Source organism: Manis pentadactyla, chromosome 1 (genome assembly GCF_030020395.1).
Source record: "Manis pentadactyla isolate mManPen7 chromosome 1, mManPen7.hap1, whole genome shotgun sequence".
Classification (NCBI taxonomy): domain Eukaryota; kingdom Metazoa; phylum Chordata; class Mammalia; order Pholidota; family Manidae; genus Manis; species Manis pentadactyla.
In genome coordinates this window covers 133,674,699-133,963,056 of record NC_080019.1, presented here as the reverse complement: position 1 = coordinate 133,963,056, position 288,358 = coordinate 133,674,699, and positions in this window count along the sequence as shown.

The window sequence follows — 288,358 nt, the reverse complement described above, 5'->3', positions numbered from 1 at the left end:
GACAAGAATCAACAAATGCTGGCGAGGATGCAAAGAAAGGGAAATCCTCCTACACTGTTGATGGGAATGTAAATTAGTTCAACCATTGTGGAAAGCAATGTGGATGTTCCTCAAAAAACTAAAAATAAAAATACCATTTCACCCAGTCATTCTGCTCCTAAGAATTTACCCAAAGAAGACAAAATCCCTGATTCAAAAAGACATATGCACCCCTATGCTTATTGCAGCACTATTTACAATAGCCAAGATATGGATGCAATCTAAGTGTCTATCAGTTGATGAATGGATAAAGAGGTGGTACATATACTCAATGGAATATTATTCAGCCATAAGAAGAAAACAAACCCTACCATTTGCAACAACATGGATTGAGTTAGAGGGTATTATGCTCAGTGAAATAAGCCAGGTGGAGAAAGACAAGTAACAAATGATTTCATTATTTGTGGAGTATTATGACAAAGCAAAACTGCACAGCAGCAGACTCACAGACTCCAAGAAGGAACTAGTAGTTACCAAAGGGAAGGGGGTGGGGAGGGAGGAAGAAGGGGCTTAAGGGACACTATAATTCACAATCACAATATAGGTAAGTCACAGTGAAAGCAGTACAGCACGGAAAAGACAAGTAATGACTCTATATCATCTTACTGTGCTGATTGACAGTGACTGCAGTGGGGGTGGTGAGGACTTGATATGGGTCAATGTTGAAACCACAATGTTGTTCGTGTGAAACCTTCATAAGATTGTATATCAATGATACTTGAATTAAAAAAACAATACAGTATATGATAATACACATAACATACAAAAAATATGTTGTCAATCTTTCCGACTTGATAAATCTGCTAACCAGGGAAAAAATTTGTTTTCATGGCAGCTTTCCCTTTCCCTATTGCACAAGAGATGGATGACTTATTTGAATAACAATTACAGTTGCAAAGTTTTCAATGAGCATTACATAGAAATAGTAAACTTTTAGAAGTGTGAATATGTTTCCAAACTACTGGTCAATTTCATCATAACCTAGCATTTTTAAATGAGATAACTCTTTAGTTGGAACTCATATTATCAATTTTACTGCTCATAAATTCTTTTTAATCCAACTTGCAAGAAAACTATCATTTCCCAGTAAAATACAGAAGAGCATGGCAATTTTTTAATAAATATGTATCACTTTGCACAGTGCACATTATATTGCACATTTTCAATAAATATTTGATAAATGAAAGAAAAGTGATTTTAATATTTTAATTATTTTATACATTTTCTAATTGAATATTTGGAAATTAAATATATATTACATATAAGAAATAGCATTTCATTTCTCTGTATGATGTAACCATGCTGTCCTCAAGTTTTAATTTAATTTTAATTTAAAATAATTTTCAATCATGCTTTCCTGAAAATGTTACTTGAGATGGAATGGTGTTTCATTCACATCATTATTATGTTAAAGACTGCTCAGTAGGCTTTACCTTTACAAGAAAATAAATTATCATGGACTTCTTAAAAAACACCAAAAGTGTGTGTGTGTGTGTGTGTGTGTGTGTGTGTGTGTGTGTGTGTAAAATCAACATACTAACTTTTTCCCATTAAGATATTCAAGAACCTAATCAAGAAGTTGAGTTTAAAGGCCTGCATAGAGATTTCTATTAATATGACAAGTTCTAGTTTTGTTACATTTTGGTTATTTAGGTAAGCATTTGTTCAGCAGCAAGCAAGTTCAAGTTGAATACCAGCAAGATAAATTGTCTAAAATTTGGAGAGCACCATTTTCAATAAGCATGTTACAGTAATACGAATTTGGGATTGGAACTACAGAGTTGAATTTTACTTAATATCCAAATTCTGATCTAACTAGAGTGATAATTATGTAACCCAGTAGCTAGAGTTAAACAGAATATTTTTTGAAGTTACCAGACACTATGTATAAGTGTGTATATGTGTTTATATACTAACTCCATCAGAAATTGGATTTCTTATTTTTCATAATATCAGATAGTATACATTTAAAAAAATTTTTAAACTACACCATTGACTAACAAGTGGGAGGATTAAGAATAAACAATTTAATTAGTAATTGCAGGAATTCGAAAATAGCAATTAGAAATAAATACAACATAATACACAAAAAGAATATACACTTCTGCATCAAATAGATCTTATTTAGAGTTCTGATTCTGACCTGTACAGATATACGATTATGTGCAAGTGACTATCTCCTGGAGTCTCAGTTTACTCGTTAAAAACAAATACAGATTACAAAAGTCTCTTTCATGGTTGTTGCTAGGAGAATTTCCCAAGGGATGAAATGTCATAGTCATCTAATCATACTAATCAATTACCAAACTTTAATAGAAGAAATTGTACAGTTATATTCAGGAATGGTAGTTTTTATGGCAAATTAATGATTTATATATGCATTATGTATGCATATTTTAATAACAGAAATTGGAAAATTTTAATTTATATATACTGTTTTTAAATTATGAAATGCTTATAATTTAGGAATAATGAATTTATTTTTAGTTTTTCTGTGAAAACTTTATCCTTAGGATAGATAGGTAAACTCAAAGATAAGAGCTGTAATTCTTCATTGTGTGCATTTTCACTAAAACTATACAGTTTTTCCCTAGTTAGTACTTATCATAGATATTTTGGTTAGTGCGTTTTTAGTTTTTATTCTTTTCTTAATCTCAAAAGTGATACCTGGATTTTCAGGTAAAGTTACATGAATGAAGCTAAACAAATTAGATTCTGTCTTAAAGCTTAAGTCAGAAAGCTGATAATGTTCTTGTTTTTAAATGAAGTTCTTTTTAACTGAAGGAAGGAACAGTAAATTTTATATGTGGTTTATACAACTCTTCTTCAATTTAAAGTTTCTCCTCCAATTTAGGTTTTCCTTCTAGAATTAGAAAATAAACATTTCTGACAAAGTTTCTAGATTTAATTAATTTTCGTCTACAGGACTCCTGAATAACTCCTAAATTAAAAAAGAAAAACTGACTTGACTGGTTGCTTCACATATTAAACATGAAGAAAATAGCCTTTCTCCCCACCCTATTTAAAACAATACCTCCTCAACTCCCATTTACCTTGCATCACTGTCTTTCTCTTATACTCTGTTTCAAGTTTATTTATGATATTTCTCACCATTTACTTATTATCTGTCTTCCTAATAGAACAGAAGGGAAGAGACTGCCTCTTTTTTATTAGTGGTGTATTTACAATACCTAGAATAGAAATATCATTCCAGGAGTGGACAGTTGATGAATATTTGCCAAATGAAAGAAATGGAATAATGTAAAGAAAATTTCATAAAACAGTAAATTTTCAAAAAGAAAACTATTTGCTATTTCCTGAAAGAAGTTGATTGATCACAGATATTCTTTTATATAAACAATTTAATTTTTGTCTACAGGACTATTTAAGTACATAAAGTAAACTTGATGTTTTATTTTGTGGTTGTTTTGGTTTATCTATAAAATCAAAATTTCTTCTCCCAATATCCCCATAGATATGAATAAACATCATTTAATCCTTTGCTTATGACAGATATCCAAGAGCTATCCTAGAATTCTGAATCATTCTCATCTTCCAGAGTAATTTGACCACCTTTTAAATATCTGCCACATCTATTATTTTCTCATTTGCCATCACTGGTAAAAAATAACAAAGATAGTATAAGTCAAAAACATCTTATCAATAAAAGTAAAAGGCAAAAATGGAAATTCTGTTCAAGTTTCATAAACATTTCCCCTCCTGGTATTTTGGTGTCACCAAAAATAAGAAAATTCTATTTTATACTAAAAAATTTAATTAGTTAAGGTTTTATATATTTTCAGCTAGCATTTTTTATCTTTACTGACAAATTGGTCCACAAAATATACTGAAAAGCAGCACTGGACTTTAAACTTTAAAATCACATTCAACACGCATTGTGGGTTATATAGAGCAGTTATTTCCAAACATGATTGATAGAATTAACAAAGTAAAATTAACTTTGTGAAACTCTGTCACAGGAAAACAGCAGGATCATTTTTCAGCTTATTTGATGGTTATGGTTAGAGAAATCTGACATAGAATATGAGCCAAGTGGCATGCAACAGATAGCACATGAGGATGTAATTAATTTTATTTGCTATAAGCATATAATTTGTATAAAATTCTCACAGTTATATAGAGGTAGTTCTGGAACTTTTATACTGCATAGGAAATCTCAAGCAACTTAAAGCCCAAGTCTATGTTGCTTTATCAGAGTAACCACCTAGACAGGGTTATTTGTTAATTCACTCCAGTACCACTATGAGATTGTTCACAAGATATCTAGTTTTGTTTTCTCTTATGTTCTAGTGACACTGAGATGATGGTTTTGAAGACGCTACATAGCAGGCAACAAAGGCAAGTGATCCGTCAGAGACTGGGTGGTTGGCACAAACAGAAAGGTCATGAGGAAATTGTTACTAAAAGTTTGGAAACACCTTGAGAAGACTGAATGAGAGCTGAACCAACATTGCAGAAAATGTTGTTGGAAGCAGGTGAAGAGGAAAACTTAGTTACCTAATGGCAAAAGGTTTGGCAAAACTATTGCTGATATTAATAAGAAAAATAACATACCTAATAAACTCATAGATTTGCTTTCATGTATTTCTAAGCAGAGTGTAGAAGGGGCTAATTGGCTTCTTCATGCTTCCTGTGGTAAGATGCAAGAAGGTAAACATGAACTAAAAAAGGAACTGTTTGCTTTTCAAGAATATTCTGCATTATTCTTGTTGGGATAAAAACTAAAAAGCTGACATGTGTCTGGCTGGATTTCAGAACTTCTATGAACCAGTGATTATCATGTGTGTCCTCTTTCCTGCGTGGAAGAATGGGAATGTCTACTGAAATCATCCTATGCTGTCTCACCATAGTACATTTGAGGTGTATGTGGGAGTGGGGCAGAAAACTTCTCTAGTTAGTGTTTTCAGATGAAGAGGACCCATAATTGATGAGTGTGGAAACATTCACTCATGGAAATGTACATAAGGATATTTATTTGCACTTGAATATGATTAAGGTAATACTGTGCTAGAACTTAACTATAAGCCATATTCTGTAAGGAAATGAGATATTATGTTAACCTGAGACCTTCATAGTTAGAAGAAGCTTAATGTGGTCACATAAAGCATGAAGTGAGAGGGAGTGAGGGAGAAAGAATGTGACTGTATTTGAAGTTAGGTTCTTTAAAGAGATAATTAAGGTAAGGTAAGATCATACTGGTAGGCCCTAGTCCAGTATGGCTGGTGTCCTTGTAAGAGCTGGAGATTAGAACACCATGTGAAGACAAAGGGAAAAGATGGTCAGCTACAGGTTAAGAAAAGAGGTCTCAGAATAAAATCAACCCTCTCTACACCTTGATCTTACATTTCTAGCTTCTAAAATTGTGAGAAAATAAATTTCTGTTAAAACACCAAATCTGTAGTATTTGTTATTATAGCCCTAGAAGACTAATAATGCAATTCTCCAGAAACAGGTAAAGGATATGAACTTATGTATAACACTTCACAATGTTTACTTTACTTCATAAGCAAATCAGGTATAGCCCAGAACCCAGTACTCATGATTGGCTATCAGTCCAATATCTGTTAATTATTTGGTTCAACCTCTTTTTCAGAAATTTGCATCTATTATCTATATATCAGTCATCTACCATTGTATCTACACCTATATGTGTACGTGTGTGTGTGTGTGTGTGTGCATGTGTATGTACTTACTTGAGCTACTTTTCTGAGCCAGGAGATGAGAAGATAAAGGTCACTACTTCTTAGTATTTTGTACTTCTTGCTCTTTTTCTTTCTTTGCTCAGTCCCTTCGAAAGCAAGAAAGTCAACTTATTCTTTTGCAAGTTAGGATACGTTAATCCATACTATTGCTTCAAAGTTTAGAATTTGTAACACACCTGAGGCCAATCTTCACAGGCACTGATGAAGTTATTCCCAGGATGGTTCTGGAGTGTACTCCAGTATCTGCTACCATCAGCTCGACCCCTCATTCACCTCCTTGGATAGACACTGGGGTGATAATGTATTTAAAGATAATGGTAATATATACAGGGGAACAGAAATGGGTAAGCACAGCCCTCACTGGCTTATACTCTCAAGGCAACCCTGACTCCAATTTCCTTACCCTGATCTAACCATGGAAATCAAAGACATCTAGATTACTTTCAGTTTCCTAGGAATTTATCATTTTTTCCACTTTGAAAAACAAATAACTATAACTCTGCCCTTGAGATTAAGTAAAGACAATATTTTGTTACAAAAATAGCATGGTTACAAATTTCATGATGATGGAGTGGGTAAAGGATAAAAGTTTACCTCTGACCATTCTGAGGCATTTACAAAAATCAAAACAAATCCATGATAATTTTCCAATAGGTAACCCATTTTAAAAATAAATAAACAGACAGACAAATAAATAAATTGAAGTGTTATTACTCTGGTGTATTTATTTCCTTATTGCAAAACTCAACCACTTCCTATTTAATATCTCCTCTCTATTCTGTCTCCATACTGAAAATCTGATAAAATGAAATTATACTTTTGGGAGGTAATGCTGTTTTTCTACCCACTAAAGGTGAAATAGACATGTAATTTTTACATGTTTTTTTAGACTGGCTAGGAAAACTAGACTTATTATTTCTGAGTATAAATAGTTCAAAATTACAATAAACTTTTAAGAAGCAGATAAATATTAATGCCACAGGTAAACCCCACCAGAAATTCAATTTATTTCCTTTCATTTATTAAACTTTTATAATTGCGTATAAATAACTGCATAAACATATAATTATTAAAAAGCAATAATGGAGTAGCCAAGATGATGGCGTGAGTAGGGCGGCAAAAATATCCTCCCCCAAAAATATATCTTTTTGAAAATACAACAAATACAACTATTTCTAAAAGAGAGACCAGAAGATACAGTACAATAGCCAAGCTACATCTACACCTGCGAGAACCCAGGGCCTCACAAAGGGGGTAAGATACAAGCCACGGCCCGGCGGGACCCGAGTGTGCCCCACTCTCCCTGGTGGGAGGATAGGAGTCGGAGAGGGGAGGGAGTGGGAGCCCAGGACTGCTAAATACCCATCCCTAGTCATCTGCAACAGGAGCACAGACACACAGTGTGTGGTGTGCTAGCTACTAAGGAAACAGAACAGGAAAACCTGCAAGCAGGTTCCCACAGATGGAGCCCCTGGGACAAAACAAAAGTGAGTGCTTTTTGAAAATCTTAAAGGGACAGGAGCGTCACAGTTGGATGTAAGTGTCCCAGCACACTCAGCCCAGCAGCTGGGAATCCTGGGGAACTTCGGGCACCCTAACCCCCTGGATGGCAGCACAGCACAGAGTCTCCCCATCCCCCTGCGGCCGCCCTGGCCAGACTCAGAGAACCCATGAGCATACAGTTGCCCAGCACAAGCCAATAGGGGTCACTGTTCTTGCAGGAGAGGAATATGATGAGCAAGTGGGAAGGGACTTTGTTCTCCCAGCTAACACACGCACCAACTGCCCATGACTCCCTGTATGGCTATAAAAAGGCAGAAGAATTTGATTCAGACCAGAATCATAAAGACATCCCCTGAGGGGAAACCTGGGGAGATAAATTTAACCAATCTTCCTGAAAAAGAATTCAAAATAAGGTCATAACCATGCTGATGGAGCTGAAGAGAAAAATGCAAGAGCTAACAGATAAAGTTGGGAGGGAGAAAACAGAAATAAAATAATCTCTGGGAGGACATAAAAGCAGAATGGATGAGATGCAAGAGGCCATTGACAGAACAGAAATCAGAGAACAGGAACGCAGAGAAGCTGATGCAGAGAGAGATAAAAGGATCTCCAGGAATGAAAGAATATTAAGATAACTGTGTGACCAATTGAAATGGAACAATAGCTGCATTATAGGAATACAAGAAGAAGAACAGAGAGAAAAGGGGATAGAAAGTGTCTTTGAAAAAATAAATGCTGAAAACTTCACCAAACTGGGGGAGGAAATAGCCTATCAGACCACGGAAGCTCACAGAACTCCCAACACAAGGGACCCAAATAGGACAATACCAAGACACATAATACTTAAAATGGCAAAGATCAAAGACAAGGACAGAGTATGAAAGGCAGCCAGAGAGAGAAAAAAGGTCACCTACAAAGGAAAATCCATCAGGCTATCATCAGACTTCTCAACAGAAACCTTACAGGCCAGAAGAGAATGATATGATATATTTAATGCAATGAAACAGAAGGGCCTTGAACCAAGGATACTGTACCAGCACGATGATCATTTAAATATGAAGGAGGGATTAAACAATTCCCAGACAAGCAAAAGTTGAGGGAATTTGCCTCCCACAAACCACCTCTACAGGGTATTTTAGAGGGACTGCTCTAGATGGAAGCACTCCTAAGGCTAAACAGAAGTCACCAGAGAAAATAAAATCACAGCAAAGAAAGTGGAACAATCAAATACTAACTAAAGGCAAAAATTAAATCAACTACCCACAAGAGCAGTCAAAGGAAACATAAAAGAGCAAACACACACACAAAAAACATCTAACATACAAGGAATGGAGGAGGAGGAATAAGAAGGGAGAGAAATAAAGAATCATCAGACTGTGTTTATAATAGCTCAATAAGCGAGTTAAGTTAGATGGGAAGATATTAAAGAAGCTAACCTTGAACCTTTGGTAACCACGAATCTAAAGCCTCCAATGGCAATAAGTACATATCCTTCAATAATCACCCTAAATATAAATGGACTGAATGCACCAATCAAAAGACACAGAGTCACTGAACAGATAAAAAAACAAGACCCATCTTTATGCTGCTTACAAGAGACTCACCTTAAACCCAAAGACATGCACAGACTAAAAGTCAAGGGATGAAAAAACATATTTCATGTAAACAATAAGGAGAAAAAAGCAGGTGTTCCAGTACTAGTATCAGAAAAAATAAACTTTAAAACAAAGAAAGTCACAAGAGATAAAGAAGGACATTACATAATGATAGAGGGGTCAGTCCAACAAGAGGATATAACCATTATAAATATGTATGCACCCAATACAGGAGCACCAACATATGTGAAACAAATACTAACAGATTTAAAGGAGGAAATAGAATGAAATGCATTTATTTTAGGAGACTTCAACCCACCACTCACTCCAAAGGACAGATCCACCAGATGGAAAATAAGTAAGGACACAGAGGCACCGAACAACACACTAGAACAGATGGAACTAATAGATATCTATAGAACTCTACACCCAAAAGCAGAAGGATACACATTCTTCTCAAGTGCACATGGAACACTCTCCAGAATAGACCACATACTAGGCCACAAAAAGATCCTCAGTAAATTCAAAAAGGTTGAAATTCTACCAACCAACTACTAAGATCACAGAGGTATAAAACTAGAAATAAACTGTTCAAAGAAAGCAAAAAGGCTCACAAACACATGGAGGCTTAACAAAATGCTCCTAAATAATCAATGGATAAACAACTAAATAAAAATACAGATCAAGCAATAAATGGAAACAAATGACAACAACAACAAAAAGCCACAACTTCTGTGGGATGCAGCGAAAGCAGTTTTAAGAGGAAAATATGTATAAATTCAGGCCTATTTAAAGAATGAAGAACAATCCCAATGAATAATCTAAAGTCACAATCATTGAAATTGGAAAAAGAAGAACAAATGAGGCCTAAAGTCAGCAGAAGGAGGGACATAATAAAGATCAGAGAAGAAATAAATAAAATTGAGAGAAATAAAACAATAGAAAAAAAATCAATGAAAGGAAGAGCTGGTTCCATGAGAAAATAAACTAAATAGATAACCCTCTGGCCAGACTTATTAAGAGAAAAATAGAATCAACAAACATCAACAGAATCAGAAATGAGAAAGGAAAAATCATGACGGACCCCACAGAAATACAAAGAATTATTAGAGAATACTATAAAAACCTATATGCTAACAAGCTGAAAAACTTAGAAGAATTGGACCACTTCCTATAAAAATATAACCTTCCAAGACTGACCAAGGAAGAAACAGAAAATTGAAACAGACCAATTACTAGCAATGAAATTGAAGCGCTAATCAAAAAACTACCCAAGAGCAAAACTCCCAGGCCAGATGGATTTACCGCAGAATTTTATCACACATACAGAGAAGACATAAAACCCATTATCCCTAAAGATTTCCATAAAATAGAAGAGGAGGGAATACTCTGAAACTCATTCTATGAAGCCAGCATCACCCTAATAACAAAACCAAGCAAAGAGCGCACCAAAAAAGATTACAGACTAATATCCCTGAGAAACATAGATGCAAAAATACTCAACAAAATATTAGCAAACCGAATTCAAAAATACATCAAGAGGATCATACACCATGACCAAGTGGGATTCATCCCAGGGATGGAAGGACGGTACAACATTCGAAAATCCATCAACATCATCCACCACATAAACAAAGAGGACAAAAATCACATGATCATCTCCATAGTGTTGAAAAAGCATTTGACAAAATCCAACATCCATTCATGACAAAAACTCTCAACAAAATGGGTATAGAGGGCAAGTACCTCACCATAGTAAAGGCCATATATGATAAACCCACAGCTAACATCATACTGAACAGCAAGAAGCTGAAAGCATTTCCTTTGAGATCAGGAACAAGACAGGGATGCCCACTCTCCCCACTGTTATTCAACATAGTACTGGAGGTCGTAGCCACGGCAATTAGACAAACCAAAGAAATACAAGGAATCCAGATTGGTAAAGAAGAAGTTAAACTGTCACTATTTGCAGATGACATGATATTGTACATAAAAAACCCTAAAGACTCCACTCCAAAACTACTAGAACTGTTATCGGAATTCAGCAAAGTTGCAGGATACAAAATTAATACACAGAAATCTGTGGCTTTCCTATACACTAACAATGAACTAATAGAAAGTGAAATCAGGAAAACAATTCCATTCACAACTGCATCAAAAATAATAAAATACCTAGGAATAAACCTAACCAAGGAAGTGAAAGACCTATACCCTGAAAACTATAAGACACTATTAAGAGAAATTAAAGAGGACACTAACAAATGGAAACTCACCCCATGCTCTTGGCTAGGAAGAATTAATATTGTCAAAATGGCCATCCTGCCCAAAGCAATATACAGATTCGATGCAATCCCTATCAAATTACCAACAACATTGTTCATCGAAATGGAACAAATAGTTCAAAAATTCATATGGAAACAACAAAGACCTTGAATAGCCAAAGCAATACTGAGAAGGAAGAATAAAGTGGAGGGGATCTCGCTCCCTAACTTCAAGCTCTACTACAAAGCCACAGTAATCAAGATAATTTGGTACTGGCACAAAAACAGAGCCACAGATCAATGGAAAAGAATAGAGACTCCAAACATTATCCCAAACATATATGGTCAATTTATATATGATAAAGGAGCCATGGACATACAATGGGGAAATGACAGCCTCTTCAACAGCTGGTGTTGGCAAAACTGGACAGCTACATGCAAGAGAATGAAACTGAATCATTGTCTAACCCCATACAGGAAAGTAAACTCGAAATGGATCAAAGACCTGAATGTAAATAATGAAACCATAAAACTCTTAGAAAAAAACATAGGCAAAAATCTCTTGGACATAAACATGAGTGACTCCTTCATGAACATATCTCCCTGGGCAAGGGAAACAAAAGCAAAAATGAATAAGTGGAACTGTATCAAGCTGAAAAGCTTCTGTACAGCAAAGGACACCATCAATAGAACAAAAAGGAATCTTACAGTATGGGAGAATATATTCATAAAATCCCAATAAAGGGTTGATATCCAGAATATATAAAGAGCTCATGCACCTCAACAAACAAAAAGCAAATAATCCAATTAAAAAATGGGCAGAGGAGCTGAACAGACAGTTCTCTAAAGAAGAAATTCAGATGGCCAACAGACACATGAAAAGATACTCCCCATCGCTAGTCATCAGAGAAATGAAAATTAAAACCACAATGAGATATCACCTTACATCAGTAAGGATTGACACACAACAACAAATGTTGGTGAGGTTGGTGAGAAAGGGGAACCCTCCCACAGTGCTGGTGGGAATGTAAATTAGTTCAACCATTGTGGAAAGCAATATGGAGGTTCCTCAAAAAAAAAAAAATAGAAATACCATTTGACCCAGGAATTTCACTTCTAGGAATTTACCCTAAGAATACAACAGCCCAATTTGAAAAAGACAGATGCACCCCTATGTTTATAGCAGCACTACTTACAATAGCCAATAAATGGAAGCAACCTAAGTGTCCATCAGTAGATGAATGGATAAAGAAGATGTGGTACATATACACAATGGAATATTATTCAGTCATAAGAAGAAAACAAATCCTACCATTTGCAACAACATGGATGGAGCTAGAGGGTATTATGCTCAGTGAAATAAGCCAGGTGGAGAAAAACAAGTACCAAATGATTTCACTCACATGTGGAGTATAAGAACAAAGGAAAAACGGAAGGAACAAAACAGCAGCAGAATCACAGAACCCAAGAATGGACTAACAGTTACCAAAGGGAAAGGGACTGGGGAGTGTGGGTGGGAAGGGAGGGATAATGGGGGGAAGAAAGGGGGCATTATGATTAGCATGTATAATGTGGGGTGGGTCATGGGGAGGGCTGTGCAACACAGAGAAGACGAGTAGTGTCTCTACAGCATCTTACTATGCTGATGGACAGTGACTGTAGTGGGGACTTGGTGATGGGGGGATTCTGGTAAACATAATGTTCCTCATGTAATTGTAGATTAATGATACCAAAATAAATAAATAAAGCAATAATATCAAGGACTAACTTTTAAAATTTATCTTTTTAAATGTGTGTTCTATTTAGTGGAGTCCAAACATTAGCTGAGAAGTAAAGAATAGAAAGGAAAAAGAGGAGAACCAAGGTCTGGATCTTTCTCTAACTGTGTTCATTATAGGCATGCATAAAACTGGGACTAATAATCATGAATTTTTATCCTCCAACCTAAAATAATTTATCTATATTATCTCCTTTATATATCAGCTTCAGACAAAAACATATCAAAATGAAAATTATACAGTGAAATAATTTTCATGTTTTACAGTTTTTGTATTGTCTTTACTCATTCAAGTAACTCAAAGAATTATCCTATGTTGTACTTACTGGTAAGTCTAAGCAGAGTTGATATGCAAATACTCTCAATTTCTTTAGAGGCTTTGATCTTCAAGATAGTTAACAACTTGTTTGATGGCTATGTCCACTTAATTCATTGAATTGACATGTAGTGTTACCCCTGTGTAAAATTATCTGCACATCCTGTTTCAGCTCGTTTTTTTCTACAAGATTTTTTCTACTAAAAGTGAGTTCTATATTCCAACAAAAATGAAATGAAGTCTTTATCAAATTAAAAGTGGGCCTAATGTGAAAATATTGGGATGTACTGCACAGCAGGTACAATAGTTGTATCTTACCTTGAACTGTTTTAACAAAAAACATAGACCAGGTGGTTTAACCAACAGGAATTTATTTCTCATAGTTTGGAGGAATGTGGTCCAACATGGAGGTGTGGGCAGATTGAGTTTTTTGATGAAGACCTTCTTCCTGACTTGCAAATGGCTGGCTTCTAGCTGTATCCTTACATGGCAGAGAGAAGAAGCACCAGGGTTTCGTTGTGTTCTTAAAGGATTACTTATCCCGTTGTGGGGGCTCCACCCTCATGACCTTATCTAAACCTAATTGCAGTAGTTCCCCTTTATCTGTAGGGGATACACTCCAAGACTTGCAGTGGATGTCTGAAATTTCAAATAACCTTCTTTATACTATTTTTTATACATACATATCTATGATAAACTTTTATTTATAAATTAGGCATAGTAAGAGATTAACAATAATAACTATCAATAAAATAGAACAATTATAACAATATACTATAATTAAAGTTATGCAAATGTGGTCTCTCTCCCTCTCTCTCAAAATATCGTATTCTACTGTACTAACCCTTCTTCCCAAGCTGAAGTGATATGATAAAATGCCAAACTGATGAAATGAAGTGAGGTGAATGACCACATTGTGGCATAGCACTGGGCTACTATTGACCTTCTGATGATAGATCAGAGGAGGATAATCTGCTTTCTGACTGTGGCTGACTGTGGGTAAAGGGAAACCTTGGATAAATGGGGACTACTGTACATCCCAAATGCCCCATCTCCACATACCACCACTTTGGGGACTGGACTTCAGATAAGAATTCTGGGGGGACACAACCATTCAGTCTATAACATGTGATAAGACACAAAAGTATAAAATGGTAATCATTCCCATGTAACAAAAGTTAGTTTTACTGAGAAATAAAATTAATATAAGTAAAATTTATAGAATCAATATTTTATCATATAAACATTTTTCTAAAGACAAAGGTTCATATAAACAAAACTAATGCAAAACGTAAAACAAAGCTAATATATAGACCTCATGATGAATATATACCTCAAATAAGAGGGAGAGTAGGGAAACAAAATTATATTCTCATTATTTTAATATTATCCTAATTTCAATTATATTCATTTAAGTTTTCAATTTGAAAAATAAATTTGTGTTTGGAAAAACACAGGTATTTCAATATAATCCAATGAAGTCAATAATGAGGGTAAAAGCCCATTTATGGCTGCTGATTCTATAGAAGGATATGTCCTTCCCAATAACTGCTTTATCTGTCTATGCTGTGTAATCATTCCTCCTGGTAGTAGCTAAGAAAATTAAACCAGATTCTGGAAGGGAATGACAGCTAACCTACAGTGTTTGAGATGAACCACTCTAATAGTCTTCTAAGCCATGGAAAACCTGATTTCACAATGGAAAAGGTGAGTGAATGGGTTACTAGTATGTAATTATTAAGGGTTTTGAAATGGCTGAACATCCTCATTTGTGCCACAGTCCTACAAAATACCAGTAGCTCACCCGTGTAAAACAGTTTTAAAAAGTGAGAGATCAATTTTTTCATTTAGTTTAAAAAGTTCTAGCTAAACAGGAAGTCTGATGTTTTAACCAACCCCTGGCCACTTATTCACTGGTTACATTCAAGCATATTCCAAGTTTCTCTTCCAAAGGTTAGAAAGTAAAGAATTAATGAAAAAGCAGATATGAATTGATTTTTGAACAAGTTAGCCTGCTATCATTTGCAATATTGTCTGGGGACAGCATTCTGCTGATGGAAACTGGGGAAATAGCAGAGAACCAATGGGTTAAGGACCATATAAAGAAAAGACTGGAGTGAAGTGTTATTCTTTCATCCTTTAATTCTGGTAAGGCAATGTCCTATTTTTTTCTCTTGTATTTTTAATTGAAAACTAAGGCTGTTTCACAGAAGTGCAACATCTCATCAGGTGGAAAAGTGTTGCTGATTAGTAACAGCACAAGATTTTCTCAATGATGTCTAAAAAAATCATGTTTTCATTGAGTCTTTTTGAAATATTTATCTCTGCATCAAGGAAAGACCTCCTCAAGGCTGACTCTCCACTCCCTCTGAGCTGCTTTATCCTGGGGCTACTTAGAAGAACTGTCTCAAAGGCTGCTGATAACTGGGGTAAAAGCAAACAGAAGTGCTGCCTGTCCTGTAGGCCACGTGACTACAATCTCCTCCAGAGCCCCTCTTTGTAAAGTGAAGGTAGCAACTGACATATACCAGATGATCTGTTTTACTTATTTTCAGTGACTTACTGTTATAGTCTCAGAAGCAGCAGCAAGCTGACTGTCACGGTCTTCCTCAGTGTTTCACAAGTGGCAGGCATCCCTTCTTCCTGTCTTACAGTGGCAGGGCGTCTCTGCCTCTTTTTATAGTTCCATGGTTATTTCAGTTATGATCAGGTGAATCAGTGCCTGTACTCAGTCAAAATCTTAACAGGAAATAAGAAATGATACATTTTGGAAAATTATTAAGGAATAGAAAAAAGGTTAGAGGTGTATCCATCAAAGTTAAGCTTTTACAAAGTTTCTCAATATCTACTAGCATTCTCTTTCTCTCTCTACTCTCTCTCACATTTCTTCCTTTTTTTCTTTCAAATTTATAATTTCTCTATACATGTGTATTTGGGATTTCCCTCAGGATAATTCACTGGAGAAACATGGGCTGTTGCTTCCTGGATCTACAGACATTTATATCTTATTTTGATAACACAGAACAGTAGAATTTTCTTAATCATTTAAACATTCAGTAAAGTTGAGAAGGGACAATGGTTAAGTAACACATATCATTTAAATTGTATTCTTGGGAAACTAGCAATTCTAAGTTCCCTGCCTATACATATTCCAATTGAAAACCAGGGTTTTATTTTTTCCTCTCTCTTAAATAAGTAGTATTTATTAATCAGAACATTATACAGGCTTTTTCTGGTCCAATTAGTGTCTTAGTGCCTCTGTGTCTCCCCTCCACTCCTGAAACTGGGGAGACTGAGAGTTTTGCCTGCCATATATGGGACAAAGGAACTTGGATTCCCCCTCTTCACCCTGCCTTGTGCTAACGCTGCCCTATCTCTCTCCCACCAAGCTGCACTTGATGACCTATAAAATGAGTAAATTCTACTAAATGCAGCCTTTCTTAGCCAGATTATAGGAGATAACTAGACACTACTGTCCTAAGGCACATGTTGTAGGAAGTGTCCTTGAGACATCTGAGTAAATAGTCAGTGAAACCATTGTCAGCAGACCTTTAAAAGTAACATTAACTCCATACTTATTTGGAGACTTCTTATCCCTCTCATCTTATCCCTTCTCATCTTTCAAGTTTCAGGCTTTTGAACGTGAATCATTAGCTGATGAAGAGGGCAGGTGAGGACTTTGTCTCTGACTAATCCAAGCTCTGAATTCTTTAGCTGTTTTCCGGTGAGGTCCTGTGAGGGTGGGCCTTCCCTGTTTCTGTAAAGAAGGAAATTCCCTTTTATCATATTTTGTTTTATCTTTATTCTAAGCTTCATTGTAAAAACCCTATGAAGTATGCCAAGGCTTGCTCTTAATATGTTAATGAGAGCATAAAAAAATCTTTAAAAATTTCTCTTAAAGCTGTTTCAAGTTTAAGATCACTATCCTGTTCTGGCCTCAAACACCATCACAAAGATGAGTTTGGCTCTTTATCTTTGCATTTTTGTTCTACTAACTTTAATTTTTCCTAAGGCTGATGAATGTCTCAGGCAAAATAGAAATAAGTATAGTAGGATGAGAAATAAAAGTACATTAATACATATTTTTTAAAATACATGTATCCAGTTATTCTCATGTAAAAACTTGTTCATCTTTGAGTTATTCCTGTGGTACATACATCCGTGAATTTGAATCTCCACTGTTCAAAATACTCAACTGAGCTTTGTTCAGTCATCTGCCCAAGACATCTAGTTACTGGTTGCTTTGAGGTAACATGTAACTCCTAATGCTTTGATATGAAGAATTTGTACCATTCATCTTGAATTCTTGATAAAGCCTACCATTGCTACAGCAATTGAAATATTTTTACTCCATTCTCTGATCCTGCTCCTGTAAAATGAATTATAACTCCATTCAAATCATAGGAACAAGCTTGAATTGTGTCATTCTGGAGCTACCTAGCAATATTGTTGCTTACCAAATAGTAACTTTAGTTCTTAAGAGGAAAATTTAACAAGGAGTTTTACTTTCCCTACTAAGTCCAATGTTAGATAATATATTTAAGAAAAATATGCAAATTGTTTAGATTATTGGTTAATTAAAACTAAAAAGAATTTAGTTTTTTACCAACTTTACATAACCTTGGTTTCAATTATGGGCTAGCAAATTATAAGCTATTAAAAATATAAAGGGAGATCACATGCTGTTTTATTGTTACTTGCCTTTCTACTGGCATTCTTCTGGTATTACTTATTTCTATGTAACCATGGCACTTTAATGAATAATGATGAAAATGCCTTTTTACTTTTCTCATAATATGATTTGAAACTGGAAAAGGTAACCTCTTGTAAAAGAAATAAATCTGTATTTTAGAAACTGCATAAGGATATTTTATGAGCAAGTCAAAATTCTCAGTGGGTCATGTAGAGAATCTGAAAAAAATTAAGGTAGAAAACTAGTATGTTAAACTGAAACTATTAACTCTTTCAGTTACAGATTAACTTTTTAGCCCCCTGATGTATGCTTAATTTCTAATGATGTATGATCTTATCATTTGTATTCATGAAAATACCTCTATGCTCAATAAGATGCAAGTATATTCTTGATTAGGGAATTAATTTGTGAGTTTGTTTATATAATAAGTGCTTTAAATTCTGCAAATCCATGTAAGTTTCTTTTTTTCCAGTTCCAGATGCGAAAATTTCAATTTAATACTTGAAATAGCAAACGTGGAAGACTACCACGATTACATTTACAAGCTGATGACTTGTTTCTTCACTCTCTTTGGCAAATGTCCAAATACAACATTATAATGAGCCAGGTCTGCCATCTTCAGTGCCACCAAAGGTACCCATTATTGACGACAGTCAGATGGAGTACCATCTGGTGAAAGTAATTTATTATTGAAGGGATCCTTAATGACATGCCACACTTTATACAGTTAAATTCATTGTCCTTTAGACAATCTACTTTTTTAGGATGGTTACTCTATCTTAAACAGTTGAGTGTCCCCTCTTTATTTTTACAACCCAACAGGTTAAATATATAAAAAATTGGCTAGATCCATGGGGATTTTCAACTCTGCAAACTTCTGTTTTCTTCAAAACTGTGTATTGCATCATTAGTAATATAATTATAACAAACGTGTATAACAGACACTGTCAAAAAATGTAGGGGAGAGGATTACTCCCCCTCACTGGAAGTGATTTAAAAATGTTATTACAGATTCTGAGTAAGGAAAAAGAACATAGGAATGTAGCTGCTGAAGTGAAGGAATAATTAACTAGGCAAAAAACTAAAAAGCACAGCATTGAAACCTGATGATGTATTTCAGATTTTCTCTCATTTCCTACATATTCATATTCAATTAATATTTATCCCAATTTGTAAAATGGACAAACCAATTAACTTGGACTATGGAGATGAATGTGTGGAATTATTTATATATGTACTTATCAGTACTTAGGATATTTTCTCTTATGCTTGGTGATACCATTTGTGTGTATAATGCCCATTAAATATAAATATATTTAATCTCCTTAAACTGGATAAGGTTTTGAAATTTAGTTTACATGTTTTAGAGAATTTTCCATGGACCTAGATATACAACATAAGTAAAACTCAGTTACTACTATTGAATACTGTTTGTAGTTTTCCTATATAAAGTAAAATTCAAAGTCAGTTTTAAGCAGAGTTTTAAAATAGATGTATTTTGAAATACTGTCTTTGGAATACTTTCCGCTCTTTAACCATTGTCTTCTCCAGAGCAGGTATCCCTTATCCCTATTTTTGTCAGATAGGAAGTCCATGGTGGTTTTTTTCTAATTGGATGCTAAGTCTTAGGATAAACATGGAACACCTTCCAGAACATTAATTGCATACTATATATGTAGTATTTCTGGATACTTTGTATGTATTGAAGATTTACATATATATATATACACACACATTTGTATGTTATTTTATGGAATACATAAAACTTTCAGTTTTTAGTTAAAGCAAACATACTGCTAATTACACCCTTTAATCTGTCCTTATTTCTGTAATCTATGCTTGTTAGGGCAGTCATTTACCCTCTTTTGGTGTTGCAGCAGTTTTGAAGAACAGGATTTTCTTTATTTCTTCCATAATAAAATCTCTGGTGTTATGACTCATTTTAGTTTTACTCACTACAAATACATTATTTTGCAACTTCCTCACTCTATTTTTTTCACCAACAACTTCTGGTACTTTTTGTTATTATTGTTTTAGTATTTACATCATTCCCTAGATTCTTCTTGACAGGCTAATTAACACTTGGTTAAAACTAGGATGTTTTTGGATTATTCCATTTTAATATGTTTGGTAGCATATTAATCAACAATATTGCTATCAAAAAAGTCTTCATGTTGCATACAAGTTGTTTCCAAACATCCATGCTTCCTAACTTTGAACTTGAATGCCAATTTTGCATCAGCACATATTCAAAAGACATCTAATCATTTATCCATAAAATAATGATTAGAGGTTTATAAACAAACTTTAATGTTGCTTTGGAAACCTCATTTGTGTCTCAGAGTGTGTGCTTGTGTGTGCGCACGCGTGTGTGTGTGTGTGTGTGTGTGTGTGTACATTTGTGGTCTCAAAGCTTGGAAGAATGGTATTTCATCTGATTGTGGCCATTCTAGATCAACAATTCCTGGCATCACCTAATTACCTTTTCTGGAGATTTACTTGATGTGCTTTTATACATTTTTGGATTCAAAGAATGAATGGACTTGATTAAGTTGAAAGGGCTTATTATAAAAATATACGTTCGGTAAATAGTGTTTGCTTTCCAGAATAACAGGTGTTCTGAAAAGTCACTTTGTCCATTCATTTTTAATTCCCTGGCCAAATCCAATTTTTTAAATGATTCTTCTCCACAGAGGGTTTTCTCTGTCACTAGAAATTCAGCTTAATATTACTTAACACTCTATTTTAGCCTGAACTAACTTCAGGTTATATTCTATCTAAATAAAGACATTTCCTCAGACTCTAATCCTGTTCCTTTTCTCCTCCCATCCCCTGCATATAACTCAAGTAACAAAGTCCTCAAGTCATATGAAAGTAATGCATAGGAAATAACACTTGATTGGAAGATTGTTTTGAATTAAACAGTTATCATGGCTTTATTTGACTGATTTGAAGTGATGATTGAATCAATATATTCAGCTATATGTTTGCTGGTAGAGATATAATTCTTTTACTCTACTAGTTGTACAAAATTATGACACTTGAGACTACGCAATTAAGAACAATTAGTTGGCACAAACGCAATTACCCAACATAGTATACCAGTGAATTATTAATATTAGCACTATTACTAAAACTGTATATAACAATATTAATGTTATTGAGATTAAAGGAAATTTAAAATTAAATACACACACATACCAATGCTAAACTTAGGATAAGTGAATTTTTTATAATTTGTTCAGATTTGAAGTTTTTCCTTATAACACAGTTAAGCTCAATGAAGTAAAAATTATACTGGAAATATCAATAGAGGATATTTAATATACATAATTGGTCCCAATCTTCATATGTGATATGGTAACAAGGGAACATGGAGACAATTCAGAAATAATAACTAAAAAGAGTAACTATCAACCACAGTGAGTAGAGGAGGAAAAATATAAATATAGTCAAAATATTATATCTTACTAAGTAATAATTACTAACTGTGCTGATTTTGAAAATATGTTAGCATAGAAAAATACTTTTCTTTTAGTAAAATAATGGAGTATTTGGGGAAGACTTTTTTATAATTTACTTTAAAATGTTTCACTTTTGAGAGTATGAAATGTAATATGTAGTTAGCTTAAACTACACGGTTGGTTTGATTGATTGTCCATACCAGGAATCCAAATCCTGGAGCTAACACACTGCAAGGACTGACTAAAATAGAAGCATCTGCTTCCTAAATCTCAGGAATTACAGTAGGTTTCCCAATTATCTTTATACATTTCAAACAAATGGGATTTCACTGGTGAATTTTGAGACTTATCATTTACATAATGGATGTAGAATATGTTCTCAATGGAGAAAATTGGAATTATTCAAGATCTATTGATTGACAGAAATATTCTATATGCATTCTTCACTCTTTTGAAAAAAAAATTAGTAAATCTTATAGATTATATGGCCAGCAGAAAATCCTGAGAGTTGATTCCTGATCAGACACTAACCAATGATTCAGTGATTCCTATGAAATTATGCAGACTCTAGGTCAGGAATCTTACCACTGGAGTATTACCTTTATACCTTGAGTGAAACTTTGTTGTCAGGAAAATGAGATCACCTAAGAGTACAGGAGTTTTGGCACTTCTGTAACTTACCAAACATAATGTAGGGACTGTCTTTGCCGGGTAATAAATAAATGCTTTTATAGTAAGTCTTGCCCTGAGACAGATTTTGATCTGGAAACTGCTTTCTTCATAACTTAGTAAGTTTATCAGGGAGTAGCTTAATGTTTGGCAGCTATTTTTAAGTATCAAAATGCACATAAGATGTGCCTAATGTAATTGATCAAATAAATTATGGTTGTGTCAGGTACCTCATTTAAAATTTAATGACTACTTTATCTCAGATAAGATTTTGTATCTTATTACACATGCAGATATTCAGTTTAAAACAGGAATAAACTATTACTGTGTAACTTTATTTCTCTTTAAGAAAAATTTCCTACATCTCTGTCTACTTATATTTACCTCAATTTTTGTATCTCAATACATAATAAACTGATTTCTGATCCTACCACTACATGTAACTAAAACCACTAATTGTTACTAATGATCTCCTGATTAACAAAGCCAGTAACATTTTTTTACTACTTGATTTATTTGGCTTCTTAAAAGCTCTAATAATTTGATGCTATAAGCCACTTCTTTTCTCTTCTTTTAAACATAAATTCCTGTTTTTTTCATTGATCTCTGACTAGTTGGAATTTATTCCACAAATTTTCTAGTTTTTGCTATGATTTGTAACTTTCCCTCTTTTTAATTCTTCATACACATTCCAAAGCCAATCTCATCACTCCAAAAGTATCAATTACTACATAATCGAAAATGAATTTCAAATTATCTTTTATAAAACAGACTCCTACTAAATCCAGACATGATAGGAAACCATAAACACCTCTAAGAGGATACCTCTTGACACTTCAACCACAGCATATATACAACTGAATTTCTCTGTCTTAATTCTTGACTCCATTTCCTATAGTACATCCTATTATAGCTGTTGATATTGACAACCACCTAGTACTTAAAAAATGAACTATAGAGGGGGTTCAAATATGTGGCATTTGGAATTTAGTTACTTTCTAACATGGCTTAGTTTCAGTTACATGGAAGGGGGAAATTGTGTTCCCAAGCCAGGGCAAATAAACCTTTGAAGCCAAAATAAGTCACAGGGCAAAAATGTGAGAAACTCATTTTTTTCTTTTAAGTTGTCTTCTCCCATTTGCCTGGGTCTCTTGCAAGCCGGCTTCAAAGGCCCCACCAAACCTCTCCAGTCCAGGTGTGCATTTGCTCTCCATGCCCCTTGTAATCACCTATTGATGTAGAGATGGAATACTTCTCTCCACCCCATGGAAACACCTATAGATATGGAGATGAACTAAGGCTAAGTGAGATATTCTGGAATTATTGCAATTTTACCAACAGCCCCCAACCCCCCACCTCCAGAAATATTGCCTCACAATCTCGCTTCCCAAATTCCACAAGGGTGCCTGTGAGAAAAAACTGGAACACTGTAACCAGATTAAGTCCATAGCTTGCCCACTCCACAGGAGGTAAGTAGCTGAACTGGTAGGGAGCTCAGTACACTCATCAAGCGACAGCTGCTGTCAGGGAGTGGGTCCGGACCACAGGGACTGTAGAAGAAAATAACTTAAGGGTGATGAGATACATATTTTAATGACACCAGCATGGGTAAATCTTGTCCATCAGGTAAGATGCATGCAAGAGAGGACCTGTGATAGGACAGTGGCAGGAATGGGATCCTATCCTGGTCTAGTATACCAGACTTTCACTCCCTCCCTGTGGGAGTTACAGATGGGTCGATATATAGGTCTGTGGGAGGTACATGCACTGGCCATAAAGATAAAACAAAACCTCCCTGCAAGCTGCTCTTACCTCCCAGACGTTTTGGGTGCTGTACCATGATCTTTGAAGGCCACTCTGCCATTAGTCCAGGAACACACAATTGATCAGCTTCCAGGTCTTTTCTTCCAGGTTCCAGAAGGGCCAGCCATTTCTGGTCCATGTGTCAAAGTGTCCAGGGCCACATCTATTCAACAGAGTATTGGGAGTTTAACAACAGTTGGGGCTGGTGGAAGGATGTTGCTCTGCTGGCAATATTCTGGCTTCAATAACTCCAGTTTGGTTTGTATATACACTTGTATAAGAGGCAGCAATATGTGTGTTAGCATATCCACAGGGCTTAAGGCTCCTTTACAGGGCTTCTCATTCAAACACTGTAGCACTGTCCATAAGCAAACTGACCAGCCCCGTAGATTACTGGTGTCAGACTTCAGGCCTTATTTCAACAAACCATTTTACCTCTCTATCATGCTTGCTCCAGTAGGGTTACATGGTACATGGAGCTTCCACTTTATTCCTATTTGTTGACCCATTCCAGGGGAGTTGGTGCCTTGATTGCTCTCAATCACCTACAGCCGGCCATAGGCTGCAAAGACATACTCTAGGCCCCTTTTAGTCATTTGCTGATCTGCATGATGTACAGGAAAAACAACCAACAGTCCAGTAGCCGTGTCCACACAAGTCATGGGATACTAATATCCTTCTGATACGGGCAGAGGCCTAATATAGTCTCTCTGCCATGGGACAAGGAGTCTTGGCCCTTAACAATTGTCCCGTGTTGCTATGGGACTTGGTATAAGTCTCTCTTAGAGCAAATAAGACAGTCCTTCCAGATCTTCTGACTTCTTCAAAGGTCAATGGTAAGCCCCACCACTGGGCTACAACCCACATTGTCATATTTTTTTTAAATTTTTTATTAAGGTATTATTGATATACACTCTTATGAAGGTTTCACATGAAAAAACAATGTGGTTACTACATTTAACCATATAATCAAGTCCCCCACCCATACCCCATTGCAGTCACTGTCCATCAGTGTAGTAAGATGCCACAGATTCAGTTTGCCTTCTCTGTGCTACACTGTCTTCCCTGTGACACCCCCATACCATGTGTATAAAACATAATATCCTTCCATCCCCATCTCTCTCCCTCCCTACCCACCCTCCCACACCCCTCCCCTTTGGTAACCACTAGTCCCTTCTTGGAGTCTCTGAGTCTGCTGCTATTTTGTTCCTTCAGTTTTGCTTCGTTGTTATACTCCACAAATGAGGGAAATCATTTGGCACTTGTCTTTCTCCACCTGGCTTATTTCACAGAACATAATATCCTCCAGCTCCAGGCATGTTGTTGCAAATGGTAGGATTTGTTTCTTTCTTATGGCTGAATAGTATTCCATTGTGTATATGTACCACCTCTCCTTTATCCATTCATCTACTGATGGATGCTTAAGTTGCTTCCGTATCTTGGCTATTGTAAATAGTGCTACAATAAACATAGGGATTCATAAGTCTTTTTGAATCTGAGAAGTTGTATTTTTAGGGTAAATTCCAAGGAGTAGGATTCCAGGGTCAAATGGTATTTCTATTTTTAGTTTTTTGAGGAACCTCCATACTGCTTTCCACAATGGTTGAACTAGCTTGCGTTCTCACCAGCAGTTTAGGAGGTTTCCCCTTTCTCGGCATCCTTGCCAGCATTTGTTGTTCTTAGTCTTTTCAATGCTGGCCATCCTTACTGGTGTGAGGTGATATCTCATTGTGGTTTTGGTTTGTATTTCCCTGATGAATAGAGATGTGGAGCATCGTTTCATGTGTCTGTTGGCCATCTGAATTTCTTCTTTGGAGAATTGTCTCATTATGTCCTCTGCCCATTTTTTAGTTGGGTTATTTGTTTTTTGGTTGTTGAGGCATTTGAGTTCTTTGTATATTTTGGATGTTAACCCCTTGTCGGATATGTCATTTACAAATATATTCTCCCATACTGTAGAATGCCTTTTTGTTCTGTTGATGGTGTCCTTTGCTGTACAGAAACTTTTTAGTTTGATGTAGTCCATGTGTTCATTTTTTATTTTGTTCCCCTTACTAAAGGAGATGCATTCAGGAAGTTGCTCATGCTTATATTCAGGAGATTTTTGCCTATGTTGTCTTCTAAAAGATAAATGGTTTCATGACTTACATTCACATCTTTGATCCATTTCAAATTTACTTTTGTGTATGGGGTTAGACAATAATCCAGTTTCATTCTCTTGTATGCAGCTGTCCAGCTTTGCCAACACCAGCTGTTAAAGAGGCTGTCATTTCCCCATTGTATGTCCATGGCTCCTTTATCATATATTAATTGACCATATATTGTTGGGTGTATATCAGCACTCTCTAGTCTGTTCCATTAGTCTATGGGTCTGTTCTTATGCCAGTACCAAATTGTATTGCTTACTGTGGCTTTGTAGTAGAGCTTGAAGTTGGGGAGCATAATCCCCCCGGCTTTATTCTTCCTTCTCAGGATTGCTTGGGCTATTTGGGGTCTTTTGTGGTTCCATATGAATTTTAAAACGATTTGTCTAGTTCATTGAAGAATGCTGTTGGTATTTTGATAGGAATTGCATTGAATCTACATATTGCTTTAGGCAGGATGGCCATTTTGACAATATTAATTCTTCCTATCCATGAGCATGGGATGTGCTTTTTCCATTTATTGGTATCTTCTTTAATTTCTCTCTTGAGTGTCTTGTAGTTTTCAGAGTATATGTCTTTCACTTCCTTGATTAGGTTTATTCCTAGGTATTTTATTCTTTTTGATGCAACTGTGAATGGAATTGTTTTCCTGATTTCTCTTTCTGCTACTTCATCGTTAGTGTATAGGAATATGCCCACATTGTCTTTTACCCCATGTGCAACAAACTCTGATGTACTACATCAGAGGCAGGATTTCCTTCTAGCCAGCACGCCTGGGTCAATGTGTCTACCTCATCATTCCCTGGGTGTGCCAAAGGCAAATGGCCAGTCACATGATATATGGTAACTTTCTTAGTCTAAACAGAGGACCATAGGTATTGCCACAACTCTTATCCCCAAAGGGGCTGGTGACCAACCATCCAGTTGGCATGGTATACCATGATGGTAGCCACAGGGTCAAGCCCTGATAGACAGCCCAGCTGTCAGTGCAGAGAACTATAGGGGAGTGCTCCTGGGTGATCGCGAGCCATACTGCCCACAGCTCAGCTCAACTCATTGGCTGTTCTTCTCCTCTCCAACCTTCATCCACATTGTTTCAGTCTTAGGATGGAAAGCCACAGTCCTCCACATTAGGGGCTGCCCGTGACTGGAGCCATCTTCAGATATAGGGGCTTTTCCCCCTGATAAGGACTGTAGGCTACCAATGGCTCAAAAGCAAGTTCTTCTTTCTTTCCACTGGTATATATCACTGGCCCCAATAAGCATTGGAATTTTCCACTTAAGGGACTATTGGAGAGGCCACCACATTGCTGTAAATATGTTCCCTGTTTGGCTAGTGTAGGTATCTGTGCACGCCACTCCATGGCCTTAGGGTCCTGTCTTGCACCCACAACACGATGGGACAGGTAGTTATTACCTTGGTTGGAGCTGTTTGGATGATGGGCTCCATAGCCAGTGAGGCATGGTAGACTTCAGTCAGTTCCTTCTCTATCAAGGTATACCAGACCTCTGCTCCTTTCCAAAGCTGTGATTAGAATCCAATAGGTTGGCATGTCCATTCAAGCCATTGCCAAATGCCCTATCCATAACCATCTTTGGTTACATGAACTTCTCACTCACAGAGACTTTATAAGTCCATTATACCCAAGGCCTGAATTGCCTTGGCTGCCTGCTTAGCAGCAGGAAAAGCAGCTGCACATGTTTCATCCCAGTCCCATCTGAGGCCCTTTCATACCAACAAGTGTAAGGGCTTCAGAATTTGTGCCAAGTGTAGGATAAAAGCTCTCCAGTAGCCCAAAAGACGCAAAAACTCTTGTAAGACTGCCACAGTGGTAGGGGTAGGGAATACTAGACCTTGTCTACGACTGCTTCTGGGATAACTTTAGTTTTTCCCAATCAGAAAACCCCCAAGAAGGTTACTGACAAACTAGGTCCCTGAACCTTGGTGCTGTTCATAGCCCATCTGTTCTCCTGTAGATGTTGCATTAGTCTAGGAACTGCCCCATCTAAATTTGAAAGAGAAACATACATGAACATTTTATTATCAAAATAGTGATACAGCCACACCATTTGTAGTTTCATTCATGAGGCCAAGTCCTGGGTACAAGTCCTTGACAAATGGTGGGACTGTGGAGGTATCCCTGTGGAAGAACAGTGAATGTCTACTGCCAGTCTTCCCATGGGAAGACAAACTGTTCCTGACTTTCCTGTGCTGTGTCAGTAGGGAAGAAAGCATTAGCAAGGTCCACAACAATGGTACATCCCCAGTTCATGACTGAGGGTGTCCATAAGGACTGCTGTAGAGAGGACAGCAGCATGCAAATGAGGGTGTGATTTTATTCAATTCCCTATAGTCCACAGTCATATGCCAGGAGCCGTCTGGCCTTTTCACTGGCCACACTGGGGAATTAAAAGGACTATGAGTGGGCTTTATGATGCCCACCTTCTCCAACTCCTGTAGAGTTTCTCCAGTTTCCTGTGCCTCACAAGGCAATTTATACTACTTAGTATTTGTCACCCGCCAAGGTACAGGCAAAGCTGCAGGCTGCCGCTTAGTATATTACATCAGAACTGCCTTCACCACATGTACCCTCGGTCTGAACTCACCTATAATGGTCTGAAACCACAGGCCCTGCAGGATATCCACCCCCAAAATATGTTCATGGATGGGCAAAATGTACACAGTATACTCCTTTAGGGTAAACACCCTATCCCCAATGGGATTTGGGCTTTCCTCACTCTAATTGCCTTACTCCCATAGCCATCTATCACAGCTGGTGCTCCAGGAAAATGTTCAGGGTTGCCATAAATCAGAAAACATTCAGCTCCTTTTTCCACCAGCACCAGGACACATTTTACATTCACTAGGTACCAATGAATTTTTAATTCTTCATGTGGTCTCTGGTCCCAACAACACCCTCAAGGTGGGGGCCTTGACCCCTCTCAGTCAAACCACAATGCCCAATCTCTTGTGGAAGTTAGGGCCCAGGTGGAGACTGAGTACTGTCCCCCTGGAAGTCCCTGTAGGGACACAGGCCATACATGGGGCTTTGACTCTAGCTTCCATGTCCTGGACCTCAGCGGCTAGAACTGCTGCTATGGCTTTAATTGGTGCCACAATGCTAACAAGATCTCACTGGGCTGCCCATCAAGTTTTTATTTCTCTACCCTGGCCTTTACCAAATAAACCCACATCTGGTTCCTCAAGACCTTCACGGGGCCCTTTTCACCTCTCCTTTCAGATGTAGCCCACTCTTCCTTCCATACTCTTTTTGTTTCAACCTCCCCCAGATCTGCTCTGGTATGAGTAGCCTCACTTATGGGTTGCCTGTGTGCCTATGGGGGGGGCAAGAATACTCACTAGGGACCCAAAGAGAGATTGGAGAGCTGAATGGAACACCAGATTTCTCATTCCTATGGTGAATAACTCCTCATCGGGGCCCTGGGAGTCCATGTTATAGATGATATTTTGTATGTGTAACTTCTGTAGCACCTGCTGGAGTCCTGCATATGTTTTCCAGCTAGTGGGTAAGTATGGTAAATCACCCTGATTAGGCCAAACTGCCCTGACAGCTGCTGTCATCGAATCCAGAAGCACCTCATTTCCTGGGGTGTGACATGCACTTTGCAACCATTGCTGGAGAGAAGTCATTAAGAAAACCAGTCTACCCATTTCAGAACCTGACATAATAATGTTTTCCACCCCCATATCCCAGAGGCACAAAGGCCATGTAGGCAGAGGTTCTGATGGCTTCTGCCAAAACAGGATGCTCATGCCCACCAGCTCACCCTGGGTATAGGGGTGGAGCATGGAGTGCTCCACAACCTGGGGAGGGGACTGCTTCTCCCCATGAGAAGCCTGCTGTTATTGTGTTGTTACTTTCTTAATTACAACTGAGTGGTCCTTTATTATGGGAGGGGCTTTATTATTGGGTGGTGGCCTTGGCATAGTTCGACCCTTGGGTCCAGCCCTTCATCCTCCCCCAGCATCTCCTGTACCATCTCAGGGGCTGAAGGCACCATTCCTTCATTCCCCTCCCTCACAGCCTCCTGCAACATGGATTCTCCCACTGCCTCCTCCCTCACTGCTAATGCATCTTCCAGGAACATGACCTGTCTTCTCAATAACTGCTTCTCTTTCTTAAGAGCATCCCACAGGTCATCACCCAGCTCCTCCAAATGATACCAAAGTGTGTCTCTCTCTCCTTCATAACTCTTTCCAATATCTCAAGAAACAAAAATCCCATAATCCCAGCCACCACACAGCCACTCAGGGCCTCTAAGCAGTCTTCTATCTCTCAGAATGTTAATTCCACAGCTTCTGGTGTCAACACACTTCCTCAATTCTGTGGAGTGGCCCACCCATCTACGAGGTGTTTTATTTTAGACTAATTCCCCACTTGGGACTCCCTGAGTGGAAGCCCCACTGATGGGGTGTTCCCAGGTTAAGCTGCACCATCCACAGTTTGTTCCTCTCCAACCCTGCAGCAGCTACCGGGGCCTTCCCACCATCCACAGGGGTGTTTCTGGGTATCTCCCCACCATCTCTAGGGGCAGTCCACCCAAACATTGCACCATGAAGACAGATTTTGTGTTCAGAGGTCCTGACTAGTACTGTCAAGTGTAACTCTTGAGGGAAACTATGTTTCTAGCCTGGGGCAAATAACCCTTTGAAGCCAAAATCAGTCAAGGGGAAAAATAATGTGGGAGAAACCCATTTATTGCCTACAAGCAGTCGTCTACTCCTGTTTGCCTGTGTCTCTCATGACCTAGTTGCAAAGGCCCTGCCAAACCTCTGTAGTCCAGTTGTTGCTTGCACTCCAACCCCCTTATAATCACCTATTGATATGGGGATGGAGTACTTCTCCTCACCCTTTGGAAACACCTATTGTTATGGAGATGCACTAAGCCAGGTGAGAGATTCTAGAAATACTGCAATTTTACCCATAATGGGCGAATGTATATTTTAGATAGGGAAAAGTGGTTTTCTTTAGACTTACTCAAGACTGCCAGCTTCAAAAAGAAAAAATCAGATCTTCCATTTGTCAACATTTTATCAACATTTATAATTTCATTTTTATAAATAATTTTAGACAAATAGATTCAAGCTAAAAACAGATGTTCCTGGACTAAATCTCTCTACTGCAGTGATTTATTATGATGCTGTTCACCTCAGAATTGTGTTTCAAGGTACAAAGAAATTTTATCCATTTATATTTGCAAATTCCAATATCCACTTAGTGGATTCTCTAATATACTACCCAAGTAGCCTTTTGGGACTAAAACAATTTTTCCCCCATTGCAGAGAATGCTGCTGGCTCAGAGCTCTCAGCTGTCAGCATTCTCTGGAAATTCCCCGAATCTAAAGAGAACTTTGGACCAAGGGTTATGCTCTTTTCATGAAGGCAGCCTGTGTCCTCACCCAACCTCAGCACTCTGAAGAGCTTTCTCCATTTCTGAGCTTTCTGAGGGATCACCTGAGACATTGTTAAGATTACATTAGACCCCAAATAGTCCCTCTCCCAATCCTGCTTTCTTCCTTTCTCCACAGGCACTGATTCCAAAATTACCTTCCAATAAGTTTCTTGCATGCTGCTCTTCATGTAAGATCTTAGAAAACCCTACCAGAGAGAACTGATACTGAGAGAAGTTCAAAAGGGAAGTTCCTAAGATGGGATGTTGAAGCTGGAGCAGATCACCAACTCCTAATCACTTTCAACTGAAGAACATGGAAGCTGAGAAGAAAGGTGATGTAAATACCTACTTATTATTTTTGAACTTTCTTCTTGGCTCACAAGCCTGAAGTACTTACTTTCTAGCCTCTTACAGAAAAACTTTTGCTGCTGCCTGTGCTATGCCAATAAGTGGGGTCAGTTCACAGTAAAACCCAGTGCTGGACTTGCTCAGCAGGTCAAAAAGGGCCATGTCTATGGACCAGAGGAGCTGCAGAACCCAGGGAATATTTACTTGCAGGAGGTGAGAGTGTACATTTAGGGCTGGAGTCTAAAGGTGCTAGATCAAGAGGCTTCCAAACACCAGACGGCTACCTGTTCTTATACTTCCTCTATATTAATTTTCTACTGTGGCTACAACAAATTATCATAGAGAGTAAAAACAGAACAAATTTATTATCTTACAGTTCTGCAGGTCAATAGTCTGACTCAAGACTTACAGACCTAACACTTACAGACCTAGGTGTTAGCAGGGCTGTATCACTGTCTGGATGATTAGGGAAGAATGCATTTCCCAGCCCTCTCCAGCTTCTAGAGAGCACCACATTCTCTGGCTCATGGCCTCTTTTCTCCATCTTCAAAGCCAGCCATGTTTCCACCCCCTAACTTGTTTCCTTATTTTATCTCTCTCCAGAGCAGGGAAAAGTTTTCTATACTCATGATTAAATGAGCCCATCCAAATGTTTGGAAAATCCAAAACAATCTCCCCATTTCAAGACCCTTAATTAGATCTGCAAAACCCTTTTGCAACACATAGCAACCTATTTACCAATTTTAGGGATTAGAACTTTGGACATCTCTGAGGGCCCATTATTCTGCCAACCACATCCTTCCTTGTGTTGGAAGGTGTGAAACATGATCATCTGTCCATTACTTCAGAGGAAATATTTAGACATGATCCAGCCAACAAGAAATTTCACTGATGTGGCAGGCCTCTAAGTATAATTTGACTAAATGAATGAAAAATTTCATGTGTCTTGCTGGCCTTGATAAGACACATGTAAATCTAGAATGTGAGAAGAAAATACATTGCAGTTTCAAAGCAGGGAGGGTCCCTTTATCAGTGGATGAGGGAAGAGAAAGCCAAGCTTGGTTCATTAATGAGAAAGGGTGATTTCAATAGTCACAGTAAAGAAGGAAATAAAGTGAGTCTGCTTTATAACTTCATTCAGTACTAATCATGCAAGAAAGCAGGGAGGCGAGCCCTCTCTGTAGGCAGAGCTCCCGGTGGCATGCATGGCACTATGACTTGGGTTTAAAGAGAAGTGGCTGGGTTCCAGTCTCACAATAGCTAGAAGAGCTTGTGGCACTGCAGCCTGTGATTCCTGCTGTTTGGAACTAAACTTTGGCAACTCACTGAGAACTCAGAAACGTTTAAGCAAAAATGGGGAAGGTAGGGAAAGGGGTGAATTTCCAGATACATATTTTTTCCATCTTAGCTTTCATAACGTTGCCCTAAGGGTGGGCTCCAGTCACACCGGTGCTTGGGGAGCAGCAGCACAGAGGGCTGACACACTAATACAAATGCTGTATTTGTAGATAAGTAAAAGGGCTCCCAGTTGGCTGGAGAATGAAAGGCAGGATCTTAGGGACCAGTTGGAGAAGATTCCTCAGTTCTTTACATAAGCACACATAAATCTCAAATTGACCCCCGAGCAGTGCAACATATAGACCCCAAAACAACACGGCAATGAATTTGGAACTGAACCAGCCAAGTTTCAGAATTATCACTGAATGACACACACAAGACAAATCCAAATCAGGATAGCAAAGGCTTTTAGAACTAAATAAGATTTAAACAATAGGCCAAAGTCACAATGAACCCCTGAATAACACGTGCACATGACAGATGCAAAGAAGGACAGGAAAGACTCTGAAAGAGAACTGAGGTTGGAACTGCCACCCACAGAAGGCAGACAGAACCTGTGGCCTAAACCCAGCTGAATCTATAGACTAAAAAGAACAAACAACAACAGTCTTCTTCAGGCTATTGTAACAGGGCATAGAATGTTCACAAAATTATATTCAAAATGTCCAAAATTCATTCCAAGATCATTAGACATACAAAGAACCAGAAAAATTTGCTCAAAGCTCAAGGAAACATCAATTCAATGTATGTCAACTGGAAGATGGCTCAGCTATTGAAATGGTCAGATTAATTCTTTAAAACAGCTATTATGTTATGCTATGTAAGACAAAGTTAAGCACATGTGCATTTTTTGGTACTGAAAAAATAGAATAGTTGAAATTTTTAAAAATTACTCAATGTGCTCAGTAGAAGAAATGAAATGAAAAAGAGAGGAGCACGTGAAATAGATGAATTGTAGATATCTAACCTGAGGAACAGAGATTTTAAAAATTGACAAGGAAAAGCAAAAAATCAGAAATTCAAGGACCTTTAAGGCAATATCAAATGGTCTAAGATAAATGTGTCACTGAAGACCGGAAGGAGAGAAGGGAGTTATTGGGACAGAACTAATAGCCAAAAACTTGCCAATTTGGCTTCATGACTATGTCTTCTCTTCTAAATTAGTAATTTAATTAAATAAAAAAGAACAGAAATTAATTTGAAACAGCTTCTTTCATTAACTGTATTCACACATTAGTTGTATTCATACACTAAGTTGAACTGTCTGAGCATACTGGCCAAAATCAATTGACTGTAAGTGTCAGTTTATTTCTGAATTTTCAGTTCTGTTCCATTGGTCTGTATCTTTATTCCAGTACCACCTTGTCTTACTTAAATATCATTGTATTAAGTTTTGAAATCAGTAAGTGTGATTCCTTCAACTTTGTTCCTTTTCAAGGTTGTTTTAGCTCTTGTGGGTCCCTGGACTTCTCATATAAGTATTAGGATCAGCTTGTCAATTTCTGCCAAGTTGTCTGGGATTCTGATAGAGATGGTGTTGCTTCTGTAGACCAAATTGGAGAGTATTGCTGTCTTCTGAGCATTAAGCCTTCTGAACAATTAACATAGGATGTTTTCCATCTTGTAGTTTTCAGAGTACAAGTTTTATACTTTTGCTAAACTTATTCTTATGCAGGTCCTTTTTTTTTCAGAACTTTTTCTGTTTTTAATCAAATTAATTTTTTTAGTTGAAGTACAGTTGATATTTAATCTTGTATTGATTTCAAGTATACAACACAGTGATTCAATAGTTACACACATTATTAAAACCTCACCCCCACTAGTGCAGTCACTGTCTATCAATATAGGGAGATGTTACAGTACCATTGCCTATATTCTCCATGCTGCACTTCCATCCCCATGACCAACTTATATTATGATTGAGATTTTGTGCCTCTTTATTCTCCTCACCCTCACCACCCACCCACCCCAGTCCCTCCTCCATGGTACCACCATTCACTTCTCAGTGTCTATGAGCCTACTCTGTTTGGTTCATTTTGTTTTGTTTTATTTTTAAATTCAACATATAAGTGAAATCATATGGTATTTGTCTTTCTTGATGCTATTGAGAATGGAATTGTTTAGTTATCTTCATTTTGATTTGTTACTTGCTATTGTATAGAGAAATACAATTGATTTTTATAAATTAATAATGCAATCTTGGAATTTAAAGAACTTGTTTATTAATTCTAGTAGATTTTCAGTGGATTTCTTAGGACTTTGTATTTATAAGAACATATCATCTGCAAATAGAGATAGATCTACTTCTTCTTTTCCAATATGGAGACTTCTATCTCATTTTCTTGCTTCTTTCACTAGTCATATGCATTTAAGATTCCTTCATGGAAACTCATTGTTTTTAACCCTGTATAATATTCCACTGTCTGGATGTACCATTGTTTGTTTACCCATTACATAGCAAAGGACATTTGTTTACTCCCAAGTTTTGGCAACTCTCAGTAAAACTGCTATCAACATCCATGTGCAGGTTTTTGTGTGTACATACATTTTCAACTCCTTTGGGTAAAAAACAAGGAGAATGATTGATAAGAGTACTTTAAATTTATAAGAAACTGACAAACTCTCTCCAGAGGGGTTATGCTATTTTTTATTCCAACCAGCAATGAATGAAAGTTCCTATTTCTCCACACCCTCCACCATCATTTGCTGTTTTGGATTTTGGCCATTCTAATAGATGTGTAGTGATATTTTTGCTTTAATTTGCATTTCCCTTATGGTATATGATGTGGAACATCTTTTCAAATGCTTCTTTGCCATCTGTACATCTTCTTCGATGAGGTACTTTTAAGGTTTTGGCTCACTTTTTCATCTAATGGCTCATTTTCCTTTTGTTGTATTCTAAGAGTTATTTGTTATTTTAGAAAAGAACCTTGGACCAGGTAGTCTTTTGAAGCTATTTTCTTCTATTCTGTGACTTGTTTTCTTACTCTCTTGACATTGTCTTTCACAGAAGTCTTTAGTTTCAGTGAAGTCCACCTGATGAATTATTCCTTTCATGAATTATTCTTTTGGTGTTGTATCTAAAGCATCAGCACCATACCTAAGATTATCTAGGCTTCCTCCTGTTATCATCTGAGAGTTTTACAGTTTTGTGTTATACATTTTTATATGTGATTTATAGTTAATTTTTGTGAAGGGTATAAGATTTGTGTCTAGATTCATTTTTCTCACATGTGGATGTTCTGTCATTCTAGCACAATTTGCTGAAGAGACTATGTCTTCTCCATTGTATAGTCTTTTCTCTTTATCAGAGATCAGTTGACTATATTCATATGAATCTATTTGTGGGCTCTTTTTTATGTTCTACTGATCTTTCTATTCTTTCACCAGTACCACAGAGTATTGATAACTGTAGCCTTTTATTAAATCTTGTAGTTGGGTATGTCAGTCCTCCCACTTTTTTCTTCTCTTTCAATATTGTGTTGGTTATTCTGGGTCTTTTGTCTCCAACTGTAACAGTAGAATTAATTTTCAATATCCACAAACTAACTTGCTAGGATTTTGATTGGAATTACATTTTATCTATAGATCAGGTTGGGAAGAACTGACATCTTGAAAATATTGAGTCTTCCTATCCTTGAATAGTAGATTATCTGTTCATTTAGTTTTTTTCTTTCATTCCTTAGAATTTTGTTAGTTTTCTTCATATGGATCTTATGTATATTTTCTGTTAAATCTATGCCTGAATATTTTAAATTTGGGGATGCGAATGTAAATGATACTGTGTTTTAATTTCAAATGCCACTTGTTCACTGCTAGTATATAGAAGAAATTAACTTTTATATATCAACCACGTACCCTGCAAACTCTCTATGATCATTTGTTAGCTCTTGGAGGCTTTTTGGTAATTCTGTCAGATGTTATACATATATGATGATGTCATCTATAAATAAGTTTTATTTTGTCCTTCTCGATCTATTTATTTTTATTTTATTTCCTCATATTATTTCATTAGCTAGGACTTCCAGTGTGAAGTTGAAAAGGAGTGGTGAGAAGGGACATCAGTTCCTCAAGTTTAAGAGAGAGCTTCAATTTTCTCATTATTGTGATGTTAGTATATGTTTTTACATATTTTTTTATCAAGTTGCTACAGTCCCCTTTTAGCCCTAGTTCACTGAGAGTTTTTAATCATGAATTGGTGTGAATGGAATCAATCTTTGGGTACATTCTCACAAAAAACCTTGAACTTCTGTTACAATGAAAAAGCAGAAAATGAATGTTGGAAAATCAGACTGCAGTATCTGTAACAGAACACAGAATTGGTCATTTCTGTATTTTTGATATTTCTTAATCTTCTGAAAATAAAATATTATACTTGAATATAAATTGCAAATTTTAAGAATTCAAAATTTTGATTGCTTTCCTAAATTCTTTTTACCACTTCTGTCTTTATCTTTAAGGTATTACAGTTCATATCTTACAACACCCAGCTACACAAAGGGTTTTTATTGTTAAAAACCAACTGCACTAATTCCATTGTCAAGATACAATGCTTCATTTTCAATATTGCTTTAATATATATTTATTCAAGGAACAGTGAGAATAACATTATTATTTTCTTCATGTATGTCTATATTGGTTTAAGTCTAATCAGGAAAAAGAAACCACACAGTAAGTTGTCAGGGAAAATTTAACAAAGAAATATTAACCATAGTAGGGAATTATAAAAGTGAAGGTTTGACTTACATGAAGTAAAGATAATTCTAAAGAATATAGGCATAGCAGACATAAGAAAAGCCATTACCTGGGCTTGAGATACAGCACCCAGAGAAGGCTCCCCCTGACCCTGCCTCCACTCCCAAGCCAGGGCTGAGATCCAGACTTTCCTGTAGAAGACCTGTCATGGCAAAGAACTCACTACGGTGCAGTACTGATATAACTTTTCTTTGTGGTGCCAGAGAAAGCGATTGACTGGCAGCTGTTTGACTAGAGGTACTCTGCTACAAATCTGCCCTAAGGAGTTCTGAAGAAGGCTGTTGGTTGCTAAGAGCTTCTGGGCACTACCGACTGCAGGAACAACATACTAGAAAGATTACAAGTGCTCACAATGTGGTATTGGGGATGCCATGTACACTGAAGGACCCTGGTAAGCAATCACACCAGAACAGAGAAGCAAAATGTTTTCTTCTGCAATGTCACTCCAACACCCTTTATTGGCAATGCTTTAATAGAAGCTGGCAAAAAAAAAAAAATACTCAAAATGGCCCAGATCCATTTTCACAGAGCAGACACAAAGGGTGAATTTGGACTTGAGAAGCAATAAATGGGTAAACACCATCATGCCTTTAATTATTTTATATTAAAAATTATACATTTTCATTTAAAATGTTTCAGAATGCCTGCTTTGATAGTGATTTTAAGATATTTTGTCATATTTGTTGAAACCAATGAGTTTATAATTTTTCTTTTGATTTGTACTTTGATTCACCTCAGAACTGAATGCTTATGCAAGAAACCTATTCACATATTTCTCTATGATTATACTATTAACATTTCACTAGATTGGATGGTTTATTTATTTATCTCCATGTAATTTTATAATATTGTGGTATTTTTATACTTAATATATATTTAATCCCTCTGGATATTATTTTATCAAGTCACATGGGGATAATTTGTTGTTAGTATCTGTTAGGCCAAAAGACTGACAGTATTTTGTTCCACGAACTTTTCTGTTTTAAATTTCCCTCAGGAAGAGAGGACATTCCAATAGATCCCTTGAAGAGTGGTTCCCAGATTCACTTGAAAAATTGAATCTGAGGAGAAAAAAACACTGAACCATAGAAGATACTTTGATGTGGAGTGCAATAACCCTGGTAAGAATGAAGGGTTTCCCACTTCATTCTTGAGCTGCTGAAAAGCTGCTGAAATATTGCCCTACACAGTTGTCAGCTTCCAGGTCTCTTCAGAAATTGCCTCAGCTTAAGAGAGCCATCCTATGCAGTGCCATCCTGTCCAGAAAGCCTGTTGGCAATGACATTTAGGGTGAGGGGGGCATCTGAGATAATGTCAGACCCCTTCTTGCAATTTTAGATGATACTAAGGGGCTATCCTAGGTTCTTCACTTCCTGTATGGACAGCTGAATCTATTAGTAAGAGTGCATCATAGTTCAACTATTGTCTTTGCACAAACTTCTTTTCTATCCTCACTTCCAAAATGTTGATTCTTAAATACTTCCAGCTCCTGAATATGAATCCCCATCTCAGAGTCCACTATCTAGGGACTCTGTGTCACAGTATTTTTTAATATATTACAATCTCATCGTATTCTGAACTCCTGGCCCGTTTTCCCAAATCAAAATTTTAAAATAACTATCTAACTGAAGTCAACAATGGTTTACTAACATTGAAGTCATTGAATGTTAACCGTAATAGCATACTAATACTTTACGAACTCTTATTCTCCATTGGTGTGGTGCACTGTAGGACCCTTCTCCAGGGACTCCTACTTGAGGTTACATTTTGTAACATGACTCTCCATATAAAAAAAAAGAAAGATTACATTTACATCATTATAATTCCATTTTTGATACTACCCTACCATTTGAGAATCTCTGCCAAAGTTTCCATGAATTTACTTATACTTTATTCTTATTTGCAGTATCTGAGATATGTATCTTATTTCACTCTAGGTTTCATTCCTTTCCCTATGAACTTTAAGATAAGTTTCTGTCTCTGAGGTCATGGTTTTCTTTGTTTAAGTACACTCTATATACTATATATATAAAGTAATAAACATAGGGAAAGGTAATCAAATTCACTGATTAGTCAATGTTGGTTTTGAAAGTAAGCTAAAGATTTTATAATGATGAATGTTTGAGAATACATTTAATTAGGGCATGGGGAAGACAGATACTCTAATGAAACTGGTAACTAGAAACCACCTGTTTGTGTAGATGCTGCCATTACAGAAATCATCATATGCAGTAAAAAGCAACTTGACATACATAGTCTCTTTGATTATTTTAAAAGTAAAATTGAATGCAGAGTTTGACAATTGCTTTTGTGCAAAAGCATTTCAACAGTCACATTTCAGAGATGTAGAGAGCAGAGAAGCTTTTAGGGCACGAGAAAGTACCTAGATGTGGGCATTTTCTGGCTGTCAAATCAGATGGGCTATTTTAGGATTATTTTTCATTTTATTGACTGAAACTATAACTATATGACTTTATTAAGTAATAGGAATTGACTTCTGTCAGATATCTGCTCAGGACACTTTGGCCAACACAGTCTTAGAAGCAACTGGCCAGTACTTACCTTTCCCAAACACTTGTTAACTTTTCTATTTTCTAATAATAGAAAATATACTCACCATAAATAAGTGAAAGAGAATTTTAACTTTATGATTGTTCTTTCAATAACTGGATAACACATTTACAGAGATATTGGTAAGTTTGACTAATATTTCTTAAGTTTCAGTCCCCTTAAAGTATCTACCCAAGAGTTAGAGTGAGATGAAAAATAATGTAGTTTACAAATCTCAGAATCTATACATAAGTGCCCCACCACTACAAGAAGAAAAAGCCTTATGATTTTTTGTTTGCTTTCTGGCAATTGTTCTTTGAAATGTGTAATAATCCATCATAGAATTTCTGCTATTGCAAATTCATGAATATCATGTTATTTGAGAAAACACAACCAAAGAGAATTTTTTTTTGATATGAGGGTACACAATTCATAGGCAGAACACTGTGTGATTAGTCAAAGTTTAAGTGTATGTCCACTGACACTTTTCTTTGAATTAACCAGGTCAGCTTGAGCAAGGGTTTTCTTAAGAGCTTTTTTGCACCTGAAAAATGCATTAAGATCAACGTGCTGTAAGATCTCTTTATACTAATTCTGTCTCTAAAATCACCCTTGCTGCCTTTTAAATTGATGTCCAACACCATAGCAATAATAAAAGTGTGCTTTGCTTCTATGTACATTAGTCAAGTCAAGTAGAAAATGCAATGGACCATCACAATCGATACATTTTAATGTGTTTCTGTTTGGTTTTTTGTAGCATATTGACTTAGAATTCAATATAAAACCAATCAATTTATCAAAACTGAGCTCTCATTTTGAGCTTGCAAAAAATTAAGAAATTTGAGTCTCATACTACATTAAATGAAAAAGTTTCTACTCATCAAAGAAAATCATCAACAAAATGAAAAGCCATCCATAGAATGGCTATTACCAAAAAGAGTTAACAAATGTTGGTGAGGATGTGAAGAAAAGGAACCCTTGTGCACTGTTTGTAGAAATGTAAATTGTTATAACCACTATGGAAAACAGTACGGAGATCACTTAAGAAATTAAAAATAGAACTACCATATGATCCAGCAATTCCACTTCTGGGAATATCCAAAGGAAATGAAATCACTATTTTGAAGAGATATCCTGTGTTCACTGCAGCATAATTCACAATAACCAAGGTATGGAAACAATGCAAGTGTCTAGCAACAGATGAATGGATAAAGAAAATGTGGTATATAAATGGAATATAATTCAGATTTAAAAAAGAAGGAAATCCTGTTATTTGTGACAACAAGGATATACCTGAAAAGCATTATGCCACGTAAAATAAGTCTGGCAGAGGAGGACAAATAGTGTATGATTTCACTTATATGTGGAATCTAAACAACTAAACTTAGAAAGAGAGAACATAAAATTGCTTGCCAGGGTTTAGGGAGTGGGGAAAATGGGACAGGTTGGTAAAAGGCTACAAACTTTCAGTTCTAAGATAGATCTGAGGAACTAATGTACAGCACAGTCACTAGAGATGATGACACTGTATTATGTAATTGAAATACACTAAGTAAGTAGTACTTTGATGTTCTCACCCACACGCACAAAAGCTGTAAACGTGAGGTGATGGATATGTTAATTAATTCAATGGGAAGCATCCTTTCACAATATATACATAATTCAAATCATCACATTGTACACTTCAAATATCTAATAATTTTATTTATCAATTATGACTCAACAATGCTAAAAAAGTAAATTAGAGCTTCAGAAGTATGACATTTAGAAGGTTCCTGTTCTCACAAAGACTTACGGGAACAGTCATATTTGGTATTTAAATATCAAGTTGATATCCCTATACATTGATAATCACAATAGGATAGTGCATGGCATACAGAAAAAGTGAAGTTGTAGCATGAAATCTTACAAAATAATTCATATCATGCTACTGGAAAGTAATGCTTTGGCCTAATAATATTTTGTTAGTAATGAGCATCAGAATCTCCTCAATAATTATTTAAAAATAAATACACCTGTGACCTTCCTTGTAAAGATTCCAATTTAGTTTGCTGTTCCCTGATAGTGGTTAGAAGCTACTCTAATTGTGAAGACTGGCTCTTCAGATGCAAAGATCCTATGACTGTAAGAGGATGATTTTCCTTTAGATGTACTTTTCTGATTATTAGCTACACTGAACATCATTCTGTTAGCTAATCATTTGAGGTAGTTAGAGCATCTCTGCCTTTGCTCTGCTCCACTCTTCTTGGAAAGTTCTTGGTTTAAGAAGCTCCTCTTTATCTCAACGTTCATCCCAACTTTGCCTTTTGCTGAAGCCTTCCCTTAGTCTCTCAGAGGTAACATCCTTCTTCATTGTGCTCTCTAAAGGGCACTACTAACACTTCTATTATAGCACTTAACGTACTGCGTGACAATGATCTGTTTACACTATGTCTCAGCTACTAGATTATCAGTTGACAGGGCAGCAATCAAGTTTGTAAGCATACTACTAAGCAGTAGCAATAAAAATTGCTTTCTAAAATTGGTTAAAATAAACATTGGTGATGACATCCCAGCTGCAAGAAGATCACGGCAGTCCGGTGTCATGGCACAGGGATTTTCAGACGACGCCAGCTTCACCTCCTTGGGCTGTATTTTGCCAGCAATAGCACAATAGCACTTAAAGGGCAATTTTGAGAAAACTCAGCTAATATTCTTGGCAGTTATTTAACCTTATGAAAGAAAATCACTTATCCAGGACTTCACTATTTTTATTTCAGTGACATTTAAAATGGAAATGAGTCCATTTTCTTTTCAGATTTTGAGTAAGCTTTGGTTGAAAATTAAACATGTTCAGTGAATTATTCAAGTAGCACAAAATCAGGATATAAGAGAATTGAAGAGAAGACCTTTTCTCAATGTGGCTCTTATATTTGTTACAACTTATATTCTACATTGATTATAGAAAACATACTAATTATTGTTCAATAAAACAGAGTGACTTCTAGTATATAGTGAATTAATATTTGACTTAGTGCTCTATTCATACAGGATAATTTAGATAATTTCATCATCTATTTGTATGTTTAATAATCTCAGGAAAATGAGTCACTTAAAATATGTTTTAATTTCATTTGTAGATTTTGGTATTGATAAATAATAGCTTTTAAATCTTACCCCATTTTTATATTAGTGTGATACTAAAAAATATTATAAGAAGACAGTCAAAACAGAATAAAAACAGACTTAATCTCTAAAGTATCTGTTGTTACTTTCATTAAAGATTCTTTTTATTGTTTTATAATAAAGAAATAGGTTGAAGACAAACCATTGACAATTGAATAGGTTTAAGGGTGAATGTGACTGGATATTTTGGTTGTGCCTATATGTCCATACCTTGGGATGGCTCTTAAATGCCTTAGAACACAATGTTAATTTCAATCCAAATGCTTTTTGGGTAATGTGTAGATTTTAGTAAGAGAGGGGATCCCCTCTTATACCCTACCTAGCACATTCATCTTCTAAAAATAAAAGTTTTATAAACATTTTTGTCTATCTTCATGGCTCCTCTTCTGTATTTCCTGCCTCAACCTTTCATTTGCTGTTCATCAAATATTTCTGTATTTAGTAAACAACCTGCAAGACCAGCTCTCCTAATCTGGCCCATGCTAGACCTAACATACTACTGGTAATAGATGTCTTTTGTACCTTTTTTTTCTTGTTGACATTGAATATCTTAAGTAGCATAGGTCATTGCTTGGTTTTAGTGATTCAGAGTTTTGAAAACTAAATGAAAACTGGTTTAAACATTTACTACCTTTAAATGGATGCACAAAAAAGCAACCTCTAAAAGTAATCAAAAAGCACAACTAGAAAGCTCCATGAGTCTTCCTCTATACTGTCCATTTCTTTTAAGTTACTTTTATGTAAATTTCTTTATGAATTCCTTTTTAAATATGTGTATTTGTATGAAATGAAAAGAAAGTGGAGACAAGGGATTGCACTGCTAATTTCATCCAGTTATTTCAGTAGCCAGGACAATTTGTGTGCAATTGCCTCTCACCTATTTCCTTAGTGAATGTAGAAATGAAGAGGTGAATACCAAGTGCCTTTCTTGGAGATATGTACCTATCACTAAGTTCAAGACAAAGGATGCAATGATAAAATTGATCAGTTTTTAAAATCTTGATACTGGAATGATATTCTTGGTTCATATGAGATAACATTCTAAGATTCATTCTAAAATTACAGTACAGTTGGGCTGCTTGTTTTTTTCTGGAAATCGTCTCTGAGCTGTTGCAGTCCACCACGGCTTATCCTTTTTGCCAGCTCTGACTGGACCAGCAGCAGGGCCCTTTCCAGATGGGTCGTTATCCTCTGTCTCCTCGAATATGCAGTCAGGGCAAGTCAGCCCATTTATACGGCTGGAATTAGACCCTATAAGCTCAGTACCTATACAGACAGTCATATTTTTTCCATGTGCTCTAGAGAAGCAAATAAAGTTCCAGAAAGGAAAATAGAAATAAATAGGGAAACCATGAGAAAAGAGAAAGGCCAAGGGCTTTATGATGATTGGCTCCAGTTTCTTCTGTTCCCATGCTGTCCTGCTGTTGGCTTCTATGAGGCATATGTGAGTTGGTTTTGTTATATATTTTAAAAGCATTAAATAACACATAAGGTTTAAGAATATCTGTATTCCTGGCTTTGTTCATGCCAAAATGAACTACAATATTACGGCTCTCTGCAGATTAATTTCACTGCTCACATGTATGTATTTCACCCTAGTTCCCCAATCCTGGTATAAGATTTTAAATAAAGAAAAAGAAAGAAATGTAACAAATTTTTCACCACATAGATTAGATGTGTTCTGGAATGGAACAGGAAAGGAACAGGGTAGTACCCTGTGGCTACCCCAGAGATAAATGATTCCCTGCTTTCAAAGTCTCTCCTTGTGTTTTCCAGTCAGCATTTAGCAAGCAAGTCAGTTCATTGACACTTATCTATTATGAACACTTGGGTGATTATGAGCAGAGGGGTTAGAATTCACAACATCCTCCTGCCCTGCATGAAGTCAGTAAATTCTTGGGAGTCATCAACACATGAAAAAAGACTTCATAATAATAACACACATAGCTCTGGAATCTTATTCTCTGTGGATCATACTATTCTTTTCCATAATTTCAAATCCATTATTCTCTAAGGTATCTATGCATTAAGACTCATGTCCTTGAGGAGACAGTAAGCCAAATGCCAAAGCATATTTGATGACAAGTCAGGCAGATAACGGTGATTTGATTAGCACTGGCTGTCATCTGTGATCTCTACAGGGCCTTTTTTCTTTCCTATTATGTAGTCTGACCAATTGTGTTGAATATTTTGAAAAATACAGTTTGTTCAGTACTGTAGTGACATGCAACCTTTGATTTTTAAAACAAAATCTTTATTTTACTTGTCTCCTCAACAAAATTATGGGCCACTTTCTCTTTCTAGCTTCCATCACAGTATACCTCCCATATAATAATTTACAGTTATATAACTTGTTGCCATCTGCCACTGCAGAGGAAAACTCTTTAATGTTTATCTGCTGAGAGTTATGATATTATCCTGATTATAAGGTGCATATTGATCCATTATCTGTAGGTATTCTGTATAAGGAAAAAAGTGAAAATAGAATGATGAGAAAAAAATGATGTATTGCATCTTTGACATGATGTTTCCATAAAGAAATGAATTAAATCATAAGAACTTGGTAAGTAAAAAGCAATATAGAAAATTCTTATTTTCATACAATTGTTTACTGAATGCTTAACCTGACTGAAAAAAAAACTGTATTAGCATCTATTTGAGAAATCATACTTACTATTGATTCCAAAATCTAGAAAATAATTTGTGGATATAATTTCTTTAGAATTTTTAAATGGATTTGATAAATTATAGCCATAATTAAAAAATATTTATAATACATATATGATGAATTAGAGTTCAGTTTTTCTATATATCTATAGCTTAATTATTATAGCTCATATTTTAGTAATTTCCAAACAAGAATTTTAACTGTTAAAATTGTCATATCTGGCTTTTGCCTTCAATTTAGTGATCTGACATTAACCACACTTTAAGAGCATGTTCTTGATCATATGTCTACCTGTTTCAAGGTGGTGTTCTTCTCATTTCAGGAATATGTGACTCTCTGTTTCAGGGACAGTGCTCCCTACGTTCCTAAAATAGCTTAGCCTCCCGCAAAGATGCCATATTCCTAGAGTCTCTACAGAGCACAGGAATGCTTCCTAGGTATCTTCACCATCCTTGATCCTTCACCATCCTATCAAGTTGAACCAATAAGGAAAAATGATTATTTCCCCAGATGCTGCCTTATTTAGCTCAATGACTTATATTCTCATTGGTTTTAGCAGTATTACCTTTGTACCAGTTATTTATCTCTGCTCCTGAGGGTCCAGAGCCAGTCACCTCTCTGTGGCCCTGAACCATTCGGGTGGATCTACACTTACTTGTCTCCTGCAACTTCCCTGCCATGCTGGAGTTCACTTTGTCTTTCTTGAGTGATGAAGGCCATCTTTTGAAATGTAGAATGAAAAATTATTATATTAGCTATGTATTACTGCACAGCAATACTGACACAAACTTTGAAGCTCAAAAAGCACCCACTTATTATCTCATACTTTCTTCAGGTCAGGAGTCTTCAGTTAGTTGATTCTCTGCTTTAGGATCTTAAACCTGCAATCAAGGTGTTGGCCAAGGCTGCAGTTTCTTATGAGGTCTGTATGGGGGGAAATCTACTTCCAAACTCATATAGTTGTTGACAGAATTCAGTAGTTTGTAAGCTACTGGACAGAGTTTCTCGTTTTCTTGATGGTTTTTGGCCCGAGGCCGTACTCGGCTCCTTGCCTTTAGAACTCTTCAATGCACAGCACAGCGGCTTGCTCCTTCCAGGCAGCAAGGGAAAAAATAGTTTCTTCCCAATATGGGTGTTACAGTTTCATGCAACATAATTATGTACATGTAATAACATATATTCTGTCACCTTTGGATTGAGGCAAGTCATCTGCCTACCACACTCAATGGGAGCTGATAAAATAAAGATGTGAATACTGGGAGGCAGGGATCATAGTGTGTACCTTAGCATCTGTCTTTTGCAAAGAACTTCATTCCCAAAAAGATAGCTAAATATACCCTATATTTGACCATATCACCTTTTTCTTAAGTTTCTTAACCTCTTGCTCTTAGGATCTTGGCTGAGTTCATTCTGGGAAGTTTCTACATATACCTTGACAAGTTGGCATTGCCTGAAAGTTCACACATCTGACCTTTGAAACATTTTACAATATGGGATGATTCTTATGAGAATGTTCCCAATAAACATTTACGTTTATTCTAATTACTCTTTTAGTGGACAGATGTCTGAACTATCTATGTGGCAGAATCAAACTACATTCATCATGTCTTCATCAGATATTACCTCAGTCACTCATATTTTTCAGTTAAAAACAGATGTGAACCATCTGTTTTTAATCAAAAATCCATATTAAATTATACTTTAATTCTAGTAATAAGTAGGAAAACATCTTAAATGCAATTTGACTTGTGTATATGATTTCTTCATTAGATTTACTTCCTTTTAGATATATCAAAACCTCATTATCTTGAATGCTGATGATGTAAAGAAGAGATTTAGGATTGGTACACCATATAAACTACGAAAAGCTACAGGAGCAGATTTGAATTACACAAGCATGTGCTGAGAGGATCATTAAATAATTTGGTCCATTTAACATTATAAGTCCCTGTACTCTTCCATATACTTTTGGATTTATTATTCATTTATCTTACCATGCCCTATGTATCAAAAGTCACAGGCTAAATACCAGAAATGTTTAGGACCTAATTACATAATCCTCAAAGACTAAAAGGGTAAAAGTAATACTTTTGTATGATGTGGAGAATTTTACATTCTTTCCAATTTCTGTGAGCAAATTCATAGCTTTGGAGGGAGAATTTATCCTAAGTGATTGAAAGGTTTTCTTTCAAAGACTGAATTTACCAAAATGTAGGGAGATTTCTCTCCACACTCATGCGATGCCATGTCAGCCTAGCTCTGTAGTAGCAGAATCCAGGAGACACACGGAGAAGAAGGAGAAAGCAGACTAGTACAGCTGTAATGGTTCTCATTTCAGTATTGTGTGCTTCCCTCTGGGAAGGCCCTGCTGTGCTTTGATGCTGCCTCTATACTCTGGCTTTTTAGAGATATCCATCATCTGTGTCACAGCCTTACATTGGTGCTAGACACTCCTATCTTCTTAAATCACAGCCGAGATTTCTAGCAGATATAAACTTATTCTATAGAAATCAGATATTTTTCATTTGCTTTCATATTTTTTATCATGTTATCAATATGGCATATTCCAAATTGTTCAGAACACTGATCCTAGAGAAAAACAGAAGTTGAAAGAGGTGTAGGAATAAATCAGTAAAAGCCGGAGCAGTTCAGATGCATAGCGAGGTGGGAGCTGGCCGATAGGAGTGTGCGTTACCAGGCCCCAGGTGCAGCCCTAAAGGGAACTCTGCTTGGAGCAGCCCAGCCAAGCAGGGCGACTCTGGATGGTGTCTATTACAGGCCAGAAAACGCAGAGGAGTGAAAATCTTGTGCAATGAAGATGCCAGAGCCCAAGGATCAGACAGGGAGAAAGAGTTCTCTGAATTAGATTGTGGGGAGTGAGGATTAAGGGTAATGTCAGGTATAGGCTTGTTGTTTCATAATGCTGCCAAATGCTGAGAAAAGTTGTTCCAGATACCAAATCCTCAGGCACAGAGAAATAATCAGACTTCCAAAACGCTTCTGGCTAAATGGATAAAGGCTACTGAAACCTTGTTGTATCGACATTGGCTCCTATCAGGTACACATAACGTCCTGAAAGACAGGAAATAACAATGCACACGGGGGTGTAGGGGAACAGAAGATAACACTGAGAAAGCCAAAATGAAATGAAAACACTGTTGGTTGCCTGTTTATTGAGTAGAAACTATACGGAAGGATTCCTCTACACATTGCAGATGCATCCAAGTCCTCAGGTCTCACGCTCAGGTGGAAGAAGACAGACCCCCAAGTAAACAACTAAGAAAGTGGTGTTTATGTTAGAAGGGAATGCATTTTAGAAGAATATTAAAGTAGGTAAAGATAATAGCCGTTGAACTTATATCTGGGGGGATAGGACTGAAATTTTAATAGAGCAGTAGGTGTGGCCTTGGGAAGGTAACGTGAGCACGTTGGTAAGGAAGGTGACAGAGCAGCGCCCAGCAGCTAGGTCTCTGAAAGCAGAGCAGCACAGGCAAAGGGAGCTGCACTTAGGAGCGTCCTGAGATAGGAATGTGCCTGGAGGGAAAGAGCAAGTACAGAGGCTCCGAAGTGAGAGCCCACCTGGAGCATTCTAGAACAGCCAAGAGGCTGGTGTAGAATGAGCAAGCTGATGAGCAGCAGGGGGTGAGGTCAGCGATACAAGAGAAACAGTCTGGTTCAGAGTAGCCCTTTTAAGCCATTGTTAACTGAGAGTTCATTGTCTGAGAAATGAAAAACTTCTGAAGGGATTGAGAAGAGTGAAGTAATGTGACTTACGTTTGTCTCACTCCAGCTGCTTTTTGGGCCATTTCTTTTCACAGCTCATCTAAACTTTCTATATTTGTCATATTATTCTTATAATTAAAATTCTATTTTTTTTTCCTTTTTCCTTAAGGCTAGTGCCAGGCGCTGGAACAAAAATCTCATCATTTTCTGCAATTTATAGAATGGTCTGGCAACAGTAAGACATCACCCTTATGAAATAACAGTAGCAGTACTCATAAAAACAGGGCCTATGGCAGGGGTCAAGCAAATGTTACCTAATTTTGGAAAATATAATATATGTGTCACCTGTTGGCAGCAGTGCAGTAGTAATTAACCAAACTATAAAGGAAACTTTGCAGAGAAGATAAAAGGATGTGGCTTCAACTTGCTTCTTGGAAAGGGAAATGTTTTCAGACGATTGTCATATATTCCTGTCTTGTCAATGGATTTCAGCCCCAGGCACGTTTGCTATGGATTCAATGTGACAAAAGAAATTGACAGCAAAACGTTCTTGGGGTGAAAGTGCTATACCCAACTTTATTTCCAGGTATCAGGTCAGTCACTAGAATCCCATTCACTCAGAGCGAGTCTGCATGCAGCAAGCAGATCTGCCTCTGGGCCCCTCCCTCTATCTGCACAGCCATCCTCTGGGCCTCTCTGCCTGCACAGCTGTCCCACACAGCCATTCTCTGGGACTCTCTGCACAGCCATCCCACACAGCTGTCCTCTGGGCCTTTCTGCACAGCCGTCCAGCACAGCTGTCCTCTGGGTCTCTGTCCTCAGCGCTGCCACCACTCCAGCCTCTGCTCTACTCTCCTGCAGCCTTGAAGCCCTGCTACCGTGTCACACTCAGAGCACTGGGCAGAGCTCTTTTTATAGAGTCAACAGCCATGTATTGCCCACAGGTGTGCAGTGAGCTGGTCAACCAGGGCCACGTGAGAATCCTGGCCACAAGAACTCTCATTTTATCCACATTCCTCGAATGATCTTGAAAACCACTGAACTTCCTCAAATAATTGTTTTGCTTTTTGTTGTTGTTCTTCAAAGCAAATGGAAGTCACAGGCTATGACCATAGCCCACTGTTCTTAAGGAATTTTCCTCAAGAACATTAGTGCTCCTACCCAGAATGTGGATGATCTGTTACAACAAACTAGAAATGCCTACAGTGCTTGCAAATTACCTAGAATTCTCTCTCCATCTACGATTATTCTTGCTTGCTTTCAATACTGCCATACTGTGGAGAAAGTTGGGGTTCCTATGGCCAGAATCCTCACCTTCCCCTAAACTACTTAATGACGCAACTGGCCTGCTGTTAGGCTACTGCTCCCACACCTGTAGGTAATAAGCTATTATTGACTGAGTCATTATATAAAGAGCTCTGCCTAGTGCTCTGGGCAGAGGTAGAGATGAAGGTGGGTTACAGACCTGCAGACTATTGGCTGCAGAAATGAGTTTAGTGCTCAACCTATTGTGGGGAGAACAAGTTTGGTAATAAACCCTTTCACCCCAAGGACGTTCCATTGTCATTCCTCAGTCTCACTGAATCCATACTGAACTTGCCCAGAGCTGAAATCCATTGGCAAGACGCATACCAACAAAATACATCTGGCACTACATTGCTGCACATTAGTTGATATAATTGAATATCCTGGTGAAGCCACAGTTTCTGTCCCAGTCATGCTCTTGTCAATGTTTTCTTTTTCTCGTTGGGTAGTTAGTTCATGTGTGAGTCATTATGTAACTAAACATAAATAAACCAATAAATAAATAAAAAAGGCCTATGTTTGGCCCAATAATGATATTATGCCATGAACTAAAGATCATAATTAATTCTCTTCTGTGTTACTAGGGGTGGGAAAAGTGGATAAGAATGTGGTGTCTGTCAGGTTCCCTCACACAGGATATCGGAGAGGCATCACTCGGTATTATGTCATCTTGCTGTACTGTGCATGACAGTAAACATGCTCGTTGGCACTGTGCCTGCTTTGTTCCGGAGCCCTGTTAGAAGGCTGCCCGGAAAGCTCTGCTGCTGTTTACACACTCCGAATAAAGTCATGTTCACAGTTCCATCTGTGGCTAGGTTATTCTTAGGCCTGCCAGAATAGCTGTTCAACCTTCCAGGTGTAAACCACCTGTGCTTGCATGAGGTCTATTCAAGGATAAATATAAAAATATTAAAAGTTAATAAAACCATTTGACCTCTGTTATTTGGTATACTGGATCCTCTCTCCTGTGATTCAAATAATCTAAAAGAACTCCAGCCAGTGTTGTCTAATTTTTTAAAAGATGGTAAAAATTTAATTACTATAAAATTCATTTTGAAAATCAAGATTCTTTTGTATTCTGTATTTTCACTTGTTATGTATTTTCTATGATGGGAGACATTTCCTGAAAAAATAAAAGAAGTCACTCTCCCTGAATATGTAAATATATTAAATTCAGTTAGGAGTTAAGTAGCACTGCTTTTCAATAAATAGGAAATTGAAAGCCACCAAAGAAATTCAGAAATTGTTAATTAACATTAACTGAGTAAACTAACCAGCATTAACAAAATAAATTAAATATGAGCTTTTGAAAAGAATAAAGATTTTACTTTCCCACTTCTACCCCAATCCTATATGGGTAAATTCATAGAGCCTAATCAATTTTCATGTATCACGCTGAGTGGAGATTTCTGAAAGTTGTATGTCTGAGAAAGTTCTACCCTGGGTGATTAAGAATGGGGAATGAGTATCCAGTTTATGAATTTAAGGGCACTATCACGAGAAAGTGAAAGTAACATGCTTCAGCTGGTTAGCAAGTAATTCCCTCAAGATTTTTACTTGGCTGCTGGTACTAGTAAACACATTCTCATTCAAAAAGCCAAAGCTGTTGAGGCAAAACGAATTAAGCCCTGATTTCAACTGTGAATGTCTCACAGGTGAATCTCACGTGGCCTATTGCTTCTGATTTAATTAACCCTGTGGGTGACAGACAGGGTTGCCAGGCTTCCCATCACAGCTTCTGAGAAGAGAGGGGGATGACTATAAAAAGGTTTCATTTCTTCATAGATTCACATTGCTGTGTTACATATTTGACATGTTCTAAAGATGATTTAAGACCTTATTAAAGAATGAATACTTGAAAATGGAGGCCATTGAGCATCCAAATCATGATCTGTCAGTAATATTTACCAATTGCCAGTTGCTTCTTTTTTTCCAGCTTTACGGAGGTAAAACTGAAAAGTAAAATTGTGAGATATTTAAAATGTACAATGTGACGATTTGATATACACATACATTGTAAAAAGATTCCCCTCATTGAGTTAATTAACACATGAATCATCTCATTTAAATACTTTTTTCTTTTTTGGTGAAGACATTTAAGTTCTACACTCTTAATTTCAATTACACAATACAGTGCTGTAAGTCACCAGGTTATACATTAGATCCTCAGAAATTATTTATCTTATAATTCAAACTTTGTACCCTCTTTCCAACCCTATTTCCCCCATCCTAGCTCCCAAGCGACCACTTCTGTCCATCTATTCAGTCAGCAACACAAGAAAACTGCATAGATTGTAAATGTTGCTTCCTCAGGTAAAAAGGTGGGAGGTTTGCTTAATGGAGTAAGTGCGATTACATGTTTCTTTGTTTACTGTAACTTGATTTTAAAGAACAGAACTCACCCACTTAATTTGATGTGTCCACTTCAATTAAACCCATGTGAAGAGTTTGTGGAAAATTGAGATAAAATGTTTAATCTCATCTTTATTTCTCTCTCTTTTGTCTCCACAGGAATGGGGCATATACCAAAGAGAAGCTATTTTGGTTTGCAGAGTACTGAGTTACATCCTCATATTATTCTCTGCATGTGTACACCACATATTCCGGGAAGAGCAATCCTTTCCAAAATCCCAGTGAGAACCACGCAAATCTGAACACATTTGCTCTTATAGGTTTAATCAATTAATTTTTTTCTATGAAGACCTTAGAGATTCTTCTTGGTTATATGACATATTTCTATTGTAATGTTTTTGTGCAATGTAAAGAATACTTAAAATGCTATAATAAGGCAAGTGCATTGTGGAAAGTGTTCAAATAGGAAAATATAAGAAAATTCCATGATGTTTATAGCTAAAGATGTAAATCTATCCTACATTTTGCTCTAAGTCTTAGGTTTTAAGATGAAGATAATGTTATAAATGGAAAAGACCAAAAAAACCATAGTATTTTTTAGTTGAAATAGTACTCAAAGATTCCCAAATAATGTCTTTTCTCAGATGGGGTTAACTTGTAGGTTTGCTAAACTTCAGCAATAATCAATGACTAAAAGGAAAAAGCTAGAACTGAGTGCATCCAAGTCTAACAGGAGTCATTCAACTATAGGATTAACCCTTAAATAAGTGGATAAGATTACAAATTATAGTTGGCAAGGAAGGGAATGGCTGTGGACTTAATTTGAGCAAATGCTTATATCTACAGTGTCTATTGGAAGAATGACCTTTTGCTGTAATAGCACTGAGCCTTCTGTGAGTCTTCAGACTACAGAATTATGGCTCTCAGTGGTCCAACCAATTTGGATCAAGATTACTACCAAAACCAAAGTTGCAAGGAACAGGATCTGGTATTTTTTAAAAGGAGGCTGGAAATCTTGGGAAGGATCTGGCGAATATTGTTGTGGTCAAACAACCTGTGATTCAAAGTTTGGAAACAAGACAAATGGGAGCCTAGTATGAAGGCACACAATGGAGAGGAAAAACATGGCAAGACTCGGGGATATCAGAGGCACAATGGCAATCAAGACATGGCCACAGCATGTACTATATCTAGAATTTATTTGGATACTGTTTTAAAGTTTACATATCTAAGAGTATGAACAAATGCAAAGTTTTTGAGTTAGGAAAAATATCTTTATATATTTTAAAAGCCAAGAAAAGGTAACATCCAATTGTGTTTCATCCAATTGCAACACCAGTAGAAGAAAAGGAGTTAGATAATTCAAGCCTCAAGAACAATTCTTGAGTTTCAAGGTCTTGACTGTTCACAAAGTTCTCAGTATGACATTTTGGTAGCATGAAAACCTCCAGGTATCTACTACTCTGTCCTCAAATCTGACCGAAATCTCTCCTTGCAATATCCTGGTAAGGTGAACGAGAACTGCCTACCTTGAATGAATAAGGCTCTTTTAATATTGGAATTATTTATAAATGAGTATGTAAATCATTAAGAAAATAAAAGTCATTTTATGTGTGCACAGAACTTCATAGTTGATATTTTATACTATTTTAGTATTTAAGAGAATTGTGCCCACTAAATAATCAACTGTGTAGCATCAATTTGCAGGTGAAATCAAGGAATTGATTTAAATTTAGGGTGTTAAATTAAGCTCTTTCCAAATTTTCTAAGGCCATTATAATATTTTTGAGAAAACAAAGGTTACCATATTTAGTCATAAGACTTCATTACTTAAAAAGGGAAACAAACATATTAAGTTTATAAAGCAGTTTGAAATCTCTGTGGATATTAAGTCATCAAAGGAATAAAACTTTACTCCAGAACCTCCCAAAGGTGAATAAAATTTGGTACATTAAAATAGCACTGATGGTGAGAAGAAAAGATGATGGGATGAGTAGGGTGGCAGAAATCTTCTTCCAAAACCATATATATTTTGAAAATACAACAAATACAACTATTTCTAAAAGATACAGTACACCAGTCAGGCTACATCTGCAAGAACACAACATCTCATGGAAAAGGGTAAGATATAAACCATGACGCAGTGGGACCTGAGCACTCCCCCAGCCCCAGCTCACTGGCAGGAGGAAAAGAATCAGAGTGAGGAGAGAGTGGAAGTACAGAAATGCTAAATAACCAGCCTTAGTAATCTGCCCCAGGAGCATAGACACACATTGCATGGTGCGCTGGATATTAGAGAAGCTGAAAAGCTAAATCTGAGACTAAGACTGCAAACAGGTTCCCAAAGTCAGCTGCCCTGGGATGAAAGAAAATTAGGTGCTTTAAAAGTCTTAAAGGAACAAGGGTTTAACAGTTGGACAAAATCGTCCTGGCACACTCAGCCCAGTAGGCTGGGAACTTTAAGGAACTTCAGGCACCCTAAACCCTTGGTTGGCAATGCAGCTCTGAGGCCCCTCATGGTGATAAAGAGCCTGCCGTTCCTTCCCCCCAGCCAGCACTGAAAGCAAACCAGCTCACCCGCCATTGCTGCAGAACAGCTGGGGAGCAGCCCCGTATACAGCAACCATACAGCTTAACACAGAAGCTTCTCCCTGCACGTGGCTGACTGCCCCAGACCCAGAGGCTGCTCCCTGAGTGCGGTTGACCGTCACAGACAGCAGAGAGAGGCGCAGAGTCTGGAAGACACAAAGGGGCTCTTTTCTCATGTCAGAACACACACCATTTGACTGGAATCCCCCACCAGTACCCTAGGCCATCCAGAGGGCCGCCCCACCCACAGTAGCCTAGGGGATTAACAGAGAGGCTGCTCCCTGTGTATGGTTAATCAGCACAGACAGTGGAGACAAGAAAGGTGACTGGCAAGCAGGAGGGGACTTTGCTCTCCTAGCTGACACACACACCACTTGCCGAGGACCACTCCCATCACCTTGAAAAGGCAGGAGAACCTTGTTAGGTCCAAAATCCCTCAAACATCAGAGAGAGGACTTGGTGAGATATAAATCACCAATCTTCCTGAAAAAGAATTCAAAATAAAAGTCATAGGCATGCTGATTGAGCTACAAAGAAATATTCAAGAGCTAAGGGATGAATTCAGGAGGGAAATAACAGAAATGAAACAAATAATGGAAGGATTTAAGAGCAGACTGGATGAGGTGGAAGAGACTGTTAATGGAATAGAAATCAGAGAACAGGAACACAGAGAAGCTGAGGCAGATAGAGAAAAAGGATCTCTAAGAAAGAAAGAAGACTTAGAGAACTGTGTGACCAATCCAAATGGAACAATATTCACATTATAGGGGTACCAGAAGAAGAAGAAGAGAGAGAAAAATGAATGGAAAGTTTCTTGAAGAAATAATTGCTGAAAACTTCCCCAATCTGGGTAAGGAAATAGTCTCTCAGGCCATGGAAGTTCACAGATCTCCCAACATAAGAAACCCAAGAAGGACAACACCAAGACATATAAAAATTAAAATGGCAAAATCAAAGACAAGGACAGAGTATTAAAAGCAGCCAGAGAGAGAAAAAAGATCACCTACAAAGGAAAACCCATCAGGCTATCATCAGATTTCTCAGCAGAAACCTTACAGGCCTGAAGGGAATGGCATGATATAGTCAATGCAATGAAACAGAATGGCCTTGAACCAAGAATACTGTATCCAGCAAGATTATCATTTAAATTTGAAGGACAGATTAAACAATTCCCAAATAAGCAAAGGTAGAGGAAATTTTCCTCCCACAAACCAACCCTATAGTGTATTTTAAAGGGACTGCTCTACATAGAATTATGCTTAAGGCTAAATAGCTGTCACCAGAGAAAATAAAACCACAGTAAAGGAAGTAGTCCAAATAAATACTAACTAAATTCAAAATAAAATCAGCTATCCACAAAGTCAGTTAAGAAAAACACAAAGAGTATAGAATAAAACACCTAACACATAAAGAGTGGAGGAGGAAGAAAAAGAAGGGAGATAAATGAAGAATCATCACACTGTGTTTATAATAGCATAGTAAGTGACTTAAATTAGACAGTTAGATAGTAAAGAAGCTGTCCTTGAACATTGGGTAAGCACAAATACAAAGCCTGCAATGGCAATAAGTACATATCTATTGATAATCACCCTAAATGTAAATGGACTGAATGCACCAACCAAAAGACACATATTTACAGAATGGAAAAAAAGGCAAGACCCATCTATATGCTGCCTACAAGAGACTCACTTCAAACCCAAAGACACACACAGACTAAAAGTGAACAGATCGAAAAAGATATTTCATGCAAACAATAGGGAGAAAAAAGCAGGTGTTGCAGTACTTGTATCAGACAAAATAGACTTCAAAACAAAAAAAAAATAATGAGACAAAGAAGGACATTAAATAATGATAAAGGGGTCAATCCAACAAGAGGATATAACCATTATAAATATTTATGCACCCAACACAGGAGGACCTACATTTGTGAGACAAATAATAACAGATTTATAGGAGGAAATAGAATGCAATGCATTCCTTTTAGGAGACTCCAAAACAACACTCACTCCAAAGGACAGATCTACCAGACAGAAAATAAATAAGGATACAGAGGCACAGAACAGCATATTAGAAGAGATGGACTTAACAGACATCTATAGAACATTCCATCCAAAAGCAGCAGGATACACATTCTTCTCAAGCACACATGGAACATTTTCAAGAATAGAACACATACCAGGCCACAAAAAAATGACTCAGTAAATTTAATAAGATTAAAATTGTATGAAACAACTTCTCAGATCACAAAGGTATAAAACTATAAGTAAATAATACAAAGAAAACAAAAAGGCCCACAAGCACATGGAGTCTTAACAACATGCTCCTAAATAATCAATGGATCAATGACCAAATTAAAACAGAGATCAAGCAATATATGGAGACAAATGACAACAACAGCACAATGCCCCAACTCCTGTGGGATGCAGAGACTGCAGTTCTAAGAGGAAAGTATACAGCAATCCAGGCCTATTTAAAGAAGGAAGAAAAATCCCTAATGAATACTCTAAATTCACAATTATTGAAACTGGAAAAAGATGAACAAATGAGGCCCAAAGTAAGTATAAGGAGGGACATAATAAAAATCAGAGAGGAAGTAAATAAAATTGAGAAGAATAAAACAAAAGAAAAAATTAATGAGACCAAGAGCTGGTTCTTTGAGAAAACAAACAAAATAGATTAACCTCTAACCAGACTTATTAAGAAAAAAAGAGAATCCACACACATAAACTGAATCAGAGATGAGAAAGGAAAAATCACTATGGACCCTACAGAAATACAAAGAATTATCAGAGAATGCTATGAAGAACTATATGCTAACAAACTGGAAAACCTACAAGAAGCGGACAACTTCCTAGAAAAACACAACCTTCTAAGACTGACCCAAGAAGAAACAGAAATTCTAAACCGACCAATCACCAGCAAAGAAATTAATCGGTAATCAAAAAACTACTCAAGAATAAAACTCCCGGATAAGACAGATTCACAGCTGAATTTTATGAGACATTTAGAGAAGACATAATACCCATTCTCCTTAAAGTTTTCCAAAAAATAGAAGAGGAGGGAATACTTCCAAATTCATTCTATGAAGCCAAATTACTCTAATATCAAAAACAGGCAAAGACACCACAAAAAAAGAAAATTACAGACCAATACCCCTGATGAACATACATGCAAAAATACTGAACAAATTTTTGTAAAGCAAATTCAAAAATACATCAAGAAGATCATACACCATGATCAAGGAGGATTCATCCCAGGAATGCAAGGGTGCTACAATATTAAAAAATCCATCAACATCATCCACCACATCAACAAAAAGAAGGACAAAAATCACATGATCATCTCCATAGAGAATGAAAATGCATTTGACAAAATTCAACATCCATTCATGATAAAAACTCTCAACAAAATGTGTATAGAGAGCAAGTATCTCAACATAATAAAGGCCACATATGATAAACCCACAGTCAACATCATACTTAAAAGCGAGAAGCTGAAAGCTTTTCCTCTAAAATCGGGAACAAGACAAGGATGACTACTCTCCCTGCTTTTATTCAACATAGTATGGCAGGTCCTAGCCACAACAATCAGACAAAACAAAGAAATAAAAGGCATCCAGACTGGTAAGGAAGAAGTCAAACTGTTACTGTTTGCAGATGACATGATAGTACATAAAAAACCCTAAGGAATCTACTCCAAAACTACTAGAACTAATATCTGAATTCAGCAAAGTTGCAGGATACAAAATTAATACACAGAAATCTGTGGCATTCTTATACACTAATGATGAACTAGCAGAAAGAGAAATCAGGAAAACAATTCCATTCACAATTGCATTAAAAAGAATAAAATACCTAGGAATAACCTAACAAAGGAAGTAAAAGACCTATACCATGAAAACTATAAGACACTCTAAAGAGAAATTGAAGAGGTCACTAATAAATGGAAATTCATCCTGTGCCCTGGATAGGGAGAATTAACATTGTCAAAATGGCCATCCTGCCTAAAGCAATCTACAGATTCAATGCAATCTCTATCAAAATACCAACAGCATTCTTCAACAAACTGGAATAAATAGTTCTAAAATTCATATGGAACCAAAAAAGACCCCAAAGAGACAAGGCAATCCTGAGAAGGAATAATAAAGCAGGGGGATCTCGCTTCCCAACTTCAAGCTCTACTACAAAGTCACAGTAATCAAGACAATTTGGTACTGGCACAAGAACAGACCCATAGACCAGTGAAACAGAACAGAGCATCTAGATATTAATCCAAGCATATATGGTCAATTAATATATGATAAAGGAGCCATGGATATACAATGGGGAAATGACAGCCTCTTCAACAACTGGTGTTGGCTGAACTGGACAGCAACATGGAAGAGAATGAAACTGGATTACTGTCTAACTCCATACAAAAAAGTAAACTCAAAATGGATCAAAGACCTGAATATAAGTCATGAAACCATAAAACTCTTAGAAGAAAACATAGGCAAAACTCTCTTGAATATATACAGCAGCAACTTCTTCATGAACATATCTCCCTGGGCAAGGGAAACAAAAGCAAAAATGAAGTGGGACTATATCACACCAAAAAGCTTCTGTACAGCAAAGAACACTACCAATAGAACAAAAAGCATTCTACAGTACGGGAGAAGATATTCATAAATGGCATATCTGATAAGGGAGTGCTATCCAAAATACATAAAGAGCTCATGTGCCTCAACAAACAAAAAGCAAATAATCCGATTAAAAAATGGGAGAGGATCTGAAAAGACACTTCTCCAAAGAAGAAATTCAGATGGCCAATGGGCACATGAAAAGATGCTTCACATTGCTAATCATCAGAGAAACGCAAATTAAAACCACAATGAGATATCACATCACACCAGTTATGATGGCTAACGTTCAAAAGACAAAAAACAACATATGCTGGCAAGGATGTAGAGAAAGGGGAACCCTCCTACAAGCTAGTGGGAATGAAAACTAGTTCAACCATTGTGGTAAGCAGTATGGAGGTTCCTCAGAGAACTAAAAATAGAAATACCACTTGACCTAGGAATTCCACTTCTAGGAATTCACCCTAAGAATGTAGGAGCCCAGTTTGAAAAAGACATGCACCCCTATGTTTATCACAGCACTATTTACAATAGCCAAGAAATGGAAACAACCTAAGTGTCCATCAGTAAATGAATGGATAAAGAAGAAGTGGTACATATACACAATGGAATATTATTCAGCCATAAGAAGAAAACAAATCCTACCATTTGCAACAAAATGGATGGAGCTAGAGGGTATTATGCTCAGTGAAATAAGCCAATTGGAGAAAGACAAGTACCTAATGATTTTACTCATCTGTGGAACATAAGAACAAAGCCAAAATTGAAGGAACAAAATAGGAGCAGACTGACAGAACCCAAGAATGGACTAGCAGTTACCAAAGGGAAAGGGACTTGGGAGGATGGGTGGGAAGGGAGGGATAAGTGAAATAAGGGGCATTATGATTAGCACATGTAATGTTGGTTGGGGGAGGCATGGGGAAGGCAGTATAGCACAGAGAAGACAAGTAGTGATTCTATAGCATCTTACTATGCTGATGGACAGTGACTGTAATGGGGTATGTGGTGAGGACTTGATATTGGGAGGAATCTAGTAACCACAATGTTCCTCATGTAATTGTATATTAATGACACCAAAAAGAAACTGTATAAGTATACAGTGACAAGGCAAAATTCTGTAATGTCCTAAATTAAGTGATATAGGGCTGGAGAATGAGAGAAAGAGAGAGACAGAGAAAGAGAGAGAGAGAAGGGAAAGACATCAGTTGATTGCTGTGGGTCATTGCTAACCAGAAACTCCACATTTCTGATGTCATTTCAGCAGTCATCTAGAAGACATCTTCAACAACCAGTCTGTGAGTTTTCTCTGTGGACTAACCAACTATCCCCAGATTTTCCCTGCTTTGCATTAGCCCACTTTCCTTATCTGTAGTCAATGTGAATTTAATAAACTTTCTTTCCCTGAGTCCCCTCAAAAAAAATAGCAACAAATGACTGCTTTTTTAAGTTTAATAAATCAAAATGCAGTTGTTCATACCAAATAGAAATCTTAAAATTTCATTTTGCTTGCAAAAGTCATTCTTATAGATATTTTAAAAATTCGTATCATCAAGGGAAAGATATACAAGTCGTGTATGTTTCTGCACTTACAGTATTGTTCTTGAAAATCAAATACCACATTTCAGTCATCTAGCTGGTGGACCTAGATACCAGTTTTCGGACAGCTTTTGATATTATATAATAGTAGAAATGAATCTTCAGTTATAAGAATATATCAGGATCTGGTAAAGGCAAGTACCTGCAACTCACCACCCCCCCAACTGCACATGCACATTTCATAGGTCTTTTCATTATCTTCCTTTAGTCAATGAAATGGAAAGGGCATAGCTTCCCATTACAGATACCTCTGCTATTACTACTTCTGGTTAAAAGAAAGTTCACTACAAAGTAGAGAAGAATTCATATGAAGAAAATATCTACAAAATCTTTAATAACTAAAAAAAGTATCTTAAGTAACTCAGATTATCCTGTATTTGTTTAGTGAAAATAGATATTATTCAATTGAAATATTGGTTAGTTGTTTCACTTTTATTTTCATCTGCAAATCATAAACTTTTTCCTCTGAATAATGTAAAGTCTTGGATTTAAGATAATTGTATTTTTTTAGAAGAACTTTAACATGGTAAAACAAGTTCTGAAATCCTTAAAGGCAAACTTTTAAAAATAGAGCTTCTATATATTCTGTTTTATATCTATTTTTCTTAAGAATTAATGTCCTTGATATAACTTTTTTAATGCATGCACATAACTTAAAGAGGAAAAATGCTTCAGTTAAAATGTTTTTGGCATTTTTAAAAAACAAGCATTAAAAAGGTGGCCTAAGTGTGTTTAGACCTTTTGTGCTTGTAATATTAAAAATAGTTCAGCATAAAATTTTGTATATAACGCCTTTAAAAAGTCAAAATAAAATGTATTCTATGGTATTTTTTTAGTAAAAGAATAATTTTTAAATGTTCAATTATGTATCTGAATTTATAACCCTTTGAAAACATGGCTATTTATTGCATGAGTTAATTTTTCTGTTTTTTAGATCAATTTGCTTCCTTTTAGTTTAGTATACTTAAATATTCTTTTTCAATCTTAAAAAAAATCTTTAAATATTTTACATGTACTGCTAATTTGATAAATAGAATAATTGAAAAATTCACTTAGAAGTTATGCTAACATTAAATAGTGACAGATAATTACTATTTTTCTTCTAAATCCATTTTTTGCCTGCATTTTTTTATTCACACACAAATTGAGGGTGGACAGGAAAATGACAGGGATTTCTCCTGATTCTTTTCTCTGAAGCAGAAATCAGTGTCCCATGGTTCCAAGTAGTGGCCTAGTCAAATAGAAAAGAGCTTATATAAGATGCCATTCAGGAGGTTCCTTCTTTCTTCTATCCTTCTGAGAATGTTTTCATATTAAGTCAAAATCAAACACAACTCCACACAAGCAAAAAAAACAAATGCACATCCAACATACAAAAAGTCCAGAAGCCATAATTATGCACCTACTCTAGATTCCAATTAGTTGTAGCTTTTTTAACTGTAAAGAAATTACTTTTAAGCTAATATGGATGTTGCTGTTTATTAACATTAAAATCTTTGTTTTCAATAGGGCTCATATCTGTGAAATTCAGAACACAACATAGGTACTACTCATTGTTTTGATGCCATAATTGTGATATAAGAAGGACAAGTATTTTCACATCCTAATGATAAGACAAAAGTGTAAAACCAAATTATTTCATCCAAGTGACTAAGGAAATAATTGCACAATTAGAAATTCTTGTCTTAAATTACTCCCTCTGTATACTTCATCTAGATAAAATAATACTTCAAAGTACTATTGTAACTATGGATTATTTCTTATGTACCCAGTCCTGCACCATGCACTTTACATGAACCATTTTATCAAACTTTCACAAAAATCATGTAAGGGAATTACTGCTCTCAGCCCCATTTTACTGATGAGAAAGAGTACTGAAGAGTAAAATGTGTCATCAAGGTCAACAGCAGCTGTATGTGGCAGAACCAGGTCTCAATCCAGGCATTCCAGTGTTAAAACCCACTTACCTGGCATCTCTCAATGGCTGTAATAGACTGAACTGTGCCCTTCCAAAACTCGTATTTTCCAACCTTAAACTTCAGTGTGACTGTATTTGGAGATGAGGCCTTCAAGGAGATAATTAAAGTTAAATAAGGTCATAAGGGTGGACCTTTAATCCAATAAGACTATTTCCCTTTAAGTGTAAGAGACACAGGAGAGCACTTGAATAGAGAATACATGTGCTTATGAGGACAGCACGGAAAGGCAGTCTCACCAGAAACGAATCCTTTGGCACCTTGATCCTCAACTCCCAGGCTGCAGATCTGTGAGAAAATAAACTTCTGTTGTTTAAGCCATGCTGTCTGTGGAGTTTGTTAGGGCAGCCCCAGCAGACTAATACAATGGTATCTGGTTCAGTGGTTTAATACTAAGGTCTTCTAATTTTTGGTCCTCCCCAAGCTGTCTTTAGGATATATATTCTTATCAGAAAACAGTTGTCTTTACACTCCCTGTTCCTTCTCCTCTTTTTTTTCTCATTATTGTAAGCTAAGGAAACACTGGAAGGCTGTTGGTGATTTGTGCTGTTGCAATGAGCTGGGAAGAAACTCTTTATTTTTTGCTCATTGAATCTAGAGGTACTTATGCTGCAGAAGGCAGTCTTTCCTTTGGTTATCTGTGTCTCTACTCTGTGTTATACATCAAGTGTCTTCCCCACTGTTGGTTATGCCTCAAAGAGCAGTATTAGTAGCAGCAGATGTCACAAGAGAAATACTGACAATGAAACAGTCAGCCAGCATGTAATGGCTCAAACCAAAGGGGATGTTAGTGGCTAAATTGTTACTATTAATTTTTTGAATATTTAATTTGCCCACAATTTCAAGTAACAGTTATGTTCCTACTCTTCTTCCCAGCTATGCATGTATATATCTGTGTGAGCCTGACTTAGAATACTTATGTGTGTTCATTCAGCATTCTGGATTTCCATTATTATCATTAAATATCTCCCTGGAGTTGCTGTGAGGGCAGAAACAAGAGATTGATTTCTTTAGACCCTCAAGAGGCCATTCTAAATTTTATATCTCTGAGTAGCACCATGCACAGTCATAAGATTAATGTGATGCAGTTCTCAGGATCCTTGTAGTGAAACTGACTCTCTGGAAGTGTATTATTTATGCATTTTATGCTACCTTCTTAAATGGGAAAGAGAGAAAGACTTGAGAACTTGTAAACTAAAATCAATACAGATAATAACCTCTCACACCAAGGAGGTTGGGATGTCTCTGTTTGTTTCATAGATGTTTTCGTGGATGATACTTACTCCTATCTTTCTCACTAAATGACTTTGTGTTTCTTCCCTCTTCTTTTTTTGCTCTACCATACCTTATTTTCTTGCTTTACTTTTCTATCTCCCACATTGAAAATCATATTGGATTTCATATGATTACTTAACTAAATAACGTCACTGAAACAGGCGCAGGAGGAGGCAGGAGCCCATTTATTTCACAGTGTGAGAGTGACAGTGCAATATACAGAAGAGAGCAATAATAATGTACATAGATTACCTTATTTTCCATAAACAATCATTATTTGAAAAATTTCATCCCTAATAGTGTCTTGTTTAAGGTTTTGTAAAATAGTATTAGATGAACTGACATCTACAGAGATGTTTATAAAAATTTTAAAAATTCACTATTCTTACAAAGCAAAATTCAATATAATAAGCAACTTAGAAAAAAAAAACATCCAAAAGGACTGGGCAATTGAATGTATTTCCTTGGCTTAATCCCATGTCTGTGTTAGAGTTAGACTCTATTCTTAAAGACATATCAAACTATTGTTAATGTTCTGCATGAATTATGACTTTGCTTTAAGATATAGAATAAACCTCAGTGTTTCTTCCTGTATAGCCTAAGCCATAAAGAACATAAAATTCATTCTGGCAAGTTTATTAGCCAAATATTTTTCTTTCTATCAAATTAAATAGTTTGTTAAATCTACATAGACTCTAAATGTTTTTATATTAATTTACTCAGACTTTTCTTCATTCTTTTAAATTCCTAGGACATTTCCTTTATATGAGAATCAGAGAAATGCTGTTTTCAGGAAATATTATAGACTTGTGATTGAACTAATTTGCATTTTTCTGATGGACATAGATTGAGGGTACTGACTAGTGACAATTGTGATCTATTGCACCAGGTAACTCTACCTCAAAGCCAATGATACATGTTCATTTCAGTCCACCTGACAGAGACATTCCAAACATGTTGCTAATTATGTTTATGAGTTGGGGAATGGAAAATTTCCCCCCATATTTGTATTACTTTTTATGTTGGTGATCTTGAATGTTTTTAACAGGAATGGAAATTTCATTTTATAGCCACAGTATATAATGCAAAACAATTCATGATTTTATCACACACTATGTAGAAGGACATAGTCATTGCATTCTAGAATTTTCCACTCTGCAATTATTAGTACCAGTACAGACTATTTAATCACCTGAAATCCATTAATTGCAGATATTGTACAACATGTTTAGCTTTAATGATTCTAGCTACATAAAAGAAAATTATAATATGAACATCATTTAAAAATCTTATGAGAGAGGGCGGAGCCGAGATGGTGGCATGAGTAGCTCAGTGAAAATCTCCTCCAAAAACATATATGTTTATGAAAATACAATAAATAACAACTTTTCCTAAAAGAGACACCAGTGGATACAGTACAACAGCCAGGCTACATCTACATCTATGAGAACTCAACATCACAGGAAGGGGATAAGACACAAGCCGCGGCCAGGCGGGAACCGAATGCTCCCCTACCCCAGAACATGGCAGAAAGAAAGGAGTCGGAACGGGGAGGGAATGAAAGCCCAGGACTGCAAAACAACCAGCTCTAGAAATCTGCACCCAGAGCACAGACACACGGTGCACGGGGTGCTGGATATTAGAGAAACGGAAAAGCAAAACCTGCTGGCAGGTCCCCGCAATCGGCACCCCTGAGACAAAAGAAAAGTGAGTGCTTTTTGCAAGTCTTAAAGAGAAAGGGACCCCACATCTGGATGAAGTCATCCCAGCACACTTAGCCAGCAGCTGGGAATCCTGGGTAACTTAAGGTGCCCTAACCCCTTGGGTGGCAGCACAGCTCTGGAGCCCCTCATGGCACTAAGCAGACTTCCAGTCATTCCCCCAACTGGCATAGACCCTGACACACTGGCCCAGTAGTGGGAGAGCGGCAGCGCGCGCCGTGGGCAGCGGCACCAGACAGGACCGGGAGCAGCCTGTGTGAGCCTGCCGTGGCAGTGACTAAGCAGCCTGGTAGCAGCCCATGCATGCCAGTGACCACGGCACCAGAGGGGCCTGGGAGAGGCCCGCATGAGCCTGTGGCAGTGGCAACCGAGTGGCCCAGGAGCGGCCCATGCGTACCAGTGGCAGCGGCATCAGAGGAGCACAGGAGAGGTCCACGCGTGCCTGCAGCGGTGCCAGAGGGGCCCAAGTGTGGCCTGCACGTGCCAGCAGAGGTGGCACCAGAGGGGTCTGGGAGGGGCCTGTGAGAGCCGGTGGCAGAGGAGAAGCCCAGGAACAGCTGCGCTCCCAGCAGCTGACCGAAATCCCAGCCCAACGCACAGCTGCCCGGGCCAAACACAAAGGCTGCTGCTCGCCCACAGCTGCCTGGCAGGGGTGCCACTATCACGGAGGAGCACACCTGGAGTGCCTGCCACTCCCTGCAGGGCTCTGTGATGCTCTGACTGGGAAGTACAGCATCTCAGAGGGTAACAATTTGATATACATTGTGCAATGATTACCAAGATCAAAAAAATTAATATATCTACTGCCTCACATCAATATTTTCTTTTTGTCACTTACTCATACTTGAAGGTCAGAAAGGAGAAAAGAAAGCAAATGTGACTGAGAAACAAAGTGAGAAAATAAGAAAATGTGGTATTCTATAATTTGAGAGATGGGGTCTAATTACAAGAAGAGCATCAGACACACCTAATTTCAGCAACATGCTACACAATACCTGACAAAATATGCCTCAAAAATGTTAAGGTGATGGAAAATGATGAGAGACAGAAAAACTGTAGTAAATTGGAGGAGGCTCAGGATACAGTATAACTACATGCAATGTCATGTCCTGGACTAGATCCCACAGCAGATAAAGGACATTAATAGAAAAACTGGTGAAATCTAGATAAATTCTGGGATTTGGTCTAAAAAAACAAAACTCAAGTATGAGTACTTGATTCCTAGAATAATATAGTGAATTATTGATCTGAATAATATGTCAGTTTTTGAATTGTTGTGGAAACTACATTTGCTTCAACTAATTATAAGTATATTGGTGTAAGGCATGGCTGTATTACTTGGCAAACATCAAATGAAGACAATACATTTTCTAACAATGTCTTGGGACAAAGGTCTTTGTTCTAGTGTGAACTTTGTCAGCTGTAGAAACATAAATATATCCCATGGCTCTCACTGTCAAACCAGATGTGTGCTGACTTTTTCTCTGTATTTTTAATTAGTTTTAATTGTTCTAAAATGAAAACTGAAGCAATGAAGTGTAAATATTGTGACTATGTATATTGTACACAGAGCCCTGGGTGGTTAAAAGGTATCTCTTGGTTACATACAAAATAATTATGAATGGCTGACACCTTCATTAACAATGTAACATTTTCCTAATATTTGTAGAAATTATGGATATTTAAGGGTTACCCATATGACAACTGTATTTTATGTATTTGTATTTACAGAGTCACTCTACATATGAATAAATCAAAAAGTGCTTTTACTGTGTTTATGTGTTTAAACCTATTTAAACACTTTTTGGTTCAGCATACTATGTGAAATGCTCCAGTGCCTTTTCTACTTTATTCTTCTACAGAGTTATTTTCTATGATAGCTTCTATTAAATAGTTACAAATATTTTTCCTTTGGCTTGGATATGGTTGACCACTTATTGCCAACCAGATGTCAAGAGCAGGAAGTCTGTTTCAAAGAAGCAGTCAAGAGGCAAGAGATTCAAATATATGTAGGTTCAACTCATGTTTATTAGTAACTCCTTTTGAGACCTGAGAAAAGGCATTTGCTTTTTCTTTAAACACACACACACACAAACACAAACACAAACACACACACAAAAAAACACACATACCTATGCAGTTTACTGTATTCACATTCAATAGATAAAATCACTTCAGAATACCATTTTTCCCCTCTACCTAATACAAATCTTGAAGTCTATTTGCATTTGATATGAAAGTAATAGCTGTTTTAAAAGAGATTACTGAAGACTTCTGGAGACTGAAACTATCCTGTTGTACAGTAAAAATGTACACAACAACAAGGCTGAAAATTTGTTTTGTTTTGTTTTGAGAACTCTAAAATGTGCATCAAATCTAGTTATTATAAACTGGGTGTGCATTCAAACAATCTGCTCTGAGTGCAGCTTCTTCAGTCCATAACTTTACACCATCTCCTGAATAATCATTGTACTTGTTAACACAGTTTTTAAATTTATTTTATACTATGTGGACAGCCAGAACATTGCTTGGTTGCTATAGTGTCAACCATATTTTATTTATCAACATACACAAAGAGTGGTGTTTCCATTTTCATTCAATTACACTGGGTGGCTAGACATAATGTCAAAAGAATTTTGAGCTATAAAGAGAGGATAGAGAGAAGTCCCTAGCATGTTAGCTGTCAACATAATCTAATTCTTTGATAGATTCTTAAAGAAATCTGGGTATCCAAAATTGGGAAAAGTAAAAGAAGACATGTAAAAAGCAGTCCTTAACAAAACAAGGTTTATAAAAGAACATAACAGAGCAATTCAGAATTAGAACATAGTTAAAAAGAAAAGTCTAATTCTATGTTACCTCATTTCAAACTGCAGTCTTACATCTACTGCTTATTAGAAAATAAATAATCTATATAGCTAGTCACTTAGAAAAGTGTGAATCAAATGACTGTACTTTGTGGAGTCTCAGTACCTTCTTAATCACAAAAAAAACAGACAACACTATTTTTTTCTTTCACTTTGATTAAGAAATAACAAATAGGCTCATGCCTCTAAAAGCTTGCCTAAGATTAGAAGGGAAAAACCACATCTGAGTCTTGATATTCAATATGGGTTAAGCTCTAATAAGAATATATTAACTTGAGATAAAAGATGGTAGTGTGAGAGGTGAGACAGAGACCTTTTCCTAAAACCACATGTAATACAAAAATTTAATTAATACAACTAATCCTCAAAGAGAAAAGGAAAGAAGGCTGCTCCACACTGCATACACCTGGAGAAAAGAACAAACCTTATGGAACAGGGTAACGTACCAAAGCTGTGACCCGGTGAGACCCAAGCCCTTCCCCCAACCCAGCTCACCAGTGGGAGGACCAAAAACAGAGTGGGAAGGGAGTGGAGGCCTGGGAATGCTGAACCCCTAGCCCTGGAGACCTGCTCTGGGACCACAAACCTACATTGCATGGTGCTCTGGTGAGTAGTGGAGTTGGAAAGCTAAGACAGGTGAAATACTTGGAGAGACTGAGATTCCAGCCACTTGTGGAAAAGAGGGAGCTGTATCCAGCTGCTCTGGGATAAAAGAAAGTCAGGCAGTCTGTGAGAATTCCTAACAGTGAGAGGGATGCTAAACAGGCAAGGATTGCACAGATCTTACTGCTCAGGAGAAAGGACAGGTGGACAAAATTGTCTGGGGGCTCTCTGACAGCAGGTTGAGAACTTTCATGATCTTCAGGCACTTCATCCCCCTGGCTGGCTATGCAGCAACAAGGCCACCTCTATGATATGCAGCCTGCTACACCTTCCTCCTGGCCATCCAGCACCTGGCTCACAAACCAGCAAACCCTGCACTGGTGTCAAGCCAGCCAGAGGGAAACCCTGCCTATGGCAGCTATAAATGCAAAGCATAGAGGCTTATTCCTGTGTGTTCGGCCCACTGATTCTGGCAGTGGAGACAGACATGGAAGCTGGGAAGCAGGAAACAGCTCTTTCCTCTCCCCAGGCAAAAGCACCACACCCTTTTAAGCCCTGACATCATGCCAGGGGCTGAGCAGCTCCAGAGAGTAGAGCTTTTGGACACTAGAGTATGCCACACACAAATATGAAATGTCAAAGGAATCTGGTTCAAAGCAAAATCTCAACACCACCAGAAAAAGGCTCAAGTGAGACTGAACTAATCAAAATTACTGAGTTTTCAAAATAAAAATAATAAACATGTTCCTGGAGGTACAGAACATATTCAAAAACTCAGGAACAAATTTAGGATGGAGATCCAATCATTCTGGAACACAATGGACAGTATTAAAAACAGATTAGACACGGTGGAGGAGACAATAAATGAAATCAAAATTAGAGAAGAGGAATACAAAGAAGCTGAGGCACAAAGAGAAAAAAGGATATCTGAGAATGAAAGAATATTGAGAGAACTGTGTGACCAATCCAAACAGGACAATATTTGTACTATAGAGATACCAGAAGAAGAAGAGAGAAAAAGGAATAGAAAGTTACTTTGAGGAAGTAATTGCTGAAAACTTCCCCAATCTGGGGAAGGAGATAGTCTCTCAGGCAATAGAGCTGCACAGATCTCCCAAAACACAGGACACAGAGAGGACAACACCAAGACATATTATAATTAAAATGGCAAAGATCAAGGATAAGGACAGACTACTAAAAGTAACTGTAGAGAGAAAAAAGATCACATACAAAGGAGAGCCCATCAGGCTAACGTCAGACTTCTCAGCAGAAACCTTACAGGCCAGAAGAGAGTGACATGATGTATTTAATGTAATAAAGCAGAAGGGCCTGGAACCAAGAATACTCTATCCAGCAAGATTATCATTTAAATTTGAAGGAGGGATTAAAGAATTTCCAAATAAGCAAAAGCTAGAGAATTTAGCTCCCACAAACCATCCCTACAGTGTATTTGGAGGGACTGCTACAGATGGAAGTGTTCCTAAGGTTAAATAGCTGTCACCAGAGGTAATAAAAAGGGATAGACAAAGAGTACAGAATAGGATACCTAATACATAAAGAATGGAGGAGGAAGAAAAGGAGGGAAAAAAAGAACCTGTATATTGTGTTTGTAATAGCATACTAAATGAGTTAAGTTAGACTCTTAGATAGTAAGGAAGTTACCACAGAACCTTTGGTAACCACAAATCTAAAGCCTGGAATGGCAATGAGAACATATCTATCGATAATCACCCTAAATGTAAGTGGACTGAATACACCAATCAAAAGATATAGAATCACTGAATGGATAAAAGAACAAGACCCAACTATGTGCTGCCTACAAGAGACTCACTTCAAATACAAACACATGGACATACTGAAAGTGAAGGTATAGAAAAATATATTTCATGCAACTAATAGGGAGGAAAAAGCATGAGTTGCAGTACTTGTATCAGACAAAATAGACTTCAAAACAAAGAAAGTCATGAGACAAAGAAGGACATTAAATAAGGATAAAGGGGTTAATCCAACAAGAGGATATAACCATTATAAATATCTATGCACTCAACACGAGAGCACCTATATATGTGAAACAAATACTAACAGAATTAAAAGGGGAAATAGAATGCAATGCATTCATTCTAGGAGACTTCAACACTCCACTTACTCCAAAGGACAGATCAAACAGACAGAAAATAAGTAAGGACACAGAGGCACTGAACAACACATTAGAACAGATGAACCTAACAGACATCTGCAGAACTCTTAACCCAAAAGCAACAGGGTAGACATTATTCTCAAGTCCACATGGAACATTTTCAAGAATAGATTATATACTAGGCCACAAAAAGAGCCTTAGTAAATTCAAAAAGATTGAAATTGTACCAACCAGCTTCTCAGATCACAAACATATGAAACTAGAAATAAATTATGCAAATAAAATGAAAAAGCCCATAAACACATGGAGGCTTAAGAACGTGTTCCTAAATAATGAACAGATCACTAACCAAATAAAAACAGAGATCAAGCAATATATGGAGACAAATGATAATAATAATTCAACACCATGAAATCTGTGGGATGCAGTGAAGGCCATGCTAAGAGGGAAGCATACTGCAATACAGGCCTACCTCAGGAAAGAAGAACAATCCCATATGAACAGTTTAAACTCACAGTTAACAAAGGCCCAAAGCCAGTACAAGGAGGGACATAACAAAGATTAGAGCAGAAATAAAATCAAGAGTAATATAACAATAGAAAAAGTCAATGAAAGAAGCTGATTTTTTGAGAAAAGAAACAAAGTAGATAATCCCCAAGCCAGATTTATCAGGAAAAAATGTGAGTCTACACACATAAACAGAATCAAAACGAGAAAGGAAAAAATCACTAGGGATAGCACAGAAATACAAAGAATTATTAGAGAATACTATGAAAAATTATATGCTAGCAATCTTGATAACCTAGAAGAAATGGACAACTTTCTAGAAAAATGCAACCTTCCAAGGCTGTCTCAAAAGAAACATAAAATCTGAGCAGACCAATTACTAGCAATGAAATTGAATTGGTAATGAAAAAACTACCTAAGAACAAAATGGCTGGAGCAGATGGCTTCACCACTGAACTTTATCAAACATTTAGTGAAGACCTAATATTCATTCTCCTTAAAGAGTGCCAAAAATAGAGGAGGGAATATTTCCAAACTCATTCTATGAGGCCAGCATCACCCTAATGCAAAAACGAGGCAAAGACACCATAAAAAAAGAAAATTACAGACCAATATCCCTGATGAACATATATGCAAAAATACTCAAGAAAATATTAGCAATCTGAATTCAAAAATATATCAAAAAGATGATCCATCATGATCAAGTAGGATTTATTCCAGGGATGCAAGGATTGTACATTCAAAATCCATCAACATCATCCACCACATCAACAAAAAGTATTAAATATGATCATCTCCATAGATGCTGAAAAAAGCATTCAATGTAATTCAACATCCATTTATGATAAAAACTCTCAACAAAATGGGTATAGAGGGCAAATATCTCAACATAATAAAGGCGATATATGACAAACCCACAGCCAATATCATACTGACCAGTGAGAAGCTAAAAGCCTTTCCTTTAAGGTCAGGAATAAGACAAGGATGCCTACTCTTACCACTTTTAATTCAACACAGTTCTGCAAGTCCTAGCCACAGCAATCAGACAACACAAAGAAATAAAAGGCATCCAGATTGGTAAAGAAGAAGTTAAACTGTGACTGTTTTCAGATGACATGATATTGTACAAAGAAAACCCTAAGGAATGCACTCCAAAACTATTAGATCTAATGTCTGAATTCAGGAAAGTTGCAGGATACAAAATTAATGCAACAGAAATATGTTACATTCCTATACATTAATGATGAACAAGCAGAAAGAGAAAAGAGGAGAAAAACTCCATTTGCAATTGCATCAAAATAATAAAATACCTAGGAATAAACCTAACCAATGAAGTAAAAGACTTATACTCTGAAAACTATAAGTTACTCATGAGAGAAATTAAAGAAGATATCAATAAATGGAAACACAGCTCATGCTCATGGACAGGAAGAATTAATTATGTCAAAATGGCCATCCTGCCTAAAGCAACCTATAGATTCAATGCAATCCCTATCAAAACACCAACAGCATTCTTCAAAGAACTAGAGAAAATAGTTCAAAAATTCATATGGAACTACAAAAGACCTTGAATAGCCAAATCAATCCTGAAAAGGAAGAATAAAGCAGGGGGTATTACACTCCCCGATTTCAAGCTCTACAACAAAGCCACAGTAATCAAGACAATTTTGTATTGGCACAAGAACAGTCCCATAAACCAATGAAGCATACTAGAGAGCCCAGACATAAACCCAAGCATATTTGGTCTATTAATATAGGATAAAGGAGTCATAGACATAAAGTGGAGAAAATGACAGCCTCTTCACTAACTTGTGTTGGCATAACTGGACAGCGACATGGAAGAGAATGAAACTGGATTACTGTCTAACTCCATACACAAAAGTAAACTCAAAATGCATCAAAGACCTGAATGTAAGTCATGAAACTATAAAACTCATAGAAGACAACGTAGGTAAAAGTCTCCTGCATATAAACATGAGGACTTTCTTCTGAATGCATCTTCTTAAGCAAGGAAAGAAAAGCAAAAATGAACACATCAGACTACATCAAACTGAAAATTTTCTGTACAGCAAAGGAGATCATCAATAAAACAAAAAGGCATCCTACAGTATGGGAGAATATATTTATAAACAACATATTCAACAAGGGGTTAACCTACAAAATATATAAAGAACTCCCAAGTCTCAACACCCAGAAAGCAAATAACTGAATTAAAAAATGGGCAGGGATTATGAACAGACAATTCTCCGAAGAAGAAATTCTGATGGCCAACAGACATGAAAAGATACTCCACATCACTAATTGTCAGGGAAATGCAAATAAAAATCACGATGAAATATCACCTCACACCAGTTTGGATGGTCAGTATCAAAAAGACTAAGAACAAAAATGCTGGCCAGGATGTTGAGAAAGGGGAACCCTCCTACACTGCTGGTGGGAATGTAAGTAGTTCAACCATTGTGGAAAGCAATATGGAAGTTCCTTAAAAAACTAAAAATAGAAATACCATTTGACCCAGGAATTCCACTCCTTGGAATTTACCCAAAGAATATAATTTCTCAGATTCAAAAAGACATTTGAAAACCTATGCTCATTGCAGCACTATGCACAATAGCTAAGATATAGAAGCAACCTAAGTGTCCAACAGTAGATGAATGGATAAAGAAGATGTGGCACATGTACACAATGGAATACTATTTAGCCATAAGAAAGAAACAAATCCTACCATTTGCAACAACATGGATGGAGCTGGAGGATATTGTGCTCAGTGAAGTAAGCCTGGCAGGAAAGGCAAGCACCAAATGATTTCCCTCATTTGTGGAATATAACAATGAAGCAAAAATGAAGGAACAAAACAGCAACAGACTCACAGACTCTAAAAAGGGACTAGCGGTTACCAAAGGGGAGGGGTGGGGGAGGGAAGGAGAAGGGATTTGAGGGGTATTATGATTTGCACACATGCTGTAGGGGGGATCATGAGGAAGATAGTGTAGCACAGTGAAGGCAAATTATGACTCTGGCATCTTACTATTGGGGGCAGTGACTGCAATGGGGCATTGGGGGACACGATAACATGGGTGAATGTAGTAACCACAGTGTTTTTTCATGTGAAACCTTCATAAAAGTGTATATCAATAATACCTTAGTATAAAAAAAGAGTATTAACTTAAAAAGGAATTTAAGCTTCTGAAATTTTCAAACACTGTATAGGGATTATCAGATGAGAACAATTACTACATATTACAAAAATATAAATATTATCCAGGCATATAAATGATTTCAATTATAGTTTTTTTGCTTAAATATAATAAATTATAATATTTAGTCTGCTGATACTTTAAGAACGTTGTGGGGTCACTGTGCTAAGTTCTCAGGCCACTTGTGTCTTTTACTCATGCTGAGTGTAAAAACCAGCTTAGCCACCATTCTTTGTTAGTGTTAAACCATAGTTGTTAATAAAACTGGAAGTTTTTATGCCTAAAGGAAGGTTAAGATGTTTTCTTGGTTGTGAAATATTTAGATTAACAATGGATTTATAATTATATTAAATTAAGTGGCTAATTTATCCATGTGAATTATCTGCATAGATAGCTACAGGATCTTAAGCAATAAATTTAGACAGTTATAATAGTTGCCTGCTGAGACATGATTGGATGTGGTGTTAGCTACCAGTTTTTGTCATTTTGCTGGCTCTTTTTCTGCAACTATATTAAATCAACTCCTAGTGACCTTGGAAATATAGTCATTTAATTACAGTATGTGTTCTTCTAGATTCCTTAAACATTTTCTCAAGTATTATGTGTTTTCATGCATAATTTATATAAAAAGTATCACTAATAAACTGGAGAAGCACAGTGCACCAGCATACATTATTTCCTGTTGTTCAGTGCTAAAATATATAGATGATAGATAGACAGAGAGATGGATATATAGCTTGAGTCTATGCTATACTGTGATCTGAGTTGTTCACTTTAGGCATCATTATATTTTATTAGATTTCATGCTTCCCTAACTCGAGTAACTCAAATGCACAAATGCTTTAGTGCTCATTAGAAAATACTGATTATGCCTAATATTATTCTAGCAGGGCATTTGGTAGGCTGCTAGACAGAATCTATGGTTCAGTGTTCAGAGAAAATCCAGAAATATGATAATTATTTTTATCCCTGAAAAGACAAACTACACTAATCTGTGAGTATGTTTAATTTCCATCCTGACTGATTTGACTATTGAAGCTGCCTCTTATTGTGTAAGATGTACAGACTTCTCAACCTGTACTTGGCTTGGTTTCTTCAACTATAAAATGGGGATTAAAACTATAAGAAAAAGGTTACTACAAGGGCAGAATGAAATAAAGAGGTCCTTACTAGAGAGCACAGACTCAATAAACAATAACCATTATTAAATTTATATTTTTAGAGCTACTCCAGCATATTGGAAAGCTTAACTAGATATGAAGCACCATCCTGCATTCTTACTTGAATAACTGTAATGATTTAAACTCTTACAGCCTCAGTTTCTTCATCTAAGGATGGATGAAGCTTGTACTCCAGGTTAGACAATGTATGACATAAAGATAGTACCTGTTGTAAATTCTCAGATTTTTATGGATTAGAGATAAAGTCAGCATTGAAAAATTCCAATGCAACCAAAGTTTCTTTCATGTTGTTTATTTCTTGGATGAGTGTTTTTGTGAAGACTGCCTAAAATTAGAGAGAGAGAGATTAAGAAATTTTAAAATATTCTTGTCCCTCATGCCCCAAGATGATAAGGTCCACAGTTTTGTAATTAAGTTAATAATTGGATATCATTTGTGGTTTATGTTGCTGTTGTTAGAAATTTATGTTCCAACGTTTCATATTTCACTGCTCTCTTACTATAGGATGTTCTCTCCTTCCTCTAAGTAATTTTGAGCAGATAATTCTATTTCTGACTTTCCTTGTTGATTTTGCATTCTCCAGTGCCTAGTAAAGTACTTTCAGTACAATGTGATCAGCTCCAAATACATTTCATTTTATTCATGTTGTAATTCTCTGCACTAAACTTTCTAATTTCTACTCTCCAGTTAATCTAGTATATTAAGTCACTCAACATATTTCTGAATATCACTAAATTTTGGTAATATGAAAGCATTTTACAATACATCATTATATGCAAAATGTGATGATTGATAACTAAATAGAAGTAGAGGTGCAGACAATATGTATTTCCTTTAAAAAATGTGTTTTGACATTGTGTTAGGAGAAGTCTAACCCAATGTATATCATACAGATTACAAATATTTATAAATCTTAAAGTTGAAAATACTTGTTAAAATACTGTAGAAACCTCTCAGTAATTTATTTGATATGTGGAAGAAAGGCATAACATTCACACATTTGTTGTAATGTCTGTTTTATGAACGGGATGAACCGCAATAGGTTGGGGCAGGGTCTCATTTTCTGTGGTACTTCTGGGCTGGTTTTATATGCTTAAGTACACATATTACTCATCCTAATCAGCCTTACATGTATTAATATGATGTTTAGCATCTCAGGCCAAATGAAATCATTTGTATCTTATTCTTTTAGAAAATTAAATTCTCGTTCTTTTAGGGCCAAAATGTGATCTCAACACTTCTAATCCTTCTGTTGTACTCACCTAAATATAGTAATATAAGAAACATTGTGCATTGTCAGTGGTTAGAAACTGTTTCATAACTGATTCACCTGTCCATTCAGTAAGAAATGCTTCAATCAGAGCACATGATTCTGGGTAGTGAGCCTGGGGTAAAATGAAAAGAAAATCTGCATTGTGTGTGCTTATTCTAGCATCCAGTATTCTTACAGAAAAGGCTATTATGGCTTCTGTTCTCTGATTAGGAAGCCTGCCTTTTCAGTTCAAAAACCCCCCGTGATTTGAGAGTGCAAGGAAAGCGTACATTGGTGAGGTGACTTGCAGGACCATTGAAGTTCAATTTAAGCATGGAAGGCAACTCTGGAGAAAGCAGTGCTGCTCTAGTCTGTGAAATATCTATATCCCCTGAGCTGGTAGGAGGTACAGGGAAGTGATGGCAGAACCACAGGGTACCTTTGATTCACAATAAGATACTGTCTCTTTTAGAATGAAAAGACACCTGTTGTTTGTAAAAAGGTACTAGTTACTGATTATTGCTTTACATATTAATGCAAAGAATCCTTGGAAGCAGTCTCCCGTGCAGCTGCTGAAAGTCAGGCTTTCACCTGTCTCCAGTAGGGCAAACTTTACAAAAAAAAAATGTTTTGTACAGCTAGTAGAAAATGCTTCTTCCTTTAAAGAAATCAGAGCTGTCTGCTGGGGGCAATGAAAGGGGAGGATATGAGGAGTACTGAGTTGCTTACTGCTAAGCACAGAAAAATGCTAATAAGATCCCTGCTGAGAAAAGCTCTCACTCATCAGGGTGTATCATTGCAGACATTAAGCTGAGGCTGTGAATCACTGTTAGCCAAAAACCAGAGAAAGGCTAATGAAAATTGTGCCAAGATATATCTCCAGTCACCCTGTGAATTGCTGTCTGGAGACATGAGGTTTGCTGTATTGTTTTGGAAATGATTTGCATAGCAAAAATTATCTGGTGAACTCAATAAATATATCAGTACATGATCAAGATATACCTATATTGAGAAGTTATTTGCTGAGAAACAAAATGCTAAAGAATAATAATATGATCAAATGCATAAATAAAAGCATATTATTTATATACATAATAATCTAGTGCTTCCTCTATGACATTACAAAACTGGCTGTAATGAGATTAATATGAGACCAAAGAAAATCTGAATAGGGCTATTTACTTGCTTTTCAAAGGAAATTTTATATAAGATCATAAATAAAATTGATCCCCCCATTTTGTGACAATATGGCAATACATATCACCCATAACTGAGGCAATCTGCAATTCAAAATTAACTGGACTGAATGCTGATAATTGTAGGATTCTTGTTATTTTAACACTGCCACTTGTCTTATGTACTTCTGCTCAAGTGCATATGTATGTGATCAATGAAATGTTGGAGGTAATTGAGTGTAGTGGATTCCCTGATGTTGCTTCAGACACATGTGTTAAGATGTCATAAAGAGTACAGTTCATTTTAATTGCCAATTACTATTGGATTATCTGATAAACATGAAAAATGTTTATCCCTTTCTATAGCGAATCCTGATTTAAAACATGCCTAATAGTGTAGTCAGGTAGAATTAATAGAGAGGAGGTTTAGGGTGGTGAAACTGGGAAATCTGAGTTATGTTCTCTGTTTTTTTGCTAATCACCTTCCCTTGGTGGAATGACTTCACTTGATTATTCCTCACTTTGTTTTTCCTTTTTACATAATGGCCTGCAACATTCATTAAAATTCCAGACCTACAATAATGTGTGGATTGTAATTATAGACAGGGAATCAAGTTTCTCCCTCACCCATTTGATAGTTCAGAAATGGAAGGAGTGTTCTAAGATTTTTTTTCAGTGTGTGTGTGTGTGTGTGTGTGTGTGTGTGTGTGTGTGTGTGTGTGTGTGATAGAAATTTGAATATGTCCTATATGTGAAAATTTCCTGAATATCAGTTCAGTGTTGAGTTTTCTGGTTCTCAGTTATATCACTTTCCTCTATGTTTTCCATACCGATTAAGAAACTTGCTTAGGTTATTACCTGCTTAATAAGAAATGTGCCTTTGGAAGCAAATTTTAGCTTCCAATTCTCCACCTTTAATTTAACTTATCCACTCAAAACTACTGGTCTGCATGCTTGAAAAAGAAACATTTTGCTGGATACATATTAAAAATGGTGCAAAACAGACTTTACCCAGGACTACTGCAATAGGGATCAAGACTTCTACAAAAAGGTAGATTAATACCAATTCTGTTGAAACAAGACACAGAAGGATTTTTAAAGTCTGGGAAGAGCTGGTGGAGATGTACTAAAGGACGTCATTGGAGATGATGGTTGAAATGATTAGACCATCTATGTTTGATAATTTTCACTTACCTAAGTCAGGCTCCTACTGTCCCAAAGAATTTGGGAAATGGAGGCACTGTCTTTCTTGATGGTTACATTCCAAGAGGATGGCCCTCAGATCACTGGAAGTAGGAATGAAAAAGAAAAGCTGCAGCAGCAACACTCATATCAGATATGATAGACTTTAAAAGAAAGACTGTAACAAGAGACAAAGAAGGAAATTTTATAATGATTACAGGCACAATTCCACAAGAAGATATGACAACTGAGAGTATCTATGTACCCATGAGATGAGCCCCTAATATATAAAGAAAATATTAACAGACATAAAGGAAGAGATTCACAATAATAGAATAATAGTAGTGGACTTTAACACCCCACTTACATCAATGGATAGAACATCCAGACAGAAAATCAATATGGCTTGGTACTTGAATGACAGATCAAATGGAATTAACAGATATATACAGGTATTACATCCAAAAACAGAATACACATTATTTTCATGTGCACACAGAATATTTAAGAAGATTGCAATCATATCAAGCATCTTTTCTGACAGTAATGGTTTGAAACTAGAAATCAATTACAGGAAAAAATGGAAAAAGCACAACCATATAGATGCTACTCAGCATGCTACTAGACAATAAATGAGTTATCAAAGAAATCAGTGAGGAAATCAAGAAATACTTTGAGAATAATGAAAACAGAAATACAATGGTTCAAAATCTTAAGAATATAGGAAAAGCATTCCTAAGAGTGATGTTTGCAGCAATACAGGCCTGCCTCAAAACACAAGAATCATCTCAAATAAACAATCCATCCTAACACCTAGAGGAACTAGGAAAAAGAAGAATAAAAAAGCAAGTCCAAAGTTAGTGTAAAAAAGGAAATAACAAAGATCAGAGTGGAAATATAGGAAATAGGGCAAAAAACAATACAAAAGATCAATGGAACTAACATCTAGTTCTTTGAAAAATAAATAAAATTGAGAAAGCTTTAGCTAGACCCATCAAGAAGAAAAGAGAAAGGACTCAAATAAATAAAATCAGAAATGTGAAAGGAGAAGTTACAACTGATATCCGAGACATACAGACAATTATGACAGTATTATCAAAAATTATATGCCAAGAAATTGTACAACTTAGAAGAAATGGGTTAATTTTTAGAAACATACAATCTTTTAAGACTAAACCAGGAATAAATATAAAATTTGAACAGATTACTAGTAATAAAATTGAATAGGTAACCAAAAGCCCCTGACAAACAAAATTCCAGGACGAGGTGGCTTCAGAGGTGAATTCTACCAAACATTTAAAGAAGAATTAATACCTTTCCTACTCAAACCATTTCAAAAGATTAAAGAGGAAGAAAAACTTCCAAATGTATTCTATGAGGGCCAGCCTCACACTGCAAAACCAGAATAGGACATTACAAAAGAAAGAAAATCATAGACCAAGTTTTGTTGATATACATAGATGCAAAAGTCCTTAACAAAATATTAACAAAGAAAATTCAAAAATACATTAAAAAATCATTCACTATGATCAAGTAGGATTTATCCCAAGGATACAAGGATGATTCAATATACACAAATCAATCAATGTGATACACTGCATCAACAAAAAGAAGGATTAAAACCATATGATCATCTCAATAGATGCTGAAAAGTCATTTGACAAAGTTCAACACCCATTCGTGACAAAAACTCTCAACAAAGTGGGTAAGGCAGGCACTCATCTAACATAGCTAGGCCATGTATGACAAACCCACAACTAACATCATATTCAATGGTGAAAAACTGAAGTCTTTTCATCTAAGATAAAAAACAAGAACAAAGATGCTCAGTCTCACCACTTGTATTCAACATATTCCTAGACATCCTAGCCACAGCAATAAGACAAGAAAAATAAATAAAAGGCATTCCAAATTGCTAAGGAAGAAGAAAAATGACATGATACTATACATAGAAGATCTCAAAGACTCCACCAAAAACTATTCAAATAAGTAAATAAATTCAGTAAAGTTGCAGGATATAAAATCAATGTACAGAATCTGTGGCATTTCAATGAACAAATAATGACCTAGCAAAAAAAAAGAAGTTAAGAAAATAATTGCATTTGCAACTGCATCAAGAAGAATAAAATATTAACCAAGAAATAAACCTAACCAAGGAGGTAAAAGACCTGTACTTTGAAAACTATAAGACTGAGAAAAGAAACTGAGGAAGACACAAATAAATAGAAATCTATCCCATGTTCATGGATAAGAAGAATTAATATTGTCAAAATGTCCATCTTGCCCAAAGCAATCTACAGATGCAATGCAATCCCTATCAAAATATTAATGGTATTTTTCACTTTACTAGACCAAATAAACCTAAATTTTGTATGGAACTACAAAGGTCCCTGAATGGCCAAAGCAATCTTGAGAAATAAGAAAAATGCTGGAGGTATCACACTCTTTGATTTCAAACTGTACTACAAAAATACACTAATCAAAACAGTATTGTAACATTGTTTTTCTTGTAAAACCTTTATAAGTGTTTATATCAAATATTAAAAAATAAACAGTATTGTACTGGCATAAGGACAGATACATAAAACAATGGAACAGAATAGAGAGTCCAGAAATAAACCTATGCCTATATGGCCAATTAATATATGACAAAGGAGGCAAGAATATACAATGGAGAAAAGACAGTCTTTTTAATAAATGGTGTTGGAAAAACTGGACAGCCATATGCAAAAGAATGAAACCAGACTTCTGTCTTACACTATGTACAAAATAAACTCAAAATATATTAAAAACCTAAATGTAAGATCTAGAAGCATAAAACTAATAGAAGGAAACATAAGCAGTAAACTCTTGAACATCAACATTGGAATTTTTTTTCTGGATTTGTCTCCCCAAGCAAGGGAGACAAAACAAAAAATAAACATGTGTGACTACATCAAACAAAAAAGCTTTATATTACAAAGGAAACCATGAACAAAATGAAAAGGCAACATATTGTATGGGAGAATATATTTGCAAACAACATATATGATAAGATGCTAATATCCAAAATATATAAAGAACTCATTACAATTTAACAACCAAAGAACCCTGAAATAATCCAATTAAAAAATGAGCAGAGGAACTGATTAGTACATTTTTCAAAGAAACATATATATATATATGGACAACATATACAAGGCCAACAAGAAAGGTGTTCAACATCACTATGATCAGGGAAATGCAAATCATAATGACAATGATGTATCACCTCACAGCAGTCAGAATGACAAGAAATAACAAATGTTGGTGAGAATGTGGAGAAAAGGGAACCCTCATACACTGCTTGTGGAATTGAAAATTGGAACAGCCAATATGAAAAGCAGTACGGAGGTTTCTCAAAAAGCTAAAAATAAAAATACCCTACAACATAGCAATTCCACTTCTGGGAATCTACCTAAAGAAAATGAAATCATTAATTAGAAAAGACATATGGATCTTTATGTTTATTGAAGCATTATTTACAATAGCCAAGATATGGAAGCAACCAAAGTATTCAATAGGTGAATGGCTAAAAAAGATGTAGAACATATATACAATGGAATATTACTCAGCCATAAAAAAGAAAGAAATCTTGCCTTTTGCAACAACATGGATGGACCTAGAAGGTATTATGCTAAGTGAGATAAGTCAGAGAAAGAGAAATACAATATGGTTTCACTTCTCTATGGAATCTGAAAAACAAAACAAACAAACAAAACATAAATACACTAATAAACACAGAGAACAGATTGTTGGTACTATAAGGGTTGGAGGAGGTTAAAATAGGTGAAGTGGGTAATGAAGTACAAACTTTTAAAATAATTTAATGAGAAGGATGGAAGTATAGCATGGGGAGCAAGTTATAATATTTTTAATACTCTATGATGACAGTATCTACACTTATCATGGTGACATTTAATAATGTATATAGTTGGTGAATCACTAAGTTGTTCATCTGAAACCAATATAATATTGTATATAAACTAATTTAAATTTAAAAATAAAAAGAAAGTTGCTAAATGCAAGCAAGAAAGGAATGAGCTGTCTCTTTTACCCACCCATACCCACACACACAAACACATGAATACATACTCTTTTATATCCTTATAAGAGACGGAGACCATACATAATAGTCATGACACTAAAAGCCCTTCTGACAAATCTCTCACCAAAAAATCCCCTCTTTTTCTGGTAGAAAGATCCAAGTGAAGGAAACAAAAGGAAAGAAAAATCACAAATGATCTGAAAAACTGCTCCTGTTTGAGAAATATGCAAAGTTCCCACAACATTAAAAAGACATGAAAACACTTTGGTACTATCATTTATTTTTAATCCCTCACCATAATCCAAAAACATATAGAATCTATATATACTAGACGGTTTAACATCCATGGTTCCTAATTATATTATGTGTATTATTTCTAAGTCTGTTTCTATTGAATTTTCAATATGGATAATCTTTTTGTTTTTTGTATATTGGGTCATTTTTTCTAATTGGACCCTTAATTCTTTAGTACACATTTAACTATTTTGTATTTTATCTGGGATGCATCTATGTTTCTTAGTAACAGTTCAATCAATTTAAGATTTGCTTTTGAGGTTTTATTAGGTAGCACCAGAACCGCCTTGCATTTAAGGTTAATTTGGCCCCATGCCTGAGACAATGTCTTTCTGAGGACTCGACTGGTTACTTTGTGTTACGAAGTCTTTCCAGCTGTGTGTGAGCTCTATGATTTTTGTACCTACTTCTCTGTGGTCCTTCTAATCCATGCAAATACTCAGGGGAAGCCTGTGCAGGTTTAAGGACTCTTCCTCTCTCTGGAACTTTACTTTCTGGTAGTTTGCTTCCTTGGACATTGAACTGTGTTTCTTCAACTCAACAAGATCTCCAGGATGACCGAGTTTACCCATCTGTGTTGTGGCTGAGAAATTCTTCATGCAGTGAACTGGGCATCTGTGTTCACTTGATTTATTTCTCTTCTCTCAGAGGTTACCTCCTGGGCTGTTTTTTGTCCAAATGGTTGTTAGGTATTGATAAAATTTAATTCTCAGTGAAGTACCTATGAGAGGTTCTCTGAAAGCCTCTGTGAGACCAGGATAGGATTCAGAGATTCAGGATTCCCTTACCCTTGTAGTGTTAAGCAACCTCTTATTCAATGGTATCTGAATAGATGAGTTTCGACTGAGATAGATATATTTGATAAAATGTCACTTTGATTGCCCAACTTTCCCTCTAAACAAGAGACAAAGTTTAAATAGCCTTGTGCCTACTTCAAAGTTGATGCCGGTGCATCAGTTACGTATTCCATGATCTCAAGTGATTGTGTGAGTTAGATCCTGATCTCAAGTGATTGTGTGAGTTAGATCCATGCCAGATGGGTTATGGTTAGAATGTTTCTCTTCCATGTGGTGAATTTTGCTGGGCTTTAACTACTAGAAAATGACAGAGCTTACAGTTTGAATGTGTCAAGACATCCCTGATCTTTTGAATAGTTAGGACACCGGAAGGGATCTGGCATCAGACTTTATTGCATCAAACAGAATCATGTGGAATTTTGCATTGTTTCATTCTGTACAACATGGCCACCTGAGGACAACCAAGAAAATTAGTTGATGAAATGCAGGTTAATGTTAATCATTATGCTGGGGTGTGGAATCCTCCTTTACATTTAATTGAACAGAGTGAATTTTCTGATATATTCTGGTAATTTGAATCATAATAATCAGTCTATGTTTTAAAAGAAATCACAGTAGATTTTTTAATGGGGAGTAATGATGATTCTATCTCCAGTCAGAAGCACAAACTTCTCACATGACCTTCAAACAAATCTGTGTATGTCTGCATTGAGAAACTTAATATGTTTACATAGATAAGTCTGAGTTCTTAATTTTTGGCATTCTATATTCATTTTATCATTTTCCTTAGTGATTGAAATGTAATAATTTAATCTCATGTAATGTCCATGCTTATTAGACCCTTGGGGGAAGATTTGTAGATAAATTTCAGCCATTTCATTCGTAACACATACCTAAATGTTAGTTGAGAGTTTCTGGCAGTATTTCATCTTTTCCATGCTTAAAGAAGTATGTAGTTCTGCTAGACTAGTATGCATGCAGTTCAGTTTGTAAGTAATTTCTACTCTCTATATGCTATCATTGATATTAACACAATTTCAGAACTGTCCACAGTAGGCTTTCTAGTAATGTCTTCCAGACTTTTTAGAACGCCCGGAAGGTTGCACTGATCATCTTGCTACAGTGGTGTGCTTTAATCTAGTTTATAGTAAAGGGAAACTGGGGATTACTCTGAACTACTGTAAACTAATAATAAAGTGTGAAAGAAAGGAGAAAAGTAAATCACTATTTTTAATCTTTTTCCATAGTTGGATTGACAAAAAAAAAGTTTTGCTTTACTTCTGATACCATCAGGTAGCCATAATAGACAGTTATATATATATGTATATATAATATTTTATAATACTTATATGACTTTTATCATATAAGTATTATAAAATAAGTAATATAAATTAGATATGTAAATAGTTTACTGATTTGTATACTGTGTTTTATGTGTATTATAAAATATGGTTCTTATTGATACTTAACACAATATATCAGTATATTATAAAGCCCTTAATATATTTATGCTATTAGTAACACATAATTCAATGCATATACTCAGTATTTCACAATTCAATGCAATACATGCATGCATCTGTGTACCCTCAGATGGTTTGTGTCTGATTTTCACTGTATAAACCTGTGCTATATCATAACTCAGAAGACATAGTCAGTGTGTTTTTAGTTGATTAAAAGAAATCTGAATATATTTTAGAATTTAGGACAATTATTTTAAGTCACTTTTTCTTAAAATTAAAAAGTTAAATGATTACTAGGCCAATGAGTAAGACTTATTAAAAGCCTATTTAAAAATAATTTGGAAATTTCTAGTAAAGTATTAAGAGTTTTAGTATAGTAACATCATAAACATCATATTCATTATTCACTATGAGATGAATAATGTTCTTCTTGCCAAAAGGAATTCAATGTTAGAATGCTCTTAGAATGCAATAAAAATATTTATTTATTTATAATATTTTCTTAAGAATTGGCTATAGATAGCTATCTTTCAGATGAAACGAAGTTTGCCCAGTGTAGCATGTATTTGCTATTTTTTGGACATCCAATATACAGACCCCTTACCTCTACTTCTGCTAACAGGAATTTGGACATCTTCCTTTCTCCATATTTGGTCCATAAGTTTTTGGTGGGGATCCATCTCTCAACCCATATCTAAAACAGTTTATCTTATCCTCTTGACCACATTGCTAATTTTTAAAAAATAGAACTGTAGTTGATACACAATATTATATTGGTTTCTAGTATACAGCCAAGTGGTTCAATAATTACCCACATTATTAAATCTTCAACCCAACTAGTGCAGTTAATACCTGTCAACATAAAAAGATGTTACAGAATCAGCTATGTTCTCCATGCTGTACTATTATCCGTGTGACCAACTTATATTATGATTGAGAATTTTTGTGCTCCTTCATCCCTGCTTACTTTATGGATTGTTACTTGATTCAACCACAGCAAAAAGGATTCCATAAAATTGTTGATGAGAACTCTGGATAAGAGGCTCTTACTAATTTCCCTAACAGAATACACATAAACATTATAAAGGCTGAAGTTGAGTAGCCTGCATTTTTATCTAATAATAAAACCACCAGAGTGGAAGGCACTGCTGAGAGATGGATAGAAACTGATTCATGATATCAAAATTGTGCCCTGAAGCCAGCTATGACTTATGTCTGCCTAGCCAGTGAAAATTTTAATAAATGTGAAAATAAATTTCTTTTTGTCTAGGCCAATTTATATTAGTTTTTGTTTGTTTGGTAAGCAAACAGCAGAATCTGACTCCATGGCTGTATTTACTGTTCCTTCACACAGCCCCCTGCTCAGAGAATCATGCCTGGGATTAGCCAACATTGGAAGAAAGATCAATATCTACTGTTAATTGTGTCCAGCATAAGTAGGGTGGTCAATGATTATGGGTTGAAAACCAGAGCTAAGACAACTAGCTTCCATTCTACCTGAAGTGTGAGTCAGAGAAGAATAAACTCATATAGATTCTAAGTAACAGTAATTATGGAGCAAGAGAATTGAGATTTTTCAACCTGGAATATATGCCAAGTCCTGTTTTCCTGCGATCTGCCTCTAACATGGTTCTTGTTCTTTATACAGACGGATTCAGCTTTTTCATTGTGCATGATTATATAAACTTTCATTTTGGAGGTAATTTAATCAATCTGCTTCAGGGAACAAAAATAGCCTAATTGATATTGTATGGATTTATAGTTTCCAGACATATTTTTTGCTTTAGATCAATGAAATAATAGTTAACACTCTTATTTTTCACCATTTTATTATTCAAACTCCAAGATTATTTGAGCATGGTGGTCACAGTTACATGAATGTCAGTCTCTGTCAAAACTCATGAACACATATTCTACAGAGGGTGGATTAAATTTGAAAGAACATAAGTAAAAACATGTATCACAAAAGAGGGCAGAGTCACCATCATCATTCTCAAAACTGCCCTCTAATGATAGGAGGCAGTGTGAATGGTGGTATCAGTGATGTGAAAATGACAGAATACTCATAGTTGTGGAAGCTCAGTGGTGGGTATATGGGGGTTTGTTATAATGTTGGTAAAATTAGTATATCCTTGAATTATTCCATAATAAAAGTAAAAAGATTAGTAAACACAGATACACACACACACACACATACACACTCTCAAACTCCAAACAAAAATACTACTTACTACTGCATGAGGAATTATCAAAACCAGAAAGATGCAAATCCTAAGGGTTTGCTTAACACTCTCAATTATTTGTCCAAGCTTTCACTAAAATTATCTGAAATTCACTAATCTCAATTTATCTACCCATGAGGAATGAGGCAAGCCTTTGAGAAATGGCCCAAAAATATCTAAAAAGACAAGCAAGTGACTTTCACAGGTGTCTAGGGAAAAACTAGTAACATAACAGAATGGTGAAAGTTCATGAAAATGTAGAATCTAAAGTTCTGCATTTGGGGCTGATTCTATCATTTACCAGCTGTGTGAGCTTATGGAAGTAATTTAACCTCTCTGGGGCCTGGCTTCTTCAGTAAAACATCAATGAAAGCCCTTGCCTTATAAGATTGTTTTCAGGAACAATTGGAATAATGCATGCAAGAGCTACTGGGAAACTGAAATTGTGGTTATTATTCACTCCTATTTTGTGTCTTAGAAACTTTTTAGAATAGAAATGCATAACTAGCAACTCACTCACTTATTCTGCAATTTGTAAAGAATTCAAAATGCTAGAAAATGTCATCTCTTTATCTAGCATTTTTTCTTTTTGATTTTGCAGTTCACAGATAGCAGTAGTCAATTACTACCCTAGTTCCAAATGCCTTAATAAAATCATTCTGTATGCTCAGAACAAATAACAACCTGAATTGAGAAATAAATTGTTGAATGAAATATGGCAGAGCACAAAGTATTTCATAAAAATACATAGACTGCTTTGTCCAATACATCAATCTATTTACTTCTATGAGAATCCATAAGGAAAAATGGTTTCCTTTCTAAAACATGCACATACATCATTTATTTTATAAATTACTTTTCTTAGTAAGGAATAGATTATAGACAGCTTTAGGTGAGACAACTGTGATGTTGAAAGACAGATGGACTTGGCATCAGAACATATGGACCAATACCTTTACTTCTCTAGTTGCTGGGTACTTGACCTTGAATATTCACCTAGTTCTCAGGTTTAGGTTATTGATATTCAGAGAAGCATTAATAGTTGCTACTCCAAGGACTGTGATACACGGTTCACTAACTAATAAATGTATCTCCTTTATAACATTTAATAAATTTAAATTTAATAACCAAATACATTAATGAAAAATCATGTATGAAAAATGACTATATTAATCTGAAAATAATATGTTTTGGTAAATTGTATAATGTTTTGTCAAAGAGATTGTTCATCATGAAGGATAAATACTCTAATGATGGTGTCCATTTTTTGTAATAGTAAACTTTAAAATTTTCTCCTAGTTTTAAAATAAGTATTTTTTCCTGAGCAAAATTTTGTTAAAAAATGACTTTAACTTCTGTTCAATATATGTCCCATATTACAACAAACTCCAAGCTAGAGTGTTTGTAAAGTGAATATGCATACAAAGAATTATATATATACATGTATAAATATGCAGAATTGGTATATGTTTCTGCCTTAGTCTGTTGTTAATTACATAAATTGCCATAACTAAACAAGCCACTTGACCTATGTGATATAAAAAAGGCACTTACAGGAAAATATGTGCATATTTTCTTTTGTCTTATAATAACCTACAACTTTCAATCCTATTCTGATGTATCCAATTAAAATTAATCATCTTAATTTTAAGGTAAAATGTCTTTATTTAAAATTAACAACAGTACTAGAAATGTACAGCCATGTATACTATGTAATGTATCTTTAATCATCAACTTTGGATAAGAAAAGCAGAAACAAGTATACAACTTTTTGATAAATAGCCATAAAGACACAAGATGGCAGTACTAGTCTTCATGAGTTTTGGAAATACAACAATGCATTTGAAAGCTTCAAATGCATTTCTCTTGTTTTTCTTCTCATATTTGTAAAAAAGCTTTCAATTCCATACATAAACCTTCACCAATTTTTTGGAATAAAAAAATGCTAATGGGATTATTTTTTCTATCTGTTATTTATCTATCTACCATCTACCATCTATTGGTAGTGCATTTAGAAAAAGAACTTTATCTTTAAAAACTTCAGTTTCCTCATCCATCTAATAAATATGTTGGTCTAGATAACCTTATCTATATTCTACTCCTGGATAGTTATAACATTGATTAAATTAGTATTGTCTATTTCAAATGAATTTGCTATCCTTTAATGATTAAATGTATTCAAAATTGGAACTAAGAAGGGCAGTGAGCTTGTTAAGTGCTTGAATAAAGATCAGTGGTGGCTCTGACTACTCATTCTTCAGTAGATTTGGAATATTTAAATTCCCCTCTTTCATGTAAAAAGCAAATAAATTTATTATCATTTAACATTTTAATGACCATTGCCAGGCAGTCTGTGCCAAGGAATTCATGATAGCACTGTATTTTATTAAAAAGTGTCAGGCATGGGATTTGCCAACTTCCCATTTTCCTACCCCCCAAAAACTCTTTCTATGTAATTCTGATGATTTTAGAGGAACTGAGGACTATTTTCATTTCCAGAGGTAGTATCCTAGCATCTTACTATTTTGTTCTGTTTAATTTGTTTCTCTTCAGGAAATGTAGGCTCAGAATGTTCTTTGCCACCATAGATTGGGGAGCTTATAAACAACAAATTTATTTCTCACAGTGCTGGAGATTGGTAGTTTAAAATCAAGGTGCCCTCAGATTTGACGTCAGATTTGGGAAGAATTCCTTCCTAGCTCAAAGACAGCTGTCTTTTTACTGTATCTGCAGATGGTAGAAGGGACAAGGGAACTATCTGGGGTCTCTTTTATTAAGGATCTGGGTTCTACCTCTATAACCTTACCACCTCCTAAAGGCGCCACCTCCAAACACCATATCATTGGGGGATTAAGATTTAACCTATGAATTGGGGGTGGGGAGGGTCACAAACATTTAGTCTTCAGCATTTTCCATTCCTTTGTTTTTAATCTCAACCTGATTTTCCCTCCACCTTACCTGCGATTTAGCAAACCACTACAGGAAAACAGCTCCACTAGGACACTATGGCCATACTACTTGTATCCATGTAGGCGAGGGAAACAGGCTCACATGCAGTCTCACCCAAATCTCTGTGTAACACTGTGCGACCCTGCCGAGAACATGGCAAGATAGGCAGTCTCCTGAAGAGCTGGCACAAGGCTCTTGCCCATTCATTTCATGTTGTGGGAGGCTGCCACAAAGTGATTTTTCATTAAGCTATGAAACTTTCCACCTCATCCTCCTAGGGTGCAGCTGAGGGCTACACAGCTGTTTGGCTGCAGTGTAGTGTAGAACTGGCTCCTCCATGACAGTCACTGACCACCACTCTGTCATCTCTATCTGCCCCTTATGGTTCAGTGTCGTCTTGTGGACACAGAAAATTGACACCATGCTGATCTTGCTTATTTGTTCTCAATCTGTTTGGTTCAATGTTTTCTCACTGGCCAAGTCTATAGGAGTGTGACAGGCCAGGCAGTATTTTTTTTACAGCAGCTGCAGTATTTTTTGCTTTTCTGGAGCAACTTGACTACTTTCAAATACCATATAAAGGAATCCAAACACTTTTAAGGACATTTTATATCATAAGGTTATTTTATATCCTTTATATTTTAAGGATATTTTATATCATAGAAAAACCAAACATTTAGTGACATATAGTCTTACTTTTATTTTGTCATCCAATCATCCATGATAATAATTCTGCTAGTAAATTTTCCTCTTTTGAAAAGATGCAGTTCTGTATCATTAAAACGTTCACTTGATCTTCCTGTTAAAGCTAGGTGACTTTCTACTTTTTGTTTTCACTTTACTGAAATGCTTTTGTTACTAGTAGTAGTCACTGCCTTCACTATCTCTTTGCCTATTCCTGCCCTTAGATCCTTATAAATCTAAGTACTATCCGTATATTTTGATGAAAACAGACTTTTCCTAATTTCAGAGGTTCTATGGTAAATGAGTACTCTCAATATTCATTCTAAATTGCAACTAAACTCTGCAGCATTCTGTACTTTGACCAGATTTCTACAAGCTCCTTCTATATAGTTAAAGACACTCTAATCACCATACAATCTCTTATTTAATAAAATCCTCTCTTATTTTTTACTAGTTTCTCTTCCTTTTTTAATTACTTATGTTTTCCAAGATTTAATTGCTAGCCCTTTACTTTCCTTCATGCACTACACTTTGGAGATATTTTGCATATTCCTATCTTCCAAAATCACTTCCAGGAGTGCATAATATATGTCTGACTGACAAATAGCACATCAAGTATATGTAATTATTATTTAAGGTGGTCTTCATACTTGATCATGAAAGAGGGGATTTTTGTTTTAGACCAAGATATAGGAACATGAACCAAATTTACCCACTTGCCTGAAATAAGAACAAAGACAAATATATAAAACAGATGTCTTCAAAAGACCAGATATCAAGCAACCAAAAAAGAATTAAGAGATGGAGGAAAAAAATAGGTATATTGTTTGACTATCTTAGATTACAAACTTGAATTTCCAGTTTATAGCATGAGAAAAGTGAATGTGGGTTGAATTCTGTGAATTGAAAGGATGACCAGATTTCGAGGAGAGCAAGGAAATTAGAAGTCAAAGGACAGAGTAGTGGAGAAAGAAACCTTCACAGAAAACACGCTTGCTATAGCTATGCAGAGGTTGCTCCTTCAGAGTTCAAAAGAGTGTTTATTCACCAGTGGACGTGTGTGAAGAAACTACCTGAGGCTAAGTAAATTGGCATCAGAAAGAATTAGAGGTAACAGTATCTAACACACAGCACTGGAAACAATGTATGTTCCCAAGAGGCAGAGTGGAAAAACCTCATAATTTACAGTTATTTTGGTAGAATAGTTTGATACGTTTTGCCTTAGGAGTGGGGAAAAAAATATATATAAACTAAATATACTCTGGTCCTGACTAACTAATTTTAAGAGCAACACCTAAGTGGACCAAATATGTATAACAAAAAATAAGTAATTTAGACCAAGCTCAAATCAGAATACAAAAATGTTGAGCACCCAACAGGCAAAATTCGCCATTTCTAGCATCAGTAAAAAGTTACCAGGCATGAAAGAAAGCATAAAAATACACCTCATAATAAGGAGGAAAACCAAATAAATTGAATCCAAATGAGAACTGACATAGATGTTAAAATTAGTAGGAAAAAAATCATTAAAATAATAATTATAAAGGTATGCCATATGTTCAAAAGTTAAGAAGAGACATTAAAGATACCAAAAAAAAGAAAAGAAAGCCAAAATTGAATTTATGTAGATAAAAACTACAATGTCTAGGATGAAATATGCACTGGATGGGTAAAACAGAAGAATCTAACTGAAGAAATAAAGATTAGTGAACTTGAAATCATAGCAGTAAACACTGTGCAAAATGAAATATATAAGAAAAAAAGACTTTAAAAATGAAAATCAATAAGCTTGTGTGAAAACTTCAAGGGGCCAAATATGCATGTAATTGGAATCACTGAAGGAGAGAGGGCAAAATACTTGATAAAATAATGGCTGAACATTTCCCATAATTGCCCATATTACTATCCATAAAAATCCCATAGACATATGAGTTCATTGTAACACATTCAATTTTTTTAAATGTGCAAAATATTTTAACAGAAACCTCAGCAAAGATGAAATATAGAATACAAATGGACACATGAAAAAATAATGCTAAGTATCGTAAGTCTTTAGAGAAACGCTAAGCAAAACCACAATGAGATAACATTAGACATCTATTCAACTTCTTAAAGTTAAAATATCTGACCATACCATGTGATGTAGAGATTGTGGATGAACTGGAATTCTCATATATTGCTGGTGAACAAGTAAAATGATATATCCACTTCAGAAAATAATTTAGTAGTTTCTTTAAAAAGTCAAATATACATGAACTACATGATACTGGCATTCCACCACTAAGTATTTATCAAAGGGAAATGAAAGAATATATCCACGCAAAACTTGCTCACAAATGTTCATGCTCGAAGCCACTTTATCTTTCTAATGGCCTAAAATATAAATAACTCAAATGTATATTATCAGGTGAATGGATAAACAAATTTTGGTGTATTGCTACAATATAATACTATCAGTAATAATATAAAAAAGAATACTGTTGATTTATGCACAAATATGGCTAATTTGGTCAATAAGTCAATAGTAACCTAATGCTGTGACACAGTGCCTAGGTCACTCACCTCATTTCATCTTAACACAGAGGAATTTTATTGTGGATAAATTTAAAAATAATTATGTGATTGAAAAAAATCAGAAACAAAAAAGTATATATTGTATGATTTTATTTGTGTAAATTACATATAATTTGACTTAATCTGTCACAGAAAAACAGATTGGTGGTTGCCTGAGAAGGGCAAGGGATGGTGGGTAGGAACAGTGAAGAGACAATGCCCAGGACAAGAAGATGGGTTTCTCAAGAAAACTTGTGAATCATGGATAAGTTCAAGATTTTGTAGTCATTTCATTTTGAAATTTACAAATTATATATTTTAAAGATGAGCAGTTTTATATTATGTTAACTATGCCTCAACACAGCTATTACAAAAAAAATTTTTTGAAGATCCTCTTTTTGCTTTCTGTGAGAAGAAATACATTTTTAAAATTTCCTGGGGTAAAATAGATAAAACAGTAACACAAAAACTCATTGCCAGGTTTTCTTTAACGTGGCAATCACCAGTACTTGACTTTATAAAGCCCAAACTATTCACATCAACTGATCAATGTATTTATTAATCAAAATTTATTAAAAATGTACCATGTGCCATGTAAGAATAGAGAAGAAACAAAACAAAACAAAACAGTACATAGTCTCTCCTTATCCTTAGTCCCCGAGGTTTCAGTTACCCACGGTCAGCTGTGGTCCAAAAGCAGATGATCCTCCTTCTCACATAGGTCGAAAGGTCAGCAGAAGCCTAACGCTATAACACAATGCCTGTGTCACTCAACTCACTTCGTCTCAACATACAGGAACTTTATTATGTTGCAACATCACAAAAAGAAGAGTGAGTACAGTACAATAAGATATTTTGAGAGACTGCATTCACACAGCTTTTATTACAGTACATTGTTATAATTGTTCTATTTCATTATTAGTTATCTTTTTATGTGCCTAATTTATAAATTAAACTTTATCGCAGGTATGAATGTGCAGAACAAAACATTGTATATATAGAGTTTCAGGCATCCATTGGGGGTCTTGGAATATATCGCCTGCAGGTAAGAGGGGATTCCTCTAATGTCTATTCTGACAGAGCTCACAATCTCATTGTCTTCCCTACAACCAGGTCTGATTTGCTACTCAGAGAGAGTTCCCCCTCCTCCTTCTTCCTTTCTTTTGTAAACCTACTAATGCTTTTCCTTTTCCTGAATCTGGCCATGCCATTTTACCTTCTATTTCTTCTGTTTCCTGTGATTTCCAGGTCTAAATACAGGAACCCTCTAGGAAGGAAGGGGTCAGTTAGTGACGAATAGTGTTTTTACAAATTCCATATTGGTTAAGTAAAATTCTAGATAAAGAAATATAGAACTGAAAAACTGTATTGCTCTCTCCCTTCCTTTACCCAATGCTGCATCCTAAACAATTTGGGTCATTTTACTTCACACCAGCTTGTACTTTTAGGTGGCATGTAATAATAGAAAATAGTCTACACTTACCCATCATTCTTCTGGGTGTGTCACATCCTGTCATAACCATCTTCAAAAACTTTTATCAAGTAAGAAGTATTATTTCTCTTCTTTTACACAAGAGGAAACTGAGGCATGGAGAGTTTAAGTAATTTCCCATTCTGCAGATGTCAGGCAGTCTGGCTTCACATTGTGTGCACATGGGGAAAGTACCAAGAAGAAAAGACATGATGCTCAATATTCCAGTAATTCAGAAAATAGGGACAGGTCTACAAGATAACCTTTATTTTCGTATGTCCTACATCTGAGTACTCTACTCTAAAGAATTGTGTCCCAGACTTGCTTAGTATTTACAATTCCATCATCTAGTTAGGGAAAGAGCAATAAGGCATTAAGTAGCTGAGAGGAAAACAAGCAGATGTTGATTTGTGAAATTATTTAATTCCAAATGATAATTTGAAAGAAAATGAAAGATAATAGGATAGGCAATGTGTGTTTGAGTGCCAATGGCTGCTGCTATATTCTTCAAACCAAACAAAAAATAACCCAACGATTATTCAGAAATCCAACAAATTAATTTGGGTGAGAGCCAATTTAGAGACAAACAAAATGCATTAATTTGAAAAATCCTTGCTGTCCCTTTATTTTAGGGACTATTATTATCTAGCAGAATATCAACATCCCTGACCACAACCCAAAAGAAAAAAATAAAAATCCTGGTTATCATGGGTTTCTTTTTGTAATGAGGTGATAGAGGAAGGTTAGAGTCAAATGAATGTAGAGAGTAGAGCTAAATGAGTCTGACTCATGGAAACTTTGAAAAGGTACGGAAGCTTCAAAAAAAAAAAGGCATCATAATTCTTTGAAATGCAGGTATTTTCTCTTTAGGCAGCCAGCCAAAACTCTTTCATGCCAATGAAAGTAACCTGTGTGTGCAGCTTTTTGATAGTATCGCCCATGATAAACCGTCAATGGTAAGGGAGCTCATTTCAGATATAGATCTGAAGCTAACTTAACCAACTTAACTGGTCAGAAAAATCTTGCTGTAAATCTTTCAAAAACAAGATGACTTGAGAGATTTTTAGTAATCCCAAATTGTGTGTGGGGAGAAAATGTGACATAAGCAGTTGTCTCTATGATTTCAGCTAAGAAGAGGAAATACATAAACCAGACAAACATAAATCCACACATGAACAAGAATAGAGTCCATGATGTAAGGGGGAGTGAAATGTATGTTTAGTGAAGTTGAAACTTTATTTACCCCAAGGACTCTCCACTTTTATTAAATTCATTGTACCCAGGTTCAGAATTTAAAGACTAAAAGATAAATCATTCAAATTCAGTTATGATTATTTCTTCAAAATCAAGACCTGATCTACAGTCTTGTTTTCTGAAGGAGATGAATAAAATGGTAGTGCATAAATGTAAAATTAAATTAACTATTTGCAAAGTCAATCAAGGGATAGACAAAGAATACAGAATAAGACACCTAATATACAAAGAATGGAGGAGGAAGGAAAAGGAGGAGAAAAAGAAAAGAACCTTGAGATTGTGTTTGTAACAGGATATTAAGTGAGTTAAGTTAGACTCTTAGATAGTAAGGAAGTTAACCTTGAACCTTTGATAAACACAAATCTAAAGTCTGCAATGGCAATAAGTACATACCTAACGATGATCACCTGAAATGCAAATGGACTGAATGCACCAATCAAAAGACATAGAGTCACTGAATGGATAAAAAAACAAGACTCAAGAGACTTGCTGTCTACAAGAGACTAACTTTACACCCAAAGGCAAATACACACTGAAAGTGAAGGGATGCAAAAATATATTTCATGCAAATAACAGAAAAAAGCAAGAGTTGCAGTACTTGTATCAGGCAAAATAGGCTTCAAAACAAAGAAAGTCACAAGAGACAAAGAAGGATATTAAATAATGATAAAGGGATCAATCCAACAAGAAGATATACCCATTATAAATATCTATGCTCTAAACACAGGAGTACCCACATATGTGAAACAAATACTAACAGAATTAAAAGGGGAAATAGAATGCAATGCATTCATTCTAGGAGACTTCACCACTCCACTCACTCTGAAGGACAGATCCACCAGACAGAAGTTAGGTAAGGAGACAGAGGCACTGAACAACACAAAAGAACAGATGGACCTAACAGACATCTACAGAACTCTACACTCAAAAGCAGGAGAATACAAATTGTTCTGAAGTGCACATTGAACATTTTCAAAAATAGATCATATACTGGGCCACAACAAGAGCCTCAGTAAACTCAAAAAGATTGAAATTATATCAACCAGTTTCTCAGACCACAAAGGTATGAAACTAGAAATAAATTATGCAAAGAAAAAGAAAAATCCCAAAAACACATGGTGGCTTCACAACATGGTCCTAAATAACCAATAGATTAATGACCAAATAAAAACAGAGATCAAACAATATATGGAGACAAATGACAACAATAATTCAACACTGCAAAATCTGTGGGACACAGTCAAGGCCGTGCTAAGAGGAAAGTATACTGCAATACAGGCCTACCTCAAGAAAGAAGAAAAATCCCATATAAACAGTCTAAACTCACAATTAATGAAACTAGAAAAAGAAGAACAAATGAAGCCAAAAGTCAGTAGAAGGAGGGACATAATAAAGATTAGAGAAGAAATAAATAAAATTGAGAAGAATTAAACAATAGAAAGAATCAGTGAAAGCAAGAGCTGGTTCTTTGAGAAAATAAACAAAATAGATAAACCCCTAGCTAGACTTATCAAGAAAAAAAAAAGAGTCTAATCACATAAAAAAAACTCAGAAATGAGAAAGGAAAATGACTACGGACAACAGAAATACAAAGAATTATTAGAGAATACTAAGAAAAATTATATGCTAACAAACTGGATAACCTAGAAGAAAAGGGAAACTTTCTAGAAAAATACAACCTTCCAAGGCAGACTCAGGAAGAAACAGAAAATATGAACAGACCAATTACCAGCAACGAATTTGAACTGGTAATCAAAAAACTACCTAAAAACAAAACCCCTGGATGAGATGGCTTCACCACTGAATTTTATCAAACATTTAGTAAAGACCTAATACCCATTCTCCTTAAACTTTTTCAAGAAATAGAAGAGAAGGGAATACTTGCAAACTCATTCGATGAGGCCAGCATCACTCTAATATCAAAACCAGGCAAAGATACAACAAAAAAACAAAATTACAGACCAATATCCCTGATGAACATAGATGCAAAAATACTCAACAAAATATGAGCAAACCGAATTAAAAATACATCAAAAAGATCATCCATCATAATCAAGTAGGATTTATGCCAGGGATGCAAGGATGGTACAACATTCGAAAATCCATTAACATCATCCACCACATCAACAAAAAGAAGTACAAAAACCACATGATCATCTCCACAGATGCTAAAAAAGCATTTGATAAAATTAACATCCATTCATGATAAAAACTCTCAACAAAATGGATATAGAGCACAAGTACCTCAACATAATAAAGGCCATATATGACAAACCCACTGCCAACATTATACTTAACAGCGAGAAGCTGAAAGCTTTTCCTTTAAACTTAGGAACAAGATGAGGATGCCCACTTTCCCCACTTCTATTCAACATAGTACTGGAGGTCCTAGCCACAGCAATCAGACAAAACAAAGAAATAAAAGGCATCTAGATTGGCAAGGAAGAAATTAAACTGTTCCTATTTGCAGATGACATGATATTGTATATAAAAAACCCTAAAGAATCCACTCCAAAACTACTAGATCTAATATCTGAATTCAGCAAAGTTGCAGGACACAAAATTAATACACAGAAATCTGTGGCAATCCTATACACTAACAATGAACTAGCAGAGAGAGAAATCAGGAAGACAATTCCATTCACAATTGCAATCAAAAATAATAAAATACCTAGGAATAAACCTATGAAAGAAGTGAAAGACCTATAGTCTGAAAACTACAAGACACTCATGAGAGAAATTAAAGAAGATACCAATAAATGGAAACAGATCCCGTGCTCATGGATAGGAAGAATTAATATTGTCAAAATGACCATCCTGCCTAAAGCAGTCTATAGATTCAATGCAATTCCTATCAAAATAGCAACAGTATTCTTCAACGAACTAGAGAAAATAGTTCGATAATTCATATGGAACCACAGAAGACCTTGAATAGTCAAAGCAATTCTGAGAAGGAAGAACAAAGCCAGGGGGATTATGGCCCCCCAACTTCAAGCTCTACTACAAAGCCACAGTAATTCAATTTGGTACCAGCACAAGAACAGAACCATAGACTAATGGAAAAGACTAGAGAGCCCTGATATAAACCCAACCATATATGGTCAATTAATATATGACAAAGGAGTCATGCGCATACAATGGGAAAATGACAGCCTCTTCAACAGATGGTGTAGGCAAAGCTGGACAGCTACATGCAAGAGAATGAAACTGGATTATTGTTTAACCCCATACACAAAAGTAAACTCAAAATGGATTTAAAGACTTGCATGTAAGTCATGAAACTATAAAACTCTTAGAAGACAACATAAGCAAACATCTCCTGAGTATAAGTATGAGCAACTTCTTCATGAATGTATCTCTTCGAGAAAGGGAAACAAAAGTAAAAATGAACTCATGGGACTACAACAAACTAAAAAGTTTTTGTACGGCAAAGGACATCATCAACATAACAAAAAGGCATCCTACAGTATGGGAGAATATGTTTGTAAATGACATATCTGACAAGGGATTAACATCCAAAATATATAAAGAACTTACGGGCCTCAACACCCAAAAAGCAAATAACCCGATTAATAAATGGTCAGAGGATATAAAGAGATAGTTCTGCAAAGAAGAAATTCAGATGGCCAACAGACACATAAAAAGATGCTCCACATCACTAATCATGTGGGAAATGCAAAATAAAACCACAATGAGATATCACCTCATACCAGTAAGGATGGCCAGCATTGAAAAGACTAAGAAAACAAACGCTGGTGAGGATGTGGAGAAAGGGGAACCCTCTTACACTGCTGGTCTGAATGTAAGTTAGTTCAACCATTGTGGAAAGCAATATGAAGGTTCCTCAAAAAACTAAAAATAGAAATACCATGTGACCCTGGAATCCTACTCCTTGGAATTTACCCAAAGAATACAACTTCTCAGAGTCAAAAAGATATATGCAACCCAATGTTTATTGCAGCACTTTTTACAGTAGCCAGGATATGGAAGCAACCTAAGTGTCCATCAGTAGATGAATGGATAAAGGAGAGGTGGTACATATACACAATGGAATACTATTCAGCCATAAGAAAGAAATAAATCCTACCATTTACAACAACATGGATGGAGCTGGGGGATATTATGTTCAGTGAAATAAGCCAGGCAGAGAAAGACAAATGCCAAATGAGTTCCCTCATTTGTGGTGTATAACAATGAAGTAAACTGAAGAAACAAAATAGCAGTAGACTCAGAGACTCCACGAATGAACTAGTGATTACCAAAGGGGAGAGGTATGGGAGGGAGGGTGCGGAGGGAGAGGGAAGGGGATTGAGGGGTATTATGTTTAGTACCCATGGTGTGGGGGATCATAGGGAGAACAGTGTAGCACAGAGAAGGCACATAGTGGATCTCTGGCATCTTGCTGCACTGATGGACAGTGACTGCATTGGGGTATGGGTGGGGACTTGATTATATGGGTAAATGTAGTAACCACATTGTTTTTTCATGTGAAACCTTCATAAGAGTGTATATCAATCATATCTTAATAAAAAATTTAAAAAAAATGTTGTGCATAACTCAAAAGTGCTACCTGACCCTTCTAAGGATCTATAATAGCTAACCTGATTGATAAAAGGGGTGGGGGTAGTAGTCTCAAAACTAACATTAAAGCAAGAAAGTTTTAATAAATTGGAATTATTTTGCATGGCTTGTTTTCTTTTGTGTAACAGTCATTGGGCAAAACAGACTTCAAGATTTCAATGGCAATATGTAACAAAAGTCAGGTCTTTTAGGAATATTGAATAATGTAATAATTGGTTATAATAGGTCTATATTCTTTGGAGATAATATTAAATGATATTAAAGCATGGCTTTGCTAACATAGATGGGCCTTCCCTCCCCCAAGAAAAGCAAAAATTTTGAAATCCCATTCTCAGTCTTAGATTTATTATATAATAATGAACAAGTCATCCTCTTCTTGTCACTCTCTTCTTGAGAGATTTCAGGCAAAACACTAAATCTCTCTTGACCTCAATTTAGCCATCTATAAAATGAAGCATTGGAAGAGATTATCTCTGTGTCTTGTAACTGTAAAATTATATGTTCTATATTATTTCTCCATTTTTTCTTTCAGTTAAAAAAATGTGTATTGCTTACTATATGCTAGGCCATTTAATACTATTTGTGAAAGTAGACACAATAAAACTCAGAGCTATTTAAAAACTCAATTTTATAGATAAGAATACTGAAGCTCAATAAATTGAATACCATGCCCAACATCATGCGGATAATTAAGGGTAGAACAGCAATTTAGTTTCAGGCTGATGTGAATAAAAAACTTATTTCCACTGGCTATACCATACCCAGCTAAGCGCATAATGTTCAGCATTTTTGGTATTATAAATGTGCTTTTAAGATGTTGATCATATGTGCTTTGTAATTATGTCCTTTGAGTGACATATCCTTGAGTATTTTAAAAGATTTTGTGTATGTTTTTAAAGAATTATAATGCTGGCTTTAAGAAAAAATAGAGGACAGAAGAGACTGTATTCTGATAAATCACAAAGAAATAATAGATGAACGGCAAGTTAATGCACACTCAGCAGACGGATCCAAGCACACCTCCAAAGCGGAGATTTACTTTTGAAAGAAGTTAAACATAAAGTTCCAAGGAAAATGCTGAGGCAAATGTTAAAGCTATACAGATTATCAAGAGCCTAACCTTGTTAAATGTTTTTAAGAAGAAGTAAAAAAAAAAAGCATTGAAAGTAAAAAAGAGAATTGTACAATAATAATAGCATAAATTTGGAGCATGAGAAAACAGTGCAATTTCTCCCATCCTGACATGGGAAATGGTGAGATGATGGATCAAAGAAATCAAAATATCACTATCCATATTGGCATCCCTGGAAGAACTTTTTTTGGTTGATAAGGAGAAGAGATGGGTATCGATATCATTTTCTTAAGGAACGAGGATTAAATCTAAAGAGTATTAACATTTAGCATTAAATATTTCTTAAGGAATATAAACTCTTTCATTCATCTGTCTATTTGTGTGGCATATTCTAAACTCACATAGATCTTATTTCATACATAAAAATTTTAATAAGCATTATTAGATAATTTTAGGACATGAGTTTAGCCATTTTTTTCCCTTAAGGCCTTAATTTACATCTAGTGTCTGTACATTCAATAAATAATTTAATTTAAAAATTATTTCCTTAATTAAAAGCCATGTATCCTCATTCTAGGAAATGTGCCATATAAAATAGGTTGCAGAAAAGAAGTCGCCACTGTTAATATTTTCTTTCCATCCATGTGTATCAGTTACCTACTGAAACAATGGTGCAATGCAAAAAACTATCCTAAATCTCAGTGGTTTAAAACAAAAATATTTATCTTGATCATTTTTTCCAAGCTAGCTGAGTGTGGCTGCTCTAGACTGGGTTCAATGGGTCTGGGTTAGCTCCATATGTCTCTCATCCACCTGATCTAGTAGGTTACACACTGCAAGGCCCTTTTCATCATCATGGCAGAAGCACAGGATGAAGCAAACAGAAACACAGGATTCCTCTTAAGGAAATTATACATTATCATTTCCACCCACATTTTGTTTACCATAGCAACACTAAGCCATACATCTATGTTTTTTCCCAATAAAAATCTTATAAAATTAATTTAGTGATAATTTTATCAAGAATAATGTAGCTAGAATTTATAAATTAATGTTTTTATTGAATTCAAATAAAATATTCATTTAGTTTCCATTTATAAATCTTTTGATTGTAAGATGAAATATTTTTAGTTTGTATTTATTTTTCCCTTCTCAGTAGACAAAATAATAAATTATTTCAATAGTCTGTCCTCCCATTACAGAAACTGCCATACACGTAGTTAATACATGAGAATGAGCTATCACCACCTTGTAAAATTTAATAATTAAATCATCTTTCTCTGGAAGCAAGTATCATAATGTCTCAGTATTATTATTGGTAAAGTTAATTTTATGTGAAATCATTTGTGCTTTTCTTCCACTATGCAACTATAGTTCTTTCTTTGAGGGGTTTATACATTATATTTATCTTTCAGCTTATATATATCCACCCTCAGGTCATAGAGAACTTGATTGTTTGGAATTAATAACTGCTTGATATGACTAGAAATTTATTTCTACATGTAGTTGTCAACTCACATTTTTCAGATAGTAGTTTGTATCTTAGGAAGCAAAGTATTGGAGCCAAATGAAAACTTATCTAGATGGAAATCCCTAAATTTCAAGATCTTGAAAATATGTGTGTGTGTGTGTGTGTGTGTGTGTGTGTGTGTGTGTGTGATTACTCTTCTTTTAATTAAACTGGACATTATATTCTGTGATAAAATATTTTACTATTTACTTTACTGATGTCTACTGGTGTTCATCAAATTTCTCCTCCCCTTACTAGTTCAATTTATTTATTATTCAATATATGTTATCATTTACTGAAAAGTTATGTCAACACTCCATGTCTAGATATGAAACATTAAAACCAATATACCTATTTATTTAAATGTTATCTTAGTCCATTCAGTTTGCTGTGACAAAATACCACAGTTTAGGTGGCTTGTAAACAACAGAAATGTATTTCTCACAGGTTAAGAAGTTGGAAGTCCAAGATTAGGGTGCCAGTATGGTCAGCTGAGGGCCCTTTTCTGGATCTCTGATTTCTCAATTGTGTCCCTACATAGCAGAAGGGGGCTAGGGAGCTCTGAGGAGGTCTTTTTTATAAGGCATTAATCCTATTCATGAGGGCTCCACTCTCAGGATTAAAGTACTTCCCAGTGGCCCTCCCTCTTAATACTGTCACACTGGTATTAGGATCACAACATGTGAATTTTGCAGGACACAAATATTCAGATGCTAGCAAACATGGACTTAAAGTCTCCATCTTCTTGGTGACCCTTTTCACTAGTCTTCTATTAGGAGATAGAAAGTTTGTTCATATATACCTCATGATCCTTTGGTGAACAACTTACAAAAAAATATAATACACTGTTTAGTGGGAGAAAAAAAGATCTCTTGAGTTATAAGAGAAAAGTAAAATAGGCCAGGAAAATCTTATGAATTCTGTGTAATTACTTAAAAAACTCAGCTCACATCAATCTATGCTTTAGTTGGACCCCTATTTGACAATTGGTGATTTGTCAGGGGAAGGCTATATGTGTATTTAGCCCTGCAACTTTATCAAACTAATGTCTTACACTCTGTGATTTCTTGTGTGTAAATTTAGCTTTAATGATTAACTAAGTTCACACTAGAACAACTACCTGAAAATTTATTGTCAGCTCATATTCTATGAGCTTTATTATGGTGTGGGGGAGTTTCTTTAATATTTTTTAACTTACATTTTTGTCAATTCCCATATATTGACTTTATATCATCTTTATCTTCATCATGTTAGTTTATATTCATATACACGTGACATTGCATTAGATATTATTCAAAGCTAGTTCAATAACATGTGGATCTTTGTGGAAACTAGCTCATGCGTTTGTGAGCTTAAATGGGTAGATATACATGGAGCATGGTACAAAGAATGGGACAAATAAGAAAACTGCAAAGATATAAGGTGTGAAATTATATCGGTTCATTGCATTTTACTTTAATTTAGAGATGTAATATATGACATAATATGGTGTTATAGATCTTATTTTAAATGACTGTTATAACTGGGGCCAAGAGAAGCTCAAAAATTAGGGTATTTTTTTTAAATTAAAAAAATTTAATTTAAATTTTATTTAATTTAAATTTTAAAAAAATTTAATTTAATTTAAATTTTAAAAAAAAGATTTTATTTTTTTAATTTCTTTTTTCATTTATTTCTACTTTATTTTTATTAGTTCTTCCTAGTTCATTTGTTTTTGCCCTGTAATTTTTCTAAATTTAGCACAGTAATTTAAAAATATTCTCATTCTTAACATATGCATTTAAATTATAATTCCCTTTCATAGTACTATAACTGCTGAAACTATAAGCATTGATATGACTTTTATGTTTTCAACTGTATTTCAAAATTAAATTTCAACTGTGTCAAAATTAAAAACCTAACTTTATTGTCCTTGAAACCAAAGTTAAAAGCAATATTTATCCTTTTTGCGGACAACAAATTTTTATACAGCTACTAATGGTATCCCAGTTTTCTTTCCTTAAATATTCTACTGGACTTCTACATAACTTATTAATGCAATGAGTAATTTTATTGAGACCTTACTCTGTGCCAGGAGCCAAGTTTGGTATCGAATATAGAACCCGGAGGAAATACAGAACCATCATTGTGAGTGATGAAGTAAGGAGTATTGTGCTTGCAAAGACTGAGAGTGATTTGACAAATACGCCCCCAGGGTTCCTTTCTAAACATTTAGTATTTTTATTTAATCTTTCTAGCACCTAAAACACTTTTGAAAAATCAATCATTTTGTTTTCTGCTTTGTCTGTACATTGCTAAATTTTAAAGATTTTATTTTTTTAATTTCTTTTTTCATTTATTTCTACTTTATTTTTATTAGTTCTTCCTAGTTCATTTGTTTTTGCCCTGTAATTTTTCTAAATTTAGCACAGTAATTTAAAAATATTCTCATTCTTAACATATGCATTTAAATTATAATTCCCTTTCATAGTACTATAACTGCTGAAACTATAAGCATTGATATGACTTTTATGTTTTCAACTGTATTTCATATTTTTTATAAGTATATTTTATTTTATTCATGACTACCATTGAAAAGTGTTTCTTTTCAATTTTAATTTCCAGCTTAAGGGAAGCTTTTGATTTACAGTTGTGTTCTGACTTATAATTTTATTGCTTTGTGGTAAAGGATGTTGTATGTATTATATCAATTTATTGGTATTTGGAGACTCCCTTTATTGCTGTGGTATATAGTCAGTTTTCATACAGTATTATGTGTGTTTGACAAATGTGAATTTTCAAGGACAATGAGGTAGGGCAGAGACATGGGACAAGCATCATGATTAACTTTTCCCGCCTATGATGAAAAATGCTGAGATATAAACAGTATAGTTAGAACAGGAAGGACACCATCTTAAGGCCAAGATTCTATTTTTAAAAGAAGAGAGTTAAGAAGTAAGATTCCTAACATACTTTTTAGTAATCAGCCAACAGCCTACCTTATGGCAGGACAAGTAAACCTAAATGATATGTCCCCACTGTTTGAGGGAAACCACTATCTTGGAGAAGAACTAGATCAGTAGATTCCGTGTTAAGTTTATCTTACAGAATTATCTGGAGGACTGACTGTGGATGAGGGCATAGTGTCCTTCACTGGACATAGACATTGTGAGACCTTATGTCAAGCCTACCCTGCACCCCACACCCCACTGCTTCGCTGCCCTTTGCCCTATTCTTGAAAGCCTTAAAAGACAGAATCCCTAGCCTTTCAGCGCACCTCCTCTATGAAAATGCCCACACTTTCGTGTCGTTAAGTGAGTACTTTTAAATAAAGATTTCTCACTGCTCAAATTGCTGCATTTTGTCTCTTTGCTATTTCATTCTATTTCCATGTCTTCACTGTCTCTGCTTTACTCCTGATAAGCAGGGAGGGGCTGCTAAGAGCTCTGATTTGGGCCTGCAAGTTCCCTGGGTGACTGGGAGGGAACTGCAGCTGTGCAATCTGCTTTTAGCAGCCTGCCTGAAGATCTCTTTTCTTTGTGAAGTCTCAGAACATAATGTCACTCCATCGTTTGCTCCACAGCCCCCCTGAAATCCTAAGGTGGCAGGAGCTATTCTCCACACTGTGAAGATTCAAGCAGACACAGGATGCCAGGTGACCCTGGCTTCAGGAGTTGGCAAAGGAAACTGCCCTAGGCGGAGAATTTGCCCTCTTTCCCTCTGCACTTTCCTGTTCTCTCCTGCCTGCAAGGCAGCTACCTTCCCTGCTGCTCTCGCTTTAATTCCTTCCTCACCTGCACTAGTCAGACCTGCTTGAGAATTCTTTCTGTCTAGAGTCAAGAACCCTCCCCCATCTAAACTGAAGTTTAACCTTGTGTGCAGGGAGGGACCTCCCCAGACGCAGCTGAATGGCAAACAGGACTTTGGAGAACAGGATTTTACCCACGTGCAACCACAATACAAACTTACATGTAAACAGTTTGTTAACTGCATTGTCAAATCTTTTTCTATCAAATTCTAGCAGTAGACATAAAAAATCCTCTATTATGATGGTGCAATGGCTTTTAAACAAATTTATGACTGCAAACGTAATATTCGAGATACAGTTTTTCGACTGTCCTATTGCTTCTCTTTGTAACCTTGATCTTTGCTCAGAATTGTAAAATTCTGGTAATGTGCTCTCACACAGATGTATCGCTAAATCATTACCCATTCCACAATCGTTTCTTCTCCCAGATTTATAACCTTGGCTTTCCTCCCAGCTACAATTTCATCTCTCTGTTTTTGCCTTAATTTCATTAGGGATGTTCCAGAATAAAACAAAGTCCCACTCTCTCCTTAATCCAGAAGTTCCTCTACTACTTCTGCTTCTACAGGTTTTCTAAAAGACAGACTCAAGTACTCTGCTTGTTAGCCTAAGGTTTAGACTACTGACAGGGCAGAGAAAAGGCAAACATCAATAAAGAAAATTTTTTCATCTTAATCTTTTATTAAGCAACATACATCACACTCTAAAAATTTTCAATCTAGTATTTGATTGGCATTGAATGATTACTATCCTAATTATCTAATTTTATAAATTATTGTAATCACAGAAAAGTAGGCCACCCAGAACAATTGTTATAATTTTTTGTCCATTCTTGAGTTTGGAAATTTTCTTTTAAGATTATCTGTCAAAGGAACCAAATAAGGTTGTCCTTTTTTTCTAGTTGAATTGCTTCTTTAGCTATATCATATATTTAGATGGAAGCTATAAAAAAGTTTTATTTTGACTGAAATATTCAATGAAAAGATTTACTTTTACTCTCAATTAAGGAGAGAATGCAGTATGTTTCCAATTTCTGTTCCATTTGTTCTGAGTGATGGATGTCTTTTTCTGCTTAATTTCATGTCTCTTAGACAGTGTTTTGCAAAATTTCTTTAGAAGAATCAAAACAATTATCAAAGTGCATATGAATAGTTCCTGAGGCTTTCTTTTGTCAGTGTGGTGTTTTCATTTCCACTAATAATTTTGCTTCAAACCACTCAGTGTTTTCCCCAAAGATATCTTTTATTTTATCTGCTTTTATATGAAAAATTTCTATCCATGCCAGTATTTATCAAATTAAAATGATATCAGCAAGAAAGTAAAATGCAGGGAAATTACATCATTATTCTTTCAACTCTTTTGTTTATTGCCTCAAAGTGGTAGCAAAGGGGGGCAATTCTTCTTTGGTGGTCCTTAAATCAACGACCAAGGAATTACTCAATCTCTCAGATTTTTCTCTCTTTCTCCTTCTTTAGTACCTCTTTCCTTTCCTTTTCCTAAATCAGCTTTATCAGTGGTGTGCATTAAGGGTAAATTAACAAGGATTCAACATATATAGTGGGATTCTTGGATTCAATTTTCCTTATTTTTCATACTCCTATTGTGAGAAGTGCTGATTAAGCAAAGCAGTTTTCAGGTATTCCTCAGATCTTGTCAAAATAATTTATATACAATCTTAACTTTAACTTTACTGGCAACTATTTTAAATTTGCATTAGTAGTATGATGATCATTGGCATCAATATTTTAAAGACTTGAAGAGTAGGGAGGGTAGATATTTTTAACTTAAAGGTAACATGGATACTGAGACTTCATCTATCCCTTTCCAAATTTTAAATTCCTCACCTCCCTTAAAACTACAACATTTCTTAAATCATGTAAACAGTAGTCAATTATAACCTATTTTAATAAAATTAGACCTAAAGTAAATGTACAAATGTATCTTCTCATACATATGACTTCAAATGACACTAATTTTGCACATATATTTCCCTTTTCAAAAAAATGTGTGCTAAGTTAACACGTAAGATGTCCCCCATTGATCCCTGCCTCAACAGGAACACTCAACATGTTTATCTTTTTCCTACTAGAACCTAAAACATTTTTCTAAGTGTGCCATTTGTAAAGGAAAATACTCAGACATGTAGTAATCTTCAACATTCTGGTTCTTTACCACAGTGGCTTCCAGGCATCCCAATCTACTAGTGAGACTGTAAATGATAAGTGACATATTAGCAGTATCTGGTTCAAGTAGGCTGAGTGAGACCTAAAACCAAGATAATCCTATGATTATTTCTTCTTGTCTGGAGAGTATCTGAAATGGATTATTCTGCAATAGGAAAAATCCCCACTGTGGTTCCCTGACTTTTGAAACATGGGTTTTTATGGTGAAAAGACCAAACAAGGCCCATTTAAATTCCCTTCCCCTAATAATATAGTCAATAAAATAGGTGCCTTCTCTTCGGGGATGACAGATATTCACAACTCAAACACATACTGGAAAAAAGCATGATGTGGCTTTCTATTTTCTCTCTTTCTTTTTTTTCTTTTTCATTTGCCAGTTTGGTCAAGATGACGTCCAATTCCAGTCCTCATCTTATTTGATCTTTCAGCTATTTTTATCACCATTAGTCTCCCCTCATCCTTGAAATATTTTCTTCTGATGTCTTCTTGAATCCTGTGCTTGTTTCCTCTAGCTTCTTCCATCGCTGCTTCCCCACTTGCTCTGTTTTCTCTTCATTTCCCAACCCTTTCATCTTTGTCCAGATTTGTATTTCTACTTCCTTCATCCTTCATCAAAACTCTCTCTGGTGTTTCATCCAGCCTCATGGCTTAAATTACCATTATATGTTAGACTCCCAAATTTATATAACTTCAGACTGATCCCATCCTTTAAATTTCAGATGTGTATTCAAATTCCTATTACTTATCTTCATTAGATGTCTCATTTGCAACTCAAACTTCTCATGTCCCACAGTGAGTCCCGATCTTCATGATCACTACTCCACACATGCTTTTGATTGGTTTTCTTTGCAGTTAAGGATGACAACTTCATCCTTCCTTTAACTCATTTACTAAATAACTTGCTAATTCTTGACCTCATTCTTTCTGTCATGTACTACATTCAAAGTACTGGTAAAATATGGATGGCTCTACCTAGATATAATAAAGTATTACCAGAATCCAATGACCTCCACTTCACTGTTATCACCCTCATCCAAGTCATTATTATACTTCATCTGGATCTTCTGAGACTCCTAACTGGTTTAGCTGTTTCTAATCTTTACCACACATCCAGTCCCCAAAGTCTATTCTCAACAGAGATGTGAGAATCATCTTCAAAAATATCAAACACATCTTGTCACATGTGCTCTTCACCTTACTGTGGTTTTTCATTACTTTAAGAATAATTGCTAAATCTCATAGGATAGCCTACAAGGTCTGTCCCCAATTATCACTTTCCTGACTTTCTCTTAACTCCACAAACGTTCACTTGTTTTAAGCAAATTCTGAGTGCACTGAACATGGCAGCCAGTTTTTACTTTGTGTCTTACTGATAATCTTCTCAACGTGACCCATTTGCTTACATTCTTCAGTCCTTCGTGAACATCACCTTCTCTGGGTGGCCACTCTACCAACAACTATTCCTCCTACTCTACTTTTTTTTATTAGCAATGATTGCCAGCTGTAATATAGTATGTTTTACTTGAAAGTTAGTGAATATCTCATTATAAAATTTTAATCCAGATCTTGTAAAGAAAAAGAAAAAAATTTGTATTAGCAACATAACTTTTTTTGAAGATTTCATAATATATAATTTTCTTTATTTCCTAGTGCTCAACTTTCTTCATTTTTTCCCTCTTTGACCAACTATTACAATTTTTTTAAAGCAATGTTGTGTGGTGTAGTAAGTACTTTTCACAAGTTACAGGTAAGATTTTCTATTTTACCAGTGAGTGCCAGTCCCAGTTGCTATGAGGTATATTTCAAAGCCAGAACAAGCCTACATGTATGCTAACTCAAAAACTGTATTTTCCTTTTTTCAAACCAATTTCTTCTGAGATTAAAATGAACTAATTTTAAATATCTTGTCCAGCTACAATTTAAGAAATGCATACTTTTTGCACTCGTGAAAACAGAAAGTAAAAGCATGCAGAATATTCAAAAGTGTTCTCTCTTAAAATATTCCTTCTTTGTTCTTTTACCTTTTCAAGGAGTGATTCCATCTGCTTATATAAAAAATGTGAATGTATAAACACAGTAAGAGTTAGTAAGATGCAAAAGTGATTCTATGCTTTCAACATCTATTTCCTTGTAGGATTTCAAAATAATTATGTAGGTATCTCAAACATTGCTTTTCAATATTGTTATTTGGTAGGTTTTCTTTAAAGCTGGTTATCATACACTGAGTTCTTTACTAGATGGCCATTTGTCAGTGACTTACTATAATATAAAGTTAGAAACAACATTTGTCAATGCTAGAAATATGAATTTCAGTGTTGCATAACAACATGAATAAACTGAAATTTATATGGGGTAAAAAACAGTGATGTTTAATTTTCTATTAGTTGGTTGGAGAAGCTGAATGTTATACAGACATAAATTAGCATAATTCTGTTAACTTAATATGAAGCAAACTGGACCTTGTAACTCAGAGAAAGAGTTAAGATATAAATTCAAAGATCCCTATAATATATCTAAATATCTATAATTTATATATCTAAATAGTCTATAATCTGAGTGTAATCACCCCTCTTTTGGAACAAATAGATGTTTGACTAGGTAGATATATCATCTCAACTAGCTAGCCTTTATTTCAACAATCACATCATTTAAATAATTAAGTTTCTATTTTGCTCATGCTATGTGTCTTGTTATATGTTGTCAGGGACCCTTTTAAGATGGCCAGATTTACCAAAGAAAAATAAAAGGCACTGGGTTAAATCTAAATTTAGGAAGAACAATGGGTACATTTTTACTGTAAGTGCCCATACAATATTTGGTATATGCTTCTACTAATTTTGTTGTTGTTTTTATCTGAAAATCACATTTAACTGGGTATTGTGTATTTTATCTGACAACCCTGCTCTTGAAATTCACTAAGGGAATCAGGCTGACAGAAAAGCCACCATCCCAGACATTGCTGGTCACGATATCAGGGCAGAGGGGAGCCTGGTGTTTTCATACCAGAGGTCTAAAGATCAGATCCCACATTTTTCCCCCTGTGCCATTACAGCCTATCCAGGAAAGTGTTAATATTTTTTCCCATCTCCTATTTTACGTGAATTAATTAAGCTTCTAGTAATCCTCTATAGGTTTACAACCAGTTTATACTACTGGTCCTTAGGGGAATATATTGCGAATATGTATTGATATAATTATATTTTGTTCTTTATTAAAAATGAGAATCATTTTCTACAAGCTCAGTATGGTTAAGACAGATATAAAGCCTTTGGTCATATTGATGTGATCATATGCTATATTGGCTAAAGGGAATGCTTGAAATTGCATAATTATACAAAGTGTTTATTAAGTTTAAGAACAAAATTAAATGTAAATAGGGCAGATAAACATTTTGGCTACTAAAAAGAAACTTTGCTGGAATAATCCAGTTGTACTCATTTTTAAAATTTTTACTGAAAACCTTTTTTAACAGATAGTGCCCAAAGTGTAATCTATTTTTATTTAGAACAAGTCTTAATATTAGAAAGATTTAGATCCGTTGTCCCATATTTCCCTAATATTCTTAAGAAATAAAGCTCGATATTGACTATATATTGTCAATCTCTCCCATAAGAGAAAATAAAATTTTGAATTTATTATAAACAGCTACTTGAACTTAATAATTTATATTTTCTAGATATTGGAGTAGCAAAGACTAATCAAGAGCAAATTGAGTTAACCTCAGTTATGGACATTTTGACTGAATTTGGGAGAATATAGTAGAAGAATTTTTTAAAATATTCAAGTGTGATCAAATCTGAATGTGTTGTTTAGTTTGGGATATTGAAATGCTGGTGTGCATGAAGAATACAAGCAATGAATGTGGATAAACAAATAGTTAGCCAACATTCCAAGGATGATTTAAAGCATGTTTGTAATTTATTCTTTTGCTGGAAACACATTCCTTAAGGTTTTTATTTGCTTATGTATTTATTTTTGTCTGGAGATGGCAAATTACTTTATGGCTTAGAGAACTTTCTGTCCCTCAATCTGGACTTTTTATAGGCCTCTTTAGTTTTAAGTATTCTCTAGTATAATTTCACAGTAATACTAAGTGGGGTGTTGAGGTTGTAACACTTTTCTTTCTTCCTTAGGATCTGAATATATTTGTTATCTTAGTGAGTAGTAATTTTCAGGTTGATTTTGTAGGAAAAAAAGAAGAGATGGCTCTGGATATACCTTTTAAAAAATCTCTTAGTTCATTCATACTGTTACAACAAAATTCCACAGACTGGGTAGTTTATACACAAGATAAATTTATTTCTAACAATTCTTGAGTCTGGAAAACCCAAGATCAAGGCACCCATAGATTTGGTGAATGATGAGGGCTTGTTTCCTGGTTCATAGTATCTTTTTGCTGTGTCATCACATGGCAGAAGGGGAGATGGAATTTTCTGGAGCTTTCTTAATAAGGGCATTAACCCCATTCATGAAGGCTTTCCCTTGTGAACTCATACCACTCAGAGGCCCTAATACCATCCCACTGGGGATAAGGTTTCAACATATAAATTTTGGGGAGACACAAACATTTAGTCTAGAGCAATCTCTCACTGTAAATATAATATTCCATCATTATTAATAGTAATTATTTACATTTTAGGGATATATTTGAGCTTCAAAAACTTGTTAGTATTAAGGTATCAGTGTATTTATTAAAAGCTCATATAACCTCTTTGATTTTCAATACTATATTATGCTTATAAAATAAAATAATTATTCACCAGAAATCATATGTTTTGATTATATTCTCATTGTAATATATAGGTAGGCAACTCTTAACAATTATCATTGGTAATGTACTGACATTATCATGGTCGTAGGAATCAAGGATGTGGAAAAATCAAGAAAAAGTTATGCAACAGAACTTCTGACAACAGAACTCGTCGATATCCACATCCATATAACTTACACAAACCATAAAGAGTTGTTAAGAATATGTTAAGGGTACCAATTAAACATATGGAACGTCAAATAATTACTAACTCTACTGTTTCTCCTTCCATTTTCTGTCCTATTATTTTTTCTTGATAACCATAAAAAAGGTTTGTATCATAGCAGACTTCATAAAGAGGAAGGATAATTTGTACAAGTGAGAAAACCATGTATAATAATTATACCTCCATTTTGATAACAGGATAAAATTATTTAAATATAATTCATCAATTCATTTCAAATTTGTATTTTTTTGATACATATTTCCATGGACTGTCAACTGATGATAGCTTAAAACAGTATTCTAGGATGACTTCCTACCTTGCTTAATTCTTTTACAGATGTTCTATAACAGCATTCCAGAATGTTCCCCAACAAAAGAATGGAATTAACACTTGAAAAGCTTTAGCACTCATAATATTTCCCACAAACTTGAGAAATATAAATGGTAAATGGATGTCATCTACATTTAGGGAATCAAATAGATTTCCAGATTAGGAAAACAAAGCAGAGGGACAGGCTAGACACTATTTCAAAGAACAAAACTATTATGAGACTGATTATTAAAATAGTTGTTGTCTAATGTGATCTCTGCTTAATAAGTTATGCCTTTACATGTCTTAGGGAAAGGATAAATATTTGACTTCAGTTTACTTCGCCTTTCAGCATTTTATATAGAAACTTGGTTACTGGGTCATTCACCAAGTAAGCCAAGATTTGAGGTATTAAATCCTCAAAAGAGATTTAATGTCTGTGACTAGAGATGACAAAACCTCCCAAAGGCTCCAGTCTTAGCATCCTCAGAGCAATCTTCTGGAATAAAGACATATAAATGCTTCTTAAACTGTTAGAATTTGTTTCAATCACAGAGTGTTGTTATTGTCCAAGAAATAAATAAAAAACTAATACAATATGCTAAAAACTTCTAGTTATTGAAAATAATTACTTATAAAAATATAAAATAATTTCCAAATGTTGAAGAACTTAATTGAACATTGCTTAACATCACTTTCCTTTGTTATTCATTTTCTTAAACCTTTCAATACCTCAAGGCATTTCTCCTGCCTAAATACCCTGAACATGAATCTATTATAGTAGTCCTCCCTTATCTGTGGGAGGTACATTTCAAACCCTCCAGTGGATAGCTTAAACTGCAGAGAGTAATATATCTTATATATATATTCTCTTTTTTCCTATACATGATAATGGTTAATTTATAAATCAAGCACAGTAAGAGATTAACAATAACTAATAATGAAACAGAACTGTAACAATATACAAAAGCTAAAGTTATGTGAATGTAGTCTCTCTCCTAAAGTATCTAATTATAGTGTATTTACCTTTCTTCTTCTTGTGATGATGTGAGATGAAAAAGGCCTACATGATGTGATGAAGTAAGGTGAATGATGTAGGCACTGTGACACAGCAGTAAACTACTACTGACCTTGAAAAATGAGGATCACCCTCTTCCTGATGGCAGCTGACCGTGGGACCCTGGTAAGCAAAACTGCAACAAGGAAGAACTACTGTATTACAACAATATGCCTTCTATCATTTAATTACTCTGTTTCTACCTGAAACGGTGTTTGGTTTGCCCTAGTTCCCGGATACTCCTGAATTAAAACCTGAAAACCATAACTGAAAATGACAGATCTACCTTAGAAATTCCTCAGAGCAGCTACGGAATGGAAATGAGCAGGTGAATATAAACACCATATAAACTGCAAATGGTATGGGGAAAGAAACAGAAGCAGTGGGAGAGAAATCTCTAGGATTTTCATACATTAGTAATAGTTTTTGTCTGGCTCATGGTCATTTACACTCCTTGACTTTCAAATTTATTACTTTGACTCAAATCATCACTTCCATTACACATCGTCAATTTATTTTTTATATTTCCACTAGGATATCTTAAACACATTTCACAAATAAAATGTTCAAAGTGAACATCAAGAAATACTCCTCAAACACCAATCTAATCCTCCCATAAGTGTCTAAATGCTACAGAAATCCACTAGTGATCATTCTGTTGTACATTCCAAAACTCAATATTAATTTTTGATATCTCACCAACTATAACACCCAAGTTTATCTTTGATCATATCCTATCACTTTTATGATCTATGTATCTCTTCAGGGCATCAGCTTTTCTCAGTATTTACCACTATTACTCCAAGTATCTCCATCTCTTTGTTTAAATCACATACTACCTTTCTAGTTGATTACCTCTCAATTACTGTTAGCTCCTCCATGTATATCATCTATTGTTCATCAAGGATGAGCATTTTGTAAATCATAAAATCTTTCAGTGTTTTCCCATTTCATTAGGACAAATGACTTTAACATGGTCTCTAATGCCAGTCCATATATGATACACGATTCTGTGCTTCTCTACTTTTTGGTCCCCATAATTCAATAAGGTGGAGACTCCTTATAATCATAAGTCTTTTTTACAGTTTTTTCTGAAAGGCATTCAAATTTTTTTCGGTAACAGGATAATTATCCACTAGCTTTTATCAGGAATGCTTTCACTTATTCATCCTCATAGAAATTAGGAAATATAAAATCATATAAGAATTGGTTGAGCCAGATGAAGTTGCTAGATACATGCTGAAATTATTAACTAAATGGAATTGGTAGTCTTGAGAACCTCTTTTTTAAAATTTTTTAAATTTTAATGCTTAGTCTTGAGAATTTTCTTAACCTAGAATTATAAGATCAAGTTTTTATAGAAATAGAGAGGTGACCAGTGAATTTATATATAGATAGTAGATTCTCTATAGAATAATTTTTCTGATGCTCTAAAATGAGAAAATGAATAGAACAGGTTCAAACTGAGAGAGAAAATATTTGATCTGTAGAAAACATTTAAAAAATCACTTCAGATGGTAAAAATATCACACAAATGACCTCATTTATATAATTCAGGCAATATTTATTATTTCTCCTACTTTTCTAGAAAATTATTACTAACTATCTCTGGTAAAGTTTGTTTCTTCCTTCTTTATGGAATTGAATCAATATAATTTTTAGTTCTAGTCAGATAAATAGGAAAAATGAAGTCTAAGGTCTTTGGAAAGGGCTTTGCTATTGTCCAAATCTCTGACCCCTGGCAAATTGGTATTCTTTTTTCAGTTTTTCTTAAATGACATGTCCCAAAAACACCCTTATGGCTGTTTGAATATTAATTAACTAGTGTATGTAAAGCACTACAATAATGTTAAATGAATGAATCAACTGGAAAGTTTAGATATTTCCCTTTTTAAAAACACCAGTATTCTTTTGTCTTAATTTTGCAAAAAAAACCCCAGGAAAATACAATTTTAAATATAATTTATTCATTCAAGAAAAATGTACTGTCAATATGTACAAAGTAGGGTGCTAGATACTAGGGTTCTTGTTTTTTATTTATTTTTATTAAGGTATTATTGATATACACTCTTATGAAGGTTTCACATGAAAAAACAATGTGGTTACTACATTCACCCCTATTATCATGTCCCCCACATACTCCATTGCAGTCACTGGCCATCAGTATAGTGAGATGCCACAGAGTGACTATTTGCCTTCTCTGTGCTACACTGTCTTTCCCATGATCCCCCCCATACCATGTGTGCTAATTATAATAACCTTCAATTCCCTTCTCCCTCCCTCTCTACCTGCCCTTCCCTGCCCCTCCCCTTTAGTAACTGCTAGTCTAGTGGAGTCTGTGAGTCTGTTGCTGTTTTGTCCCTTCAATTTTGCTTTGTTGTTATACTCCACAAATGAGGGAAATCATTTGGTACTTGTCTTTCTCCACCTGGCTTATTTCATTGAGCATAGTATCATCCAGCTCCATCAATGCTGTTGCAAATGGTAGGATTTGTTTCTTTCTCATGGCTGAATAGTATTCCATTGTGTATATGTACCACATATGCTTTATCCATTCATCTACAGATGGACACTTCGGTTGCTTCCATATCTTGGCTATTAAAAATAATGCTGCAATAAACATAGGGGTGCATATGTCTTCTTGAATCTGAGAAATTATATTCTTTGGGTAAATTCCTAGGATTGGAATTTCTGGGTCAAAATGTATTTCTATTTTTAGCTTTTTGAGGAACCTCCATATTGCTTTCCACAATAGTTGAACTGGCTTACATTCCCACCATCAGTGTAGGAGGGTTCTCTTTTCTTGCATCCTCACCAGCATTTGTTGTTCTTAGTCTTTTCGATACTGGCTATCCTAACTGGTGTGAGGTGATATCTCACTGTGGTTTTTATTTTCATTTCCCTGATAGTTAGTGATGTGGAGCATCTTTTCATGTGCCTGTTGGCCATCTGAATTTCTTCTTTGGAGAACTGTCTGTTCATGCCCTCTGCCCATTTTTTAATCGGGTTATTTGCTTTTTGGGTGTTGAGGTGTCTAAGTTCTCTATATATTTTGGATGTGAACCCCTTGTCAGATATGCTATTTACAAATATATTCTGCCATACCATAGGATGCCTTTTTGTTCTGTTGATGGTGTCCTAGGCTGTACAGAAGCTTTTTAGTTTGATGTAGTCCCATGTGTTCATTTTTGCTTTTGTTTCCCTTGCTTGAGGAGATGCGTTCAGGAAAAAGTTGCTCATGTTTATATTCAGGAGATTTTTGCCTATGTTGTCTTCTAAGAGTTTTATTGTTTCATGACTTACATTCAGGTCTTCTATCCATTTTGAGTTTACTTTTGTACATGGGGATAGACAGTAATTCAGTTTCATTCTCTTACATGTAGCTGTCCAGTTTTGCCAACACCAGTTGAAGAGGCTGTCATTTCCCCGTTGTATATCCATGGCTCCTTTATCATATATTAATTAACCATATATGCTTGGGTTTATATCTGGGCTCTGTATTCTGTTCCATTGGTCTATGGTTCTTTTCTTGTGCCAGTACCAAATTGTCTTGATTACTGTGGCTTTGTAGTCCCGGGTTCTTGTTTTTAACAAACATTTATATTTGCTTTCTTCAGGCTTATGTTCTCAGTAGGGAAAGTTAAAATTAGGGTTTCCTAAAGAACCTAAGAAGCATGATAAAAGGGCCTCAGGTGGCAGGGAACAGGTTAAAATAGAAAGAAGACTGTGAATAAAATACAAACAGCAAGGAGAGGAGAAGAGGCATGGGATGACTAATGGCCTTCAAACTTTTTGAATGCACACCTTATCTTTTAAAAATTTTGAGTATTTCATTCATTTCCCTTCCAAGATAGCAAACCACAATTTAATTAAAGTTTCAACCTATATCAGGAATGTGACCTTTCCACAGTCAATCTGAAATTTCTTGATCAGCAGTAGTGAGGTAAGCTACATGACAAAACCCTGTCCTGCCCTTCCTTCCAAAAAGACACCCTGGCCTGAAACCATTCTTTCTTTTCCTTTGCTAGTAACTTCGTGTTGCACTCTCCAGCCTATAAAAACCTTCCAATTTGTACAGCTCCTCAGAACATCTCTCTACTTGCTATATGGGTTGCTACCTTATTCATGAATCACTTAATAAAGCCAGTTTGATCTTCAAATTTACCTAGTTGAATTATTTTTTTAATAGTTAATAACATTTACTTATATAAGTTATTGTTTAAGACAAGCACTATTAGTGCACTATCAAAATATACTAAATATAGACAAATTTAACAGTGAGATAAAGGTGAAGAGAAACATTTTCGATTAATCAATGGAACAACCTTTTTTTTGTCTCTAACTGAGTATTGTAATAATATCAGATGGAAGAAGAGTAGACTTGGCCAGGCTCACGAAAATAATGGGTAACACATTTTTTAGTACCATCCTTCAAACTTGAATTAAAAAACAAAAAACAAAAAAACAGCTCCATTCTTATATTGTCTCTTTGATCAGTTTTCTTGCAAACAGGTCAGGGAGCATTGCATTTTTATATTCTAAAATATGAGTTTAAACCTATTAAAACTCATTTGGGATAATGGTTAAACAGGTTAGAAATCTGTGTTTCCTCTTCATGTACGTTATTATTTGCTAATATCTGAAGATATCATATATACTCAGGGTGAAATGCAAATTAATATATTGAAATTGATAAAATTTTTAAATGGCATTTAAGGTATTTTACTTGCCTAACCTTTTGTCTTATCTGATTCAATTTTCATTTTATTTCATAATAAGACTGAGACCTTATATTAGAGCACTAGCTCTAGCATTTCAGGGAAATGTGAGCACTACACTTTTCTTCTCAAGTATAATGGTAATGGTATTAATGGTAATTCCTTGAATCTGATAGAGGGGGTTGATAGAAAATTTTTAAGTGAGTTTTATATACTATTAAAGTTAGTTTAGTTATAATAATATAATTTGTAAATGAGGCACAGATAAACTGCAAAATGCCAAAATACTCTAGATGATAGGAATGAATGTGGGGATAATTGTTAATTTCTCTGCATTTAAAATTCTACTCTTTCTCCAAAAAATTTATCTGACAAAATAGTTCAAATAAAGGTGACAATAGGAACCTGTACATTAAAGATCCATAATACTAAGTTTAGCTTATTTCTTAATTTTAGAAAAAATATAGTTTGAATCTTTTTCTTCCAGCCTTTTATGGGTTATCTTTTTCCCTTTTGGTATATATACCCTACTAGAGAAAGCAGTGGGGTAGGCAAGGAGGAGAGAAGTCTTGCAGACTTTCTAATCCAAACAACAATTGTGGCTTTATTCCATTTGCAATAGAAACCCCAGTGAAAGTTTTAACACATTGGAATGAGTATGCTGATTTGCATTTTAAAAGTGATAATGCCAACTCCTTTGAAAGATGGATCAAATAAATTTAAGAAGAGAGACAGGCAAATAAATTTGGTAGCGATTAAAGAAGTCTAGTTAAAACAAGATAGAAACCTGAAGTAGGCTGTTGGCTATAGAGATGGAGAAAAGTAAAAAAAGTCATCAATATATAAGATAAAAGAATCAGAAATTGATGATTCATGTGACATCCACAATAGAGAGGGAAAAGTAAGATGGATTTGAGAACTGTTGAATATTTGGGCTATTGATTAAATTAAAGAGAAAAACAAAAACAAAGAAACAGATCACGATCAGTTTCCTGGAATGGGCTGGAGTGAAGAGGAGAGAACATCAGTTCTATATTACACATACTAATTTTGGGATGCCAATTAAATACCTCTGTGCAATTCTCCTCAGCATAGATGGATAAATGGGTCCAGGGGTGGGAATAAGGGGGGTGGAGACACAAATTTGAATCCACAGGAATTCTGGGCTAAGATAGAAATGCAAATCAAAACCACAATGAGCTACAACCTCAGAGCTGTTAAGATAGTTATTATCCAAAAGATAAGAGATAACAAATGCTGGCTAGGGTGTGGAGAAAAGGGAATCCTTGTTCATTGTTGCTGGGAATGCAAACTGGTACATCTCTTTTCCATTTGTACCTAAGTTTTCTAGAAAAGTGATTATTTCTGTTTTCCACTTTGTATGTGATTGGATCTGAAAGATTCAGATGAATTTTGTTTGTATGCCTAAGGAGAAAAGATAAATGTTAAGGCCCCCAAAATTTGGAGTTGTGGCTTAAATCCAACCCCAAAGACATGGAAACTGCAAGGAACATTCAAACCAATGTCCATAAATTGTCTCCCTCAAGCCGACCTAATTTTGCTTCAAGCATTTCCTGTGATAGAAAATTATTTTAATTATTCCTTTTAATTAATATTTTATATTTAATATATGCCTTGTTATAAGAGCTTACAGCTTTATAGTACAAATATAATTTGGAATGTAACATTTTCCCCAGGACTCAATCCATTAGTTTTTTGCATTTATTTGGAGAACTGTAAAGATGTTCTTCCTAACCTTGTATCACAATAATTGATATTTCAAGGTTTCACTTCTCTTTCTCTAAGGTAGACCAATATCCGCATCTTACCAATATCCAGTTCTCCTGTTTTCCTGGGTCTTTGTGGAAGACTATGAGACTGGTCTGAACAATATAATATGAGCATAAGTGAGGGGTGATATTTTGGAGCTAAGGCAATGAGGAAGTCTCCATGATTCTCCAGTCTGTTTCCTTATGGGAAAGGTGTTGTGTTGAGAATACAGAGACACAACATTAGGTCACCAAATTCAGAGTCACTTCATGCAGGATAGGTGTCCTGGAAAAGTATGTGATGTTTAGGTGAGTTGGAAACTAAATTTAGTATATTAACCCAGGTTGGTTGACAGAGCAATGCCTCTCCTGGGGTTGATACATTTTCTGAGCCAGTATACTTCTCATCTCAGTAATATTTCCTTTCAGACTCCAACACAATTGAGTGCATCTTTATTTCATTTTAAAATATTTCCCCCAGCTTTATTGATTTTTTACTATAAATAAATAAACAAATCATATTTATTTACAATGTGATATTTTGTACAATGTGATGTTTTGGTACTCATATACATTATGAAATGATTACCACAGGAAAGCTAATTAACATATCTATCATCTCACATAGTTGACTTTTTGTGCATGTGTATGATGAGAACATATATGATCTACTTTGTCAGCAACTTTCAAATATACAGCTCAGTATTTTTAACTATAGTCACCATGCTGTATATTAGATCCCCATAACTTATTGATCAGTCCCCAGAACTCTACCCTTTGATCAGTATTTCCTCATTCCCTTCTCCAGCCTTTCTCCTTCTGTGAGTTTGACTTTTTTAGATTCAAACTAAAAGTGAAATCATGCAGTATTTGGTCTTCTGTGCCTGACTTATTTGACTTAACATAATGTCCTCCAGTTTCATCCATGTTGTTGCAAATAGCAGGATACTATAAAAAAATTTCCATTAAATGACTTCCATTGAATAACAATGCTCTTCTGTGGTGAGAGAAGAGAAACATATATAAGGAAGAGCAATCTATTATACTCAGGTTAGCAAAGAACCAACGCTGCCCCGATGCCACTGATCAAGGGGCCATGGTACTTGGTTCACTTGCTTTTTCTGCCACAGCAAGAGAAACATACACATATGAGACGTCTCTGGGTAGGCTCTCTCAGGCGTGACTGGCAGAGAGCCGTGTGAGGCTGACTCCCTGGCTGGAACTAGCAGGCTGTAATGGCTCTGGGCTCACCGCTAGATGGTGGTGGACTGTGACTGCCTTTCTGTGTAGCATCCCAGGTGGTTGGAACAGCAGCCATAGCCATGGTGACAAAGCTACTTCAGCCCATGTTATAGCAGGAACAGAAATCAGCCAGTTCTTCCTGCGGGGATGTTTGTCACCTAATATTTGTACACTTGGAAGGGAAATTTAATCTAAAGTGTATACCGTTAGGAATATGATGCTAGCTATGAAAAGAAATGCTATAAGGATGAAAAAGTATAAAAATTACAAATTTTGAAAGGTAACAAGTACTGCAAGCATCACAATCTATAAAAATAAGATATTTACTAACTGCCTGAGGTAGTATTATAAAACTTTTCCTACCTTTCTTGCTGTAAATTTTTGGGATACCACATCATGGAACACTTTTAAAATATATTCTATAGAGAGGAAAGATCTTTTACTCAGGGTTAATCAAAATATATTTCCTGTTATTTATAATTTATACAAGTTAGCTTTATAGTTCTAATTATTCAGATTTTTTCCTTTCAGATTTATTCATCCATAATTTTTTTTTTTAATTTAGAAGAAAAAGATCCCTGTCAAGATAATGCTTTATGGGATCTGTAAGATGTGTAAGAATTTTCCAAAGATTAGTTTCTTGTTTAATTCTTTCAAATGATTTTTCTCTACTACTCACATTTAGGGACAGGTTCTAGAGGGCTTGTTCATGCTGTTTTATAATTTCAAGCTCTGCACATTTATTTCATAATATCAGTATAGTGGGCAAAAGATGTATTCTTAGAAAATTTTACAATGGTGTGGCTATAGGGAAAGAAAGGAAACATCTACAAAGAAGAGAAATCTAGAGGGAAGTCATTGCAAAACCATGTACATATATTTTGCAAAACCCAACTAAATATTTCTTCAACTCATCTCCCCCTCAAACAGATCCCTGCAATCATACTGGTCAGCATAAGCAACATTGCACAGAATGGAGAGAGGAGGGAAGACTGGTCGAGAGGTGCAAGTTGGAGAAGAGAAGAAAGAGATGATAATTCTATCAGGGTTCTCAGCGAAACAAAATCAAGAAAATATTATTTAATACACATATATCCATATGTGTATATATATACACATGCAGACATACACATGCATGTGGATGTGTGCTAATAAATTTATTTTAAGGAATTGGCTAACATGTTTGTGAGGCTGCAAGTCTGAAATTAGTAAATCTAAAACTCAGGCAGGGATTAATGCTGCAGTCTTAAAGTAGGATTTCTTCTGGAATCCTCAATATTCTTTCTTAAGGCCTTCAGCTGATTGAATGAGGTCCATCCACCTTATGGAGAATAATCCCCTTTACTTAATGTCAGCTGAATGGAGATGATAATCACATCTACAGAATAGCTTAAACATTAAATAGAATCCTGTTTAATTACACAAGCAAGTACAATAGCTTAGACAAGTGGGCACATTAAAAGTTGCATATGCAAAATTCATATAAACAAATGACAACAAGAACAGATCGGTAGGCCCTAATGATAAATCCATGACTGTGTCATATAGGTTTTGCAGAATAGAAAATGCAGAACAATAGTGGCTACTCTTTGTATTTTGAGATGTTTCAAACTTAATGGCAATCCCATGTTGTACTTCGTGTAGGGACCCAACCCTGAATCAGCTTGCTGGAGAAACAGGTAGGTACCAGGGCAGATGAAGTTTTGCACTTGGCTCTTTATCTTTTAGAAATTGGAACTACATTTACCTTAAGAGCAGTGCTGTAGATTTATAGCTACTTTGTGAGTGCCTGAATTTGAAAAAGCTTCTGTAAATAATCATGGAAAAATAACAAAAGACATGGCTGGGAGACCCTGAGTCATTGAAAACGACAGGACTCTGATGCTCACATAATGTCTCACCTTTCATTTGCATTTATATGCTACACTCATTTTATAGCTTAACCCTCCAATTAAAAAAAAATTAAGTTGAGATTCTGGAAAGAGGAATAACTTAAGGATGAAAAGAATCATCATGATATTGAAGAATCTATGGGAGTACAAAGAAAGTGAGAAAAGGTAGGACAGAAAAGCTAAAACAGAGGGACTGAGGGAGAAATACATATTTTACTGAAAACAAAATTTTTAGTAGGCAAACTAGCTTTAGGACTTTTGATAGCATAATTGATTATTTTAAGGTGCAAAATTCTCACAGGGAAGAGAAAAAGTTGTTAAATATCTATTTACGTTAGATAAGAGTTTTGCAATATAGTACAAAAAAGGAATCTGAAGCTTTATTCTGTTATTGTAGCTAGCTTATGCTTTAGAAGAAAGAAAAGAAATCAAATGTATTTATTTAATCCTTTTTGTCAGTAATACCCAGAGTGAAGAATTCACTTGTAGCTTTTTTGGTGCTGAGTTGAATCTTAGAACTTCACATATATTAAAGTGTAATGCCTTTTGATCCTAACACTTTAGGAGAGAGCTCATTTTAATTTGTGAAAAGAGGACAGTTTCTGCATAATTAAAAATTCATGGAAATTGTATCAGTTACGAAAACGAAGATATTTCTGTGACTTTTTTTGTTCATAGAATATATATATTTAATTTAAAATTTTTTATGTGATTCACATTTCTTTTCACACTGAGTTACAGAAGGTGGATAAGTCCTTATAGTTCCAATATATTTTTTAAAACATTTAGAAGAATGTATTACAAGAGCAAAATACAACAGTTTTGTATTTTCCTTTAAGCTCCAAAGTTGTCACTGGGCTAATAATTTTTTGTGAGGTTAACAGTTAGCTATAGTATCCAATGTATTTTGCCTTTTAAACTTTTCTACTTATGAAAAGGTAGACAGACAAATTAAATGGAAGTAACTTAATGAACAGATACAGCATATTCAGAATTGCATCATTTGTGTCTAAAAAAATTCCAGAAGCCTGGATCATTGATGGCAACTCAAAAATGGGAAAGGAGGAATACACCAAAATGTGGATGAACCTTAAAGCCACTAGGCTAAAGGAAAGAAGCCAGACATAAAAGATTATATATATGTAGTTCCACTTAGAGGGAAAGTCCAGAATACGCAAGCCCACAGAAACAGAAAAATTGTTTTCACTATCTATTGCATGGGAAGACACACTTGGAAAGACTACCACTAGCGAGTACAGGCTTCTTTGTGAAAGTGAAAAATATCTACTCATATATACATATTATGACTATTTCATAGGACAAAGTAAATAACATAAACATGCCTGCCACTTGAGGAGGTGAGACAGTGCAGGTCCCCATGTTCTCAAAAGGGGAGCCAGGCATCATGAGCAGTACTAGGTCCTAAAACCATGTAGGTTTATGTTTAACTATGATCATGTGCTACTTAATCAAAAAGTTTATTTTATTGAAAATAGAGTTCTATCTATCAAGAAAGGAAGACACATATATATATAATTTCTGGAAATAATCAGTTTAAAAATCATGTTAAGAATGAATACAATGTTAAAATATCTGTCATCTGCCTATACATCTACTTATCTAGCTGTCTAATCTATCATCTATCACATTTTTTATATGTAGTGAAGACTAGAAAATATATAAATATAATAAAATTGGTTATTTCCAAGCTATGAGTGACAGTTATTTCATTCATATATATTTTGAGCTTTTTGCCCATAAATTTTCTAAAATGCATATTTATGATGAACAGCAAAACACTAAATTTTAATTTTAATGTGATTAGTGTTTTTGAACTGCACATCAACTTTTTGCCTCTTTACTACCCTAGTGTTTGGATCCCATGATATTTTGTAATCAATGTTAATGTTTAAATAAAGAAAAAAAATAACTGTAGTCTCTTATAATAATATGCAGATGTTATAGCGATAATATGGTAAAAATCTTTTATGGACAAATAATAATGAGGCCCAATGTGGATATACATGTAACCTATTATAAATTTAAATTATGATGGATTTTTTGATTCTTCACTTAATTTAACATAATGTTACTTTTTAGATACAAAATAGTAAATAGCAGAGGATAGAACAGTAAATAGGAACAGAAGGGGAAAGGACCACCAGAACCTAGAAGGAGAAAGTCCTGTAGAATAGATCATTCTCGAGAGAAGCAGTGATATTAAGTCCAGAGATGTGGTCAGCTGAAAATGCTGGGTCATACATGGACCCAGAAGAAGTACCCGGACATTACCATGCTCTTGTCTCCTGCATCTTTCCAGAGTTCCTATTGGCTGAAACTGTCTAGAAGCAGGAAGGTATGGGAGTCTTTTGAAGCTTTCATATAGGTTAGGCCTCAAGAATTTGAGAAGAGGGTGGATGGGGAAGAAGACTAGAAGGGCAAATAGAAGCTATTTGGAAGATGTATGACCACTGAGGAGACGTACTGCAAACATTTTTCATGAAAAATTGTCCATTACTTTTTTAATATAAGGAAAGAGAAAAAAAATTTTTTTAAGAAATAATTGTTAGAAAACTAGGTTAAGATGATGATGTATTGGTAAGGAATTATATATATTGTCTGGTGAAAAGTTATTTTGGAATAAAAAATATGAAAGTGATGAGAAATTCATCATTTATACATATATATTTATTTACAGAGTAGGTCTGTATAATGTTTCTCATTTGCCTGTAAATTTGAAGAGTAAGAAGCACAAAATCTAATTTGTATATTAAAAAGTGACATATAAATGTGAGAGGCAAATAATCCCTTTTGTCTGATAAATTATAAGCAATTAAGACTTTCAGGGACAATTTTTTTATACACTGAAACTATAAAATTTGCTATGCCCAGTTAAATAAACAGGCACAATTTAAGGGATGACTTTAGAGAACAGAAGAAAACACATAGATTAAGTAACTACTTAGATAGTTCAAGTATGGAAGTAATGCACTTACTTTGCATGTAGATTGTGATTTGCTTCATTGCATGCCTTAATTTTGGCAAAGACTGCTTGCGGAACTGTATAGATTTATGCTTCCTTTCTGTTTTGCAAAGGTGTTAGGGGGATGGGTCCCTCTGCCAGGCATTCCATTTCTTTGCTCCCAGTGCCACCACAGTACCACTGAATGCTTGGCAGTGGATGGAAGTTCTGTGTGTGTCTCTGAGGCGGTAAGGTGGTGATTGCACAATCCTCCAAAGGTCCTTTTTGTCTTGTTAAACTGTTGGATGCAGGGTTCTTTGAGAATTGGGGCCACTGTGGAGCCTGTACTTGGGTCCTGGAGTCACCACTTGGTGGACAGCAAGCCTTCTAGGACAGGTCCTTGCTAAGAAATATTAGCATTTTAGTTATCATGGGGGGAAAAGTTTGTTAATGCACTAAAATCCTGGGGTTCTCTGTTCCAGTAGCTAATGCTGATTATCCAGTCTAAAGCAGTAATCAGTATTAATCAAAATAGAAAAAGAAGAGTTAAAAATGAAAAAAGGACTTGGCATCAATTGTAGACAAGTTTTAAGTTTAGCTCTCCAGTTTCTTGCCTCTTCCTGCTTCTAAATCTTGTACATATGCTGAGGAGAAAATTAACTGTGTTTTGAGGCAGGCTCTATTTCTCTCGTGGGACTAGTGCTAAGGATCCCACAATCAAAAGAGATATGAATTGGTTTACTAGCAAACAAAACCTGCTGGCAGACTGAGACTCAGAATTTTTTCCTTGAGGAAAACTAGCTGTATGTGGGTATTCTCAAGTTGTCTCTTTTCTCCAATAGCCCTGTAAAGTTTCCAGAGACTTACAGTTTTTTCTTTCTTTCAGTAGAGTTCCTCAGCATTGGCCAAGTCTGACCCAGAGCCAAGCCCCTCACTGGTCCCATCTTAAAATAGTAAATGTTACCAAGAAGAAAACAGCCAGTGACAGGACAGTCAGCTCACTTAAGAAGGGTCCCACCATCTCTGGAATTCCAATTCGATTCATTACTATTTCCACTGCTCTTTAATGTTGTGGATAAAATGAAGGTTCCTGTGGCCAGGATTCTCACCTGACCCTGGTTGGCTGGCTCACTGCATAGTGTGGGCACTATGTTGCTATTGTCTCTATGTAAAGAGCTCTTCCCAGTGTTCTGGGCGACAAAGCAGCACAGCTGCAAGGCTGCAGGAGAGCAAAGCAGAGGCTAGAGTGGTGGCAGTGCCAAGGACAGAGGCCCAGAGGACAGCTGGGTGGGCAGAGAGGCTCAGAGGCAGAGACTGGCTTGCAGCATGCAAACTTGCTCTGAGTGGACGGAATTTTAGTGATTGACCTGCCACTGTGGAAATAAGGTTGGGTATAACCCTTTCACCCAAAGAACATTCTACTGTCATTTCTTTGGTCGCACTGAATCCATAGTGAACTTGTTAGGGGCTGAAACCCATTGGCAAGACAAATGTCCTTAAAATTATGATTTTGGCAATGGATTGAGCTTTTTCTAGTTACAGTGGAACTGGCAAGGTGGTCATGATCTTCAGAATACAGTATGAATGTGAATATATGAATTAAATGCATTCTGAAGGTCTTATACATGAATTAAATGAACATATTAATAAAAGTTAGATTACTATAACAGCTTCTAATGTGTCTCACTGATTCTAATCTTAACATATCCCATCAGAGTACACCCTTCCAGTGGAGGAGGGCATGGTTCCTTAAAACATGTATTCATTTGTGGTGTTTCTCCAACCTTTCTAGTGGCTTCCAGACATATTTAAATAAATCCACAAACCTTCCTAGGGCTTAAAACATTGTATTATGTGATTTCAGAGTGTTGTTCTGACTTTTTAAGTTCCAGAAGTTCCAATAGCAGTTATATATTCCTTAAAATAGGTTCCCATCTTCACACTTTCCTATTATGGTGTCTATCACCCAGATTTGATGCTTTGCCCAATCTTTCTCTCACCAGTTTTACACTTGCCCAACACACACTGACCATTTTTCTTATGTCTGAAAATGCCATGCTTGCTTTCATTTCAATTCTTTTTCAGTTGCTCATACTTTGTCCAGAACTGTTGAACTAATAAGCTACTTCTCATCCTTAATGAAAACACCCAAAAGCCACATTACTTAAATCAACCTCTTCCCATCAGGCTCAACTATAATTAATGTTATCCCTGTATAATACTCAACTCCATCTGAAATTACCTTGTCCATTGTCTCCTGTATACTTCCAAATGTAAGCAAAACTACAATAAACTTTCTTGTACCATTTTTTGGTTAATTTTCAAATTATTTCTAGAATATGTATATGCAGATCAGCTTTTATATCAAAGATCATATTGCCTTTTTTAAATTCTTGACTCATTTTGCTATGTTTTTAGAGATTTTACCAATTTATATCTATACCAACAGTATGTAGAAGTTACTAAATACAATAAAATACAATAAATACAATAAAAAGAACATACAAAAATATTATACCATTCTTTATTTAAATTCCTTGATCTTTATTATTTAGTGATTGAATATTTTTGGATATTTATATAAGTAAAGTTAAATTTGAATTTTCTCTGCCTTACAATTTTTTTATGCCCCAGTTAATTTTTCAACAGAGAGAACATTTTCCATATGTACACAGATCTATATTTATATACCTCATGATTCAGATTCCAAATGCAGTCTATCTGGAGTGAATTGTTCAAATCTGAAACTACACAGAAGATAATAGTGACTAAAATGAAAATATTTTTATAGTTTCAAAGTATCTCAGAACTAAATTTTAATTAATTGAAAAACAAATGAATTATCATTTCCTTGGCTAGATTGATGGATATTAGTGTTTATTTCATTTTAATTCCAACAATTGTATGTATTACCAAAGAATGTTATTCCTTAGTGAGGACAATAATTGACATATGCAGCTTTTACCCAAATGTTGATTGGTGAGAGGTATGTTCAATAATTTTTCTTTACCTTTTTCTTTTGCACTTCACCTATTATTTCTAAAAAATTCCCTAAAGAGGCAGGAATTGGTTTGTATTCTGTCAATATGAAAAGCAGTCACTAGAAAATAAAAAAAGCCCTTACTTTCCCCCTCTTCCAATAATCACATCTTCTAAATAGGAATTTGATGCAGCTGATGTATTTGCATTAATAACATCTGCTGCTTTCATCATTAAATTCCACCCACTGTTTAATGCCTGGAGCAGCAAAAATATGTGAATTAGCTGACTCTCAAATTAAAGAAAAAATTAAAGCTTTGAAAACATGTATTACCACCTATAAAATTTCAGAGTGGGCAAAATCATAGCCCCCAGTCATACATCAGATACATCAAATTCCTTAATAGTGGAGGAAATTTAAATCAAAGGAAATTATTTGGAGGAAAGTTAAGTCTATGTTGTGTCATTATGTTAAATGAAGACTATGAGTCTTGCCAATGGGTTTCAGCCCTGGTAAAGTTCATTATGGATTCAATGAGACTGATAAATGACATGGAAAGTTCTTAGGTGAAAGGGTTTATACACAACTTTATTCCCAAGGTGACAGGTCAATTACTAGAATCCCATTGTGAATAAAGTGAAGGTTCCTGTGGCCAGGATTCTCACTTGGCCCTGGTTGGCTAGCTCACTACACACCTGTGGGCAATATGCTGTTATTGACTCTATATAAAGAGCCCTGCCCAGGGCTCTGGGCATGACACTGCCACATGCCTGCAAGGCTGCAGGAGAGCAGAGCAGAGGCTGGAGTGGTGGCAGTTCAGAGAACAGAGGCCCAGAGGCAGAGACTAGCTTGCTGCATGCAGACTCACTCTGAGTGAACAGGATTTTAGTGATTGACCTGCCACTGCCAGGAGCCAACCTACACTGCCTGCCTGATGGCACAGCCCAGGAGGCTAATGGATGGATACTGCACAGTGGGCCTCCAAAGAGAGGCTACTGATGTCTCTTCTATTGCTTAATTTGACTATTCCCCTAGTTCAAACAGACCCCATGAATCAGAAAATGCCCCTGGGGTGGCCATTCCTAATGAAGGGCCTCACAAGCCAATGAAGGAAACCCCCAGGGAAAGGACTGTTAAGAACCTTAGAGCAATCATAAAAACCCAGCTTGTGTCAAGATAGTCCCTCATCTAAAGAGAAAATAAAACCCTATACATTCCCCCCAGGCCAGTGGTTTATTATTCCTGGGTTGGGAAATAAAAGAAGGTTCAGGTGAATTCAGGGTACAATTCCCAGGCCAAGTTGGTCCCCAGGAGAAATAAGATGTGACCATCATAAGGTATGGGTCAAGAGAGCAGGTGGGAGCCTTGTTTGGAGGGGCCAAATATCTTGGTGGAGTGTACTTATGAACCACTACTATAGAGATTACAGTAAGCGTTGTTATAGCCAAGATCAACAGAATGAGAGCTGCTCATTCTACTGTAAATGTTTTCAGGGAACTATAGAAAAAACATGCCCCCTGGAGCAAGTCTAGGTTAGAGACTAATTTTAAGATGAGCTTTCCTAGATTAAGCAAGTTTTAAGACACATTTAGAAGACATTGTGTTGCCTTGTAGAAATTTAACCTGAATTAGAATCTGAAAGTAAAAGAACAACAGAAAAATCTTGAGGAAAAGACTACGATGACCTTTCATAGTTGGAAAAGCAAGGGAATATTCCAATAAGTAGATTATGCCATAAAATACCTAATGACACATGCTTTATAATGATTTTATGATGACTTAATGTAACCAATCCCTATATAATACTTGAAATTTCTGTCAATAAACGGCCAGCTTAGAATCACTGTTAGTGTCTGTGTCCTTATTCACTCATTGATGCCGTTCATCCTTCAGGGACCCCTGGACCCTCTGGAGCAGGACTCCGGCATGCCACTATGGAAATAAAATTGGGTATAATCCTTTCACTCCAAGAATGTTCTACTGTCATTTCTTTGGTCACATTGAATCCATAGTAAACTTGCCTGGGGCTGAAACCCATTGGCAAGACATTCATCCACTCAGAGCAGGTCTGCATGTAGCAAGCCAGTCTCTGCCTCTGGGTCTCTCTGCCCGCACAAGCCATCTTAGCCTCGTCCTCGGCACTGCCAGCACTCCAGTCTCCGCTCTCCTGCAGCTGTGCATCCAGAGCACTGAGTGAAACTCTTTACGTAGAGTCAATAGCAATGTATTGCCCACATGTGTGTAGTGAGCCAGCCAACCAGTGCCAGGTGAAAATTCAGGCCACAGGACCCTTCACTTTATCCATACTAATAAATGAAGTAATAGCTCTCATAATGTGATAAGTTTACACAAGTCCTGAAAAGAGTACTCATTTCTCTGTAACTGTATGTCTGACCATAAGTGGATAAAATGAAGGTTCCTATGGCCAGGATACTCACCTGAACTTAAACTACTTGTTGATGTAACTGGCCTACTGTTAGGCTACTACTTCCACACCCATAGGCAATGAGCTATTATTGACTGAGTCACTATATAAAGAGCTCTGCTCAGTGCTCTGGGCAAAGGCAGAGATGGAGGTGGATTACAGACCTGCAGATTGCTGGATACAGATGTGATTCTAGTGCTTGACCTACTGCCGGGAGAACAAGCCAGGTAATAAGCCCTTTTACCCCATGAACGTTCCATTGTCACTCCTCAATCTCATTGAATCCATAGTGAACTTGCCTGGGTCTAAAACCCACTGGCGAGACAGTTTTAAGGCCCCTTTTTCTTGTACAGTACATATAAATAAAAACTGTATCTTCACCTTCAGACCATTCACTTAAGATATGATAATTGAGTTTATCTGTTCATCATGTAAGATATAGAGTAGAGTCATCCTTGAAAACAAAGTCAAGTTATACATAATTGCCAAGGTTTGGCCATAGACATTATGTCATTTTCTTTTTCTACTGAGATATAATTAACATATTATATTAGTTTCAAGTGTGTATCAATGATTCTGGTATTTGTATTTATTGCAAAATGATCACCACAGTAAGTCTAGTTAACATGCATCACTGTACATACTTACAAAATTTATATTTTGTGATGACAGTGTTTAAAATCTACTCGTGCATTTTCTTACTTTCTATTTTAAGCCCATACACATTAGATTAACAGCCATGTCTAGATTTCAGAGCCTTGGTTTGAAATTTTCCTGAGTGAGATTCTTTTGCTACAAGATTGGGTGAATTTCAGCTTTGTGGTTATTTGCAGATTATTGAGATGCTTGTTGTCCACTGAGATTACCACCCTCAAGTTTGGAACTTAAAGGTGCGTTTAGTTGAACTGAACAGTATCCTTCCTGGCACTCCAGTACATTCAATATATTGATTAAGTACATTTAATACATGTTTACTGTATTAAGAGTTTGAATCCTTTTTATTAAGAGTTTGAAACACCCTTAGAACTTGGAAATATATTTAATAAATACACAGTAAATCATAGATTATATTTCAGAGCTCCAAAGAACACTAAAATTTTAAATCTCTGATTTTCTAAATATAAATTCAAATTATTAAGTGGTACACAGCTTCATTACAATGGACCACAAATACATATATAAAGAATCTGTTACATTCTGTTGGGTCCTAATTTCTAATGATGCTAGTGGTTTTTAAAAATGACTCTATCTGAATACTATTAAATTGTATGCTAATATATATAGGTTTCATAGACTATTAAGACACATATACTGATTCATCAACCCAAATTTTATTCAGGATCTGAAATCTATGGCAAACTTCATGCTTTTTAAATAGATAGCACTATTTTAATTACAGATGTCACCAATGTAATTACTCCTTAAGCAAAAGGCCACAGAGAGGAAAATTGGATACTTAAATTAAGCATATGAGAAAATTAATTTGTGTTAAAAAGTAGCAATTAGATATTTCCATGGCAGTATAAGAGATCACAATTTCAAACCTTTTACTCTTTTGCAAGGTAGAATTTGTTGAATTTGTTTATTTTAAAGTAAAACTAAACTTCTAGAAGTATGGAAAATAGCTCCAGCTGCAAAATTCCAAAATGCATGCTATCTCACAATATTTTAGAGAATTTTTACATTGCACTTGTCCCTTTAAGTCTTTTGTTACTTCATTCCTAAAATAAATTATTCAGGTTAAAATTTTATGTCCCCTGAAAGTCTCAAGTGCTGAGTTTTCTAATTTTTGTGGTTCCTTAAATGATTGCCAAAATATGTACTGCTTGATATCTGAGCAGATTGATCATTTAAAGTTTGGTCAGCAGGAAGAAACAGTTGTCTTTCCCTTAAATTTCATTATACTCTGCATATATATTCTTCATTATCAGTATCTTTCTTTTATAATTCATAAGAAGAGAATCTTAATGTAATTTATCTATTTAAGTACAATCTTGATTGTAAAATCCTCAAAGAACTTTAAATGAAAGATACATTTTTTTTAGTCATAATTGTTGCATTGTAATTTTATCAAAACAAGGGATCTATCTAAGTCTTACCATTTAGGTACATTCTGCAATGGTTCTTTAGACTATTTAGGGATAATCTCCATTTTTTCTTTAATGCTTACTGTTTGTCTTCTAGTTTAAGATCTGCTGCCATAACTGATAGATGGATGGTATGTATGGTTACCTAGTAATTGAAAACACAACATCAGTTCACTGATTATAGGTCATAGTTATGATCACCTTTTCTTATCCTTCATCTGGGCCTGACTTCATACCAAAAGGAAGAAAATAACAATGTGTGTTTTCCGTTTATATAGTTATCATGGATTGGTCTCTTTCTCTCTTGAAACCTTATTTTATTCCACTGTTTCCAGAGAAAAGTAAGACTATTTTTATTGCATATAAGCTAGAAGAAACCTCCATGTAACTTTTGTGCTAAATTTCACAAAAGCTATATAGATATAATTATAGTATAAAACATTAAAATAATGAAATAGAACTTTTCTCAATAAATATAATATATACATACACATTTAATGTGATCAGACTGAAGCCATTAAATTTTGACTGTAGGAGAGCAAAGTTTAAATGTCACTGATAATTTAGGTATCGCTTTCTTGTTTTTATACTTCAATACATTTCTTGGCTGTAGCATCTCTAAATTTTCTACTCTTTCAACCTCATTAAAAAGCCTCCTTTTTTATTCTAAACAAACTTACCATTTTTTTCTAAATATTTTTTAGGCAAGATTATTTTAAAATTCACTTCCAATTATAACAAATGTTTACAGATGATATTATTGAACTGTAACGTTTCCTCTTAGAATCAAACGGACCAAAATTTAATGGGACAATGGTGATAATCTGATGATGTCTTGTTAATATAAAAATATCCCATTAACTGTATCACATTTCCTCAGTAGCTCTGTTTGTGGATTTTCCAGGTGGCATTCATCTTTCTCCATTAGCACTTAAATCTATCTTAAAGGAAATGCAAACATAATTTTTTCCTTCAAATTAATAAACGCTGCTTATCATTTGAAATACTTTTACATTTCCATTATTTAGTTATTTACTTTAAAAATTCTAAATTCCTGTTATTTTTTATTCCTGAAAAAGAAAGGTCAAAGTACTGAAATTTTGTGTGTTTTTCCTTGTTTGTTTGTCTTGGATCATGTTGAAAGTGAACGTCTGAAGACTCCTGAAGGAGGGACAGTAAGCATATGGCTGACAAATAAATATATATCTGCAATTGATAAAAGTATCATAAACTGAAGTTTATAACTGATAATTATAAACTATATGTAAGAAATGAAAAAGCAATTAGGGAAGAGGATGTGCAGTGTGTTCACAGGGAACTTGATGAGGTGCAATTTGGTAGTGGGGTTCTGGGAATTGCCAATAATGAGAGGATAGTCAGAGAAAGAGGATTCACTGAAGATACTCAAGAAAGAATGTTCAGAAAAAAATTAGAGTAAAACCTTAATGTCCTGGAGTCATGAACAAAGAAAAAAATGAAGAGAGAATCACAATGTAGAAGGACATGCCAATGTATAAAATGCTTCAGAAAGTTTAAATAAGAATTAAAATGTATCTATTTGATTAAGCAATCATAGGTTTATGGGGGTCACACTTAGGAGTCATTCATGGAATGGTAAAAATGGATGCTTAAATGCAATAAGTTGAAAAAAGTTGATGAGGTGATGAACTGATTCTAAATCATGTTTTGGACAGCCTCCACTGGACAGACTGAAACTGAATATAGGCAAGGACACAGCAGAGTATTAGGAGAAGTAGGGGTAAACTGCTGAAGTTTTTCAGCCTCATTTATGTTCTATCTGTTCAGGTGGAAGCATAATCCCTGACATAAAAAGTAGGTAATAAGAGGAGTTGCCTTTTTGGAGAAAGAAGCATGTAAGATGACTAGGTCAAAGTTTTGATTTAGCTACTTTGAGTAAAATTATAACCTAAAATCGATTACACAGAACTGATACTTACCAAGAATGAAGACTAAGAAATGTTATGCATAATACTTATGTCTGGATGCTGATCTGACACATTTCTCTGTGTCAAAATCTGCTCTTCTACTAAATTTTACAGCTCTAAATAAAGGGTATAGGACATTACTGAGCTGTGTACAGAGCCTCCTCAGTGGTGGTCTAGTGTCCTGGTATTGGCCACAGCTCATGGTTATAGTGGGGATACCATTTGAACATTCATTCATTAAGTAAGGAAGCAGAACATGTGGCTGGCTACAGTCTCAACATTTGCAGTTGGCATTGGATGACCAATAATGGTGATGTGAGAGCCCGAGTTTCTTTGACACTTCAAAAACCAGCTATTTATTCTAACTCAGAGTAGCCATGCTTGTCTTAAATAATGGTTACAGAAGGCTAGACTTGTATCAGTAGGAGCTGGGCGGAAATGAAGACCATGAGACTTAAAAGAGTAGAAGGATTCACCATGCCATCACTGGCTTAAAAATGGAGGCAGTCACATGACTTGAAGTTAGGATGGCCTCAGGAAACCGTAGAGATGGACAACTCCACTGCTTATATTTACAATGAACATATTAACAGCTATTTTAGATGCTCTTCATGTCCTAGTAAGTGCTATTTTTCTTAGGGCTTTCTATGGGAAAGTTGGGTGCTTGTAATGCTGCCTTAAATCTATAATTATGGTCATTCCTGTTTCAAAAGAAAAGAGGATAGCAGCTTTAATAAAATGTCTTATAAGGTAATTGATCTGGGTTTGGTGTTTTTTTGAGGCATTTCTGGTCATTGTGTCCTTGATATTAATCTTTGGGTTAGGTTCTTGCTCTAGACAGACTGATATTCATATGACAATATGCTTGCTCTATAATTGGAGCATTTTTCAGTATCCTGTTTTAAAGGTCTGGGTATTGTTATTAAACACATTTTTGTGGGAAGGGCTGTACTAGATAGCCCTTTGCTTAGATTCTTCTGCTAAGCTTTATAGTCTTTATAAGCACACAAATTAGTTGTCTAAATAGGATTCTGGAGCTATTCAATTCTTCTTCTACAGTTACTTTATATTAGCTATTCTTTCCAACATCAGTTTGAGCTATTTCAGTTCTCTTTTTTTTTTTTTTAAGAAGTGACAACATATATCTGCGGATAGTACTTTGAGTGTCTACTTTCCAACACTGGTGGGGGGGAATTTTGTAGTATTTTTATGCTTTTAAGATATCGGTTTTCTTTTTTTTTTTTTTTTGTGAGGACATCTCTCATATTTATTGATCAAATAGTTGTTAACAACAATAAATTTCTGTATAGGGGGGTCAATACTCAATGCAGAATCATTAATCCACCCCAAGCCTAATTTTCGTCAGTCTCCAATCTTCTGAGGCATAACGAACAAGTTCTTACATGGAGTACAAATTCTTACATAGTGAATAAGTTACATGGTGAACAGTGCAAGGGCAGTCATCACAGAAGCTTTCGGTTTTGTTCATGCATTATGAACTATAAACAGTCAGTTCAAATATGAATATTCATTTGATTTTTAAACTTGATTTATATGTGGATACCACATTTCTCTATTATTATTATTTTTAATAAAATGCTGAAGTGGTAGGTAGGTACAAGATAAAGGTAGAAAACAGAGTTTAGTGTTGTAAGAGAGCAAATGTAGATGATCAGGTGTGTGCCTGTAGACTATGTGTTAATCCGCGCTAGACGAGGGCAATAAACATCCACGTATGCAGAAGATTTTTCTCAGAACACGAGGGGGGAGGTTCTAAGCCTCACCTCTGCTGCTCCCAATTTTCTCACCACATGGCCCCCTGCGACTGTGCCTGTCTTAGGTTGTTCCTCCCTTGAGGAATCTTACCCGTCTCTGGCTAACCAGTCATCTTCCGGGGCCATATAGGGAAATGTTAAGTTGGTAAGTGAGAGAGAAGCCTTATTGTTTGAAAAGGTTAGCTTTTTACTTCTTTGCATATTTATGCCCTGTGGCTTCTATGCCCAGCATTTGTCTTGAGGTGTCTTTACCACTTGGAAGAATTATGATACTCGGTAAATTCGACATGTGGCACGAGTTCTATTTAAAGGTTGTGATTAGGTAGGAAGAAGAAAAGCTATAGAAGTAGCAGGCAGAAGAAAACCTGGGAAGATTGATTATTTCTTTGACATATCTTCTTGTAGAGTAACTTCAGCATGGATAGGTTTTAAACTACTAATTAAATTGTGCACACACATTAACATAATAGGAATATAGCTACATAACCAAAGCATACCTGTAATTACCAGCCATCTCCAGTGAAACCAAGAAAACCAGTTAGGCACCTTAGGCATTTGTGAAAACTTATCTATGATATGGTGGATATTGCCAACTGAACTTGAACAGTCTGAGAGAATTCAGATAAATTAGAACAACCCATTCCTGGGGACTGTTCATATCCCATATGTTCTTTTAACAGTAAATAGTCTGTGGTTGTAAGATTTTGGAGTGCTACAATTTGCACTTCTCCTAATTCGTGGTTGAGTTCCAACAGTACAGATCCAGTCCAATTTGTTGTTTTACTGTATGCACAGGCCAGCTTAGATATCTCCTTCATTCCCATGGCAAGTCCAGGAGCTGGTGGGATGAGTGCATCTACACCTGTGGCAGTGCGTGGATCTTTGTTGGGGTTCTTTTTTTACTGATCATCTTCTGTCATGAGTCTTCCCGAGAGTGCTGATGTTGGAAGTTCTTTTTCATATCGTATCTTAGTTCATTTTCGGGGTAGCCAAATTAGGCTTTGATCCTCTGTATAAACACAAACAGACCCTTTGCCTACACTTTTATATGCCCTTTATACTCTTATGTAGAACTCATTGGAGGTTACCACAAAGGAACTGCCCTTTTCTTTTTTTTGTATCACTAATCTACACTTACATGACGAATACTTTGTTTACTAGGCTCTCCCCTATACCAGGTCCCCACTATATACTCCTTTACAGTCACTGTCCATCAGTGTAGCAAACTGTTGTAGAATCACTACTTGTCTTCTCTGTGTTGTACAGCCCTCCCCTTTCTCCCACACTGCTATGGATGCTAATCTTAATACCCCTCTTTTTCTCCCCCCTTATCCCTCCCTACACACCCATCCTCCCCAGTCCCTTTCCCTTTGGTAACTGTTAGTCCATTCTTGAGTTCTGTGATTCTGTTGCTGTTTTGTTCCTTCAGTTTTTCCTTTGTTCTTATATTCCACAGATGAGTGAAATCATTTGGTATTTCTCTTTCTCTGCTTGGCTTGTTTCACTGAGCATAATACCCTCCAGCTCCATCCATGTTGCTGCAAATGGTTGGATTTGCCCTTTTCTTATGGCTGAGAAGTATTCCATTGTGTATATGTACCACCTCTTCTTTATCCATTCATCTGTCGATGGACATTTAGGTTGCTTCCAATTCTTGGCTATTGTAAATAGTGCTGCGATAAACATAGGGGTGCACTGATCTTTCTCTTACTTGATTGCTGCATTCTTAGGGTAAATTCCTAGGAGTGCAATTCCTTGGTCAAATGGTAGGTCTGTTTTCAGCATTTTGATGTACTTCCATACTGCTTTCCACAATGGTTGAACAAGTTTACATTCCCACCAGCAGTGTAGGAGGGTTCCCCTTTCTCCACAGCCTCGCCAACATTTGTTGTTGTTTGTCTTTTGGATGGCAGCCATCCTTACTGGTGTGAGGTGATACCTCATTGTAGTTTTAATTTGCATTTCTCTGATAATTAGCGATGTGGAGCATCTTTTCATGTGTCTGTTGGCCATCTGTATTTCTTTTTTGGAGAACCGTCTGTTCAGTTCCTCTGCCCATTTTTTAATTGGGTTATTTGTTTTTTGTTTGTTGAGGCGTGTGAGCTCTTTATATATTCTGGACGTCAAGCCTTTATCGGATGTGTCATTTTCAAATATATTCTCCCATACTGTAGGGTTCCTTTTTGTTCTATTGATGGTGTCTTTTGCTGTACAGAAGCTTTTCAGTTTAATATAGTCCCACTTGTTCATTTTTGCTGTTGTTTTCCTTGCCCGGGGAGATATGTTCAAGAAGAGGTCACTCATGTTTATGTCTAAGAGGTTTTTGCCTATGTTTTCTTCCAAGAGTTTAATGGTTTCGTGACTTACATTCAGGTCTTTGATCCATTTTGAGTTTACTTTTGTATATGGGGTTAGACAATGGTCCAGTTTCATTCTCCTACATGTAGCTGTCCAGTTTTGCCAGCACCATCTGTTGAAGAGACTGTCATTTCGCCATTGTATGTCCATGACTCCTTTATCAAATATTAATTGACCATATATGTCTGGGTTAATGTCTGGATTGTCTAGTCTGTTCCATTGGTCTGTGGCTCTGTTCTTGTGCCAGTACCAAATTGTCTTGATTACTATGGCCTTATAATAGAGCTTGAAGTTGGGGAGTGAGATCCCCCATTACTTTATTCTTCTTTCTCAGGATTGCTTTGGCTATTCGGGGTCTTTGGTGGTTCCATATGAATTTTTGAATTATTTGTTCCAGTTCATTGAAGAATGTTGCTGGTAGTTTCATAGGGATTGCATCAAATCTGTATATTGCTTTGGGCAGGATGGCCATTTTGAATATATTTATTCTTCCTAGCCACGAGCATGGGATGAGTTTCCATCTGTTAGTGTGCACTTTAATTTCTCTTAAGAGTGACTTGTAGTTTTCAAAGTATAAGTCTTTCACTTCTTTGGTTAGGTTTATTCCTAGGTAATTAATTTTTTTTATGCAATTGTGAATGGAGTTGTTTTTCTGATTTCTTTTTCTGTTGGTTCACTGTTAGTGTATAGGAAAGCCACAGATTTCTGTGTGTTGATTTTGTATCCTGCAACTTTGCTGTATTCCGATATCAGTTGTAGTAGTTTTGGGGTGGAGTCTTAGGGTTTTTTATGTACAGTATCATGTCATCTGCAAATAGTGGCAGTTTTACTTCTTCTTTACCAATCTGGCTTCCTTGTATTTTTTTGTTTTGTCTGATTGCCGTGGCTAGGACCTCCAGTACTATGTTAAATAACAGTGGGGAGAGTGGGCATCCCTGTCTAGTTCCCGATCTCAGAGGAAATGCTCTCAGCTTCTCGCTGTTCAATATAAAGTTGGCTGTGGTTTTATCATAGATGGCCTTTATTATGTTGAGGTACTTGCCCTCTATTCCCATTTTGCTGAGAGTTTTTATCATGAATGGATGTTGAACTTTGTCAAATGCTTTTTCAGCATCTATGGAGATGATCATGTGGTTTTTGTCTTTCTTTTTGTTGATGTGGTGGATGATGTTGATGGACTTTCGAATGTTGTACCATCCTTGCATCCCTGGGATGAATCCCACTTGGTCATGGTGTATGATCCTTTTGATGTATTTTTGAATTCGGTTTGCTAATATTTTGTTGAGTATTTTTGCATCTACGTTCATCAGAGATATTTTTCTGTAGTTTTCTTTTTTGGTGGGGTCTTTGCCTGGTTTTGGTATTAGGGGGATGTTAGCTTCATAAAATGAGTTTGGGAGTATCCCCTTCTCCTCTATTTTTTGGAAAACTTTAAGGAGAATGGGTATTATGTCTTCCCTGTATGTCTGATAAAATTCCGAGGTAAATCCATCTGGCCCGGGGGTTTTGTTCTTTGGTAGTTTTTTGATTGCCGCTTCAATTTCGTTGCTGGTAATTGGTCTGTTTAGATTTTCTGTTTCTTTTTGGGTCAGTCTTTGAAGGTTGTATTTTTCTAGGAAGTTGTCCATTTCTCCTAGGTTTCCCAGCTTGTTAGCATATAGGTTTTCATAGTAGTCTCTAATAATTCTTTGTATTTCTGCGGGGTCCGTCGTGATTTTTCCTTTCTCGTTTCTGATACTGTTGATTTATGTTGACTCTCTTTTCCTCTTAATAAGTCTGGCTAGAGGCTCATCTATTTTGTTTATTTTCTCGAAGAACCAGCTCTTCGTTTCATTGATTTTTGCTATTGTTTTATTCTTCTCAATTTTATTTATTTCTTCTCTGATCTTTATTATGTACCTTCTTCTGCTGACCTTAGGCCTCATTTGTTCTTCTTTTTCCAATTTCGATAATTGTGACATTAGACCGTTCATTTGGGCTTGTTCTTCCTTTTTTAAATATGCTTGGATTGCTATATACTTTCCTCTTAAGACTGCTTTTGCTGTGTCCCACAGAAGTTGGGGCTTAGTGTTGTTGTTGTCATTTGTTTCCATATATTGCTGGATCTCCATTTTGATTTGGTCATTGATCCATTGATTATTTAGGAGCGTGTTGTTTAGCCTCCATGTGTTTGTGAGCCTTTTTGCTTTCTTTGAAGAGTTTATTTCTAGTTTAATGCCTTTGTGGTCTGTAAAGTTGGTTGGTAGGGTTTCAATCTTTTGGCATTTACTGAGGCTCTTTTTGTGTCCTAGTATGTGGTCTGTTCTGGAGAATGTTCCATGTGCACTTGAGAAGAATGTGTATCCTGTTGCTTTTGGATGTAGAGTTGTGTAGATGTCTATTAGGTCCATCTCTTCTAGTGTGTTGTTCAGTGCCTCTGTGTCCTTACTTATTTTCTGTCTGGTGGATCTGTCCTTTGGAGTGAGTGGTGTGTTGAAGTCTCCTAGAATGAATGCATTGCATTCTATTTCCTCCTTTAGTTCTGTTAATATTTGTTTCAGGTATGTTGGTGCTCCTGCATTGGGTGCATATATATTTATAATGGTTATATCCTCTTGATGGACTGAGCCCTTTATCATTATATAATGTCCTTCTTTGTCTTTTGTTACTTTCTTTATTTTGAAGTCTGTTTTGTCTGAAAGCAGAATTGCAATACCTGCTTTCTTCTCTCTGTTGTTTGCTTGAAATATCTTTTTCCATCCCTTGACTTTAAGTCTGTGCACGTCTTTGGGTTTGAGGTGAGTCTCTTGTAAGCAGCATATGGATGGATCTTGCTTTTTTATCCATTCTATTACTCTGTGTCTTTTGATTGGTGCATTCAGTCCATTTACATTTAGGGTGATTATTGAAAGGTGTGAATTTATTGCCATCGCAGGCTTTAAGTTTGTGGTTACCAAACGTTTAGGGTTAGCTTCTTTACTATCTTACTGTCTAACTTAACTCGCTTGTTGAGCTATTATAAACACAGTCTGATGATTCTTTATTTCTCTCCCTTCTTATTCCTCCTCCTCCCTTCTTCATATATTGGGTGTTTTGTTCTGTGCTCTTTTTAGGAGTGCTCCCATCTAGAGCAGTCCCTGTAGGATGCCCTGTAGAGGTGGTTTGTGGGAGGCAAATTCCCTCAACTTTTGTTTGTCTGGGAATTGTTTAATCCCTTCTTCATATTTAAATGATATTCGTGCTGGATACAGTAGTCTTGGTTCGAGGCCCTTCTGTTTCATTGCATTAAGTATATCATGCCATTCTCTTCTGGCCTGTAGGGTTTCTGTTGAGAAGTCTGATGATAGCCTGATGGGTTTTCCTTTGTAGGTAACCTTTTTTTTCTCTCTGGCTGCCTTTAATACTTTGTCCTTGTCTTTGATCTTTGCCATTTTAATTATTATGTGTCTTGGTGTTGCCCTCCTTGGATCCCTTGTCATGGGGGTTCTGTGTATCTCTGTGGTCTGAGAGGCCATTTCTTCCCCTAGTTTAGGGAAGTTTTCAGCAATTATTTCTTCAAAGACATTTTCTATCCCCTTTTCTCTCTCTACTTCTTCTGGAATACCTATAATTCGTATATTGTTCCTTTTCATTTGGTCACTCAGCTCTCTTAAAATTCTTTCATTCCTGGAGATCCTTTTATCTCTCTCTGCATCAGCTTCTCTGCGTTCCTGTTCTCTGTTTTCTAGTCCATTAATGGTCTCTTGCATCTCGTCCATTCTGTTTTGAAGTCCTTCCAGAGCTTCTTTTATTTCTGAATTCTCCTTCCTTAGTTCTTGCATATTTCTCTGCAAGTCCATCAGCATGGTTATGACTTTTGTTTTGAATTCTTTTTCAGGAAGACTGGCTAAATCTATCTCCCCAGATTTCTTCTCAGGGGAAGGTGTAGCAGATGCCGAAGCTGTCTGGGTTAGTCTTGTCTGGATCATATTTTTTTGCCTTTTCATGTTGACAAGTGCTATTGACTGTCAGCTGGGAGGGCCAAAATTTTCACTTGCTACTGGCCTTTCTTTACTGGGACAACTGCGACTTCTAGTGGCTTGTGTTGGGTAATTGCATGTAGAGTGGGTCTTTGTGTCTTGCCTGGCTGGAAGGGAGAAATTTCCCTTTCTGTGGGTGGAGTTTGTCTCAGGCTGCTTCTCTGCTTTCGCAGCGCCCGGAGGGGTAATGGATGGGGGGGCTGCTTGACTGTTTACCTCCGTGAGGTGTCTCAGAGCTGTTGCCCAGGGGGTTAGAGCGCCTTGATTTCCCTGTAATTTCCAGCTGCTGTACTGTGACCTGGGTTGTTTCCATCAAGCTGTTAAGTCCCTGTCCCTTTAAGACTTTCAAAAAGCCCCGCTTTTCTTTGTCACAGGGGCATCAGCTTCAGCACCCGCTCAGAGGTCTTACTGCCCTGTTCCCCCAGTATCCAGGGCCCTCCGCCCACGCACTGTGTCTGTGCTCTGGTGGGGGTGGCTGGGGCTGGGTGTTCAGCAGTCCTGGGCTCCGTCTCCCTCCCGCTCTGCCTATTGTTCTACCGCCGGGAGCTGGGGGGAGGGGCGCTCTGGTCCTGCTGGGCCCGGGGCTTGTATCTTACCCCTTTCACCAGTTGCTGGGTTCTCGCTGGTGTAGCTGCAGTCTGGCCACTGTTCTGCGTCTTCTGGTCTCTCTTTTAGGGCTAGTTGTGTTTGTTGTATTTTCAAAAGTATGTATGTTTTTGGGAGGAGATTCCCACTGTCCTGCTTACGCCGCCATGTTGGCTCCGCCCCTTAAGATATCAGTTTTCATCTACCAAATTAGCTTATGTCCTTTCAAAAAGATGAAAAAGTAATCAATAATAATCTAATATGTATGCAATTCTTTAATAAAAATGAAAAAAAGCAAACTGGAGAAAATCCCTTAGAGAAACGGACAAAGAGATGTGGCATATGTAGATAAGATTACTAAGGAGTTTTGACTATAAAGTAGAGAAATTATTCAGGCAGAGCAAATCTCATCACATGAGCCCTTTTTAAGCAGAAAGATTTCTCCCTTTTGGCAGCAGATGATATCAGAGGGATCTGAAGCACAAGAAGGATTTGCCATCCATTGCTAGATTGAAAATGCAGGAAGCATATGAAGAGGAATGCAGGTGACATCTAGAAACTAAAAGCAGTCCTGACTGACAGAAAGGGAACAGACTTCAGACCTACCACAAGAAATTGAATTCAACCAGCAACCTGAGTAACACTGGAGGAGAATTCTTCTCCAGAGCCTCCAGATTATAACTCAGTATTTTGATTCAATATCTTGACTTGGGCATTGTGAGGAACTAAGCAGAGACACAGCTGAGCTTGTCTGTACTCATCTACAGAAACTGTGAGATAATAAAAGAATGTTGCTTCAAGCCACTAATGCACAAACAGAAATTTTAAGGATAAACCAACAAATACTTTATTTCTTCACTGGTGAAATAGAAATTGTAAAAATTTGAAATGCACTAGAATGCGAAGCCTATTCACTAGTGAATTTGCATTTTACTTGGTTAATTAAAACTTAAGGCAAAAAAAATGAAAATCTACTGTGTACTGTGAGAGATTATATTATTTGCCCCAAATTATTTCATTCTTCCCATCTTTCCACGGCTTTGTTGTAGGTTCATAATGAAATTTACTTTTGCAGATGGAAGGAAGGCAAGTAAAAGGGGGTCAAGTTGTGAAGTAAAGTCCTGAAAGGCATCGCCAGTTTCCCCTACTTCTTTTGGGGCTTTTACTACCTGCCAGGAAAAAGCAGCCCCAGACAAATTTGGCAGCTTCTGCCTGGACTGATTCCCCCTTCAGCCACCCTGAAGATACACACAGAGGTGACTTAGACTCAGCCCAAAGGTTGGAGTCCAGCTTAATCTCAACCAACAGGAATACTTCTAAGTATGAAATAAATGTATTTTAGTCATTGCTGTTTTGGGTTTTTTTTTGTAATTCACCAATATCGCAACAAAAATTTCACTGGACAAGTTTAATACCATATATAGTTTTGAGTATGTGGTATCATGTCTTTGGTATAGAAAAAGTGTTATCAATTTGATTATTGCTTTGATAACTACTTTTCAAAATGAGTTTTATCCTGATCTAACAAAAGAGCAATTAACAGCTGATGGCTCCATTTTACTTTTCATTTTGATATAAATCCCTTTCAGTTTAGCTTCTCCTCATCAATGCACAAATAAGAGTAGAAATTTAGAAAATTATTGCTACAGAATATTTTATAACTTTTTACTACATTATTTATATTTAGCACATAAAATTGTTTTCTCTTAAGGCTTATGGTCTATTCATAATCACTTTCTATAGGGGCAAAAAAAAATCTGTTTTGGCTTCAAGATAATCATGGTAAACAATTACACCATAAACTAAACTATCCATAAATATCGAATAACTGAAACAAACGCAACTACAAATCAACCAGTGACGCAGTAAATAAATCCAGTTCTTGGCCATTTAAACACCATCTTTGAAGACTGATTATAATTGCAATACATGACTATTATAATGCATGAGGATGATATACAAAATTAGTGTATTTATGGTACATATATTTGAATTTAAGTGACAAATAATTTTCCCTATTTTGAGCAGCTAGTATGATGGAAAATAGAAAGTAACTTTATGTAATAGAGTTACCTTGTGCCAGGACAGAGAATTATCTTTGAATATCAAAGATTATGCTCTGCCTCATTGCCCAAGTAATCAATTCCACAGTGCTACTATTTAGTCAGCTTTACAGATAAATGTAATATAGGAGAAAGGTTTAGCAATATATTATTATGTGTAGTTAAGAAAAATACATTTCAGAGTACAGTACTTAAGCTAAAAATTTTATAGTACCTAATGGGAAACAAAGTGCACTAAAGGCCAAGTGGAAAGAATGGATGCTCAATTTTGGCTATAGGGAAAAACAGATAAATATATTTAAATAAAACTAAAACCTAGCCAAATAAGCTCTATCTTTTTGATAGTTTAGTTCTTCCTAAAACTTTTCTGAGATTGTAAATAACTCCATGCCATGATACCCTTAAACAAAGTAAACAAAAGCATTTCACTCTAATACTTAAGATATGTGGCATTAATTGGAAATATTTTATAATGAGTATTGCACAAATGCGAAAGTATAAACCTATCACATATCATTGAAAATAAAACAAGAATGGATGAGAAGATTGATAATTTTTATAGCATATTAAATATGTAATACTTAGCAATGACATTAAATTTTTCTAAAGACATTTCTGAAAGATTTTAAATATATGATGAGGTTGATATTATATTTTTATTAACATTACATTTAGAAAAAAACAATACTTTGTTTGAAATAGTATAAATGCAATGATTTCATGAATAAACACATTTTGAAATACTAGTTTGCACATTTGCATATAAACAAGAAATAATACAGGTTTGTTTATATTATACAACTTTAAATATTTAACATTTTTATATGGTTAGAGAAACTCTCCAAAGAAATTACATACATGCAATATCTACATATGTCAGTAGATATTTATCTTTCTGGCTAGGAAATTTTTAAGCATATTTTTAAAAAGTATTTTTTTCTTGAATAGCTATTAGTGTTATAATAAAAACAAAACATTCTAACATGTAATCAGTCTTCTCTCATCCTTCTCAACCAACAAAAATGTTTGACTCTTTTTTATGGAATGGAATCTGGAGAACTCAGGGAGGTAAACAATTTCCAAAGTAAATTAAGATTTTTATTTACAAGTTCTATATAAAATCCAGTCTCTTTCAGAAAAATTTTATTGGGTCATAGATAAAGATATGTTCTCAAAACATTAAATATCATCACTTTAGCATTTCTCTTATTGATATACAGCAACTTGTAACCTACTCTTTATTTTATCTACCTATTTATTTTTGCCCAGTTAATGTGATGATTTTAGGTTTACCTTTGTTTTTAGTTAACCACATAGGTAAGATATCTATAGGAAATAGTCTTTTTTATTTACCTAAAAGTGTAAAATTTATTTCTATCTCCTCTAATCCATTGGACTAATCATCAACTAACTGAATAACAATATATCATACCATCTAATAAAAGCTCTCAATTTCAGAAAAGTTGAGAGTCGCATCTCTCAGATGTCTCATTATTCATGTTCTATCAGGAAGCTTGGGGTTTAAACAGGAATATGGGTTGGCAATACCTCTTCTCTGCCTTCTCTAACAAATATAGGCAGTCCTGTCTGCCAGATTTTTAAAAGTGTGGAAGATGATTTTGTTTCATTTACTCACACATTGTAGAAATAAGTATGATTAAAATTTTTGATCCAAGATGAAGGAGCTTTATTTTTAAGGTAGGCTTAAATTTTTAAGAAGGAATAAAAGAGTTTACTAAATATCTCTTTAACTCACCTAGTTAACCCCAATTTCATCCAACTCTACTTGGTATTCACTGGATACTTAAGTTCCACACCAACAAATTCGTTATATTTCTTTTACTAATATTTAAATTCCAATTTGATAAACAAAACAAACGTGTTAGAAAACATCCTGAATGCTTCTTGGGATGACAGCGTAACTCTAAGTGTTGTGGCAGAATAATTTAATTTTATTCTGTATAATTAACAGTAAAAAATGTTTGGGCTTTGAGTAGTCATATTTAATAAATACTCCATCTTAGGGCAAGACGTAGCTTTGCAAATATTCACATATACATATACATATGTAGGATTCTACTTAGAAAGACATTTGTAATCAAGAAATGTTTTTTGAGAATGATAAGGAACCAGTATTTTTCTAATATGCTAGTACATTATGAGAGATACAACATTGTCATTTAAGGTTTTATTGACATTAAGGCATTACCAATTTAATATAGCAAAGTAATATAGTGAAATAATTAAAAACAATATTAAATACCATGAAATGCTAAGGGAACTAGAGATTATTTTAATCTAGAAATAGTAGAAAGGTTCCATAAAGCGTTTATAAATTGAACCATACTTTCATAGATAAGTAGGATTTGGAAAAGTGAAGAAGATAAAGGCATTCTAGATAATAGGATACTCTAATATAAATGGGAAAAGAGTTTGCTATGTGAATAAAATGGTATGAATAAAAATTTGTAAACCCCTATACTACCAAATAAAAGTATACTATATTTGATGATACTAAGTTTTGGTGGAAAGTAAGAGATTTGTAACTATATATGCTTTCTGTTTTTCCTTTTCCTAATAATAAAACCTCTTTCCTGGTGAGAGTGAGCACACTGCCTTCACTTGAGACAAGAAAGAATAAGTGAGCCACATCTAACCAAACTTCCCAGTCCTCTGGTCAAAGATTTGTCCATACAGAAAAAAGCTGAGCACAAAGTATGTCAATCAGACTCCTTCTGTGTTTTTTGATACTGAGAAAATGCTGGGATTTCTGGATAGAGATACAGTCCTGAAAAGATCAATTTGCCATTTGGCTTGTCCCTAGCTGGCATCTTAATTTTAATACCTGAAGTTTCCATCTAAATCTGTTTAAACTCAGACCTCTGCATGAGAAAGGACCTGAGATCAAGGAAAATGGAGTCCAGAGGTAGAGAGAGAGAAATAAAGAACTGAAAACACTTTAGCATCCAACTTACCCTTACCTAACTTTTCAATTATACAGGACAAAAAAAATCTTTCTGCTTTCATTTATTTAATGTGCAATTAAAATAAATAGGCTTTGAAAAATTGTAATGATTTTAAACACGTGTAAAAATTTGGCCACAAAAGTGAAGTGATTAGTGTATTAAATCAGTCAGTAATACTAATGCCACTTATTGAACACTTTCTAGTATAACAATGTAAATACTAAGGAAACTTTAACTTAGGAATTTGACTGGCCAAGTGTTTTTCTAGAATATAGAAAGTGTTGAATCAACTTTTGTGTAGTAAATGAGGAATTGAATGGTCATGCTATGAATAACATCTTAATTCCCTTGTTCAATTAAACTGTTTTTATGTTATTTTTTTCCTTAATTATGTCTACTTTAATCTTGGCTATTTCCACACTAGTATAGAAGGCTTAGCTAGTTTACTAACATAATTTGAGTGAAGAAATAAAATGCAATAAATTTAGATGACAAGGGAAATATTGTAGTGTGTGTGATGAAAATAAAAAGCAATAAACCTAATTAATAGAAAGATCTTCCATTCTCTAGAATTGTGGTAGGGGAAAAAATCCCAACTACTTGCCTGGTGGTATGGTATATATCTGAATGTGTCATTACCAAGGCAAAGAATAACCTTTATTTTATAGAAAATAGAAGGTAACTACAGGACATTTAATGACACAACCAAATGAACAGAATAATGTCTTAAAGCAAGTTTTTAAGATCAATCCTGCAGCCTTTACTAGAGGTCAGACTCAACCATGCCCTCAACTAAGGGATTTACAAGGCCTACCCAAAGGGATTACTGGGTTCTTACCTGGGGGGATCTTCTTCCAAGCTCATGTAGGTTGTTGACAGAATTCAGGCCTTTGTGGTTTAAGAAGGAGTTCCCAGTTTCCTCTCTGGTTGTCAAACAGAGATCAGTATCAGATTCAACAGGTGTGCTGCATTCCTGGTGACTGACCACCTTCATTTTCCAAACAGCAATGGTGCACTAAATCCTTCTTACACTTCAAATCTCTCTGACTTCTGCCACCAGCCTGAGAAAACTCTCTGCTTTGTAAAGATGCATGGGATTATATTAAGACCACTTGGACAATGTCTCTATATAAAGGTCAACAAATCAGTAATCTTTGTATCTGCAAAATTCCCTTTGTCAAGTAATACAAAATAATCACTGGAGGAACCAGAGGTAAAGATTATAAAGGTAATTTTTTTTAAAAAATTGTGTTAAGAACACATAATATGAGATCTGTTGTAACCTTTTGATAAATGTTTAAGTGCACAGTATTGTTAAATATAGGCATGATTATTGTACAGCATATCTTTATACTTTATTTACTGAAATTTTAACCCATTGAACATTTCCATTTCTCCTGGCAACCATCATTCTACTCTCTGCTACTATGAATTTCACTATTTTAGATATCTCATGTAAGTGGATTCGACAGTATTTGTCCTTCTTTGACTATTTCACTTAGTATAATGTCCCCAACTTTATCCATGTTGCTGCATATGGCAGGGTTTGCTTTTTTAAGATGAATAATATTCCATTGTATGTAAATGCCAAATGTTCTTTATCCATTCATCTGTAAATGGACATTTATGTTGTTTCCATACCTTGGCTATTGTGAAATAATGCTACAGTAAACATGGGCATGCAGCTAAGTCTTCAAGATCCTGATTTCAACTTTTTTTGGGATATACCCAGAAATGAGATCATTGGATTATAGGGTAGTTATAGTTTTCATTTTTGAGGAAACTCCATAGTTTTTTTTTCCATGGCAGATGTATGCAAAGATTCCAGTTTCCCCATATCCTCACAGACACTTGCTATCTTGGTTTTGTTTTTACAAAATAGCTATCCTAACTAGTGTGAGGTATATCTCATTGTGGTTTTGCTTTGCATTTGTCTGATTATTAGAGATGTTGACCACCTCTTCATGTACTGGTTAGCCATATGTTTGTCTTCTTTGGGGAAATGTCTATTCAAATTCTTTGCCCAATTTTTAATTGAGTTAGTTGGTTTTTATGCTATTGAGCTATAGGACTTCCTTAGATATTTGGAGATTAAATCCTTATCAGACATATAGGCTGCAAATATTTTCTCACATTCCACAGGTTGCCTTTCCATCCTGTTGTTTCCTTTGCTGTGCAGAAGGTTTTTAATTTGATGTAGTCCCAGTTGTCTGTTATTGCTTTAGCTAATTGTGCTTTTGGTGTGATAGGCAAGAAATCATTGCCAAGACCAATATTATGAGCATTCCTCCTATGCTTTCTCTGTAAGTTTTATAGTCTTAGGTCTTATATTTAAGTCTTTATACCACTTTGAGTTGTTTTTTGTGTAGGGAAGGACAAAAGTTCAAGTTCATACTTCTGTATGTGGATATTCAGTTTTTTTACCATTTGTTGAAGAGACTGTCCTCTCCTTATTATGTAGCTTTGGCACTCTTGTCAAAGATCATATGCTCCTATACATGGATTTATTTCTAGGGTCTTTATCGTATTTCATTGACTATATGTCTTTTTTAAATGTCAGGATCATACTGTTTGATTATTGTAGATTTGTAATATATTTCAAAGTCAAGAAGCATGAAGCTTCCAACTTTTTCTTTTTTAAGAGTATTTTGTCTATTCAGAGCCTTTTGTGATGCCATATGAATTTTAGGATTTTTTTTCTATTTCTGTAAAAATGTTATTTAGATTTTGATGGGCATAGGTTGAACAAAGACAATCTTAAAATTCTACCTAATACAAGGAAAATACATTTTAAGACAGATTCTGATGATCAAATTGATTTAATAGCAAAATTACATATTAGCTTTTCAAGATATTTTCTTCAAAAAACTATTATAATTCAATTCTTTAGGAGATATTTTTATTGGTTTTTCTGTTCCATTTGACAAGTTAAATTGTCTTCATTTTCTTAAATAACTGTATATGTATTAGAAAGATTTCTATTCATTGATTTTCATATTTTATTAAAAACACGAACTTGCCAGATGACAAATAATTTTAAAATCACAAAAATGTCCTTATAATGATGGCAAGAAAGTGACTCTCAAGTATAAAACTATCATCAATAGGCATAATTGCTACTTCTTAAAATTAATAGCTGAACAAATTAAAACTGATGTTATAAAGAATATGTAAAAATCTTATGATCTACAGTCTCTCAAAATTGTTTATAAAATATGAATAAAATATTATTTGCAGTCCTCATTTAACTCTGTACATAGGATGATTTTTTAAAAAATGTACTGTTCTTTAGTAAGAATGTAAATAAGTGATCTCAGGTATATGGAGTTTCAAGTATTGTAAGTTAAATGGATAATAGAATTTTCTTTAAAGAAGAAATACAATACAGATATTTGTATTTTCTTTGGAATAATACTTGTCACCAAATAAAAATAGTATTTTCTATAGAATTATCATTAGCCACTCATAAATGTTTACTTTTTAAACTCCTTGAGGAAAAGGGTTAATTCTAATAAAAACTTTTATTAGAAATAGTATTTTAACTACTATGAAAGTTAAGTTCAGTATACATATTGTATGAAGATACATATACGAACAATAATATAATTTTTTAGTAGTACCAATTATTTATGTAGATCACTGAATACTTTCATGCACTAAAAAATGAAATATCAAAGGATAAATAAATTATAGAATACAAATGGCATCATGCAACTTAACACTTGCATACTGATTAAAGTTTCAGGTTTCCAAGGTCAGTCAAACTTTCACCATTAATAAAATTTAGAAAGAAGCTTAAAATATGTACTTTGTAGTAAAAACTTATTAATACTTAAATACATGATATTTATTTGTAAACCTAATGCCCACAGGTCATTTGTCAGGAATAAGTTTGTCTTCAATTTTTTAATCCTTTTTTTCTTATTTTGCATTCCATTGCAAAATATCTAATGATGTGGATTTGCAAATGATGCTTGTGACAAAGAAAAAGAGTGATATACCCAATAAAGAAGACCTGAAACAATGTTGAAAATGTATTAAAAAATAAAATATTATCAAACAGAACTATTAAATGAAATATATTATGTTGTTCATTTGTTTTATGTTGTATCCTAATTGGTGTGTCTTAGTATATGAATGGATATATTTTTACACATATATATGTACATATATATTAACAGGCTGCATATACATGTGTTTATGTTTTAGAGTGGAAAGAAGTATAGTCCTCTGAAAGACTGTAGATAATATTAAATTCCTAGCTGGTAGTTTACAGTGAATACAACTGAATATTCCAGAATATTCATTTCCATGTTAAATGGACTATGAATAAAATAAAATTCTACAGGCTGTTTCAAAAGTTTATCAGTAAAAATATACATTCATCAGCAAAGTAACAGAGAACAACTAATTTTAACTTTTATTTTACCCAACAATGTATTGTTATTATCAAAGTATTCTATTTTTAAGGTTGAAACATAAATTTGTTCAAAATTCAAAATGCTGGGAGCCCCATTGCTTTAGTCCTCAGTGACTGAATTTTATGGAAGATTTGACAGTTCTGTCTCTACTCCAGTATGCACATATGAATTATCAGGCAATTACAGGATGGTCAAAATTTTCTGCTATTTAAAGTAGAATGTCTGAACTTCTAGATAAATTCAATTTGCATGAAGAGTGAACCAAGGTGTCAGTCTAAATATAGAGCACAGTAGTTCCTGAATTATATCCCTTGCCTGTCATAAATTAGCAATTTAATAGAGTAATTGGCTGGATTTACAGTTATTAATGTGTAACCTTAAAGAAATAGTCTTAATATTGGATAACATAGGTAAATCAATTCATTAGTAATGAAAGTGGCAAGATCTGTTATTGAATTATAGGACAGAATAACAGCATATTATGGAATTATAAGAAAGTTAGTGTAAAATTCTCAATGGAAATATGCATTTGCATACCTTAAGATTATGTTTAACTGAAAATTTCTAGCAAATACTATTGAAAATTAAAACTGAAAGAAGAGAAAAGTTGAGATAACTTTGGTCAATTTATTTGTTTTTTATTGTTGTAGATATTTAATTAATTATGAAAGTGTCAGCAATCAGAAAATACTACCACTGACAAAGAACCTTTTGGGATTGATTATATCAATTTGAGAATCTATTTTATAAGTGGCTACATATTTTAACATTTTAAAGATTGTAGGTGCTCCACTTCAGTTTTAATATATTTATGTTTATGTGCTTAATTTCTTCAAATGCACGACCTCTCTCAGTATTAGTTTTGCTTTCTAGTTCAGTGAAATGACCATTGGCTCCATTGTTTATGCCATAACAAACAATTTCTGACCATCTTCCATAAAAGATCAGGCAAAAATGATGATGGAACTGATGAGACCAATGGATCTTTGTAATGTTTCAATTAACTACACATGTGCTACCCGTTTGCCCTAAACAATATATTGGAAGTCATTTTAATTGCCAGTAAAATAGTACAGTGTAAAATACAAAAACAGTAATTAAGTAATACCGTTTATTGTTTTATGAAAGATCATAATGGATATACGATTTAGGGGACATAACATATACTATGAAAACGTATTTCCACTTATGAAACAATACCTGGAAATGGCAAGACAGTAAGAGAAAATTCCTTTCGGTTAATTAAAAGGAAGGGAGCTCTGTTATATCATATTGCTACCTCAAGTTAAGAATTAGGATGTGCACTCATGCCCTTTGCTTAATCTCCTTGCCTGTCAGCTTTGCTTTTTCCATTTCAGCAATATAACTCTCAGGGTATTAGCTACCAAGGAGGCTTTAATTCGTATCTTAGAAGCTCTCTGATTCATGTAATCACAGAGATTTCCTATTTAAGGTCAGTTATTATATTATGTGTCATATCTCTTAAAAATTAAATATAGCCGTCTTTATCTTCTGCTTCACCTGAGGAGCCAATATGTCATGCTTATTACCCAGCACATAAATTGCTCTTTAAAATGAATTGGATTTATTTGTCTTAAAAAAAAACCTTTGATATTTAAATTAAATACAACCTTAATTAAATTTGTACTTTAAAAGGAAAGGCAATGATGCTTCACTATTACTAGAGGGAAACAGCTGTAAGTGTGACCACTATTTCAAAGATGATCCAATTTTACTTTTGCCTATTAATAAGAAATATGTAAATATTCTGTCAACTGCTTCACGAGTTATCTATATACATTTTATCAAATCTCCATGTTAATTTCCAGTGTAAACACTTATTTTTATAATTATGAAATATTTTATTCTTTGATGAAGGTTTTCCTGGTTGTTCTTAACTAATTTTAATGTAACAAATTAAGCTTTCAAAACACATTCATTCCCTAACATATTAAATTTTTCTCAATAAAAATTTTAAATTATATATACATATTTAATGCCCTTTGTGATTACAAGATTTGGGAATGGAAATTTAAACCTTATCTCCATTCTTGTATAAACATGTAACCATAGGATTGTACAGTATCATTTTTTATGTATAATTAGGAATAATAAGGTATATATAAAAAACTAGCACAGAGCCTGGAATATTGTAATAGCAGCTATAATTTTAATTAATCTTATTTTAATTATAAAATATTTTACATAAAAACTGCCTAAGATTTCTTTGAAAATCTACTTGGTTGTTTTATTTTGTTTTAATTTTGCCTGATCCACATTGCTGTGTATTTTGAGTGATAATTTCTACTTTCTACTTCAACTCACTAAAGTATAGGAGTGTTAAAAGTATAAAAGGGTAAGAAACCAGTATTTCTAACTATAGCATTTTATAATTGTTATATATCTATAGGATAATTTCATCCAGCACCTTCATCTATAAAATGTACATAAAGCCTCCAACTAGTTATTAGCAGCTAGTGCTTAGGACTAAGTTATAATGGTGACATTGTTGCAGTTAATCCAAAATTACCAAATCACCTTACAATATATACAATTCTTAAATTTTCATTGATTGTCTTACAAAAATAAACTACTATGTATACATTTTTGATGAATCTTTGTAAATTATTAAAAAGTTCTCCTATTAATTTGGTGGAAAATATATATGTACTTCACATTTTTCTTAATCCTTGCTTTCTTCACTTCCATTGATTACAGGGTATAAGCAACTAAGTATGTTTATTTACCTAAGTTGGTTTCATTGTATGTAAAGTTGCTGAGAAATTACCATCTGTTGATTCTGTCATTATAGGAATTCACAATATAATTTATACAATATTGTGTTAAATTATCAATTGTGGTATAATACATTATCTCTGAACTGTGTTGTTTACAACAACACTATTTATTATTTGTTTCTGTGGGTCAGGAAGCTAGGTGCTACTTAGCTGGTCAATCTCTGGTCACTCACATGGCCTCCTTCAAAGCAGCTGAAACCAGCAGTTATCTCAAAAAAACTACTATAGAAAAAAACTCTTTGAAGCTTACTAATGTGGTTGTTGGCAGGATTCAGTTCTTGTATGCTAATGGCCAAAATCCTCCCTAGGCTCCTTGCTATGTGGACATCTTCCCAGGAAATACAATATGGATGTTGGCTTCATAAAAATGAGCATGAGAAAAGGCAAGAGAAAAAGAGAGAACACAATAGAAATTACAGTGTTTTGTAGACTAATCTTAGAAGTAATGTATCATAACTTTTGCCATCATGCATTTATAGAAAGAAGTCCTGGCTATATTCAAATGGAGGGTACAACACAAGAGTATGAATATCAGAGGGTTGGGGACCTTTGGGAGCCATTTCAGAAGCTACCCTTCCACAAAGTGTGAGAATATGACTTTACCAATGAATGCCTAAGTTTTCCATATAATTTTCCAATGTTTATGTAGAAAGAGCTTTTTAAAAAAAATGACATAGAGGTTTTATTATAAGCACTTCATTTTTTTCTTGATATACTTTAAAAAATTGTTGCATTCCCTGCTACTAATTAAAACAATGTTTTTAATTTTTTTAAGACAAGCGATTACAGAAGTTAAGATGATAACTAGGTAGGGACAAGCAACTAGAATTTGCTTTGTAGTCCCCAATAGAAAGTTGAGGATCTATTTATATTTTCTTTTTTCTTTGCTTGATACTTATGTACAGCTGTTCACTTCATATTCCAAAAGTCATTTATCACTTTACAATTTGTTATTTTTTGTGACAAACATATTAAACTAAACAGCATAATGAATGTTGAAGAAAATTTCTTTTGATCTCAGAAGCACAATCTATCCTTTAATACACAAAAATTTACAACATAATTTCAGCAGTATACTTTTTAATTAAACTGAGCCTTTACTACTCTGGATAGATTCTCTTTTATAAAATAGATCAAAGGATAGCTTTTCTACTTCCAAATAGTAGACACGTTGATATATGACATAAGTTGATAGAACTCACATAGATGAGAATGTAAGAGAAGGAAAATGGATTATTATTAATGTAGAAGTCAATCATCTTAGTAAGTATAATATTAAGTAAGTATAGTAAGTATAATATTTGACATATCGAATCAGGAAAAAATCAAATTTAAAAAATCAGCAAAAATGTACAATCAGCACAAAAAAATATAATCTGATATCTGAAAGGTATGCTTTAAAACAAACAAGTACTCCTTTTTACAAATATTTGGAAAAGTTATGAATTTAAATTTTGTTGGATGAATAAATATAATAATGAATAGCGCAAGTTCTCTGAAGTTACATGATTTTCATTGTATTTGTTTTGGATTTCTTATTGATTGCATATCATGGGTTATGTAATATCTTGAATGCATTATTGAAATAACAATTAAGGAAATTCTGTTAGGATGAGATGAAACACTGTAATGAAAGTACTGCTGAAGAGCTTTCCTCAGCAAATTCAACAAAGGTAGGATACAATATTTGAGGAGCTAAAATTCCTATTTGTATATAGTTTGTTCTATTATTTTAACTTATAATCAGATAAGTCATCTATTGTTGGTGTAGAAAAATTAGAAGTTACAGATAAACAGAAAAAATATTTGCAACTGTAAGCTTATGAACAAGACTGCAATACAAACATGTACCTATGTATATATATTTCAAACTAAACCAACTCCTAAATTTACTGCTTTATGATCTTACTTTTGATATAAATATTGAGAGGAAAATATACATGTAAACCGACTCCATGTCAAAGACACATACACAGAAGTTTAAGGTTCATATTTTTACCTTCATCATTATTTTCTTAGCTAATTCCCCACCCACCTTACCTCAGCAGGGGTGGGAAGTAGGGAACTTATGAATACAAGAAGGAAAATCAGAATGATATTAAACATTAAAAGTTGGATTTATGTAATATTAATATGGAAGTACCTCTAATAATATCATAAATAACAGTAAATGACTAATTGATCTTACAAATGTCTGGTATAGCAGATGTATCTCTCAGAGAAATATTATATAATGAATTAATTTTCTACTTCATAAAAATTTACTACAGACTTAGCAGTATAAAACAACAAAAAATTATTCTGTAATGATTTCTCTCACAGAACCTTGAAGGCTATTTAAAAATTCTGTCTACCAAAATTAGGGACCAACAAAGTATTAAGTACCTAAGTATTTAACATAAGTACTGTAACATTATGATTTAATGACATTTTAACAGAGATATTTCTTTAAATAAAACATTTACTTATTTTATTATTGTTTTATTGAGTAAAAAATTAGTTATAGAGAAAATAAAGACCTGGAATTCTCTTTTTATGATATGTGTATATGTATGTATATGACTTATATGGAGAGTGAATTAGACTCCAGTCTTTTAAAAATTATTCTAAAAATTATTTTTATCATCTTAATTCATTCTAGTCACTTTATACTAAGGGTATAATGTGTCACACAAGATATAAAATTGTTATGATTTTAAATACTAATTATATATCATATCCCACTGAGTACCTATCATATTTATAAAATAAACAGAGGTTTAGTAATGAAAAACAAACATATTGTTACCAGGGTAGAAATAACTGGACTTATTAATTGTAAACAGTTTAATTATTTATTACAATACTATCATTAATTAATGGCAGACAGTAATTACAGACAAAAATTTTCTGAAAAAAAGAATCACACGTTAATATTGTATGTTATATCTTTATACATAGTTTACATATATACATGTACACATTGACTCTACCATGCTTCTAGGGAAACTAAGCAGAAGCTGAACCTCAATAGCATAAAGGTGAAGAAATTGCTCAAATCAACTGTGCTGAGAACTACACTCTTGTAATAGACTATTCCTGCTTTACTAGCTATTTTGATCTTATTCTACTCTTTTGAGAACTTTTATTATGGATACTTAACATTTTATAGCTCATCTAACACAACTTCTTGATTATTAGAGGTGGAAACTGGGACCCATCTTGGAAGGTTAGGTGACTTGCAAATAGTTACTTTGCTAATACAAATAGTGGCAGTAGGATAAATTAGGTTCTCCTAACTTCAGGCCCTGTGCTCTTTCCTCAACATGAAGTTGTTATCCTCATTTTTATTCTAAATCTAATACAAAGGTACTCATTCTCCTTTTGATAACCAGTTATAATTTTGAACATTGATAATACAATGTAACACTGCAACTGTATTCTATTTTTTCAAAGTCTGCCCTGCCCTTGACACATAGTTTGGTAGGAATCCTGTGATAATTGAAGTACACTCTGAGTTTCCTACCTTAAAAATGTCATACATCAAATTGATTGTCATGATTAAGTTCTAGAAAATAGTAAAGTAAAAATTAATCAGATGTGAACAACAATGGTAAAATATTGTTTGGAACAGCCAAAAATGAAAACTATAATGTCCTTTAGATAATGATCAATAATGGGAGATTTACTGAGTGCCTATGTGCCTGGCTGTCTAATAAGTTTTGAGATAAATTCATACATACTCTGTTCTCACTGGCCTGACAATCTAGAACAGAAAATTGGATCACCTAACCTCAACTATATGCACTCAGGGGAGACTTCTCAGTAGGAATGATACCCATCTGATATAGGAAAGGAAAGTTTCAGTCTGGAAGAAGACCAAATATGAAGTTTCCTAGCCAGGGAAGAGATGGTGAGGAAACTTCAGTGGCTTATAGGTCATGACTAATCTTAATGCTATGGCCTGAATATTTGTGTCACTCCAGAATTCATACGCTGAAATCCTAACCCCTGTGGATGACGGAATCAGTGGGTGGCCTTTGGGAGGTGCTTGGGTCATGATGGTTGAGCCTTCCGTGAATTGGGATGACTACCCTTATAGGCCTGAGGGAGCTCCCCTGCCACTTTCACCACATGAGGATACAGGGATAAGACTGAAACCCAGAAAAGGGTTCTCACTTGACCATGTGGCACCCTTATCTCAGACTTCAGCTTCCAGAACTATGAGCAATACATTTCTGCTGTTTGTAAGCTACCCATTCTATGGTATGTTGTTATAGAAGCCCTAATGGACTAAGACTTATAATCCATATTTGAGAATCCATATTCTAAAATCAAAGAGAAACAATAAAGGATGTTAAGAAAGAGCCATGATCAGTTTTTAGAATTTCCTGAGCTGCATAGGGAAACATAAATTGGACAGTAGTCAGAAAGTACACCAATTAAATTGTAGTAGTAATTTAGATAGGAGTCATTTTTCAAAACTTAAATGTTATTGTGAGTTAAGAAAGGTAATTAAACTCAAGTCCTCTGCTCAGTAAAGGAGAGGAAAGGGTCAAATTTACCTTCCAGGTTTCACCATGAGTTATTACTGGGTTTATGGTGGTTTCTTGACTAAGATTAAGAATTTACAATGAACAACGGATTAAGGTAAGATGAATTTTTACAAGCAGCTTACACCAATTTTTCCCAAACAGAAGGGATTCATGTAGATTCTGTAAAAGTATGTTATGGGAATTCTTGGGCTGAATCATTATTTAAAGATAAGTTATAAATGGAAATGTACTGACCTGGGAAGATAGTAACAATATAGTAAGATAGAAATACTGTAAATCTTTATCTATAGTGTAATGCATAGACAAAAAAGGCTGGAAAATAAAAAATGCATTAACAATACTTATGATTAGATAGTATATATTATATTCTATTTTCTTATAGTCTCAAATTTTGACCACTGCATGCTTTCTTAATGAAAAATACTCAAGCATTAAATTCTTCAGATACTCTGCTCTTATGTACTTAAAACAGTAATCAAGACCTGCAGCATGTGATTTTTGTCTCACTGTATTGTTTTCACCAATTTAAAAGCAGCATCTCTATATTTTAGATATTGCTATATACCAAAAATAACACTACCTGCTTATTCCTCTACTGAATATGTTTAGCTGTACTTCCATTTTTATGTATTTTCATAACAGCATTTGATTTCTTATTAAATAGCATCACTCTTCTAGTTATATTAAATATATAACTTTTAAATGTGCTATACCTTTCTTTAGCAATGTTTAAAGTATGGATCGCTCTGCCACAAGACTCAGTGATACTCATAAGGTAGTAGATGAAGTAGATAAGTTGCTAAAGCTTCCCACAATGCTCAGAAAAAAACTGATCAATTTTAGTATCTAACTGTACAGATAACATATAATAAATTGATCAAGTATAGTGACAAAAGCATTCACCAGGGAAGCCAGGAACTAATCATGACTTTTGAATCAGGTAAGAAAAACAGGAAAAAAGTCAGACATACTAAAATAAACCTGTTTTGAATAATCAATAATCTTAATAGGAGTATTATGTGATTACAACTATGCTTCTTATGGATGTGTAACTTATTCAAGGGAATGTTTTAGTAAGTCATCTCCTTTGTACATTAATGTAATGTTTCACAAATAAAAAACTGAGAAAAGTTTTGGAGGCTAAAGTTAAAACACTATGCAGCTAAATAAAACCAGAAATTTGTCTTATAAATGACTGCACGATATACTAATAGGAGTATCATGGATACCAGGATATACCAAATACCTCTTAAAAATACTGTATCAATACAAACAATTTCAGGCATTTATCATACATTTATCATATTCTTCCATAACTAAACCACTGAGTAGACAAATGTGAAGTACACTTTTTATATCTTCCCCGTAAAGAATAATTTTCTCATTTTAGCACTCCAGTGAATGCAGAAGTGAATTTAATGTTTAATAAAGTTAAATTTAATAGTTTAATTGTTGGGAAAATTTGTCTCAAAATTACACTCTTCAGATTTTAAGTATTGTATGAACTTTGAGCCAAGGGACCTTAATAAGGACTCAGGGGTCAGAGAAGACTTTGAGGGAAGTTGGTAGGGGTCACATCTGGGACACCACCTTTCCTCGTCCTTCCCTATGACAGTTGATATGATCTATAGCTGGAAAACTCTCTCAGAGACAAAAATTCAGGAAGATTTTGTCAAGTACAGGAACAGCCTGCTGATGCCCTCCAAGGTTGGGTGCAGGGTATAGGTAGGACGCTGGCAGCAACCATTACATGCCTTTCAGGTCTTCCACCCCCTTTAAAAATAATATAATTTTTTTTCTGAACCTTTTGTTAGTAGGTTGCTTATATCATACCCATAACTCCTTAATACTTCAGTATGTATTTCCTAAAAAATAGGTTAATTTTCTATGTCATCATAGTACAATTACAATACTGTTCAAAACAGAATATTTAACATTGATGCAATACTTTAATATAATCTCAGGGATTTTTGTTTCTTTGACTAGAAATTTCTACTTCAACTTAATTTTCAAGGGATAATTCTTGATGGTATAGAATTTTAGACTGGCTTTCCATCCCCACCCCACCTTAAAATGTCATACACTAGCTTAAAATGTTATCTGTCCATTCTCCTTTTGTTTCTTGAAGATATTGTGTCTTTTTCATCTGGTCACTTTAAGATTTTTCCCTCTGAATGCCATTTAGAAGCTTTATGGTGCTATTCCAAGAATTTGTTTTCTTTGTAATTATCCTACTTAAAATTTAGGCATTTTCTTAAATTCACTGGATCATCTGTTTTGAAACATAATCTGTATTTTAACAAAAATTGCTTCTCTTATTTTAGCTTTTTCTAATTAAATTACTGTTAGACCATTTTACAAGTTCCCATATACCCATTATGAGTTTTAAAATGCATTTAAAAACCCTTTTTTCTCACATGCTTGAAATTGTTAAAGAAATAAGTAGAAACCATCCAGTTTAGAATATGGAGAGAGAGAAATTTGAAAAATTAGCTTGATGCTTATGGTCCATTCCTATGTATATCTATGTATATATTTTTTTCCTCTTCAGATTTCACACTTTGACACTGATGGGGAGTTTTCTTTGTTTTTATTCTTTGGCATGTATGGAATTTTTTAATTGAAACCTTCAATAATTATTTTCAAAAATTCAGTCTTTTGTTGACATCTGCTTCCTTTAAAATGGCTTAATTTTCCTCTGGCTATTACTTAGAAATAAGATAATATCTTAGATTTTTTCATGTCTGTTTATTTATGGCTTCATCTTTGTCCAAGGATGTAGATTTTATTCCTAGAGCATACTTAATTAGAGCTGAGACCTTGTGGGATCTTCTAAAACACCCATCATCACTTTACCATGGCATGCCCCTTATTTAAATCTCTGTTCCTTGGGACAAGACTATTAACCTCTCTACTGAGTTCTTTTGCATTCCATTGATTGCTTTCTGCTTCATAACATAGCTCCTGTTTATATATTCCTAGCTTAGAAGTTGACAAATAATTCAGGATGGCTGTATACATGCAGAATTCTTGGCTGGACAGTTTTTATCTTTTAAGACCCAGCTGCCTGCTGACTTTTAACTTCTACCTGTCTCTGCTACCAGGAGAGATTACTGAAAGCCCAAAACAGTGTCTTTCTTCTTGGGTTCTATTTTCCTTGCTGGAAATTCGAAAATTCCTTTTGAGAAAAAAAGTGCTCACCTCAGTGCACTTCCTTTCTCTATAGAATGTTTATCTCTCACATTCATTGTCTCTTTTATCTCACTTTTAAATTCCTTAAAAGTGTTTTTGTGTATTTTCTAGCTCTTATAATTGTTTTTAGCAGAAAAGTTTATTTTGATAAAAACTATTCCATCAAGACCCAATGTGGAATTCCTATTTTTAAGTATTTTTACATGGTTTTTATGATTACAAATAAGACATTTACAAACATGTAGGAGACTATTATGTAGGTTAAAATTATCTTACCTGATAATTTTAAGTTAAAACTGTCATTTAAAACTGATACAACAGAGTCAATATCAATAATGCATTTTGTTAGCATTTGATTTTGCTTGCTCTACAATCATTTCTTACTTGATGCTAAATGAAATAACACATTTCTTGAAATACCACCAGTAATAATAAGTTCATGTATTTATTTAGCAGTAATCCTAGTAATTTAAGCACTTTTAAGTTTAAGGAGTTTAAGAGTGAAAGAGTGATTTTTTATTTTAGCAAAAAATATTTTAAAGTATAGCATTTCACATTACATAATTGATAACTTGAACATAAAAAGAATCACTCCAGCATAGGAAATTTAATATTCTTCAGGATCAAATACTTGGAAATATAAGAGGGTGAAAGCCCATTTTTCTTTACATGGTCTCTAAAAGTAGTTTGGAAAGATTTATAGAAAATTAAGGGCAGTGACACTGGATCACAGAATGTCCTCTTAAACATTTATAAGCTTTTATTACCAAAGATTCTATGTTTAAGTACAGTAATAAAGATTAAACTTATTTCATTTATTGGCAGAATCTATAAATGTGAAATAAAGAGGCTATGATTTAGAGTAACCAAGTGGAATTGCAATTTGGCTACTCTCACCTAGATATATTTTTCCATTCTGAGATTCCTCAAGAAATAACATAAAGCAATTTATTAGGTGCTCAACTAAGTTGAAAAATTATCTCTTCATTTTGAAATTTACTTAAATAATTACAATATAAGTTTTCATGCTGTCAGTTTTCATGAACTTTCTCTTATTTGAACCACCAAATATTAACACAACTAAGTGTCTTTCTTCTCTCTTTCTTAATAATGCTAGTTTTTAAAAGTAAACTTATTTTGATTTTTAACTCTTCTTTGTAATTTACCTATAATTCAAGAAGTTTCCCTAAATCTAAGGTAATAATCTTATATTTTAGCATGTTCCAAGTAATCACATTTGAGGTTGCTCATTTTTATAAGAAGCACTTGGCAATTAATTACCTATGATGTCTCCTTTTTTCCTTCATCTCTTTCTCTTTTTTCCCCATATTTCTAGCTATATAAAAATATTATTCCTTTCATTTTGATTTCTATTTTAGAATATATTTTTGTTATAGAATAACCCAAAATAAGGAATATATTATTCCAAAACTATGAAATAGGTTTGTTTGTACAAGATGGCAGGTCAAGGTATACAATTTGTAAAGGGCATCATAGTGATTCTGGGAGACCAGTGTGTTGGGTGGCATAATTACAGGTCAGAGGCAAGGGATAAATTCCACATAAATGCGAACCAGAGAGGTCCATAATTTAGGAAGTCAACAATAAATCTGAGACTGAGGAGTCCAGAGAGTTTTCAGCATTAAGTCTGACACAGACATATGAGCATAGAATCTTTTCAACAAATGGACAATAACCCAAAAGTTTACCCAGAACTTAGTAGCACTGATTTAGTACAACATGGTGGTTTATGATTAAAAGACATTTAAAATGAGACACTGCTTTTTAGGAGACGCAATAATTTAAAAAAGTAAAAATGGTATACAAAGTCAAAGAGGGAAATTATTGTGTTTTTTTTTTTTTGCCATTCTAAAGTAAAAAGCACTTGCGTTTTAAGAAGTAGTGATAATGAATGTAAAGTATGAGACAAGGTGCTGTCTCGAACATATAAGCATAGTAGTTGTCCTGTATTGCAAAATTCTTAGAGGGTACTCTGACAAATTATAAACATTATTTCTTGTAATTCTAACATAAAACAATCATCACCATTTGCAAACAAAGAAACTGAAATGTTTGGAGTTTGACTATTTTTCATAAAGTCACACATTTCACAAGTTGTAGAGCATGTAAGAAGCACATAGAAAGTGATAAAAAGTGGAACTTATCTACTATTTTGATAATAAACTACCAAATATTGAAATCATAAAGCCTACAAAACTATGATCAAAGTGCTTACTAAACAAATGTGTAGGCAACACTTTTTAGAAAATTATCAAAACAATTTAAAATTAAGTAAATAATTCTCTTCATTTAAAAAGATCAAGGAGAATTTTTCCAGAAATATATATTACTTTTCTTCTTTCAAATACATGGGTTGTGTATTTCTATTGATATGAACAAAACAGTGAAACTTTTCACTAATTGTGAAATTGGTAATAATTCATTCTTTTAATCAAATATCTGAACACATGGGGCATTATAAAGTCACATAAAACTTAAATATATGAGTCTCTGAAATGTTAATGTTAAAAAGATATTTTATATTTCTAAGTTCTTTTTCCAAAATAGGGATTGTTAAAATATAAAAGCCACATGAAATAATACAAAATAAGCCACTAAGAATACAGTATGTAACCTGTCAAACCTTCCTCTGTAGATATTTTCAGGGTGACATCCAAAGCAAACATTTTTCACCCAAGAGCTTTGCTTGTCAGGAATGAATTGTAGCATAGCAGATATCACTGAAAAGATAAATGCTTAATAAAAGAAAATTGATATTTCCAGATGTGCCCCAGAGATATATGTCAATTGCAAGGTTAAATTCAAGATTTTTTGAAATATAAAAATGACACTGATGACTCTATAATAATTATTGATGAAGTACAAATAAAATAAAATTGCAATTAAAATGGAAATAAATGTCAATATATAAACTAAGGAGGAAATTTCCTGGTTTTTTAGAATTCTGAGGTTGTTAAGCTGAGCAAATGCTCAACAAGTATAGTTTTCAGTCTATAATATCTGCGTATAGATTTCACATTTGTACCTGCATCTGTATTTAGATTTACTTTTAAATCTCTGTATCTATGGATATGAGTTTATAAGTTCTTTGGTTCTTTTGCTGAAAATAAATTTTGCCATTTCTTTAAATAAACCTTTTTATTTTTACCATTAATTACTACAAATTGCCCCAGTAGATGCGGTACTATCCCATTAAGGTAGCCACGTTAGGGATGTGAGAATTTTCTGGTCTGTAGGTGTGGTTCACATACATCTATGTATGTCTCTTCCTCCTCTGTTTCCCTCCTATGCTCCTTCTGCTCTCTGGCATCCCATTCCCAAATACAGTGCTCACACAGAAGTCTGCTTTAGGAAAACCTCAGATGAAGAAACTATTCTGGAAATATTTATTTGATATTTATAATCCACAAATTATATTTAGGAGTCATTGAGTATAGCATTAAATTCTACCACAGAGAGAATGTACTGCCTTCACTTGAATGTAAGGTTCTAGCAGTAAAGATTTGCGTTAAAATTCAGGTTTGTAATCCCCAAAGGGCTTTGTGCAATGTCTTCTTACACACATGATAAAATCTGAGTTGTATACACCCAGTAAATGTTTGTTGAAGTAATTCTGTCAAGGGCCTTGTTTAATTTATATTATCAAGGCTTTATTACAGTATGTTTCATACAAGTTCAATACTATGGTACCAACAAGTCAGAAATACTTTAAGTATGAAAAAATGTAAATGACATAATTATTGGAATGTATGAATCTTACCTTAATTGTGAAACATATATTAAATTATAAATTTACTTTTTTTAAAATTGTGTTTCTGTGAGAGTAGAAAGCACCTTTTACTTGCTAATCACAAAAATGTTGTTCTAAAATAGAAAGAGATAAAAGTTGTTTCTTTTAATCACCTGGCATCTCTAAATATAGTAGTTGATGGCATGATATTTAACTAGATGCACTTTTACACTCTTAAAATTATTTACAACTGCTTTAAATAGTGTGAATGTTTTCACTTAAACAGCCTGATAATCATTTACATTTTTATCACTACCATAACAATGCAGTGTTTCATTGAACCATAGAGTAAAATAATATTCTACATAGAAAGAGAATGTAGAAAGCTATGAATTATTTTTGTTAATTTACAGACTGATTATTCTCTTACTATCTGAAAGTGTATAATCTTAATCATGAAGCATTACATTCAAAATAAAGATTTGTTGCTCATTAAAATGATTTAGATACAACCAAAAAAATTATATGATTAGTGTATGAAATGTCTAGATGATCAAAATGTTAAAATATATAATTTAATTTTTGGTACATCACATAGCTTAGATAATTTGCAGTTTCAACTATTCAGCCTCTATGACCTCAAGTTAAAAAGAAATATGATCAATTTATAGCTGATGTTGCCATATTTCAATCTCTATCATGGCATAAAGAATTCTCAGTTAACTACAATAATTGCAAGTTTATCCTACCCATTTGGTGTGGTGAAATCAAGAAGTTTTAACAGCAGACTCTAGAGGCATTGGAAGGAGATAAAAACATAAAATACATAAACACAAAGCTTATTTGCTAGAAGTAGTAGAGAGGAAGAAAAAGGTGGTAAACAGGAATTAATTACCCATCCTCTTAACTTGCTCCCTCTGATCCTAGGACAGAAATTTATAGTCTAGATATTCTAAGTCATGAAGAATGTGAATGTCTATAATTATGATGTCATGACCTATTTTTGATAAATATTTTCCTGATTCTGGATTCTTTTATTTTTTTCATTTCTAAGAAATATGAAATGTGTTATTTGGAGCTAAAGTAGTTTCTCACTGGTCTTCCTCCTTGAAGACAATTGCATCTGAAATATGGGAAATTAAGTGAGAGGGCAGGTTGGGGAATGCTTAAGATTTTAAGATATGTTATGTTATTTTGGAAAAGAACATTTAGAAATGATTGTAGAGCAAGCAAAATCAAATGATAATAACATTCATTATTGATATTGACTCTGTTGTATCAGTTTTAAATGACAGTTTTAACTTAAAATCATCAGGTAAGATAATTTTAACCTACATAATAGTCCCATATATGTTTGTAAATGTCTTATTTGTAATTGTGAAAAACATGTGAAAATACTTAAAAATAGGAATTTCACCTTGGATCACTCAGGCAATGGGGACACAATTTATTTCATGGTGGAGAGTAAAGAAATAATCAAATAAATGCTCAATCTGCTTAAGGGGCTTTTGTGGGAGCCAGAGGACGTCACCTTGCAAGGTCGCTCTTGCAAGGGAGGATATTTAGGGGAGCCTCCACCCAACTTCCCCAGCATATCCTAGGAAAGCAAGACAAAAAAGGAGAAGCAGCTCCTAATGGATACACGACTGGGCAGTCAGAGTCTGAGTTCCAACAGGAGACCTTAGGGAGACCACCAAAGTGTGGCCTTGGCCAGGACCTTGCAGTTGTCTGCCTGTTTCTCTCAGTCTCTCACATCCAAGGAGAGCTTGAAAAGAGAATTCTGACCCCCCACCCAGCTGCCATTCCTGACTCCCAAGGGAGACAGAAATTCAAATGAGGGTGATCAGAGGAAACTAACACCTGAGGTTTGAGATCAGCAGCCGCACAAATTTGTTTTTTAAATGGCTTCCGGGTGCCCAGTGCCATGTGCAGCAGTTGGCATGTCACTATAGGGACAGTAAGAGAAAGATGCTAGTTGCAGCCATTACACACCCTTCAAAGGCAATCCTGAACAAGCCCCCAAAAGATTATACTGGGTTCGAATTCAAGGAGAGGAAGAAAGAACTTCGCAAATTCTCAAGGTAAGCAAGCAGGAGGAAAAGGCCATTTTCATTGAGAAAGTGAAAGTACAGAACTCCCAGTGTGTGCTGGGAGGGGACAAGAGGGCCATGTCTGGGCCTTGTCTAGGGTCTATATCTCAAACTTAGCTGAGTTGCTTAACTGGATTGTCTACTTTCTATTGGTTCCCGCTGGTATGCTGTTCACTGTTTCAACTAATCTCATTAAAAGTTGTCTATATTTTTATATTTGACATGCTCATGCAACTCAACTGCTAGCAAAAAAACCTAAGGGCGTTCCACCGCAGCTGTTTTTCCCTTTCCCGAGGCCTTTATCCAGCTCTAACTAGACAGAGCTTCCCTCCCCGCCCCCACCGTCTTTCCCTGTCTCACTGAGAGTGTTCCTTGGACAACAGCTAGAAATAGAACAGGGGCATAAGTGCTAAAATCACAAAGACTGAATTTTGCCAAAAACCACATAAGCCCTAAAAAGGACCCCAATCTCCATAAAGGAAGGTAGCTCAACCAACACCTTGATTTCAACTCTGATTAGCTCTTGAGCACAGGATGGGACCAACCCAAATACTCAGACCCCTGACTCATGGAAATTGTGAGATAATACATACACATTATTTTAGGCTAATAAGCTTGTGATAATTTGTCACACTGCAACAGAAGGTTAATTTAATGACCAAAGTTACTCCTATCTAAATTCTGAATGCTAGAACTAAACTAGAAAACAAAATCATTCAAAATCCAAATTAGCCATACATAGCTGAAACTAGTCCCATATTGCTCTGCTGTTAGTTAACTGACCTCAAACATGACAATGAATTCCAGTTAGAGTGTACCTGAGGCCTTCCATTTTTCATTGTAAAGCATTCCCACTGTCCTGCCTGCTTGAGTCACTGCCAAGCTTAAGCCTGCTATAGTGAGCTCTGAGTAGACTCTGTCTTCATTTGGGTGATCCTCATTTATTTCTATACAGCATACTAATAAAAGTGTCCTTAAGTATACAGTAATCACAATGACAGCTATCAGAACTGAATGATACTTGAATACATAATTACTAGCAATTTCCTTCAATTCCAGTTTATATATTATATTAAAAACTTTGTATTTTTCAAATTTCTGGCCATCAGGAAGACAAAGTAGGCATTAAACTAGCTTTTCTTGGATGGAAATTGCTAAATAGCTCTTTCAATTCCTATATATAAAATTAACAAAATGGGAAATTTTCTCATATTAATAGACTACTCAGTGGGAGTTTCAAGCAGTCAACAATCTCTGGAGAAATGTGGAGAAACCGACGGAAAGGTTAAAAGAGAAGAGGCTCCAACTTCTGTGGCTTAACCTGACCTTGTGGATTTAAGTGTGCAGTGAATTTAAGGAGTGTTGTAGTATTTTGAGGCTAAGTCTTAGGTTGTCTAGCAAAATTCCGATTTATTTTCTGTGAAGGTGCTCTGCCTGTCACCATAATGACGTTCTATCTACACACAATATTTTGTGTTTAAAATATACGGACAATATGTGAGACTATGATTGGTGCCTCTAAAGAATAGGGTAGCTACTCTGACTTCACGATAGTTCAGGGAAGCAGTAGTGTGAGAGTCCCTATTAAAATATGGGAAGAAAGTCAGCAGCATGGGAGCATTCATCAGTACTGTGGGGGGTGCTGTGTGATTCCCTTAGTCAGGTCTGGTTCATACTCTACAGATTTTTTTCCTGGCTTTTTAAAAAGTAGAAACTGACAAATACAGAGTATTCAATTATATATTTACATTTGTAATGGCTACGAATTTGGAAACCTGTATTACAAAAGTGTTTTTTTATAAGTAAAAAAATGTGAGTGGGATTTAATCTTAAGACATGATTTTCTATTTCCAGTTAAACTATAATTATGATGCTTACTAGGTAGCTCAAAGAGAGCCTTTTAAGACTATATTAAAAAATATAGCTCATGTTAAACGCAAGGTTAAAGCACAGGCTACACAGAATATATTAATGTAAGTATCAACAACTCAGAAAACAATAGGACCTCGGGGGTATTTAGTATTATTAAAATTTCAAATGCTTTAACATGGCCTAAATGGTAGTTGGCCCTACGACAACTTCTTTGACTTTATATCCTGCAATTGTCTTTCTCCTATTTATAGTTCCAGCCATGCTGGCAATTTTTTTTTTTCTGTTTCTAGAACATACCAAGCTTCCTTAGGCCTTGAGAGCTTTGTGACACTTGCTTCCTCTGCTGCAGGCACACCTCTTCCCAATGGTATTTGTAGCTTTATTCAACTTTATTCTTTATTCAACTCTGCTCAAATGTTGTTTAAAAATGGCAGCAATTATTTTCTTTGCTATAACCCTGCTGCTCTGCAATGTGCCTTTGCAGCCACTTTAAGAAGGGCTGGCCCTGTGACTTTCTTTGGTTAATATATGCTGCAAAAGTGACATTTATGCCTGTTTCTAGCCTAAGATTTAAAGGGGCTTGAGCACTTTGATTGAGTCTCTTGAAAGTGTTCTGCCATGTAAACAAGTACAGACTTCTTGGTGGATAAGAGAGACATGGAACAGAGGATAGTCATCCTAGCTGAGATAATCCTAAATTAGTCCCCTCAGCAATTGATCACAGGTGTGACAGGAAGCTTGAAACTAGAAAAACACCCATTCAAGCCCCTCTCAAACCATCAAACTGCAAAACTTTGAGTAAAATAAATGATTGTTGTTTCAAGGCCCTGTATTTTTAAATGGGTTGAGACATACCAATAGCTCAATAATATGTTTTACCAGGGTGGATATATAAACCTTGTTAAGTAGTATTTCTTTGTTTCTCAATACCCATCTCTTTATTTTTCTTAATAGAACTCATACCAGCTTCTCAATATAAATTTATGTTATGTATGCATATCTGCATGTATTCATTTATATGTGCCACCAAAGGCAGGTCATTATCTGTGCCATTCAAACTGTATCACCAGTGCCCAGAACACTGCCTGACACAAAATGTCATTAAATAAATATTTGCTGAGTGAGCAAACTAATTATTATTTATATATTACACTCTCATGTAGTAAAACTAAAACCAAATAGAGTAAGCAAACAAAAGGAAACCGCAGGCAAGATTTAGTAATGCAGTAACATGATGAAGAGGACCAAGGGGAACACCAGAACTTTACCTACAAGAGAGCTACTTCCTTCCTCCCTTCCTCAGAATTCTTTATGATGTTTAGTGGCTAATGAAGGCCTATAGGAATACAAATGGTGAAGTGAGGAACACAGATTGACAAGTCATAGACTACTATTTGTTATAACTGATATACAAAACTAATAATATCTCCATTTTGTTGGAGATAGTATCCACTCTACAGATTTTGGTATCTCTGTCAAATATTTGTTAGAAAATCTAAAGATGTGGTGATTCATTAGATTCTTGGGAATATTTTTTCATCACTACTGGTATGGAAAACAGAGAAACTAATTTGGAAGACAAATGAAAAGATTTGTTGAACTTTATATACCATTGAAACCTTTAATTTCACAGAAATAAGGAGGATTATTAGGCAGAACTATGGATTACAAGTTGGATAACCTAGATGAAGTGAATAAGTTCCTAGAAACATACAACCTGCGATGACTGGATCATGAAGAAATAGAAAATCTGAATAGAACATAACTAATAGGGAGATTGACTGAGTCCTCAAAATCCTTCCAAAAAAGAAAGTCCCAGGACCAAATTGCCTCTATTCTGAATTCAACCAAACATTTTAGGTATAACACCAATTCCTTCTCAAATTGTTTCAAAAACTGAAGAGGGACACTTCCTAGCTCATTCTATGAGCCAACATTATTCTGATACCAAAACTAGATAAGACACTATAGGAAAATAAAAGTGGAGACTAATAACCTTGGATGTTGTTGTTGCAAAAATCATCAATAAAATACTAACAAATGAACTCCATACACATTAAAAGGATTATATGTCATAATCAAGTGGGATTTATTCCTGGAATGGAAGGATGGTCTAATGTATAAAAATAAATTAAGTAATAATACCACATTAACAGAATAAAGGGGAAAACCCCTGACATAATCTTTTGGACTGATGTAGAAAAACCATTTGACAAAATGCCACCTACTTTCAGCATAAAAACATTCAACAAACTAGTAATTGAAAGAAACTACTTCAACATAATAAAAAGCCATATATGAAGCACCCACAACTAACAATATACTTAATGGTGAAAGACTGAAAGCTTTTCCTCTAAGATCAGGAATATGGTAAGGATGCTTGCTTTTACCACATCTGTTTAACACACTACTACAGGAGCAATTAGGCAAGAAAAACAAACAAATAAAGGGCATCCAAATAGAAAGTGAAGAAGTAAAATATTTCTGTAGGTGGTAAGATCATATATATAGTGTTAAAAACAAGAAACAGGCCTCAAATCAAGTCACTTATTTTAAGACCCATGTCATCAAACTGAATCTTAATACTTAATTAACTATATTTTTTGCATTCCCACAAATTGAATCATAAATCAGCCAATCAAGGAATTACCTGGTCAGTACCAGTGAGGTAATCTGCTTGATACATCCATGCTATCACCCAAAAGAAAGTGGTCTTCCTACAACCAATCTACTTTTTGCTATTATAATTTCCTTGTTCCTCTCCTTTCTGGCTATATTTTATTTCCAACAGCAACTTGGAGCTCCTTTCTATCTGCTAGATGGCATGTTGCACATTCACAAATTCATTGAGTTAAGCCAAAAAGATACTTAAAATTTACTTGGTTGAGTTTTAATTTTTAATAATTACACAAAACTCTAAAAATTACACAAAAACTGTTAGAACATACAAATTAATTCTGTAGGATTGCAAGATACAAATCAATAGACAAAAATAAGTTCCATTTATATACCCTAACAAAGAAAAATCTGAAAAGAAAATTAAGGAAACAATTTCACTTACAATAGCATAAAAAGAATAAACTTGTTAGGAATAAACTTAACCAAGGAGGCAAAGACTTATACACTGAAAACAACAAAGTGGTGCTGAAAAAAATTAATGACACACATAAATGGAAAGATACCTTGTGTTCATAAATTAGCAGGCTTTATAGTGTTAAGATGGCTGTATTACCCAAAGTGATCTGCAGATTCCATCTATTCCCTGTCAATATCTCAATGACATTTTTTTGCAGAAATGTAAATTTTATCTGCAAATTCACATGAAATCTCGAGACCTCAAGTAACCAAAACAATCATGAAAAGCAAGAACAAAGTTGGAGGTCTCACACTACCTAATCTCAAAATTTATTACAAAAAAATAATAGTAATCATAACAGTGCTACACTTGCATAAAAATAGACATGCAGACCAATGGAATAGAACAGATAGCCCAGAGAGCCCAGAAATAAACTGCTGCATACATGGTCAAATAGTTTTCATTGGTATCAAGATAATTTAATGGGGAAAGGAAAATAGTTTGGGAAGATTGGATAACCACATGCAAAATAATGAATTTGAACCCTTATCTTATACCATATGCAACAAATAACTCAAATGGATCAAAAACCTAAATATAGAAATTAAAACAATAAAATTCATGGATGATAACATAGGTTAAAAGACTAATGACATTGGATTTAGCTAATGTTTTATTGGAAATGAAACCAAAACCACAATCAGCAAAAGAAAAAAAACATAAATTGGACCTCATCAAAATTAACATTACACATCAAAGGATACCAATAGAGTAAAAAGGCAGACCATGGGATGGTAGAAAATTTTTGCAAATCATACACCTGATAAAAGATTAATAATTAAAATATAAAAGAATTCCTAGGGGAGGGGCAGAAGATGGCGGCGTGAGTAGAGCAGCGGAAATCTCCTCCCCAAACCACATATATCTATGAAAATATAACAAAGACAACCCTTCCAAGAATAAAGACCAGAGGACACAGGACAACATCCAGACCACATCCACACCTGAGAGAACCCAGTGCCTCGCGAAGGGGGGTAAGATACAAGCCCCGGCCCAGCGGGAGCCGAGCACCCATCCCCACAGCTCTCGGCGGGAGAAGAATAGGCAGAGTGGGAGGGAGACGGAGCACAGGACTGCCGAACACCCAGCCCCAGCCATCCGGGCCAGAGTGCAGACACAGTACGTGCCCAGGGGTCCCTGGATGCTAGGGAAACAAGGCAGCAAGAACAGTGAGTGGGCACCGGAGGCTGGGTGCCGGAGGAAATAAGAAAAACGCGTGATGATTTTTTTTTTTTTTCTGTTTTGTTTTGGCGAGTGCTTTTTGGAAGTCTTAAAGGGATAGGGTCCCCAATACTAGGGAAACAGGGCAGCAAGAACAGTGAGCGGGCACCGGTGGCCTGGCGCCGGAGGACACCAGAAAAACGAGCGACCATTTTTTTTTTTTTTTTTAGCTGTTTTGTTCTGGCAAGCGCTTTTGGGAAGTCTTAAAGGGATAGGGACCCCAATACTAGGGAAACAGGGCAGCAAGACCAGTGAGCAGATGCCTGAGGCTGGCGCCGGGAAATAAAGAAAAACGAGCGGCCACTTTTTTTTCTGTTTTTTTTAATTTAAAAAAAAATTTTTTTTTTTTTGTAGTCGTTGTTTTGTTTTGGCAGGTGCTTTTTGGAAGTCTTAAAGGAGCAGGGTGGGACACTTAATACAGAGGTAGGAAATCCGGGGATCTCTGGGCACCCGAACTCCTGGGCTGCAGGGAGCAGGGAGGCCCCTTACAGAGATAAACAGCCTCCAGGCCACTCCCCCTCCAATGCGACTCCACCACTTTGGAGGAGAGGCCCAAACCAGGCCACACCCACAGCAACAGTGGAGATAAACTCCATAGCAGCCAGGCAGGAAGCAGAAACCATGTCTGCACGCAGCTGCCCAGCACAAGCCACTAGAGGTCACTGTTCTCCCAGGAGAGGAGGGCCACAAACCAACAAGAAGGGAAGTTCTTCCAGCCATCACTCGTCCCAGCTCTGCAAACTATTCCTATCACCATGAAAAGGCAAAGATACAGGCCGACAAAGATCACAGAGACAACACCAGAGAAGGAGACAGACCTAACCAGTCTTCCTGACAAAGAATTCAAAATAAGAATCATAAACATGCTGACAGAGACGCACAGAAAAACGCAAGAGAAATGGGATGAAGTCCGGAGGGAGATCACAGATGCCAGAAAAGAGATTACAGAAATGAAAGAAACTCTGGAAGGGTTTATAAGCAGAATGGATAGGATGCAAGAGGCCATTGACGGAATTGAAACCAGAGAACAGGAACGCATAGAAGCTGACATAGAGAGAGACAAAAGGATCTCCAGGAATGAAACAATATTAAGAGAACTGTGTGACCAATCCAAAAGGAACAATATCCGTATTATAGGGGTCCCAGAAGAAGAGAGAGGAAAAGGGATGGAAAGTATCTTAGAAGAAATAATTGCTGAAAACTTCCCCAAACTGGGGGTGGAAATAATCAAACAGACCACGGAAATACACAGAACTCCCAACAGCAAGGAAACAAGGAGGACAACACCAAGACACATAATAATTAAAATGGCAAAGATCAAAGAAAAGAAAGAGTTTTAAAGGCAGCTAGAGAGAAAAAGGTCACCTATAAAGGGAAACCCATCAGTCTAACATCAGACTTCTCGACAGAAACCGTACAGGCCAGAAGAGAATGGCATGATATATTTAATACAATGAAACAGAAGGGCCTTGAACCAAGGATATTGTATCCAGCAGGACTATCATTCAAATATGACGGTGGGATTAAACAATGCCCAGACAAACAAAAGCTGAGGGAATTTGCTTCCCACAAACCACCTCTACAGAACATCTTACAGGGACTGCTCTAGATGGGAGCACTCCTAGAAAGAGCACAGCACAAAACACCCAACATATGAAGAGTCGAGGAGGAAGAATAAGAAGGGAGAGAAGAAAAGAATCTCCAGACAGTGTATATAACAGCTCAATAAGTGAGCTAAGTTAGGCAGTAAGATACTAAAGAGGCTAACCTTAAACGTTTGGTAACCACAATTTAAAGCCTGCAATGGCAATAAGTACATATCTTTCAATAGTCACCCTAAATGCTAATGGGCTGAATGCACCAATGAAAAGACAAAGAGTAATAGAATGGATAAAAAAGCAAGATCAATCTATATGCTGCTTACAAGAAACTCACCTCAAACCCAAAGACATGTACAGACTAAAAGTCAAGGGATGGAAAAATATATTTCAAGCAAACTACAGCGAGAAGAAAGCAGGGGTTGCAGTACTAATATCAGACAAAATAGACTTCAAAACAAAGAAAGTATCAAGGGATAAAGAAGGATACCAGATAATGATAAAGGGCTCAGTCCAACAAGAGGATCTAACCATTCTACATATATATGCACCCAACACAGGAGCACCAGCATATGTGAAACAAATACTAACAGAACTAAAGGGGGAAATACACTGCAATGCATTCATTCTAGGAGACTTCAACATGCCACTCACCCCAAAGGATAGATCCACTGGGCAGAAAATAAGTAAGGACACGGAAGCACTGAACAACACAGTAGAGCAGATGGACCTAATAGACATCTATAGAACTCTACATCCAAAAGCAACAGGATATACATTCTTCTCAAGTGCACATGGAACATTCTCCAGAATAGACCACATACTAGGCCACAAAAAGAGCCTCAGAAAATTCCAAAAGATTGAAATCCTACCAACCAACTTTTCAGACCACAAAGGCATAAAACTAGAAATAAACTGTACAAAGAAAGCAAAGAGGCTCACAAACACACGGAGGCTTAACAACACACTCCTTAATAATCAATGGATCAATGACCAAATCAAAATGGAAAACCAGAAATATATAGAAACAAATGACAACAACAACACTAAGCCCCAACTTCTGTGGGACACAGCAAAAGCAGTCTTAAGAGGAAAGTATATAGCAATCCAACCATATTTAAAAAAGGGAGAACAATCCGAAATGAATGATATAATATCACAATTATCGAAATTGGAAAAAGAAGAACAGATGAGGCCTAAGGTCAGCAGAAGGAGGGACATAATAAAGATCAGAGAAGAAAAAAATGAAATTGAGAAGAATAAAACAATAGCAAAAATCAATGAAACCAAGAGCTCTTTCTTCGAGAAAATAAGCAAAATAGATTAGACTCTAGCCAGACTTATTAAGAGGAAAAGAGAGTCAACACAAATCAACAATATCGGAAATGAGAAAGGAAAATCACGATGGACCCCGCAGAAATACAAAGAATTATTAGAGACTACTATGAAAACCTATATGCTAACAAGCTGGGAAACCTAGGAGAAATGGACAACTTCCTAGAAAAATACAACCTTCCAAGACTGACACAGAAAGAAACAGAAAATCTATACAGACCAATTACCAGCAACGAAATTGAAGCGGTAAACAAAAAACTACCAAAGAACAAAACCCCTGGGCCAGATGTATTTACCTCAGAATTTTATCAGACATACAGAGAAGACATAGAACTCATTCTCCTTAAAGTTTTCCAAAAAATAGAAGAGGAGGGGATACTCCCAAACTCATTCTATGAAGCCAACATCACCCTAATACCAAAACCAGGCAAAGACCCCACCAAAAAAGAAAACTACAGACCAATATCCCTGGTGAACGTAGATGCAAAAATACTCAACAAAATATTAGCAAACTGAATTCAAAAATACATCAAAAGGATTTTACACCATGACCAAGTGGGATTCATCCCAGGGATGCAAGGATGGTACAACATTCAAAAATCCATCAACATCATCCACCACATCAACAAAAAGAAACACAAAAAATCACATGATCATCTCCATAGATGGTGAAACAGCATTTGACAAAATTCAACATCCATTCATGATAAAAACTCTCAACAAAATGGGTATAGAGGGCAAGAATCTCAACATAATAAAGGCCATATATGATAAACCCACAGCCTACATTATACTGAACAGCGAGAAGGTGAAAGCTTTTCCTCTGTGATCAGGAACAAGACAGGGATGCACACTCTCTCCACTGTTATTTAACATAGCACTGGAGGTCCTAGCCATGGCAATCAGACAAAACAAAGAAATACAAGGAATCCAGATTGGTAAAGAAGAAGTTAAACTGTCACTATTTGCAGATGACATGATACTGTACATAAAAAACCCTAAAGACTCCACCCCAAAACTATTAGAACTGATATCGGAATACAGCAAAGTTGCAGGATACAAAATCAACACACAGAAATCTGTGGCTTTCCTATATACTAACAATGAACCAACAGAAAGAGAAATCAGGAAAACAACTCCATTCACAATTGCATCAAAAAAAATAAAATACCTAGGAATAAACCTAACCAAAGAAGTGAAAGACTTATACTCTGAAAACTACAAGTCACTCTTAAGAGAAATTAAAGGGGACACTAACAGATGGAAACTCATCCCATGCTCATGGCTAGGAAGAATTAATATCGTTAAAATGGCCATCCTGCCCAAAGCAATATACAGATTTGATGCAATCCCTATGAAACTACCAGCAACATTCTTCAATGAACTGGAACAAATAATTCAAAAATTCATATGGAAACACCAAAGACCCCGAATAGCCAAAGGAATCCTGAGAAAGAAGAATAAAGTAGGGGGGATCTCACTCCCCAACTTCAAGCTCTACTATAAAGCCATAGTAATCAAGACAATTTGGTACTGGCACAAGAGCAGAGCCACAGACCAATGGAACAGACTAGAGAATCCAGACATTAACCCAGACATATATGGTCAATTAATATTTGATAAAGGAGCCATGGACATACAATGGCGAAATGACAGTCTCTTCAACAGATGGTGCTGGCAAAACTGGACAGCTATATGTAGGAGAATGAAACTGGACCATTGTCAAACCCCATATACAAAAGTAAACTCAAAATGGATCAAAGACCTGAATGTAAGTCATGAAACCATTAAACTCTTGGAAGAAAACATAGGCAAAAACCTCTTAGACATAAACATGAGTGACCTCTTCTTGAACATATCTCCCCAGGCAAGGAAAACAACAGCAAAAATGAATCAGTGGGACTATATTAAGCTGAAAAGCTTCTGTACAGCAAAAGACACCATCAATAGAACAAAAAGGAACCCTACAGTATGGGAGAATATATTTGAATATGACACATCCGATAAAGGCTTGACGTCCAGAATATATAAAGAGCTCACACGCCTCAACAAACAAAAAACAAATAACCCAATTAAAAAATGGGCAGAGGAACTGAACAGACGGTTCTCCAAAAAAGAAATACAGATGGCCAACAGACACATGAAAAGATGCTCCACATCGCTAATTATCAGAGAAATGCAAATTAAAACTACAATGAGGTATCACCTCACACTAGTAAAGATGGCTGCCATCCAAAAGACAAACAACAACAAATGCTGGCGAGGCTGTGGAGAAAGGGGAACCCTCCTACACTGCTGGTGGGAATGTAAGTTAGTTCAACCATTGTGGAAAGCAGTATGGAGGTACAACAAAATGCTCAAAACAGACCTACCATTTGACCCAGGAATTGTACCCCTAGGAATTTACCCTAAGAATGCAGCAATCAAGTAAGAGAAAGATCAGTGCACCCCTATGTTTATCACAGCACTATTTACAATAGCCAAGAATTGGAAGCAACCTAAATGTCTATCGATAGATGAATGGATAAAGAAGAGGTGGTACATATACAAAATGGAATACTACTCAGCTATAAGAAAAGGGCAATTCCAACCATTTGCAGCAACATGGATGGAACTGGAGGGTATTATGCTCAGTGAAACAAGCCAAGCAGAGAAAGAGAAATACCAAATGATTTCACTTATCTGTGGAATATAAGAACAAAGGAAAAACTGAAGGAACAAAACAGCAGCAGAATCACAGAACTCAAGAATGGACTAACAGGTACCAAAGGGAAAGGGACTGGGGAGGATGTGTGGGTAGGGAAGGATAAGGGGAGGGGAGAAGTAGGGGGCTATTAAGATTAGCATGCATGGGGGGGTAGGAGAAAAGGGAGGGCTGTACAACACAGAGAAGGCAAGTAGGGATTCTACAACATTTTGCTATGCTGATGGACAGTGACTATAAAGGGGTTTATAGGGGGTCCTGGTATATGGGAGAGCATAGTAAACATAATATTTGTCATGTAAGTGTAGATTAGTGACACCAAAAAAAAAAAAAAAAGGGCAGTTCCTGTGTGGTAACCTTCAATGAGTTCTACACAAGAGTATAAAAGGCATATAAAAGTGTAGGCAAAGGGTCTGTTTGTGTTTATACAGAGGACCAAAGCCTAATTGGGCTACCCCGAAAATGAACTAAGATATGATATGAAAAAGAACTTTCAACATCAGCACTCTCTGGAAGACTCATGCCAGAAGATGATCATCAAAGAACCCCGACAGAGATCCACACACTGCTACAGCTGTAGATGCACTCATCCCACCAGTTCCTGGACTTGCCATGGGAATGAGGAAGGAGATATCTAAGCTGGCCTGTGCATACAGTAAAACAACAAATTTGACTGGATCTGTACTGTTGGAACTCAATCAAGAATTAGGAGAAGTGCAAATTGTAGCGCTCCAAAATCTTACAACTACAGACTATTTACTGTTAAAAGAGCATAAGGGATGTGAACATTCCCCAGGAATGGGGTGTTTTAATTTGTCTGATTTCTCTCAGACTGTTCAAGTTCAGTTGGACAATATCCACCATATCATAGATAAGTTTTCACAAATGCCTAAGGTGCCTAACTGCTTTTCTTGGTTTCACTGGAGATGGCTGGTAATTACAGGTATGCTTTGGTTATGTAACTATACTCCTATTATGTTAATGTGTGTGCGCAATTTAAGTAGTAGCTTAAAACCTATACATGCTGAAGTTACTCTACAAGAAATTATGTCAAAGAAATAATCAATCTTCCCATGTTTTCTGCCACCTGCTACTTCTATAGCTTTTCTTCTTCCTTCCTAATTATAACCCTTAAATAGAATTCGTGCCTCATATCATATTTACCGAGTATCGTAATTCTTCCAAGTGGTAAAGATACCTCAAGACAAATGCTGGGCATAGAAGCTACAGGGCATAAATATGCAAAGAAATAAAAAGCTAACCATTTCAAACAATAAGGCTTCTCTCTCACTTACCAACTTTACATTTCCCTGTATGGCCCTGGGAGATGACTGGTTAGCCAGAGACGGGTAAGATTCCTCAAGGGAGGAACAACCTAAGACAGGCACAGTCACAGGGGGGTCATCAGGTGAGAAATTGGGGATCAACAGAGGTGAGGCTTAGAACCTCACCCCCCCGTTCTGAGAGAAATCTTCTGCATACGTGGATGTTTTATTGCCCTTGTCTAGCTTGGATTAACCCATAGTCTACAGGCACACACTTGATCATCTACATTTGCTCTCTTACAACACTAAACTATGTTTTCTACCTTTATCTTGTATCTACCTACCACTTCAGCATTTGATTAAAAATAATAATAATAAGAAAGAGAGAAATGTGGTATCCACATATAAATCAAGTATAAAAATCAAATGAGTATTCATATTTGAACTGTTTATAGTTCATAATTCATGAGCAAAACCGAAGGTTTCTGTGTTGGCTGCCCTTGTACTGTTCACCATGTAAGAACTTATTCACTCGGTAAGAATTTGTTCTCCATGTAAGAAGTTGTTTGTTATGCCTCAGAAGATTGGAGACTGACAAAAATTAGGCTTGGGGTGGATTAATGATTGTCCATTGAGCATTGACTCCCCTATACAGAATTTTATTGTTGTTAACAACCATTTGTTCAATAAATATGAGAGATGCCCTCACAAAAACAAAAACAAAAACACAAACAAACAAACAAACATACAAACAAAAAAACAGAAAAAAACAAAATGAAAAAAAACAAAAACAAAAACAAAAAAAAGTATACACTTCCAATGGTAAAATAATAAGTAACCGGGATGTAATGAATATAGTCAAGATATTGTAACAGCTTGGTATGGTGATAGCTGGTACCTAGAATTGTCATGTATATAAATGTTGAATCACTATGTTGTACACCTGAAACTAATGTAATGTAATACGGTGTGTCAACTACCGTTCAATAAAAAAATAATTATCTACAAAAAAAAAAAAAAAGAATTCCTATAGCTGAACAAAAAGAAAAAATGATCTTATTTAAAAATGAACAAAGGACTTGAATAAATATTTTCCAAAGGTAAAAAATGTCCAATAAGCACATGAGAAGACGCCCAATGTCACTAACATGTAGGGAAATGCAAATCAAAACCACAGTGAGACATCCCTTCACAACATTAGGATGAATACTTAAAAAAACAGAAATCAACTAAGTTTTGTGAGGATGTGGAGAAACTGGAATCTTTGTACATTGCTGATGGGAATGTTAAATGGTGCAGCCACTGTGGCAGTTACATCAGTGCCTCAAAAAACAGAAAATCAGAATTAGTGTATCATGTAGGACTTCCACTTTTGGGAATATAACCGGTAAAACTGAAAGCAGGAACCTCACAGGCACCTGCACACCCATACACACAGCATCATTATCTACAATAGGGAAAAGGTGGAAGCAACCCAGAGTCTGTCAGGGTATGAATGGATGAAAAGCATGTGGCAGATTCATACAATGGAATATCAACCAGCTTTAAGAAGGAAGGAATTCTAACGCATTGTACACCATAGAGGAAACTTGAGGGCATTAAGTAAAATAAGTGAAATAAGCTTGTCACAAAATGACAAATAGTGCATGATTCTACTAACATAGAGTATCTAAAGCAGTAAAATTTATAGAGACAAAGAACAGAAAGGTGGTTGCTTAGATTGGGGAGAGGGAAGAATGGGACTTTTTTTATTTTGTTTAAAAGGCACAGAGCTTCAGTCTGCAAAGAAGAAAAATTTGGGAGATCGATGGTAGTGAAGGTTGTATGGCACAATGAATGTACTCAATATCATTGAACTATATATTTAAAATTGTTAAAATGGTAAAAACCATTAAAAAACAAAAGTTTTATGTTTTTCTGGACCTTCAGAGGAAGGTTTTGAAAACTTACATTTTTAAATTATGAGGAAGTCACCACTGACCACAGTACAAAGGAATGAGAAGAGTTTCAAGAACTGAGCTTTGTGGAAAGGAGATATTTTTACCCAAACTCCCAATTCCTAACGTGCCTTTTTTCCCATAGACACACCTTAATTTCTTCAATAATTTGTTGGGTTAAACAATGTTTTGTAGCAATCATAAATGTTATCATAATAATCATCTTCCAATCCCTTGCTTTATTATATCACCTTAAAAATGCTCTGATTGTTAGATATCCTATCACATAAGCAGGATAAAAGGACCAGGTATATCTCACAGTCTGTAAAGTTCAGTATCTAAGCCCTCAGTTGTTTCTAATATCTGAGTCCAGATTCCCTTTGGTCAGTTTCTCCAGAGATTAAATCTGGTCTCTTTCAGAGCTGTTTTCAGGTGAGAAGTAGGAGAATATTATCACTGAAGCACTTCTATGACATAACCTGCCTGTGTTTAAGGCCAGTCAGCAATTCTACATCCAGAATGCCTGGTATTTGTCTGGGCTCTGTGACAACATTCAGGTGGCTGTTGTTAGCCTATCTTTGGTTCCATGCTGGGACTAGCTTCTAGCTTTTTCTACTCCATTGAGTCAATTCGAAGATCCATCTGACTGAATATCTTTGATTACACTCCTTTTTGTAATATAGTAGACATTATGGATTTATGCTTTTAACACCATTTCTGTCATTTAATGTGGACACAAAAGAGAAGTAAAACTGTACTCAATTCACTATGCTTTTCTTGTTAATGCCAAACTACTCTTCATCTTAATCATTTACCTCTCCCATTCTGTTGTTTCTTCTTTGCTTTAAATTGAATTACTGTTCTCCGAATATTTCCTCTGTACCTTAGTTTACACTGTTCTCTCTGTTACTTTTACAATTCCATGAACTTTTGTCCAAATTCTAGATTATTTTACATGGTACAGGCTCCTCGGATAACCTCATCTCCCAAATTGCCTTCCATTTTAGTATCTCTTTAATAGATGATGCTGGAATGGTTAATCTCCAAAGAGAAAACCATGGATAATGAGCATATGTTGTAGAAATAAATGCTGTGCATATTTGGGCAACTATGTCTTTACTATTCCAAAGATAAAGCAAGAGTGGTAAGTTCCTAGGGATTTCTTACAGTTGAGAAGAAAATTTCCAGGGATTTTTATAAAGAAAATTGAAATTTAATTTCACAATCATGAACAAGAAAAATGAATTAAAACTAGTAGGTTTATTAGAGAAAAAAATAAGCAGTTAACCAAGTGACTATTAATTATTACATGTGAGATTAGTTAATTAATATGCCATAGCTGTATGTAAAAGTAAATGCAATATAAGGTATTCTGAACTGTTTTTAAGGGAGGTTTGAGGGTTCTTTTGGCTGTAGAAAACACAGATTATATTGAATAACTTACTGACACTGTGAATAACAATTAATATTAAAATCAAAGTGATAGGTATATCACTATATATTTATACATGCATACATATATGTGTATATAAAATAACTACTTATTAAATAGAATACACTCTCTGAAGCACTTGTCTAGGACACATATGTATTTAATCTTTCCATTTCCTGCTGTCCTAAGGATAAAAGCAGCGAAACTGATTGTTTTGACAATTATAATAATAACTAGTGGGCAACAGGAACAAAAAGAGGCTGGAAACAGAAGATAATGTGATGTATTTATAGTTTTCGTCGTTATTTCAATGAAAAGACATCACATTTAGTTGTGACCAGTACATTCTATGCGATTGTGAATATGGTCTTAATGTTTGATAATTCCACACCCTTGAAAATAGGTGTAATTTTGAAAAGAAAAAGTTAATCCCATGATGTTACACTTTTAATTGATTTCCATGGTCTGAGAAGCTTCCTAAAATTATTAGTAGTAATAAAAGTTAAGGTAGAACTGGCAGTCTATTGTGATTGATTCTAATTTGATTATATAATCCTTTGATTATAAAACAAACAAGCCCAAATTGTAACAAAAAGTTAAATGGAGAAACATACAGAGAAAGAAGTGAGAATTAGGGACCTTAAGCTTGCTTTAAATGACATGGGCAATCAAAATGGACAAGTGATTAGTCTTTCTTTTACTGAGAGGAGCAAGAAGACAATGTAAACTCCACATTTTTGCATCAACCTTATCTTCCTTTACATAGCCTTACGTTTCTTTTATTTTACTTTTGAGACAATATTTAAACATAATTCTTCAATAGCTTCTTGCCTACGACATTCAGCTAAAGGTTAAACCTTTATGTTAAAACCTCTATTAATGGTGGTGATTACCTCCACCTTAGGTGGTAGTATTAATATTGAGTTCTATATATTGAATTCCATAATTACTCTTCATGATAGTGAAAGAAGTTAAATCAACCAGCAATAATCTTCTATCATTGACTCAAATAAAATGCAGTATTGGCTTCATTCCATAAAAAAGAGAGAACTATCTCTTATATTGAGCAGTCATAGCTAGATGAATTTACATTGATAAGAGGTGAAAACAAAATAATACATTTGCAAAAAATTAAATTCTGTGTATACAATATTGTACTTTTGTTCTTAACACTAACCAGAATTATACAATTGTGTTCATTTTAATATATTTCAAAATTTTGTAATTCTCCAGGATATTTTAATACCAAAATATTCATATCATACTATCAACTCTCATAAAAGCATTAATCCTCACTTTACAAACATAACTAAAATTAATTCAGGTTTCAAAATGTATACTTCTTTGGAATTTTAAGACTTAGGAAAAAACAGCACAGGATTTTAATTTAAAAATACATAAATACATGAACACATGATAAATATATTTTAGGTAATTAATTTTCTAATAATTTGAGTGGATTTCCTAAAGAAATCATTTTTTTGTATTTCTTCAAAAATATGATTTAACCTGATTCATTTTTCATTTACTTTTTATTTAATTACTGTTAAAGTCTACAGCTGAAGAAAATAACTTAATGACACATACGATTAAATTTTTTAATCATAAAAAATTAATGATTTATTTTTTCTAGACAAATACTGTCACTATGGGAGAATTAACCACTTTAACACAAAATACTTTTTGGAATAAAAGTATTGCCTATTTACATACTTTTTAAAGGTAGGACATTAAGCTCAGTCTAAATTCTTTTTTTGGCACTTTTTAAAAATGAACTAAACTCCAAACTATTCAGATTTCACCAGTTTTTTTTTTTTTTTATTTTGGTATCATTAATCTACGATTACATGAAGGACATTATGTTTACTAGGCTCCCCCCTTCACCAAGTCCCCCCCACATCCCCGTTCACAGTCACTGTCCATCAATATAGTAAGATGCTATAAAATCACTACTTGTCTTCTCTGTGTTGCACAGCCCTCCCCGTGCCCCACACACACTATACATGCTAATCGTAATGCCCCCTTTCTTTTTTTTCTTGCCCTTATCCCTCCCTTCCCACCCATCCTCCCCAGTCCCTTTCCCTTTGGTAACTATTAGTCCATTCTTGGGTTCTGTGCTTCTGCTGCTGTTTTGTTCCTTCAGTTTTCTTTTGTTCTTATACTCCGCATATGAGTAGATTTCTCCAGTTTTTACATTAATATTCTTTTCTGCTTTGAGATAACAATAAGGATTTTGTAAAGAAAACTGAACTTTAATTTCACAATCATGGATTGTCATCATGTCTCCAGTTTCCTCCCAGTGGTGACAGTTTCTCTTATTTTCATTGTTTTTGATGACTTTGACATCTTTGATGAGTAAGGATAAGATATTTTGTAGCACATCCCTCAAGTTAGGTTTGTTTGATATTTTCCTCATGATTAAAGTATGGTTATGGGTTTTTAGAAAGAACTCCACAAAGCCGAAGTGACCTCATGACATCATATTAGGATTATATTCATATGACATCGCGAGTGCATTAACTCTAATGACTTGGTTAAAGTTGTGTTTGCCAGGTCCTTCCAGGTTTTCCTTTAAAATTACAATTTTTCCCTTTCTATACTTTTATGCTTTGGAAGTCACTAAATCTAGTTCATTCAATGAGAAGGTAGATATTAAGCTCCTTCTGCAGGGGTATAACCTACTATATTATTTAGAATTCTCCTGTAAGAAAGATTTGTTTTCTCCTATTTAGTCAATCATATATTGACATCAATGTGTATTTATTTTGTATTTGGATTTATAATCTAATAATATGTCATATACATACATAGCTCCAATTGTTCCAGATTTGGACTTTGAGAACTATTTTAGGTTCTCTCCTGTATCCCTTGACATACTCTCATCCTTTTGTTTTTTGAGCAGTTCCTTATGATCTAGTTCTGTAAGATGCTCCAGATCATCTTGTATTTGCCCTTTCTGTGCTGTAGAATCAGCCATTTCTCATAGAAGCCTTAGTTCTATTAATTGGAGATTGTTATTTAGTGTCAAGATCTGGGCATAGGGTATACTTGCTGTTACTAGCATGTCATTGATTCAAGGCTCTCTCAGCAGAATTAGAAATATATTTATGTAGACTGGCTGATGCATATATGTAAATCTGTAACTATATCTGTCTCTATTCATGTGTATTTATATGAAGCTAAACATGCATTCATGTTGCTTTCAATTCTATTCCAACAGTTTATTCTAGCCTTTCCTTTCTGCTTATCTGTAACTTCTATGCCAACAGTGAGACGTTTGCTCTCATAATAAACCATACATTTACATATTTGTTCAACCAAATATACATGGAAAGCAGTTTCAGAATGTTAAAACTGTATGCCCGTAAGAAACTAATTTACCAACTTCAGATTTTTATTATGCACAAATCATTTTGTCCTTAGCCTTACAGATTCGTCAAAACAATTTTTTCCAATATTACTTAGGCCAACTCCTTTTCTCCCCCTTCTACCCACTCAGAGTAGTTATGTCATGCATCTATAATATAGTTAGACTGGTTTGTCACAGTATACACCCCATTCTACGATCCCCCAACCTCCTGGTTTATTTTGTTGTTGTTTGCATATATTAGTTCACACACTTTTGCATTCAGTATTTTTGATGTACAGCTCTATGGATTGTGACAAATGCACAAAATCATGTATTTACTACCCCGACACTATAGACAATACTTCCTAAAACATCCTCTCTGTTGTCCTTTTGTAGTCAGTCACTTCCCAATTACCAAAACCTGGCAGACATTAATATTTTTCCAGTTCCTATGGTTGCTTTTCTTCATTGTGATATAATTCAAATAACTATACAATTCACCTTCTTAGAGTGTATAATCCAAGAGTTATAAGATGCTCATAAGTTTATTATGCAGCCATCTAATTCTAGAACATGGTTATCATGCCTTAAAGAAATCCTGTATCATCAGTCATTCCACATCTAGCCACTAGCAATTACTAATTTACTTTCTGTCCCAAAGGATTTGCTTATTTCAGACATTTCATATAAATAAAATCAAACAACATGTGAATTTTCCCCCCATTTAGTCTACCTTCTTTCATTTAGCATAATGTTTTCAAGGCTCTTCCACTTTGTAACATGTACCATTACTACATTCATTTTTGTGGCTGAATAATATTCCATTATATAGACAGATTTCATTTTGCTTATCCAGTCATCACTTGATAGGCATTTGGGTTGTTTTTGGCTATTATGAGTAACGTTATTAAAACCATTCATGTACAATGTTTTGTGTCAACCTTTTTCAGTTCCCTTGAGTATTTACCTAGAAGTACAATTCCTGGGAGGAAATTTATAATGGTTTAAATTCCCCTATATTATCATGCACATTCATGGGATCAAGTAGCTGATGATAAAGGAGCACAGTTGAGTTTGTTGCAATGAAGGATTCTTTATTTTTGTTGTAGTAGTGATTACAGAACTGTATGCATTTATAAATACCCACAGAACTTGACAATAAAAAAGGGGTTAAGTATACTGTCTGGAAATTATGTCTTAATAAAATAATACTAACTTTAAAAACATCAATTAAAAAAATGAAATATCACAGAAATATCATTGGGAAGGGATTTGATATATGTCCACTTATGGTAGATATAAGTTAAAAAGATGATAATTCTATATGAAATTTATGGAGAAACATAAACAATCCCCTAAAATATCTGTACTTGGTTAATATAAATTTACTCATGTTACATAAAAACAAATTGAGCTAATATTTGTATGAGAGCAGTTAAAAGGGCTTGTGACATTTATCATTACATTTCTACAGATGCAATATATAACTTACTTGTCTTCTATGTGTTATAAAACTAATGTTCTCTTCAGAATAAAAATAAAGTACTTCTAGATTTGTAAGTTTAGCATCCAGAAGGAAAGGAGAGCTTTTTAGGTTGTGACATAAATATTACTGACTTATGTTCCAAGTAATGTGAAAATTATATCTTGTTATGATTACTAAGTATCTAGGATATCAGTAGACTGTGTGTTTCCCATTGTGTATGTATGTGTGTGAGATAAAGTGTGTGAGAAAGAGAAATTTAAAATGCTTGAGTACAAAAGGGAAGATAGTAATATTTAATGTACACTTTAAATCTAGGTATATCCATTCCCATGTAGAATCGTCAAGCAGGGGCAAACAGGCAAAGTTTCAATTGTCTTAAATTGGTTATCTTCACTGACAGTTTAAAAAATAATGTAAATATATTGTAAGTCTCTTATAACAGACTCAGTATTCGTCACTGGGGCTGTTGTGATGAATAAATCAAGCCCTTATCATGGAAGCAATTACAGTACATTGAAAGAGAAAGGCTTGTAACCAGATGAACTTACTAAGTCATGAATGCAATGAAAATGGCAAAGGTGAAACTGGAGAGGGAAGTGTCACCACACTGTTACCAGTCTTTCACTGGAAACTTTCATCATTGTCCAAATTCAATTGACTGTAATAAATATTATTGATGACATTGTATTCTGGTTACTATACAAGTCTTGAAATTATTTAACAGTTTAAAGCTATTTATCAAGAAACTCATAGTCAAGTTCTTTAACTCCTATGCAAATGATGTCTGTATTATATTTATATATAAAACAACTCTCCCCCAATACGATTTAACTCTTAGACATATGTCTAGACAGATGATGATGTTTTTCCTTGATATGGGACTCCTTCTTACACTGAAAAAAAAAAAACTAAGAAAATAGAATAGAAAAAAAATTAGGAATGAATATTAGCTATGTACCTTGAATAAATAAATGTATACATGTGAGCCTATTTATTATATAAAAAAAGTGTGTGATTCATTGAATAATCAAGGAAAACTTTTCATTGTCTAGAAAACACGTGTTCAGGTTATCTGATTCTAGTCTTAACAGTGCTTTTTTTGATCTATTTATAACTCTGTAGTGGTAGATAACTGATAACCAAACAAAATGATTCTTAAGGACATTAAAATGGTGTTACAACCAGTATGTTTTCAATTTAACAAACTTCTTCGCCTCTGAAGAAAAAAAAGTTTTGCCTTCATTTCCATATTCATATCAACATTCCTAATCTAGATATGTATCTCTTTTTTGGACTTCCTTTTGAATTAGTTCCATCAGGACCTTGGTCCCCTCATGAGTTAATAAAATCTCTAGTATGATTTTGATTTTATATCAGTATGAATGTAATGATTTTACTCTTTTTTGAAAAATATTTTTAACACTATTACTAATACCCTAAGTGCCCCAAGGATTTCTTTGAAAATATATAGTGGGCTTGACACTTACTGTAGATCTATTGGAAGCAGAACCTAAGACATACCTGAATTTTGGGAAAGTGTTCTTCAGAAGAAGGACTGAAGTAGAATAGGTATGGGAGAAAGAAGAACAAAGATATATTGATTCACAGGGGGAGTACTCTGGTTATACATCATCCTACAAGATGGTCCCTTCTTTAGGTGAGAGAGTGGGGCTTTTAAACTTTATTGTTCATTATGCACTGAAGGCCATTCTCTGAGGGAAGTATTATAAATTTCCTAGTGAGGTGGCTCCTATCAGTCAAGTGCAGTTCTTTGGAAATATATTGCAGCTCTGAGCCATTAGCAGTGAATTCTCATAACAGCTGAGGGCTGGATGTAAAAGGGGTCTAGGCTGCACAATTCTCTACCTGCCACTGCTCAAAAAGATGCTCGATATTTAGGCTCTCCTACAATACAGCCTAGATACAATAAATATTTGTACTTAGCAATTACATTTACATTTATTTACCAAATACAATGAATATTTTAGCACAGGATTTTGCTCATTCTACATACAAAACCACAAACTTTGTTCAGTTATACATAAAACTACTTTAAAACTCATACTCTTTTGAAAAATTGCTACTGTTCTTCCTTAAAAATCAGAAGAAGACCATTCAGGTCAGAATATATGTGGCTGACTTCAATACAGAATTGGACAGAGGTTACTCAAAAAAGAAGAAATACAAAGGGTCAGTTAAAATGTAATTCATTTAGGAAGAATGGAAAATGATGTGCTATATAAAATGGAATATTACTCAGCCATAAAAAAGAATGGAATTTTGCCATTCATGGCAACATGGATGGATTTAGATGGTGTTATACTAAGTGAAATAAGTCAAACACAGAAAGACCACATGATTTCACTTATATTTGAAATCTAAAAACAAACATAACAGAAATAGATGCAAATACAAAGAACAAACTTGTGGTTGCTATGGGAAGTTGTACAAAGTAGATGAAAGAGTAAAAAGGTTTAAAAACTACCAATTATAAAATAAATAAGTCACAGGGGCAAAAAGTACAGCATAGTGTATTTGTCAATAGTATTGTAACAACTTTGTATAGTGTTAGATAGTAACTATATTTATTGTGATGAGCATTTTGTAATACATATAATTATCAAATCTCTATGTAAAAAAATGTAACACAATATTTAATCTCACTAGCCATACAACAATTTCATTAAAAACATGAAGTATTTTTCCCCTCTAACTTGCTAACATTCTATTTTCTTGGGTTAATGAAGGTGGCAGTAAACAGACATCTTCACTTGAGAATGTCTAAGTTTACATCAGTACAACCTGTCAGAAGAACAGAATATTGGAAAAGAAGAGAATATTTATTTATTTTTAATTCATTAATTTTATTAAGGTATCAGTGATATACACTCTTATGAAGGTTTCACATGATCAACATTGTGGTTACTACATTCACCCATATTATCAAGTCCCCCACAACACTCCATTGCAGTCACTGTCCATCGCATAGTAAGATGCCACAGAGTCACTATTTTTCTTCTCTGTGCTAAACTGTCTTCCCCATGACCCCCCCACACCATGTGTGCCAATCATAATTCCCTTCAATCCCTTTTTCCTTCTCTCCCTACACATCCTCCCCCACCTTTCCCCTTTGGTAACCATTAATTCCTTCATGGAATCTGTGAGTCTGCTGCTGTTTTGTTCCTTCAGTTTTGCTTTGTAGTTTTACTCCACAAATGAGTGAGATCATTTGGTACTTATCTTTCTCCATCTGGCTTTTTCACTGAGCATATCCTCCAGCTCCATCCATGTTATTGCAAAGAGTAGGATTTGTTTTCTTCTTATGGCTGAATAATATTCCATTGTGTATATGTACCACATTTTCTTTATCCATTCATCTACTGATGGACACTTAGGTTGCTTCCATATCTTGGCACTTGTAAATAGTGCTGCAATAAAAACAGGGATGCCTATATATTTTTGAATCTGGGATTTTGCTTTCTTTGGGTAAATTTCTAGGAGCAGAATTTCTGGATCAAATGGTATTTCTATTTTTAGTTTTTTGGTAAACCTCCATATCACTTTCCACAATGGTTGAACTAGTTTACATTCCCACCAGCAGTGTAGGAGGGTTCTCTTTTCTCCGCATCCTTGTCAGCATTTGTTGTTCCTTGTCATGTTGATGTTGGCCATGCTAACTTGTGTGGGGTGATATCACATTGTGGTTTTAATTTGCATTTCCCTCATAATTAGTGATGTGGAGCATCTTTTCATGTGCCTATTGGCCATATGAATTTCTTCTTTGGAGAAGTATCTGTTCAGATCCTCCACCCTTTTCAATAGGGTTATTTGCTTTTTGAGTGTTGAGGCATGTGAGTTCTTTATATATTTTGGATGTTAACCCCTTGTCAGATATGTCATTCACAAATATATTCTCCCATAATGTAGGATGCCTTTTTGTTCTGCTTATGGTGTTCTTTGTTGTACAGAAGCTTTTTAGCATGATGTAGCCCCATTCGTTCATTTTTTATTTTGTTTCCCTTGCCTGAGGAGATGCATTCAGGAAAAAGTTGCTCATGTTTATATTCAAGATATTTTTGCCTATGTTTTCTTCTAATAGTTTTATGGTTTCATGACTTACATTCAGGTCTTTGATCCATTTCAAATTTACTTTTGTGTAAGGGGTTAGACAGTAATCCAGTTTCATTCTCTTGCATGTAGCTTTCCAGTTTTGCCAACACCAGTTGTTGAAGAGACTGTCATTTCCCTATTTTATATTCATGGCTCTTTAATTGACCAAATATGATTGGCTTTATATCTGGGCTCTCTAGTCTGTTCCATTGGTCTATGGCTCTGTTCTTGTGCCAGTACCAAATTGTCTTGATCACTGTGGCTTTGTAGTAGAGCTTGAACTCAGGCAGCATAATCCCCCCTGCTTTATTCTTCCTTCTCAGGATTGCTTTGGCTATTCGGGGTCTTTTGTGCTTCCATATGAATTTTGGACCTATTTGCTCTAGTTTGTTGAAGAACACCATTGGTATTTTCATAGGGATTGCACTGAATCTGTAGATTGCTTTAGGCAGGGTGAGCATTTTGACAATATTTATTCTTCCTATCCATGAGCATGGGATGGGTTTCCATTTATTGGTATCTTCTTTAATTTCTCTCATGAGTGCCTAGTAGTTTTCAAAGTATAGATCTTTCACTTCCTTGGTTAGGTTTATGCCTAGTTATTTTATTCTTTTTGATGTCGTTGTGAATGGAGTTGTTTTCTTGACTTCTTTTTCTGCTAGTTCATTGTTAGTATATAGGAACTCAACTGATTTCTCTGTATTAATTTTGTATCCTGAAACTTTGTTGAATTGAGCTATTAGTTCTAGAGGTTTTGTGGTGGATTCTTTAATATTTTTTATGTACAGAATCATGTCATCCTCAAACAGGAACAGTTTAACTTTTTCCTCACCAATCTGGAAGCCTTTTATTTCTCTGTGTCCTCTGATTGCTATAACTAGGACCTCCAGTACTATGTTGAATAAAAGTGTGGAGAGTGGGCATCCTGGTCTTGTTCCCGATTTTAAAGGAAAGCTTTCAGTTTTTTGCTGTTAAGTAAAATGTTGGCTGTGGGTTTGTTATATACAGCCTTTATTTTGTTGAGGTACATGCCCTCTATACCCATTTTGTTGAGAGTTTTTATCATGAATGGACGTTAAATTTTGTTAAATGCTTTTTCAGCATCTATGGAGATGATCATGTGATTTTTGTACTTCTTTTTGTTGATGTAGTAGGTGATGTTGATGGATTTTTTAAATATTTTACCATCCTTGCATCACTGGGATAAATCCTATTTGAACATAGTGTACGATCTTTTTGATATATTTTGAATTTGGTTTGCTAATATTTTGTTGAGTATTTTTGCATCTATATTCATCACGAATATAGGTCTGTAACTTTTTATTTCTGTGGTGTCTTTGCCTGGTTTTGGTATTAGAGTGATGCTGGCCTCATAGAATGAGTTTGGGAGTATTCTCTTGCCTTTCACTTTCTGGAAAACTTTGAGGAGGATGGATATTAGTTCTTCTCTAAAGGTTTGATGAAAGTCAGCAGTAAAGTCATGTGGTCCAGGGGTTTTGTTCTTAGTTTTTTATTACCAATAGAATTTCATTGCTGTTAATTGGTCTGCTCAGATTTTCTGTTTCTTCCTGGTCAGCCTTTAAAGGCTGTATTTTTTAGAAAGTTGTCCATTTCTTCTAGATTACCCAATTTATTGGCATATAATTTTTCATAGTATTCTCTTATAATTCTTTGTATTTCTGTGGTGTCTGTCATGATTTTCCTTTCTCATTTCTGATTCTGTTTATGTGTGTGGACTCTCTGTTATTTCTTGGTAAGTCTGGCTCAGGGTTTCTCTATTTTGTTTATTTTCTCAAAGAACCAGCTCCTGGTTTCTCTGAATCTTCCTACTGTTTTATTCTTCTTAACTTTATTTATTTTTGCTCTGATCTTCATTATGTCCCTCCTTCTACTGACTTTGGGCCTCATTTGTTTTTCTTTTTCTAGTTTCATTAATTGTGAGTTTAGACTGATCATATGGGATTGTTCTTCTTTCCCAAGGTATGCCTGTATTGCAATATATTTCCCTTTTAGCATGGCTTTTGCTGCATACCACAGATTTTGCAATTTTATTATTTTCATTTCTCTTCATATATTGCTTGGTCTCTGTAATTATTTGGTCATCGACCCATTGATTAATAAGGATCATATTATTAAGCCTTCATGTATTTGTGGGCTTTTCTGTTTTCTTTGCATAATTTATTTCTAGTTTCATACCTTTATTGTTTGAGAATCTGGTTGGTACAAGTTCAATCCTTCTGAATTTACTGAGGCTCTTTCTGTGGCCTAGTATATGATCTATTCTTGAAAATTTTCCATGTGCACTTGAGAAGAATATGTATCCTGTTGCTTTTGCATGGAGCGTTCTGTAGATACGTGTTAGGTCCATCTGTTCTAATGTGTTTTTCATTACCTCTGTCTCCGTCTTTTCATCTGTTAGATCTTTCTTTTGGAATGAGTGGTGTGTTGAAGACTGCTAAAATGAATGCATTTCATTCCATTTCCCCCTTTAATTCTATTAGTATTTGTTTCACATTTGTAGGTGCTCCTATATTGGGTGCATAGATATTTATAGTGGTTATATCCTCTTGTTTAATTTACCCTTTATCATTATGTAATGTCCTTCTTTGTCTCTTGTGACTTTCTTTGTTTTGAAGTGTGTTTTCTCTGGTACAAGTACCTCAACTCCTGTTTTTTTCTATTATTTGTGTGAAATCTTTTTCTATCCTTTCACTTTCAGTCTGTATGTCTTCAGGTTTGATGTGAGTCTCCTGTAGGCGGCATATAGATGGGTCTTGATTTTTTTGTCCATTCAGTGACTCTGTGTCTTTTGATTGGTGGATTCAGTCCATTTACATTTAGGGTAATTATTGATAGATATGTACTCATTGCCATTGCAGGCTTTAGACTCATGGTTACTACAGGTTCAAGGGTAGCTTCTTTATCAGAGATGTATAAAACTGAAAGTCATTCTTTGATAGGTGAGGGTAGAAAAAATAAACTATTTGAGGTACTTACTGAAAATATGCATGAAAAATGTCTGCAAAAGCTAAGTTCTCTACTTTGTATAAGAAGTTCTATCATTTCAGGGGTCGGAGATGTGTATGAAAAAATTATATACCCTAAAAGCTGGTTCATGTATGGAAAGAAAAAAGACAAACTGAGGGGGAGGGAGGCAAAGAGGAAGGGACAAAGGAAGGCAGGCAGGCAGGCAGGCAAGCAAGCTTGTGCATTCATGGATATAGGACTATAGACGTCAAGTCCTTTATAAAATAGAGTCAAGAATAAAATCCAAACCTAGTCATTATTCCAATTCCTTAATTTTTGTCCTACCTCCTATGATAACAACATGGTACCCACATTATGGTATTATGAGGTCCTTTAAGTCTATATTAATACTGAATGTTGCTCCTCAGAATCCTTTGCAATTGACTGTACAGAGCATAATATTGAAAACCCAAGTTAACTTAGCTCTTATTTCTTTTACAACTAAAATTATGCTCAGCTTTTTTGATCAAATAAATTGTAATACCAGGCTGTAGTATGAGCAGCATGTGGAAATATAATTTAAACCAGAAAAATTCAGCTCTAGCTTTTTTGCTACTTTAAACACTTAAGAAATTGATATTATGATTTATAAGGTTATTGTTTCCACGACAGTGCCCGAGCTGGTACAGATGAAGAGATATTTATTTCATCTGAGGCTACACTGTACCTGGTCTTATTTGTATCAAATCTGTATATTATCTTATCTGTATAATATACTATCTTTATCTTGTCTGTATCAAAATATTATATTCAGAGTTTAATTATCCAAGCCTATGGCTCCAGTGTTTAGATTTTTCAAGGTTCCAAAGATCCTAGGCAGAGAGCAGGATACATTATATTATCAGAGCAGCAACTAAATGACCATCAGTTCTGTCCTGATTATTTAGAAGACTTGGAGTCCTTGTCTTTACTCAAAGTTGAGATATACCTTGTCTTCTATATCAAGCCTAGAGAGGCTTGAACCCTCAGTAGCTCTGAGAAATGACTCAGACCCAAGGCTCATGTCTTTCATTAGAATTTTCTTGCTCAAGAGTAATACAAACCGTTTCGATCATGTTACCTTGTATTCTGATAGAATTAATTGTTCTAATTAGGAACTGCAATTCAGATATATCTCATTGTCCCACTTAGGGATTATTCTCAACTCCAAGTTCTCCAGCCAATCATTCCTGTTCCAATCCTCTGCTAACAAAAGCTCTTCCTATCTAACAAAACAAAAGGAATTAAGATACATCTTTGGCTTTTTAAAGGACACTGTGACAACATATCTTGAAAGAAATAACAAATTAGCATTTTGGATCTTGTTGATCATTAATGTATCAGTTCTGTATCTTTTAATGTAATTGTATGTTACATGTATAATACATTAATGTATAAATGTAATGTATGTAAAATGTATTAGAAAAGAATTACAGAATTTTATAAACTAATGAGGCACTGAAGTCTTTCCTTTTATAAAAAATAATAGGAATTGGAACAGTAATGCAAATCAGATTCATAACCTACCACATTTTTATTTCTCTTCCTACTGTTAATATGTGACAGAAATATCTTTCCAAACAACTAAAACTAGACAAACTGTACATAATCGTAATTTTATCTATTTTGAATATCTTTAAACAACTTCACAGTGAGGTCATGGTCTCTAGCAAAGCCTATTCTACTCTGAAGAAATACCTATGTGGATCTGAGAAAAACTCAGGCATTTTCACTCCCTTTTATATACAAGAAGAAAATACAGTTATTTTAAAAGCCTGCTAATAATTAAATGGAGAGCTAAAGGGCCAATTTTCAATAAGCTTTTTAAAGAGGCAAGTTCACTGTGCTAAATTGAACCTGTAATTGTTCATGAAATAATTGCATATGAGAATTATCTGTATTCCTCAAAACAGTGGAATGAAATTGGAATTCTTTTTTTCCAATGTAATTGAATGCACCTACATGTACATGGTGAATTAGAGAAATGGTTATTTTATGGAATAATGTTTACCACTTTCTGAAATATGTGAATATGGAGGTAAATGGAGGTAAATGATATTTAAAATTGAGTTATTTTTCTAATTTAATGTTTTTATTTTAAAGTTTCAGGCTACAGGTATCTCAGCAACTATGACTAATTGTTGATAAATCAATTGTAAAGACCATCTAACTTTTTAGTTAAAATAGTGAGGGGTAATTCATGTCCTGAGTGTCACAAATCCTTGCCCAAATGTATTATTTTTATAGAAAATGTGTGACTTTCGGTCCTATTGACTCCAATGTGGTTACATAAACATGGCTCTGATAAATAATCTAAATATAATATTTATAAATACTTTGCTATGGCTTCCCATTAGATAATTCCATTACTTTTATCAGAAATGTTATTATTTTTATGCATGACTTTAATTGAAGTTGAAAGTGACAACAATTTCAAAGGAAAAAAATCTAAAAACAGAAAAACTCCCATCATTTTTCTACTTTCAATCTTTATTCATTTAACAACCTTTTTCTATCAAAACATTCCATTAATTTTTTATAATATTTCTGTTCACAGGTGTGAGGATTAATTTTATATGTCAGCTTAACAGGGCAAGGGATGCCCAGATAGCTGGCAAAATATTATTTCTGTGTGTGTCTATGACAGTGTTTTTGGAAGAGATAAATAATTGAATCTATAGAATGAGTAAAGAAGATCACCCTCCCCAATCCAATCTGTTGAGGGCCTGAATAGCAAAAAAAGGCAGAGGGACACCAAATTTGCTTTCTGTTTGAGTTGAACATCCATTTTACCCTGCCCTCTACATTTATGCTCCCAGGTCTCAGGCCTTCAGACTCAGAATGAATTTAAAGTTGGCTTTCCTGGGTCTCTAGTTTGCAAATGACAGATCATGGGACTTCTCAGCCTCCCTAACAACATGATATAATTCCCATAATGTTTCCATTACAGATACTGGTTCTACTTCTTTGGAGAACCCTGAATAATACAAGTAGGCACAGATTTCCTAATTATAAATTTAATGTACATATCTATTTTCTACATCACTTATAGATCTAATTTTTTAGAACAATTCCGAATTACACGAACAAATGAAAAGATACTACAGAGTTCCTATATACTTCCTCACCCCACATACAGTTTTCCTGCTATCAACATCTTACATTGGAATATTTGCTATAGTTAGTTTACTGATATTGTTAGGTTATAATTAACAGCAGTCCTGGATTTATCAGATTTCCTTAGTTTTTTACCTAATATCTTCTTTTTGTTCTAAGATTCATGCAAGATAACCCTATTGCATTTAGTTGTCATATCACCTCAGACTCCTCTTGGCTATAACAGCATTTATAGTAGGTTTAGCATACTTTTGATTCCTTTGGAGATTACTGTTCTGAGGAACAGTGGTCAGGTATATATAGTAAGATACCCCTCTATTAGATTTGTCTGACATTTTTCTCATGACTAGACAAGCGTCACAGGTTTTGTGAGGAAGCTGTAAAGTGCTATTTCCATCACATCATTCAAAGAGTATATACTAGCAACAAATTTTATGACTATTTATATAGAACTTGATCACCTAGGTGAAGCAGGGTCTGCTAAGTTTCTCCACTTTAGAGGCATTCTTTTTTTTTGTCCATTCCTCGATATCCTTTAGAAGGAGGTCATTATGCATAGCCTACATTTATGTTGAGAGTTATTCTCTCCTAAGAGTAGAGTATCTTCTTAAATCATTTGGAATTCTGCATAGATTTGTTTCTTCTCTCCCATTTATTAAATTATTTGATCATTTTTGCATATCAGTATAGACTCATGGTTATTTATCGTGTAGTTTGAGTTATAATTCAATATAAACTTGCTTTTTGCTCACGTTCTTCCAGCTTTGGCCATTGGGCCCTCCTTCAGTTGGCTCCTGTGCCCATTTGACAAACCCTCATCAACGTGCAAGTTTTTTGTTTGCTTGATTGTGTTTGAGCACTTAATTTCTCAAGTACTACACAATACTCCAAACCCGTGTTTTATATTTACTATCCCAGTCTTAAAGTCACCCATTTCTCCAAGGAGGACTAGTTCGTTTTATTGGAGGGTGATGTCAGAAGCTGACACCTGAGCGGTAGGTGTGCTCTTTGTTACTGGAATGTGGTTTCTTCCAGGTCCTCTTATCTGATAGAGAGAAGAAAAATGTGTGTATATGCTAACCTTTGGATTTGCACACAGACCTAAATATTTCTTTATATACCATCTGTATTTATTTAAGCCAAACATGGATCTTAACTGTTATCTCCAACTCTTATGCACTACGGCACAATCTGCTCCAGCTTCCTCTCCTGTAAATTGCCATTCCAATATTGAGAAACTTGGTTCCACCATCTACCATGATTTATTTAATTCTTAAATTTCAGACCACATTTAAAGCAGCATCAGAATCTTTAAACTTTAACCCTATGGGAAGCAACTTTATCAACTAGAGCATATCAATTTTACTTTATTTTAAATATTTTTATAGATTGATTTGGCATTTGTAAGATTTATTTAAAACTAATCTAAGTCCACTTCCCTGAAGTCCAATTTCAAATAATAATACCATTTCATTAGTAGTGCAGTTACTTTATAATACAGTGTTTCCAATTCCTTCCTCATGCTGTTTATTGTATTCTAGTTATCTATTCAATCTTATTTTAACCTTTATTATTACTTCTCTGACACTCTTTCTTTCTTTAAACAGATCTGTTTCTGACCTACATAATTTTCCTTCTCTCTGAAATACTTCTAATATTTCTTACAGGTAGGTGTATTTGTGAGAAATTCTTTCAGTTTTTGTTTGGCTAAGAGTTTCCTCTTTTTTTTCACATTTGAAGAATAATATTGCTGGATTATGTTTTATACTTTATACTTTAAATGTTTCAATCCACTCTCCTCTTTTGTGGATGGTTTCTGACAAGAAGTCTCATAATGTTATCTTTGTGCCTCTATAAGTAAGGTGTTTATTTCTATGGCTTCTTTCAGGATTTCTCTTTGTTTTGGCTTCCTGCTGTTTGAATATGACATTCATAGGCATAGCTGATTTTTTTTTTTTTTTGGTTAGTTGGGTTTTATCAGCAATTATTCTGCTTGTTTGCAGAGTTTCTTGGATTTTTGGTTTGGTTTCTGTCATTAATTTCTGAAAATAAATACATCAACTTTTTTTTCTGCTCTGTTCTCTCTTCTGGTATTCCAACTATGCATACATTATAACTTTTTAAAATGTTGCATGGTCCTTGGATGTTATTTTTTGTTATCCAGTCATTTTTCTCTTTGTGTTTCAGTTGGGAAGATTTGTATTAACCAGTATTTAGGCATTATTATTCTTTTTTTGGCCATGTCCAATGGATCAAAGGTATTTTTCATTCTATTAGAGTGTTTTTGATTTTTGGCATTTCTTTTTTATTCTTTCTTAAGAGTTGCCATTTTTTACTTATGTTACACACTTGTTCTTGGATATTGTCTATTTTTTCCATTAAGACTCAATATATTCTTATGGTCATTTAAAATCCCCAAGCTGATAATTACAAAATCTGTGTCTTAACCAAATTTGCCTACCCAGATTGTTTCTTTTGTTCCTTCCTGTCTGTAGAACACCTTAAATATATTTCTGTTGTTGTTGAAAACCAGGCGTAATATATCAGGAAATGGGAACTGGGATAAATAGACCTTTAGAGGGAGGTTTATGTTAATCTGGGTAGGCTGGGTTGTGGTTAATGTTTGCTGTAGCTGTAGGCACACTGAGCCATGAGTTTATATTTTATCCCAACATTTCAGTGATGTACAGAGTTTGTCCTACCTCTGCTACTATAATATGACCTACAGACTTGAGAATGTTTATACCCTGTATTCTCAGTGTCCTTTCCCTGTTATTTTTCTTCTAATATTCAAACCAGAATCACCTCTATCAAACTATGTTTTCATTTTTCAGACATATTACCATGCATAAAACTACAATATAAATAGGAAAACATAAAATACACATAATTACCATACGAGTCCCTCCATGTTACTAGTTTTTCTTTATAGATTTGTTAATGACATGAGAAAATAAAGAAAATGCACAAGTACAACCACAGCCATTCTGGTTATTTTGGTATGACTTTCAAGCTCATACCTTAACTTTCTTGCTTCTAAAAAATGCCCTATTATAAACATTAACTAAATCCCAGTATTAAAAATAGTCTTTTATGCTTTGTTACATTTCTGGATCCACTCACTAAACCTCTGTAAAAACAGTGAAAGCACATGATTAAACAAGCTCACTCTAGGGATCATATATATATATTTGCATAAGCAGATTATGGAAAACTATAGCCTAAAGGAGAAATGTGCCAGGAAAAAGCACTAAGCTGGGAATTACAAGGCTGAGTTACCCATTGTCTGCTATTTGCCCCAATACACAACTACCCTGAGGTCCATGCCTGATTTCCATCTGAAAGTATATAGGAGGTTCAAGGGATTGAGGCTTGATGAAGGAAAAGGGTATGGCCACAAGAGGCAGGAACTCACAGTAAGCTTTATTGGGAAGTGCTGGGCAGGACTGTATGAAAGGGGAAGTGCCTGAGAGCATGAGATCATCCAGAGACTTATGGTGAGGGGGTCACCCAGAAAGGAGGAGGACTGGGGAACACCCAGCAGAGAGGGGGGATCAGAGGAGGTGCTTACATGTCTAGGTGATGTTCCTCAGCAACATGGCAGTCTCTGAGTCAGAGAGCTACAAAGGGCCGTAGGAGCCTGCGGCCTTAGAACTACAAGGCACCATCGTATCAACTGACAGCAAAGCTTCACAGGCATGCAAAGTAGGCAGGCTCTAAATGGTTAAAAAATGTGCTTTGGGGGGCTATTTTTGGAATAACTGTACTTGTAAAACTTTGAATTTGGCCCTGGTGGGCTTTAGAACTAATGGGTTTCAGCCTGTAGTGAAGAAATAACCCAGGCACCAATATGGAGGGGCTGTCTTTGCTCATTTATGTAACAGTGGAATAACAATTCATACCTCACACCTGCCACTTGTGTGTTGAGGGGATTAATGAAATGATATTTGTAAAGCCTATGGGGTTCTTTTCAAGAAAGTACTTTATTAACACAGAACAGACTATTATGGCAAGAAGCTTTTTTCCCAAAGTAGCTTATACACAATTGCTGCTGGTATATTCATTGCGATTGAAATGAGCTGCTCATGGAGATTTAAAACATTAAAATGATTCCTTTAGATTTTATTGGGAGGGCACTAGTTTCATATTAAAATATTTCAAGAATATTTTTTAAAATTCTATTTAAATTATAGTTAATGGAGAATTTTAAAATGAACATTTGGATTTGAATACAAATATTTAAATGGTTACTTTTCCAGGTATTATTTCTATTTAAATAAAACTGTTGTGTATAGATCGAGGAAAATATTCTTAACATTGTAAAATGTAAAATGTTGTTGGGTTAATAATTATGTTTCAATATCTATCTAACTTAGTGCTATACAATTTAACATATATATAAATCTGCACCTCTATTGTTCCTTTGGGTGAATATATTTTATTTGACATTTTTAGAATAAATGAGTTCATTCTTCAAGTAAGTCACCTTAAATAGGTCACACTTTAGAAAATGTGTATGTGTTTCTCTGGCCAACTTTTCTCTAATTCTTGTTTTAAAGACATAAATCATTGCAGTATTTTATTGTTTTTAATCAGAAGAAAATTCCCTCCATCTTTGTCACTCTTGTGGTCTCTCTATTTCTATGTATGTGTATAAATTTATGCACATGTATTTAGTGAGACTGAATGTATAAATTGAAGGATATTGTCTACTTAGTACACCGGGGTAGCAGACATGTCATGGTTAATGAACACCTTTATATATGATTTATTTACATTTATGTAGTTAGTATCAGCTCAGCATAGGTGAATGAAATAATAATTGAAGTAATCCCACATATTCTTATTAGCACTTTTATATATTTTTCACCATTAACTTTTTATCAAGCAGAGAGTAAATACTAAAAATGACAATCAATGCTTATACTTCCTCTCATTTTTTTTTTACACACCTCTTAAAATTGTAAGTTTATGAGAAGAGGAACAAACATCGTATCTGGAGAAAGATGAGTGAAAATTGCATAAACTGGTACAATAGATTATTGCTAAGATACTATTTATTAGTTATTTACTTTAGATGTTAGCATTTCACTTTCTCTCTCCTACTGATCAATAAACTTCCAACATATTACCATGCTTTAGATTCCTGAGAAACATTAACAGGCTAATGGATATTCTTTAATTTATACCTCAGATTTTGACCCTGCATCTATCTTTAATAAGTACTGATTAGGCCTGAACAGTAATTAGTATCAAAAACATCTATTGTTGTAAATACAGATATTATATTAGGTAATTTAACAAAAGGAATTGAATTAAATTTTCTAACTTTTTGATGAATTTCTGCTAAACAATTAAATACATCTTCTGATAATTAAAATAACCAGTTATTGACACAGCAAAACATCCAAAATAATTCAATATAGTTAATTTAATGATTGATGATTAACATAACAATAGATGGAAATGTGGTAATTTTGCCTTTTATATTTCGATCCACAAAATTGATTTATAATGAGCAAAACCTATTCATAGTCATCTGTCCCAATGGAATCTAGGATGAAATAAATAATCCAGGGCCAGGAAACAGATTCAAGAAGATCTGAGGTGCTACCTAGTAAGTATCATACATCCATCATATTAGTCCATTCAGAACCCTGTATGCCTTATCATTAAGTTCCCATTCAACTCCATGGAGCTTCTAAATTTTGTAACAGTATGTCTTCCTTCTTACCTAAAAGAATAAACATACAAATCCAATCACAGTACTTCCTTCAAATCGGTGACCAGACACAATATCTGAAAAGATAAGATGAGAGGCTTAGTGGAATGATATATACTCCACATTGCTATAGTTGTTCTCAAGGGTGTGACTGGAATTTTTCCACAACCGATTCAATATTTCCTTCACTTTTGACCAGAATTTCTATTGGCTTTGTTGCTTGACTAGTAATGGGTTTCAGCCTGAGAGGTTTGTGTGCTTATTTACCTTGCTGCCCTCTTTAACAAGTGGTTGCTGCAATTTACCATTTTCCATTCTTCATGGACATGGACACATCAAGAAATGCCCAGAAAATCTGCAGGGTCTGTATATACTTCTCCCTTCCCCATTGTGTACAGGAAACTATAGCGCACCTTGGCAAAGAAGGCTGATGACCCGGACAGTCCTGTAAATCCTTTCTCTCCTTTTAGATTCATTGGTATAAGGAAGCCAATATGGCAAGAATGTCAATTCTGCTTCTAGTTCAGTGTAACTCATAATGCTTCTCTTTGGGGAAAAGTTCCTTTCCCAGAAATATCTTGAACATAGTAGCATCTAAAATTGCAAAGATGTGAAGCACACACTAGAAATGATGGTGATAGAGGCTGGTCTTACTTCTACTCCTTGGCTGTAGATCTACTGAGCTATTGAGGCACACCACTACATGTCTGCCCTTGGAATAGTATCTAGCACATCCTGGAGATAATGTCTCAATACTATAAGGTTTTGGTTCATGCTGGCTCTTTAGAAGAGCCCTTAACTGTCTTTAGCCTGGTCTTCCAGACTGGTGTGTGTATGTGTGTGTGTGTGCGTGTGTGTGTGTGTGTGTGTATAGTAATTCATCATTATTACACCATTACTCTTTTGTAGTACCCATGAAATGGATCCCCTTCAGTAACATGGTAGATATTATTTATGAGATACTGCATAAATAAGTCACCCTTGAGCCCTCAGATAGTGAAGATGGAAGAGACAGTGAACAAGAAGACAAACACTTATCTAGAAAATCACATAATTGATTATCTAGAATAATTATCAGTTATATGCAAAATGTGAATACTACCTTCTCCAGGGTGGGAGATCTGATGTAAGTGATCTACCACCAGTTAAATGAGTAGTTAACTACAAAGAGCTCATGGTTGGTGTCTACAATAGTGAAATTGGCATCTATCAGAGGAATGGCCAGAATCAGCTTTGGGGAGAGGATGCCTAAGTACTTGGACCATTTCACAGACACCATCCTAGCCACTGGGACTCTTCTTTTATTGAGATAACTGTACCAACCAGCCCTGGAGTGGCTGAGAAGAAAAGATAATTGACATTTCTCTCTGTTGACAACTATAGTAAGACTCAAATATCTATACATTTTGTGCTTACTTCTAAAGCTTCTCAGACCTCCACAGTCATCTTCCAACCCCTGATGAAACTTCAAGTTATTCATCAGGCAAGGAAACATATCCATGCTTTAGGCTCCATCTTTTTCCATATCAATCCATATGAATCGCATGGCCAAGCATAATGCCCACAACTCCGCACACTGACAGGCATTCCAAAGTATAGCTATAATGTAACAATCCTTTTTAAAAATATTTCTGGCTATCACCAACACAAAGCATGAACTTATGCGTGAGCCAGGCCCACATCCATTCCTTGTCTATCAGTTATTTGTAGAGAAATCCTCATGAGTGTGTAGTTGTGAGGTAATATGGTGATTTGGATCCCTTATCTAAGAATTTATTCATGTCTTCTGGATTGCTTTGGCCTGATTCCAAATAAACCACTTTCAATGGACAAAGGAACATTCCAATTTCTGATTAACCTTGCCACTTGGAAATTCTAAGAATACCCACCTCATGAAGGTTTGATAGAATGCATACTTACTTGATATCCCATCTTTGAATATTCAGTATTAAGTTCTATAGCACAGTGAGGAGCAGTTTTAGAAATGGTTGTTAATTTTCTAATGCAAAAAATCATAGCTTTGTTGCAGAATATCTGCTCTCCTGGATGCGGTATTCTTCTGAAGGTTGCTAGGAGCAAAATATCCTCATCAGTGACACATACTTCCAGCACCCTCAGGTCTGCAGGGTTTTAAGGCCCAAGTGGCAAGAGAGCTTGTAATACACTCTCAGTTTGCTCAGCATTCTACTTTTCTCTGGGATCTTCTTAAAACTGTCAGACTTCTAAGTCTAACAAAATGTTTACAATAGTATCCTGAAGTACATCATTCTGTATTAATACAAAGAGGCTCACTAAGTGCTGTATTAAAAAAAAAGATGTCCCCTGCCTTGGAGGTCCTGACATTGTCCCAGACAATCAGAATATGAAAATCTACTTGTGGAGCAGGCTTCTAAATCCTCATCAACTTTCTCTTCTATCTCTTGGAATAAAAGTTTGTTTTATAAGGATTTTTTCCAGAATCAACCAGCATGCCATTAATATAATTTGAAAGCAAGCTATTATTTGGAAGGTCAGAGTCAAGTACTTGGACTATATTATGAAAGAGAGTAAAAATTTTAATTAGTTCTGGGGCAACACAGTATATGTGCACTCTTGTCCTTGCCATGTGAAGTTGAAATGAATTTGATCCTAATGATAAAAAAAAGAATGCATTCACCATCTCAAGTGTCAAATATTAGGTAGATCTATCTTTTCTAGTAAGGGGACCACATCCAGGAGAGAAGATATGATTAGGACTACTTTCTGGTTATATTTACTGTCATCTTTAAACATCTGCCATAATCCTGTGGTTTTCATAGAGGCTGGAGAAATAAAATGAATAGAGATTGATGAGAACCACCACTCCTTCATTCTTCAAAATTTTGATGGTAGAAATAAAATCTGAATTCCCTCTGAAATTTGATATTGCTTTTAATTTGCCATTTTGCTAAAAAATAAGCTATTACCTATAATAATGTCTTTTTATTCCACAGGTGAAGTAATAGACATGAGAATTCTATCGATCTTAAGCATATCCCTCCAGGTTGAACCCAGTGTGATATAGGCATGAACTAAAACACTATTCATCAATAGACTAAACAGAAAATCTGATAGTATTTTACATCCTAATGTAAGAAGTTATTTTACAGCTGGACTAGGACTGACCTCTGCTCATCACTGAGGAAGCTTGGAATTCTGATACTTATCTTTAGCCAAAATAATGTCAGATGGGCTAATTAATCATTTATAATATGCTCTTTAAAGTTCTAAATGCCCACAGTGGCCCCCAAGGCTGGAGTGTTTATTGGTGACTATGTGACAAGGAGGACATGAAATATCAGCTGGAAAAACTTTCAGAAAGTTCTTCTAAAACCAGAATTCCTCACACAAATCTTTGTCATTCAAAACCTGGAGGTAAAGAAAGAACTTTATAAAGAAGAAGCCTGGAGTATATTCCTAGGAGTCTTTTGGGCCTTGAAAGTGGTCTACACTCATTTTTTCCTCTTGTATAATATCATGTATCTTCAATAAAGCCTTATAATAGTATGCTCTGTGGAGTTCAGTGGATCCATTTAATTATCTGAGTTGTACAGTATTTCTGATGCCCTTACTGTAGGGTCAACTAGGACTCAAAATCTAAGAATCTACAACTGGCTATTGATCTTTCTTGGGTAGGACCTGAGGAATATCTATCACATAAACATTTAATAGGTTTTAAGTGTCTTTGTTCAAAAGGAATAAGATCTTTTTGATCAAGAAACTCTGTGACTGATTCATATCTGGACACTAGATGGGAGATGACATTTCACGCAGTGGTAGACTTTGGCCCTTTACTTCCCAGCTCTTGTTATTTATTTCCTGTATATTTTATTTATTATTTATTTGTTGATTACTCTTGAATCTAGACAATTTAAGAAACACTATATATTATTAATATAATGCCCTTAAAGCATCTGATGTATTAGGCCACTGATAGTCCAATACCCTGATTGACACTCTTATCTTCCTGTCTTCTGTGACAGTCACTTCCACCTTGCTTCTGTTAGGAAGGAGACCAGTTTGGTGAAGCAGGAAGTCAGAGTGAAACCAAAGTCAAGAAAGCAGACAAGCAAGTTTATTATGCTCTGTAATACAGCAGGCCCAACCTATTGTCAGGATGCCCTGAATATTTGGGAAAAGTTTCTTTTTATGGAGTTTGCAAGGGGTTTTTTGGAGGGGTATTGTTATGCAAACAAGCATTGATTGACAAGGCTGGCAATGATGTAAGCTAATTACTATTGCTCATGCTCTTTCCCAGAATTCTCTCTGATTGCCCACCAAGTGGGGCAAAACTGCAATGCAGATTCATTTTAATGACTTTATAATGAGGAAAGCTTACTTCAGGACATCCTAGGAGCATGCCCAGTTAGCACTCTAGCTTGTGGAATGTCTCTGTGATTTTACTCCTATTGCTAGGGATTTTCTCATTGGTGGAAGCTATCTGTAGCCTCAGCTGTCTAGTCTTAACTTCTCTGTGGTCACACCAACCTCTCCTCCCACTTAACTCTGGCTTCCTGCCCAGCACTGTTGACAGTGACTTTCTAAAGTCTCCAATATCATTTATACTATGGACTCAGGTTCCATGGCAATAGTACCAACTACTGACTCTTGTCTATAGAGGAAAGTTACCATGGAGTTCTCTCAAAGGTACCAGCGGTTCTTTCACCAGGGTATTCCTTATATACTCAGCAAAGGGACTGTCTTCTGGGCTTATACATGAAACAAAATGTTTTGATATGTTTTTTTAAATACATTCTGAACCTTCTCACCCCTTCCTTAATACTCCAACCATAGTCTGTCATTTTCGCCTCACTTATTCTAGGCCACCACCATATTCAGCATTCAAGGAGACATTCCAGAAAACTATGAGAACTAGGTCCAGTTTTCCTACCACAGAATCTTGAGCAGCAGTGTGACCATATCAATACATTTTCTATAATCCACGCTTATATCCCACTCTTCTTATTCGTACACTCCTCCAGTCTACTCAAAAAGTGTTCTATCAGTTTGTGCAAGTCCTTTTTACCAGATTCTATATTTTCTTTAGCAAATAAACTATTTTTGCTGGATGAACTATACTGCCCTACCTAGGCTCTTCCAAGCAGTGATCCTAACTAAAGACCTAAAGGTAAAACAGATAGATACTGAGGAGAAAAGGTATCCCCTAGTGAGGGATTTGTTTTCCTGTGAGGTTATTATGCACATAAAGGCAAGAGGATATTCTTCACATGTGATACTAGCAAGGGGCTGCTATTTAGAATTCAGAGGAATATGAGCATTTAATTTTCAGATTCAGTTTCCTCAATTTCCTTGCCAGGTTTCAAGTCCTCAATATTTACTTATCAGAATCTTATTATAATATAGAAACACTGTCAATGCTGGCTATTAATTTTAATTGTCAGTTTTGCTTCCTTTACAATCAAGTCTATGGCTTAATTTTCAATAAAAGCTTAAAACCTGCCATAAGCCTGTAAGAGATGAAAGTCTACTTAAAAGCTGCCACTGAAGCTCTTTGCTGTTGCAGTTTTACAGCACACCTTCAATTTCCAGTTGACTGCCCTGAGCCTACGATGTTTTTTCTGCAGGCCTTCCAGAGTCACTAATAGAAGTCAGCCCACTCTTCAGTCATTATCATTGTCACTGCCCTCACACCATTCAAGTGCCAAAGTTCCCATATATCCAACACCTCTCCATACACTTCTCCCTCATCCCAGTTAATCAAAGTTGAAATCCTTAACATCTGTGATGTGAATACATGCCATATTTTATCACCAGTTCATTTCTGGTATCAGCTTTTTTATCGTGGGCTCTCAGAGAGTAGACCTGGAGGCAAACACTCATAGGCTGCTACTATGTTAAGAAGTACAATCCCAAAGAAACCAGACTGGGAAGTATTAGTAAGGCAGGGAATGTCAGAGAGAAAATAAAACTAAGTGGTTTTTTTTATTTATCAGGGTGGTTACCACTAACTTTGTGTCAAGCAAAACCATTTTATTCTGAGTAGGAATATGTATAACTTTGTTAAACAATAATGCAGCCCTAGAGTGGAAAGAGAAAAATATATCTGCTGGCTTCTATTTCTCATTGGCTAGAACTTTGCTCTGTGCTCTTCAGTGTAGGTCATGTGTGGGTGAGAGGCATGTGTCCTGGATTTACATGTCTCAGGGTCACAGGGAAAAGCTAAGGACATGCAAAGGACACATGGCATGGGCATGAGGTAAAGTGACATTGTGTTGTGCCGGCTGCTTGGGCTGCAGCTTGTTTGAATCAAAACAGAGATTGTTGCAGTGATTAATAGCCATAAAGCAAGCTGGCAAGAGCTCCAGACATGCGTAAATGACAAGTTTATGAAATAGTGTAATTGAAGCAGCTGAAACAAACTTACACCAACATCAAAACCAAAATCAAACAAAGCCACAGTTCTCTTCCCCTTGATTCTCACCTCCCAAGAGAAAAACTTTCATTCTTAGCATTTCCTTTTGGTCTTTAGCAAAATATTTTTAAGCAACATACTTACTGGTGTTTAAGTAATCATTTTTAAATAACATGCTTCCACTATTGTTCATTTTTTTCCCCTTTTTAAAAAATAATTTTAGCCAGTAACCATCGACCTTCTTCTGAAGCTGACTATTAGGTCACTTGCATTACACTCACATCCAGCATTTACAGACACACACTTGCACAAAACGCACTCATACTCTAATAAACATATGCACAACCCAAGCACACACACACACAATCTGTTCTACTTTATAAATAGGATTGCATTATAACTGTTTGGTTGAATTAGTATTATAAAAATCTAAATGTTGGTCACAGCTGGCCCACATTCTAACATTTTTTTGTTGCTGTTCCTTTGATCTAGTTTTGATAATTGACTAATTTATTTACTTGCAGAGTTTCCAAAGCTTTTAAGTAAAATTCAGCATCAAACATTAAAATCAAATATTTTACAATCTGCAGCAGAGCACTGGAGGATCAGATATTCCTCTTCCTTTGCATACTTACTATTAAGAAAATACAGGAATTTTAAAGAATTCAGTAATTTTGTTCAGCTTTATTTCATTCACAGTGTTTTAGACACAATATTTTGATGGGACTAGAAAGAGATTTACAAAAAGCTATATTTCCTTTCTTCCTTAAATTTAGTTTTAGAAGACAAAAAAATTTAATGTGACATTCTACTAAAGTTATGTTGAATTTTTGGCCTGTACATCTTGCAAATATTTTAAAAGCAGTATCAGTTCCTGGCTTCAGATTGTTGTATATATGAATTATTAGAAGTATTATATATGGGAAATAATTAAATGTTCCATTGCTAAGACTATAATTATAAACGTGGGACATTTTTACATCAAAAGCTCCTTTTAGAGAAGAAGTAAGAGCCTAATAAAGAGCTTCTTGTCTAAATCTGAACAAATATGTTCAGTAATGGAAAAAATGAGAAGTGTGAAATGCTGTAACCTGTTTAACTGACATTAAGGAGATTAGCCTTGGTTCTGTAGGAAAGTGAAATAGCCAGTTCTACTTTACAACATGATTGTTCTAAAGGAATTTAATAAGAAACAGCTGAAACTTTTGATGTCCTTGAGATTCAAAGTCTTTTGTTTTCAAAGGGTCACCTAACAATTTACTTCCATATATTCTGTATTAAATGAAATTCTAAATTGATTTGTTTCACATTTCTAGCTAACTTTATTCTGATCCCTAATGTTTTCTTAAGTGATAAATGCATTCTCAGTTAAACATGTTCCACATTGTTCCTCAGTTAAACATTGATTCAGTTGTATAGGCAAGTTTTACTTGAGGTTTTCAATAGTGGTTTTATATATATAAATAGTCTAATGATTTATAATGATGTTGGGAACAACAATAATGGATCTAAAGGTCTATGGTCTTTTAAAGAATATATGAAAACCTTTTGGATGGATGATTAATGCAAAGTATGTACAAAGACAGATGGTGTAAGATCTCTGACATTATACCATGCTAGTATTTCAGAGCAGTTTGTTATAGAAAAAGGTCACTCAATATTAGAGACATCGTGTAAGAGAAAATGTAGCTCACAAGACTGAGGAAATAAAACTGGAGTCTGAGGTAGTAACTGTATGAGTATTAACTGCATCATGATTGCAAATATAAACAAATGTATTAAAAAGTCCTTGAAGTACATAAGGGAATAAAGATGTTTGGTCTTTAAAACAATTACTAGGTTATTTTAAAGTATTTTCACTTCTACTTAATTCAATACACAAGCTCATATGATTTTTTAAAAATACTGTGGCCCATTTCTGCCTCTGCTTTTCCAATTTCTGACCACTACTTTGAACACATTTTCCCCATGCCTGTAAACACTATACATACTGTTGATTCCCACATGTATGATTTTCAGCTCCATCATCTCCATGGATCTCCAAAATTTCATGAACAAATTCTTTTGAAATCTCTATATGAAAATCTAAAACATCTTAATATTAACATTGACCAAAATGGAATCATCCTCCCAAGCTATCTGTGCCTTCTCAATTTCTCCTGGTTCTATTTATGGTATCTACCTAACATTAAAATTATATGTTCCTGGTTCTTCCCTTTCCCAAACCATCATCATTAAGTTCTTCAGTCTTTAAAATGTGTACCTAAATTCCTTCACATATTCCATCTGTACTACAACCATTTACATTACCATTTTCTGTTCCCTAGACTACCATAATACATACTGTCTTCTCTGGTTTGACCCTGGCCCTTACATTTTTCCACATAGCCAGTTATTATAAGCTTTTCCAAACAAACTTATTTATGTAATTTTCCTGCTTAAATTGTTTCAATGGTTTCCTAAAGCAGTAAAACAAAATTCCAACTCTTTAAGTTGAGCTACAAAATCTACATGATAGGCAATAGAAAAATCTCCCTTAAATACCTCTCTTCCACATTCTATTTTCCACTGCAACTGGCTTTCTGAAATGCTTTATATTTTTCCTACCCTAGGACCTTTGAAATACTTGGTTGTTTTTCTTGAAATATGCTTCCCTTAAGTCTTCTTGTCACTATCTTATCATTTTATTGTCTCATCCTTAATTTCCCCATCACAGAGTGGTATTCCCTTACTCAATGACATATTATATTATCATATTATCACATCATTCTGTTTCTCTACCCAATATTCACTTTCTTATGTATATTTTCATTTATTTTGCTTCTTTAAAAATTAATTTCTGGTATCTGGTACAAAAATGAAACACTAAAAATAAAATATGGGACCCAGAACATATGCAGTGAAAAAAAGGGGAACCCTGGAGTTGTAATGAATGGAAGATATGAAAGATTAATGGAGAAACCTGGGTTTATGTTCAATGGTAAATTCATTTGGATGTTTTATAGCAAATTACTGATTTTTACTCCCACCAGCCCAAATATGTCCCATGTTCACATATCAGTTGGTGGCTAGTACATCCTTCTAGTTACTCGTGTAAACTTCCCTACTGATCACCTTTGACACCTTTCTTTCATAAGCTATATCTAATCTGCTTGAAGTTTTTTGGTTACACTATTCCAGTATATCAAAAATTTGATCATTTTCAACACATTTATTAATATACCTCAAATAAAATACCATTCCATAATGCCACCTGCAGTAGTCTCCATGGGATTCTAATAAAAGTAAGTAATACTGTATTTTTCTTCTGCCCCAACCGCACCCCCCCCAAAAAAAAACATCTATGGACTTCCTGTCTCATGCAGAGAAGAATGAATGGCTAGTAAAATGGATAGCAAGGGTGAGAGGATCTGGCTTCCCACTCAGATCTGGTGCCATTTTCCACTTGTTCTCTCTGATCTTTTTGCAAAGTCCTCACTGATCTTTTTAAGTCCCCAGGTTTGTCACCATGTGGTTTTCTGCCTGAAACGCGCTCTCCCCTGGGTGTCACCTGGCTCATTTACTTGCCACCTGTAAGTCTTTTCTCAAATGTGAACTTCTCAGTAGGAGACACCTAACGACTATGTTTCAAACTACTTTCTCTTTCCTCACACTTTCCCTCCCTTCCATTTTGTTTTTATAGCTTATTCATCATCCGATCTACTACAGACTTTGTTTACACTCATGTTCTCTTTCTCTCTTCTAAATTTATGGATTATATGAGGATAGGGAATTTTGACTGTTTTGTTCAATTTTTTATCCATGTACTTAATAGAAAGGATGAAAATACTAGATGTTAAATAACTACATAAATAATTAATGGAGGAATCGAACACACAATAAAAAAACCTCAAGATAAAAAACACTGTGAAAAGACTGAAAGGATATAGGCATTCCTTGTTTTATTGTGATTCAAATTATTATGCTTTGCAGATAATTGCATTTTTTACTACTAAATTGAACGTTTGCAGAAACCCTGCCTTTGAACCAGGCTAGGAACAATTTTTTTAAAAGCATTTGCTTTCTCCATGTCTCTCACATTTTCATAATGCTCACAATATTTCAAACTTTTTCATTATTACTATATTTGTTATGGTGATCTGTTATCCTACTGTAATTATTATGGGGCACCATAAACCACGCCCATATAAGATGGTAAACTTAATCAGTAGATGCTGTTTGTGTCTGACTGCTCCAACCAGCCAATGCCTCATACTTTTCCCCTACTTGGTCCTCCCTATTCTCTGAGACACAGAATATTAGAATTGGGCTAATGAACCCTACAGTGGTTTCTAAGTGTTCAAGTGAAAGGAAGAGTTACATGTCTCTCACTTTCACTCAAAAGCTAGAAATGATTAAGCTTAGTGAGGAAGGCATGTTGAAAGCCAAGACAGGCTGAACACTGGGCCTCTTGTATAAAGTTAAACGGGTTGTGAACGCAAAGGAAAAGCTCTTGAAGGACATTGAAAGTGTTACTTCAGTGATAACACAAATGATAAAGCAAAACAGCCTCATTGCTGATACACAGTGTAGTGACCTAGACAGAAGATCAAACTAGCCATACCTTAAGCCAAAGCCTAATTCAGAGCAATCTAAGTCTCCTTTTTGTTTTATATAAGCTGAGGGAGGTGAGGAGTGAGGAAGCTTTAGAAGAAAAGTTGGAAGCTAGCAGAGGTTGGTTCATGAGGTTGAAGGAAAGAAGCTATCTCCCTAACATAAAAGTGCAGGTGAAGCAGCAAGTGCTGGTGTAGAAGCTGCAGCAAGTTATCTAAAAGATCCAGGTGAGACAATGAATGCAGGCAGCTACACTAAACAGTTGATTTTCAATGAGGACAAAACAGCCTTATTGGAAGGAACTGTCATTTAGTAATTTCATGGCAGAGAGAAGGCAATGCCTAGCTTCAAAGCTTCAAAGGACAGGCGAACTCTTTTCTTAAGGGGTGCAGCTGATGAGTCTAAGAAGCCAGTGTTCATTGACCATTTCAAAAATCCTTAAGAATTATGTTAAATCTACTCTGTGCTCTGTAAATGGAAAAGCATGGATGACAGCACACAAGTTTGCAACATGGTTTAAGCCCACTGTTGATACATACTGCTCAGGGGGATAAGACAAAAAAAAGATTCTTGTCAAAATAATACTGTTCATTGGCAATGTACTTGGGCACCCAAGAGCTCTGGTGAATATATTCGATGAGATTAGTGATGTTTTCACAATGAAAGCACCTGCTAACACAACATCCATTCTGCAGCCCATGGATCAAGTAGTAATTTCAATTTTCAAATCTTATTATATAAGAGATACATTTTTATAAGACTGTAACTGACCTAGATACTGATTCCTCTGATGGATCTGAGCAAAGTTCTTGAAAACCTTCTGGTAAGGATTTGCCATTCTAGATGCCATTAAGAACATTTGGGATTCATGAGAACAAGTCAAACTATTAACATTTAATGGGAGTTTGGAAGAACTTGATTCCAACCATCATGGATGACTTTGAGGGGTTCAAGACTTCAATGGAGGAAGAAACTGCAGATGTAATGGAGATATCAAGAGAGCTACAATTAGAAGAGTATAAGGATGTGACTGCATGATGCAATCTCATTATAATCTCATGGTGGATGCAGAATCACTTCTTATGGCTCAGCAAAGAAAGTGGTTTTTTGAGATGTAATCTACTCCTAGTAAAGATGTTGTGAAGATGGGTGAAAACACAAGACTTAGATTATGTTTACTTAGTTGATAAAGCAGCAGCAGGTTTTGAGAAGACTGACTCCGATATTGAAAAAGTTCTGTGATAGGTAAAATGCTATCAAATAGCATTGCATGCTACACAAAAATCATTCATAAAGGAAGAGTGAACTGATGCAGCGACCACTACCCTGATCAGTCAGTAGCCATCAACATCCAGGCAAGAACCTTCACCAGCAAAAGGACTGGGACTGAATGCTCAGATGGTAACATTTTTTTTTTTTTGGCAATAAACTATTTTTTAATTAAGGTATGTGTAATTGTTTTTCAGACATAATGCTATTGCACTTTTAATACACTACAGTGTAGTTAACATAACTTTTATATGCTCTGAGACACCAAAGAAAACATAACTTGACTCACTATATTGAATATCTGTTTTATTGCAATGGTTTGAAACCAAACCTATATTATCTCTGAGGTATGCCTGTATATAAATAACATTTAATCAATTTTCACATATAAGAATGAACTACTACAAACTTAATCTTTTCAAATAGGCTTATAGATTCAATGCTATTTAAATCAAAACGATAATAGAAATGTTCTTTTGGGAACTTGATAAGCTTATTAACAAAATAAAAAATTATGAAGGCCCAAGTAAGTTAAGATAGTTCCAAAGAAGGATGTATTGGTGGAGCTTGCCCTATCAGAGAGAAATTGTAGTTATAATGCATCTTGTGGTAGGTAGCCTCTAAGATGAATTTCAATAATTTCCACTTCCTGATCTCAGCACACTTTGAAATCCTCTTCCTTTAAGAGTTTCCTGGATTAATCAATTTGTATGTCATTAATAGCATAGGGTAGACATAATTTGATGCCAATTTATATACTAGGTAATAAAAAGGTTTTTGTATTGGGTATATTCTCTCACTCCTTGTCAGACTGCCCTCCCTGGGAATTGGAATCCAGCTGCCATATCATGTAGCAGCCCTGTGGCCGTTCCCCAGGTGGAGAGCAACCAAGGCTAGTCAAGTTTGGACACAGATCCTCTCCCCAGGTGACACTGTAGCCCAGTCAATAGCTGGAGTACGTCACAGGGGACCTGATGAGGCACATGACAAGGTCATGTTTGGATGGTTGACCCCAAGAAAATGTGAGAATATAAATATTTGTTGTTATTAAATTCTAAGTTTGGGTATGCTTTGTAATGAAGGAATAACTAAAAAATCATAGTAATTAGGGAATGATATATTGCAAAGGAGATATATCTCTTAAAATAATAGAAAGTGCAGAAACATAACTATGCATATATAAAATATTGACATAAGAGAGATGTGGAATTACAGTTTTTTTTAAAAAGAATACACTTATTTATGACTTGTGTGTAATTAAATTTGAAATGTGAGTTTTTCTTCAAAAATTACAGAAGAGAAATGGCAAAATTAACCATCTAACCATCTAGAGTGCCACTTATTTCCTTAGAATTGAACCACTGAAGGTTTATTCCTCACCTTTGGATGTTCAGACTATTATTGCAAAGTTCTAGAATATAAAATGCTATAGCAAATTGATACTGACAGAAGGATTTGATTGAATTACAAATGCACTCAGCCAAAATTCTAATACAACAAAAGCAATTGCATTTCTGTTCCTTCGTCATTTAAACTCATTTGTCTTAAATAGATGGGAAAAGAAATGGAAAAAAAAAGGTCAGGAAATAATTTTCCTCATTCATCAGAATATTCCCATTATTTTGATGGAATAAAAACTTCATAAATCATTCAATATTAATGTTAACAGTAGTCTGAAGAGCCAACAATAACAAACAGGACATGAAAACCTCTAATTATTACCATCTTAATAAGTGTATATATGTACGCATGTGACTGATTAATCATCAAAAGCTACTGGAGGATGCAGTGGGACCTAATACCAGTCATAAGACATTTTGCATAGATTATCTGAAAGACAGAGGTTAAGTGCCTTGTCAAAAGTCATACACTAATTGGTTAAAAAAAACCAAAAACCTGTCTTATCTCCATCAAAGAGATTAATTAATTTTTTATCATTATACAAATACTTCTTGGATAATTGACAGTTAAATATAATCAGTCATTGTTTTTTGTCACTACCTTTTTTATTAATGTTAAAATATGTACTTGAAATATAATTTATTTTATTTCTCTATGTGATCTAATTTTTAGGCTCTGTGCTTTTATAAAATAGGATATAAGCATCAAGATGATCTCTAACAGTATATAGTTCCTTCATTTTCATCTCTAAATTTATGGGCTATAAAAAGGAGATTAAGGTATACCTTTGTCAAACTGAAAAAGGCTCAAAGCATCTGACCTCACAGAGTTTATGAATTAGTAACCATTAAGGATGATGAAAATCTATTAATTGATAAATCTGAATGCACTGTAAAAATTTTAATAGAAACTCCAGGTTTCCATCAGACATTGATAATACATAGTTTTAGGAATTATTTCGGCAAATTTTTAGATTTAATTGTGTGATGGAGATACCAATATGCATGTAATGATCTTAGCAATATATATTGTGATTAAACATAAATTTAATTTCTATGATTCCTTAAGGTAAACTAATAATTTAGGATCATGCATACATTATGCCTTTAATCCTCATCTTCAGCACATGCACACGTTTCTAAGTGTTATTAATATTCAGCCATCTTACAGAATAACAACATGCAAATAACTTTATGTCTAAAGGACCTAGGAAGGAATATTCTAAAGCTTACATTCATCCTTAGTGTTTTCTAGCATTCCAATTAAACAAAATTAAGTATTAATACATATAAAAATTTTTGATCTTGGATGTCAATTTTTTATCATATAATTTAGGAATATATATTTTTTCTTTTTCTATCATTTTTTTCTTTACTTTCTATTTTTAAATAAATAAGAAGTGAGAGCTTAATTTTTAAGGAAATTTAGTTAAGTATGGGTAATATTCTCAAATGTAGAAAGCATGTGTAATACTCCCAATGATGAAAAGAAATCATTAGCAGTTACTCCAGAATACCTGGAGCTCTACCAGTCATGGATGTATGACTTAAGGAGCCTCATCCACCCAGTGGCTCCTAGCCAACTAGCCTTATTTTGATCTCTCTTATGTATTGGCCATCACACACAATTCTTGAACTAAGATCTGCTGCTGAAAAAAGAAAAAGACCATTAAACTCTCTCATTGACGTCAGAGTTAATCTCCATACTTTTTTTGATGGGCTACTATACATCATGCAGAATCTGGAGTGGCCAAATTGTACATTATCTAGACCTAATTTTTAATATTTTTCCCATTTTGACCATTCTTTTTGCAGTCATTGTTTCGTGCATGTTTAGTAGATATGAGGGTTTTTTTTTCCTTCTACTAATGCTACATTTCTTTCTTTGAGTCATAAATAAATAAATAAGACACTACAGGAGTTACAAAAAAAAAACCTTTGGAGGTAGGTTAATTTCCATTGTGTTTCTTTTGCTGTTATTTTTCTATACTTACAAATAAGTGGCAAAACAGGAGTAGAGATGTAATAATTTAGAAGAAAATATTCTCTCAGAAATACAAGCATATTTAGACACAAAAATCCAGATAATATAATCTAGTTAACCTACAATGGGTATACTTTAAATTTCTTATTGTTTTTGTTTGTTTAGCTGTTCATACTTCAGCAGATATGATACTTCTGCATCTGTCTGATATATAAAATATATGTGTGTATTGTCTGCCTTTTGGTTCAATACGGGAATGTAACTGTCTTTCACAGGAGAGTAACCACATTTCCTTAGATTTTTGTCTAACCAATGAATCACACATCAGTAGGTTATATTTTTTCTTTTTGTTCAACTTTTTGAATTGTGTGTGGGTAGAACAAAACATAGAGACCTGAACCATTTTCTGTGGTTTGACATGATCACTTCTTGTGATTTTATTTAGATGCATATTATATAAACAAGAAAATTTAGGGCTTGGATTTTGTCTAGCCCATCCTCACTTAGTATCAGTGCTGATGCCAGAGATACAAGAGAATAGAGAGGATGAAGGCCAAAATCACTTATCCTTGTGTTAAAACAGTGTTAGTATGTTAGATGTTAAGGAACAGTAATACCTTATATTGTCATTATCATTTAATAGGTTTAAGTTAACATCCTTTAGGCACATGTACAATACTAAAATGATAAGAAAAACGTTCTCATTTAAGAGAAAAAGCTGATTAAAAATACAAGTTACACGATTGAATGGGAGATAAGATGATACAATATTAAAATTAAATTAGTATGAAAGCAATGGGCTTAGTTATGTACATACCTAGAGAATTTACATGCCAGATATAAGAACACAAACTCTAGTTTATATTCATAACTTTCATTATTAAAACCAGAATTTGTAGTTTAAATACATTTAAAAGATTTTTTACAATATCAAAAACTCAATGATCTTTTACTTGTACACTTTCAGCAACACTTCCCAAAATTATTTTACTTATAAAGCTTTATGTTTAATAATGTGAATGAAATAAAATTATATTCCAATGTTCTATCTCCTTCAAGACTAAATTTGCTTGTGAGATCTGCAGCAAATCAAGCTTTTGAAAATTAGCTTAAATTTAAACCAAAATAGAAGTTTGAATATGGCATAACTACATTACATATCAAACAATTCCACATATCACCTATATGAATGTATTTGAAAAATATGTGTGTGTACATTAGTTATGAATAGAGACAATGCTCAAGCACTTTAAATGAATAGCAAAATTATCAGGCAAATAACACTGTATTTGAAATTTAAAGCAAGCATTGAAAAATTTTTATATAATATATAAAGCTTTTAAACCCTGTACATACCTAATGCTTAAACACAAATTTTACCATCAGAGTTAGTTTAAACTTCAAATTTTGACAATTATGAATAAGGCTTCTATACATATTCAAGTACATGTTTTTGTATGGACATAAGTTTTTAACTCCTTTGGATAAATACTGAGAGCAATTGCTGAATTGTGCTGCAAGAGTATGGTTAGTTTTGTAAGATACCATCAAATTATCTTCCAAAGTGGGTGTAACATTTTGCATTCCCACCAGCAGTGAGAGTTCCTGTTCCTCCACATCCCTTTGGTATTACATTTGGTGATGTCTGTGTTCTGAATTTTGGCCATTCTTATGTGCATAGTGTAATCTCATTGTTATTTCAATTTTAATGTCCCTGATGACATCTGATGTGAAGCATCTTTTCATAGCTTACATGCCATCTGTATATCTTCTGTGGTGAAGTGTTTGTTAAGACTTTAGTCCATTTTTATAAATAAGGTTGCTTGTTATCTTGCTGAATTAATAATTCCATATATTTTGGCCCATTATCAGATGTGTCCTTTGCAAATATTTTCTCCTAATCTGTAGTTTCTTATTCCACTGGCATTGTCTTTCATAGAGCATGCGTTTTTTAGTTTTAATGAAGTCCAGTTTATCTATTACTTCTTTCATGGATTGTACTTTTAGTGTTTCATGTAAAAAGTCATTGTAATCCTGTCTTGTAGGATTTCTTCTATGTCGCTATGTTGTCTTCTAGGGGTTTTGTAGTTTTGCATTCTACATTTAAGTCTGTGATCCATTTTGAATTAGTTTTATTAAGTGTGTAAGGTCTGTGTCTAGATTCACTTTTTTGCATGTGTATATTTAGTGGTTCAAGAACATTTTAAACTTAATATCAGTGCAAGAATCGCACTACGTATATAATGGGATGACAGTAGTAGGATCTGTTGTTTGGAAAGATGTGAACTGAAGTAAAGAATCAGAAAATTTGGGTTATATTATTTCCTTCTGCAACTTATTAGCTTAGCTATATGGCATCTTTGTAGGCTAATTTTTTATCTGTACTTTGATAATAAAAATAAATATTGCATGAGGGTTATCTAGTGATTCAATGAGATTATATATTTGAAACTGCTTTATAAACTCTTGGATGCTCTAGAAACTCTCAATATTATTTGAAACTATTGAAGACTCCAGAAATAATTTTATCTGGTTTCACAGACACCATGGTCCTCAGGCAATCCTCTAACTTTGATAAGTACTCCTTTTCAATCTTGTTTGCTGAATCTCCTCCTCGTCCTAAATTGTAATTATTGGGAGTGCTTTGGGGCACTGTGTTCGCCTTACGGTTTTTTTACCTGTCTACCCACCACCTTGATGATTGCATCTAGCTTTACAATTTTAAATACCATGTACATGCTTCCAAATGTCCAAATTTCTCTCTCAAGTCCAAATACAAAACTTGCTAAACATCTTATGGAACCACTTGTAAGAATTGTAATGTGGTTACTTACAATGGAATAATACATACATTCTTCCAATTCTAAATAGTGATATTGATTTTAAAAATACCTTCTAGGCAGAGCAGTACTGTCATTTGTGTTGAGTCTAGCCTTAAATTGCACTCTCCTATATTGTCCTGTTTTACTTATATGATGCTGATGTTGAGCAAATAAATTTGTGACAAATTCTTTACTTCTGTTGGGCACACTGCTTATTATTTTGTTTGCAAGACTTATATCTTTTTATGCATTATATATATATATACATACATACATATATATATATATATATATACTGAATGTTGCAGAGCAGTTTCCTGATCCAATTGGTGCTTAATATTCTTCACTATATGACATGCCTTTAAACTCAGTAATGTTCAAGATTACTTGTGCTCAAGATCAAAACGTCTAGGAAGTTGACTCTATTTTCTGAGGAAAAAGGGTGATTTGGATCTAATAGTTTGGATTCTGTATTGGGTCTACACATTCATGGAGAAAAAAAACTTATTAGTTGTTAAAAAATTCTATATTTCTTAAAATCAGAGAAACTGTTTATTAATAAATTGACAGTTGAAAATAAAGACTATTAAAATGACAGATTTTACAGATCAATAGCCCATTCATACTAATGTGAGTGACACGTTATTTCTGACTACAAAGTGTTTTCAGATATATTTTGTAATTTCACACCATTATACTTTTATTTAAAAAGTTCCCCATGTTGAAGTTTTACTTACCTAAATTTTGATGACTTAAGATAATTAAAAGACAGAACCAAGAGACTTATTCCTTAAGCATATAAGTATTTATACTTTGGTAAGTAACTTAAATTCCAGAGGTTGATTTACTTGGTCTAAGATGACAAACGAATACCACCACAAATTTTTATGTACATAGATTTTTCTATATGCTATGTTATTAATATACAATGAATATAATCTGTTTTGAATATGGATGTATCCAAACTCAAAGTTTAGGTACTTTTATTGGTATAATATTTCTATACCAGTGTTTACTATTAAAAAAAATGAAAAAGATATGATAAACTGTCATGAATTTCACTGTGTAATTTGTCAAACATTCATTTTTCAAAATTAAATGGTATAACTTAAAAAATATTGACCTAAGCTATTAAGAATATAAAGTGTAATTTAAAAGGTTATAACATGTTTATATAAAAGCTTGATATTTTAATTAATTTGATGGGTTACAATCTACCTTGGGAAGTGTTAAATTTGAGAATATAAAATGTGTACCTTTAAGAAAATTTTCAAACTTTGTATCCCATTAAATGAAAAATTGTATATGAATTCTAGTCAATATACTTTCCTTAAATTTGGTAGTTATTATTATAATATGAACAACCTAAGAAATTTTATGTTTTGCAAACTGAGAAGGTATAAACCACCTTTATGTCATTTTTCTTTCTTGTCATGTTATAGTAAAATATAATCCTACTTTGCTATTCTTTTTCAGGTTAAGTTGATGGAAAGCACTAGAAATATAAGAAATGAATTAACTAAAAATTCCTTGCAAACATTCATAAGAAAAAGCTGTATTTTTAGCAAACCAAACATTTTTATTTATGTTGTATTTATCATAACAGAATCTTCAATACTGGCTAAAATGAGAAAAGATGCTTTAGTCAGACAGGATAAACCAGGATGCCCAATTCTACTTTAAAATAACATGAAACAAACTAAAAAGTAGTAACATTTTAAAACTTAGAGAATTTGACCTCATCAGAACTTGGAAAAATAAAATGAATATAGATCCAGGCTTTGTTCTGTTTTTTTTAGACTTATTTAATAATCAATTCCTGTAATGCAACCATGAAGTAATGTTGTTAATAATCTGCTTCTGTGTGCAACTGTGGTTGGGGGAAAGATGAAAATTGTCTGAATTTTTTAAATGTCCTATTATGTTTCAGTATTTTCTATTTGTTCACTTTAGATCTTCATTTACTTTTTCCTTTTCAAATTTTTTAATTATTTAAATTTTATTGAAAATTGTTTCCAAGCCTGGTAGAAGTTAAGTTAGTGTGTATTACAGACTTCAATAATTAAAAACAAAACAAAACAGAGTAAAAAATTACAGAAATTATTTTTCTACTCACATAGAACACCCTTTATAATTTACAACCTTTTATAAATATTGTCATAAGGAGATCCCAGTAATTTTTAAAAGCCTACTTATTGTTTGGAGAACTTTACCTCCTAGGAAGATGTTTTAGAGCCACAGGGCACTAGTTCACTGGCGGGCATTACAAGACCACATACAGCCTCAGCTTCTATTACATTCTCAGTAGGAAGCTTTGCTGACTGAGGAATCCTTACATGATTAGTTGCTTGCTTGGGAGTTTCACCCACTAAAAGAATGGATACTTTCTATTTTCTAATACTTACATTCTGCCGATATCATCTGCCTTCCTTTCTTTACGAATTATTATTTAGTTTCAGATCTTGCCTTCCTTGCAACCGGCTTTAGAAAGCTCTGGGCATTATTCTGATTTAGGATCCATTATCACTTTAATTCCTCCAGGATCCCACTGTTTTCTTGTCAGTCAAGATTTCTTTCTAGTCTCATTTACCCAGTGTCTTCTAATGATCTCTACATAATGAAGGCTAGCCCCTATGCAGAAACCATGTTTTTTGATTCAAGGTCTGAGACTTTGTAAAATGCAGAACATCAAATGCAGATGAAAATATTCCAGAGCACAGAGAAAAATGAATATTTAACAGATTGTTATAAATCATACATTTTGTATCCAAAATTATTCAAAAGCAAAAAAATTTTGCAAACCAATCATATTAATAACCATTAACACAAAAGCTTCAAATAAAACATTAGAAAACTGAAGCCAGCAGAATACTGGCGTACTGTAGTCATGTTAATAATTATGAGAAAGGAATACAAGAATTAATCATCTATGGTATTTAATCAAAATATGCTAAATAAAAATTAAACTGAAAAAATAAAATTTATAAAATTTAACAAAATACCTGTTTATGATAAAATATTTTACATAAAATCTTACAAATACATTCTGTAAAATACCTGTTACAAATATAGCAAGATAATTCACTGTGAAATATTTGGGAAAAAGTCAGTTCAAGGGCATGGGTATTATCAATGAATAATATTCTCAAAATTTGAGCCAGTGGAAAAAGAAAAGCAACATAAATACATATAATTGAGAGGAAGTTCCAAGATTCTGTCTGTATAAATCCTATGATTATCTACTCATAAAATACAACGAATGAAACTGTAAGCCATTAGTTCTGGAAATTAATAAAGTGATCAAAGCTACACATATATGCCATTTAAAAATATATTTGCAGAAAAATTTGTCCTATAAATACTTAATGTAAATGTGCATGAGTCATTTGCAGAATATTATGAAAACTCACTGACAGGGAAAAAATTTAGATAAGACAATGCTATAAAATATATGCTACTCCCAATCTATCTATATAATACAATTTCAAGCAAAGTATCAATGTGATATTTTAACCTAACAAAATTATCCTAATTTATAATCATCTTAAATAACAAGAGAATAGCCAAAAACCTTTTTCAAAATTAAAAACGTTGAAGTCAAACATAACCAAGCATAAAATATGCTTAAAAATCTATAGAATTTAAAATCATGTTTCAGAGACAGAAATATCTTTATTTTTTTCTTTACCTATTTTCTTACCTTTACCCTCCATTTCACTGGTTTATATTCATTTTTAACATTTTCAAGTCTGTTAATTATGGTTCTGTATCTATAATGCTTTGTCTCTAAATTTATTGTAAATTTGAAGCCAATGTATTACTCTATATATTAAGTACATATTCTTTATTATAGTATCTGATTATTCACTTAGTCTACTTCATTATTGATAAAACAGCATGAATCCTGGGACTCAGAAAATGTTCACAGCTGAAAGGTTATATTGATCTTTTTCCTTCTTTCTTAACCCTTACTGAAAACCCTGCCACATTTTTGTTTGCTTTGAATATGGAGTAACTTTTTTTTATGCCATTCATGTTTCTGTGCATTTGTGTCTGTTTGCATGTGTCTGGGTATGTGTGATGATATTTCTGATTTATTTTTTTTTACAAAAAAATAGTTTTGCCCTATTTTCATACTTATCCAGAATAGTAACATGTTAGCAAGACCCTGATTTCTTCCCCATAGACTTCTCTCCTAGTGTCTGACCTCTGTCTTCCACCTCTAATTACACCTATTATTCTCCAGAGCTGCACTGAAGCTATTGCTCTGTAATTACTCCTCCACTGGATTCCACACACATGGCCCTATTTCTTGGGCATCTTATCATTTCTTTTGGTATCTTTCACTTACTTAATTCACTTTTACAGATTTCAGCATAAATCTATATTCAGTCAATTTTCCTCTCAAAGTTTGACAAGGTGTTTCATTGCTTTCTGGTACCAAGACTTGTAGAAATGACTTATACCAACCTCACATGTATTTCTTTGAAAGTGATATCAGTCACTTGGATCCTCTTTATCCACACTTGTGAGACTCCACAAGTATGTAAATAGCATGGGTCAGATTATTTGATATAGTACTCAGTGGACTCTTCTCAGAAATAAAATTACTCTTGAAATGTTCTTGGAAACTATTATTTGATGATCTCTTTTCTTAAATGTTCTTAGAGTCTTATTTTCAGGTACTATATCTTTGAAATGTTCTTCATCTCTTACCATTTCTCATATATTTTCCTTATTTTTATCTTTCCCCCTAATTTTAGGAGAATATCCTTGAATATAGCATCCTGTCCTTCTTTTGAATCTTTGATTTTTGTATTTATCATTATTTTTATTTCCATTAACTCTACATTTGTCTATTTTTTCCTAAGTCTTCTTATCCTGCACTTTTATATTTCTTATATTACTATATCCCTATATACTAAGAAATATATATTATACCCCTTGTAGTTTAATTATTCTCTAGGAAGCTTTTCTTCATGTATATTCATCTATAATTTAAATAATGTTTTTCCACATCTATTTTTTTATTTTATTTTATTTACTGTTTGGCTGTTTATCTGTCTTCACTGTTTATACTGCAAGTTGTCTCCTTGATTGTCCATTCATATTTAAGAATGGAGTGTTTGATTGTTTATATTAATAAAGTGTGTTTCTTCAGCTTTTGTCTATGTATGTCTGCTTTATTAGGAGCATCTTAAAAAAATTAACTGGGATAATTATGTAAATAAAGCTGCATGTTAACTGGCAGCTTCATTTTAAGGATTTTCTAATGAAAACTAATGTCATCCCCCCCCACACATGGTATTTGAAAAATAAACGTTTGAAAAATAAATAAATATAGTTAATTGATGTATTTAATGTTAGAGGTTCATTCTCTCCCCTGTTCTTATGTACTTTTTACTATTATTCATTTTTACTTCAGTCATTTGGCATTGTTATTTCAGCAGGGGTACTTCAAAGAATGGCCATTTATTCAGATGATCTTTTTTACCCAATGGTTGAATTGTTAAAGATTTCAGTGTGTCAAATATATAATGTTAATTTAATGTGAGGTATATATATATGTATTCCAAATTTATGATCTATTTGTATAGCTGTGGAGATGCAATTAATTTATTAATATTCTATTCAATAATATTTTGCTTACCAATAATGCATAAAATACATTTTATACTTCATAAGATTTTTGTGAAGTTTAAAAAAGTTAATGCCTTTTCATTAAACATATGTTCTAAATATTGGTAATTGTTTTATTGCTATTCAGCTGATCTGAATTTAATACTCAAATTAATTATCTCTATAACCTGACTCTTTGGGGCTAAAGGTTATTCACTTTTCTGAAAACTTAATATAGGAAACTATACTTTGAAATACCTGGTGTTGTATCTCATATAACCATTCACATTATTAAAAGTAAAAAAAAAGCCTCAAACTAAACAATAAGAACAAAAGTTTTGTGTGTTTGTAAAAAGACATGTCCTTTTAAAGGAGCAATTCATTTTAGCAAGTAGCTGTCTAACTGTTACATACTAGATACACATATTCTTTTTAACTGCAGTCATTGACAGTTTATGTAACAAATTAGATCAGTTATAACTAGTTATGTCTAGCCTAAGGAAAAATAATGCCTCTAATATTCTTTGTATTCATAGCATATTTATTTTATATTTAACATACTTGTTTTAATCATTAAGTGTATGTGAGTTTGTGTGTGTGTGTGTCTATGCTAATTCTGGTTAAATGAATTTCTATGTTTAATTTTGTAATACATCAAGCATTACAAATGAATACAACTAGTTAGACTTTGAACTTTTTAATACTTTTTTCAGTTTTTATCTTTTCCATCCTATGACAATTTTCTCACTTAAAAAATAAAATGTTTATTTTCTCCCATTTGCCATTGAAAGATGATAGCTATAAGTGGATTGAATACAGAAATTCTAATGTATACTAAACTCAGAAAAAATATTTTTTAACTATGAGATAAATTCACTTTGAGACCATGAAAATTAATTTTGAGACATTTTAAAATAATTTACTTTTCTGTCCTCATTTCAGCAATTGATTCTTAAAATATTTTGGATATACATTTATTTATTTTTCTTATCATCACTAATACTTCACATCATACACTGGACAAGAATGGATATAAAATCAACACCATATTAGATAATGTAAGTTCCAAATTAAACAATTTATATCTCATATGTCTTTAAGCTCATTGTTGCATTTAAAGTTATTGCACTTTCATAGTGGCATATAAGGAAGCGATAGATCAAAGTTTTCCTTTATAAAGCAGTGCCAGGAATTTTTGTTTTTCTGGACTAGTTTAGTCAGATTTTAAATAGAACATATTATTATCTGTAAGAAAGGCATGCATATTTATACAATGCAAAATTCTATTAATAATCTACTTATTTGGCTGTATAACTTCTACTACAATTTATGTTTTATCACAGCAATTTAAATACTTTCCAAAAAATTCTCCCAAATAAGGTCTTTTAGTTAGTGCAATGGTTACAGGCTGGCTCTGTATACTAACTATAAACTGATGACTGAAGCTACTCAAATTCTTCCAAAATTAAAGAATGCAAAGGTCACTTTCTTTTCACTGTTTTTTTTCCTTCAGCTTCTTTGTTTCCTTATCTACAGTATTTCTCAAATTGTACAACTTATGTTTATGTTTCAAATCTAAAAAAATAATCAACTACTGTGACTGATGTCACCAGTCAACACATTTTAACTGAGATGTGTTGAAAGGATGATAAACTGAAGAACATAATCTGCACAGCAACATGACTTTTTGGCACATAACATCTATCTTCCAACTGTAGCAAACACTTTGCTTACCCAACATTCTAGCTGGCACCTCTGAAAGGTCACAGGACTCATTTAGATACTGTTATAAAATCATACTTAACACTGCTGGTAGAAACACTTTCTATTTCCTATAAATTATATTTAAGGCTTCAACATTTTCTGTGATATGGAATCTTTGAGGTATCTTAGAGGATGCCAAATTTTTCAATATTTATCTTTATTTTTCTTCACCCTTGGCATTTTAGAGTCAGGAGAATGGTGTAAGAATACCCCTTTTTCTAATCATCTCTTTGTTTTGTACTTCATCTCTTCTGAAATTGTGTTGTTTTTTATTTTTCCAAATCTTTTATTTCTTACACTTCTGCACAGGGGTTGTTTCTCATGAAAGGTAAGGGGTATACATATAAGCCTTGAATGTCTTAATCCAAATGTTCTATGTCTAGCTTTTATACAGAAAGCATATCAGGGATAATAGAATCCAAACATATCTATTAAATTGAAGGTAACATAATTATGGACAATTAACAGTTGTTACCCTAGTATTAGCTTACTATGGTTTATATAAGTATATCTGTACTGTTATTTAGTCTGCAAAATAAAGGAACTTAAATCTTTTAGAAGACCTCAATTATGGTAGACAAACTGTAAATATAGGATAATGTTTAAAGGTAAATAATAAGAAAAAAAACAAAATATACACTAACAAGAAGTAACTTTTTTGTCTGATACCAATGATTAATTTTGCACCATTAAAAATATGACTTAATGGGTTGAATTGTGTCCCCCTCCAGTTCATATGTTGAATTATTAATTCCCAGTATCTTAAAGTGTTACTTGGAGATAGGGTCATGCAGATGTAATTAGTTAAGATAATGCTGTTAAGGTGGGCCCTAAACCAGTATAACTGATGTCTTTATAAAAGAAGGAAATTAGAACACAGACATGCACAGAGGGATAATGCCATATAGACTGAAGCTATGCTGTCACAAGCCATGGAACTATCCAGAAGCTAGAAGAAAGGTCTGAACAGATCCTTCCCTAGCATTTTCAGAGGGAACATGACCCGCCAACATTTTTATTTCAAACTTCTGGCCTCCAGACTTTGAGACAATAAATTTCTCTTTTAAGATATCCAGTTTGTGGTACTTTGTTATAGTTAGGCAGGGCAGGGACATGGAACAAGCATCATGATTAACTTTTCCTGCCTATTATGAAAAATGCTGAGATATAAACAGTATAGTAAGAACAGGAAGGACCCCATCTTAAGGCTAAGATTCCATTTTAGAAAGCAGAGAATTGAGAAGTAAGATTCCTAACATATACTCTGGTAATCAGACAATAACCCAACAGCCTATCTTAAGGCAGGGCAGGCAGTCTTAACTGATATGTCCCTGCTGCTTTACAGTAACCACTATCTTGGAGAAGAACAGGATAAACAAATCCCTTGCGTTGGGTTTATTTAGCAGAATTAGCTACAGGACTGATAATAGAGGAGAGGAGACATGGTGTCTCTCACCAGAGATGAGCACCTTGAGACCACAAGTCAAGCCTAGGCCCAACAACACCCCCTCTGCTCTTTGCCCCATTCTTGAAAGCCTTAAAAAGACAGAATCCTCAAACTTTCAGTGTGCCTCCTCTCTGAGGACGCCCACACTTTCCTTACTTTGAGTGCATACTTTCAAATAAAGCTTTCTCATTGCTCAAATTATTGTGGTTTGTCTCTTTGCTATTTCATTTTATTTCCAAGTCTTCACACTGTCTCTGCTTTACTCCTAATAAGTAGGAAGGGGCTGCTAACAGCTAAGATTTGGGCCTGCATGTTTCCCTTGCCTGGGGGACCTGGACAGACCTGTTGCTGTGCGATCTGCTCTTAGTAGCCTGCCTGAAAATCTCCTTTCTTTGGGAAGTCCTCAGAACATAATCTCACTCCATCCCGTGCTTCGCAGATCCCCAAATCGGTGGGGGGTTAGGGGGGCTAGTCCCCATGCTGTGCAGATCCAGGCAGACACAGGATGCCAAGTGACCCTGGCTTCAGAAATTGGCAAGGGAATGCACCCTAGGCCGAGAACTTTCTCTTTTTCCCTCTGCACTTTCCTGTTCTCTGCTGCTTGCAAGGCAGCTGCCATACCTTGATACTCTCACTCTAATGAATTCCTTCCTTACCTACACTTTTCTAACTTGCTCAAGAATTCTTTCTCTTCCAGAGTCAAGAACCCTCCCCTGTCCAGGTTGAATTCTCTCCTCGTGCTTCACTAGTGCGCAAGGAGAGACCTCCGCAGTCGCAGCTGCCCAGCAACAACAGTCAATTTATAGAACTAGTACACCTTCCTTGTTCTCATGAAATATTGTCCTTGTGTCTGTTAGATCCTATTTGCTAGATTTTGTCTCATTGCTAAGATAAAAATAAAAATATTATTGATGAGTGCAAAGCAGTGCATGTTCTGGCATCTGCCATCTACTCCAGCTTTATCCTATAATTTCACATGATTTAACCCCTTGTTCTCTGTTCCCACTATGCTGCCGGCTGGTACCATTACTACATCTTCCTTCTATCATCATCATCATCACATCATCATCACCATCTGTTCCTTGAATGAGTTATTTCTCCTATTAAAGTGTCCTTTCAAATGTTGTTAATCTGCCTTAGAAAATTTCTTCTCTTCCCACTCATTTCACAGAGTTAACTACGATTTATTTCTTGTCTTAATTCTTGGTCAACAGCATACACTTTCAGAGAGCAAAGCTGTGTCTATTTTCATGCAACATTGCATTCCCGCTGTCAAATGCATTCTCTGGCAGGTAGATAAATGAATCTAAGAGAAGCACAGCTCACTTCAATGGTTATAGCTGAGACTGTAAAAATACATACAATAAAATTACTTCATGTTGGTTTACATGGGTTTGAATTCTTTATATGTGAAAATAAACATGCTCTAGCTACACAGAAATAATATTTGGTAAACTATGACCATATTTTTTAATGCTTTTCACTATTTCAATACATGCTTTCTTAAAACCCAAAGAACAGGTTTGTGAGATATGTATACTGTCCTCCTCTGCAATTGTTTTTTTCTGATGAAGAAACTGAGCAAAACTATAAAGTTAATTAAGTGCCATGATTTCAATGTTAGCTATTGCATTACCATAATGTGTTATGGGCTGCATCAGGTACACATAAAATGCACTGTAGTCACAGAGGTCAGGGAAAATTTCATATGTTGATGTTTGAACAATGTTTGAGGAAAGACATAGTTTTCCAGGAAGAAATCAAGGGTAGGAGACACTCGTGAAAATAAGAACAGAATGAGTAAACAAGATTTGCTCTTCCTTTGAATCATCACCACCAACAAGTCTCCAAGAGTGAATGTTTCTCATTTTAGGGATTTCCAGACATAGGCCCATATTTACATAAGTAAAAAGCTAGATTTGGGGGAAGTGCTTTACTCAATTGCTTACATTATTGAGTGAAACTCAACCTCTTGTGTGAACCTGTTAGCCTGTTAAATTCATTTCTACTTGAAATTTTATTTTGTATTTCTAAATTGATCAGAAAATGCATTATGCATAATCTTTCATATTTCTTTTTGGCCCAAAAATTTTTCTAGATGGGCATTTCTTTCTTCCATATTTTGTTGCTACATATGCTTTTTGGGGTCATAGTAACACCAGCAGATATATTTCTAAGATCAAGTAAGTTCAAGAAAAAAATGAAGATGGGACTTTTTTGAGGAGATAAGTAGAAGATACCAGAAATGCCAGAACTTGATTCCTCCAAATTTATACTTTTATATCCAGGCTCCTCATGTTTGTAACCAGAGAAGCCAAAGGCTGGGGAGAATTCATATGAAAGCACAACTGGGACCAAGTTTTCAGCCATCTCAGTTCTGCCTGAGCCAGGAAATGTGTCCTGTAATGGCAATGACATCATCATTCACAGGGGCAAGAACATGTACTTACTATAAATCAGGCCATGTTAAACTCTTCATTTGTATAAACTGGTTTAATTCAAATAATTTTTTAATCTAATTAGACACAGACAACATAGAAATAAACTGGTCTGATTCCTGCTGCAAACTACTTAGTGAAATTTAAAACTCTAATTCTTGATTATCACCAGCCAAAAAGCTCTCTAGGTATTCAGATCCCAACTGGTAGCCAGCAAAAACTGTATTAAGTACATCAGCAACACAAACTGTGGACTAGCCTGATCTCTTGGCACTGGGAAATCCTGACAGCCTGCTGCTCAGGATTACTCCTCAGTCAGCTCCATGAGCCCTCCGTTTGTAGCCTTGTTCCTGGACTGCCCTGTTTGTGTGACTTACATTTTTCTGACTCCAAGGAACAGAGGCTGACACAGATCATTGTATGAAAAGTGAAAGCTATTGTTACCATAAAATTGAATGATAACTGGAATCAGAAAACTGCCAGGGTAATTAGTACCTGCTCTGCTATCCACTTTTACTCATTGGAAATGTGCTTCATTCTGCATGTTTCCTCGGACTTCACTTGTGGGCCTCTTCCATAATTTTCAGTAAAAATCCCAGAGGTGGTAAATGCATAATTCTTGAGTAGGTATTACAATCTGGCAATTTAAGTTAGAGGGTAAATCGGGAATAGTTACATAAAGTAATGTACCTGTCTAGAAAAATTAACATATGATTTGCATGATTTAATTACCGAAGTTGCTCTTCTTGTAAGAAATAAAATTCAAGCTTTGGATTTTATTAAAATTAAAATCCTGAAATTAGCAATAATTATGTATTCCCAAAATTACATTTTAAAAGTAACAAAACTGTTAAAATTTAAATGAATCCTACACATTAACACCAAGTATCAGTTAAAGGTCAGTATTGTACTAGTCATATAGGATATCAAGATGATTAAAATATAGACATCATCCATGTGAAAAATGATTGGATACTAGAGATACACATACATATAATGTTATGTGAGGTTATCAATGATTGTATGTGTTATGCCTACCACTACTATGGAATAATGAAAAATAAATATTGTCTAATACAGTAGTAAATATAACATAATATAATGTGAAATGTGAGAGCCAATATATCAGCTTATTTATAAATGTTAATAGGCTCAATTCATATATAGATTATAGATAGATAGATAGTTAAATGGGCAAGGTTGAGGGAAAGAAATATTTAAGAGGAAAAGAAACCATTCAGTCCTAGAAGAAATCATGGGTAAATTCCTCTCTAACCTAGTTATGGGACAGAATCTCTTAATATGACTCAAAATCTAGATGCAGTAAGAGATTAATACATCTGATTAAGAAGATAATAACCTTGCATTTTTCAAATAACATAATCACAGAGAGAAAACAAATGACAAATAGGTATAAGAAATTTGTAATATATATCAAATATAAAGGGCTAATATCTTTTAAGAATATAAAGCATCCTTTTAATTGAAGGAATCAAGACCAAACACCATATAGGAAAATGTGAAAAACATACAAACAGGGATTTCACAAAAAATATATAATGACTTTAAACACATGGGAAGTTCATTTTCAATCATTATAAATACATGCAAATCAAAACTACACTGAGATACCATTGCCCATCTATCAGATAGATAGATAATGCTAAATTAAAGGCCTGGTAACATATTCCATTGGTGAGACAGTGAGAAAATAAGCATTCTCACAGATTACCATAGTATTTGATTACATTAATTAAAACTGTGTATGTTTACATTTTGAGTCAGAAACTGCACTAAAGATATCCTTCTAATAATAAGAATATATGCATTCCAGCATTCTTTAAAATTATAAAATATTGGGAAAAAATAGATGCCTATACAAAGGGGATTGGTTAAGCAAACCATAAATCTTCAGATGGGAGTGATTTGAAGCTGCAAAAATAATATGTAGGATTGCTATTAACTGAGTGACTTCTAGGATATTTGAAACGTAAACTGCAAAAGAGAACATATTTTTTACTTTTTTTCTGTAAGAAAGAGAGAGTAATAATAACTATTCATATATGCACTTACTTTTGCAAAAAGAAATCCAGTAGAGACAACCCAGCAAAAATTGTAATTGGTTGTTTATACTGAGTAGGGGAAACAGGTTGGAAGTATTCACTCTCATGGTTTGAGACTTCTCTAAACCTACCTTTTTTTAATAGCTTTTATTTTTGGACCCCACCCTACAAAATGAAATAAAATGAACAAGGATGGAAAAAAGATTAAAAGAACTACAGACAGAAACAAATGAATCTATCTGTATTTCAAATAACTAATATGAACACAAGTAAAGAGGAGGAAAGAACCAAAGTAACTTCAAGAGCAGAATTTTAATGATAATGTATACAGTTTAAAAATAAAAAGAACTCTAGACAAAAGATAAATTACAGTTATTAGGTTTAGGTTTTAGGACAGTGATATTATTAGAAATAATAAAATGACTGTGTATTTATAATTTGAGCAAATTAAGCAATGACTCCTCTACATAGAAATGGGGGACAACAGAATAGCACCCGTGGTGTTCAGCTGGAATTGGGTCTATCAGTATGAACACACAATCAAAGGCTCCTTGAATAAGGAACTGATTTCAGGGCTGGACAAGTTAAGTATAAAATAGCCTGGAACATCATTTTGTTGCCAGAAAGAAAAGATGTACTCAAAGAAAATTAAGCATATAAAAAAAAACTGGATCCAGTTTGAAGAGGCTACTACTAGATATATCTGGGACACTCTATCAAAATAAAGAGAAAGTTACAAATTATAATCCACTAAATAAAATAAGAAACCATTGAACCATACTTAATAAATGGATGATTATATTAAAAGGAAGAAGGAAAAATTATTCACATAGATAGTTGAATTCCACCTAATACACCTAATACATACAGGAATGATGGAAATGATGGAAATTTCAAAAAAATTTAGCAACTAACATATTAATAATTATTTCAGATAGCAGTCAATAATATATGCTAAGACTCATTGGTAAAAGGCTGTTGAGGAACAGGGTATAAGAATTGTGTATACATATTATGTATATTGTAATATGTATATATTATGTATAGTATTTATTCAAATATGTGATAAAGCAAATATAAAAAATTTTTAAAATAGGGAAATCTGGGTGACGAGTATAAGGAAATTCTTTGAACTACTTTTGCAACTTCATTATAAGTGTTAAGGTATGCAAAAAGAAAAAGTTACAAAAATGAGAAATGTTTAACATTTGTGACCTTAATTTTATTCAAAATGGGATATAGAGTATACTTCGGTTTATAAAAATGATGTTGGTAAATAATAAATGAATCATTATGGAGTATAGATTCTAAGCATACAACAGTTTTACTCTTTCTCAAAAATACTGATATGATTAAAATTTTATCAATTCATGAATAACATACCTTTTAATTTCTGTAGTAGATGCTATTAAAACACTAACTTCTAAAATAATGAAGTTTATCTGCTTAAAAGTGGGAGTTACCAGAAACACCTCCCTAAAATAACAGAAGGTATATGACATGAAACTTAAGAACCAGATTATGAAGGTGGACAGATAATGAGTCTGGATTCCAATTCAGCCACTTTGAGCTCCTTGATACTGGAAAAATTACTTAATTTCTTAATGTTTTATTTCCTTGTCAATAACATGAGGGTAATTATTAATGGCCACAGAGTTGCCATGAGTCCCAAAAGAGAAAATTCAAGAAAATACTAGCACAATGTCTGCACCATAGTTTCTTATACATGCTATTATAATAAATAAGGATTACAAATAATATAGTTAGGTACTTCCTCTCCTCAAACCTCTCCATATGAAACTCTGCCACAGATATGAAATCTTAACCAATTCACAATCTAAAATTAGGTTGGTGATTTATTTTATTCACACGTCAAAGTGAATGAACATAGATATTTCAATGCCTTCCTTTCAGAAGAAAAAGAAAAAGTTAAACTCTATCAACAGTAAGTTCTTCAAAGTGACTCCCCAAATGATGTCTGTTGTTTCCATTTTTACTTTCATTAGATATGCTCTGAAAATATTTCACTCCCTGAATAACTACTTGATAGTTTTATGCCAGCATTTTTTTATGTTATTTGCAGGACAGAGACATATTATTCAATTGAACATTCTAAACATCTCCTGTATTTCTTTTATTTGCCATTCTGCAATTTATTAAGTGTCTATATTTAAAACATTTTTTTGTTATTTATTAAGCTTTACTCTGGAAGCTCAAATGCTTTATTTCATCATTGCTTCACTTTCCTAAATAAAGCCAGTAATGCAAAGAAGAGCAGAGAAAATCAGTTTTCTTCTCTATTTTTCAGGTTTACATGATTGGACTGTTTCTTTGCCTCTGGACACTGCACATTTGATGAATACTTACTTCAACAGTTTTATAACAAAAAAATACTAAGTCAAAAATAAGTCTGTAATAGAAACATTATTTTAGAAACATCACAATTACATAAAATGAAGAGAAAACTGTCATAGATGTTCTATTATGAAGTTATTAGTTATGAATCTAATGGATGCTATGGAGCTTGGTTAATTTTGTTTACTTAGTTCTTCAACACTCAATTACAGGAAGAAGAGGCTATTTCAAGTGGTTTATAAAATGAAGGTATCACCTAATATATTATCATTCTTTTGATCATAGTATCTTTATTATTTTACATATTGTTTTACATATGTAATATATTACATATTATTTTAATATGTTTAATTATTTTACAGCTACTATTTATTAGTAACAAACACATTTGGAAAAATGCACTTGAAATACTAAGTTGTTTTAAATAAAATGCATATTTCTTCAAAAGAATAAAGGAACCATCTTGGAGATTTTTCATCTCCAATAATACCTATAATTTTTTTCAAAGGATAGCTGTAGTGACAGATTTATCAATATCAAGGTAATTCACAGTAACTTACAAATATGAAAAAATACCACTGGACCATTCAAGGAAGCCTCCACTATGTATGACTTAACACCTATGTAACTTAACACTTAATGCCTATGAAGCATAGTTATCTAGGTTTGAACAACTGGTGACAGTTTAAAGTCTGTAGTGTTCCACTTCTTTGATTTTTATACATCTGTATAGCAGTCTTTATTCTAGAAAATTAGCCATTGAATTCATCTGGGGCAGCATGTGCCCTATGAAATGTATTTTCAGACCTGTGCTTATCAATAATTTAAAATAAATGAGTAAAAGAGTATCAACAGTTAAGCTCTTAAAACATGCCTTTTAATTAGAAAAGGGTATTAAATAGGGCAAAACTTTAAAGTAGTAAAATGAAATCCATTTGTAACATACTGGCAATTAAACTTATTCCTTTTTTATTATTCCTTAGACAACCCGTGTTGCACTTACAAGGCAATCCTAATTCTTTAATGCTAGATTTGAATCACAAGTTTGAGCTGACAGTTAACTAGTTTTCTCATTTCAGATTTTTAAGTTCCTATGTGCTGCTTTTAGAAACTAAAAGGCTATTTCCTTCCTTAGGTCTTATGAATTTCTTTAAAAATATTTTTTCTTGATTTATAACAATCCATTTTCTAGACTGTACCAAGTATGCTTGAAATATAGTAAAGTATTAAGTAAAATTTATATTCAGAAGCTTGATGCTGTTAATGAGAATGAGGATTTTTACACATTACATTTAATACGCTTAAATGAACAGGAAGTTTTTCAAAAGGCAGAATGGTTAACCTTACCATTGCTGGCAAGCTGATGTTTTTAACCATTCTGTTGAGATTCATTTTCATATATTTAACTACAATTTAATGAATGCATACTATTTGGCAACACTGAGAACTGAGGTTATGGCCATAATAAATCACTATTCTTCAATTAGAAAATTATCTTCAAGGGAAAACTCTTTTGCTTACTTTGTTTTTAGAAAATAAATCAATATTTCCATTTCAAAAATGTAAATGGGATTTATACTTTAAACCACTTGTACCACTAATACATACAGAGATTTGCCCATACTTATGTTCTTAAAGTGGTGTTGGGTTTTATCTGGAATATCTATTATATAAGAAAATGCTATCTATATTTAGCAGAATGGTTGAGCTAAAGAAGCACCCTGTCCCCAAGAGCAGCAAATGTGATTATTTTGTACACAGCATAGTAAGTAGTCTTTCTCAATCACATGAGCTAATAGGCGTTTGAGTTCTACTCTTCAATAACTCAATCTGCCTTTATATCCTGATATCTTTCTTTAACATATCAGAACCACTCTTAAGGCTGTTCATATAAAGGCATTGATTACTACAGGATTAACAAATGTCAAGGACTTGTATCTCTATCATTTATTTGACTAACATTTAATTGGATCAATTATGCCCCCAGCATTTAGTTACATTGGCATGCACTTTTCTCATGTGTCAGATTTATTTTCCTATCTCTGGGCCTTCACTAGAGCCATTCCTCTTGTCTTTAATAACCTTTTCCTTTTCTTTACTTGGATTATTAATTTGCCTTCAGTTTTTAGGCAAAGTTTGACCTCAAGGAAGCCTTGTTAAACTCTCCAACCAGTACAATATGATTTAAATGCTCCTCTTATCTTTTCACAGATGTTTTTGCTATATCTTTAAGTATATTTCTTGTAACACATTATGATTATTATTTGCTTATCCTAAAGTCAGATGCTCTACAACAGTTTTATATAACAGTTCGATTTTTAATTGCTATTCATTTAAAGAAATATTTCAGGTAGTTCTCAAAAGTACTCAAAGATTTAGCTATGATGATGGACAGTGACTATAAAGTGACTGGTATAGGGGAGAGCCTAGTAAACATAATATTCTTCATGTAAGTGTAGATTAAAGATAACAAAAAAAAAAAAGAAAGAAAAGGGGGATTACTCCATGATAGGATAAAACTAACTGTAAATCAATGATTAATTCATGCTTTAAATATCCTTAATTTTGATTACTTAAAGGGTGTCAGATGATCGGCTATGGAGGTACACTTTTCTGATAATATTCCTTTCTCTTAAAAAAAAAAAGCAGTTCCTGTGTGGTGACCTCCAATGAGTTCTACACAATTGTATAAAGGGCAGATCAAAGTGTGGGCAAAGGGTCTGTTTGTGTTTATACAGAGGAACAAAGCCTAATTTGGCTACCCAGAAAATGAACTAAGATACGATATGAAGAAGAACTTCCAACATCAGCACTCTCTGCAAGAGTCATACCAGAAGATGATCATCAAAAAACCTCAACAAAGATCCAGGCGCTGTTGCAGTTGTAGCTGCATTCATCCCACCGGTTCCTGGACTTGCCATTGGAATGAAGAAGGAGATATCTAAGCTGGCCTGTGCATACAGTAAAACAACAAATTTGACTGGATCTATACTGTTGGAACTCAACCAAGAATTAGGAGAAGTGCAAATTGTAGTGCTCCAAAATCTTACAACTACAGACTATTTACTGTTAAAAGAACATATGGGATGTGAACAGTTCCCAGGAATGGGCTGTTTTAATTTGTCTGGTTTCTTTCAGACTGTTCAGGTACAGTTGGACAATATCCATCATATCATAGACAAATTTTCACAAATGTCTAGGGTGCCTAACTGGTTTTCTTGGCTTCATGGGAGATGGCTGGTAATTATAGATCTGCTTTGGGTAAGTAACTGTATTCCTATTACGTTAATGTGGGTGCACAATTTAATTAGTAGTTTAAAACCTATACATGCTTAAGTTACTCTACAAGAAGATATGTCAAAGAAATAATCAATCTTCCCATGTTTTCTTCCATCTGCTACCTCTATAGCTTTTCTTCTTCCTTCCTAATTACAACCCTTAAATAGAATTCGTGCCTCATATCGAATTTACCGAGTATCATAATTCCTCCAAGTGGTAAAGATACCTCAAGACAAATGCTGGGCATAGAAGCCACAGGGCATAAATATGCAAAGAAGTAAAAAGCTAACCTTTTCAAACAATACGGCTTCTCTCTCACTTACCAACTTCACATTTCCCTGTATGGCCCCGGAAGATGACTGGTTAGCCAGAGACGGGTAAGATTCCTCAAGAGAGGAACAACCTAAGACAGGCACAGTTGCAGAGGGGCCATCAGGTGAGAAATTGGGGATCAACAGAGGTGAGGCTTATAACCTCACCCCCCCCTGTTTTGAGAGAAATCTTCTGCATCCGTGGATGTTTTATTGCCCTTGTCTAGCTTGGATTAACACATAGTCTACAGGCACACACCTGATCATCTACATTTGCTCTCTTATAACACTAAACTAAGTTTTCTACCTTTATCTTACATCTACCTACCACTTCAGCATTTTATTAAAAATAATAATAATAATAATAAAGGGAGAAATGTGGGATCCACATATAAATCAAGTATAAAAATCAAACGAATATTCATATTTGACCTGATTGTCTGTAGTTCATAATGCATGATCAAAACCGAAAGTTTCTGTGATGACTGCCCTTGTACTGTTCACCATGTGAGAACTTATTCACTATATAAGAATTTGTTCACCATGTAAGAACTTGTTCGTTATGCTTCAGAAGATTGGAGACTGACGAGAATTAGGCTTGGGGTGTATTGATGATTGTGCATTGAGCACTGACTCCCCTATACAGAATTCTACTGTTGTTAACAACCATTTGTTCAATAAATATGAAAGATGTCCTCTCAAAGAAAAAAAAAAAAGTACTCAAAAATTTAGACATGGTCATGGTTCTCATTTACATGTAGTTTTAAGAGGTATTATTAAAGTGGTTTATACAGTATCATTAAATTAATATTTACTGAGGAAGTGTGCATATTACCCATTTTTGGGTACTACAGGGGACATTAGGAAGGCACATGAAGAAACTATGAAAAACTTCTGCTTCTGTACATGAGAGAGCTGCTGATATTATACTAATCCCTTCACTGAGAAAACTAAGTGAAAAATTACCCGATAACCCCCAGAACAACCATTTTCTTACCTGTAGAAAGCAATCAAGTCAGCCAAGAGACTGTAGAGAGAGAAAGGTTTAATACAGGGAGAAGAGAGAATAGAGGCCAAGTGGAAAGCAGTAGCCTGGGGTTTCCATTATTTTAGTTTAACTGGAAAGACTGTGATTGAAGTTTAGACCTCGAAAGTGGCTATGAGTTGAGGGGGCCAAGATCCCAGAGAGTAAATTAGAAATAACTGAGTTTGAACTAAGCATTCACTTTCCCTGGTAATACTTGCCTACCCGAAGTGGTATGAACAGCACAGATGCATCTATGTACACAGATGTCCATCCAGAGACTGGGGATTGGTTAAAAAGCATGACTAGAGACACTGTCAATGAAGCTCCTGAAGTTGCAGCTCTGGGACTGTGTAAGTGAAGGACTTAGTAAATATTACACACTTGCAGTTGAGACCCCTTAGAAGAGAGGGTAACAAGTAAATCTGCACAGGCCTACCAATGAAGGAAGAAAAGAGCCAACTGCGTCAGTATCATTTATATACATAGATGTCTGTCCAGAGAAAACTAGGGGCTCTTAAAGGTGGAAGTTAGATGCCATCTTAAATGGCTGAAGAGAAAAGCAGAACATCAACAAAACAACAAAACTGTTCAACAAGAATTCTATACAAAGAAAGACATCTTAGTACACTAAAGTGAAATACAGCTGTCTTCTTTAATTAAAAAAAGACACACAAAAATATGGAGAAAAATTAATCAGAATGCAGCCCTGCAATAATTACTGTCATTTTTACTGTGTGTGAGTTATACACATATTATAATGCAAAAATTCTATGTGTATTTTAGCATTTAAAAATACACATAGACTGAAATATTCATCAACAGTAGTGGGTAAATAGAAGGGGACAAATGGAATTTGAGTTATTTTCTTTAAAAAGTTTCTTAGGTCCTTTTTATTATTGTTATAAAAGTATTAATTTTAGATGTACTGTAACAATTTAAAGATACATAATGTAACTGTTACAGTAAATATTTAAAATTATTAAAAATATAATCACAATATTAACAAAGGGATAAACAGAATAATATTTGGCATTTGGCTGATTAAAAAGTAAAGAGACAAATCAAACAGATGGAAAAATAGCAAAGAGTATGGTGGTAGATATAATCCAAAAAATGTAAGTATACATTAAATTAAGAGAAATATTAGAAAGTAAATTGTCAGTCTACAACTATATGCTATAACTATACTACAAACACAGAATAACAACTATATACTGAATAAAAGCTATGAATTTTAACTATCAGGATACACAGCATTAAAAAAATAATGATTTAAACATAAAATTTTAGCACAAAAAATATTAGTATAATTACACCAATATTGTAAAAAAAATAAAATGTTAGACAAGATGTGCTAGTAGAGATAAAAATATTTCATACTGATAAGTGCTGAATTACCATAAGAAAAGATAATATATTTTTATTTACTTTATTCATAAAAATAACTATTATAGGATAAATTATTAATTACATTGTAGGTTTTAAAAACACTTCTGTAAATAAATTATAGAATGATCAGACCATAACATCAATAAGTTAATAAGAGACTTGACAATGATTGACAAGCTATATCTTATTTTCATATATAAAACACTATATGAAAACCAAAACACAGTACAATATATACAGCCCTCATTTAAAACATATTTGGCCATAAATTGAGTGTTAAAAGTTTTAAATAATAAAGTTATTTAGAATGTGCAGTCTTAGCGTAGTAGTATTAAACTAGAACTTAATTAAAAGTAAAACATCCAGATATTTAGAAGTTAAGGAATATGTTATACACAAATAATATAAAAATGAATGCTGTTAAGTTAGACAGTAAATATAAATATAAATTTGAAAATGTTTTCAGTTGACAGATGATGAAAATATGACATAAAATTTGTGGATGCAGCAAGAGCAACTGTGACCAGGAAATTTATAGTTAAAATGATTTTACTAGAAATAGAAAGGCTAAAAATCAGTTCTTTAAGCATTCATCACAGAAAGAAGATAAAACAACCCCCAACACACACTTTTGATCTATTCTAGATCAAAAAGGATGTAATAAAGATGAGTACCAAAAGCAGTGATTTAGAAATCAATCATATGAAAGAGGAGCCAACAATGCCAAAGCTAGTTTTCTGAAAAAAATAATAACCTGTTCATATTTCTAGGAAGATTGATCAAAAACTAAAATAGGAACTATTTATATTTAATTAGAATGAAAATAAAGAAATTCTATCACTTAGATCTAAAAAGTTATCAGAGGACAATTTAATGTCAAAACATTTTTTAATTATATGAAATAGATGAATGTCTTTAAAATAGATTGTCAAACTAATTCATGAAGAATTAGAAATATAAGTAGTTCTATATTTATAAAATATTTCAATCAGTAATTTGCAGCATTGCCAAAAAATTTCACTAATGAATTTTTTCAATATTTTAAGGGAATGTTAGTGCTAATTACACAGAAACTCTTAGAGAATAGAGTAAAAGGGAGTATTTCCAAGAAGCATGTGTGGTTAGTATATCATATTTAAACCATACAAAGACAGCACAAGAAAAGAAACTATTAGGCTAGCATATCACTAATACATTACAAGGGCAATACAAGAAAGGGAATTTACACCAAATCTCTGACATGAATATAAATTCAAATATTTTAAGAAAAATTAACAAACTGAATTGAGCAACACAAAAGCAGATTACATGTAATGGTTAAGTTTACTTTACTGTAAAGTTGAATCAATGTTAAAAAAATAAATAAAATTTGGATGTTTATAACAGTTTTTTCATATTGCCAAAATTCAGAAGCAGCCACAATACAGGTAAATGGATAAATAAACCATGATACATCCAGATCATGGAATATTGCTCAGTGATAAAAATAAATGTACTATCAAGCCACAGAAAGATATGAAGGAATCTTAAGTGGATATTATTAAGTGAAAGAAGTCAATCTGAAAAAGCCACATACTGCATGATCACAATGACATGATTACATGACATTCTGGAAAAGGAAAACTATGGAGACAATAAAATGGTCAGTGGTAACCAACTGTTGAAGAAAGGAAGTAATGAATGAATAGATGGAGGACAGAGGATTTTTATGGCAGAAAAGGACTCTGTATCATACTGGAACAGTTGATGTATTTATCATGTATTTGTCAAAATCTATAGTGAATCCTAATATAAACTATGGACTTTGGGTGTTAATGATGCATTAATGCAGATTCATCAGTTATAATAAAAGTACCACTGTGGTATGGTACAGTGATAGTGGAATTAGCTGTGCGTGGGGGGGGGGCAGTGGATATTAAGGGAATTCTCTGTACTTTTTGCTTAATTTTGTATGAAGCTTAAAATCACATACCTACCATTAAATCTAACAAAAGACATGTAAGATCTTCATAAAGAAAAATATGCAATTTTATTTAGAGTAAACTTAAAAAATATAAATGGAAGGATAGACCATGTATATGGAATAGAGAACTTAATATTTTAAATATGGCAATTTTCCCCAAATCAATGTAGATTAAATATGATACTCATTTAATTACAGCAGTGTGTGTGTGTGTGTGTGTGTGTGTGTGTGTGTGTTTATACACACTTTATAAATTGTGTATGCAAATGTAATGGTCAGAAATAGAAAAGACATTCTTAAAGATGAGCAAAGTTGGGGGATTTGTATTATCAGAAATAAAGAATTGTTATAAGGAAGAATTTTTCACCATTACTTGCAAAGTATTTGTTTAGAAATATAGTGATATGAATTGTTAAAGCAGCATACTTTTTATGAATAGTTTTGGGCCATTTGCATAGGTGAAAGGAATAATTAATTAAAAACTAATGGGAGGTAAAGCAAAAGAAAACAGTCCTTTCCTTTGTGTAGGGAATTACAAAAATTCTACTCCTAAAGCCTTTTAATTTAAAGTTTCTATTCATATTAGACTTTTCTAGGTGTAATATTTTCCACTGTTCTCAGTCATACTTTGTGTTTCTTCTTGTACACAGAGGAAGAAAAAAAAAAAGAGGATGCTATTTTAAGTTTGGATGGTAAGATTCCTTTCAACTTAAACCCAGATTTTTATGGTAGATTCTAAATTGTCTGTAAGGCATATTATAATAAAGAAGGGAGGGTACTTCATCACAGGTATGGTGTTATCAGTCTTCATTTATAGGCTTCTAGGAAAATGGAGGTCTGTGTGGCAGATTCTTTTGTTTTTCTGCCTCCCACCTCTAGGCCAACCTCTGTTTTCAGCATGCCAGCTCAACTGTATGAAATATATTGTTCTGCTTTGTATCAAGTGTTCTTTACTGAAACCACAGACAGGTGCAGTTGGAAAGTCAGTTAATGCCTCTCTTCCCTCCCAACCAGAACCACTGGAGGATGAGGATGGGAGCCCAGTGATAAATGTCCCCAACAACATTTCTCTGAATAAATAGTTCTGGGAGGCAACTATGACTTTTCTGTTGCCCTGAATGAATGGAGTCCTTAGGATCTGCATGAACAAGATCAATAGCAGACCACTTTACCCCATCTCCTGTCTCCCTCTGACTTTTCCTTCCCTCGTTCCTATTTACCCTCAATATACTTAAGACCTGGATTCTATAGTGTTGTTTTATGCCGTGCTTTTGAGGTAACATAAAATAGCAACTATGCTTTGAAACAAAGCAAGAAGTGGCCTTTGATTTAATATGAAAAAGGCAGGGGGAAGTTGAAAATCACTCAGAGGTTTATATTTTAGGGTAGCATAGAAATAACTATGGCTCTATAGTGGGTAATGCACACATGCTCATCCTATTCCCTTCAAAATGTTAATAAAAATAGAGGTCAAGCCATTTGCCATTTTACAGATGATGAAATGAAAGTTGGAGAGAATATCCTTTCCTAGAGGGACGAAGAATTGTGAAATCCTTAATCTTTGCCTGGTCTGAGAGATACTCTTCTGTGAACCTCTTGTTTAAACTTGATAAATGATGTTGTTTAATTGAAAGAAACAACAATGATTTTGCAAGAGAACTCTTCATGTTTTAGTGTCATTTACAATGAATGTCAAAGCCGAAATTCATTGTGACTTGTAGGCAGTCCTCAACTTTTATTTTTGAGTAAGTTTCTTCCATTTATTTATCACTTCTATTCCCCTAAAACATTGCTATGCAATTTATGTGCATATACTGATGTGTTTAAAAATAAAATCTTGGTGAAAAAATGAAAATCTCACAATATACTTTTCAATATATTACTGCTAAAAGTACTTATTTCATGTGATACTTTTTATTCCTATTGCTTGGAGCAGAAAATGCTATAAGAAATCAATGGACCATCATTTATATTTTCCTCCAAATTACAATATTTAGAGAGCCTTAGAAAATTTTATTGTACTGCTTATCTAATGCACTCATAGTAGTCTTTTTATTATAGTGTTGCTTAAGCTACTGCGGCTTTAGGTATTAAGAGTCATATTATTTAATCAATTACATCAAACAGTGGTGTTGAGTATAACTGTACTTCTTCATAAACTGGTCGGTGTAGTGCTGTGTTAAGTAAAACAAAGGACAATTTACGCCTGTTGTTACCATATATTTTCACTGCTCATTTTGTCCTGAAGTCTTTTCTGTTAAATCAATGGCAGGAGAGTATTTCATAATAATTTTTGCTTCTAGTCTTTAAATTACATTAATGACATCTCCTGGTTTCCCTATTCAGTCTCCTGAAATGGAGATTTGACAGGTGAGTGTAGCATATAGTTCATTCAGTTTGAAAATACAGTGAATATCTGTATATTTATAGTAGTGCAATAATGGATTCATTCTGAAAATTGCTAAGGTGTTTTGAGCCAAAAGAATTTAAGTCATTCATAAAGGATGAAAATATACTGGCATAAATATTTATTTTTTAGGATGGGGAAATATTTAACCAAAATCAGCCATGGTTATGAGTGCAAAGTAACTTATCTGAATAAAGGTTTCTGGAGATGAACACTTTCCTCCTACAAGGTAGATGTAAATGTTTCAAGAGGGCAGGATATTATGTATAAAGGTAGAAAATATGATTAACTAAATTACCTGCTGTCCTGGAGAAATTAATTTGCTTCACTTGGAAAGCTGTTTATTCTCAGAGTATTCTAATGATTCAGGTTCATGACAGGGCCAAATGCATATCTTCCTACTCATGAATAACCCTATATTAAAGTATTTATGTAGGATGAAAGTAAATTCATTATCATTTATTTCTCAGGTTCTTTTGAAGATAGCAAGTAGGTTAAACTGAGAGCCCAGAAGAGTTTAGACTTCAGATAGAAAATGTTACATACTTGATAACATTTAAATGTGTAATTTTAATCAAAATCTTTACTCAACATCTCCAACTTCCAGTATTTTAATAGCTGACATTGAAAATAAACATGTAATACCTGCATCTTCATATGCACAATAATGAGGTTTGTAGTTCCATTACTGTAGCTATTGTTCTTATTAAATAATACATTGAGTTGTGTGGTGTGATACCTATTTTAAAATGAGAAATAATTAAGCATAGAGATGGGTCTAGTTGAGGCAGCCCACCTACATGTACTGTAGTCACTATTCAGCTCAACACTAACGCCATGTGGATGGAAACAAGAACAAACAACAGAAGCCATGGGCTGACCACACAGCAGTTTAGTCAGTGATTGCTCAGGAACCTGGGTTGTTTAATCCTTTGCACTGACAGTTGGGCTGCTCTAAAGGGATTTAACCCTATGGCTTGGACAATGGGAATCCAAGAGGCAGATTATCATGAATATGGGGGCAGGTGGAAAAGACATTTGGGTTCACCTGCAAGAGTGGGAGGCAGTCTGTCTTCCATGTCCGAGCTCATGAGGTGCTGATGCCCTATCCCATTATGAGCCTGCAACCAACCCTTTACAGATAGAGCAGACTGAGTGCACAGAAGAAGCAGCTACTGTAACACCTGGTGAGATGGTGTATTGCCAAGGATGTTGGATTGCCTGTCATTTGAAATACAGTGACTTGGTTAATGATGTAACAGTATGTTCTGTGTTTTCTAAACCATGCTCAAAGTAACTGCCACAGCTGTCTAGGGCCATGTCCTGGAGTTCCCTACTGGCAAGAGACTGGCGAATTGATGACATTAGCCCTCTCCCTCCAACTAAGGGTTCTCAATATGCTTTGGTTTGGGTAGACACTACGTCTGTCCCAACCCAAGCTTCCTGTCACCACATAAATCAGGCTGCCACCATTAGATTAGAGAAGATGAGTACCAAGTTGAATAGCTAGTGATTAGGGTTGCATCTGAAAAGCCATTATGTGTAACACTGGGTGAGGGGTAACTACTCAATCTCCCCAGGATCCCATTGTCCTCTGGCTGTAAGCCAGAGATGTGGAGGTGCATTATACCTGGAATGGAACATGCACGACTGAAAGAGGAAAGAAGATGGGGGTCCTGGTCCAGCATATCCCACCTCCCCAGTCCATCTCCTCATGCCTGACAATGCTGTCTTCCTTGGTCAGCATGTATGGTATACACAACCAGGGAAAGTTCCTAAAGCTACTGCCACATTACCATCTCCAGGCCACAAGAATGATTCTGACAGAAGGGGAAGACCTTCCCATACACGCTCCTACTGAACACCTGCCTTTTTGACCTTAGACTTCTGCTGCTCCTGTGGTGTCCAGTTCAGTCACAGGATGGGTACCTTAAATACCTTTCTACAGTGGGCCCACAGGGATGCTTGGAAAAGGAATCAATCCAGCTGTTAGGTATGTAGGCACCTGCCCTTCTCTAGATCATCAGGGTCCCATGGTGGGCATCACCCCTCCAGGGAGAGGACTGAAAGCACAAATACAGTACATTAAACAAGAACAAGCTAGGACTAGGACTCTTAATTCATCTGATATTTCCAATACAGATTCAGAACCTGTCCTGTGGCACACACTACCAACATCACTGGGTGTGGGTGGTCTTTTTTTTTTCCATCAATCAAACTACATGGGCAGCCCATCAAAAAGCTGCCCAGAAGGGTCCTAAAAATACCACCATCAGAGGCATGGGTGGCTACACTCAGATTTGGATGGGCTCAGGTGGATTAGCCCTGATTACACACATTTGGGCATTTATGTACCCCCAAGCTGGGAACAGAAAAATCACTCTTCAACAGATCCAACCCACTTGTACCACCAATATGGGATGGATATCACGGGGACTATGTAGTCATTCTGTCACACTAAATGACAGTGACTGGTTTGGTACTCACATTGCTAACAGCCCTGAATGGGTCCCAGTGGCTGTTGGCATAAATTTTGGCCCTGGCTTCCCCACAGGTAATTGGCTGCTATGCCCTGAGTTTCCACTGGGCATGGAGGAGAATCCTCCCCAGGATAACAAAAGGTGCCACCCTCCATCTCCTCAAGGCCAGATGGGCAAGTTGTTTTCCATTGGTATGATCATTTGGTCACCATCTTTGACCCCTTGATTGGCTTGGAGGATGTTATAACACACATAGAAGTCCTTAACTAAATTTACCCAGTAAGCCTTAAGGGACAGGTGGCAAAGCCTGTCTTTACTGAACACTGAAATGTCTTCAATAAGAAAAGCTGTCCTCCACTACATGATGGCCTTGGACATCACTACTGTCTTGCAAGGACCACCTGTGCCATCATACATGTGGAATGTTGTGTGCTCATACCTGGTGAGTCTGCTAATGTATCATCTTGATTCAGTTACTCAAGGACACAGTGAATGTCCTGAGTGATTTGACCTACAGTTACTCATTTTGAGAATCTTTATCTTAAACTGTGTTTTCTCTTATATGTGCCAATATTACTGCTGTAGCATTTGCCTCCAGTGCAGCCAGATATCCACTAAAGGAGTCACCTCCATGCTCATAAAATGCCCTTCTGACTGCTCAGGGCTAACTGGAGAGATAGGGCCATGAGATTGTAAGAGCTGGTAAAAAGGATGGAGTGTTGGGAGATCACTGGACGACATGACTGCAGGTTGACTGGTGGGCTGGACCCCTCTCCTGTCTTTGGAATGTGCATTCCAACCACTTTTCACATAAGACTCACTTCAGTCATGCATCCTTGAGAAAGTGAAGTGCTACTGAGACTGAGATAAGTAGAAAAAAATGGAGAGACCAGTTCAACCCCATATATCTAAGTCCTGAAAAAAATGCCTTGTGACTTGGACCACTGGCTCCAATACATCTGTGTTTCATGTCGACCCAATGTTTTAACAATTTTTATAGCCACCATGTCCTAGGTTTAGAGATTCCTTGGTCAGACAAACCAAGACACCAACCTGTCACATAGGCATAAGGAAAATCTGGTGTCCCACAGTTGCCTTTTCCTTATTTTAATACTAAATTTCCCAGTCTTGGGTGGAATTTTATGTTAATGCTACATGAGATGACGTTGCAACACACATGTATGCATCTAATCCAATAGTGCATGTGCTAATTGAAACCCTCCCTATCCAGGCTAGGTGACCTAAGAAATATAAACAAACATTTTCACTCCCTGTAATAGGAGCTACCCTGATTCTTCTCAGGACTCAATCTTGAGCAGCCCGCCTTTGTCTAGCAAGGCATTTCTATTTCTTCACTTCTCTAACAAATTGCACTGCATGCTTGCATACTCCTAAGTCTTCTGCGTTAAATCCTTTTAATATGCAAAGACAAGGACGGAGGACCCTGTTCTAGTGTCTGCCAGTAACAGGACCATTTGTACTATGCACTGGACTGAAATTCGTTAAGGCCTGTATGTAAATTCTTAAGATTCTAGCAGGTATGGGCAGAGATTTACTCATTTTGCAGTTACCTAATACAAGCCTCTGATGTACAGTCCCTTGCTTAAACTGCCACTTACCAGTCTGAAGTGGTCTGGCTCTTTCTTCAGTCTCTCCTTGCCCTCCGTGTGCAGGAGCCTGTTTCTGTCACATTAAGTGACAGTGACTAGTTTGGCAGTAGGACTTCACCCGAGAACTCGTGGCTGTGCACCAACATGCTGAAGATAGTCTGGGACTTGCTGACACAAACGGCGGCTTAGAGAATTGCAGAATCAAGGCAGAGGCACTGCACATCATGCCACCGCACTTTCCACAGGAATCCAGGTCTCGCGAGATCCTCTGGTTCTTCGGCGGCCATCAGGGGAGTCCTCGGAAGAGAAACGCCCTGGTGACCGGGGAGCTGGAGACCTCTTTTGCCCACAGTTCAGAATGGAGTCTTGCTCCTCCTGTCTGTCAAACTCCAATGCTCCTGGACGCCTGGACCACCAGGAGCCGTGCCAGGTACAGGGAAAGGGTCTGGCGAAGCAGTGCTTGGAACGGATCTCACAAACCTAGGACGTGAGGCATTTAGTGTGCCTGGTTGGGCCTCAAATCTTCAGCCTTCCAGGAGCTCAAAGGGCTGCGTGCAGGGAAAAGGAGGATTGCGTAGGTCTGTGGTGAGGCAAGCTCTGCAGGTAAGCAGACAGACCTTAAACAGACCGTTAAGAGAATTTTGCTCTTCGTAATGTACTCAGATCCTGGCCGGTTCTGGGAACATTGGAGCGGCTAATTATCTTGCAAAATCACATAAAATCATAATAAATGAGGCTTATGTAACAATAGTTACATAAGATGTTTATGCAGGAGTATAAAGCGGTAACTCGGGGGTAACACCCCGAAGTCTCAGCGGTGGAATAGATGCCCTGCGCGACATCCTTGTCCCACTGAGGTTACCGGCAACCATTACCAGGGGTTTCCCAGCTGCTGAGACTTTGATGCTGCCTGGTGAAGTATTTATTCTTATTTTCATTTTCCATCTATCTGTTTATTTGCCTTAATGCTTTGCAATAAACATTTCTTCATTTGATACATTACTGTATGCAATTTCATTTTTGCCTTACCAGATTTTTCGAACCTTAATCTTGAGCAAAACACTGGGGCAACGAAATTGGCTTCTGGCTCCTCGGGTTCCTGTGCAACCTCTGCTAAGGTCCAAGACCACAGTAACACAAACATGAATTCCATTGCACCTTGTTGGTGCTATTCGTTCCTCCTGGCAGCTTCAAGAAATCTAAATTCGCCCAAGGAGACCATTGCTACCCGCTAGCTACCTGTTCTTAAATCTTTCCCCTGAAAAGCAACCTTAGGGCATTATTGTCTCTTTCTGACCCAGCCCACCCATCTATCTATGCATTTATCCATCTATGCATCTATCAATATCTTCTTAGGGTTCGCCTGACTTATGGATAAAGAAGCTTGTCAGTTGAGTGTTACTCAGTAAAAATCTACCTCATTTTACAGATTACAATGTTTTATTTGATGAAATATAAAAATCCATACGTTCCCTAAATTCAACATGTATATTTTTTAACAATCCGATCTCTAATTTTTTATATACCTAAATAGCACCAATACTTTATTGGTGACAAACAAAATATAAATTAAAAAATCTAAAGTGAAATCAACTTAGCATGCATTTTTCATTGAGCATAGACTTAATCAGGCATAAAACTTTTAAATATGCTCCTTCAGAAGTCACCAAATTAATAAGGTGCTACTTCCTACTAGGAGCCTAAATAGAGCTTCATGATAATAGAGACAAATATATCTCACATCCAATACAGTGTCTGGCACATAGTAAGTAGGTAATAAATAACAGTAAAATATATATCAGTCAAAGGAGTTGCTAGATTGACTTACTACAATGTTTATCCTTATGGGAGGTATCACATGGCTTAAATGAAATACAAAACATAGCAAAATGAGAAATATAAGCTAATTTTTAATTTTTTAAAGACTGCAATCTTTAATACATAAAACATTGATAACCATTGTGAATAACATTACTTAAGGATACTGCAATTCCATGTATTATACTATTCAAAATAAGGCAATACAAAATTGTGTGGTTTTGTGAAACAAAGAGGAAGCATCTTCAGAAGGTATATAGAATAGTTGACTAAAATTTTCTAAGGCTGTGTGTGGGGTCTTCTAAAAATTAGAATTTATGATGCCACATTGGGCAGATTGCAAAGAAAATGTTGCAGAGATGGGCAGCGTTGCAAGGGTGCTCTCTAGGCAAAATAGAAGAGTGGGACATTATGGAGAGGGCACTCTAATAGCTGTAAAGATACTGACCAGATACCACAGAAAACCTTACAAACATTTGGCCACATCAATATGTTTATAAGAAATTCCTTTAACCTGAAAAAAATAAAACAAAACGATGAGCAATGAAGAAAGCTTGAAAATGTGTTTCAGGAATGTACAACTTTTTATGCACTAAATTAAGAGGCACCTGACACAAATTATCTTCTAGAATAATACACCCAAACAACCCATGTATAAAGTTAACATTAAATGCTAATTCTCAGTGTTAAAAATTTTGCTAGCTTTGCACAGTATATAATTTAAACTAATTTCCTTCTCTGACTAACATCTATAACAAAATCTCACTGGTATAGGCATCAGTGACTTATTGGCAATATAAAATAATTGAAATTATTAACAGATAAAATTAAAGGAGAAGGTTTAAATGATAGAATTATAGTACATGCCAGCAGTTTCTCAAAGTGAATTACCCAAATATAATTGCACATCTCTGCTGTATTCTAAAGTTCAATAACCTGAAATGTTATTGAATTTTACATGCATTAATAGGACACTGCATACCAAAAGGGGGAAAATAACAGAAATGGTTTAAAATCTATATGGGCTAGAAATTTATTAATGGTATCTATGAATTGTGTGCTCTATATTCTGTTACATTCATTTCTAGATGCATAAACCAAGAAGTATGAGACTAATGTAAATTATCCATTAATATTATCATATTAATCTCAGTAACAAAATTTCAAGACTTAAACCTTGTGCTTTTTACATATTTTGCTTCAAAATAATTGACTTTTTATATATCTATCTTAAACAGAGTTTTGTATTTTAACATAAATTTGAATTTTTAAAGATGGTCTTTCCTATAGCTACAAATAGATGACATGGTGTTTTGGGGGACATTTACTAACCTATTGCCTTTCTGAAGGTTTATATTTCTATAAACAAGGTGGAGCATAGATGGTGTAAAATGATGTTTATTGTCTTTCTGCAATTCTAATGAAACTAGTACTGCTTAGTTGTGAGTTGTTTCCACTGGCAAATTTACCAATTTAGTATGTTTACTGTTTAGTAAGATCCAATGATATGTCTTAAATAATCCTGATTAAGACATTTAATAGTAGGGATTAAATTCTAACATTAAAGGAGAAAATCTTATCTGCAATGTGTTCATAGGATTGGAGTATAATGGAAAAGATACTCTAAAATGCTAAGAGACATACGAAGAAAAGTAGCAAATTAAAAAAGAGAGTCCTCTTCAAAGAGATTAGAGACACAGTTTTCTGATAAGTGCAGATTTTTCTATCAAATTCTTAGGCATTAGACAGTAGTCACAAACTATAGTTTGAGAATATACATGTGCACTTAGAGCTGTTTGCAAACTGAATACCTGAGACATACATGCATTCATACAAGTATGTTTCTGTTTAAACATTCTCAAATTTTTATAAAATGTAAATATGACCAATATTTTGGATTTGTGATGCCTTTCTCTCAATGTTTACAAAAGTACAGCTGCTAGTTAAGATCTGTTAGAGAAAGATTATTTTGAAAAAGGATGTTTGCACAAATTGTTTATGTATGAATTGAGGGGATACACATTATAGAAACTAACTCTGATTTTGGATGTTATAGTCCATGTTTGAAAATAGAACAGTTTGCTTAAAACATACATTTTAATGGATCAAAAAAATGTTTCCCACAATAAATTTTGAACACTTAAGTAATTTCATTGGTGTGAAATTGTTTTAAAAACAATTTTGACACTGATTGTTTAAAATGTATGTCTAAAGTCTTACAATGAAAACTTTTACTTACATTTCCTATCTTATCTCATTTTCATATACTACAAAGCAACCACTCTCAACTTGTATGCTAATTTTTCATTGAACTTTATATTTCTGGATTACATGACTGAAGGCTATTTCATGATTTATGCATTTTATACATAATCACATGAGAGCTGCAAGGTAGATAAGATCTTCCCACTAGCAGTTTCATCCCCATCATCCTTCACAGTTAAATCATGTATTTGGTTAAATTTATGTCTAAGCAAACTCTACTCAATACTGAGTACCTTTCTTTTTTGCATCTTTTTATTCTTCTTTATTGTCTCATTATTTTCATTTGCATGATTTCTATGTAGTTATCATTATTTTTATACAAGTAAACAATTCTACTTGCCATTCACCAGTATACTTAAAAGTTCAAACACATCAGTTCTATTTGTTTTTCCCCAACAATCTCTACCTGGAATCCACAACTCTGACTGCTGTTTGGATTATATGCTCTTTGGATTTGTAATATATAAATAAAACTGTGGGTCCTTTATATAATCATTTTAGGATTTCCAATCACATATCTCCTGTATAGATCCACTGTCAGTGAATCTCTTTTTTAATTTTTTTGATTTATATTCTACTTTCCTAGAATATATCTTTAAATAGTTCTGTTAGCTTCTTAAAAAGGACTACAGATTTATAAGCCACCAATTAAAAAACACATACATGTAAGAGCACATATAGGAATTATCATTAAGCATTGTAATGAGGCAGGAAAAGAATATACTCAGTAAGCTAGTGACTCCTCATTGTTAAATTCAACAAAAATGCTTCTCACATAGTTTTTGAACTATTTGGGGAAATAAGTTCAAATTCTTTAAGCTTAATACATTTAATACTGTCAAGATATAATATAGTGGTTACCACTTTAAAAATAACTTGCATGTCTGAACTGGCAAAAAAACCTAAACATTTTGCTAGGTTGCCTGTTATCATATTTTTATATATTATCCATTTTATATAATTAGCTTTTGCTAGTTCATGTCATTGAAATATTATTTGATAGCATCTTTGCTGACTGTTTGCTAAAGACATAGTAAGTGACTTAGTGAGGGACACTGGGCTTGTTTTTCTCATCTGTAACAATGGAGGGAATGTATAATTTCTAAAATTGTATACATTTAAAAAAATACACATGCAATATAAGCAATTAGAATTTATTGAATGCTTACCAAGTGTCAGTCACCTTTGTATATAGTTAATCTCATTTAAATTATGGAATCCTTACAATTATGTTCATACTAAATGTCTCACATGTATAGACGAAGACCTGGCTTGAGCACAGGGAAATTCAGTGGTTTATTTGAGGTCATAAATTCACTATTGTAACCTTGTAACCTTGTCTTTAAGAGTTACTAAATAAGTGAACACTTGTTAATATTGGTACCAAAACAACTACTTAGCTTTAGTATATATACAAATGGATATAAGCTTCATAATTTCTCACCAAAATCATAGTTTTAAAGATATGTATTCTTTCAAAAAGTAAATTCTATATTATTCTTATCTAAATATTGCAATTTTTCCAGAGTGCCCCAGAAAATAATGCTTTATTTCAATTTGTTACCTTACTGTGAGTATAAATTATATTAGAATTATTCAGTCATTCTTGTAACCAAATATTCTGACCATTTGAACAATCACTTAGTAGTTTGAACTAGAGTTTAGTCTTGATTATAATATGCTATTAATATTAAATTTAATCTAAGTTAACTATAGTTATCCCATATTTTCCTAAAAGCGTCATAATCTCTCAGTTACTTTTAGCCCCTTATTAAAAAGGAGAAAGAGCAATGATAACTTGTACTATTGACAATATAGAGAACTTTCAAGGGAAATAAAAAAAATAAAGTGTATGTCCTGCTATTTGTATAAAGTTATGGTATGTCTATTCTTTGGCATTTTTGTCTATGTATATTCGTGGCACTACTTTCTGAGACCAAGTTTATGTTAATAGAGGGATTAAAAAACATTTTAATGCAGAGAGAACTGGATTTTTGCCAGAGATTTATATTTGCTCACCATGCCCATTTATTTATTCCTGGACACATATTTAGGCCATATTTACCATATTTCCTTGTTTTCAATGTAGCCATGTGAGTTATGTATGGTTAACTGGTTGAAAATTCTGATGACATTTCAAAGACAGTCACAAAAAAATATTCCATATGCAATCCTACATAGTTTTCCTCCTTTATCTACCTTAATAGTTAAGACTTTAAAATCATAAAGAAGGATAGAGCCACAGATGGATGGCATCTTGGTATTTAAGTGGATTTTATATGAATAAAAATAGACAAATACCCATAGTATTAAACCAAGGAAATTTTCTCATTTATTGTAACCACGTTTGTGTACCCTGTTAATGAATTCAAGCCTTCCTTGCCAAAATAAATTTTCTCATGACTTGTTAAAATATCTACTAAATCTATGCTAAAACTTTTCAGTATACCCATCATACATTCACTAAACTGATTTAACGAAGAATATTTTGAAGTGTTAAATTAAAAAAATTTTTCAATTCTAGACATTTCATTCAATAAATACATATATGAAGAAGTGTTTAAATTGAAATTGCTGAAATCAAATTAGATCATCCGCTCTCCCAAATATATAATCTGTTTTTTTTTTTGAGAGGGCATCTCTCATATTTATTGATCAAATGGTTAACAAAAATAAAATTCTATATAGGGGACTCAATGCACAATCATTAATCAACCCCAAGCCTAATTCTCAACAGTCTCCAATCTTCTGAAGCATAATGAAGAAGTTCTTACATAGTGAGTAAGTTCTTACATGGTGAACAGTGCAAGGGCAGTCATATCACAGAAACATTCGGTTCTGATCACGCATCATGAACTATAAACAATCAAGTCGGATATGATTATTCCTTTGATTTTTATACTGGATTTATATCTGAATCCCACATTTCTCCCTTATTATTTTAATATTTTTTTAAATAAAGTGCTGAAGTTGTAGGTAGATGCAACATAAAGGTAGAAAACATAATTTAGTTCTGTAAGAGGGCAAATGTAGATGATCAGGTCTGTGCCTATAGACTAAGTATTAATCCAAGATAGACAAGGGCAACAAAACATCCACGGATGCAAAAGATTTCTCTCAAAACAGGGGGGGTGAGGTTATAAGCCTCACCTCTGTTGATCCCCAATTTTTCACCTGATGGCCCCCCTGCAACTGTGCCTGTCTTAGGTTGTTCCTCCCTTGAGGAATCTTGCCCGTCTCTGGCTAACCAGTCATCTTCCGGGGCCATACAGGGAGATGTAAAGTTGGTAAGTGAGAGAGAAGCAATATTGTTTGAAAAGGTTAGCTTTTTACTTCTTTGCAGATTTGTCTTGAGGTATCTTTACTACTTGGAAGAATTATAATACTCGGTAATTTTGATATGAGGCACAAATTGTACTAAAGGGTTGTAATAAGGAAGGAAGAAGAAAAGCTATAGAAGTTGCAGACGGAAGAAAACATGGGAAGATTGATTATTTCTTTGACATATCTTCTTGTAGAGTAACAAGCATGTATAGGTTTTAAACTACTAATTAAATTGTATACACACATTAACATAATAGGAATACAGCTGCATAACAAAAGCAGACCTACAATTACCAGCTATATCCAGTGAAACCAAGAAAACCATTTAGGTACCCTAGGCATTTGTGAAAACTTATCAATGATATGATGGATATTGTCTAACTGAATTTGAATAGTTTGAGAAAAATCAGACAAATTAAAACAACACATTCCTGGGAACTGTTCACATCCCATATATTCTTTTAACAGTAGATAGTCTATAGTCGCATGATTTTGGAGCACTGCAACTTGCACTTCTCCTAATTCTTGGTTGAGTTCCAACAGTATAGATCCAATCAAATTTGTTGTTTTACTGTATGCACAGGCCAGCTTAGATATCTCCTTCTTTATTCCAATGGCAAGTCCAGGAACCGATGGGATGAATGCAGCTACAACTGCAACAGCGCCAGGATCTTTGTTGAAGTTTTTTGATGATTATATTCTGGAATGACTCTTCCAGAGGATGTTGATGTTGGAAGTTCTTCTTCATATTGTATCTTAATTCGTTTTCTGGGTAGCCAAATTAGTCTTTGATCCTCTGTATAAACACAAACAAACCCTTTTCCCACAGTTTGATATGACCTTTATACCATTGTGAAGAACCTATCGGAGATCACCACACAGGAACTGTTTTTTTTTTTCTTAAGAGAAAGGAATATTATCAGAAAAATGTATATCCATAGCTGATCATCTGACACCCTGTTAATCCATTCTTGGGTTCTGTGATTCTGCTGCTGTTTTGTTCCTTCAGTTTTTTATTTGTTCTTATACTCCACAGATGAGTAAAATCATTTGGTATTTTTCTTTCTCCACTTGGCTTATTTCACTGAGCATAATACCCTCTAGCTCTATCCATGTTGTTGCAAATGGTAGGATTTGTTTTCTTCTTATGGCTGAATAATATTCTATTGTGTATATGTACCACATCTTCTTTATCCATTCATCTACTGATGGACACTTAGGTTGCTTCCAATTCTTGGCTATTGTAAATAGTGCTGCGATAAACATAGGGGTACATCTGTCTTTTTAAAATTGGGGTGCTTCATTCTTAGGGTAAATTCCTAGGAGTGGAATTCCTGGGTCAAATGGTAAGTCTGTTTTGAGCATTTTGAGGAACCTCCATACTGCTTACCACAATGGTTGAACTAATTTACATTCCCACCAGCAGTGTATGAGGGTTCCCCTTTCTCCACAACCTCGCCAACATTTGTTTTTGTTTGTCTTTTGGATGGTAGCCATCCTTACTGGTGTGAGGTGATATCTCACTGTGATTTTAATTTCCATTTCTCTGATAATTAGCGATGTGGAGCATCATTTCATTTGTCTGTTGGCCATCTGAATTTCTTTTTTGGAGAACTGTCTGTTCAGTTCCTCTGCCCATTTTTTAATTGGATCATTTGCTTTTTGTTTGTTGAGGTGGGTGAGCTCTTTATATATTTTGCATGTCAAGCCTTTATCGGATTTTTCATATAAAAACATGTTCTCCCATACTGTAAGGTTCCTTTTTGTTCTATTGATGGTGTCTTTTGCTGTACAGAAGCTTTTCAGCTTAATATAGTCCCACTTCTTCATTTTTGCTTTTGTTTTCCTTGCCCGGGGAGATATGTTCAAGAAGAGGTTACTCATGTTTATATCTAAGAGATTTTTGCCTATGTTTTTTTCTAAGAGTTTTATGGTTTCATTACTTACATTCAGGTCTTTGATCCATTTCAAATTTACTTTTGTGTATGGGGTTAGACAATGGTCCAGTTTCATTCTCTAACATGTTTCTGTCCAGTTTTACTAGCACCATCCGGTGAAGAGGCTGTCATTTCCCCATTGTATGTCCATGGCTCCTTTATCAAATATTAATGGACCATATATGTTTGGGTTAATGTCTGGAGTCTCTAATCTGTTCCACTGGTTTGTGGCTCTGTTCTTGTGCCAGTACCAAATTGTCTTGATTACTATGGCTTTATAGTAGAGCTTGAAATTGGGGAGTGAGATCCCCCCTACTTTATTCTTTTTTCTCAGGATTGCTTTGGCTATTCAGGGTCTTTAGTGTTTCCATATGAATTTTTGAACTATTTGTTCCAGTTCATTGAAGAATGTTGCTGGTAATTTGATAGGGATTGCATCAAATCTGTATATTGCTTTGGGCAGGATGGCCATTTTGACGATAGTGATTCTTCCTAGCCACGAGCATGGGATGAGTTTCCATTTGTTAGTGTCCCCTTTAATTTCTCTTAAGAGTGTCTTGTACTTTTCAGGGAATAGGTTTTTCACTTCTTTGGTTAGGTTTATTCCTAGGCATTTCATTCTTTTTGATGCAATTGTGAATGGAGTTGTTTTCCTGATTTCTCTTTCTATTGGTTCATTGTTAGTGTATAGGGAAGCCACAGATTTCTGTGTATTAATTTTGTATCCTGCAACTTTGTTGTATTCCGATATCAGTTCTAGTAGTTTTGGAGTGGAGTCTTTAGGGTTTTTTATGTACAATATCATGTCATCTGCAAATAGTGACAGTTTAACTTCTTCTTTACCAATCTGGATTCCTTGTATTTCTTTGTTTTGTCTGATTGCCATGGCTAGGACCTCCAGTACCACGTTGAATAACAATGGGGAGAGTGGGCATCCCTGTCTTGCTCCTGATCTCAGAGGAAAAGCTTTCAGCTTCTCTCTGTTCAGTATGATGTTGGCTGTGGGTTTATCATAGAAGGCCTTTATTATGTTGAGGTACTTGCCCTCTATACCCATTTTGCTGAGAGTTTTTGTCATGAATGGATGTTGAATTTTGTCAAATGCTTTTTCAACATCTATGGAGATGATCATGTGGTTTTCGTCCTTCTTTTTGTTGATGTGGTGGATGATGTTGATGGATTTTCGAATGTTATACCATCCTTGCATCCCTGGAATGAATCCCACTTGGTCATGGTGTATGATCCTTTTGATATATTTTGAATTTGGTTTGCTAATATTTTATTGAGTATTTTTGCATCTACATTCATCAGGGATATTGGTCTGTAATTTTCTTTTTTGGTGGGGTCTTTGCCTGGTTTTGGTATTAGGGTGATGTTGGCTTCATAGAATGAGTTTGGGAGTATCCCCTCCTCTTCTGTTTTTTGGAAAACTCTAAGGAGAATGGGTATTATGTCTTGTCCGTGTGTCTGATAAAATTCCTAGGTAGATCCGACTGGCCCTGGGTTTTTGTTCTTAGGTATTTTTTTGATTAGCATTTCAATTTCTTTGCTCGTAATTGGTTTGTTTAACTTTTGTGTTTCTTCCTTGGTTAGTATTGGAAGGTTGTATTTTTCTTGGAAGTTGTCCATTTCTTCTAGGTTTTTCAGCTTGTTAGCATATAGGTTTTCATAGTAGTCTTTAATAATTCTTTGTATTTCTGTGGAGTCTGTTGTGATTTTTCCATTCTCATTTCTGATTCTGTTGATTTGTGTTGATTCTCTTTTTCTCTTAATAAGTTTGGCTAGAGGCTTATCTATTTTGTTTATTTCCGCAAAGAACCAGCTCTTGGTTTCATTGATTTTTTCTATTGTTTTATTCTTCTCAATTTTGTTTATTTCTTCTCTGATCTTTATTATGTCCCTCCTTCTGCTGACTTTAGGCCTCATTTGTTCTTCTTTTTCCAGTTTTGGTAATTGTGATGTTAGACTATTCATTTCAGGTTGTTCTTCCTTCTTTAAGTGTGCCTGGATAGCTATATACTTTCCTCTTAAGACAGCTTTCGCTGCGTCCCACAGAAGTTGGGGCTTTGTGTTGTTGTTGTCATTTGTTTCCATATATTCCTTGATCTCTATTTTAATTTGTTCATTGATCCATTGATTATTTAGGAGTGTGTTCTTAAGCCTCCATGTGTTTGTGAGCCTTTTTGTTTTCTTTGTAGGATTTATTTCTAGTTTTATACCTTTGTGGTCTGAAAAGTTGTTTGGTAGAATTTCAATTTTTTGGAATTTACTGAGTCTCTTTTTGTGAGCTAGTATGTGGTCTATTCTGGAGAATGTTCCATGTGCACTTGAGAAGAATGTATATCCTGTTGCTTTTGGATGTAGAGTTCTATAGATGTGTATTAGGTCCATCTGTTCTAGTGTGTTGTTCAGTGTCTCCATGTCCTTACTTATTTTCTGTCCGGTGTATCTATCCTTTGGGGTGAGTGGCATGTTGAAGTCTCCTAAAATGAATGAATTGCATTCTATTTCCCCCTTTAGTTCTGTTAGTATTTGTTTCACATATGCTGGTGCTCCTGTGTTGGGTGCATATATATTTAGAATGGTTATATCCTCCTGTTGGACTGAGCCCTTTATCATTATGTAATGTCCTTCTTTATCTCTTGTTACTTTCTTTGTTTTGAAGTGTATTTTGTCTGATACTAGTATTGCATCCCCTGCTTTCTTCTCGCTGTTGTTTGCCTGAAATATGTTTTTCCATCCCTTGACTTTTAGTCTGTACATGTCTTTGGGTTTGAGGTGAGTTTCTTGTAAGCAGCATATAGATGGGTCTTGCTTTTTTATCCATTCCATTCCTCTGTGTCTTTTGATTGGTGCGTTCAGTCCATTTACATTTAGGGTGACTATTGAAAGAGATGTACTTATTGCCATTGCAGGCTTTAGATTTGTGGTTAACAAAGGTTCAAGGTTAGCTTCTTTAGTGTCTTACTGCCTAACTTAGCTCGCTTATTGAGCTGTTATATACACTGTCTGTAGATCCTTTTCTTCTCTCTCTTCTTATTCCTCCTCCTCCATTTTTTATGTGTTGGTTGTTTTATTCTGTGCTCTTTTGTGTTTCCTTTCACTGCTTTTAGTGGGTATTTGATTTTATTTTTTGCTTTCATTTAGTATTTGTTTGGTCTGCTTTCTTTGCTGTGATTTTATTTTCTCTGGTGACTTCTGTTTAGTCTTAGGAGTGCTCCCATCTAGAACAGTCCCTCCAAAATACCCTGTAGAGGTGGTTTGTGGGAGGCAAATTCCCTCAACTTTTGCTTGTCTGGTAATTGTTTAATCCCACCCTCATATTTAAATGATAATCGTGCTGGATACAGTATCCTTGGTTCAAGGCCCTTCTGTTTCATTGTATTAAATATATCATTGCATTCTCTTCTGGCCTGTAAGGTTTCTGTTGAGAGGTCTGCTGATAGCCTGATGGGTTTTCCTTTATAGGTGACCTTTTTCTCTCTAGCTGCCTTTAAAACTCTGTCGTTGTCCTTGATCTTTGCCATTTTAATTATTATGTGTTGGTTTTGTCCTCCTTGGGTCCTTTCTGTTGGGAGTTCTGTGTGTTTCCGTGGTCTGTTCGATTATTTCCTCCCCCAGTTTGGGGAAGTTTTCAGCAATTATTTCTTCAAAGACACTTTCTATCCCTTTTTCTCTCTCTTCTTCTTCTGGTACCCCTATAATATGGATATTGTTCCTTTTGGATTGGTCACACAGTTCTCTTAATATTGTTTCATTCTTGGAGATCCTTTTATCTCTCTCTGTGTCAGCTTCTATCTGTTCCTGTTCTCTGGTTTCTATTCCATCAATGGCCTCTTATATCTTTTCCATTCTGCTTATAAATCCTTCCAGAGTTTGTTTCACTTCTGTAATCTCTTTCCAGACATCTGTAATCTCCCTCTCGACTTCATCCCTTAGCTCTTGTATATTTCTCTGCATCTCCATCAGCATGTTTATGATTTTTATTTTGAATTCTTTTCCTGGAATACTGGTTAGGTCTGTCTCCTTCTCAGGTGTTGTCTGTTATCTTGGTGTTCCTGAAATTTTCCTTTTCATGGTGATAGAGATAGTTTGCAGAGCTGGCACGAGTGACGGCTGGAAGAACTTCCCTTCTTGTTGGTTTGTGGCCCTCCTCTCCTGGGAGAACAGCGACCTCTAGTGACTTGTGCTGGGCAGCTGCGTGCAGACGGGGCCTCTATTCTTGCCCGGCCACTATGGAGTTTATCTCCTCTGTTACTGTGGGCGTAGCCTACTTTGGGCAGATGCTCTCATGTGGCAGGGCCACTTTGTAGTGGGAACAACTGCCGGGAGGCTATTTATCTCCGTGAGGGGCCTCCATGCTCCCTGCTGCCCAGGGATTTAGAGTGCCCAGAGTTCCCCAGATTCCCTGCTGCTGGACTGAGTGTCCCAGGACACTTCCATCTAGCTGTGGGGTCCCTGTCCCTTTAAGACTTCCAAGAAGGACTCGCTTTTCTTTGTCCCCAGGGCACTGGCTATGGGGACCCGCTCACAGTTCTTCCTGTCCTGTTTCCCTAATATCCAGGACCCCACGCATGCACTGTGTCTGCGCTCTGGTGCAGATGGCTATTGATGGCTATTTAGTAGTCCTGGGCTCCCTCTCCCTCCCCGCTCTGACTCCTCTCCTCCCGCCAGGAGCTGGGGTGTGTGGCGCTCGGATCCCTCCGGGCCAGGGCTTGTATCTTACCCCCTTCACGAGGCGCTGGGTTCTTGCAGGTATCGATGTGGTCTGGATGTTGTCGTGTGTCTTCTGGTCTCTCTTTTAGGAAGAGTTGTCTTTGTTGTATTTTCAAAAATATATGTAGTTTTGGGAGGAGATTTCCGCTGCTCTACTCATGCCGCTATCTTGGCTCCGCCCTCTCCATAATCTGTTTTTTAAGTGTGAAATATAGTATCAGAAAGGAATTTTTTTTTAAAGCAAACAGTGAAACCTATATGAGATACATATTAACTAAATGCAGTTAACTCTCACAGAAGTTAAAATCTTTAAATTTCTTTTCTTTGACGTACTTACGTCCCTGTTTTCCTAATAAGAAATAATTTTTCTTTGAATTCACAAAACTATAACTACAAAATAGGTTATTATTTATGAATTTGCTGTCATGTTGGTGAGATAACAAGATAATTTGTTTTAATATAATTCTACTTTATGAAACTCATTTCTTTCATTTTCTTCCCTTCATATGATAAAATTCAAATGATGAAAATTGTTTATGTCTTAAGATATCCTTTTCCTTCCCTCAGTTTGAATTATATAATGACTCTGTTGAAGCAAAAATAACTCTTAATAGATTTATCCATCATTCTACTTATCTGGCTTGATAATTTTTGACTTAGATAATTATGTCTTACAGGCTCAGTAAATCAAGTGCATTTTTCTGCATTACAGAGGAAAATATATTTTTAAAACATAATTCACCATGGCTTGTGAGGGACAGGTTTATATCCACCCACATCTTCCTGGTCAGGAAATCACAACTTGCCTTGGTTTTGTTCAACAGTCTTGAATTTTGCATGCTTTCTGTATTATTACTGTTCGCCTTGCTTCTCTAATGATTAATTCTAGAAACAGTAACAAACACCAGAACAAAACACCCTGTAAGAGACGTAGGGCTTTTCCTTGACTTGACTGGGAACAAAGAGTCAAAAGGAGTTTGCTAGTGAATCATAGTAAATATTTAAACATAGAAAAATTAATTAGAAAATAGCATTAAATCCTGCTGTGCTTCTACTAAGACACTTCTATACAATATGCTATTTATATCTTTAAAGGACTGTATATACTGATAGAAGCCCATGATCATACTTCAGTTCAGTGGACAGCTAGGTCTGTGATAAAACTAGTGCGTGTGTGTGTGTGTGTGTGTGTGTGTTGTGTGTTGTGTGTTTCATGTTTCATGTGTTAAAAATAAGAGAATTCGGAGGTCAGTTTTTGGCTTTGACAACTTAGCATTGTATAGAGCCTTGGCATCCAGTGTTGAACAAAACAGAGTACCTTTCAGATAAGACAGGGTTTAAATGAATACTTTTCAATTAACAAGTGATATATAAAATGCTTAGAAATGAAAATCAGTGCTTGTATAATAAGAAGACCCAAACTAACATCATGGCCCTCCATAAGAGAGAATATTTCAGGGAGGTAAAGCATAATTAAGGTTCAAAGGTAGAAAAGGGGATTATAGAGTCAGAAATCTAAGAAAGGTCCAAGGGTCAACAGAGTAATAGACATAGTACACAGAGAGTAAGGAGATATGACTATAGAGAAGAGTAGGGGCCAGATTAAATTTACCTTGATGTCTATTTGAAGGATGACAAAATTTTTCTAAGAATATATTTCTTTGAGTAAAGGCTACGTGATGTTAGGTACATGATGTTAAGTCTTCTCTATCATATTTATATCTTATTTCAGTAATATTTTTGATGGATACTTTTTCTATCCTTTCTCATCTTTGTTGAAGAGGTATTAGTTCTTATGCTATTTGTATTATTTAGCAAAAACTGGTTTCATTAGTTGGCTGCTAGGATAAGAATGTAGAAACAGAAGTTTCCTTAGTCCATTCATGCTATTATAGCCATATATTTACTAGAATATGAATTCAGTTGAAAATTAGAATAAAAATAACCAAAGTAAATTTGTAAACCTCTTAAAAAATTAGTGGCAACTACCACAAATTTTGGAATTACAAAGCAAAAATAACTTCCATCTAGAATTTTATATTTAACATTAGCCAATTATGGTAAATAAAGGCATTTTTTATATCCAAGGTCACAGCAGTTTTAGCTCTCAGGAACCATTTTTGAGAAAGTATTGTAAGAAAATATTCTTCAACAAAAGGGAAGAAAACAAAGAGAAGGATATCTGTGGAATCTGTAAAGCAAAGAATGTCTCCAGTCTAAAACAGACACAAGACTGTTTTCACTAAGAAATATAGAATTGGTAATTTAGTGTTTTTATTTTCCTGTAAGGAGAAAAGTGTTCCAATTTACCACTTAGAAAATTTCAGATTAGTGAGTGTTTATCTGCAAGGAAAAAAATCTGAAACAAATAAATATTAATTCTAAGTAAAAAAGAACATTATATAAGTTAGGAAATATAATCATAAGTGACTTAGTTATTAACAAAATTTGTATAATAATGATCAAGAAACTTACTCTAAATAAAGTTTCTAGTATAAGGATAGAAGAAGAGGGTAGTATCTGTGATTTGGGGAGGTGATATTGTAGTATACCTAAATTTTCTTCTAAAGATTTAGGCACTAGGTAGCATTAAAAATTTAAGAATTAAAAGATAACAGATACATAAAATAGATAAAAGCAAGTAAGTAGCATAAGAAAAACTTAGAGAGTTAAAATTTGTTAGATCTGGTAATTCATGGGTAAATGTGTATATGGAGAAAACTTTCTGTAATACGCCTTATAATATCTTTTGACTAAATATGCACTGAAACATTTGATTTTCAAATTTAAATTAAAAAGAAGGGATTTAACAGATGTTTAAGAAATGAAATAGAGAACCTTATGTAACTATTTTCCAGGTTGTATTAACCTTTGTTGATGGAACAAAAAAAAAAAAAAAAAGAAAAGAAAAATTTCTCAGTGCTTGAGAGTTTTATTTAATTAACTGAATTTTTTAAAGGTAGTATATTAATTGTTAAAATTGTATTTAAATGAGAGTTGCTGGCTTTTTTCAAGATAGCATAGAATTATGGGTTTTTAAAGTAATGTATTTAGACATACATATGTATGTATCTGCATATATATATATATTTCTCTTGATTTTGAATGCATAGTAATAGAAGTTAGCTGCTAAAGTGCTTATTGAAAATTTATTTTTCTATTGCTTTGCACAAATTACCTTCATAACATTAGGTGGAAATTAGTTTGATTAGTTTGATGAAATGTTCAGATTGAGACACCTCAGGCATAAATCAAAATTGACTTAATTTAATTTCCATTTGTGATTTGATTAGAATCATATTGCAGCTAAACTTATGCAGATGAGTAGAATGACAATTTTTTTTATTACTTGAATTTCATTTTTGTAAAACATAATCACTAAAAAGTATTAAGTGACATTTAAAGAGCATAATTTCTGTATACCTACTGATTTAGCTCTTTGATTTATTTGTAGAATAATTTCCAATGCTTTACTTTTTTTTAAGTTTGATATTTTAGCATTCTGTTTTTCCAGTGTTCTAAAAATTTATAATTTTTTATTTCATAATTTTAAAGGCTGTAACTTTCAATACAAATTATTAAAATATTAATACTCCTAAGGAACTTAAAGTAGATATATTACCCCTAAAATAAATTACTCATATAAGAATCAGGTTTTGAAGAAACTCTTTCCCTAAAGTGTAAGGTCACATGTCTATGGATACTCTTAACATATTAATTAGAAGTTTGTGGTAAAAACTACCTATATTAGTTTCCTATGGCCGCTGTAACAAATAACCATAAACCTTTTGGCTTAAAACAACACCAATTTATTTTCTCACAGTTCTGAAGTCCAGAATCTGAAATCAGTACCACTGAGGAGAAATCAACATGTCAGCAGGACCTTGCTCCTTTCAAGGCTATACCACAAAATCCTTTCTTGCTTCTTCTAGCTCCTGGTATCCCCTGGAATTCCTTGGCTTGTAGCTATGTCACTCTAATAGTTAAGGTCATTATCTTCAAATCTCTCCCTGATCCATTGACCTCTGTGTGTGTCTGTAAAGTCCCCTCAGCCTCTCTCTTAAAAAGACATTTATATTTTAGGACCCGCCAGTATAACCCAAACAACCTCTCCATCTCAAAATCCTGAATCATATCTCTGAAAACCCCCTTTTGTCACTTTAAGATAGCAGTTAGAGTTTCCAGGACTAGATCTTGCATATCTTTTAGGAGAGCATTTTTAAGCCTACTCTACCATCACTTAGCCCCTCAGGACTACAGGGTCTCTCTAATTTCTTTAGAACTATTGGACAGTCACTCAAAGTCACAGGTTTAAAATTGCATAATTTGTCTCCTGTGTACCAGAAGCTATTTTCTCTGATAATATCTTGAATCTTGATACCCAACATGTGGTCTCTAGATAAGACAAGCAGCATCAACATGGGAAACATTGTTAGAAATTCAGAATTGGGTGGATCAGAACTTACTTATTAACAGTATGGTTTATATGTATAAGTTGTTCATAGGCACATTGGAGTTTGAGAAACATTGTGTATGTTTGAGGATTGTGTTTCCTTTAAGACATTGTCTAGGGAAAGAAATCACACTTTTTAAAAAGTTAGAGGTAGTATGACTTACACAAAGATATATGAATGACTCAAGATTACATTTTCTTTTCTCAACAATTTTCAGAAACATGAAATCACAGATAATCATGTAAATAAGTGGTAAAGTTATTTTAAATGCAAAGATTCTTAACTGCCATTTCAGAGTAAATAATGTTCTTAGGTGTAGCTTCACTAATAGAAATTGATTTTATTTGTATTTCAGATAATTTGTTGTCCTTCATATTTCTTTTTATTACTAAATTTTTATCAGGATTAGTTTATCCTCAGGATGTGGTGCATATTCTGTCAGCATACTTAAATATAATTTTTTTTGGCCAGAGCAGAGCTAAGCTGTTAATCTTTAGTAGAAGAGCAAAGGTCTTTTTGCTCAGTAGTACTAAGTGTTCACACCATATCTTTCATTTATGAAGATTTTCCATAAAACAATTTGTATGTCACAACAATTATCAGTCGAAGCATTTGCCACCTGCAAGTACATTACTAAGTTTTACTTAGAGCAAATAACAAAAACCTGTACAGTCCCTGCCCTTAAGAAGTATCTAATCTAATTGTGAAATATTAAAAGTTGAATTAAAAAATCATGGAGAAGGGCAAAAATTCAGATAGGTAAGTACTATAGGAATGTAGAAAATATAATACTGATGGATGCATGTAGTCTGTTTTGTGAAGAAAGAATTTTAGCTTGTCCTTGAAAAAGTGGAAACAAATGGGAGTAATAGGACATTCTGGGTTCAGATACTGAGTGGAACAAGGGCAAAGGAAAGCAACCATGTGTTGAATTCAGGAGAGGATTAAGAAAATACAGAGTAAGACATGTTCCATACCTTATTTCATGCAGGAATTACATTACAAATTATTTAATAAATATTTACGTATGTATTACCTTCTTATAGGCATATGAAGGTGAAAGGGTACAGCTTAACTTTTTTTCCAGCATAATACCAAGTACATTGTTGAGTTAAATATGTTAGTTAGTAGATAGCTTAAAAATAGTAAGAAAAATTTCAGTGATTTATAAAAGTAATATCAAAAGGGTCATGCATATTAGCAGTTTATTATAGCTGAAGTATAGAATGGCATTAGAGAATTGCCGAAAATTAGGCTGAAAAGATAAATGGAGGCTGGATGTGAATGTTTATGTATTAACCCAGACTTCCTTAGTGCTTACTACAGTTGAAACTCTTTACAGCATTCTACAGAAATTAAGTTATTTAAAATCTTAATGATTTTGTAAGGTAGATACAGTATGAGTCTTAGCTCACAGAAGGAAGCCAAAAAACAAAACAGCAAAATATTTAAGTTCTTAAAATCTTAGCTAATAAACAAAATTACTGAGATTCAAACTCAGAAATTCTAATAATAATAATAATAATAATAATAACAATAATAATGGAGAAATGTGGGATTCACATATAAATCAAGTACAAAAATCAAACAAATAATCATAATTGACCTGATTGTTTATAGTTCATGATGCGTGATCAAAACCGAAAGTTTCTGTGATGACTGCCCTTGCACTGTTCACCATGTAAGAACTTACTCACTATGTAAGAACTTGTTCACCATGTAAAAACTTGTTCGTTATGCTTCAGAAGATTGGAGACTGTTGAGAATTAGGCTTGGGGTTGATTAAAGATTGTGCACTGAGTCCCCTATACAGAATTTTATTGTTGTTAACAACCGTATGATCAATAAATGTGAGAGATGCCCTCTCAAGAAAGAAAAAAAAAATTCTAACTCCAGAAGCTATGCACTAAGCCACCATGTTATACTGACATCTGTTGAAATGGAGGCCTGCTAAATGGGAAAACCTGGTTAGTGCTGACTGATTGGTTTGTTAACTGAGAATCAACCGGCAATTAGCAACTCATGGACGAGATCTTTTGTGTATCAATATGGACAATTATATACCCTTGGTTATTAGAATACTCTGTTGGTGGCAGTAGTGTCTCTGTGTACATATTATGCTTCAATATCATCAATTGTCTAATTGATTCCTTTATCCAGTTATGAATCTGTAGTCCAAGCTGTATAAGACTTTTGTGGGACAAATAGTTTTTCAATTAAGTAATAAAATTGTATGTGAAGTTGGAACTTAACTTAAAATATTTTCATTTTAGCATAAAAATAATTTTCATTCAAAAGCAAAATGTAAAAGTATAAATTCAATAAACATTTGGGAAATCATATATAAACTAAGGATTTTTTTTGAGAGCCTGAAAATATTCCCAAACTTCTGAAGTAAACACCATGAAGCTCAACATCAAATTAACTCCCCAAATATCTATTGATCCCATAAGCAAAGAAAGCACAATTGGCATGTTAGCATATTGAGCAGAAAAGAAAAACTTTCAACCTTTGGAAAGCTTTATGATTCAGGGGAAGAAAAATACGTTAATATTTATTATGATATCATTGTTCTCAAAGTAGTTTGTCTCATGACCCTACCATGTGTTTTCATTTGTTTGTTATGTGGGAAAATACAATTATTTTGTTTTTAATGGGGTAATGTAGAAATGAAAAATAGTTTTCAGAGCCTTAGTTCAACAGATTTTATTAACTTGCTGAGGGAAAATGTAGAAAAAAATTTAGGCTAAAGAAATGTTACTCTGTATGGGGAATTTGTGCTTAAAATTTCTATCACCACTTAGTTACCATAAATCTTCATGTTGAGCTTGAATAGAGTAAGCATTCCTCAGACTTAAAATTCATCATTACTTTATATAAAAATAAACTAATCTGACCAGGTGTTGAATAAGCTTGTAATGGAAGACAAAGCAGCTTGTTAGGATACAGAAGAATTTCTGCATTCCAATTTTCTTTATTATCTGGGCCTCTCAGTTGCTTAATATATAACGTGAAGACATTAAAAAATTGTCCTGAAAATGGTGGGCTGGCCAAAATAATTTCCTGAAATTTCCATTAGATGAGATTTAGAATTCTGTATTTCTATTGTATTATTCAAACAACTGTATTTTCTTAAAGTGTATCAGTGATGTGAAAAATGATGAAAATTTATGAAAAAGAAATTAGTCATCATTGTAGAACATTTACAATTCTTCACAGTGAAAACATATTATATGAATGCTAAATATCCCAAATTTTGATTTCTTAAAATTGCTATTAATATGTTAGATAACATGACTTTAAATCACAGGCTTATCTAGAATGTAATAAATTTTTTTTACCTTGCCTTTAAGAATATATGGGATAGATGAGCCTAATGAACATTAACATGGTCAAATGATGATAATAGCTGATGTATGATCTATTTTATTGTCCCTGATACTCTTTGCATTTGGAAGTTCATAATATGTACCATCATGGTTCAATGAAAAATTTGCCTTTCAAGATCACACAGTATGATCTATTATTTAGCAATAATTAGTATATGTGTATCTTGGGAATAATTCTTTACCCTAAAGTAAAACTCCTAAGAGACTTCAGTTTTCATATAGTGGATATTAGCTGAATAATTTAAAGTTACCACAAGGCAAAAAAAAGTACATTTTTTTCAACTCTTACTTAACCTATTATATCCTAGGAGAGAAACTAAATATGCATAAATATAATACTGTAAGGACTATTAGAGGAGGAAATAAATTTTTGATTAAAATTTCATATTGTAGACCATGCAAGGAAAAAAAAGATTTAAACAATATTTAAAGGCATATTATGAAATATTTTTAGTTTCAAAAAATGATTATTTCTCAGGGAAGTTGTTAGATATCAGATATCTACTTACTTCTAACACTTATTATTGGTCATTATTTTTTTCCTCAAAGATGTATTTAGAAGAATAAAGATATATTCTTCCTGAATGCAGATAACTCCCCAAATTCAGTTTCTATCCAAACAGTGCTCCTACTTATATGTTTCAAGGAATTTCTATCTTCAAGGGAGTATGCTGATCTATTTGTAGTCTTTCTTCTTTACAGAGCCATCATACGACCCACTCCCTAAGTATTTTATATAGAACAACTGAACTTTACTTTTTACCCAAAAAGAGGAAAATTTTATATCCAGTGGTAACATTAGCATGTTCCTTTTGTTTGTTTTTCTTTTCTTCACTCATTTGTAGTAATTTTTTGTTGTTTATTTCAATGCTATTGTAATTCAGCTTGTAAGAAGATAAATTTAGTAGTGATTCAATAACCATTTTTTTTAAACAGGGATTATAGCTGGGACTCTCCATTTTATACATCTGTTTATAGATAGAATTGTTTTGTTTATAATAGACAGACATGAGAAACATTTCCCTAAAATATCTACAAAATATATTAATAGCAAACTTTAATTTCACAAAATATTTTAATGTCTAATTTAATTCTTCTAGCAGTTAAAATTGCTTTATTCTTTAATTTAGATTCGACATATTTACCCAGTGATTCTTCCATGACCCTTTGAATATTTACATTAGGTCCTTATTCAGAAAAAATAAAGCATGTTGCTTGATTCTGCAGTTAATGTTTACATATTTCCATTAATTCATTAGAAAGAAGAAATAAGCAAAACAATTATATCCAAAGACTACTGAGAGGTTAGTCTCACTCATATGTATGAAGTTCCCACTGTGATACCTTAAAAAGTTTCCTTCTAATCAGAAAATTAATTAAACCTTTGTGAGCAAATTGGTCATGGCATATCAAAGGAGATGTTTGGGAAGAGATCCACTTGTTCATAACCTCTCGTCCCAAGTATCTAACTAAAATATCAGTGAAAATATGCACATAATAATAATTATTAATTGTCTCAAATGTATAAGTTAAGAAAGAGTCTAGCAAGTGCCTACTTCTGATTTCATGTATTAGTTTTTAACAACGGCAGCAATGAAAATAACAGGACCGATGGAGAAGAGCGGATCACAGGCAATCTTCATTCCCAGCTTTAAATGTGGGGCAGTAAAATGACATTCACTTGCATGACAGGTGGTGGGAAAAAATAACAAATTCATTCACATGTTATCCATTTGGGTTCTACAACCAGCAATATTGTGACTTAATGTAATTTCTGTATATTGGCCACATTAAATTCTTATAAATGGACTTGATCAAGGTAAAACACAATAGTTCATTAATTCATTGAACATACTGCTATTTCCATGTGAAATACTGGGAATTCAGATAAAGAAAGCACAGACCTTCTCCTTGAAGATCTTAGAGGATAAGAGGAAAGAGATATAGCTTCAAGTGTATTTTTGAATTACACGATGAAACAACAGGAGCATGTATAATAGCAGAGAAGAATAGAATGAGATATATTTAGAGTTAGATTTATGTGTTTTCCTTTTACCAAGGAGATAGCAACTTGAGACATAAATACAAAAATAATCATGAAATATTGGGTAGTTAAAATCTTAAACAGAAAAGCTAGGGGTGCTTAAAAATGTTAATATTACAAATTGTACAGGGAAAATTAGCACTGAGTTTTTGCTAAGTGCTTAATATTCAGTGATGAACACTGAATGACTAAAATCAAAGATAAACATGTTTCATGTCATTCAGCCATTTAGTAAGACTACAAAAGCACATAAATAGTTTACCAAATTTCAAATGGATTTCATAACACTAATAGAGTGGGTAACTTTATCTACATTAAAACATCAATGGGCGCAACAAGTCTTTGCTTGCTAAACAACTATGTCAAGTGCCTGAAAACCATGGTGGTTGGTGCTTGTGGAGTGAGGAGGTTACATTTTCAGTGGGATATGTGCTGGACCTGGAGTCAGAAGTCTCAGGTTGAATTTACAACTGCCATCTGACAGATATGTGATCTTTACAATGACACTTAATCTTCTCTGAGCCTCTATTATACATTTGAAACAATAAGTACATCTCTCTCCATATAACTGAGAATTAATTATCAATATTTATTGAAAGCATTTAGCAAATGCATTTAGCAAATTTAGCCTAGTATACATGGGTTCTTGATAAGAGTACATTGACTTGAATTATGGGTAATCTATTTTTTCCTATGCTTGACATTATAATTAAATAGAAAAACATACATATTTTAAGTTTGATCTACATTTCAAATACCATGTATTCAATATTTTGTTGTGCATAGGCACATGTTAAAAAGTATAAAGTAGTTTAATTTGTCATTGTATTTCTTACCATGTGCTGAAACAAGAGTTAATTAAATTTTACATTGCAGTACCCTATGTCATGATTAGGACATGATTAATTCATATGATGTGAAAAATATTATAAGTATCATGTATTCCTTTTAAGATGTGATTATTAACTGGAATTAGATTGAAGGAATCATATAGTCATTCTCATTTGTGTTTTTGTTTTCTTCACAATTTCATAATAGTTAACAGAGATTGTCAGGTCAGGGAAAATGAAACACAATTTGTGTTGGGACATATTTCCTGTTTTTCTACCTTCACTGGGGAAGGTTTCACAAAGTCTTGATAGATACAATTGCTTGCCTGTTGTTGGAGTTGTAACTGGTCTCTACTAAGCAAGTTTCTCCATGTCAAATGTCCTATCCTGTGGTATTGTATCATTTGATACAATACCACAGTAAAATGAATTTATTTATTATATTTCAAATGAGAGTCTCTGAAATCCAGATACTTGACTGAGTTTGTTAGCTTCTTTTATATGAAGTCTCAGTATTTTTGTCTTTAAGACCTTGAATTTTCATTTGAGCTAATACACTTTTCCTTGCTGTTTTCTCATTTTATGAAAAATCAGACATTTAGAATTTAGGTGACCAAAGTTTCTCAAATCAAGACAGGTGCAAGCTGCAGCAAGATGTGAATGTGTTTTAAATTGATTTTTGAATTCATTTTGAGATGTTGAACAACTGTTTTCCACAACATTAGGGAACTTACTCTGAATTTTTCATTTAGATGTCATAGGTGGGTCGTATAATTTATCCATTTATATTTTCCTCAAAGTGTGTATAGATTAGAGCAGGGAGTTCTCTGGTATATAATCAATTTCCTTGACATTAACTTCTTGATATTCTCATGGAGTAAGACTTTTGCTTATCAAGATCAATAAAAGAATAGAATAAAAGAATTAACCTATGTTTAATCCAAATGAAAAATAATAAATTGACCCTTTGAGAATTTCATTCTTATTATAATTCGTCTTCATATGAAAGTAGAAGGCTCTCAGTACAGTAGCCTAATCACTAAGAAAGCTTTAAACATTCTTTGCAAGACTATACTTTTAACTCTTTTATGAACTATTAATCTTTGTAGATACTTCTGTTGTTAACACATGTTGGTATATTATGATTCAATTTGATAGAAATAATTTACTTTGTTAATTTATATTGATTTTTGTAACTTTTACTTCTTTATCAAAGTATTACTTGTGTTTAAAATTAAGTCCCAGTAACAGATTTCTTCATACATGATGTCACGTGTAACACTATTAATAACATGGAATAGTAACTTACTTGCTCCATTATGATAATTATTCACAGTCCTCCATCAGAGATGCAGAAAAAGCAGGGAAAGGTAATAGTTTTTTTTGTAAGGCTGAGAAAAATAGTTATTTTTTTTTAGATATAAAGATGCACAGAGTTGTCTAAGGGGCTATAAATTTTCCCAGAATTTCCAGTCTATTCAAAAGATAGAATAGTGTTTTGTATAATAACAGAGAGGAGTTTTGCTAAAAGACAAGTAGTAATTATTATGGAAGATACCAATAACGTGAATACTGCCTGTTATGGACTGCATGTCTGTGTCTTCCCAAAATTCTTATGTTAAAACCCTAATCCCCAGTGTGGTAGTATTAGGAAGTAGAGATTTCAGGAGGTATTAGGCCATGAGAGTGAAGCCCTCATGATGGGATTAGTGTCTTTATAAGAAGAGATCCCAGAGTTTCCTTCTCTCTCTGCTTTCCGCCATATACATATATAAGGGGAAAGGTAGCCATCTGCAAGCCAGGAAGAGGGCCCTCACCAAATAACAGATTTGGCCCCACATAGATTTTGATCTTCCCAGCATCCAGAACTATGATAAATAAATGTTTGTTGTTTAAGCCTCCCAGTGGTAAATTACAGCAGGCCAAGAAGACCCAAGACATCACCAGAGACTCAAAACTAAGTAGTATTTTGGGAATTGTGGAGTGAGAGGCTATAAAAAAGAAAGTTTGAAATGTGGAAGAGCAACATTCTTCTTCTTATATCTTTTATTATTGTAGGAGAGTTGTTAGCTCTCCTGTAATAGATCAAAATCAGTTTTAATTATTAGTTATAGATGAGTAGTAGAGTTACATTTTTTTTGCACCACAGGACCACCACTAAGCCAGGACACAATATAGATATTTCTATCTTGATACATAGAAAAAAATGTGGCTATTAGGTTTGTCAACAGCAGAGCAGAATGACAGAAATTCCCTAAAATGACAGAAATTCCCTAAACTGACAGAAATTCCCATTTGGCTTATTGGTTGACTGTTCTGTAGCTCACATGTGTAGGAAAGTATATACTCTGACATACCCTGATGGAAATTGAGGTTGGTGTGTTTGTGTCTTGCTATGAAACTAGGAGTATTTATGC